Source organism: Mauremys reevesii, linkage group 8 (genome assembly GCF_016161935.1).
Source record: "Mauremys reevesii isolate NIE-2019 linkage group 8, ASM1616193v1, whole genome shotgun sequence".
Classification (NCBI taxonomy): Eukaryota; Metazoa; Chordata; order Testudines; family Geoemydidae; genus Mauremys; species Mauremys reevesii.
This window is the reverse complement of record NC_052630.1, coordinates 17,293,249-17,552,560: the sequence shown is the minus strand read 5'-3', so window position 1 is coordinate 17,552,560 and position 259,312 is coordinate 17,293,249. Positions and strand designations below refer to the sequence as shown.

Genomic DNA, 259,312 nt, shown 5'->3' with positions numbered 1-259,312 from the left:
TTAGAGGCAGGTCGCCTGATCTGCAGAGACAATGTTTGTTCATATTTTAAAATCAAAGTACAATTAAGTTCTACGGAATAATGCAAAATCCCAGTGCAAGCTCTTACCCCCTTTCTCAGTTTCCCTGGACGTACTCTCTGGGATTCGGGGTCCCAGGCAGGGCGGTAGCAGAGTGGTCAGTACACTTAACCACAGGATGAAACACGTTTGTCATACACAGAGCGCCGCTTTGCCATCTACGGTTCTGCTGCGGAAGCCCACGATATAGAAGTGAGCTCAATCGACCTGTTGGAGGATTATCACTGCTTCAGCCAGGTGCCAGCCGATCGGTTTATATAGGAACCCTGCAAAAATGCACAATCCCCCGGTTCGATCTGTTCAAGTCTATGTGCAAACAGAGCAGAAAAGCCTCAATACATGGGGGGGGGGGGAGGGAGGAAGAGGTGCTGATCCTATTGAAATCAATAACAAACCGCTCATTGACTTCAACCAGAAGGAGCAGGCCCTTGCAGATGGGATAGTGAACTTTCCCTGGACTCGCTCTGTCTGGGAAGTCTGGTCGGTTAGTCTGGGATTGTGTCCTAGGTTCTATCCCACCCAGTTTTTATTCTGAGAAGAGAAAAACTCATACCTCTTCCAGCACATTCACTGGGCTAAGGGTTCTGTTAAATGGAACGGGCAGAAGCGTCCTGCAAAGTCAAGTCAGCGGTTTCCAAACTTACTTGCAGCACAAAAGACGAATAAATAATGCATGTGAAATCCAGGTATAGCAGCGGGCTAAAAGCTAAGGCCAGGGACAGCGTGTGTATAACAATCCAGCCAACCAAACCAACCAGAATTGGGGAGAGAGGACTCTCTCATTTGGGATTGCAGTTATCCAGTTTGCTGTAAACGATCGCACTGTGTGTACACACGCAATAGGCTTAAGCAGAGACGGAGTTATGAAGCCAGTAGCAGACGATGAATGAAATATCACCGACTCTAGCATTAGGTTTCTGTGTAATGCACTTTAGTGTGATCAGCTATATTTCATAAAAGTGCGCGGGCCTGTGAGCTGTATGTAACCATGTAGATGGAGGAACAAGTTCCTTCAACCCCTGTGGATGATTTGTGGTGTCAAAGGTTTCAGGGATTTCTGAGAATCCAGAGGAAAAGGACTGGGGGGGGGGGGGAGGGAGAGAGAGAGACTCTCTCATTTAAAGACCTGTTTAAGCGATATATTTTCCCTAGCCTGGAGCGATTGTTCCTCTTGCTAAGCCTTGCCTTGAAATTTACTCAAATCCCTATGGGAAATTTTAAGCGTTCTTTAAACTTTCTGATGACGTATGGGGCCCGATCCTACTCCCATTGATTTCAGCGAGAGCAGAATCGGACCCGATATCGATAAAACGGACCAACGGAATGGAATAAAGTTGGCTTTGCGTATACCCCTGGGCACAGCAGAAGTATAGAGACATTTCCCCTTTGTAATTCTGATCTTCATGTGCCCAGCTTGGGGAAAACGGAGCTGTCTGACCGATTCCTTACAGCCTGCACTCTACAGCTAAACAATCAGAATAAAACATTTGCAGAATATATTTCAAGCCAGGTGCTCAGAGACAACATATTCCAACTCCAGTGTTCCAGAATACTGCCGACTGCCCTGTATCTAATTAAGGGTCTCGCCTGTGCCTCCCCTACCCAGAGAAGGCAGTGTAAGCATTATTATAATTCCCCTCCCTTGGAATCCAGACACAGCGGAAAAACTCACCGCACAGGACTTTTAATGCCAAATGTTATTTGTATGCCGTGCTCCTTCCTTTAACGAGATGTCACTGATGCGGCAGGGAGAACAGCGTTGTATGGCATGAAACACAGCTTTGCTATTTATAATATTTTGATCACGCCAAATCTTTCTTCCATTTCCAGTGCCTTAGGGAGAGGGGGACGGGACGAGGTGAACAACCTCAACGTCAACTGTAATAGATTTGTCTACAGGGCAATTCAGCACCAACAGGGCAAGTAGAAGATTTCACGGTAAACTGTTGCTCACCTCATCCAAAAAGTTAATGATGAGCAGCTTGCCAGCAGCGTGACAAGATGGGGTTTCTTTACAAATTTAGGACCGACTCCTTCTCCAGTGGCAGAACTCCAACTGACTTCAGGGGCGCAAGATTAGGTCCCTTAATTTGGACCGGTCTGAGCATTTGTATATTATATTGACCAGGACAGGGGCCTTCCTTAAAGATCCACTTCAAGTTTGCCTTGGTCCAGTGCAATGGTGACTATTCTTAAAAAATGTAAATGGTTAATAGATACTTGCTAACTTTGTAACATATCTTCCTCAAGGCCCCTTTTGTACATTCATCCAGACAAGAGAAACCAGAATTTTAAGTCTTAATTTAAACTTTGGAGGGTGGTTGTGTTCAGTTTAACATTGGTTAGCTAATTGGGGAACCCTTAGACTGAGAATATATTATTGCCCTTATATAAATCCATGGTATGCCCACATCTTGAATACTGTGTACAGATGTGGTCTCCTCACCTCAAAAAAGATATTCTAGCACTAGAAAAGGTTCAGAAAAGGGCAACTAAAATGATTAGGGGTTTAGAGAGGGTCCCATACGAGGAAAGATTAAAGAGGCTAGGACTCTTCAGCTTGGAAAAGAGAAGACTAAGGGGGGCTATGATAGAGGTATATAAAATCATGAGTGATGTTGAGAAAGTGGATAAGGAAAAGTTATTTACTTATTCCCATAATACAAGAACTAGGGGTCACCAAATTAAATTAATAGGCAGCAGGTTTAAAACAAATAAAAGGAAGTTCTTCTTCATGCAGCGCACAGTCAACTTGTGGAACTCCTTACCTGAGGAGGTTGTGAAGGCTAGGACTATAACAATGTTTAAAAGGGGACTGGATAAATTCATGGTGGCTAAGTCCATAAATGGCTATTAGCTACAATGGGTAAGAATGGTGTCCCTAGCCTCTGTTCGTCAGAGGATGGAGATGGATGGCAGGAGAGAGATCACTTGATCATTGCCTGTTAGGTTCACTCCCTCTAGGGCACCTGGCATTGGCCACTGTCAGTAGACAGATACTGGGCTAGATGGACCTTTGGTCTGACCCCGTACGGCCGTTCTTATGTTCTTAACCCACCCTACAGTTCTTACTCTGGCAAAACTACCAATAAAACCAGAGCTGGGGGTTAGGCCCCTGGCTTGGTAATTCCAACCACACAGCTCAATATTACACAAAGAGGAAGCGAGTGACAGTTCAGGTGCACTCTGCATTTATCAGCACCATGGTAGCTAAGGGTGATCCCTAAAACAAGAAATTGTTTCCACTGAGGAGCTGATTTTAACAGGGAATAAGAACCCCCCCCCACGGGAAATTGTAAAATATAGAACAACTTCTTCAATGTCTTACAGGTAGTGGCTCCCTGCAACCCCAATTTCTTAGTTCCACAGGAACTTAGATTCAGCACCAGGCCTGAACTAAGTTTATTAGAATAATACTTCTTCCTGAGTAGCTGGAAGTACTTTGCAAACATGTATTCACAAAGCTTCACCATACCACTGTAACATAGCTATTAAAAATTGCACAATATATTGTACAGTACAGTAGGGTGAATTGAAGCACAGAGACATTAAATTACTTCCCTGCTGATTTAAGCTCCTATAAGCTTAGACACTGAATAATAATTATGACAGGGCCATATATATTTCATAGGCTGGAAGTAACTTTTCCTTGAATCTTTTTTTAAAGAGCAGAAAAAAGGAGATTACTGAAAGAAACATACTTTTACTATTTACTAGTTATAATTTAGGATCCTCAAAATCTTCACACTTCTTCAAATGTTTCTTGACTTTGGCCAAGTTTTACTTTTTGATGGTCTGGAGATTTAAATATAAATATACTGACAGTTGTGAAATCTCTGGTTCCTCAGAAGAATGAAACCTAGTCAAAGTTTAAAAACGTTTGACGATTCCGAGGCCCTCAAGTCATAACAGGGACTTGGTGTAACACATATCGAAAAGGAACACCCTCCTAACCAGAAGCATTAAGCCTAATGTGTTGTTCACAGAAAGCTGGAGGCCCAGCTTTGTCCTCAGGATTCCCTCTTTCCCCTCTGTAACCAGAAGCTAATGTGCCAGAGGTACCATGATTCTGACTGTCGAAGTGTGTGAATCCAGTCAAACTAATAACTAGCAATATATGTTGCATCCCCCTCCAAAAAAAAAAGCAAAGACTCGAAGCACACAATCCAGCTTTATACATGTCCAGCTGCTAGAGGCACCAACAAGGAGCCCAATGAAGTCTCAAGAAGCTAAAATGAGACACACAGAAAAACTACTGCAAACTCTGCATGTTATGGGATGTGTGTCTTTGGCATACATGAAATACTTACAACTGTTGTTTCCAAGTCTGCTGTCAGTAATAAGAGGATGAGGGAGATGTTTGGGTCTAAACTTAACTAACCTAATACATTATATAGGGCTTTTCACCCGTAGATCTCAAAGCACTTTAAAAGGGGAAAAGGAAACCCCTTTTCTCTCTGTACTTTGAATCAGGGCCACAAGAAAGGACAAATGAGAGATGTGAGTCCCCTGCAAAACCCAGGAGAGACTAAGCAACCCCAGGCCTGTGTGGGAAGTGGGGGAGAGATGGGATAAAGCTAGGGGGTAGCTCACCACAGACCTAACCCATGAAGAGCATTAAACAGGTGAGAATGTTACGGCATGGAACAGGAGAATTTCAGACCCGGGAAGAGCATGCAGGGGTGTAATGAGGAAGGCCAAAACACAACTGGAGTTGTTACCCTTCACATCCTTTGCTAGCTGCAAGTAGGGTTTCTACATGTATGTTAGCAACAAGAAGGTGGTCAGGGAAAGTGTGGGACCATTAATGAATGGTGGAGACAACCTAGTGACAGATGATGTGGAAAAAGCTGAAGCACTCAATGCTTTCTTTGCCTCCCTCTTCACAGACAAGGTCAGCTCCCACACTGCTGTCCTGGGCAACACAGTATGGGGAGGAGGTGAGCAGCCCTCAGTGGTGAAAGAACAGGTTAAGGACTATTTAGAAAAGCTGGATGTGCACAAGTCCAGGGCAGTCCCTACCGATATGCAAAGTACGCAGCTGCGTAGGGCACCAGGAAATTTGGGGCAACAAATTCCCTGGTGCCCTGCACAGCTGTGTGCTGCTACAGCCCCATCCCTGCCTATGCCCACCCCTGCTCCACCTCAGCCCCGTCTCCACTCCCCTGAGGACTGCAGCAGGGCCAGACCCGCACTCACCAGCGGCGGGAAGTACAGCGACCCGGCCCCAGCCACGCCACCAGTGAGTGCTGGGGGGTGGTTCCCCCTTACCCTCAGGGGGGCTGCATAGGGCCCTAGAATAGCTAGGGACGGCCCAGCACAAGTACAGGGGTCCAGATCTAATGCATCCAAGGGCACTGAGGGAATTGGCTGATGTGATTGCAGAGCCATTGGCCATTATCTTTGAAAACTCGTGGCGACTGAGGGAGGTCCCGGACAATTGGAAAAAGGCAAAGATAGTGCCCATCTTTAAAAAAGGGAAGAAGGAGAACCGGGGAACTACAAACCGGTCAGCCTCACCTCAGTCCCTGGAAAAATCATGGAGCAGGTCCTCCAGGAAACCATTTTGAATCACTTAGAGTGAAGGAAGGTGATCAGGAACAGTCAACATGGATTCACCAAGGGCAAGTCGTGCCTGACCAACCTGATTGCCTTTTATGATGAGATAACTGTCTCTGTGGATATGGGGATAGCAGTGAAGGTGATATAGCTTGACTTTAGAAAAACTTTTGATACGGTCTTCCACAGTATTCTTGCCAGCAAGTTAAAAAAGTATGGATTGGATGAATGGACTATAAAGGTGGATAGAAAGCTGGGTAGATTATTGGGCTCAACGGGTAGTGATCAACAGCTCGATGTCTAGTTGCAGCTGGTATCAAGTGGAGTGCCCCATGGGTCCTGGGGCTGGTTTTGTTCAACATCTTTATAAATGATCTGGATGATGGGATGGATTGCACAAGTTTGCAGATCACACTATGCTGGGGGGAGAGGTAGATCTGCTGGAGGGTAGGGGTAGGGATAGGGTCCAGAGTGACCTAGACAAATTGGAGGATTGGGCCAAAAGAAATCTGAGGAGATTCAACCAGGACAAGTGCAAAGTCCTGCACTTAGGATGGAAGAATCCCATGCACTGCTAAAGTCTGGGGACTGACTGGCTAAGCAGCAGTTCTGCAGAAAAGGACCTGGGGATTACAGTGGATGAGAAGCTGTATATGAGTCAGCAGTGTGCCCTAGTTGCCAAGAAGGCTAACAGCATATTGGGCTGCATTGCCAGCAGATCGAGGGAAGTGATTATTCCTCTCTATTCAGCACTAGTGAGGCCATATCTGTAGTATTGCGTCCAGTTTTTGGGCCCCCATTACAGAAAGGATATGCACAAATTGGAGAGAGTCCAACGGAGGGCAACGAAAATGATTGGGGGCTGGGGCACATGACTTATGAGGAGAGGCTGAGAGAACTGGGATTGTTTAGTCTGCAGAAGAGAAGAATGAGGCGGGATTTGATAGCTGCTTTCAACTACCTGAAAGGGGGTTCCAAAGAGGATGAAGTTCGGCTGTTCTTAGTGGTGGCAGATGACAGAACAAGGAGCAATGGTCTTAAGTTGCAGTGGGGGAAGTTTAGGTTGGATATTAGGAAACACTATTTCACTAGGAGGGTGGTGAAGCACTGGGATGGGTTACCTAGGGAGCTGGTGGAATCTCCATTCTTAGAGGTTTTTAAGGCCAGGCTTGACAAAGCCCTGGCTGGGATGATTTAGTTGGGGATGGGAGCTTTGAGCAGGGGGTTGGACTAGATACCTCCCGAGGTCCCTTCCAACCCTTGAGATTCTATGATTCTAAGAGCAGGCGGGTGTGGCCAAGAACAGGTTTTGACTTGGCCCCTTTGATCTTGATGCACTGAAACGCTCCCCTCCCCTCCAATCCAGAGAGCTGGTGGCAAAAAACCAAGGCAGCGAAGAAAGCTCCGGACAGATGCACAGAGTGCGGCGTGCCATCACTTCCCATCAAGCCCAAGCGCTGCACAAATGGAAGTGGAACATTAACCAGGCTTTGAAAGGCAAAGAGAGCGAGCAGCTTCCTCCCATCAGGGGGGAAAGCGGCGCGTTGTCGCATAGCTCCATGCCCTGATTTATGATAAAAAATTTAAAGGAAATCATTTATATTTCAAAGGGCCTAAAGAGCGGCATGAAAGTTTTATCTAAAGTGGCGCTGTCTTTAGAGGCAGCCCCGCTATGCTGGAGGTAATTAATAGAGGGATAAATTTCACGCCTTTGGTTTTTTTCCCACCCTTCCTTTCTTTGGCACGGTCTAGCTGAAGTAAATAAATAACGGGGGGAAATGCAGAAGTGTGCGCTGAGCTCTTGGCAATGCTTTCTGTGCAGGCACATCCCCCCCGTGCTAAATGCTCGTGGACTGAGCGGATGCTTCGTTTCCAGAGCTTTGCTGCTTCCCTTTCACTCCAGAAGGCCGGGGGAGAGCCAGGCGGGTCCCCCTTCCCAGCGCACGCTGCTCACACGGTGTGAACATGAAAAGCGCTGGCTAGAGAACACACTCCGGCTAAACGGTGCAAGCTCAGCGGCAGGATTCAGGGCACAGCTCGAACCAATCCTCTCCTCTCGCCGATCGCCAGACAGTCGCCATCCTACCCCAACCCCGAATGTTTTGAAAGAAACCCGACTGGTTCGTCTAGCCGCTCAGCGGGCTTTAATTCAAGCTGTAAAATATTGATGGTTTTGGCCCTGTCTGTTGCTGTTACACCTTACAAATAGAGGAGAGGAGTCCAACGGCTAAACAAGAACAAGCTAAAAGAGTCCAGATGGTTTGCCATCAGAAAGTAACTGCAGCCGAAAAGGTGTCACTTCAATAGATTTGAGAGATCATTCACCTCCTGCTAAATAATTAATAGTTTTTCTGGAAAGAAAGAAAAAAACCCGATGAAACATCACTAGTGCCTCATTCAAAATCTGAAGGTAAAAGTCGGATTTCAAGTGTGCTTTTTACCCACTCGCCTGTTTTATTCTCTGACCACAGGTCAGAGATTGGGGGGAAATGATGGAGGATTACATTCCCCCTTAGGGTCCGAGCCAAAGCCTCATGGAGTCAATGGGCTCTGACACCAGCCTTGAGTTTGACCATGATATCAATTTCGAACAAACTCCCATGAACTTTAGAGAGACAACCCAGCCCCCAGCATGGTACAAGCTGTACGCAAGATACCAGCGGCAGCTTTCCAGTGTAAAACCCGAACATTTACCAAAATAAAACATCCTGGAGTATTTTGTTAAGTGTTAATTGCATCAAATTCTAGCGCCTAATGACTTGCAGGTCTAGTCGTTCTGGGAAGGGGAGATGATGCTTTACATTTCAATATGTGTGTGTAAATTGAACCATATGTAAGTTAAGCCAAAGATCTTCTATTCCTTTTCTTTTCCTAAGTGGGGTCTACCCACAATAGCATGTGTTTGCTTCCGACTCCAGAGAACTTGATCAGACAGAGTAATCGTTCCATAGCCTGCAAGGGGAGGTGGGTTGGTTCTTGATTTAGTGTCTTGCACTGTTCTCTGTTGTCGATCTGACAAACTTCTCAGCGTTTTCAGGCCCAGGTTAAGAACTAGAGCTGAAGTTAGTTTTATCTTACTGCTGGCATTGTCAGGTCCCAATGATTTACTGTAAGACACATACCTCGTCTTGAAGGAAGGATGAAAGGGGATCTTGACTTTTGAAGATACCCCTAGACGTGGGGCTTAGAAAGCAGCTTTCTGACATCATACAAGAACAAGAAACTCTGCCCATGGTATGACATAGCTGTTCTGCTGAACAATCTGATCGAGGAAATATCTAAGGTTACCCAGACAGTCAATTATTCATCAGCTAAACGGCAAAGCATCAATTACCTGGCTTGATTCTCTCATTCATTAAGGAGATTGAACAGCCCAATTTAACAAAGCCAAAGGAAAGTTGCTAAGTTACAGCAGCAGCAGTGAATTGCCTGCACATTAGCAGACTCTCAGGCAAACAGGTGCCTCAGACAGGAAGTTTGTGGAATAGAGAAACACCCAGGATTCAATTATATATCAGTCACTGTCTCTGCAAGGTTGAAGGTAACAAAATATAATGGGTTTACAGAGATATAAGGGTTTGGCTGACTTTTAACTCAATCTTTATGTGAACTTAGGGTGACCAGATGTCCTGATTTTATAGGGACAGCCCCAATTTTTGGGGCTTTGTCTTACTTTGTCTTATATAGGCGCCTATTACCCCCCATCCCGATTTTTCACACTTGCTATCTGGACGCCCTATATGAACTTAATGAGAGTTTAGCTAAGGAAGTAACCCTTAATAGAAGTCTTTGGTAGAAGGCATTGGAAAATGCAAGGTGTTAATATAAGGCACATGAAATTAATGTTTAGAGTAAGAAACAGAAACAGTAAGGGAGGAAGATCTCCATTACAGGAAGTTATAATAAATACAGGGGTGGGATGGAAACCTCTTGTGTGATAGTGCATTAATGCAGCAGAGCCAGCCTTATGAGTAGGTTGCACAGATGACCTCTTGGGGCTCCTGACACTGACTTAGCAAATCCCAAGCCAATGGGACCCAGGGAGAGGATTCTCACCACTTAACCCTGACCTCCCCCTCATCCTCTTGCAGTGGGACTGGAGGTAAATCCAGCCCAGATCAACACTCCCCAGCAACTTTGGAGTTCTGGCTTCGAGATTGTAAGAGGAAAGGTTTATTAAGCAGGCTTTTGGGTGCTTTCTATCCCAGGAAACATGGTTTGGAAAAGGGGAATCCGATCTCCTGGTAGAGGAACTTCAGCATGTGTTGATAGCAATGGAGATGGTAGGAGGAAAAGCACAGCACTAAAGTGCAGTTGTACTCTGAAAAGAGGCTTTGGTACTCACGTTGCTGGTGAGAAAGGAGGCAGAACAGAACACACTGTGTCTTGGTCCTTTGTTGGCTCCATAGGGCTAGGAGTAAAAGCTTGGCTGTGTGAGTGAAACAAGCAGCTTTAATTAACATGTTGCATTTAAAGGACCTTGCAAACAGTAATTTATACTCTCGACTGCTGCTGTGAAGTGGGTATTGCCCCCATTTTACAGCTGGGGAATCCCAGGCACAGAAAGAGCATAGCTCTGATTTTCACAGGTATTGGGCATCCACCGCCCCCATTGACTACAGCAGGTAGTGTAGGAGTTAAGTCCTTTTTCAAAGTCGGGCTCTAAGTAACTTGCCCATTGTCACATGGAAAGTCTATATCCTAGGTCTCCCAGTCTTGTGCCTTAAACCCTAAATTAATCCTTACTCCCCTTCCATTATAAATTGAATAGACCAGGATGAAAAATCTTGTTCCACTATAATCAATTGGAATTTTGCTATTAACTTCAGTGGGGCCAGGGTTTCACTCAAAGGAGACATTTCTAGACAACAAGGTACTTTAAACTACCTTAAAGTACAAGAGCAATCTAATACATTCCCAAAATGGTGAAAGACTATGAAAATAGGTTTGTTCAAAAGATTTTTACATGAAAGATCAGGTCCCTGAAAACTAGAAAATTACAAGATTAACAGCATTAAACAGAAAAGGTGCAAGAAATAACTGATTACAAACTGGGATAACTTGATCAAAGTTAGAAGATGAATATTTAATTTTTGGGGGGGATTTAAGGTATATGCCTTAAAAGTCAAATTTTCATTCATACTCCAATCGTGTACCAAAAACGTTGCAATAATTCTTCTGTTTGAAAGTGTAAAAAGCACTGATTACACATCTCTCTGGTTAGCAAACCCAGAAACCTGCTTGCATATGCAGCCATAGGCTTAATACCTGTAACCTGGCATAGGTGCAATTTTATGAACATAAATGAGTGCACACAGTTTTGTAAGCATAATATTTGGGGTACTATGAAAATTTTGCTTCAACTTGAGTAGAGATGATGAATGTGGATTTGTGAGGAGGAGGAGGCCTGGTTGAGTTAATTTGCTGTTTGTGGGGATCTTTAAGTTAATTACTACTAAGATGCTGTAGGCACGGGGAATGAAGTGAATGTCACTAGATTACAAAACTAAATTAATATTCAACAATAAGAATTATTGTGTAGTGTGTAAGTTGTGATATAAAATACATTGAAGACATACAATAATTAAAATTAAATAAAACACTTGTGCAATGCCACAAAGTATTGACTGTAAACAGTAAATCCAACATCTGTAAAATAAATTGCCAGTGAAATATCTTAGGTCTTGTTCATAGCGTTAAGACTGTCAAGTGGAAGATTGTTTTCTGATGGCATCAACACTGGAGAATAAAACAAACAATAAGCAACAATTAAAGAGGTCCAGAGATAGTGGACTCAGATTCTGAGTGAAAAGATACATTTGAGATAAAAAAGGTAGAGTAAAAGGACCAAAATTCAGAGGACTTATTCCATGCAGAAGTACCTCAAACAGCTTTTTAAAAAAAGGCGTCTACAATAGTGTACATTTCCTCTTTCCTGAGCGCCTCAAAAGCACTTTACAAACATTAGTTAGACCTCAAACCACTTGTGATGAAGGTAACCCCACTTTCCAAATGGGTAAAATAGGTGTTGAGAGGTTAAGTGACTTGCCAAAGGTCACACAGCTAGACAATGGCAGAGGCAGAGAGAACCCAGGAGTCCAAAACAGTTTCCTAATTACAGATTACTACAGGAAAGTCCTTGAAGCCATTACTATCACAGTGGATATTTCATTAAATAATGTTAAAGGCTACAAAATTTAGAAACTGAATTGATACTGCAAAAATATCCTTCCTTATCTAGCCCATCAGCATGGTATAATCTCAAGTGACCTGCTCTGCCTAAGGGGCCTTCAAACAGAAAATAGATGTTTGCAACACTTAGTCAACATCTAGGCCTCCATGGGTCTCTTTTCCCCTTGATGAGCGCCTCTCACTGAAGCTAATACCTGTTACCTTGTGGTTCTTGTGTTCTCGTCGTGTGTGTGTGTGTGTGTGTGTGTGTGTGTGTGTGTGTGTGTGTGTGTGTGTGTGTGTGTGTGTGTGTGTGTGTGTGTGTGTGTGTGTGTGTGTGTGTGTGTGTGTGTGTGTGTGTAAAAGTGTATAACACCAAGGCATATGTTTCAGCCTGAACTTTGATTGTCCCTCATCTGCTTTTGTCAGTTTCAGGCCAGCCTCTCTCATCCCTTTGATGCAGATGTAAGTGTGAATTTTGAAAAAAAGTTAAATGAAGGCCCTGAGTCCTGCTGAGCTGTGATTGACAATTGACATGAGACATGAAGAGGTGAGGGGCAAAGCTGGCAGCACACTACCTCTGTGCTCTCTGACTCCTGCTAGGGGGCTGGGGCTACTCCAACTTGTACCAACGCTAACACCCATCTCAATGTCATTATACTGGCTAAGAATTGCCGGAGCATAGCAACTTGCATCCAACATTTTACATGGGAAAGGGGTAACAGAGCCAGTTATGCCAGTGTTACAGCACTTGGGGACCCCCAGCTTCCCAACTAGGGTGATTCTGTGCCAACAGAGCAATTCGAAGAGACCTTATCAGGGCCCACATGTTCTACTTGCAGTACAATTAATCTGCTAATTTATCATCTGGGACAGCAGAATTAAAATAAATTAGTAAATTAGAAAATGGCACAGCTGAACATATCTTCTCCAAACTATTCTGGGGAAGTAGGGGACTGCTAGATAATTCTGTTCAATGAGATTTGAGGGGAGGGGGGGAGCCAGAGCATGTAATTGAGATAAAATAGTAAGACTCTTAAGCAGAAGTTTCCAGTAAGTACCCATCTTGTCAGCATTATTGATCTGTTCTGGCAACATATATTCATGTGCCATATAATTCAGCAGTCATTGTCGAAATGGATCGTGTGAGCAATAACAGGCTACTCTATCCTCTGACACACACTGATGCAGTCTGGCCATAATTTACTTCCCTCTTGTGAATGGCAAATTGCCTTTCCGGTTTCGGTGATGTCTATCTGAAATCCTTGCAGGTTCCTGCGGCTGATTGGCTAAGAACTGTGCACACAATTAGTCTGTTTGTTACTGTTCCAAAACCCATATTTTTGTCTCACGCAGCTGGTATGTCTCGTCTTTTAGACTGTAAACTCTTTGGGGAAGGATTTGTCCTTTACTCCATGTACAGTGCCATGCACTAGCAAAATACAAATGTTAAATAGGCCAAGAAACAGGGGAATCCGTGTGAGAACTCTGTGGTGGTAGGAGATGGATTGACAGCTCTGAAGTCCTGTTTCTTCATAGCATAGGTAGGGCACTGGTAACAGCGTGCAAGCTGTCCCACACCTCCAAGACAGATTCCCTTTGCAGGTAAGAGAGAGGTTCAATCTGCACATCCCTTTAGTCCTTGGGCTCTCTGTTGAAACTGCCAACAAAATGTCCAACTATGGTGGTATCAGGGAAAGGTGAAATGAGAAACACTTGGTCCACTAGAATTGGGGCTGAGAGCACCAGTATGCTTTATCCTATGATGCTGCTGGTTAGAAGTAACTTTGTCCCTAACAGGCTGGGCCGGATTCAAACTGGTGGTCAATTGGTGAAAGGATCCAGAGTCCATTTTAATCCACCGAGCCAACTAGTCCCCCAAATCAGGGAAAGCCAGAAATATTTTGTTTTATGTGAATGACTGTTCTTAATCTTTTCATAATACATCAGCACTCCTGGGAATTGCAAGGAACAGAAAAAGCCACTAATGAGATATGAGATACATATTTTTATGCCACCTTGCAGAGAGATTGAAAAGAATGATGCTTGTAACTTATGCAGCTCAACCTATCTGAAATGAGTACTCATTGTAAGCCACTTACTGAATGGTGGTAGCCTGTTAATGATAACAGAAGAGACTTGTACGGTATGTGTTTGAGAGATAACTTTGGAGTTATTTCACAGCAGAAATCTATCTAATAAGGGTGGGTCACTTGGACAGATTGCTCCACACAAAGAGGAATGTTTAAGTGAAGCGCTCTATCAGTGCAAAGCAAAATTAAAATTTGATGAGCAATTAGATATTAATTGGTGCTCAGTTATTATTTCACTCTGATGTCCAGCATAAACAGAGTACTGCTAATAATAAACACACACATCAATACAAGTTTATGGCCATTGATAAAGAAGTTTGGAGCACCGAGTTGAGAATTTTTCAGATGCAGGCAGGCAGTGGAGATTGTCAAAGGCACAAATGGGAGCTAGGGACCCAACTCCCACTGAGTGTCACTGGAAATTGGATGCCTAAACACCCTTTGTGTCTGAAAATTTCCCCCACAGCTCATGTATAAAACATGCCATTGAAACATGTCTTGTGGGGAGACTTTAACAATTTGACTTTTATCCAGAAAAAAAGAGAACAGACTCAGCTTTGCTATTTACAGGACACATTTCTCTAGTAAAATAGGAGCTGTTGCTGGAAGTACCATGGAGACAAGGATCTAGATGAAGCTGAAGCAGAACAGGAAGGCAGATATGCACCTTTGCATGTCAATGCCCAGACTATTTCAATTCTTATAGCAACGTTAGCGTCTGAGCTCTAGGAACAAGCCAAAATTTTAGGTAGGTTTGTGGATACAGTGAATGTATTGCAAAAGTCTACATGTAAGAATTATGGAAAGTTTCTCCCTTTACTCTTAGTTCTTACCAGTTTTGGAATTTGGAAAAATAGAAGAAAAAAAACAACACAATGTACACTACTTTATGGAGATGGTGGGAACTATTTACAGTAGCAGGGTGGTGAATGAATTAATTAGTAGCGAGACTGAACTCGCATTGCTTCATATTAATCCTAAATTAAAAATGCCAAATTAAAATATTTTGCATTAGCAAACATTCCGGCTAAACCAGAAAGTACAAAATGCCAGACTACACTAATGTTAAAACACTTGGTTAATGAAAAGTAACCAAAACAAACATTGTTTTCTAAGAGGAGCTTTTGAATGACTGATGCAGTCTCATTTTTTGAATTTTGCAGTAAACAAGATTTTGATTTAAAGTAGCAGGAATGCAAGATACCAGACAGTTCATTCTAACTGGGAGGTCTTCCTTGTACACATTTGTAATGTGCATGAATAATGGAACTTGTTTCTTGTATCTTTCCCTGAAATTAAAATTGTAACAAACCACACACTGGTGTTTGTTAAGAATAAAAACTATTTCTGACATTTAAGATACAAGATGACAATGTTTTCCAGGAATAAAAAAGGCAGCATTCTTAAGAATAGTCAGACAGATCTTTCTTGTTATATTTGCTCTGAATTCTAGAAATACATCTAAATGTAGTCTAACAAGACTGTTTCACAAGAAATTAATGAGGAACAAACATTAATTATTCATGTCCTGAAACCGTAGGTCTGCTAATGTTTCTGCTAATCACCAAAGCCAGACAGATGTATCTCACTATAAAGGCAATCTTGGTGAAGAGGTGAAAGAACAACTTTGAAAAGTCTACTTCATTACAATTAGGTGAAATGCATCAGTGCCCCAAAAGTCCTCTGTTTACCTGCAATTACAGTTTTCAAATGCTGCAATACAAAAGGTAAGATCCCAGTCTGTTTCCAACCATGTTCTATTTGAAAAAGTTTAATCTATGTATTGTACTGAAACACTATAAAGCAGTAACATACCATACATTCATAAATTATAATGCCAGAAGGGATCACTGATCATCTAGTCTGATCTCCTATATGACATAGGCCATAAGACTTCCGTGAATTCATCCTTGTTTCAACTAAAGCATATCTTTTAGAAAAAGATCCACTCTTGATTTTAAAGTTTCCAGTGATGGAGAATTTACCATAATCCTTGGTTAGTTGGTCCAATCGTTCATTACCCTTGTTGTTACTGATTTATCTAGCTTCAACTTCCAGCCATTGATCTTGTTATACTTGCATCTGCTAGATTGAAGAGCACTATTATCAAATTTCTGTTCCTCAGATAGATGCTTATAAACTGACCAAATCAACCTTAACCTTCTCTTTGTTAAACTAAGCAGATCATTAAAAGGCATGTTTTCCAGTCCTTTGATCATTCACATGGCTCTTCTCTGAATGCTTTCCAATTTTTTGACATCTTTTTTGACTTGTAGACACAATATTCTAGTACCAGTGTCAAATACAGAGGTAATATGATCTCCCCTCTACTCAAATTTCCATTTATGCATCTAAGGATCACATTAGTCCTTTTGGCCACAACATTTCACTGGGAGCTCATGTTCAGCTGATGATGCTGGTGGATAATCTTTTTCAGAGTCATTGCTTCCCAGGATAGAGTCCCTTATCCTGTAAGCATGGCCTAGGTTCTCTGCTATAAGCTACATTAACTTTGTACTTGACTGTGTTAAACCACATTATTTGCTTGTGCCCAGTTTACCAAACAATCCAGATCACTATCAGTGACCCATCCTCTTCATTAATTTACTGACTTCCCCAATCTGTGTGTCATCTGCAAACTATCAGTAATGATTGTATGTTCATCATTCTAATTTCATAGTCAATATGTTGGTACCAACTCAAATACCTTATGGATATCTATACATATTATATCAACACTATTACCTTATCAACCAAACTTGTACTCTCATCAAACAAATAGCTTAAGTGTGACAAGGTCTATTTTCCATAAACCTATGTTGATTGTCATTAGTCCAGTATCAGCCATTCCATTATTTCAGGCCGACAGTCCTATAACTACCCAAGATATCCCATTTACCCTTTTAAAATATTTACACATTAGCTTTCTCCATCCTCTGGAACAGACAATGTTCTAAAAACTTAAAAAAAAAACACCCCAAAACCCCCAAACAAACAAAAAAACCCAAACGCAACATTGACACTCAAGAGAGTTCCTCAGCCAGCTCTTTTAAAGCTCTTGGATGCAAGTTATCCAGACCTGATGATTTTAAAATGTCTGACTTTAGTAGATGCTGTTTAATATCCTCCTGAGTTACTGCTGACATGAAAAGCATTTCATCATTAGATATGACTACATGATCCAACTTTTTCCCAAATTCAAAACAAAAATATTTACTGAACTCTTCTGCCTTTTCTGAAGAATTATTGACAATTCTACCATTGCCATCTAGTAATGGACCAATACCATTGTCAGGATTCTTTTTGTTCCTAATATTCTTAAACTCCTCTTTATTGTTCTCAACTCTGCTGGCCATAAATTCATTCATGTCTCCTTTTGCTTTCCTTATTTTTATTTTATGATACCTAGCTTTTGATTTATATTTACCATCAACTTCTCCTTTCTTCCATTTGTAATATATGTGGGGGTTTTATACCTGCTTTCACTTTCCCACTAAGCTAGGTTGGTTTTTTAGCCAGTGTAGCCTTCTTGGCATTTAGTAATATGTTCTAGAACAATTCCTAAACATTCATATTTTTCTGTTTTAGTTCTTTCTCCCAACTAATTTGAACATTGTGAAATTGGCCCTTTTAAAGCACCAAATATATATGTCACTGATCTGGACTATATTCTATTTGCACTTAACAAATGTGATCAAGTCGTGGTCATTTGTACCTAAGTTATTACTAATTTTTAGTTTGTGATAAATTTCTCTTTATCTGCCAAGATGAGGTTTAATGCAGAATTCTCCTGCGCTGGATGCAACATGTATTGAGCTAGGAAATCATCCACAATATTTAGAAATTCCAAGGATGTTTTAGTACTGGCAGGCTGGGACCTCTAGTACATATTAGATTGTAGTCTCCCATGATCACAAAGGTATTTTCCTACACATTATAGGTAAGTGCTTAAGTAGCCAATAAGCCTATTTGCTAATGTGATTTGGTGGTGTGTAGTGGACACCAGCTAATGCCCCCATCTTGTGCTTTACCTGTTAGGACACTGGTCCATGAGCATTCAAGATCATTTTCTTAAAAAGATTTCAGTGACTCAAAGAGCCAATGTCATTTTTGACAGAGTGCTACTCCCCCTCCCCTTTTCTCCACTCAGTTTTTCCCTGACAAGTTATGATCACTGTTTGTAACATTCCAATCATGCAAATAATCCCACCAGGTGTCAGTTATACCATTTATGTCAAATATGTGCTCAGAAATCCATTTTTTCTTGTTTATTACCCAGGCTCTGAGCATTGCTGCATCAGCAATTAAACAACATCCTATGGTGCCTTGATTAATTTTGTTCTTCACATTTTTGTGCTAAGTACTTATTTGTTCATGCTTTTCATCCTCTCCTTTTGTTATTGGTCAAATGCCCTCCTGACTTGTCTAGCCCAGTGGGTTTCAATCTGTGGTCCACGGACCCTTGGGGGTCTGCAGACTATGTGTAAGATTTCCAAAAGGGTCTGCACCTCCATTCAAAATTTTTTAGAGGTCCGCAAATGAAAAAAAGGTTGACAAAAAAGGTTGGGGACCACTGGCCTAGACCAGTGGTTTTCAACCTTTTTTGTCAGGTGGGCACTAGACAATGAGCCACCGAGGACCATGGCCGGTGGACAAGCATCCGCCGAAATGCCGCTGAGAAGCGGCAATGTCAAGAGGTGTTGCCGCTGAAAATCAGCGGCATTTTGGTGGCGACGCCTCTTGATGACACTGCTTTTTGGCAGCGACGCCTCTCGACGTTGCCGCTTTTCGGCGGCATTTCGGCGGATGCTTGTCCGCCAGCCAGTACGCGGGCGCAGATAGATGTCAAGGCTAAAGTTTGGAGCACTACAAAAAAAAAATTAAATACTCGTGATCTTGTCTTTTACTTCAAAAGGCTGAAATATTGCCAGACTTCAGAGCTGGGCAATTTATCCAGACGTTCTGCAATCATTTATTTTATGAAAAAAGAGTCAATCATAATGAAGACTGCATCATGAGTGAAGATTTTCCCTTGAGTGCGCATACGCACACTGCCTCTTCAAAACCCTCTCTCTAGCTCCTTGTGGAGCTAGACAATACTGTTCCAGCTATTAGCCAAAGGGGGTCACTACAAAGTATGTAATAGGAGAACATGCTTCCATTCACACCCTCCAGGGATTAAATGCTTTTCCAGGCTGGGAGTGAAATTCATTCTAACAATATTGCAGAAAGCAAGTCCAGATTGTCACATATTTATGCCAAAGTGTTGCATTCACATATTTATTTCATAATTCTCACAATCAGTAGACCAGCAAGAGGAGATGTTTTTTCACTTCATTAAAATGCTATCCTTGGTGATTTAAGTAGAGATTTCAAACCTTCCTCACCAAGGAGGTGATAGCTTGGCGCTCTGGGCTTCTATATTCAGACAGATTAAAAGAACTTTACAAACATTTATTCAATCCTGGTGCACTAGAATTCCACCTGTGCTGCAGGGTTAATTCCACCAAGTTCCTGCAGAACAGGAGGAATTTTAGAGTTTGTCTATACTGGGAAATTTTTCTAACTAGTCTGTCTGTCTAACCTGATTTTAAACCTGGTTAGAGTCATAATGGTCTCAAAACTAGTTAATTAAGACTAGGTCAGGCTGCCTAAAACCAGACCTATATTATAGCTGCATCTGCAAAACACCGAGAGACCTGCTCAAGGTCCCAAACTAGGTCTCCTATGCTCCAACTACCAGACCATGCTCCCGCCTATGTACCCTGTAGATCCCTTTGAACTAGTTCCCATGGCAGTGCATATGAGGTGCTCTGGAAGTTGGCATAAAGGTTAATAGCTTGCTTCTAGAAAGTAAGATTTGTAACATCTGCTCCCAGCTTCCACCCAAAAGTTAGCGATGCCCCTCTGGCTGAGAGCCGCTGGGGACAAGGATGTTTTAAAGCTGTTGGGTGCATGCCTGCCCTGTAGCTCTATAAAATTATTCATCTTTGCTATTTCTTCACATCCCTTTTACATTAATGCTCACTGAAATCTTCATTAAAATTTGAAATTAAAATGTAACAATCAAAGAAGGAAGGAGAGAAATCCTGTCACCCGACATTAAACTCACCACTTCCACATTTACATTCAGAGGGTTTTTAGTTACCCCAAAATAAATGAATAAATAAATCACACCGGCTGCTGTGTCAGAGTTCCGGGAACATAAGTAGTCACTGGCCAAAGCGTGTGTATTGTTAGTTGCATTGCCACAGCAAATCCCATGTATGATATCAGTGCTGACAAGCCAAAGCTTCCTGCACCACTCGCTATGTTTTATTAAGGAACAGAATCTGCTGGGCCGTGTAGCTGGCAGTGGCTGCTGAACACACACCAGCTGAATTCCCTTTGCCGCTACAGACACTCCCAAGTCACAGGCATCACAGTATTTTTAGAAGCTCCATGTATCTTCTTCTGTTAAACATCCCTGATTCTTACCGCTGTTTTTCACCCATCAAACACACCTATCCTTTCCTTTCCTGAGCACAACAATCCTCCTGAAAGCCTAAAGGTCTTAAACGACCTTATATTGGTTACAGAGCTGCATTAATGCAATGGAACCTTTCCACACTAGCTAAATGTTTATAGCTCATGAATAGCAGATAGGTGCTTTGGAAAAACTCCTAAGGGATTTAGGAGCATAGGTCCAATTGACATTCACATCCAATGATTTTAATGGGTCATATGCTCCTAAATCCCTTATGCCCTTTAGAAAAATCCCACCTCACACCCTTCAATTATTTGGTCTCTCCCCCCTTGTTCCTTCTAACAGTTTGCCCAGTCAGGGTCAGGCAACAGGGCTTCCGGCACTTCCCCATGAGATTATTTTAGCCAGACATCACTGTCATCCACTCTTTCCATCCCCGTTATTTTCCTTTGATTATTTTCACCTCATTAGTTTACCTGCTCTTCCCACCCCCACCTCCTACCACACCTATTCTTTCCCCACCTTGGTCAAGCCAGAAACTCAAATTTTGGCTTTAGGTTCACAAATGAGTTTCAAGCCGGCCTTGTCAATACACCCGTATACTTACATACAGCCTTTTAGTGCTGGCTTTCCTGGTCATCGTTTAGCCCAGCTGCCCTTCAATACAAGTCTGCCCTCACAGACCAGTCCTTCCAGAACCTTCCACATGGTTGTTGCAATCCTTCCAGTTGTCAACCTGTGTTGGGGAGGTGCCCACGATTAGCCCAGAGTGGTTGTACCAGTGCTGTATACAGGGAGACGAGCACTTCTTCGATCTATGTGCTGTCATTTGTGCAGCCCAGAGAGTAAGTGCATGGCTTCCCCGCCACTCCCATTTCGGCCTTCCAAGCTTCTCCCTCCTGTTGAATGCTGTACCAGGATGACAGTACTTCTCCCCTCGCCCCCACCTTCACACTCACTTTCACTTGCATTCCTCTAGCATGACACTTTTGCTGCCAATATATATTGCCGCTTTTTGTCCCTTGGCATTATTCCCCTGCCCTAAGTAGTGATGTTGCATGGGGAAGAGGTCTGTTCAGATGTGCAAGGTGAAAAAATGATGTTCACGGTAGGGAAGCACAGAGGACGTTAATCCTGCATTGCTTTATGTCTGGCTTACTGCTGCCTAGTAGCAGAGCAAGGCCTAAGGCAGCAACGCATGGGTAAGTCCATCAACAACTTGATGAACATGGGGTATAAGTGTTTGTTTTAGATCAGGGTTAGGCAACCTTTCAAAAGTGCTGTGCTGAGTCTTCATTTATTCACTCTGATTTAAGGTTTCGCATGCCGGTGATACATTTTAACGTTTTTAGAAGGTCTCTTTCTATAAGTCTATAATATGTAATTAAACTATTGTATGTAAAGTAAATAAGGTTTATAAAATGTTTAAGATGCTTCATTCAAAATTAAATTAAATTAAAATGCAGAGCCCCCTGGACCAGTGGCCAGGACCTGGGCAGTGTGAGTGCCACTGAAAATCAGCTTGCGTGCCACCTTCGGCACCCGTGCCGTAGGTTGCCTACCCCTGTTTTAGATGCAGCCATTTTTCTGTAAGGGAAGAGGAATTCAGACTCTGCACCATTCAGTGCAGAGAGCTTCTGCTTACCTTCAAATGTATTTACCTGCAGCCCCTGTTCACACTTGCTTCCCTCTTGTTCTGTTTTACGTCTTAAAGGTAGCAGTCACCCAAGTAAAACAATTCTCTGGCTTGCTGGAGACCAGGCGTGGGAGTGAATAGGCCAGTGAGCACGTCTTTAGAAAGAGCTCTTGAGGTGTGTGTCAAAATGTCACACCCTCAAGGCAGGATGAGAAGAGAGGCTGCCCTCCAGTGGCTTCTCTTAGAGATGCTAGCATATTTACCTTGTTCTACAGGTGGTCACAAGTGAACCTGTCTTGCCAACCTTCCTCACTCCCTACATAAAACAGAACTCTAACCTTAAACATTAAAAATGCAGAAACCTCAAGCTGTGTAAACTAAAGCAGTGATATGATCTTATTACTATGGTCTGTGTCCCATTTTCCCCACCTTGCTGCTATCACTGGAGTTCTAGCTAAAGCCAGAGGTCCTGATTTTGACCACATTACTCATATTGAGTAGTACTTTATTCAGAGTAGTCATGGTGAAATCAAATTGCAGAGTGAAAGCAATAGTCAATCTGTGATACTGTAAGCTGCAAGGAATTTTGTCTACAAGGAGTCATGCATACTTATGGCAGTTTAACATTATATTTTAATGTAATTATTTATAAAAGAATATTACTGTTGCGAAAGTGTAAAAAATAAGTTATCATAACTGATCATCATAATGCATGGCAAATTACAGTTGCACAAGTAGAATTAATTTTGACACTTCCTAATTTTCGCTGGAATTTGCAACCATAATATTAACTTTTTTTTTTAAAGCAAACAAAACAAATTCTATTAAGGGAAACCATACTGACCCCCTCCCCAACATGGATCATCACCAGGACTGAAACCTCTAGATCCATAGCACAGAATTCTACCATTTGAGCTGATAAGAGTAACTGGCAGCAGTAGTAGGCAATTATCCTCTGTTTCGTCCCCCTCTAAGGAGCTAGTCCAAGCACTTTGCCAGTGGACTTCCATCCTTTGCTGAAAACACAGAAATGCTGAGACTTGAGTGTCCTGGGTTCAATTTCGAGTTCTAGAGGGGAATGCTCTCTAGTGGTACTAAACACTTCTCTTCCTGTCCCTCTCAGTTCCCAATGCAGTTAGTATGTTTGGGGATGGGGAGCATTCCCAGTTATTCAATCTCTTGGGAGCATTTAGTTGCCAGCTTCTAACCAACTTGAGCATGTAGGAATTGCAACTTTCAGAGGCTTATAAATTGGCCAACCTTGGATGGATTTTTACATGAATGGCAGAGAGCACATCCCCAACATGGGGTTGACCTCCCTGCCAAATTTCAAGTCCCTGCTCCAAAGCATGGAGGTGCTAGAGCTTTTCAATGAAACTGTGCTAAGGATTTCTCATGTGCAAAACAATATTTTTCCTTTAGCTTTTCCCAGAACAGGAGACATCTACCATGGACAATTTCTGCCTGAATAACTTACGTTTGGCAAAGTTGTAAGCAACTGAAACCAGGGACTTACAATGGAAAGTGTGTGTTAACTACATATAGCACAACCTGCTCAGCCTAAAGTGTCCCATTAGGTTTCATTTACACTTTTTCCAGCGGGGAGATACAAATACTGCCTAGGTAGGAGGGCTCACTTCCATTCAATTCTTACTTCATACATGTCCAGCTGGAAAGGGAATCTTTATGAGAACTGAACTAGCAATCACATTGCCCCGGGTAAAGATCAGAGCAGATGCTGTTCTGATTTTGTACTGAGCATCATAAGCAGGTAGAGCTTGAAAGTTAGTTACCTTTCAATCCCAATCCCAATGTGAAAAGTTGACTGGATCTACTGGCAAGCCATTTTCTTTCTATCCAAGTAAGAATAGTTCCGTCCATTAATTGAACTAGAATGTGTGGACAAGGGAATGTGCTAAAGCCAGGATCAGCAAGTACAAGCCAGAGACAAAAAACAAAAACAACAAAAATCCCCAAATCCAAAAACCTAAAGAGAGACACAGGACAAAATCATACTCCATTTCTACCCTATAAAACCCCAGTGAAGTTAGAGCAGAATTTAGCCAGGTATATTTATAGCTACTAACCTTGACTCCATGGATTATCCTTTTGTCTGAAAGTAGTGTACTCTGAATCCAGGGATCAAAGATTTGGGAGTAAAGTCACATTTCTGATATATCATGCAACAGGCTGACAGTGTCCCTTTAACAATATTTAAATAAGATTCCTGCTGTGAAGATAGACACGATTAAAAACAGCAGAGGTTTTCATGTTTATCAAGTCAATGGCTTTCAGACAGAATATCCTGCTTACAAGAAGATTGCATTTGCAGACCTGACAGTAAAAACAATCTGGAATCTAGAACTGGCTGGAACATTTTTGACCAAATGTCTTTTTGATGGACTGTGGTCTTGTGGAGACATATCCACCTCAATGGAGTTTTCGTCCAGGGGAGAATAAAAAAACCTGACCATTTTGATAATTCAGTTTTTGCAAAAACATTTGAAAGATTCTGGTTTTGTTCCAATGAGGAATGAAAAACATCAAAGCTTCGACAGTTGTTGAGAGATGGAATTGCCATCCTCCGATCAGCTCTCCTGGACTCTAAATAAAAGCTGTCTGTGATGACGTCTGAACCACCATGAAGTATTAGTTTTTGAAGCGGCAGCATGCTAATAATTTGTTTGGGGATGCACAAGTTAGAATAGACTCCTGTTTGCTCATGTAGTTATTTGGGCTCAGTGGGCATAGTGGTAATAAAACACAGGACCTGAACACATGCAAGGAGCCGGCCTCCTGAACTAAGTGGCGCAATTTTTGCAATGTCACTTTAAAAAATATACAACCCCCCCTAAAAAAAATAAAATACCCCAGTGTGCAGTGCTATCATACTACCAGTTCCCACAGGCAATCAGGCTATACCCAGAAGTATAAAGGACTGCTTTTTATACTTTGAAACAGACAGACTACTGGTTGACTGGAGCTACCATGTCATCAGATAGGAAAATTGTTAAGCTTCATGCACTCGTTTTAGGTTCTTTGTATTTGGGTCCTGGCAGATGCACGCTAGTTACGGAACTCTCAGAAAATATCAGCCCTTCTCCAACCTACTACACACTCAGGCAACTAAGTGAACCATTAACAGCATGTCAGCTCACTGAACCATAGCAGAGTAAGAGCAAGCCTGGGGCAGTGTGCAGCATTTTATTGTAAAACAATATTATTTGTAAAACACTGGGGGAGAGGGGCAGAGGACCCCTATTTGAATGCAGATTAAATACAAGCAATTAAGTAGCAGCACTGACATTTGTCTTCCACAAGCAGCACTATCCCTACTCGTGCAATTTACCCCTCTTCTGCTCAAAGGGGGACTAAAAGAAACTGAGGTGAGGGGCTCTTTTCCCTGGCTAGCTATGAGTTGAATACATGTAGGAGAGTGTCCTAGTAGCCATACAGCACATATCACTGAAACTGGACTTCCTTAAGAAGCCTGTTTAACTTAAATGCTGCTCCGTGGGACACATACATCTCCAGCGACACATGGCGTCCATTGATACCACTGAATAGTGACGTGTTTAGATGATTTAGTAAGGTTAGAGGGTGCCACTTTTGCTGGAACTGGGCAGGAAGCAGCAACAGTTCTTTATTCAGGGAAAAGAAAGTTCCACCCCAATTCTGTGGCCACTATTGAAAGGATTAGGTCTTCTGCTTGCAGGAAAAGAGCATTGCTATTGAAACTATCTTCCATTTACCAGGAATTTCTCTTGATGGAGAAGAATGGTAGGATCCTAATTATCTGCTATCACCTTTTGCTCTTTTAGTGTCACAAAGAAGGAATTCTGTACTAAGCACTGGTGACTACAACACAAATTGAAGAACTGAAGCTTGTTATTGCAGCAAGTCAGTTTGGACTTAAGTTATACACTATCCGAGATGCATAAAGCTTTGTGTCAGTAAGAGTGAAATCAGCACAGTTGCGCCTGGGGTAAAGCAATCTGTACTCATCAGTCTGGGAGAGAGAGGGTAGAATCTAGAATTCACTGCATCACTGCATTCACTGCCACTGATTAGTGCTTGTCTGTCTGTGACTTGCAGCAATGAAATGAACCATCAGTTCCAAATTAGTGTTGCATGCCTTTTCATACTTAACGGAACACCATTATTCACCAAAATTGCATTAAGATTTGGTAAGGAGAAGTTTCTCTCCGTTAGGTCAATCCTCCTGCACTCCTGTTAAAACTTCCATTATACAATACACAAATAAAGTCAAAAAAGCCTTCAAGATGTATAATATTAAGCTTAGTATAGAAATACGATCTATGTAATAATATGAAAACAAGTTCTATCCCCCCTTTAATAAAATGGATTTTTGAGACATTCAGTTAAAAAGTGTTCCTCAATTTTTTCTGACCCACAGATAACCCAGTCACTTTAAAATGTGAAACTGAAGAGTGGATGAAATTGTTGTTTGACATATTTTTGGCCACAAGAGACCACACAGAAGTACATTATATTGAGCTGACTCCAAATAATTTTCACATGAATTACTAAAGTGCCAGAAATGTATAATTTATTAACATTTAAATAAATCACATGGAGTAGAAGCGCTTTAAGGTTATCAGTGTGAGATGCACAGATTATAATTACCAAAAAAGGTTATCAAGTACAATAGACCCAATTGTGTCATAATTTTACATGAACAAGACAAACATTGAAAAGAAAAAAGAGGGGATCTGTCTTTTAAACACACTGAATGATCATAAATACAGTACCCGATTTAAAAAAAAATGCACTAGTTAGAAAACTAATGCCAGAACTGGTCCAGTTCCTGTGGCTCCATTGCTCTTCCTGACACTTTGATTGGCAGTAATTCTCCCTAGGGTCTACAACACATTATTTTTCCTCTCATGCATGTACATATGTGCAGCTTCCAGAGCATGTTTTCTATCAATTAGTAACCCAACCAGTTTACAGTGCACAACTAAAATAACCTACTTGGGGGAAATTCTAACAGATCATGAGTATTCAATGTACTGCTTCATCTATGGCATTTCAATCTTGCATACAATAAACAAACCTTGCAATGAATGGGGCCACCACAAATTGTGTTAGGGTCATTCCATTTTGACAGTGTTCCTATTACTCATTTTCAATACAGCCAGATACTTAGAATGAAGACATATCTGCAATTATTTCCATCAACTACTGGTTAGGCATATGTACAATGTAAATAAAGTGTGTAACTTTTTTTTTTAAAAATAAAGTTCAAAATCTAAAAGCTACCTTAAAAAAAAACAACTCACACATACCTTTCTCCAGAAGCCACAAAAACTGAGAAATGGTAAAGAAAAGGGGTACCTGGAAGGCAGGAGTATAGGATGAAGGATAGTGTTGAGAAAACTTAAAGGACTTTAGATAAATCTTGATGGAATGTTTGACTCCATGGTGGTAAAACAGGCCTAAGAAAATAATGTCAATCATGAAAGTCCAGTTTTCAAATGGTCTTTGACATTTAAAAAAGTTTTAGCTATGTAAAGTTGTTACAGAGGAAACATTAACAATCTCCTCCTGGAAGACCATGTCCCAAAAGCAAGTAGGACTTAATTCAAATATCTAATAAAAATCAAATGTTTTCATTTTACCTCTTTAAAAATGTAACGATTTCATCCCTTTATGGTAACAGGATTTGTGCTATATGAACTCTATTACAGATTATCTGAAGACAATGTTCTGAAAAAGACATTCCCCCATGTATAATATGTTTTCCATGTATTTTGCACACATACACCCTAGATGTGGTCACGACCACCATGGAATAAGCAACGTTCATTTTTTGCCATTTACCACCTTCTCACCTGCTGTATGCCCTATGAATCTAACTTCAATAGAATGGTTTAAAACAAACACTCTAATCCTGTCACTTCTTTCTCCAATCATCTCTTAAAACAAAATCACATAACTGCATGTTTTTCCCTCATAGCTACTTAACTGACACATTTAATACAGGCAACTCCATGGTTTTAATCACCAGACACACAATTTAAATAATCTGAAAAGATTCTACTCCCATTCCACCACTGATTTAACTGCTTCTGCAGGGTTGCTACCCAGTGGGAAGAGTTCATTTGGTTGTGGTTGGGGGAATATCTGTGAAAACACCAGTCATGCAAGTCTGGCTCATCCTGAAGTCCTGCGGAAGAAAGCTCAATGGATATGGCCTTTGGCAATAGAGGTGTGCCCCCAAAGTTGCACTGCCGGCTGTTAGCTTGAGCATTGCTACTGACTGAAGCTGTTGAGGCAAGTCTCTGGAAGAGAGGCAGACCAACAGTGACGCCTGCAGTCCAAGGTCTAGATGAAATGTCATAAGGTTGAAGTGGATCCAGTATGACCGGTAAATAGTGTAGAATAGGAAGAATTAGTCTGATGTGCTCATCTGTATTGCTTTAGACTACAGGCTGCCACGACACCGAAGCGAAGCTTCCGTGAACCTCACCTCTCTTTCTAGAAAGTGTGTATGCCCAGCCTGAAGTTGACTGAAGAAAGCATAGATCATCCTGGTGGGATCCACATCTAGCAAAGGGTGCTGCCTCGCAACCTGGATCAGATAAGAGCAGGGATTGAAAGTTACAATGAGACTGGTCTGTTACAGTCAGTCCTAAACAGATGCTGGAAAAAAAAACAAAAAAACCCAAAAAAACTCCCCAACCACTGATACTTTTCAATAGCACTGCAAGCTTTACACAGTTCAGTATCTCTAAGGTGTCAGTGCTAAACACAAAAGTTTCACATTACAGGTGTTCTAGGAATCCTGGCTGTTCAAAACCATAAGAGAAAATCCTGTTTCGCCTTGAACTAATCGGTTTGTTTCAATTCTAGACTTTATAGGAACTAATTAGTACTAATTGTTGCTATCCTGTAGTGAGTGTAACACTTTAGTTACTGTATTATACAGAAGAGAACCACCACAGTTTACAGGGGAGCAATAGAACAACAACAACAAAAATAATTAAAACAGCTACTCCATAATGTCTATATCACACCATATTTTTATGAATTGCATTTTTATTGGCATTTTGAGATGATCTGCAGAACATACAAATGGCAAAGCCATGAGTAATTGTTATCTCAAACTCTTTCCAGTTAGCTGCATATCACACATCCATCCATCCATCTGGTATGTAATGCCAAAGCCTTTTATGGTCATGACATTACTGAATTAAAGTGAAAAATCCAAAAGTTTAACATAGGATCGAAAGTATAATAAAAATGAATGTACCATTGTTGGAAGAATGAGGGTCATAATTTCTTGTACATTGACAAGATGATCCTACTTTATGCATGCAATCGCAAACTAAAAATACTACATCAGCTCTTTCTATCAATACAATTTTACAAGACATATGAAAACTGCAAGAACACAGCTAAATAAGTTTATAAACTTTCATTTTAGGCTAAGGTTAAAAGAAAAGGCATCAAACTCACAAAAATATTGAAAAAACATACTGAGGCACCATATAAAAACTGAAAGATCATCATAATCCTGTTTGCTATTGTGAAGGCACATTTAAGATTAAATTGAAAATAAAATAAGCAGCCAAATTACTACAAAGTGCTTTATATTTCCTGGATGAACATTGCTAGGGTCACAGAAGATATTGCTTTAAAATATGTTTATCTACAGATTAGCATAATTCTGTTCTATATGGTTTCCAATAAACTTTTCTGTGCTGCTCCTCCCAAGGGATACAATACTCAAATACAATCTGCGGATGGGGACAGATGAAGCTAGGACACTGACACTTGACAGACACAAATAAAATGGCCTGCTGACAGTGTTACTATACTTACCTCTACATAAGCCCGCAATAAGCCAAATGGAGGGAAAAGTCAAATGCAGCTACGCTCATTTTCTAAGACATGCTCATGCAGTGCTGTGTGATGGGTCAATACATTAATCTAACACAGGGGTTCCCAAACTTGGTTCACGGCTTGTTCAGGGTAAGCCTCTGGCAGGCCGCAAAATGCTGTGTTTACCTGAGCGTCCGCTGGTACGGCCACTTGTAGCTCCCAGTGGCCGCGGTTCGCATTTTACATGGTCTGACTTAATACCATTATGACCCTGTCAGACAAGTTGCAAGCTCATGCCAAGGCCCCCTGGCCTCAACAGGACACTGACCAATACATAGCTGGAAACCAGTGTGGCCTACCAGGATGTTAGTACTGTTAAAATAGATGTTAAGTTATACAAATGTGTTTAGTGTTAAGGTTTTATGAAATGCTTATAGGATGCTGCATGTAGTAATCTCACTTACAACTCAGTACCCTATGTCATAAGGTAACACTGAGTGTTTGCATTGCCTGGTCCATGCTGCAAAGTTAGGTCAATGTAAGGCAGCTTATGTTGACCTAAGAATGTCTGTCTACATTACAACCTTGCTCCTGTTGATGTAAGGGCCCTACTACACAGACATAACTGCACCTCTATGAGTGGTATAGCACGTATATCGGTGTAATTAGGGTGACGCAGTGTCCATGTAGACACTGCATTACTTACATCGGCTGTTGGCTGAAATTCTTACCAATTTTATAGCTCCCCTCTCTGGCAGGGGGCTCACAGCTGGAGCCATGAAATTGACAAGGCTGGTAGGCTCCCTACTATGAAATTGAGCCAGGCACCAAGCTGACAGCTCCCCCCTCTCCCTGCAGCTATCAGCCAGGTGCTAGGCTCATAGCTGGAGCCCTCATCCTCCACCCCGGGGGTGACAGCTCCAGCTGTGAGCCTCCTGCGGGGCTCAATTTCACAGCAGTCTACCAGCCTTTCTTGTCAATTTCACAGCTTCAGTTGTGAGACCCTGGCTCTAAGACTGGCAGCAGCCCTGAAACTGACAAGAAAGGCTGGCTGGCTCTATGCTGTGAACCCCCTGTGGGGCTCAAGCTCATAGGTCTTCCAAGGGGTACATCAACTCATCTAGATACTTGCCTAGTTTTGAAACAGGCTACATAAATAGCACTAGCGAAGTCTGTCTGTATGAAATGTTAGTTTGTACAATGACTTGTTTATATTGCTCTATATACTATAATCAGCAGCTCTCAAACTTGGGTTGTGACCACAAAGTGGGTTGTGAGTTTATTTTAATGGGGGTGCCAGGGCCAGTGTTAGACTCGCTGAGGCCCAAGGCAGAAAGCCAAACGCTGAGCGCCACCCCCTGGGGCTGAAGTTGAAGCCAAAGTCTGAGCCCCGCTGGATGGAGCTGGAGCCTAAGCCTGAGTAGTGTAGCTTTGCGGAGCCTAGGGCAATTGCGCTGCTTGCAAACCCGTAGAACTGTCCCTGAGTACAGAGAGAATACACTGACTTTAGGAACTATGTTTTGGCTTTCGGGTCAACATATCTTTGTGAAGTCTCATTTTCTAACTAAGACTGCCATCAAGACAAAGAGTAGGAATAGACTCAATGTGGAGAAAAATTTAACTGCTGCTGTTGCTTCACTGCTTCCCAGAATGACAAGACTCACAAGTGAAAACAGGCTCAAGTGTCACACTGAAATTTAAGTACAATATTTACATTCCAATTGATTTATTTGTATGGTAAAAAATGAGAAAGTAAATAATTTTTCAGTAATAGTGTGCTGTGACACTTGTATTTTTATGTTTGATTGGGTAAGCAAGTAGTTTTTAAGGGGTGTGTGTGAGAAACTTGGGGAATGCTAGGCAAATCAGACTCCTGAAAGGGGTATAGCTGTCTGGAGAGGTTGAGAATCACTGCCCTAACTCACCTAACAAGAAAGAAGCATTAACTCACATAAAATGCTGGCTTCCTACAGAAGGTGTTACCTCCTGCCAACAAGAACACCCATTGAAACCAAATGAGCCATTGTGAAACAGCAAAGAACAAAGACTGTTAATTGTTCTTCCCCACCCAAGATGAGTAGATGCTTTAACTCTGGAGGAAGGGAATAAAAATCCCTGACAAGAAGAAACTACCTTTCTAAGCACAAGCAAAGGATCCCCAGCTGCTTAGCCTGGATTTACCCTAAAGCTTGCATATTAAAGTAGCTTCTATCATCTTTTGAAACGGAAGACTAACTCATTTGTATGTTTATCTGCTTTAACCTTGTAAATAACTCGTTTCCTTTTCTTAGTTAATACCTCTTTAGTTAAATTATAGGATTGGTACAAGCATTGTCTATGGTGAAAAACCTGGGGTAAGTGATTGGTCCTTTGAGATTGGAAATTACATCAAAAATTACAATAATATTCAGGTTAAGGGCCATCAACCACAAAGGCAAGCTTGCCTCAGTGGCAAGATAGACCGGAGCACCCAAGGAGACTGTCCGTGACTCCATGGTTATGCTGTTCTAATGCCTGAGGAATTAACACTTGATATTTGGTTGGTGAAATCTAAGTATAGATTTTGAGTCGCTCCAGACAACTTGGTGACCATAGCTGATAAACAGTTCAATTCCTGAAGAGGCCTCCCAGATAATCCATAGTACCTTATTTTAAATAAGGTAACACAAAACTAATATCACTCAGCTTTTCCAGTCACTTGGCTTTTTCAGTCTGGGTGTTGCGAACAGGTGTTAAGGAATTATGACCACACCGTCCTTCCTATATATTGCTAAAGGGGAGAAGGGGCTCCAGCTAGTTCCTGGTAAGAATCAAGCACCCCTGTTCCTTTCCTAACCTGTACACATGGTCAACTCTGATGGGCATTTTGAGAGCCACAATCCAAACAGCCATTTCAGACTAGAGAGATGAACTCCTCTGCACAATGAGAACAGTGCTTGCCTCCCTTATTACAAGGATTTGCTACAGTGTGTAAAATGCTTTGGAGATGTCGAGTTCTATATAAATGTAAAGTGCTACTAATAAATGCAAAAGTTAATTGCAGGTTAGAAGTTTAAACAAAAGTCAGGAAATGAAAATATGATTAATTCACTCACATTGAAGACCTCACTTTTCATTGCCTCATCTGTATGCTTAAATTCATATTGGCACATTAAATATTTTTACATTTAATTTCCTTTCAGAAAAAAGGACCTGCCTTTGCTTAATAACGTTAGCATTCAAACAGAAGGTCACACCTCCTTGATATGAAGAAGGATGGAGAGGAAATGTCCCTATTACTGTTGTTTGTGTTCAGGTTTAGGTGCTATTAATCGCCTTTTGCTAGAGACAGGTTTTCTGCTATTCAAACTTGCCTTTTCCCTTACAAAAACCAAGTTTTGTATTTGAACAAGATTTTGATGAATTGATTTGTGGTTGCCATCATGTCAGCTAATGTGATTCTTCACAGTGGTGTTCAAACACTGCAATGTTGACAAGCCCCAAAACTGATTTGGCATACTGGGCTCTGACACATTGGTTTACTTTTGCAAAAGGAAGTGTGATTAAAAAAATTAGAATTTTAACAATGCAGCAAAAATTGCTGAGAAACTTTTAAAGTCACAAGATGCACAATTTTCACATTATCTCTGAAAAGGTTTTTTCCAAAAAAGTTTGTGTTGGTTATGTCAACAAAACATTTCATGCCAGATTTTTAAAAGTGCTTAATGTTGGCCTATCACTGCTTCAGCTGAAGTAAATGGGAGTTTTACCACTGATTTTCATGGAAGTAAAATTAGGATAATGCTAAGTGCTTTTGAAAATTCACACTCTTAGCATTTCTTTTGTTCAAACTGTCCAAGAACGCAGCTTGAGTACAGAAGCCTCTATGTCTGTCAGGTCAGACAGGGAACTGAGCTTTATTATGCTTTGCTAAAAACTCACGTCTATTGAAACTGTTCAAAAAAGTTTGTTTTTTTTTAAATGGGGATTCATACCCCTTCCTCTGAAGCATGTAGTACTAGCCACTGTTGAAGACAGGATACTGACTAGATGAACTACAGGCCTGACCTAGTATGGCAAATATTTTGTATTTATGTTCATTTCTCATCTATTTTACCCCCAAATAAACATCATTAAAAGGACTAGCCACACATCAAGTATGGTGGGGTGTTACCAGAAACATTTTCTAGGTGCAGAGATAGGCGACTCCAGTAGCTTTTTATGGTAAATATTCACTATCATTTACTCTCCACCATCCCTTCCACCAGTATTTCACCGTATATTATTGTGTCCTATTAAAAACTTCTGAAAAAGCCTGGAAGCACCTTATCTGTTGGGCCCTGATGGCTGTTTTCTTGGACTCTTAATAGTTAGGGTGACCATACACCCCGTTTTGGTGAGGACAGTCACCTTTTTAAGCCGTCCCTGCTGTCCTGCCCTTTTTGGCAAAAGTGGGCATTTGCCAGTTCTGTGGGCGGGGAGCAGGCAGGGCTTGAGCCAACAGCAAGGCCACCACAGCCTCATAAAGGAAGTAGTGAGGGCTCCGGACCCAGCTCTGCACGGGGAGGTGGCTCAGGCGAGCGGCTCGGGCTAGCCCCATGATGGGGGAGCAAGGGAGAGGGCCTGGGCTAGCCCCACGCCGTGTCCCATTTTCCCTTTGGGAAATATGGTCCCCCTAAATACCTGGAGTTAGAAATCTCTCCCTTGGAAATCAAAGCTATTCAGACTTGCCTTTTCCCTTACAAAAAGGGTTAGAGGTACTGCAGTGCGAATGTTTAGACTGGTATCCAGCTTAAAATGGCAAGTTATTTCTTAAAAACAAACCGGCATGGTTAAAGGTCAGTTCAAACCCATGGAGCAGGAATTTCTTTAGTGAGGCTATATCTACACGATGGACCTTACGGCAGCTATGACGCTGTAAGGTCTCCCATGTAGGGGGAGGGATAGCTCAGTGGTTTGAGCATTGGCCTGCTAAACCCAGGGTTGAGAGTTCAATCCTTGAGGGGGCCACCTAGGGAACTGGGGCAAAATCAGTACTTGGTCCTGCTAGTGAAGGCAGGGGGCTGGACTCCATGACCTTTCAAGGTCCCTTCCAGTTCTAGGAGATAGGTAATAATTGGAGATACCAATTTATTATTACCACTGTATGGTGGTGGGAGAGAGCTCTCCTGCATAATTAAGCCACCCCTAATGAGCGACGGTAGCTATGTCAGCAGGAGAGCATCTCCCACTGACATAGCGCTGTCCACACTGACGCTTTGTCGGTCGGGGGTGTGTTTTTTCCACACCCCTGAGTGACAGAAGTTTTACCAACAAAAGTGCTCATGTAGACAAAGCCTTAGTTACAACAAATAGTGGAGATGTTGGCTGCTACAGAGAGGCAATTTGTTTAACGCTGGCTCTGGAAATGACAGGCTTTAGGTGTAGAGTGCTTTATTCTGAATGACAAACTTATCACACTAACTCAAAAATCTGGTTCTTAGTGCCTAGCTGAGGGCTTTAGTCTTACAGTGTTAAGTCCCACAACATCTATTATGTGATTTTCAAAAGCACCTACATGTCTAACTCTCCACCTAGCTACATCTTTAGGCACCTAAACACCTTTAAAATTCTGGTAGCAAATACAAAAGTACTCTTCTGACAAGCTTAAGCAACTTGTGATGCCACAGATGTACAAAAGTGGGTTTAAGAGCAGACAATCAGTCAGAGTTTGCGGTGTAAGTGTAAGATCTCTGTATTCTTGTGCCCTCTACAGGATAAACGTCCTAAAGCCTCAATTTCTCACCAATTCTTATTTCAACCCACAAGGTTTTTAGTGTACAAAACTGAATTGAGAAATAAAGCATTACTACAAGTTACAGATGCCAATATAACTAACCAAAAAATGCATCAAAACCCAACAAGTTTCAGAATATCAGGTATAACCACACACTTGTCAGGATGTTTGAGCACTTTGCCTTAAGCCTTAGAGCATCTAGTAGAGTTATGAATTTAAGCTCCCAGACTCATCTTTTGAAAGTGTTGTGCAGGTTTCTGTTGAGGTCTTCATAAAGACACTGCATTTATGGCTTATTACTCCAATCTTTAACCCACTAACCCTCCTTTTTTGTCCTATGACTGCAGAGGTGTTAACAGGCCACTTCACCGGTCTCTTAAGCAGTCATGTAGACAAGCCCCAAGTCGATGCAACTTATGTTGCTCAAGAGTGTGAAAAAGCCAACCCGAGCGACTTAAGTTACATCAACTTCAAGCAATGTCTACACTGTGCTACGTTGGTGGGAGACGCTCTTCCATCAGCATAGCTTCTGCCTCTCATTGAGCTGGAATGATTATGCTGACAGGAAAGCACTCTCCATAGGCATCAGTTCATCTGTGCTGATGTTGCCTAGTAGCATAGACTAACCCTTAGAATGGGTGTTAACTACCTAAGCTAAACAAACTGTTCCACCTTGTATTTAGCTGTGATACTCTACCTTTCCCAGATCTGTATAGCTCAAAAACTTGTCTCTCTCAACAACAGAAGTTGGTCCAGTAAAATATATTGCCTCACCCACCTTAAACTTTATAGTTTAATAGTAACTATTTAAATTGTGGTAGCACCTAAAACTCGCTAAACCCTTTCCAAATAAGCATACTACTATTATTTTAATAGTTAGCACAATTCATTTTCTATAGATATTCTCTTTAAATACAGATATTTAAAGCTGTGAATGGGCAAAAAAGGTGATGTAGGAGAAGACAGACAAGAGAACCAAGATGTATTGTGAGAAAGCACTGACCTAGCAATCAGACGACCCAGGCCTGCTGATAGTGGGGGAGGAGGGGCAGAGTGAGGGCAGTTGGCTTCAGCAGTGTAGACAAGCAGCAAATTTGGGGGGGGGGTGTGACCCTGCACGTGCCCCTCCCCGATGCATCGCCTCTGCTAGCAACACTTCTACAAAAGGCTCCTTCAGTAGATGGCTCCTCCCTTATTCGATATACCAGGATGTGTTTGTAATTACAAAGGAATTGTCATACCAGATCAGACCCATTATGCATTAAGTGTAACATCGTGGTTCAGACAGGGGCCAATGCTAGATGCTTCAGAGGAAGATGCAAAAAGCCCCGCCTAGTAGTTCAAGATTGGTTCAAATTCTGAAGCATGAAGGCTAACATCTCTTACAAAATTTGATAGCGTTATCCATTAAAACTTGGGATATTCTTGTCCATTAATATCTGATCCCTTTTCGAATCTTACTACTTTTTTTGGTCAATGGCATCCTGTGGCAATGAGTTCCACAGTCGAATTATACATTGTGTGAAGAGTATTTTCTTTTATAGCTTTTGAATTTACCACATTTTAATTTCACTGAAAGTCTTTTTTTCTATGAGATAAAGCAGAAGCTCCTGATCTACTGTCTAATACCATTCTTTTTATATACTTCTCTCATGCCTCCTTTTATCTAGTCTTTCCCAAGGTAAATCCCATCCTTTCAATCTCTTCATACAAGAGTTTTTTGAAGCAGCTAATCCTTTTCATCTCCTTTCTCTGACCACCCCCTAATTCTGAAATAGCCTTTTTGAGATTGATTCCAAGACCAGAAGGGACCACTGTCATCACGTAGGCTGACCTCTTATATAATACAGGCCACAGAATTTCCACAAAACAATTCCTAGAGCAGATCTTTTAGAAAAGCATTCAATCATGATTAAAAATGGTCAGCGATGGACAATCCACCATGACACTTGGTAAATTGTTCCAATGGTTAATTGCTCTGACCGTTAATATACATCTTATTTCAAGTCTGAATTTGTCTATCTTAAACTTCCAGCCATTTGATTGTGTTGTACCTTTCTCTGCTAGATTGAAGAGCCCACTATCAAATGTTACCCATGTAGATACTTACAGACTGCAATTAAATCACCCCTTATCCTTCTCTTTGTTAAGCAAAACAGATTGACCTCCTTGAGTCTATCACTATAAGCATGTTTTTAATCCTCTAATTATTGTTGTGGCTCTTCTCTGAACCCTCTCCAATTTTTCCCACATCCTTTTTGAATTGTGGACACCAGAACTGGACAGTATTCCAGCAGTGGTCACGCCAGTGCCAAATACAGGACGTAAAATAACCTCCCTACTCCTATTTGAGATTCCCAATTATGCATCAAGGTCAGATTTGGCTCTTTTAGCCACAGCTTTGCACTGGGAGCTCACGTTCTACTGGATCATCTCAGATGACCCCTCAAATCTTCTTCAGAGTCACTTCTTCCAAGGATAGAGTCCCCCATCCTATAAATATGGCCTACATTCTTTGTTCCTAGATGAATGACCTTACCTTTGGCTATGTTAAAAATGTGTATTGCATGCTTGCACACAGATACCCAAGTCAGCCAGATTACTCTGCATCAATGCCCTGTCCACTTCATTATTTGCCACTCCTCAATATTGTGAACTTCAGTGATGATTTTACGTTTTCTTCCAAGTCACTGATAATGTTAAACATGGGGCCAAGAACAAATCCCTGTGAGGCGTGACATGAAACACACCTGCTTTATGATGATTCTTCATTTACAATTATATTTTGAGATCTAGCAGTTAGCCTGCTGTTACTCCATTGTGTGCGCGCGCACGCATGCACATACATACCCCCCCCCCCCAATCTCATATAACGGGAAGGGGCCTTGAAAGGTCATTGAATCCAGTCCCCTGCCTTCACTAGCAGGACCAAGTACTGTCTGTGACAGTTTCCCCCCCCACAGGTCCCTAAATGGCCCCCTCAAGGATTGACCTTATAACCCTGGGTTTAGCAAGCCAATGCACAAACCACGGAGCTATCCCTCCCCTTATGTTAATTTTATATCCTTCTAGTTTTTTTAATCAAAACATCATGCAGTACCAAATCAAATGCCTTAAAGAAGTTGTAATACATTACATCACCCATTACCGTTAGCAACCAAACTTGTCATAAAAAGAAAAAGGGGGCGACCAGTCCTACACATGCTCTAAACAAGGTCACACCACTGAGTTATATGATGGCATAATATTCTCCCTGTTCTCCACATCATTCTTTATCTATCCTAACATCTTGTTGGCTAGACAAATACAAGCGTACCCAACTGGGTGAATCAACAAATTTCTAAAAACTTTTTTTAAAAGGGTGAAGAATAAGACTTTTAAGAACATAAGTTTAGTTTAGGGAACTTCACATTATCACATCACCTGCTTGGGTCAACAATGTTTACATGGGTAACAGTTATCAAGAATCTGACAAGTATTTCCTAGTACACATTTTATTTCATTAATTACACAAGCTACAATCTGATCTTGTATATTTCAAAACTAAAAAAAACCAAACAAATCAGTTATTAGCAAGTTCTAGTCCCACCTCTGAGGAAATTCTATGCATAGAAATGCCAATCAACTCCACAGGAGTCCTGCATATAGGACAGGCAGGTTGGTCTTCTAATTAGCAATGGTTGACGTATAATGTAAAAATCTTTGAGTTAAATGCATTTACCTTCAATTTGTTCTGTTAATAGATTCCTTAATAAGTCTTGTTTTTACCAGAAATGGTTTTAAAGAATACTTTCCTCTCCACCATAACTGTAACTGCCACATACAGGCGAGTCTCATCTTACGCGCATTTAACATGCATGAATTCAGCTTTGTGCAGTTGGCAAAAAAAAAAAAAAGAGAAAAACAATAATTTCAATACTGTACCTGTAGTGCGGGTGATTCCGCCTGCCATTACACTTGATGTAATTTTGACTATACGTGATTTTTGCTTTAGGCGCTGACAGCGGAACGTAACCCCAGCATAAGATGAGACACACCTGTACCAGTAAAAGGGCATTTCTAAAATTCAGGTGCAAGACAGCTATATTCCCATACAAAAGATCTGCAAAAACATGAAAGAAAAAAATTAAGAGTCCTGAAATACACACAGGATGATTTCTATTACCTTTTCTTGCTTAGAAAACATGTTCAATTAGTGGTGTTGTGAGCAAGTATTTATTCTCTATTCCAAATCTCATCCCCTAAGCATCCCCATTTCAAAGCCTCCTTCCTTCAAAAGCCCTTATCTCGTAAGGCAGATATTGCTCCAAGGCTTTATATTTTAGGCAAAGGAAACAAGCTTCAAAAAAAGAACTTTTTTTATTTCCATTATGGTACTGCATAAGGCCCCAACTGGGGTTGGGACCCATTGTGGAGAACACTGTAAAAATACAGAAAAAAGCCAATTCCTGCCTTGAAGTACTTACAATCTAATGACAGACAGATGAAGGGTAGGGTAATAGGGATACAACACACCAGTGAATGAGCATGGGGAAGAAATGACACTACTGTTACATGTAGCATAGCCTTTTTTTAAAAAATTGAGACTAGAAGTGAAAAAGGGGAAGAGAAAAAAAAAGTCACAGCTTGTCACCTGCCTGGCCATGATCGGTAAGCAAAGTTTTGTAGGCATCGTGACAGAGTAAATTCTAAGGAGTAATTTGAAGGAGGATAAGGATGAGATTGGATGATTCCCGCCCCCCCGCATAAGGAACAACACGGAAGAAAATGCAGAAGCATTTAAGGAAGCTGATTGGTGGGCATTAAAGGCTAGCAACAGTGGCGGAGGTAGAAGTTCTGATTAATAGATTGGATTGGGAGTTGTGGGGGGCTATGTTGTGACAAACTTTTGTTTTATTAATACCATATTTGTACTCTGATACCATCCCACCTTAGAGATCATCAGGTGATATGCATTTGCTTTAAGGGGCTGTAGGGTGTGTAACTCACTCCTAGTCTAAAATAATTCTCCACTCATTCCTACTTTTAAATTGAACTTTAGAAAGGAAAGAGAAGCTCTAAAGATTCATTATAAATATGGGACCAACACTGGTTCTCACTTTGCATTAGATCACTCTTAACTTGGTTTTACAATTGGCACATTGCAGTTTTATCTGCCTGTTGTATTTTCAATTGTTTCAAAACGTCGATGGTCTGGAATTCATTTTGTTCAGTGCACTGGCAAAGGTGCATTAAAATAATTAGTTTACCCTTTAAATAAAAGATACGAAATGCTTTGCCATTTTCTGCAAAACACAAATATACTCACAGTTTGCTGACCACATTACTTCATATTGGCTCTTACAGAACTGTAATGCTCTCCACAGAGAAACTATCTTCTCTCCAGCTGCTTCAGCAATATTCGTTAACTATAAGGCAAGCAAAAGCCTGCACATACAGGGACACGCACACACACACACACATTTTTCAGAAGAAAAGTGATAAAGCTCTTTTTGTGATGGTTGTAATTTTTTGGAATGGTTCTTCAGTTTTCCAATTTTTTAAAGTTAGTTATTTGTAGCTTTTTCTTTTTTCCTTTTTTTAAATCTTGAACCATTCCATATTATATCTTTATTGCAAAAAGTCAACATGCATCTTAGAAATTCAGATTGTAATCAATAAAACAAACATTACATATATGAATTTAAATGTATAAACAGTTAGAAATTCAACAATATCTCCTATTATACTATTACACAAGTTCACAATTTTGTAAAAACTATAGTACAAGTTTACTATACATCAAGAGGAACTTATATTCCTTTTCACATGATTTTGTTAAAAAACTGCTGAAACATCTTCATCATAAATGGGCAAGTGTTTTCAAATGAATCTTTTCAGCTCATGGGCTTTGTTATGCTTAAGAACTTAATCTGATGATAAAGAAATGAAGAATAATTCTTCATACCAAGGTTTAATGTTTAGCATATACAGTTGTATTGTCTGTAAACTAGGCTTTAGTTTGGTAACATTTTATTTTAAATTTCCTATACATAAGTTGCTTGGTATTCATATATAGATATAGTACTGATTATGAATTAAGTCAACTGTACTTTCTGAAGGTGTACATTATAATTTCATAATAAAAATAAAATGTTACCATAAAAAAATAAAATGGGCATTCTCAGTTGCCTACTTAAAAATAAACAATTTAGTATTTCCTACTAAGCCCTAAAATACAACACAGGGAGATCCTCTAGCTTTGGCAAAATGAAGGTCACTTTCAAACAGCTTTCCCACTCCTTAAATACCAGAATTAAGTCAGTTACTATTATGCTGCCTATCACTTATATTCCCAATAATATAATAGCATGTTTTAAATACACAAGCCAAGTTCGGAGGCACAATGCATTTTTGTGCTTCAATGCTTAGAAATCATGTTTGGGATGTCACTTGAGGATTTATGTAAGGCTACCAATGTGTATACCAAAAGGAAATGTTATATAAATTTCTCCAAAGCCCATTAAAGAAATCTTCCACCCTTATCTCTCGCCTAGCTCAAACTAAAAAAGCCAATACATATGAGCAAGGGCAAAAGCGTCTCTCAACAAAGTGTGTCCTTTTAGCGCTAAAACCATATGAAAAGGAAACCCCATTCTGTTTAACTGTGTCAAAGGCTACTGAAATTTCTCTTATGGCAGTGTTTCTCAAACTGAGGTCACCGCTTGTGTAGCAAAAGCCCCTGGCGGGCTGGGCCGGTTTGTTTACCTGCCCTGTCCACAGGTCTGGCGGATCGCAGCTCCCACTGGCCCCGGTTCACCGCTGCAGGCCAATGGGGGCCGCTGGAAGCAGCGGTCAGTAAGTCCCTTGTCCCTCACCACTTCCAGCAGCTCCCATTAGCCTCGAGCAGCAAGCCGTGGCCAGTGGGAGCCACGATCGGCCGGACCTGCAGACGGGGCAGGTAAACAAACCGGCCCAGCCCGCCAGGGGCTTTCGCTACACAAGCGGTGACCCCAGTTTGAGAAAAAACACTGCCTTACAGCTTCATTCATTCACTGTAATCTTTAGTTTCCAAATACAAAAATACAACAATTCTTATTGAAATCTATACGCTGGTAGTTTTAGTACACAAAAAGCAAAATATTTACAAAATTATACAGTTTAAGAAAAAACTCTGTACAAAAAAAATATATAAATCCTTTGTTCCCTCTATCATTTTTTAAACTGCCAGGACTCAAAACATTTGCTGTAATGGATCTTTCAAAATATACACTGAGCCACAGACATTAAGAAAATATTAGAGATGGTGGGAGAAGAGCAAGGATTATTCTTCTAGGTTCAAAGTATTAATGTTTTTTCATCATTCCTTCATAAATTTAATTTAAACTCAGCAGTAGTAGGAATGCAGTATTTAATTAGAAAATGGAAGTCTTAATATGAAGGGGGGGGGGAATATTGAAGGACATATTCCCTCCAAATGACACCGAAACTTAAAGCGATAAAGTTTTGGCTTCTTTTACATATTACCACAGCAAAAAGATACTCAAATGGAGAGGAAGAGTACAAGGGGCAACCTGAAAGAACATGACTTCAAGTAACTTGCTATGCTCAGCCTAAATTAAAATTTCTGGTACATGTATTTATTTTGAATCAGGAACCAGTTGCCAAATCTTCTGGTGTGTTAAATATCTGAAAGCAATATATGATTTCTAAAGCCAAGAATGTATGCATTTGGTACATGTATATAATAAGCTGTTTAGAATCCCAGCAGTTGGTAAGAGAGTGTTTGCTCTGCTCCCTCAAACTGACATTCAGAACGCAAAGACACTATTTTACATGGCTACTTACATACCAGATAACTCCAACTGTACAAAGCGTACAGTACAGATGCCTACAGAGTGAAGGAAAAAGCCTACTGGATAATGTATTTATGCTCATGAACAGCAAGACCCACATAACAGAGTTATGAAGATCTACGGCTCTTGAGGGTCTAAACTTCTGAGCCCCATTTCTACCAAAATCACCACCATTTCTTTTTTGGTGCTTTTTTGTTTTAAAGTGGCATAAAGACAAAGGCAATTGAAAATTTCATAGGTGTCTGTTTTACCTGCTTTTAAACTAAACTGCACTTTAAGATATAAATACAAATAGTTTTCCTAAAGTGAGTTTTAAACACTAGTCTTAAGAATCATATCACTTAAAGTGCTGGTTTAGTATAATAGGATATTGACCTTCCCTGGGCCAAAAAACAATAAAACTTGCTCTGAACACTGTATGGGTTTGGCCCGAATATTAATAAAAGTGACAGACCTGGTCACATTGCGGGCGGAGGTGAGAGAAGAGGGGTCTCATGGTTGTTTGTTTTAGAACTCTATACAGTTTAACAGGATTGACATTTACCAATACTGACAATGCAATAAATCAACAGCCTGGATTAAGCTTGAATCTTGTATCCAAACTGTAAGAAGGAATTGACACTGACAGTGAAAGAATGGAAACAATATGCTAATGACACAGGTATCAGTGTCACTGCTAATGTTTCACAGTGAAACAGGATTTAAAGCAATTTACAGTGAACTAGTATCAGGCAGTATCATACTAATTCCCTGTTAAAGTATGCAAGAGGAAACAGAAGACAAAACACTAGAAGGCAGAAAAGTTGGGGTCTTCTACACTAAAGTTGTGTGTGGCTCTCAAGACAGGTCATGAAGCAAAAAAATGAATTCAGACAAATATTTCCTACAATAGCTGACTTCACATGTAATAAAATGCTACCCTTTTTGAGTTAGCAAACATGAAGCAATTGACATTTAATGAAAATGTGTCTGCAGCTCTCTCCTGCAACCCTATAATATTACTAAATAAAACCTGTAACATTTTTTCATTTATATCTAATAAATCAAAGCATTAAAAAACAAGATAATACAGGTGGCATGAAAAAAGGGCTTGACAATATTGATAAGTTTCTTCTTTATAGGAGGACTACCATCACTGATGATCTTTATAACTCTGTAAAAAGTCATTGGGCCTTTGGCTGACCTAGTATCACAGCTAAGTATCTGTCATGTTCATATCACAAACTTGTTCTCACTTGAAATCTACTGTGTGTTTTGAAAAGTAAAATAAAATAATTTTTTTTGGCTCATCAACTTTCTTAAATAATTTTTTAAAAGTTGTAGTTCAAACTATATTCCTAAAACTATACAATTCCAAATCAAGTTTCATCTTCTCCAAGAACGGGATTCATCTTCATCTTCATCATCATCGTCATCATCTTCGTGCAAAAATAAATCTGAGGTTTCAGTCTCCTGGATGAAGACAAAATTGTAGTCTGGTTTTAGAGATGACACGCCAATGCACTTCTATATGCAAGAGGCAACATACTACACACCACTACCCTGATATAACATGAATTTGGATATAACACGGTAAAGCAGCGCTCCGGGGGGGGAGGGGCTGCGCACTCCGGCAGATCAAAGCAAGTTCAATATAACTCTGTTTCATCTATAATGCGGTAAGATTTTTTTGGCTCCCGAGGACAGCGTTATATTGGGGTAGAGGTGTATATAAAGCAGCAGCATCTTGATATTATTTTAGGGTTGGGTTTACTCAATGGCTTCTAGATACTATTTGAAAGGATTCCCCATACAATGTGCACACACAATGCGCTGGCTCTAAAAGAAGGAGCTGTGTCCCCTCCTCAGTGGCACCAGTATGTTGCAAAAATAGTAGGATCTTTTTCATTTAAGTGAAATAAAATTCTTTACTAAGGGGAGAATAATTTGCAACATTCCTATTAAGTTCTGGTTAATAATATATCCATATCCCTCCATGTCAAGGGACAGAAACAATTATCCAACTTAAACATTGCTTGGTTCAGGATGGCATGTGGTCTGAGAAAGCAATACATAGTTTAAACTTAAAGATTATGTACTTTGCACATTTTTTGCAGCTCTGAAGGTGTTTTGCACCATCTGTCCAGGATTAATACAAAATGTATCATCTAGTACCAATAATTAAGACTAGTAATTTCACCTTCTTACTACATTGATTCTAGTAAATATGGGATTGTTAATTTGAATTAGAGTCTCTTGCAAATATCTAGTAGTTTACAAGTCAAAGGGATAATTTTGAGATGTGAATAATTATTTCTGCCAAAATATATAAATACTATCTTGCCCCCATCATAAAGAAGGAAAAAGGGTCAGAAGGAAACAGCCACAAGTCCACAAATCAAATACTACGGTGCTTCTGAGCAGTCTTTATTAACTGTTGTTGGTTCTCAGAAATGAGTACTTTCCTTTGCAGACCAGGCCAAGGCAAGTTTGTTTATCCACCAATCATTTATAAGTGCCCAAATCAGGGGGAAAAAATAAAAATCAGGTACTGGAAATGAAGGAATCTACCCCATATCAGAACTGCCGATGTGTACCTTTAACAATCAGCACACACAGAACTCAAATGTTTGGCCCTGATAGTTTATACAGGTACGCATATTTTACTCAAAAATACATATTGCTCTCTTAAGGATGCATGTGCAGGTACAATATCCAAGTAAGGTTTCAACATTTCTATCTTGTAAGAATTACTGTGAACTTTGACACAATATCTTCAGACAACTTCCACAACAAATAGAGAGAAAACATTCTACATAAGCAAAAATCCCTACACTATTAGGAATCCTGTGAAACTGGATAAGCCACTATTCCAATGAACTACAGTACCTCTTCCTTGGACTCCTCTTCCTCAATTTCTGTGGACACAGACGGTACCTTAGGTTTGTGCCATGATATCTGTAGTCTTCGGTCTTTGAATCTTAATCCTTGGTTAGCAGCCTGGGTTTTATTTTAGATGTGTTTTTAAAGGGAATTAAAAACATATGGTTCATAAGAGTAAAGAAACAAGGTAACCAATAGTGAGCTAGATTAGATACTTTAATCAGAAGAGGTTATCCCCATAAGGAGTGTCAGTGTACACCTCCCAAATCTATGCTACACAACAACCACCTCCCACTCCCATAAGGATATTTCTGAGCAGCAACTTCAACACAGCTCCTAATTGGCGGTGTCACTGTATGCACATTGGCATTCTGAGAACAGCAATAGGGCTCAAAGATTGCTTGGTTGGAAGACTCCAGCGTTGAAGCTCTGTCAATACTGAGTTCCCCAACCATTTAACTAATGGCAACAAATATCCACGCTGTCCATTCCAGACTGGTATGGAACAAAGCACCCTGAAGAAAGTTCAACTAGTACATTGTACCAAAGAGTAGGATTCTTACCCTCAAACCACAGGAAGAGTTCCTTTACTGAACTTACATTTTCAGCTTCTGAGCGGGACTTAAAAGTCAGAATGACACTTAAAGGAGAATCCTCTTCTTGGAGGTCTTCAATATCTCCAAATTTCTGTGAAACAGATGTACAATAAGCATCATTAAACAGGTGTGCTAGTCGGACAAACCATGTTGTATCACGGGCCTATTCAAAGCTGAAATTTAAATATGGCTTTTTTAGTGGAAGGAAGAGATAGCCTGAGGCTAGAAAGGTGTCACAGCTTGTACCATCCCGCAGCGCTGTATAGCCTCGAGCCTGTCTCTCAAGAAACACATTTAAATTACTTGCAATTAAAATTCACTGCTCAACTAGGAACATACATCTGCCCCCTACAAAAAGGGGCCTCCACTTACCATTGTTAAGAATTCTCCTTTTCCCCCCTTAACCTCCTCCTCCACACACATACGCACCCCTCCCCCATGACATAACTTCTCTAGTCCCATGAAGTAGTTCCTTTTGGAGCTCATTAATTTGCAAAAGGGAAACTGTTCAGCAAGAGAACCATAGCACTCTGCCAGAAAACAAAAGCTTGATCAATCCACTATCACTAGATCAATCAGATGTTTGCATTTTACAACTAACTCCCTTTAATCTGAGTATTAGAGTGGCAGTAACACTGGATCACAATACTAGAGAACTAGATTGTACACTAAAGCCAATCTAGTTGAAATGAGAGCAACTTACAAACTTTCATACTGTATTCGTCTTCAATGCAAAAAAAGGATTTGTTGTCAGTGAAAGCATTTCTTGAATCGTAGTCTGTTTTTATGTAAAAAACTACTAAGCTTCTTGGAAATACTTTATTAATTTAGATAACTGAAATAATGGTATGCCAAATCTCTTACTGCAGGTCTAACATCTGATGCTGCTGAACTAGCAGAGAACTTTTGCATAAGAATATGACTCTCAAAACTGGGAAAATTCCCAGAGGATGGGCACTATAGAGCAGTACTTCACGCTCAGCTAAAAAAATACTAGAGCTGGTTGAAAAAAATTCCAGCAAAACATTTTTCATCAGAATTGACCAGTCCATTGAAATCTAAAGTGTTCTGCAGATATAGTTCTATTTCAATAAAGTGCCTTCAAAAACCCTTATTTCAAGAGTCCAAGAGAACCCACCCTGGTTACATGGCAGGCAAGCAAGTTGGCAGGATGACTGCCTCAGAGACCTGAACCTTAGGTCTACCAGGGTTTGCAGCTCTGGGTTAACCCACCATATGGGGCACAGCCAGGATTTCATTCCCTTCTACAGAGAACTTTGAAATTTTTGGGTTTTTTTAGTTCCAATTTGGAATGAAAATAAATTTCTGAAATGAAAATTCTCTGTGAAATGAACTACCTTTCTCTACCCAACTCTAAGGGTAGGTCTATACTTACCCGCCGGGTCGACGCGTAGAGTTCGACTTCTCGGAGTTCGAACTATCGCGTCTAATCTAGACGCGATAGTTCGAACTCCAAACGCGCTCCCGTCGACTCCGGAACTCCACCACCGCGAACAGCGGTGGCGAAGTCGACGGGGGAGCCGCGGACTTCGATCCCGCGGCATCTGGACAGGTAGGCAGTTCGAACTAAAGTAGTTCGACTTCAGCTACGCGAATACGTACCTTAGTTCGACCCCCCCCCCCCCCAGTGTAGACCAGGCCTAATAAATGGTTCTGAATATTGCCCAGTTTTGCCATATCACTGCTTCCTTTTTGCAAAAGTTTAGGTATTCTTTGCATTAACTTGGTCAAGGTTCAATGTATGTGTTTCAATTGCTCTGATTATATTTTATGAATTACCTAAAGAATTAACAGGCTTCTCAATTAAGAAGTGCCAGGATGCAGAAGACGTTTAGGAAAATTTATCATAAACTTGATTTTAATTTAGTTGTGTCCCATACTGACACTGAATGCAACAGTTCCAGAGCTGCCTCCAGGCACCAGCTCAGGGCGACCAAAGGAAAGGGGCGGCACGTCGGGCTCTTCGGCGGCAAGTCCCTCGGTCCCTCTCGGAGGGAAGGACCTGCCGCCGAAGAAGAAAGTGGCGTGGTGGAGCTGGCGCTGATCACGATCATGGCTCCAAACAGGCCCGCTCCTCCGGGTTCAGCCATGCAGCATCCACGCCGAGAGGTGGAGGGTCATAAGGTTTGGGTGTAAGAGCCAACCGTGGTCCTGTGACAGCAGGTCCGGTTGCCTGGGCAGGAGCCAGGGAGAGGCTGCTATCAGGTTCATGAGCGTGTCGAACCAGTGCTGGCAAGGTCAGGCTGGGCCGATCATGATAACCTGCGCCTTGTCTCTCTTGATCTTTGCCAGGACTCTGCTGATGAGAGGAATTGGCGGGAACGCACACATCAGACTCCCTGATCAAGACAGGAGTAAGACATTGGAGATGGAGTCTTTGCCCAGACCTTGCCAAGAACAAAACTGACAACATTTTCTATTTTGCCTGGCAGTGAACAGGTCCACTTGAGGAGTTCCCCACCTCTGGGGGACGATGTAGGCTACCTCCAGGTGGAGTGACCACTAGTGGTGAGAGGAGAAGGCCCTGCCTAGCATGTTCTTAATGCCAGGGAGGTGACAAGCCTCCAGGTGGATCTCGTGATTGAATCAGAAGTTCCAGAGACAGAGTGCCTCTTAGTAGAGAGTCAACAAACGTGCTCCCCCTTGCCTGTTGATGTAGAACACTGAAGTTGTGTTGTCAGTCAGAACTCTAACCACCTTGCCAGACAGGTGAGGCAGGAAGACTCTGCATGCCAAGCAGACCACTCTGAGTTCTTCAACGTTCATGTGTAGTGTCCTCTCCTCCGGGGACCACATACCCTAGGTCTGGAGATCTCCTAGGTGCGTACCCCAGCCGACGTCCGAGGCATCCGAAACTAACTTGACGGAGTGAGGGGGGTTGTCGAATGGAACTCCCTCTAGGACCTTCTCGCGATCGGTCCACCATCCCAGCGAGGTGAGTATTGCCAGGGGGAGGGTAACCATCTTTTCCAGGTGATCTTTGCACTGGGAATAGACCATCGCCAGCCATTGCTGCAGGGGCCGCATCCGGAGCCTGGCATAGCGGATAACATACGTGCTGCTATGTGACCCAGCAGACACGGGCTGTAGTTAGGGGGAACACAGACACCTCCGCGATAAGGTTTGTCAACGTCCGAAACCTTTCTAGAGGCAGGAATGCCCTCGCACAGGTTGAGTTGAGCCCCACTCCAATGAATTCTATCCTTTGCACTGGAACTAACGTAGACTTTGTCATTCACCAGTAGGCCCAGGGAGCGGCATGTGGCTTGCAGCACCACGACATCCTTTTGGACAGGAGACCTAGAGCTGCCTTTGACCATCCAATTGTCAAGGTATGGGTATATCTGGATATCCTGGCGTCTGAGGTAAGCCGCCACCACCAACATGCACTTGGTAACCACCATCAGTGCTGTTGCCAGGCCAAACGCGAGAACCGTAAATTGGTGAATCGGAGAAAACGTCTGTGTCCTTGGAAGATCACTATGTGGAAGTATGCGTCCTTTAGGTTGAGGGCAGCATACCAGTCTCTCGGATCCAGGGAGGGGATGATAGAGACCAGGGAGACCATGTGGAACCGCAGCTTAGGTACTTGTTGAAGTCTTGCAGGTCCAGAATGGGACATAGACCACTCTTGGCCTTTGGGATTAAAAAGTATCAGGAATAAAACCCCTTGTTCCTTGAGAGGAACCTCCTCAACCACACCCAGCTGCAGTAACCCTTGAACCTCCTGCACGAGGAGATTCTCGTGAGAAGGGTCCCTGAAGAGGGATGGGGAAGGTGGGGGGGGGGGGGTAAGAAAGAAACTGAAGGGTATAGCTCTGCACTGAACCACTGGGTCCTGAACACAAGGTTATAGTGGTCCACAGGGAGGAAAAAGTAAAGGCAGTTGGAAAAAAAACGGAGAAGATGGATCCGGGGAATAGTCTGGTAGGTCACATCCTCAAAACGATCACTTGGCCTTCCTGCTTGTTTTGGGTGGAGCCTGGCTGAGCAGAGGGTGGAGGAGGGTGGCTCGGGTGGTGTTTGTAGCCCCTGGCCTTCTTGTGAGGCAGGTCCTGCCGAGCCTGGCTCCCTTGTCCCTGAGGCTGTTGTGGTTTGAACTGCCTACGTGCCGGGCCTGGGATGTAAAGCCTCAGAGTTTTCAGGGTGGTATGGGAGTCCTTTAAACCGTGCAGATTGCTGTTTGCCTGCTCTGCAAATAGGGCCTGGCCATCAAAGGGAAGGTCCTGCATCAACTGCTGAGCCTCAGTGGACAAGCCTGAGAGGAGCAGCCAGGAAGCTCACTGCATGGAGATGGCAGAGACCATGGTGTGGGTGGCAGAGTGTGCCACACATGAAGCTGCCTGGAGGGCTGCTCTGGCCACAGCCATGCCCTCCTTGAGGATCGCCCAGAATTCCTTCCCAGACCCTTCAGGACGCAAAGCCTCAAACTTGGCCATGGCCTGCCACATGTTGTAATCATAGTGGAAGGCTTGGTGACTGGCCACTCTCAACTGCAGTTTAGAAGACTAAAACTTTGCATCCAAAGAGATCCAGCCTCCTTGAGTCTTTGTTTTTGGGGGTAGCCCCAGGTTGAGCTTGCCTCTCCCTGTGGTTAACTGCCTCAACCACTAGGGAATTGGGGGCTGGGTGGGAATATAAGTACTCATGCCCCTTAGTTGGCACTAAGTACTTGCACTTGGCCCTTTTGGAGATGGGGGGCAAGGAGGAGGGAGTCTGCCACAGGGCATTAGCAATCTTACAAACCCCTTCATGAAGGGGTAAAGACACCCTGGCAGGGACCGAGGACATCACACAGGGAGTCTGAAGGCTCCTCCAATTCCTTGGCCTGAAGCCCCAGGTTAGATGTGACCCTCTTCAATAGGTCCTGGTGAGCCTTGGCGTAATCCTGAGGAACTGGGTGAGGAGGCTCTGGGATAGCCTCGTCTGGCAACGATGAGGACGATGCTGGTACTGCGGGATCCTCGACATCCAATGGTGGTCCAGCAGGCTGCTCCCCTGGGTCCTCCTAGACCTGTGGGGTCCTTCCCCCAAAGTCTCGAGCACTGGAGGGGGTCAGGATGTCAAGGCTGCTGGCCTGTCTGAGGCTCCCGACACCGAACTGGCAGCCTGGGAAGGTTGGGAGGACCCTCAAGGGTTCCATGGCGCTGGCCACTGTGCTTGGGGCCATGGGACAGGTATCAGTGCTGATGTAGGCAGCACCGCAGACATTGGAGGCCGCCCAGCAGTTCGGGAAGCCTGCTCTGTGCCAAAGCTATAGCCAGAGTGGTCGCCATCTGGCGACCAGGATCGGGCGGAGCGGTGGCTCTTATCTGACCGGTGCCGGTCGCTGTGCCTGGAGGTAGACCTGTCCGAGCGAGACGAATGTCTTGGTCGGGGATCGATGGTATTCGACGGATTGGCAATCTACACCTTACACTACCTGACTGGTACCGGGACCGGAAGCTATCACGGGCCGGTTGCTGAGAGGATCTTCCCAAATACGGTGATCCCCATCTCGGAGATCAATGACAGGAGGCTGGTGACCAGCAGCTTCGGTCCCCCAACTGGTCCCAGGATTTGTACTGAGCTCTTGGCGAAGTTAGGGTTTGGTCTCAGTGCTCCTGCCAGGGGGTGCATGCCTCAGTGAGTCTGCACCAGGCTACTGGTGAAATATGCCTCGAATCTCGCTGTCGGTGCTCAAGGCCTGGGGACCAAAGAGGGCTCCACTGAGCGTGCCTATTTAGCTCTGAGGCGTGATGGCTCTGGGTGGGCGAGTGGTGGCGGGATGTCCCATGTGATGGGGAACGATGCCACTGAGGTCCCAAGGTGTCTTTACCCCGAGACTGGGATAACACCGGAACCGGTATGGGCAGCACCAGAAGCATCAGGATCTCCTGAGCTGCCTATAGGGCTTTGGGCATAGATGGCACCTGAAGCTGAGAGAGGCCTGTACCGCTATCCAGAATCACAGGCCAGATATGGGATGGGCTGCACCCCTCGACTTGAACTGGGGCCTGACTTCCCAAAGGGGGTGTTGAGCTACCCGGCGCGGGTCTTGGCTGGCCCCAAGCCCTTTCCTTTCCCTTGAGGGAAGCAGATCTTCCCCTCACTGTATTCTTCAGCTTCTTGGCTGGAGCTGTGGAGGGGGATCAGTGCTGGCTCAGTGGATGGTGCTGGCAGAGCACTGCGCACTGACGCCACAGTACTTGGTGCTGAGTCGAACCATTATTCTGGTACTGGAGTGAGTGCTGACTCCATCAGGAGTGCTTGCAGGCAGTTTTCCCGCTCCTTTTTCAACCTGGGTTTGAAGGACTTACGAAGATGACACTTGTCGCTTATGTGCCCTTCGGCCAAGTACCTTAGGCAGCCACCATGTGGATTGCTGATGGGCAAAGGCCATTTACAACGATCGCAGAGCTTAAAGCCTGGGGACGGGGCAAACCCTGTCCTGAGTCCTGTTCGGGATTTATGAAAACGTTAAGAACTACTACTAAGGGTAACTAATTCAACTACTAACTATATATAACTATATTACAGGTTTTATAAAGTTCGCAAGAACAGAGAAAAAAAAAACAATGCTAGCCGAAGCAGATGTTCCAGCACCATCCCTGGTGGCAAGAAGAAACTGGGGGGGTGAGGGGGGAACCAGTGGCGCCCCTTATACCGTGCCATATGGGCGCCACTCCGGAGGGTGCCAGAGCCAGACCAGGTGCCAGAACCGGACCCCTATGCATACTGCTGAGGGAAAAACTTCCAGCACTGGTGCATATGGCGAGAATACCCACCTAATATGGAACGGACATGAGCTAACACTTGAAGCAGCAGCGTGCTTTACTTTTTAAGTTACATGGAGACAATGGGTTGGCTAGGAAATGTTTTTGGTGGGTGGATAAATACACATACATGTCTCCCACAGACTGTAAAAGGCTGTTAAGTATTTTTCATACTTCTAAAGTCCACATTTCAAAAGACTTTAAAGCAAGGTAGACAACATATATAAGATAACAGAACAAGGGAAAAAAGATTCATTTTACCTCCTGGTTTTGTTCTGTTTTTAGTCTACATACACATTTATGTTCCTGCAACATTGAAAGCAATACCCATGGTAATACACTATTTGAAGTAATGTGTGTGCTTTCATACCTTCAGCACACACGTGTCAGGTGTAATATGCATTTATTTTAATGCATGCATTTCACTATACCAAAGAAGTTAACTTAATTGTCTTAACTGTCAAAATGTACTGACTGCTACATTCACATTGCACAATGGGCAGATATGGGAGCAGGCCACTGCTCACCTGCGTACAAACCCACACTCCACAGATGAGCTAGCTAGCTTGGGATCTACTCACCACAAGACGTGCATTTCAGGTGTTTGAGTACGCACTCAAATCTATGCACCTGGACATCCATAGAGACTGCAGTGCAGGATATACCAGATATGGCAAGTATTATATTCGGGGTTGCAATGATTACATTTTTGATCAGTAAAATGTCAACTTCACGATACACACACACAAACAGATGAAAAAGATGTTCCTTGATAATTTTTTTTTTTTTTACAGACAAGTAATTAAGAAAAATGCTGCTGGAGAACTTTTTAGAGTAACAATCTAGTGATGTATACTTCTGAATTAGGCTTGTTCCAAATCGACTAGCAAATGAACAAAAGTAGGTATGATGTTGATTTAAAGACATTCACTTTGTATATTTTGACATGTGACGTTGACAATTTCTGTTTTAATAGTTTATAAAGATTTAAATTTTTGAATGTCAACATCTAGTGTCATTAACCCCCTGCCCCTCCATAATTTCCTGCAACTGTGAAAATTTAAAATTGATAAAAAGCAAAAACCACCCCCAACTCCTCCCTCCTCAACTTCAATGTCTATATCCACTGAAATTATAAAAAATAAAAATTGAATTTTGCCAAGCCTCGTTACATTTAATAATCCAAATCCCAATTTTGGAAACATAATTTAAGAACATAAGAACGGCCGTACTGGGTCAGACCAAATGTCCATCTAGCCCAGTATCTGTCTACCGACAGTGGCCAATGCCAGGTGACCCAGAGGGTGTGAACCTAACAGGCAATGATCAAGTGATCTCTCTCCTGCCACCCATCTCCATCCTCTGACAAACAGAGGCTAGGGACACCATTCTTACCCATCCTGGCTAATAGCCATTTATGGACTTAGCCACCATGAATTTATCCAGTTCCCTTTTAAACACTGTTATAGTCCTAGCCTTCACAACCTCCTCAGGTAAGGAGTTCCACAAGTTGACCGTGTGCTGCGTGAAGAACTTCCTTTTATTTGTTTTAAACCTGCTGGCCATTAATTTCATTTGGTGACCCCTAATTATAAAAGCAAAATTATATACTTAACTTGTTCTATGACTTTGGGATAGTGATATGACTTATCTGTATTATGGAAATATGAATAAAGATTCTCACATCTTCAAGATGGGGCGGGGGGAAGGCTTGCACATGAAGTTGCTTTGAGTGCCTCCATTGGAAGATGCTAAAGAAACACCAAGTCTTGTATCTGCAGTATGGAATCATGACTACTTTTTTTTCAGTTTAAGTTAATTATCCAGAGCTGACTTACAGAGAAATGTTGTAATAATTCATCTTTCTCCTCTTCTATGAAGCCACCGACAGTTAGAGCTTTGGGGCGGTGATCCACCACCATATGATTCAATGTGCCCCGTCCTCTCCCACCACGACCTCGTCCTCTTCCTCTGCCCTGAGCAGATACCGCTTTCCCTCGACCTACAGGCAAGATACCTAAACGGGCAGCCTGTTAAAGAAAGGCACACAGTGGGCAAAGCTATTTTCAGCTTTCGGGGGAGTTGAAAGCTTCACGTAACAGACATGAAACACGGGAGCAGCACTCCTTACAAACTCACCTCAACCTGTAGTTGACTGAGCTTTTTCCGCAACTCTGTTGTATCTTCTCCAGAAGACAATCTTTTATGAAAGTCCAGTTCTGCATCTAAAAGCTCCTTTTGTGCCTTAAAAAAAACGGGGTTATTAGTACTTATCCTCTAAATACCTTATTCCATTTTCTTTAGCCACAAACTTTAGAAAAATCCCTCAGTATCCATATTCCTCCCTAAGCCCAATGGTTCATGCCCAGTAGAAGAAAATGAGTAAAGGGGTGGGGAGAAGAGGCAGGTTAAGGGTGGAAGCTTAGGAGAAGGGCTGGCATGGGCGGGCCGAGGGTTGAGCCCCCACTGCCCCTGGTGCTTGCAGAGTAGGGGAAGCTGCAGCTGCTGCTGCACAACATGCTTCTCCTAGCGTACAGCACCTTCAGCCTCCTTGCCTGCCTCATTGTCTCCAGTGCCAGTGGGCTGTGCCTATGTGGGGTACGGCGCGGGCACCTCCCAACTATAGTACTGTACTGTACGGCAAAAAAAATTTCCCTGGAACCTAACCCCCTCTCCCATTTACATTCATTCTTATGGGGAAACTGGATTCACTTAACATTGTTTCACTTAGAGTCGCATTTTTCAGGAACATAACTACAACGTTAAGTGAGGAGTTACTGTACTGGGTAACATGACATAGTTCACATTCAGGATCCAACGAACAAGGTTGGCAAGAACAACTAATTATTAAATTATTACTCAGCTTGATTTCTTCTCAGAAATCGTGTGATACATTTTACTTCAGAAAGTTGACATTCAAGCAATGTCTGTAATCAACTTAAGGTTTGAGATATGCTCAGATTACTGTAACAACTAGGTATACCAGTTCCCTATCTACCAGTGTCCTAACGCATATTAGCTTTCCACTTTGTTCTATCCCCGAGCTTCATTGTCCACTCTAAAAGATGAGGTGAGAAAGTAAACCTGAAGACTGCTATTGTCTGCTTGCTAAAAATCCTAGTAATGATTTATTTCAGAAGATTGTATGTATGTATACATACAGGTAGGACAATGCACACACCTCTGTCTTGGACTTCAGTTTTGATGGCGTGGAGGCTACAGAAGAAGTTTTCAATTCATCCTTTAATTGAGAGATTTTTCCTGTTAGTTCTTTCAAGGTCTTCATTATTTCTGCCCTCTCCTCTGGTTTCGTGGCCTTATTTTTTTCCAGCTTAGATATCAACATCTATGTATGTAAAAAAAAACAGAGTAAGAAGATACAATTTAGACAAGTAACCACATTCAATAATTTTGGTGCCCACTGGAATCCAAATGCAACAGCTGGAATACATTCCAGACTTACCTTTTGGCATTCTATTTGTTTTTCTAACATCTCCTGCTTCTTTTTTCTCATATCTTGTTGTAGCTTCATTGCCTCCTAAGTGAGAAGGACATACTTTCAGTCAGTTATTGGGCATATGCAAGTTACTATGATTAGAAAGAACTAGATTAAATCACACTACTTTTTCATGGCTGAGATCTAGAGTAACAGCCATTCAGTATTAGATTTGTCCTGCAGTGACACACAATGCTACACTGGGCGGGGGATGGATTCAATAAGTCTTTTATCTATAAGTTTCTGATTATCCCATATATAGTCAAGAAATATCAATAACTTTTTTAACACTCCTCCTGCCAACTGCTCAGGTGTTATACTTTTTCTTTTAAAAATAAAAATGAAAGCTCTAATGAAGATTAAAGGTGTGTGCGCTGCACAAATGTAAAGAGGCTCTGATCCTGATTCACTGTATCACAGTAACACCTAAATGCCCCAAGCTAATGCTGCAACATGCACACAAAACAAGGGACAGCACAGACCACTTAAATGAAAACATTTGTCTCTCACAATTCCTCTTCATCTTTTTACAAACAAACACTTTCTCGGTCAAGTAGAATAATTTAAGTGCCTGAGAACATCCTCGGATACAGAACACATCAGCCACACAATAAGAGCATTTCCAGTAAAGACAAAAACATATAATACACTTAACCCCATACACTCCCTTTACTGCAAGAGGGAACAACTATTGAAAGCCACTGGGCCCACCTGGAAGAGGAAAGTGGCGAAAAGGGCTGCTCCTGCCCCTGCTTAGCCACACTGCCTCTCTGCAAGATATCCAGACAGCCCACACGCTGTACTTGGGGCGGAGGATCACTGTAAGGGCACGTCTACACTACGGGACTATTCCGAATTTGCATAAACCGGTTTTGTAAAACAGATTTTATAAAATCGAGTGTGCGTGGCCACACTAAACACATTAAATCGGTGGTGTGCATCCACGGTCCGAGGCTAGCGTCGATTTCTGGAGCATTGCACTGTGGGTAGCTACTCCGTAGCTATCCCATAGTTCCCGCAGCCTCCCCCGCCTCCCCTCCCCCGCCCCTTTGAATTTCCGGGTTGAGAAATTCATTGTCGCGGGTGGTTCTGGGTAAATGTCGTCAGTCACTCCTTCCGCTGGGAAAGCAACGGCAGACAAGCATTTCATGCCTTTTTTCCCTGGATTGCCCTGGCAGATGCCATAGCATGGCAATCATGGAGCCTGTGTAGCCTTTTGTGACTGTCACCGTATGTGGACTAGATGCCGCTCACAGAGGCGATTCAGCAGCGCTACACAGCAGCATGCTTTTGCTTTTGCATGATAGCAGGGATGGTTATCAGCCATATTGCACCATCTACCATACCATAAATTGGTAATAAGATGATTGTGGCTACCAGTCCTTTTGCACTGTTCCATTTGCTGCTGTCATAAGTGCCCCTGGCTGCTCTTAGCCAGGGGCGGAAAAGCCAGAATTGGGAATGACTCCCTGAGTCAATCCCTCCTTTTTGGTATCTAAAAATAGAATCAGTCCTGCCTAGAATATGGGCAAGTCCCCTAGAATATGGGCAAGTCCCCTAGTCCTGCCTAGAATATGGGCAAGTGTACTAGAGAACCACTGTATCAGAGAACCAGAGAGCACAGCTGCTCTGTGTCAGATCCTGCAGAAATTATGAGCTGTATTCTATTCACAGGGGGTGCTCCTGCAACAACCCCACCTGTTGATTCCGTTCTTCCCTCAGCCTTCCTGGGCTACCATAGCATTGTCCCCCCACTTGTGTGATGAAGTAATAAAGAATGCAGGAATAAGACACAGTGATTTGTTAGTGAGATATGAGTGGAAGGCAGCCTCCAACTGCTATGATAGTCCAGACAGGACAGTAAGGAGTATGTAGGAGAGGAGCCCAGCATCCCTCTGCTAGTTCAGGGGCACTTGAATCTTTTCTTTACACATGAAGGGTGGGGGCTGATGGAGCTCAGCCCCCTGTTTCTATGATGATGATGGTTATCAGCCATACTGCACCATCTACCATGAAAAATTAGGACCAGGCACCCTTGATCGACCTAACAGATGCTGGTCATCATGGTTACCAGTCCTTTTGCACTGCCCTTTGCCAATAGGCTGATGATGAGGACGGGTACCAGTCTTATTGCACCATCAGCCACCCATGGCGGGCGAAGCAAGGATGTTGGTGTTGAGTGCTGCAGCATCGGGTCTATCTGCAGCATTCAGTAAAGATAGGGTGACATGTTAGAGTCAAGAGAGGATTGTTTTCCTTTCACTTCTGGGGTGGGTAGGGGGGTGTGTAAATTGCTGAGCTATGCCCTGACCCACCGCGGACACTGTGTTTGACCCTAGAAGCATTTGGAGCTCAGCCAAGAATGCAAATACTTTTCGGAGACTGCAGGAACTGTGGGATAGCTTGAGTCCTCCAGTCCATGAGCGTCCATTTGATTCTTGGGCTTTCCGTTTTGTCACGCAGCAGTGCGCTGAGCCCCTGCTATGGCGTCTGTCTGGAGATTTTTTAAAAATGATTTTGAATTTCGTCTTCTGTAACGGAGCGCTGATAGAACAGATTTGCCTGCCCTTACAGCGATCACATCCGCATGGTCCATGCGGGAGCTCTTTCTTTATTTTGATTTTTAACTGCATCGCCACCCGTGCTGATCGGAGCTCCACGCTGGGCAAACAGGAAATATTCAAAAGTTCGCGGGGCTTTTCCTGTCTACCTGGCCACTGCATCCGAGCTCAGATTGCTGTCCAGAGCGGTCAGTGGTGCACTGTGGGATAGCTCCCGGAGGCCAATACCGTCGATCAGCGTCCACACTAACCATAATCCGATATGTTAATACCGATGCTAGCGTTACTCCTCTCGTTAATGAGGAGTACAGAAACCGGTTTAAAGAGCCATTAAAATCGATATATGGTGCCTCCTAGTGTGGACGGTTGTGGCGTTAAATCGGTTTTACGCTCGTAAAACCGATTTAAACGCCTAGTGTAGACCAGGCCTAAGACGCTCACTGCTCTACAGGGAAAGTTGGAGTTAAAGCTATGTGACCAGGTCCAGAGGCCCCCTGCTGGAGGCCTCACAGTCCTACCACAACCTATCCAAAAAAAAGAGTAGTAGAGGACTGTCCTCCAAGCTACCTAGAGAGGCTTAAAGAATCAGCCAACCAAGGCCCAGAAGACTCATATAAAAGGAGCTACAGAGCCAGAGTGAGTTCAGTCTGCTGGCAGGGTCTGGGGGGAACAAGGAATGTGCTCCTGGCTATTTGCAGGAGGCGCAAGAGCCAAAGTGAGCAGTTACTGGCAGGGACTGGGGGAGCAGGGAAAGTGCTCCTGGCTGGCTGCTGGGACGTGAGTAAGACAAGGGCCACAGGGAAGTGGCCCAGAGAAACACAGTAAGTTAAAGAAATGCAGCACGCGGCTGCTACTTAGAGTGTCCATGGGTTGGGACCTGCAGTAGTGGGCGAGCCTGGATTTCCCCCCCCCCCCCCCCCAACAGCCACTGGGGAAGTGGCTACGCCCTGAGCAAGAGAGTTTAAACAAGCCCAGTGAAGGGCTGCATTTGGAATGGTGTTACCATGACCAGAAGGGACCAAACTGAGACTGACACTCCTGGAAAGCTGGGGTCAGTGAACTGTGTTCAAGAAAAGTGGCTGAGTTGGAGAGCTGGAGTCACTGAGGACTCAAGAGAAGGCAAAAGTCACCAGGGAGGAATCCCTGGGGGCACTGCTCCACTCCAGAGCAGGAATCTTTGCAAGGTAGTCTGACCCCAACTGAGGGTACCATGATCAGCCCTCTTGGATGGACTGACTTTGAGATAAAACTGTACATCCCAAAAGGGGTGTGTGTTTTCGCACATGGGACTGTGTGAGACTTGGCCAGAGAGCTGAGTCACCGGACACCTGCCTGACGAGCACAGTGGCTGACAGCGGGCACTGTAAGTGGAGAACTTGAGAAAAAACTGCAGGCGCGCACACACACACACTCACACTCAACCAGGGGGCACACTGACGTAAGAGGTCATTTCTTTACAAGGATCTTGACTTCTAGAATATCCAAACAACGTATATACAATTACCTGTTTCTTTTTAAGGGCCTCTTGAACATCATGGGATTTAGATCCTGTGCCAGATTTCACAGATGTCTTTAAGTTTGGAGAATTGTACACCATTTTTGTATGGCTTGCAGAAGTAGGAAATGTCTGAAATAATAGAACACTAAAATGAATTAGGTTAAAGATGTCTTATAAAAAAAAGGAAGCTATTTGGTATTTAGGTGACACATGACAACTTAATATAGAGACACAACATGGGTGAAGTAATATCTTTTATTGGACAAGCTCAAAAACCTTGTCTCTTACTAACAGAAGTTGGTCCAATAAAAGATGCTACCTCGCCCACCTTGACTCTTTAATATCCTGTGAGCACCACACTACAACTACACTGCAAACTTAATATATACGCATGCTTACGGGAATCAACAACAGCATAATTCTGCCCAGAAGAGTAAAGCCTGAAAGCTTGTCAAATGCCTTTGACAAAAGAAAACCTCTCCCTTACTAAAGTTCTTATTTGGAGAATAATACAGGGAAAGATAAGAGCAGTGCAACTCAATCTGCATTACTCTGAACTGCATGAAGATTTATATGGTTCTATAGAAAAGTATCTATCCATGCAGATCAGTGCACATGAAGAATAAGTTTACAGGAATAAGAAGTGAAATCTTGTCACTAGAGATCTGACTGACTATACTGAGGGATGAGATTTGTTAGCTAAGCAATACCTTTTGAATATTTACTTTTCTAATCATATCTATTATTTTAAACCAAGATCCAACAATTATTTCCCACAGACATTACTCCAATTTTGCAGATAGAAAATTGGAGCTACAGAGATTAAATGACTTGCTGGAGGTCACACAGAACGTTAACCACAAACAGAACCCTCAAGTCCTATTTCGGCATCCTCTGATCTAACCAATAGTGAAAATATTAAATTTTAAGATTCACAGGCACTAATCCAGGGGTCGGCAACCTTTCAGAAGTGGTGTGCCGAGTCTTCATTTATTCACTCTGATTTATGGTTTCGGGTGCCGGTAATACATTTTAATGTTTTTTAGAAGGTCTCTTTCTGTAAGTCTATACATTATATAACTAAACTATTGTTGTATTGTAAAACAAACAAGGTTTTCAAAATGTTTCAGAAGCTTCATTTAAAATGAAATTAAAATGTTGGTCTTACGCCGCCGGCCCGCTCAGCCCACTGCTGGTCTGGGGTTCTGTTCACCTAGGCCGGCAGCGGGCTGAGCGAGGCCTGTGGCCAGGACCCCGGCTGGCAAGGGTCTATCAGCCAGAACCCAAGACCAGCAGCAGGCTGTGCGAGGCCGAGACCCAGAGGGCTGGGGGCAGAGGGCTGGAGGCTGGGTATGTGGGGGAATGTAGGTGTCAGGACAGAGGGAGGCCTGGGTATGGGTGGGGGTGCCGGTGTCAAGGCTAGGGTTGGGGGGGGGGGGAAATGAAGGAGTCAAGCAGAGGGCTGGGTGTGTATGAGGGGTGTGCAGGGCTCAGGGCAGGGGCCTGAGGGGTGTGCAGGGCTCAGGGCATGGTGTATGTGTGGGGGTCAGGGCTCAGGGGAGAGGGCTGGGTGACTGTCCCCCTAAGAACTCCCAACCCCGTTGTCCCCTGACTACCCCGTCCTGGGACCCCTGCCCCCCAACTACCCCCCAGGACCCGACCCCTATCTAAGCCTCACTGTTCCTTGTCCTCAGACTGGACCCTATCCCCTACCTGTCCCCTGACTGCCCCGACCCTTATCCACACCCCACTCCCTGCCCGACGGGACCCCCGGGACTCCCATGCCTATCCAACCACTCCCCGCCCCTGACAGGACCCCCAGAACTCCCGACCCATCCAACCCCCCGCCCCGACTCCCTGCCTGCGCCAACCCCTCTCCACACTCCTGCCTCCTGACAGGACCCCCAGAACTCCCAACTCATACAACTCCCACAGCTCCTTGTCCCCTGACCACCCCCTCCAGAGACCCCCACCCTAACTGCCCCCCCAGGAACCTCCTTGCTCCTGGTCCCCTGTCTGCCCTGACCCCTATCCACCCCCTGCCCCCTCACAAACCCCAGGACTCCCATGCCCCATCCAACCTCCCCTGCTCCCTGACTGCCCTCCAGAGACCCCACCCCTAACCCCGGGACCCCACCTCCTCATACAACCCATCCTGCTCCCTGTCCCTTGAGTGCCGCCACCCCTTATCCAACCCCCCCCAGCCCTGGGCCCTTTACCTTGAGGCTCCACGCAGAACCAGACACGCTGCCCCGCCGGAGAGCACAGCCCTGGCCCTCAGAGTGCTGCGCGCAGCGGCGGCAGAGCTCCAGTTGAGCAGAGAGCGTGTCTGCCTCCCCGCGGAGCCAAACACTGCCCTGCGGGAGTGCACAGCCCCGACCCCCCAGAGCCCTGCATGCAGCAGCAGGGCTCCAGGGGAGGGGCCGGCAGCTTGCTGCGCTCGGCCGGCGCACCGGCCCTGGACCCCGTGGCTTGCCGTGCCAGGAGAGTGGGGCCATTTGCCCACCCTGTGTGCTTGGCTATGCTTCTGCTCCCTGCTCCCGCGGGGAGAGCAGGGGGCCGAGGAGAGTGGGCGAGGCTGGGCAGGATTTTTAATGGCATGCTGGAGTCCGGACAGGCTCCAGCGTGCTATTAAAAATTGGCTCGCGTGCCGTCTTTGGCACGTGTGCCATAGGTTGCCGACCCCTGCACTAAAATCTTTGTCAAACATACCTGAGAATCCTCTGCAGTAGCACTGGACTGGTTTAACAAATGTGCTCCATCTGTCTGGTTTCCACCTGCTGCTCCAAGGCGATGTTTAACCGAAACCTTATTAAGGACATAGGCACCCGATGCCAGTGGTTTAGTTATCACCTGCATATGAGTATATATAAAAAGGAAAGATTATATAGTTGCATCTTTAAAGCGCTATCCACTTTGAAGCATCACTAATCTTCAATGCTCTGAGCAGTTTGACAAAGCAGCCTCATTTTGCATGAGGGCAGTATACCTTTGACACATTGCTGTGTACCGTTGCAGCTGGAGGTTGGGCAGTCAGCGTTTGTTGTTGAAGATGAAGCTGGTGATGCACAGATTGTGGCGGTGGCTGCTGGTGATGGTGCAGGTGTTGCTGCAGCAGTGGTGCCTGCTGCTCGTTTTCCCTATGCCACAGCACCCTTATAAATCGATTGTTTAAAACTGCCTCTGTGCTAGAAATGGCCTTTCTGGCCTCTTCGTTAGTTAAATATTGAATTAGAGCAGCTTCAGGATCATTCTTGAAAGCAACCTAAAACAGAAGTTCAGCATATATGAACAATTGCCACTGATCCATATTTCACAGGAAACAAAGCATCTGAAATGTCAAGTAAAACTGTATTTGACAAATGTTTGCCAGAAAGGAGAGAGTTGTATTTTTCAAGTGTCGATTACACAAAGATGACACACTGATGAAGTCAAAGCCAATGTCTCCTGACATATTTTACACAGCACAGACAATAGGTTTTACGTATGTAGTAAAATACACTACCATTGTGTTATCTACTATCATCACTATTAAATATTCACTCTGAAGTGAGACAGAAACAACCATTGCTGCTCCTATCACGGCTGTGCTCTGCATCCCCAGTTCTTCCTTTTAAAGCTCCTGTGGATGGGCAGGGTTTGAATCCATACAAGACTAAATATCCACTGTATTAGGCATTTGGGTTACAGAAGCAAGGGGAATTCCGCCCAAAGGCCCAACAAAGTCACTACAATGCAAGCCCCAAAGTTTGCTCCATTTTTAGGAGAAAAGCCTCCTAATTCCATGCGATACATTTGAGGGGAAAAAATGTTTTATTCAATGTCAGTATCAAAGAAAAAATTATTTTCCAGTATGAAAAAGGTAATTAAATTTTTTTAAATACACTATTTTGGAGGAAGGTAGACTACCACCAATAGAACAAGTTATTCTTAATAGAGAAAACTAGATATTTTTGGACTAAAAATGTCTTTACTCATATAAAATTCAAAACATAAGTAGATTTTCATAGGCCCCCACTTTTTATTCAGTTTTCTTATCAAAGACCTAAAGGAAGCCAAGCTATTTTCCCAACCAAACAGTGGGAAACAGTTGAATAAGATTTTAGCCATAGAACTAGAAATATTTTATTTATATAATGTTCTTCACTCAAGATAATCCCAAGCATCATCACCTGAATTGCAGTCACCTCTGTGGTGGAAAATGGCAGTAAATTGCTACTCAGACTTTTGGTGAAAGATGCTTGGATAAAGCCCTGACCTTATGAAGTCAATTTAAACATACAAAAACAGGAAGGATTTTTGTTTACCAGGTCTCTTCCAAAAAATCAAGTGTAGGGTACTCAGTGAATGTTGGGGTTTCAGACTCGATGCTTAACCCCCTTGCTTCACCCCCAGCTTTGAGAGTTTAAAATGCACTTGTGCAGCTAGAAGCTACTGTAATATTTTTAACAGAATGGAGACAGTAATGCAGAGTGAACCAGGCACAAGAGGCTTCTGATTCAGTCCTTTGCCCTCCCCACTACCTATCCTGATTTCCCAAATGATACAGTATGTTTTTTTGACAAAGTTATTGAAGACAGACATCAGAAAAAAATAATCTTGATTTTACCTGAATGTTAACAATAGTTCCAAATTTGCTGAAATGTTCATTGAGTCGTGTAATATTATTCAACTCAGGTGGGATTTTTCGAACTTCCAGCTTGGTGTTAGTGTACTGATTCTTTTTCAGAAATCCTGGTTTATTCTGGTTATTGGCTTGCCTAGAAAAAGCAAGAGTGAGATAACATTTATGGGAAATGTTTTGCATACTAACTACTTAGTAGCCTACTGTTCATTACTTAGGTTTATCCTTCTATAATAAGGGTAGATGACAAACTCAAGATTTAATGAGACTGTAGTATATGTAGCATTTAACATCTGTATTCTCAAATGGCAGGAGCCTGTTCACTAAGCCCCAGAGTCTTTTGAGAGCCCTCTGTCTCAGACAATTACATTCAGAACACTGAAAGAAATCCATTGTACATTACTGATTAGCCAGCTACATTTAGATAATCTCATCATCCCTTGTGGCCTTATACTCCGACTTCTTAGTTCTTACTTTCCCATCCAGGGTTTCTTTACAGAGGGCCCTTCCATGCTACTTGGAGGTCTTTTCCTGTTGTCTGGCTCAAGCACCACTCTGGTTACATTGCTGCTGTTATTTGCAATGGAAATGGGAGTTTCAGTCTGGATGATAATGTTGGCCGCTGGAGGAAAAAGAAGCATATTATTTAAAGGGTTCTAACCGAGACATCCCCAAAATTAGTATTTAAAGTTTAAACAGCAGGCTTTTGTATAAAGAAAGGCAAAAGTATACATACTGCAGATGGGTATGTTCAGCTGTTAATACTAAAAATCAAAGGTTTTGACAAGCTGTTCAATCTCGTTTATGGAATTACTTCAGTGAATGGAAGTAAGTAACTTAACCATAAGCCGAGTAGTGGAGGCTAAGAATCTCTCTTAAAAATGACTTTGGACAAGCACCATATTAAAATTAGAGAAAAACCCCTCAAATTAAACTTCACACTTTAATTTCCAAAGTAATTCCATCCTATTTAACTCATTTAAGAAAGTATGAAAGCCTTAAGAAAGGCTTCAGCCTATATTTATAGATATCTGTTCAGACCACAATTAACATTTTTTAGCATGACTTTCTTTTTTGGGCTGAAGATCAAGACTGAGGTGAGAGGCTGCAGAAGTGCTGGGAAGCTGCAGTTCAGAACTGGATGCAGTTAAGAGAACTAGGGAGGTTAGGAATATTTGCCTAGTACTTGCTTGCATCCTGCTTAGATGCTGCTATTACCATTAGTCTTTCACTTCCCACATGCCAAATACTCATTCCGATAAAAAGAAGCTTGCTTAACTGTACGTCATTTCATACGGTTTGTATAAGTACCAGAGACTTCAGTAACACCTAGTTACACTGGTGAGAATGAAGGGTACAGGTTGCACAGATTTTTTCATTTTAAATATATAAAAATAGCTTCCAAAGTAAATGCACCTCTCTTAGCCTTGGAAAACTTGAATAGAAGGGATTGAAACAAATTTGCCTATAGTGTTCTGGATTTTCCCCAGTACTGAAATGCATTCTCAGAGAGCAGTCTCTTAGCGCTTGCAGTGAAGTAAATCTTGTGTTTATAGCATCACAATCCTATGCTATGGAAACGGCACATCAGACTCCACAATAATACTTCACAACTAGATCCTCTGCCCCACCCTCCTCCACCTCCGGGAGGTTCTTTAATACTGTTCTGGGCTGCAACAATTTTTTATTTTATTTTTTTAAAAACCTTACAGGTGTTATGTACAAGGTTACACCAGCTCAACTGAATAAATAGTCCCACATGCAAAAAGATGTAAGATTTCATGTGTGATAATCTGTTTAAATTAAGATACCTTGCTTAAAATAAGCCAGATCCTCATGTTTTATTACTTAAAACTGATTTGCTACTGTGCAGACTAGTGATTTGTATTTTGCACTAGTCTGCGCAGTAGCAAATCAGTTTTAAGTTTTTTGTTTTGTTTTTTAAATTTTTAGATGATCAAGTTAACATTCAAAATTATCTTCTACTTTAATAAGAACTTTAAATGTCAAAGTATGTGAAAGTTATGCCCGAACATTAGTTCAAAGACTCTATTGGTTTTTCTTTGTTCCAGGCTGAAACTAAGAAAAACCAAGCGATGACAGACTCAACTCTGTTCATAAGAACAGTTACAGCAGTGTCAAGATACCTTTCTTACCTCTTGGATTTGTATCCATCTCCCCGGATGTTAGGCCAATCAGATTTGGACGCTGTGTCTGTGTTCTAGTAAAGAACTGTCGGTATTGAGATCTACCAGCACTGGTAATACTAGGTGCTTCAGGGTTATAACCATCTGGCTCATACGTATCTATCAAGAGACAGAAAAAGAAATAGGAGGGATTTTTAAACAATTCCAAAATTCCAGGTTAGCTGCCTTGAGGAAGATGATTTGAATGCAACACATCTGATGTACTACACTGAGCACATAGCCCTTGTTTCAAGGAAAAGAGACTGCAAAATAGCATTCAGCTATATCATCCTGAAGGTCATCTCCCTACCCACCATGACCTGCAAAACTATCCTGAGGTCCAAGAATTAGAGCCTGGTTTGGGTCGGGAGAAGCGATGGGAGTAAAATAGGGCATAGAAATACACATAGCCTGCAATCTAAAAAACATTTGAGTAATATTACTGAACTCTACAGTAAACCCATGTTCTACTTAGCTTGTCACTGTTGCTAGTTTGAGGTGTGTTAATACTTCAACCTTTTTCATGCTGGTCCTCAATTCAGAAATGAAGGAAGATTTAAGCCATGTAGGTTACTTTTAATAAATATGCCAGGCAGTAGGGTTTCCTTATGGCACTCTTCACTAAATCTAATTATATTCCAGTGCCTGAGGGGAAGCAAAGGAGATACCCATATATTTTGCAGGGCAGGGTGGGTAGGGAGACAGACCTTCAGGATGATATAGCTGAACTCTGTTGTGCAATCTCTTTTCCTTGAGAAATGGGCTATGTGCTCAGTGTAGTGCATAAGACATGTTCTACATTCAAATAATTCTAAGACAGCTGAAATATTGGGCAATAATTTGATCAAAAATATTTACCCACTAAATGAGCCAATAAACAGAATTTAGCTATCTGACTCCAAGACCGGAAAGAAGAGCTCTGTGTAAGTTGAAAGCTTGTCTCTCTCACAAACAGAAGTTGGTCCAATACAAGATATTACCTCACCCACCTTGTCTCTCCAATTAGACATTATCCCTTTTGATTACTGTGATCCTTAAAGTAGGGCTGTTGATTAATTGCAATTAACTCAAAAAATTAATCACAATTAATCACAGTTTGAATCGCACTGTTAAACAATAGAATACCAAGTGAAATTTACTAAATGTTGGATATTTTTCTACATTTTCTTATATATTGTATTCTGTTTTGTAATTGAAATCAAAGTGTATATTTTTATTACAAATATTTGCACTGTAAAAATGATAAATAAAAAATAGTATTTTTCAACTCATCTCATACAAGTACTGTAGTGCCATCTCTTTGTCATGAAAGTGCAACTTACAAATGTAGATTTTTTTTGTTACATAACTGCACTCAAAAATAAAACGATGTAAAACTTCAGAGCCTGCAAGTCCACTCAGTCCTACTTCTTGTTCAACCAATCCCTAAGACAAACAAATTTGTTGATATTTACAGGAGATAATGCTGCCCTCTTCTTATTTACAATGTCACCAGAAAATGAGAACAGGTATTTGCATGGCACTTTTGTAGCCGGCACTGCAAGGTATTTACATGCCAGATACGCTAAACATTCGTATGCCCCTTCATGCTTCAGCCACCATTCCAGAGGACATGCTTCCATGCTGATGACATTTAACAAAAAAAAAAAAAGTGTTAATTAAATTTGTGATTAAACTCCTTGGGGGAGAACTGTATGTCCCCTGCTCTGTTTTACCCGCCTTCTACCATACATTTAATGTTATAGAAGTCTCGGATGATGACCAAGCACATGTTTATTTTAAGAACACTTTCACTGCAGATCTGACAAAACGCAAAGAAGGTACTTATGTGAGATTTCTAAAGATAGCTACCGTACTTGACCCAAGGTTTAAGAATCTGAAGTGCCTTCCTAAATCTGAGAGGGATGAGGTGTCTTAAAAGAGCAACACTCTTTAACGGGGCAATTTATCCTAGGGCTGATCGCGATTAAGATCCAAGAACACAAGAGAAGATAGGTTGGAGAAACAGAGCAAGTGTGGGTCCTTTCTAAATGATACATCAAGGATGTTTCATTCTGTCAAACGTGTAAGGGAAAAAACCCACACAAAACCTGGAGGAGTTAAAATTTGTGGAAAGCCTCCAAGTAAATACTGCATGGACTGGAAAGTGAATGACTGAATAGAGAGATTCATCTGACACCAAGTATCAAAAATCCACCAAACCAGCCTTTCACATTGCCAAGGGGCCATTGAAGTTTCCCCAATACATACTGTAAGTTTTAAAATGTATTCTTTCAGAAAAAGCAAGAGTGACATATGCTTGATCTTGGATATTTTTTAAAAGCAGTTTAGCTCTGGATTCTGCTGAGGACTTCTGTTAAGCATATGTAAATTGTCCTCTAGTTGCTCCTTTGTTGTATCCCATCTCATTTCAAGGGCATAGTCACTGTGTTCCAATGGCAACAGTGAGAATTTAAGAGAATTTATGTAGTGTCAAAGCATCACTAACATCCTAAGAATTAAGACAGATCAATCAATCATGAAGAAAAACCCTGCAACTGAAGGACAATCGCGTGGGGACAACATGAACTGGAAATATTTGGAGATAAATGAACAAAGATTTCAGCAAGATAACAGTGAGCTAAAGCAACACTGCCCTTCAGAACAAGGAAAACAGAAATGCCAATCGACTCTTCTTTACAGGTAACAGTAGTGTAGCACTGAAGATATTGTTGGATTTAAGTTAACCATTTAAGGTTATCCAGTGACCAGACAGAGATATTCAGTTACTGCTTTCAATTATGTTTTATATAAAACTCTTCATTTTCCATAGCAAAGAGGGACACATTCATCTTATGGATAATTACAATGAAGTCGCAACATAAACGAAGTCTTATCTTTCTAGCTTGCTTTTCTCCAATACACTTGGAGGTGCAGTCTATTTTGGTAGCTGTGTATATATATTTTTTTTTAAATAGAAAATTAAAAGATGTTACCGTAATCAAGAATAGAAGACTTAAAACTGGCCAAAATAAAAATAAGGCTGAGAGAATGATGGGGAAAGCTATTTAGAGGTTTAAGTTTCACACAAGGTTACAAGTTTAAGTGTAAATACCGAGGTTTAAACTGATAGTTTTAGACCAGACTAACAAATCTAGTTCGCCCCAGGATCCTCCACATTCCCTGAGGATGCAGAGATCCTATGCCACAGTCAGACTGCTTTAAGGAGATGATGCCTGGATGAAATTCCATTTAAATGATGTTCCCTCAGCTATAAACTGGACACTAGGAAGTTTAGACTTGAAATTAGATGAAGGTTTCTAACCATTAGAGGAGTGAAGTTCTGGAACAGCCTTCCAAGGGGAGTAGTGGGGGCAAAAGACATACCTGGCTTTAAGACTAAGCTTGATAAGTTTATGGAGGGGATGGTATGATGGGATAGCCTAATTTTGGCAATTAATTTGGCAATTGATCTTTGATCATCAGCAGGTAAGTATGCCCAGTGGTCTGTGATGGGATGTTAGATGGGATGGGATCTGAGTTACTACAGAGAATTCTTTCCTGGGTGCTGGCTGGTGAGTCTTGCCCACATGCTCAGGGTTTAACTGATCGCCATATTTGGGGTCGGGAAGGAATTTTCCTCCAGGGCAGATTGGCAGAGGCCCTGGAGGTTTTTCACCTTCCTCTGCAGCATGGGGCATGGGTCACTTGCTGGAGGATTCTCTGCAGCTTGAGGTCTTCAAACCACAATTTGAGGACTTCAATAACTCAGACATAGGTTAGGGGTTTGTTATAGAAGTGGATGGGTGAGATTCTGTGGCCTGCATTGTGCAGGAGGTCAGACTAGATGATCATAATGGTCCCTTCTGACCTTAAAGTCTATGAGTTAGTAATGTGAAACTATCTTCTCCTCCCCTCCTGCTCCCCTCCCTCCCCCAACACATGGAGGGGAAAGCCACCAGACTGAATGTTTCTGGATTTGTATGCACTGCAAGAAAGTAAAAGTAATCACCATTTATATTATACAACATTAACAGAAATAGTTTTAACTATTTTATCCCAGGCAGATTAAAAAGAGACATTTGCTTACGTTCTGATACTGTATACAGTAGGTTCTGGGGTAAAGGAGGAGGTAGTCTTGCTCCCACTGGTGCAAGATTGGGCACTGCACTTGTCCGAGGCTGGTCACGGTTATTCATCAAACTTGACTGTGTTAAAGGTGGTCCTATAATGACGACAACATTAAATAGATCACTGACTTCATAGCCCTACAGATACTGAACAACTTTGGACTGAACTGTTTGTACATTTATACTCAACCTTTACTATAACCAAGTTTCTTGAGATTGCAAGACACCTCTACCCTGATATAATGCTGTCCTCGGGAGCCAAAAAAAATCTTACCGCGTTATAGGTGAAACCGTGTTATATCAAACTTGCTTTGATCCGCCAGAGTGCACCCCCCACCCCCAGCACTGCTTTACCGCGTTATATCCAAATTCGTGTTATATTGGATCGCATTATATTGGGGTAGAGGTATATTTTCTATTCTGTATACGAAACGTGATTTGGGTCATTTACTCAATGATATTTTATCAGAAAGAATAAAGGTTTAAACTAAAAGGCACTCTCTCTTCCCCTGGAGACAACTGTTATTGTTAGGGCTTACATTTGCTAGAAAAGATCCTCCCTCACTTCCACCAGGGGAATAAAATCTCACTGAGAGGAAGAGATCACAATAGCGCTGTTTAGCCAGTGGCTTTTCTTGTGGCCACAGCCTTCTAGGTTGTGATTTGGGGGAAGGGGGGGAGTGAACCTCCCCTGGAGCCACAAACGCCAAAAGGAGCAGACAGCTGGTGAGAGTTCCCCATCTTCTCCATGGCGGTGGGGTGGCGGGTGGCAGGTTCCAGCCATGTGGCAGTGGGCTCTGGCCTTGGGCTCTGTTCCCCAGCCCCTCGTGCACCACCCCCAGTCCTTGCTGAATCCTCCAGCCACTACATCATCCCCAGCCCCCACTGCCTCCTTACCTACCTCCCCTGAGTAAGACTGTTGTGAAAAGTGATATTTGTATGTTTGTTAATACCACTTTTCACAGCCTCCCAGCTAGCTTAACACAAAACAAAAGAAAGATAAGAACATGCAAAGCACCTTAATTGTGTTTCTATTCTGTTTAGGTCCAGTAAATGATAGAGACAACTGTATGCTATTTTTATTATTGAGCTTGCAAAAAAACCTTGCATAAATAAATTACTATGATTTGGACATGTACATGTGCGTATATATTATGGTAATTTTTCCTAAAGTTAATTAAGTATTTTAGGAAAAATTATCATAGTGGCCACCAACACCACCCTGAGGCCACCAAAAATTTTGTTGCGAGAACCCCAGGTTTAGACTACAGGTCTAAAAGAAGAACTGCAAGGACAAGAATTAATCCTTTTGTGGACAGAAGCATTTTTGTGTTCAAGCTGAGAGTTATTTTACTATTTTCTTTAACACTTAAGTCCAGTACAAAACTGAGAACAGCTTTGATTTTTTTATTCATATTTTAAGGGACCACAGAACAGTGGCTTAATCATATGTACCCAATTAATAAGGTTTCAACCATGATCAGACAGCACTATAGTCTGTTTTCTATTGAGAAAAAAAAATGGTGGTTAAGCAGCTCCAAGTAGTTTTTCTGCTGATCAGATGTACTCATTTTAGGAGGAGGGAGGGAGCAGTATGTTTTTCCATATCCAGATTTTTTAAATTTAATTTCCTTGTATTTTTAGTACAAACATAAAAGTTAAACTTATCACCACACAGTTCTTGAATCCTGAAGCCATTTCAGAAGTCTTCATAAGTTTTGCACACAAGTTGGTCAATAGCACTATTTTTGGGGGGGAAAGGCTAGCAAACTCAATCCTGAGAAAAAGATTGTGTGAATTATTAAACCTCACATTCACACAATTTGCTGAATATCACTTATCTGAAAAATTTACAGGAGGCCCAAATGCTGAATGCTTGGAGAGTTCTGATGGAGTATGACTATTCATATTCCCACAACAGCTGGCTGACTAGTCCACAGAATGCCACATGTATTGTGTTGATGTAATGAATAAAACAGTGCTGGAACACAGTGTCCATGCTTCCAGTATTGTGCAAAATTCTTCTCACAGGCACAATCTATGCCCCAACATTTCCCAGAACCAGCAAAATACATTGGGACTTAGTGGAGAAGTGGCTAGGGAAACTGAGCCACCACTGACAAGCCAAAAAACCCTAATCAACCAGAAATATTAGATGTGCTAGAATGCATCCTCTTTATTTTGGACATTCTACAGCTAAGAGGGGAAATCATATTTTTCAAAGTTAAGTATGATATGCTTTATTACCAAGTCTAGTAGGACAACTACAGAACTTGAAACCTCTGCCTGTAAGCTAGTTCAGTTTTGATGACAGCACACATTTTCCTTAAAATAGTTATTTGAGTATTATACGATTGGTAAAGAGTTTCAAACTAATGTGAGAATATTTTGACTAGACTAACCTAAAAAAGTAATCTAAACTAATTGTCAGCAATAATCAGCCCCATGTATATGAATAGCTGCATCTATTCCTTTGTGTTTAACATACGTTGAGTCCTGAGTATCTACTAATCAAAGGAATATATTATACTGAGTCTATAGTGTGACTTATTGGAGACTGAAGTGCTAAGTACATGAATCTAAATGCTCAATCCTACAATGATGGATGGGGGATGGTTAGATTCCCCACCGCATCTCTAGTTTCTATATTAGTCATTTATAGTGCTGTGAACACTATATTTTTAAAACTGCCTTCCAAGTTTCATTTAGTAAATGTTTTGTACAGCACACAAATAGCTAAGAAGCTAGAACAATCTGTTACTTTGGGTAAATAAAAGTATTTCTTTTAACAGGAGCCAAGTAATTCATATTAGGACTACAAAAAACCTACTGCAATACTTTAACTTACTTGATACAGGAAGCACGACAGGAGGTGGTGGCCGAGGATGTAGCTGTGGGCCTGGCATTCTCATATTGTGAGCTGGGCCTGGCATTGGAGGCATTAGCATACCAGGAGGAGGAGGAGGGGGGAGCCCTGGGGGTGGTGGTGGAAAAGGAATCATGCTTGGCAATGAAACTTCATCTACTACTAAAGGGTCATTTCCATGATCAAACTGGCAAAGGTCGCCAAGTACACAAAATCCTCGCTCTGCAAAGACAGACAGACAATTTCATTTCCATCTGTAAAGAACTTCAAAAGTGATGACTATAAGATTTAATCAAGTATCATTATTTCCATGATTTCTCACTAAAGAACAAAGAGATGCATTTAAGAAGTCCAGCATATTCTGATCCAACATTTCACACCATTAAATAAAACTTCAAACCAGAATTCAAGTTGGAATATTAGTTTAGCGTCAAAGAATCTGAACTGTTTCCACAACAGTGTGCAAACTTCAACAGCGACATGGGGGGATGGGTAGGTAGGGGAGACAGAATCACCACCTGTTTTATGTCAAACCCTATAATCTTACTGAGGACTGTTGCTGGGTGAAGTATTTGCAAAGGCACGCCCGTAGAATTATGAACTTAATACATTCTTGCCAGTGCCAAGAATTGTCAGATTTCAAGTAAACCACTTGCAGCAAGATTAAGTCTTATCCAAGCAAACTGCAGGCTCATATGCATCCTTACATTAAAAATAATCTAGCTACCACTTAATCTTCATTTGCTGCTTGCATTTAGTGAAGAATTTAGTAGATATATTAAAAAATAAAATAATATATGAGAGGTAAGAAATAAGAGGCACTAGGGAAGAAGTTGGAGAGAAACCGATAGCTTCCTTACCATCATAATCTCGACATCGTCTTTTAGGCGGAGGATTTCTGCCAAATGAATTGGGAACACTATGATTGTTATAATAATTTGACCAGCTCTCTGTTGTGTTCTCAGGATGGTGAGCAGGTGCAATCACAGTAACAGCACTGGGAATAGACTGCGCAGAGGAATACTGTTCAGTAGAATTACTGGATGACAAAGACACTGGGTTATATGAGCTCTCCATGTCATTCCTTTCACTCTTGAATTTTGCTCTCTCCTTGTGTTCCGCTTTAAAAAAAAATTAGCAAAATAAACCAGGTAAGTTTTCATGCTTTTGTTAGGTATATCAAAGTCCCGGAGAAACGGAATGCATAGATAGTTAGTGGACATTACACAGTAATACAAACTCACTTATTCACCATGCAGAACATAGAATGTTTATACTGTTTGTGTAAAATTACTTTTCTTAAAATGCTAGAACTGTAGACCCAAGGCATCAAAGAAGTTTCCACATCAGAAACTGCTCATTGCTCTCACAAAGCTCGCATTCATCCAACTATTTTCCTTCCTTGAAAATGAAAGCAACTTTTCCCTCTAATGTTGAATGAATGACAAACACTACTTAACATACTCTGAAATCCACAACACTTTATGCTGCCAATCGCTTCAGTTCCTGGATTCCCTATACAAGGCCAATAGAACACAATGCCATCATTCCATTTAAGTATTAAAAAAACCCACCTCCTAAAACTGAAACAATTTTATAGGAATAAATCAACTTCTGCATAAAAAGATACCAGCATTTTGGAACAATAGTATGTTTTATCAACAGACAGCACAATACCAGAAGCATACATCCAATGGAATACACTTATGAATAAATTAAAATGGAGTTTAAAAAAACCTAATTCCCCTGACTATACTACACTACAGAATAGCACCTTAATTGGTTTAATTATGTCAGCAGCATGTACTTCTCCAAGCCAGTTCCATAGCTAGTGTTCTTATACAACTCACAGGCATCCAACTTCTGTTTGTTTATACATTTTGCATTAATCACTACAATGAGTCAGATGTTCTTCCAGTGCAACATTTTGGCTACTCACCAATATTTCTGTTCAGATCCCGGTCTTTGCTTCTACCCCCGCTGCGGCTACGACTTCGGCTTAATCCTCTGCTTTTACTACGACTTTTACTCCTGCCTCTTCGCCAGTCGTATTTGTCTCTATATAAATCATTCCGATCATAGTATCTGTCATAGTCTCTCCATTTGCCATCATCTCTCTTTTTCTCTCTGGTTCTGCAAGTCATGTATGTATAAGCCATATATATTGAGAGAGAAAAAGCCACAGAACAAGTTTGGAGTCACAAATGGTTAATGTTCTTCCCTCCTCACTCTACTCAGACAGTGGCACCCAAATGTGCCTCTATTGCCATGCTGTCTCACAAGAAAGAATAGGTTCCTGGAACGGCCAACATCATCAGCTGCTGTTAATATTGTGCATAAAAAAAACCCCAATGTTCTTCTACTCTCTCTCCTTTCTGAAATACGGGTGAATAGATGGAACTCTTAAATATCCCTAAGCAGCAGCCCGTGGGACATCTTGCTGTGTTCTCAGAGGAGACTGTGTTCTATCAAAGAGCTACTGGAGGTTGATGGCAGAAGGGGAGGGAGGACCGAGTAGGCATTCTGGTAAAATTACTGCCTCAAGAGGTGAAAATCCACAGTTAGAGAGTCTGGCCAGCAAGGAAAGGAAAAGAGATGAACATCTTGTGATTAAATGGCAATACTAACCTTTGTTCATTAGAATCTAAACGGTTTCTCTGTGGGCTAGGATACTTCTTTTTCCTGCCATCTCGTTCTTCCTCAAACGACTCTTGAAATATCTATTTAACAAACACATCAAACAAAGAAATAAACCTAGATTTAGTTCAAACCACAGCTAGCAGCTGTTTAAGACAACAGGACACCTATGCTAAATGTTGTATGTAACAAAGCAGCAGAGTTGTAAAAGTTCATGTCCTTTTAAAAAGCTTTTAGTTTCCCTTTGTCAGTAAAGCTTTCCAAAATTAGAAGACTATTTTTGGGTTAAACTTACATTATACAGGAGGTGTTGAAGTTAAAGAAAAACACTGTGTCATCCTCTAATTGGTTGCAGAGTTCCTTACTGTAAGCAAATAGGATCTTCTGCATACGATTTCCCAGACAACAGGAACTTAAAACTATGCAGCTTTGCAAGCCTTCTTTCATATGTAATTGCATCACTAATATGAATTCTGGATGTGGTAAATTATTCATATATTTGGATAGTACTGTACAGGTCATACCTCTTATAAAAATTAACAAAAGCCAAAAACAATTTCCCTGGTGCTTTTACTCAGTTCCACCATAACTTGGTCTGTTAGAAACAGTACAGGGGATCTTTTTCAAACTTTATTTGTAGCCATTTTGCCCCAAACAGTGCATCACATAAAAAATATGAATAATTTTGAAGGCATCAGCGGCAATAGCAATTTTCTTTTATAAAAGCTTCAAGATAACTATAATTTAGTTTAAGATTCTTCCTTTGTCTGCATTATTTTAGCCTGTGTCATTCCATTTACAGGAATCCCAAATCTCTAAATGTACAGCTAATGACATTTCACAATGAATTTAAAAGACATTCTGGTCTAGGACTGGCTATATTATGACCTGATCCCATGCAACCCCACATAAGAAACCCAAATACCCAATTCTAGACCAAGAGAACAATGGCAGTTTTAAGATCTGTTCTAACATGAACTACCATAGCTAAATACAAGTGTTATGGCATCAAACGAAGTGACAGACTTATAAGGATGCAGTATGATAAACTTTCACTCAAGATCAAATGGTATTTCCGAATTAGAATTTTGGTATGAAGAGATGGTCCTTAGATACAATGAAGGGCACCTAGAAATAGTGTAGATTTACATCTACACTGTTCAATCTAGCTAAGTTACACTTTTAGCAGAGAAATGTCTCCCTTTCCAAAACCCAACATTATATTCTTGACTATTCTTTGGAGGTCTGACTGACAGTTCACAATGTGTGATCATTTACTGCCTTCATGACCTTTGGCTGATTGCTCACATTGCAGACGGGACCACAAAAGCATAGTAAGATATTTCCAATATCTATATGTAGACTCTCAGACAACAGTGGATATATGAAAAATCCACTTAGAGGCACTTGTCTTAAGCCTTGCTTCCCAACTTTCACTTATCAAGTAGAGATTTTAGAAGGGAAACTTCGAGTAGTTCGAAGAGTACATTATATACATGGTGGCAATTTTGCAACAGAAAAGCTTCAAAAAACAGACTCTAACAAGAAGCTGCTGAACTTGAATTAAAATGCAAACTAGATACCATTAACTTAGGTTTGAACAGAGACTGGGAATGGCTCGGATATTACACTAATTGAATCTATTTCCCCATGTTAAAGTATCCTCACACCTTCGTGTCAACTGTCCAAAATGGGCCATCTTGATTATCACTTCAAAAGTTTTTCTCCCCTGCTGATAATAGCTTCTCTTAATTCATTAGCCTCTTACAGTTGGTATGGGTACTTTCACCTTTTCATGTTCTCTGTATGTATAAATATCTTCTTACTGTATGTTCCATTCTGCACACCTGATGAAGTGGGCTGCAGCCCACAAAAGCTTATATTCAAATAAATGTGTCAGTCTCTACGGTGCTCCTGTTCTTTTTGCTGATACAGACTAACACGGCTGCTACTCTGAAACCTGTCATCATATACATGCACATGAAGCAGGAGAAGGGGGTCAGAATATCATATATCCCATTTGACCTTATCTAAATATAGCCAGCTCTTTTCTGTAACAACTACATCACTTAAATCAGCTTGTGAATCTCTCTGAACCATGACGACAATACATCCAGAGAACAGAGAATTATTTCTATTGCATTCTCCACCGAACACTCCAATCAGGATCAGGGGACCACTATGGTAGGTGTTTTACAAACTTATAGGAAGAGATTCCCTGTCCTGGGGAAATACACAATCTAAAAACACAACTATAATTAAAAAAGGTAGTGGAAAGGAGTACAATATATAAATAAAGTGAGCAAGGCTGATGATGGGTACACACCTTGGCGCCTCCATTTTTAAACATTTCTATTATTGTGAGCAACAATGAATAGGAGCATAAAAAGCAGCTGCTGTGGAAGGAAAGCTGTATTATATCCATGATAATTCCTTAAAAAAAGCTTGCTAATATGTTTAATTGGTAACAACTTTTCTAAAAAAACAAACAAACCCCATTTGTTATGCATTTAATACTGCATACACAATAGCTACACCTAGAGTAGTGGTCTTTTGGAAATCTACATGAATCTTTTGAGGTAGCTATCAAGGTCCTTACATCATTCCCCATTTCTTAAATCTGTCCATTGTAGAGTCACTCCTCACTGCCAAGGAGGCTGAATGAGAGTTCGGAATGCTACTCCCACATTGATCAAAGGGTGTCTGCAAAAGGACACAAAATGCTCCCTTACCCAATGGACAGAGCACACCACCTTTACAGCATTCCTGCAAGCTCAGAGATGGTAGCACAGACCATTAGCCACAAGAGAGCCTGTTCAGAGCATATTTTGTTTTTATAACAACTTCCTACAAAAGCGGATGGTGGAGGGACTGGTTTGAGATACTCACAGCAGCAGGTGGATGGGAAGTTAATATTATCTCTTCTTTAATTTCTTCTTTTTCCTGACCTGCGGGCTTCGGTTCTAGTTTTGCTGGTTCAAGGGAAGGAAGGTAGTTCTTTGTGTACAGACTTTCAAATAGTTTATCTACAAAACCAGAAGTTTCTGAGGAGAAAGATACACACAAAACTTGATTATACATCTTGACTTAAGTCTATGGTCAGGAAGGACTATGTTGATAAGACAATTCCCCAAAATCCAACCGCAAAATATTATTACTTTAAAAAAAAAATCCTTAGCTTAAATTTGTGTGAATTTTAGTGGTGTTAGGTACTAGAATGAGAGCCATAAAAAATGATGTTCTCTATACAACTATAGACATAGGTACACAATAGGAAGCAGCATGGACAATGTCTGCTAATACATCTCAATTTGTGGTGAAGGGACCACTTTTAGGACTGAATACCCCACTATCTCAATTGCTCATTCAATTTTTGTCTCTGTAATAAGATTGCCGACGGCAACAATTTTTGTGACAGACACTCATCCACAGGAAACAAGACAAAATTTCACAGTGGATCCCAAAAGGCCATTGAGAAGTTACAGTCTCTATTAAATTGGTCTGCACTTGAACCAGTGGCCTAGAAATGAGAAGCTCCATATCTCCATTTCCACTCCCTGGACAATGGATTCAATATAGGCTTAAAAAAATATGCAAAAATACAACCCACCAATCTACATTTATTAGCAAGTGAAAATTTAATATTTCAAAATCCCTAAAGTTTTAATTCCATCAACTTAACTGTAACAATTGAGTCCTGACTGCTTGTTATTTTATTATATATTTATTCCTCTTACCAGTGCTTCTATACTGTAACTACTGCACTCATGCAGGCTGTGTGTGATACATTAACTTTTCACATTCTGTGCACAAGTGACAATGGGATCATTCAACTTCAACCACTGAATTGTTTTTGAGATATCTAGCAGGCCTAGTCAGTTTTCTTTAACCTAGTTAATTAAAACACTTATAGTAAACAGAGTTCATGCCTACATGGTCTAGATACAGTACAGCTTTCAGGGTGGAAGCAATAGTGTAGACACACTGACATTTTTATCATCACATCATTGAAAGATGCTCAAAGCAAGTCTAGATGATGACAAAAATAATGGCGTGCTGTCTACACTGCAGCTTTTACCATTGTTAACACAGGAGGAGCTGTGCTTGTGCTCAACTTGCCATTAAAACCCTTATCTCTTGTCTATGCTTTAAATTTTAAGCATTTCAATTCTGGCTGCATGAATAGGAAGGGCTCCTCAGAAAAATCAGAAATGGAGGAGGGAGATCCAACAGCTCTTCAGTTTTCAATAAAAAGAGGGTTCTTACAAAATGACTTTTCTATAAGAAGAGACACTTTTTAGTCAAAATTCAAAAGGCACAGGAGTGAAGTGGCACCTTTGAGTCCTGAAGTTTCCATCTATTATAATAAAATGGTTCCATCCTGTTGAGGAGATGGTGAGAAACGGGCACCCGGGAAATACCTCAGATCCTCAGTGTGAACGTTCGTCATCTTCATTACTCATGTTTAAAAGCAATCCCATCCCACCATACCCACTAATTTGGCCACTAAGGGTCAGATTTCCAAGTTCTCAGCACCCATATTTGGGGCCAGATTTTCAATTGGAACTGAGCTTCCATTTGGCACTTAAATAAGGACCAGATTTTCAGAAGTACTCTCCACCTGATAGCTCCCGTAGTGAAATTTATGGCCCAATTTTGTTTTGCAAACCTGGCCACTAGTGTTTAAGGAAATTAAGTGTTAATTTTTGCTTAACAGGCTTTAACTCAATTGAAATTGTTTAAAAATCAGATTTTGGAACCTTTGATCCTTTATTTCCCAGCAAAAAAATGCTAAATCTCATTATGAATGCAATATACTTGTTGGGGCCTACTCTTTTTCTTCCCATATACATGACAAAAACTTTATACAATCCTTTCTAAATTTTAACTATAATGTTGTAGAACAACAATCTTCCAACTGTATACCACTCAACACAATTTAATATTCAACATAATTTATAAAATTTAAATGCAATTATTAAAATACGTAGTTACAAAGAAAGCAGAAAAAGTACCTTTCTGCAGAAAGACGTCTAGCTGATCAGCACAGAAAGCCTTCAGCTCTTTCTCTGGTTTGTCTTTCTTGACTAATGCCACAACATAGTTAGCTAAGGCTGAAGGGTCTGCATCACATCTGACGAAGAGAGGAAAAAAGTTATTCTTAGCAACGTACAAATTGATTTTGTTAAACAATGTTGAAAATCACTAGAAATTACATTCTGGACAATCACAGTAGTTTTAGAGGCATCATCAAAACATTCTTCTGGCAATGTGTTGTTGGACCTTTAGGATAATATCATGCAATCCAGTAACATCACAGCTGCACCTGGCTCCAGTGCCACAGCGCAGTTTCTGCCATTGTTGCACACCAGTGAGCTGTTTTGATTTTATTTAGTGCTCCACTAACAATGTCAGAAAAAGTTTCCATGCCTAGTGCTTATTCTTTGGCTTTGCTTGTGAAAAAACACCATAATACAATTCTTAGGTCAATCAAGCAGATGCTATCCTTTCTGGCCAACTCCCCCTTATGAAAGCACACCCAAAACAACTGTGCCCCACCATTAATGAGCAAAACTTACAGAAAAATGACCTGGAAGATTGTTCCACAGTGGAAATGTTGTATGATGTCTTAACAACCAGAATAGACTAACCAAACATTTCACCAGGAAGAGACCTGAAAAATGTGTTTTACGTACACTGTTTCTTCACACAGGAGCACAAGTGAAAAGAATGAAGCCAACATGCAAACATTCTTTCTTTTCTTCCACAGTACTCTCAAGGTACAGATTTCACTATCTAAAAGTGCCTTTATTATCACAAACTAATTATATTACACTCACAGCCCAACAGCCCTTGTTTGGCTATGTGAAGATCACTAAAACACATCCTCCTTTTGTACTACAATGCTCTGGTACCACTGGTTAAACTGAAGGTTGCTTTATATGTTACACTGTTCAGCAATCAGAAAACGTTCAAAAATGAGAACCTACTTGCCAATAGTGAAGCATCATACAACGCAACAAATGTAGCAGCTAGGTGAATAGATGCAGAGGACCCCAAAATGCCAGGGGTATGTATTTGTATATATTCTAAGTTCATTATTTAAAAAAAAAATTCTAAATGACCTTTGACTGTCAACATTTGCTTGCTTTTGGAATTGTCAATATAAAGCACACTAGAAATAGCAAACAGTTTAGAAGCCTCAAAACTTCTTTTGCTTGTAACAAATTATTTGATGAAAAATGCAAAACTTCACAATGAAATATTCAATCACCTCTACACTCTTAATTTGCTCACTTATTTCCAGTGTTTGATGGTTGCAGGAAAAAAACATTTTATGTTTCAAAAGGACGTACAGAAATACAGTAATGAAAAAGGTTAATCCAAAAACAAACAAACAAAAAGTGGAAGGTTTGTAAAACTGTGGTTGATATGTTCCATGCTAGTCCCCATGTACAATTTAATGAAGAGAAAAGGCTTCAGGGGCTGTAAAAAAAAGGGAGAGCTTCCATCCCTTCTAAACATTTTTTTGTTTTAAACTTTATCCCTCCCTCTTTAGCATCCCAATTTCTCTCAGGATGACCCACTGGGATATTCTAGTACTTGCTTATTACATAACAGAAACTTGCATAAAGTGGTTATTATACCCAGAAAGGATCTGTGCTGCACATTCACTCCTCATTGATCTCAAATGCAGAACCACCACCGCAAAGAAATTCTAACACTGTTTCCCAAGAACCCTTGTCTCCAGCCGAAATTCATTCAGAGTATAGCTTGGGTACCAGAAGTCTGAAAGTGCTCAGGTTAGAAGGACGATCAGAATAAATAATGAAGACAGATGATCTAATAGAGATTGTAGACAGTAATATGCTAGATCAGGGTAGGCAATCTATGGCACGCGTGCCAAAAAGGCAGCATGCGAGCTGATTTTCAGTGGCACTCACACTGCCCAGGTCCTGGCCACCAGTCTGGGGAGCTCTGCATTTTAATTTAATTTTAAAATGAAGCTTCTTAAACATTTTAAAAACCTTATTTACTTTACATACAACAATAGTTTAGTTATATATTATAGACTTATAGAAAGAGACCTTCTAAAATATTAAAATGTATTACTTGCATGCAAAACCTTAAATTAGAGTGAATAAATGAAAACGCAGCACACCACTTCTGAAAGGTTGCCAACCTCTGTGCTAGATGAACATCTGGAGGCTATTTTTTTTTAAATGAAGACATAATACTGTAATTCTCAATTTAAGCTTTTTTATCAAAATGAATGCAAGTGAAAAGTGAAAGTATTCAGAGGAAAAGAACCACATTGTAAATACAAACATAATATTTTAAATTTTCAAACATCCATTGGTAATAGGAAATGGGGAAAAGTTTCAGACAGTCTCTATTTCTTTGCTGTTATAGGTTTAGGACAGACCCCTAATATCATTATGGCAAAGTGGAGAGTAATATCACTGTTTATTTCTTTACTAACTCACATGTAATTATTAAAAGTCTGTAACAACTCCTCATGTAAATATGTAATGAAACTAGTCTGCAATAACTTTCATAGTGTATCTGTACACAGACAATTATTTTACAAAACTGTGCTATTTAACAGACTGTAGCCAGTCTCATCGTAGGACCTCCCCAAATTTTCAAATGGACAAACAGAGACACAGAATATATTCAGTGATAAAAAGTACATTCCTAATACCTTATAAATTCCACAACTGTGAATTCACATAGGCCTTTATTTTCCTCTGTATAAAAACTAAAAATTCAGATAGTTCCATCCCCCCCAACAACCCCGTCCCACAGCTTTCATTACAGGAAAGCCCTGTTACTGGCAAATATATTATGAAGTGAGTGCATTTATATATATTTTACAAATATTTACCCAGTACATCAGAGACTCTTTTAGAACAACATTTCTTTGTAATTACAGAAAAATGGCACATTATCAAAATCCTTCAGAAGTTTGACTGGGAAGTTTCCTGCAGATCCTCAGGAGTAGATTTTGAGTGTTAACTTTTGCCATCTTTTCAAATGTGACTAAAGATTTATTTTATGAACTATTTTACATTGGGGGAGGGGAATTTTGAATTCATGTTGCACAGTTGGAGATTAAATGCACACTGAAGCCAAAAACTCCCAAACCCTCAAAATATGGTGCAAGTGCCACGTATTCTGTCTGCAAAGCCCTGGGCAAGTGTTAACTAATTAATCCTTCACACTCCTGTGAAGTAGGAAGACAAGTATTATCCCCATTTTACAAGAGGACCAGAGAGATTTAAATAACTTCCCCAAGGCCAGAGAAGGCATCAGTAGCAGAGCTATGATTAGAACACAGAAGGTCCCTGGATCCCAGTCCTGCGCTCAGACCATTTAAAAAGGCCAGTCTCTAGGAGACCCCCTGTGCTTACCGAAAAGGATGAGCCAGCACAGGAGTGTGACAATACAGAAGCTGCCGCATGAACTTGTTAGCTACTAGGCCCTGCCACTAACCCAGTACATGGACATTCACGCCTCTGTCCCCTTGGCCTACCCCCACCCACATACCAGGGGCAGAGCCCAGGGCTCCTTTCGGACAGCGGGCACAAGGACATTGCCTCGCAGAAGCCCGGGGTGCCAGGGAACTCGCTGGCCGAGCCCAGAAGTTTATTATTTGCGAGCCCGACGGGGGGGGGGGGGCAGTGGTGGAGTATCAGTTTGAGAGGCCGCCAAGCCGTTTTCAGCGGGCAGCCCATTTCGCCCCCCGTTTCCCGCCCCCCATGAACACCCTCGCCCCCCACAGCAACCCTCATTGTTGCCGTGCCAGCAACACGGCAGCCCCCCCTCCCACCGCCACACAGGCCCCTCGCACCCTGGGGCCTCCGGCCCCCACACTCCCCCAGCCTACCCAGTGCCCCCGCCAGCGCCCACCCCGCCGCCCTCCCGCGCCGCCGCCCTCCCCTCACTCACATCGGCTCCAGTAACTTGGCCAGCCAGGTCTTGAGGGCGTCCACGTTCTCAATGATCATGGTGCCCCCCGCGGCTCCGCCCGGCGCCTCCACTACACCCCGGACACCATGGCCCCAGGCCCCCAGCGCCGGCTCGGACCCCGCCTCCCCCAGGACAGTTACTCGCCAGCAGCCCCCTCCCCCCCGCCAGGGCCTAGTACAGGAACTAACCACCCGCACACAACGTAACCTGCTGGTTCCCAGAGGGGGCGGGACCCCGCTCACGGCCACCAATCACATGGCCGGGTATGCGCGAAGCTAGCCAATCGTAGCCGCGCGAAGCTGCTCGGCCCGGGGGTCACTAGGCAGGCAGCAGGTTAGGTCGAGCTAGCACGTGAACTCTTGGTGCAACATGGTAGAGAAGGCATTCTTAAAGGGCCAGGCACTTCTATTTTCCACTCACCCCCCCCGTCCCAAATGGGTGAGCAACAGCCGTAGTGCCCTCACCTAGCCCTGCCTCCTAGAGCGAGCCCCCCCTTCCCAGCCGAGCACCCCGGCCCATTGAGGGACGAACCTACCTATTCCTCATCCCCTTGTCTATGGGGTGGGCATCCCACCTTCCAGCCAACCCCGCACTGGGGAGCACCCCATGGGAAAAGCATTCCACATTCCTCCCAGCTTTCCCACCCCACGGAGTGAGAGCTCCCCATCGTCACTGCCAGACCCCTAGGGACTGAGCACCTTACAATGATCTTCACCCTTGCACTGCAATCCTGTGCACACTGTTCTACTGTGAATCCTCTGCACAAAATGGCTTACACGATTTTATTTTTAACAGGCTGCTATTGTCACCAGTCACACATATAGCGTTCAGGGTAGGACCTGCAGGGGGCAGGGGACTGATTCCTCAGCTATTGGCCTATGGGGGGAATTAAACTTATAAACAGCAGGTACACTTGCAGCTAGGTCACAAAGCCACTTATAGTTTAAAATACTTCCAGCTTCACTTGCTTCTGTTTTCTCTGGAAGGAATCCCCACAAGTCCATCCTTTTATGAATGACTGTGTTATCTTCAATTAATTAAGGCATAAAACAAAGACTCATACTCTGATGCTATATTTAAGAGGATTTTGTATGACCTGGCTGATGTTTATGAGTCACATTTGTCTTACCGGATTGCATAGGCCAAATAAATACATTTGTCTTACAAAGAGACTATACGTCGTGCAGCATGCTCCAGCCTTGCTTCTGACATCCCCCTTCACCAGTGCTTGGATCAACACCAGTTTAGAGCCTTTACTCCAGCTGTCCACTGACCAGGAAGGACCTCTTCACAGGCAGTATTATCAGGGAGCTGTTTCACTTTAAAGCCCCCTTCCACTGCCAGAATGGCATTGGGGGTTTTAGTGTAAATAAGGGATTGTCCACACTCAAAATGCTACAACGGCATAGTTGTGCTGCTGTATTGCTTTGGTGTAGACACTGCCTATGCTGACAGGAGGGGTTCTTCTGTTGGCGTAGGTAATCCACCTTCCTGAGAGTCTTACAAGTGTGAATACATACAGACCTCCTCAAATATTTGTGATTATATTGCCCTGTAGTGGGTATCCCAAAAGAGGATTACAAACCATAATAAAATACATATACTGCAGATTTTCTTGCAGCTCTAGTGCTGATCTTCTTTCAGCAGTATTAGATATCTAAGTCTAGACTGGCGATCCAGTTGATTGCTTCAGGTGATGTGGTGTGGACGGAAAAAATATTACTGGGCTATGACTCTTTGGGATATTGATTGATGAGGGGTGTTGTAATCTGAATTGTGTACTATTGTGTCTCAGTCACCGATTACGGTGGAGGTAGGTGAAACTGCCATGTGATTTGCAGATGTGGTTCAGAGTAGACCATATTTTTTATGGGAGTGAAAAGCTACTGAGTTCTTTGGTTGATCCTCGATTAGATGTTTCTTTGGGACATTTGTATCCTTCCACATTGTTTGCCATTGATCTTTGGGGGAGAATCCTGAGTCTTTGACTTGGATTTAAATCCATAATCTGTTTATTATTTAGGTCTTCATGTATTGGAAGATATTTGTTCCCTCGAATACAGTGGAACTCCCATAGGATTCTCATTTTGTGAAGAACTTAAGGTGGATAGATTTGCACCTGTACAGGAAGTCACAATTTTGGAATTGATTTTAATGGTCCCGTAATGATCTGCATGATAGTGTTAAGTTGAGAATTGAAAAGTGATGTTTGGGACTGTTCACCCGTCCAGATGGGTGAACAGTATTATGTGGTAGAGTAGACAAGGGTGTATCAAAAGGTCCACAGTTTTCACATTAGCTCTCCAGGTGATTCCTGCCAGTTTCTGGATGAGATTTAGCCACATCTTTATTTTGCCATGTATATTTTTCAGGGCTGTTGATACATGAGGTTTAGGTCTAATGTCACACTAACATATTTCAGGATGGGATAGTTTCTTATCTGCTGGCCACAAAACTCCATGAGCAGCTTCATCCTACCCTTTTGATTGATTAGATGAAATGTTGGAGCAGGTGATGATCACCTTAGGTAATAAGGTAATAATTGGAGATATACCAGTCTCCTAGAACTGGAAGAGACCTTGAAAGGTCATCGAGTCCAGCCCCCTGCCTTCACTAGCAGGACCAATTTTTGCCCCAGATCCCTAAGTGGCCTCCTCAAGGATTGAACTCACAACCTTGGGTTTAGCAGGCCAATGCGCAAACGGGTTAGAGCACAACCAATGGTACCAAATAGGCATTTGAACATCACTCAGTGAAGTCCTGGAACAAACAGCAATAGAAATAGTTACTTTAGTGGTAATGACCTTGATTGTAGGAAGAAAGGTCCTGAGTTTTAATCCTGGCTGACAGCTATGAAGTCTGCAATACAAATGGTGACTGTGAAATCCAGGGTGGCAATGGAATAGTTACATCTTCCATCATTTTCATTAGTTTACAGCAGGCCTGCACAACATACGGCCCGCTGTGCGGCCTGTGGGGGGATTCTGAATCCCCCCCACACAGCGCTCTGCGGGCAGCCCAGAGCCCTTTGAATGCCAGCCGTGGCAGGGAATCAAAGGGCTCTGCGCTGCCCGCAGCACCGGCGGGCAATCAAAGGGCTCTGGGTTGCCCGCAGCCGCGGGGAGCCCAGAGCCCTTTAAATTCCAACCGTGGCCGGAGCCCAGAGCCCTTTAAATCCCAGCCACAGCGGGGAATCAAAGGGCTCTGCACTGCCCGCAGCAACGGCAGGCAATCAAAGGGCTCTGGGTTGCCCACAGAGGCGGGGAGCCCAGAGCCCTTTAAATCCCAGCCACGGCCGGGAGTCAGAGGGCTCTGGGTTGGCCGCAGCCGCGGGGAGCCCAGAGCCCTTTAAATTTCAGCCGCGGCAGGGAATCAAAGGGCTCTGGGCTGCCCTCAGCGGATATGAATATGCATGTTGCATCTGTGTCAAAAAGATCATTAGGCTTGTTTTCACTGAGTATTCATGCTCAGCAAGATAGAAATATTCTTCAAATGTCTCAGCTAAGCTCTACCAGGTTTTCAGTGTATACTCTTGAAACAGTAGATAAGTGAATATAGAGCGGCTCTTGCCATATTTTTCTATAAATGTACCTTTTAAAATGAACAATCTAATGTCAGGGAAGATTTAAAATTCTCTCTCTGTTTGGTGCAGGAGAGACTAAAATGTCAGTTGTTTGATGCAGCTTCAAAACTATGTTTTAAAAGGTATTAAAACATTTTAAGATGCAACTAAGCTGTTGGAGACATATATCCAGGATGTGATGCATTTCAGTTTATCAAATTATCAATTCTTAATGTCATCCCATGTTCTATTTGTCTTGAGTACTTAAACCCTATAAAATGACATTTAGAGGAAGAAAATATTGGGTCTGTGCTCCCCTCACTTATGATTAATAAAGAAGGTCTGATTGTTCTTTTACATTAGAGATTCAGATCCTCTTTAGTCTGGAAGACTCTGTGATGACTGGACACCTGGTAAAATGATGATTTCACTAGCACTAAACAAGAAAAAGTTGAGGAGTTAGGCAAGGAATTAGTCGGACAAAACACTTTTTCAACTTCAGTGACTATTTAACAGTTTGAATAAAAGAAACATTTGTTAGAGCTGCAACACCCTCATACCATCAAGTAAGACATGAGGAGGTTTCAGTGTACACGCCTTATACCTCCTACTAGTCCTCCAACGAAACCAGGGAAGATTAGATGTTATATTCCTGATATTTCTAAGATTAAAAAAATACCAGCAGGAAAAATGAAAGAGTTTAGGCCTTTATACATCATAAAGAAACATAAAAAGAACAAGTGCAGTTGTTTTAAAGTCCTTTTGAGATCACTTTTAAAATAAGAATAGCAGTTAGAAGAATTGAAAATTGTAAAGCTAATATACTAAAGCTACTGGCACTATAGCTTTAAAAACAGCAAAGTCCAGAGTCTCCTCTGCCTTGCACCTTGTGTATCCCGTTACACCTATGTAAATGGGAGGTAAACTGTTACTAAATCAAAATATCATTTTTGCACAGATTAAAATGTTGACACCGTACCAGACAGTGGAGAATCAGACCCCAACTCTCGTTAATGGATACAAGTAATAACAATTAATAACAATACCAACCCTTTGTTTCCTATCTTTTAACCAGTTAACAATCAATGAGGGGACCTTCCCTCTTATCCCATGACAGCTCACTTTGCTTAAGAGCCTTTGGTGAGGGACCTTGTCAAACGTTTTCTGAAAATCTAAGTACACTATATCCATGGGATCCCCCTTGTCCACATGCTTGTTGACCCCCCTCAAAGAATTCTAGTAGGTTGGTGAGGCGTAATTTCCCTTTACAAAAACCATGTTGACTCTTCCCCAACAAATAATGTTCTTTTCTCAAGACTAAACAGGTCCAGTTTCTTTAACCTTTCCTCATAGGTCAGGTTTGCTAAACCTTTTTATCGTTTTTGTTGCTCTCCTTCTCCTCTGGACTGTCTCCAATTTGTCGACATGTGCTGTCACCTGCCCCAAGAGCAAGAGACCCTTGGTGCAGACACTGACCCCTCTGCTGGGCTGGACACTAAATCCACTAAGCAAGACTCCAGGCTCAGGCAATCACTCAAAATGGCCAAAATAAAAGGCAAGGGGCAACAGTAACCCCAATCCTACCCCTTCTCCCAGCCCCAACCACTAAGGAGGGGAAACTTGATACTCCCCTATATTTGAGGGTTGGTATAGCCCAATGATGAGCATGATGGGACTTGTAGTACCGCTGCGAGGCCTCTGGGAGCTACACGTCGTCCAGCCATGCGCCCGGCGGCGCGGAGATTTCTGGGACCTGTAGTGTTTCAGCCCCTCCTTCAGCATTAGACTGGCAGCGTGGAAAACTACATTTCCCGCGAGGCCTTGCGGTAGCGTTCTGGCCTTGCGCTTGCCGGAGTGTGGCTGGCAGCCGGTACAGCGTGGAGAAGGCTGCGGAGGCCAGCTGGGGAGTCGGGACCCCGGTCGCAAAGAATAGGATGATGGTGAGTATGGGGCTGTGTCCCGGGGGCACCACGGGCAACTGGTAAGAGGGCGAGAGGTTGGGGGTGTGTGCATTGTCCCACGGGGAGAGAGGCTGGGGCTGTGGTGGTGGGGGCTGTGCATTGTCCCATAGGGTGAGGGGCTGGGGTTACGGGGACTGGGGGGCTGTGCATTGTCCCATAGGGCGAGAGGCTGGGGCTGTGGTGGTGGGCGCTGTGCATTGTCCCGTAGGGTGAGGGCCTGGGGTTATGGGGACTGGGGGCTGTGAATTGTCCCACAGGGTGAGAGACTGTGGCCGGTGTGTTGTGTGCCACAGGGCAAGAGGTGTGTGTGGTGGTGGGGGTGTGTGTGTGTGCATTGTCCCACAGGGAGAAGGGTTGGGGCTGTGAACTCCCTATAGCGTAGTGGTTCTCAAACGTTTGTACTGGTGACCCCTTTCACATAGCAAGCCTCTGTGTGCGACCCCCCCCTTTTAAATTAAAAACACTTCTTTACATATTTAACACCATTATAAATGCTGGAGGCAAAGTGGGGTGTGGGATACAGGCTGACAGCTCGTGACCTCCCATGTAATAACCTTGTGACCCCCAGTTTGAGAACCCCTGCCATAGCGGGTAACTATGACAGCAGACTGCACTCTACATGGGGTCCATACAGTCTCTGTATTTATCAGGGGCATGCTCCATTTCCTGTCATGCCTTCCGTCAAAGGATCTCAAAACAATTTTCTACCATGAATTCACTGAACTTCACAATGCCTTGTGAAGCTGCTGTTCTCTCTCTTTTAGAAAAGGGGAAGATGAGGCACTGACAGGTAAAGTGACTAGCCCAAGGTTACAGAGTGGGATAGTAGCAGAGCTTGGGAAAGAACCTATGTTGACGCCCAGTGCTGTGCTTTAACTAGCAAATGGCAAATGGCATGTATGCTGTTGCTTGACTTTGGCCTGTCAATATGGCATGTGTACTTAAGGAGTTCTTCCTTTTTAGGCTGTCCTGCCAGAGGATTTTTGTTTTACAAATTCATAATACAAATACATAATAGTGACAATTATGCCATGGTGTTGAAACAGTACAAAAGGTATCTAGGATTGGTATAGTACTATAGTCAGTGTCTTGTAAAATGCAGGACACCTCCAGTGAAAATTGGCACTTTCCCTTGAAAGAATAGGCAAGATTACTTAAACTTAAATTTTGGCAACTATAAAAATGTTTATAACAAAATTTAAAAATAAGAACTTGGTTCATCTATTCTCATTGTGTAAGGCAGGTGTTCTCAGCCTTTTTGTTTCTGAGGCCTCCCCTAACATGCTGTAAAAACTCCATGGCCCACGTGTGCCACAATAACTGGTTTTCTGTGTATAAAAGCCAACGCTGGCATAAGGGGGTAGCAACCAGGGCAGATTGCCTGGGGCCCCATCCCATGGGGCCCCCGCGAAGCTACATTGCTCGGGCTTCGGCTTCACCCGGAAGGCGGGGATCAGGGCCCTGGGCTTCAGCCCCATGTGGTGGGGCTTCAGCTTTCTGCCCTGGGCCCCAGTGAGTGGCCCTGCTTGGTGGACCCCCTGAAACCAGCTCATGGCCCCGGACCTTTGGTTAAGAACCACTGGCGTAAGGTCCATACACTAATAAGATGTTTGGAATATCACTGTCCATTGCATAGACAGTGGAAAAAATATTGTTAAGAGATGATGAGTATCCATTTTAATCTCAAATATAGGGATAATTCTGTATCGAGCATAGGAGAACAAGAAGATGTCAGTAGATGGGGTAGATTTGAAACATTTAATCAGGTTATGTAATGCCTTTTGTATGGTTTATAGTCATTCCGTGCCTTTCAATGGCACCCTTTTATTTCAGAGGTCCCCAAACTGTGGGGTGCCCCCACTGGGGAGGTGCAGAGGAATGTTCTGGGGCGAGGTGGGGGATGGGTCAGTCCCCATGAGGGCGCAGGGAGGGAGTGCTATCCAGCCCTGTTCCACTCCCGCTCTGCTCCAGCCTCAGCTGTGGCCCCGGCTCTCAGGCCCGCGCCTGGCCCTGCCCCAGCCTCAGCACCTGGCTGTGGCCCCGCCCCCCAGCTTTGGCCCTTGGCCACGGTTCAGGCCCTGGCCCCAGACCTGCCCCCAGCTGCAGCCCCCTTACCCCTGTCTGCATTTCCCTCCCTCCCTCCTGGAAGCCACGGCTGAGCTCCTTGGTGGTGGGGGGGAACGACACTGACAAGGGTAAGAGGGGGCATGACCCTGAAAAGTTTGGGGCCCACTGCTTTATTTAAATCTGTGCTCACAAGTGTATTGGGTAATTTACAGACAAGTAAATGTAGACACAATCCCAACCACAAATTGCTTACCATCAAGTCCCTGTCCTGAAACCAGTTCCCCTTGAATCTTCTTCTTCAATGCTTTGCTAGTCGACCATAGAGATTGTTCGCCATTTGGTCTATTCCTGTGTGGGACCGCAAGCACTTGATGGGCTGAAAGTCCAATGTCAGAAGACACTTGAAGCACCCTTATAATAGGGGGTCTGCCTCTGGGCCGCCTCCACCTCTCGGTGGGTGGAATTTTACTTCAGCTGTTCCCCTTGAATGGTCCCTTAGGATATGTGCTAACTACTTATGCTAAACTATCTGTTCAACCTTGTATTTAACTGTGACACTCTGAGTACCTTTCTCAGACCTGAGGAAGAGCTCTGTGTAGCTTGAAAGCTTGTCTCTCTCACTAACAAAAGTTGAGCTAATAAAAGATGTTACCTCACCCATCTTGTCTCTCTCTATATACATTAAACTTTATGCATGTTAGTAGTCTGACTTAAATAGTCATAATGTTGGACAATACACAATGAGTGCTAGTAACAAACAATGAGTATACAGAATAGAGAGAAGGAATAGCATCATGTGGTTTCTTAAGGTTGCGTAGGTCTTGATGGTTCCAGTAGTTGTGTTTTGTGGGGAAGTATATGTATATGAATACATTTTAAAAATGTATCAATGTTCGTTGCTTATAAACTAATGCAACTTAGTTTATTAAAACCTTTTAGACAAAGATCTTATACTTCATATGCAATAATGCAAGCAGATTCTGCTCTCTTGCACTTGTAGGAAGTATTATTTCCATTTCTTGTATGGGTAAAATTGAAGCACAGTTAAGTCTAGAGATTTGTCCAGCATTACACAGTGAGTTAGTGAGAGAAATTGGAATAGAGAGGCATGACTTGTCATTCCTTGTTCTAACCGCTATCATTACTTGATAACGCAGTAACTGCCCAGGCATAGGCTGCAGCCATGATGTGCTTGTAAGGCTTTCTTGAGGCACATTTGCAAGGCCCTTTGTATGCTACTGATGGCTACATCAAGGCTTCTGTCTTGGAAGAAGAGTATTAATTACTTCCTTTGAGATTTTTGGTCTTATCACATGATTAAATCTTAGGGCTACAGCCATACGTGGGTCAATCACTCATCACAATATCAACGTCCTGAAGCTCATTCAGGCACTATAGTGGCAGGGAACAGAGTGTTCAAGTATTGGCACTCCTTAAGGTAAGGTCAGAGCAATAGTGAGGAGCAGTACACCTCTACCTCGATATAACGCTGTTCTCGGGAGCCAAAAAATCTTACTGCGTTATAGGTGAAACCGTATTATATTGAACTTGCTTTGATCCACCGGAGAGTGCAGCCTTGTCCCCCTGGAGCGCTGTTTTACCAAGTTATATCTGAATTAATGTTATATCGGGCCGCGTTGTATCGGGGTAGAGGTGTAATATTTTAAATTCAATTGAAAAGCAAAGTTAAGTTAGAAGTATGGTGGTACAAGGCTGGTGAGATCAGACAGCAAGGGCTAATGCCTGTCTGTGGTATAAAGTGGAGATCAACTTCAATCAGTTTCGAAAGAATGTTAATGGTTTTGGATTAACTGTTACAATTTATTGTCCAAATGGTCCCTTTGTGCCAGTGCTTTCATGTTTTAGAACTCATGCTGGTGATAACAAAGCATTCAGTATAGCCTCTTGGTACTTTATCACTCCTGCAACAACACTCTCTGCCAAAGGCTATGTACTGAAAGCCTTGCCATCCTTTTAAAACTATGCAAAATAAACCAACCTGTATTTTTATTTTTAAACTTCCTAACTCCTTGGTCTTTGGGGGCACAAATTGAACCAAACCACTTATGGTTTGCTTTGTTTTTTTCCCTAATGTCGGGGGTGGGAACTCTGTAATGCACAAGTCCATGGTAATTTAGTTGTGATGTACAGACAGATCATTTAGCCAATAGGGCTCCAGGACAGGAGGCTTAATTGCAAGTGGCTTCCTAAGACTGACTTGGAGCTAATATGGAGGCAGCATGGTTTAGTTATCTGAGCAAATGGGAGTGCGGTCGGAATTTAGGAGTTCTAACCTAATGCAAGTAGCTCATCCCTATTTGCTATCATGAAAACAGATATAGAAAAGTTAATGGTACTTCATTTAGGTAGCGAGTTTATGAGGATTCATTAATATTTATAATAGTGCTTTGTAAATATGCAACATTATCTGAGTCCTAAACATTTTACAATATTCACTGAATTTTAACCAGGTGACACTAGTTTTAACCTTTTAAAAAAAATCTTAGGAGAATAGGAGACATATTAACTTTTTGATAGATGGCAGAGTGCTCTAGTTTTGTGTACTCCAGAATGATGATTGGAAATCTGAGATGCAGTTCTAATGTCCAATTACAAGATGAATGCAGAACTATTCTGTGGTATGATGAGTGCAGAAATATGGTAAATGGTTGGCCAACTGGCTAGATTTTTTTCTCTTGTGTTGAATAGGAACGGAAAGGGACAGCAAAAGTGGACTTCCTGAAGAAAATTGAAAAAGAAATCCAGCGGAAGTGGGATGATGCACGAGTGTTTGAGGTTAACGCATCTGATATTGGGAGCCGGACAAGGTAACCTCTTTGTGTGGGGAGGGAAAGCTTCGAACCTAAATAGAGTTGGTTGGAATATCTTTGATGGAAATTTTTTTCGGTCGAAAACTTTCCCCCCTCCATTTTCCAACCATTCTGTTTTTACATAATCTGAAATATTTTTCTGTTTCTACATTATGTGGGAATCCCCGTTGCTGACAGTTTGTAAAGCAGTGACACATGTATGTTGGCTAAAATACCAATGAGCTGAAAGAGATTTCTTCCGTTTCCTTTGTAGCAGCAGGTGCTGCTGACATCAGTGAGTGAGGGTGTTTCTGAGATCCCCTCTGTGACCAGATGATTTCCCATACTTTGTGGTCCTGGTAAAGATTTGTTGGTCTTAATATTTCAATATGGGGCGGTCTGCAGTTCCTGCAAAACTGCTCCCTGAATCAGATAATTGGTGACCCGAAAGGGGCAAACAGTCTCTGAATGCTAAGAGAACTAGTGCAGCAAACCACATGTGGTTATTTTCCTTGTTCAGATTTCAGGAGGATACATGGGACAGCTTTTATATGGGGCAGCTGCAATCCCCTATCTTTAATATTCATGATGTTATCCTCCCAAAAGGTCATGGATTTAAATCCAGAACTATTAATGTTTTAAAGTTTCAGACTGCAAAGGAAAGCTACAGATCAGCACTCCATAGACAATTTTACAGTAATAAATCCTTTGATCTGGAATTCCACGGGGCACTATGGTAACATACAATCATTCTATTCGTAAATGGAATGAAAGCGGCTTTGCTAAATTAAGCTGTTTATACTTCTGGTTAGCATGCAGTTCTATTTATTTTGGGGTTTAAGGTCCTATGGCTTTAAACTCTTGGCACTATTTGTAAAAGTTAAAATAGGTGAAACTAGCTAGAACTACCACAAAACAGAGAGTTTCCATGTCATTGGTGCAGCTGGGAAGCCCTCTGCAAACAGCTTGCCCTTGAATAGTCTAATTAGGAGTCAACCAAGTCACCAAATAGGGTATGTCTTACACTGTACTGAGCCTGAGCTCTTCTAGATCAGCAGGGGGAGCAAGTTATGAAAGTGAGGGCCTCCTGCTGAGAGCTCTGCTGCCATTCCTGGATTCGGTCCTAGAAACTGACAGCAGGAACATCCCTATCAGTCTTAAACGCTACAATGAGATATAAGGTTTCATAGATTCACATTAATAGATTGTAAGGCCAGAATGGACCATTGTGATCATACAGTCTGAATTGCTGCATAACACAGGCCATAGGACTTCCCTGAATTAATTCCTGTTTAAAAAATTCAAGTCTTGATTTGAAAATGATTGAAAATAAACATTAACAGTCTAGAGAGCCCATCAGCCAGCCCTCTTAAAACTCGAATGCAAGTTATCCACACATGGTGATTTAAAAATCTCTAACTTTAACAGCTGCTGTTTAACATGCTCCTGAGTTATTGTTGAAATGGAAAGTGATATGGCTACATCATCAGGCTTTTTTCCAAATACAGAACAGAAATATTTATTGAATACTTCTGCTTTTTCTTCTTTATTGTTGACAATTCTGTCATTTCCATATGGAAATAGACCAATACCATTGTTCTTAATATAATTAGAAAAACTCCTTATTGTCCTTAATTCTGCTGACCATACATTTTTCATTGTGCCCTTCTGGCTCCCTTATTAAATTTATACGATGCCTAATTTCTAATCTATCTTAGTTGTTATCAGTGCTCCATTTCTTCCTTTTGTTATATGTTGTATTTTTATTTTTTTTATAGTTGTTTTCATTTCCCCTCTAAGCCAGGTTGTTTTTTTAACCAGGGTAGCCTTATTTCTTGACACTGGCTTCATGGACATTCATTAAAATTTCTTAAACAGCTCCCAATTATCATTTATATATTGTGTTTAAATTCTTTCCCACAGCCAATTTGGCTCATAATTGTTTTCAGCTTTGTGAAACCCAGTGTATAAAATACTAGTTTTGCCTTTTATTCTGTTTACACAGAAAAAATCAAGTCTTGATTGCTTGTACCTACGCAACCACTAATTTTTAGTTCTGTAATCAATTCCTCTTTATCTGCCAAGATGAAGTCTAATTATAGAATTCCCTTGCTGAATGCAATACTTTTTGAGTTAGGTGAGAGACCACCTCCATGTTACCTTAGTCCCAGAATATTCAGAACTCTAAAGACTGTAACTAGGATCCTACCAAATTCATGGTCCATTTTGGTCAATTTCATGGTCATAGGATTTTAAAAATTGTAAATTTCATGATTTCAGCTATTTAAATCTGAAATTTCATGGTGTTGTAAATGTAGGGGGTCCTGAACCAAAAAGGAGTTTTGTGTGTGGGGGTGTGTGTGTGTCACAAGTTTATTGTGGGGGGACGGGTTGGGGTACTGCTACCCTTACTTCTGCACTGCTGCTGGTGGTGGCGCTGCCTTCAGAGCTGGGCAGCTGGAGAGCGGCGACTGCTGGCTGGGAGCTCAACTCTGAAGGCAGAAGCCACCGACAGCAGCACTGTAGAAGTAAAGATGGCATAGTATGGTATTGGCACCCTTGTGAGCTGCTGCCTGCAGAGCTGGGCCCTCAGTCAGCAGCTGCCACTCTCTGGCTGCCCATCTCTGAAGGCAGCATTGCAGAAGTAAGGGTGGCATGGTATGGTATTGCCACCCTTACTTCTGTGCTGCTTCTGGGGGGATGCTGCCTTCAGAGCTGGGTGCCTGGCTAACAGCTGCCGCTCTCTGGCCACCGGTCTCTAAAGGCAGTGCAGAAATAAGGGTGGCAATACTGTGACCCCTTAAAATAACCTTGTGACCCCCACACAACTTTTGGGTCAGGACCCCCAATTTGAGAAACATTGGTCTCCCCCATGAAATCTGTTTAGTATAGGTAGAAGCACACAAAAGACCAGATTTTACAGGGGGGAGACGCCTTTTTCATGACTGTGAATTTGGTAGGGCTCTAACTATAACCAACAATTTGAATTGTCCCTATAAGCACTGGATGCATATCAGCAGAACATGTTTGTGCTTCTGGGAGGAACACCATTCTGTTGGCGAAAACAGGGTGGTCCGGAGACATTGAGTTGTATTTCCAGCTCTGCTTCTGACTCAGGGTAGGATTTTCAAAAGTGCTTAAGTGACTTAGGAGCACAATTCCACTGAAAAGCAGTGGGACTTATGCTCCTAAATTACTTAGGCAGTTGAGTGAAATCCTTACTTTAATCTCTCTGTGTCTGTGTCACCATCTTTAAAAATGGAGATAAATACCCACATCACAGGGCTGCTGAGGCTTCAGTGTCTGAGGTGTTTTAAGATCCTCAGATGAAAAGCACCATAAACATGTAAGGTGTTTTATACAATTTGATAGCTGATTTCAGCTAGGACTCTCTTACTAAGAGTCACCAGTTTTGAAGCTGGGTGGGATGAAAGCAGAATGTGTTTTTGGGGGAGATATGGGGTGCGTCCCTCAGGTCTAGAATCTGCTTCCCTGTCCATTGGTGCAAAAAAGCCTGTTAGACTGAAACATACCTTATCAGTTTATAATAGGCACTGCTACTTTTACCTCTCCTAGTTCTTTAAATTTACTGTGATAATCACGATGGCTCCTATCTGAATTATAGAGAATATTGTGATTGGATTAACATCCTTACTTTTGCTTGAATAAGGCAGCCTGAGTAGGTTGTTTTCTTGTGGTTCTGAGGAGGGAGTCAGTTTTGTTGTCTTCCTGTTACTTGTTTAAATGTTTTCAAGTTATCATACACGTGCCCAGACAATGAGAAGGGTACAAATAAATACACTTTTAAAAACTGATAATATGACTCACAATGTCGGTGGCTGCATTCTGCATGAGCTGAAGCTTCTGGTGCTGGGGGTGCTGCCGCGCTCGCTGGGTTGAAGTGGTTTCCATTATATACAGGGTTTACAGTTTGGTTCACTGGCTCTCAATATCCCCACTATTAAAAATGGTTCCAGCCCCCGTGCTTCTGAGTGATCTTCAAGATTAGCCCTAAGCAATGACAGTTGTGGTAGTAGCTTGTTCTAGATGTATGATAGGAAATAGCTGCTCTTCCAGGGCTTTTAGACTGTCCAACCTTCAGAAAACTGCCTTAATGATGCTTTGTGTATTTACTCATTTAATGCATACAGCCATCAATGTAAGAATAACTACACTGGACAATCTGAGAACAGAAATCCATAGCTAATGAAGTTGAGGGTAAGAATCTAAATAGCATTGTAATCATTACATATTTATAATAATATATATTCATACGCTGGGAGAGTGGAATGATAGGTGGAAGAGGATTGAAAGCAAGGCAGAGAGAGGATGTCGGGAGGTGAGCTTAGAACTTTCTAATGTTCTCAGGGCTTAGACATTATCCTGGTAGCTTTGACATTCCAATCTATAATTGTAGCAGTACATAGCACTTTAATGTTTGCACAGCATTTTGAATATACAAACAACCCAATGCTCCTGTGAAGTAGGTCAGTATTATCTTCATTATGCAGATGGGGAAACTGCCCTACAATGTCTTATGACCAAGTTCTCTGATTCATACAAAATCTTTGGGCTAGCATAAGCTTGAAGAAGACAGTTACCATGCACCAGTTCCAGATATCACCTTAGATGGTATTTGTCTTGATGATGTTAACCAATTTTGCTACCTTGGCTCTACTGTTATCAGCAATGTAGATCTTGATGCTGAGCTCACTAGTAGAATCAGCAAAGCAGCCAGGAACTTTGGTCTTTTGCAAGACAGAGCCTGGAACAAAAATAAATTGTCAACTAAAGTGAAAATCCGTATTTATGAGACATATGTTTTATCCACTCTTCTATATGGCTCAGAAACACGGACGACTTACGCCACACACACCAAAAGACTAAACAGTTTTCGTGTCCGGTGCTTGCATAAAATTTTTCAAATAAGATGGCAAGACAGGGTGACAAATGTGGAAGTGTTAAATTGTGCTGATATGTCATTCCCTGGAATGTTGATTAGTAAGAAAAGACTCAGGTGGCTTGGACATGTCAAGCAAATGCTGGATTACATGAACCTGAAGAGCATGCTGTACTCTGAAGCTCGCAAAGGGTCTGGAAAGCGAGGCAGAGTGCTGCACAGATTTTGGAATGCTTTGGAATTCCTTTGGAATCTCTGTGAATGATTAGGAAAGGAGTGCAGAATGCCACTCTTTGGTGGAGTCAGTTTGTAGATGGAGCGGGGCATTGCGAGATGGACTGGATCAAGCTTTGTGATGACCGGCATCCGAGGAGGAAAGGATCTGCTGCTCTGATTCAGAGCATTGCTAGTGTGTGGGTGTGACAGGACTGTCACTTGCGCGTTGGACTCAGCAGCCATCAAAGAACTCATCGGCTTATACACCATGCTCTGTAAAGAACATTACTGCCATTGTTGCAGGTGGGGAATCTGAGGCATAGATAGGTTAAGTAAATGACATATCCAAGGCTACACATCAAGTCACTGGCAGAACCAGGATTAGAACTCAAGTGTTTCTTGGTTCTTAGTCCACTGGAAAATGTTGCATCTAGTTACCACCTATCTTGTTAGAACAGTATTCAGTTTGTTTATGAAGACATTTTGCTTATAACCAAATAGATGTTGTTACTGGGGACACTTATGTTATCATAGTTGTGGATCTACAGTAGCTAAACCCTTTATTTAAGCCTGTTTGTTTAATAGATTCATTCATTTAGAATAATAGGCGGTGCCAGTCTCTTATTCTGAAATTCACTTTAAAAGCTAGTTATGGTGGCCTTTTTAAACATCTTTTTAATCCTTCCTCAGTAAAGGGAAGTACTTCGTCACCTTTCCATACCCATATATGAATGGTCGCCTTCACCTGGGACACACGTTTTCTTTATCTAAATGTGAGGTAAGAATTTCTCTTTGCTAATAGCTTTTTATTTTAATGCCTCCTCAGAGCAAATGTTGTTGAGCTGCCAGAGTGCCTCACTTATTATTCTCTTGTCTTAGTAATAACAAAGACTTAAGATGCCAAGTTTTCTGTTTTCTCTACATTTTAATGTCTCTGTCCTTACATAAGTAATCCAGTAAGTAAAATGTAAAATGTTTCTAATCCCAGCAGATTGTGAGATGTTGGACCTTAAAGCCAGGTCATTCTGATTATCCCGTCTTGTATTCTTTGTACTCCCATTTCAAATTCGTCATGATTTTAACAGCTGCTTTCTCACACGAGTTAGAAGATTAAGGTCTGAGATTTCCAAAGAAACCTCAACACATCTTTCTTTTGTGCAAGCTCTAACACCCACATCCAAGTGTTTTTAAATCCTAACAGCTGTGCATGCACAAAATCCACCATCTGTGTGCATATGTGTTTGTGCACACACTTGTTTGTATCCAAAAGTAGGCTATTTTCTAAAATTCTACCACTAGAGAGACGGTATAAAGCAATGATTTCTAGTTATACTGGTTTTCATAGTATTGTCTGCTTAAATCATACTGGATTTGAAGCGTGGATGGCATAAGAGAGTCGCCATAATCACAACTGAAATATTTTTTCAAGGTGCAATGTTTGTGACTTGCTGCGCTAGAGAAGAATGATACATAATATGGGAAAGATGAGAATTCCAACTTTTCTAATGGTACACAACATGAATTCTATCCCTGAAGTTCAGAGATATCCCATCTTAACTACCATTTGATCCTTCAGTTGAGCAGTGTCTTTTTGGCACTCATACAGGCTGAACAGACCATGTCATTCATTAATGTATTATTCATTGTTATCTACTTGACACAGTTTTTTCCTCTTTGTTGACCTGTGCCAATTGAACAGGAACATTATAAGATGAACTACTATTCCCTTTCCTTTCTTAATATAAATATTTGTGAAGAAGAGTATGTCTAGATCATTAGAATAATTGTATAGAATTTCACTGCTTATCTAGTGAAAGTACAATGTGTGCTATACTTAAATTCATGCTCACCTTCCTAATGTACCGTGTCTTGGAGTCAACAGTTTATATAAAATTATGATGATACTGCTGTGCACTCTTTTAATCCATGGAAACTCAGTGCTTTACAAACATTAGTCAGTCAAGTCTTGTGGGATCTGTTATATAGATAAATATTGATTTTGCTTTTCAGGTGGGTAACCTGAGATAGAGACTGAATGAATTGCTCAAGGTTTCACAGCAAGTCAATGGCAGAACTGGGAATATAGTCCTGATTTCCATTCCTTCACTCAGATCATTAGACAGTATTCACCGCTTTCTGTATTTTTAGTAATTTTGACTGCAAAATGAATGAGTCAGAGGTTAAGGACTTAGTGTGTCAACTCACCTGCTTTTTGCAGTTATTGCTTCATATTTCTGATGGATGCTTTTTTGTAAACCTTTCTGTAGTTTGCAGTTGGGTATCAAAGGCTAAAAGGAAAGAATTGCCTGTTCCCATTCGGCCTGCATTGTACTGGCATGCCCATTAAGGTAAGACTGCTCTGAGTTAATAAGGGCTCTTCAGCATAGTTCTGTATTTAAGTGAAGTTTTCAATTAGCCCTACACTGCATATTCAAAGTATTGATTGAACTGATTGACGAATGCATAGATGCAGTTTGAACTGAAACCTGTCAATTTTTAGGATTTTTACAGCATGAAAGCATGGCTGAATTTGAATTAAAAAGTATCTCCTGTGGGCACTTCTGGAAATTAACACCTTTGTCTCAAACCAAAGTGTTTAGATCATATTTACATCCTTTCCACACCCACACTGATGTGTGGCATCCCCTGTCATCATAGGTACAGACAGAATCCACAGTACTTGGATTTGGACACTTCCTAGGAAGAAGATGGTATTTTAGATTATAGTGAATAGGATTAGATTCTTGCCATGGTAATTCTAGCTGACATGCATAGGATGGAATTGATTGCTATGTAATTCTCCAGTGTATGCAGCCAGGGAGCTGGTGGGGTACATCTCTGCTCTGATGCCTTATATATTTATTAATTAATAAATATATATTGCAATAGGACCTAAAGGCCACAACCAGGTTTATTATGTACAAACACCTAATGAATGACTTACTACAAAGATCTTACAATCTGAGTCATTTGGGTGTATCCAATGTTATCAGTGCACAAGGGCCTTTTAATAATATATTTTTATGTTCTAAAGTTACTTCATAGCTGCAAAACGTACAAGCAGATTATGTCTTTGTTCCTGCGTAGCCAACATTGCTTATGCACCTAGGACTATGATTAAAAATGAGCAGTGACTAATAATTTTTGTATTGATTAATGGCTAATAAGCTGTCCTGATTATAAATGAGGCTTGATAATTGCTTTCCTATTCCATCATTAATTAAAATATGAAGTGGAGGAGAATTTTTTCAATTCCTAGCCAGTGGTCAAAGATGGACAGGTTAGTAGTGAATTAGGGGGGATTAGTGAACTACAAGCCAGGACACTTGCAACTTATCATGAGTCTCCAGAAGTGGTTTAAATTGCTTTAGTGGAAAGGGAGATGAAAAGCTGAGTCCTGCGATAGAAAATATTATAAATACAGTCTTTCAAGTACATAAATAATTGATATAAAAATCAGTTATTGATAATTGTTCCAGCCTTAGCCACTGAGCAGTTCTGATAGGTTACCAATGACTTTTTATTTAGGCATGTGCAGATAAGCTGAAAAGAGAAATGGAATTATATGGCTGCCCACCTGAGTTCCCTGATGAGGACGAGGAAGAGGAAGAAATGGCTGCTAGAAGAGAGGAGGAAGTGGTCATCAGAGACAAGGCAAAAGGCAAAAAGGTAAAGTTTTGTATCAAACCTTTCTGAAAGTATTTGTATAAATACATATGGGCACATGGCATATATACCTATGCACGTGAAATGTAAATATGCAGATTTTTAATGTACATTTGTTAAAGCTATTTTTTCACTTAAATGTAGTGCTTTTAATGTTTGCTTTGAAGAGATGCTTTAATTACTTGGTCTTCAGAATCTCATGTTAATGCATAAAAGCTTTCTAATGATGAGCTTTCTTAGACTCTTCAATAGTCTGAGGGAAATGGAGTCTGGCCCCTCGCTTAGGATGTTGAAAAGGACACTGGACAAAGCACTTGAAAACATACTGAAGCGGTTCTTATGGGTAGGGCGCCCCGCCCTAGGGTTAGGATTCCTATGGGTAGGGCACTTGGAGCTAGGGTTAGGGTTCCTAAGCGTAGGGCACTTGGAGCTAGGGTTAGGGTTTCTATGGGTAGGGCTTCCCGCCCTAGGGTTAGGGTTCCCAAGGGTAGGGCACTTGGAGCTAGGATTAGGGTTCCTATGGGTAGGGCGCCCCGCCCTAGGGTTAGGGTTCCTAAGGGTAGGGCACTTGGAGCTAGGGTTAGGGCTCCTGTTGTTAGGGCGCCCCGCCCTAGGCTTAGGGTTCCAAAAGGTAGGGCACTTGGAGCTAGGGTCAGGGTTTCTAAGGATAGGGCACTTTGAGCTAGGGTTAGGGTTCTTATGGGTAAGGCACTTGGAGCTAGGGTTAGGATTCCTATGGGTAGGGTACTCTACCCTAGGGTTAGGGTTCCTATGGGTAGGGCACTTGGAGCTAGGGTTCGGGTTCCTATGGGTAGGGCGCCCCGCCCTAGGGTTAGGGTTCCTATAGGTAGGGCACTTGGAGCTTGGGTTAGGCTTCATATGAGTAGGGTGCTCCGCCCTAGGGTTCGGGTTCCTGTGGGTAGGGCACTTGGAGCTAGGGTTAGGTTTCCTATAGGTAGGACACTTGGAGCTAGGGTAGGGTTCCTATGGGTAGGGCACTTGGAGCTTGGGTTAGGCTTCATATGAGTAGGGCGCCCCGCCCTAGGGTTCGGGTTCCTATGGGTAGGGCGCCCCGCCCTAGGGTTCGGGTTCCTATGGGTAGGGCGCCCCGCCCTAGGGTTCGGGTTCCTATGGGTAGGGCGCCCCGCCCTAGGGTTCGGGTTCCTATGGGTAGGGCGCCCCGCCCTAGGGTTCGGGTTCCTATGGGTAGGGCGCCCCGCCCTAGGGTTCGGGTTCCTATGGGTAGGGCGCCCCGCCCTAGGGTTAGGGTTCCTAAGGGTAGGGCGCCCCGCCCTAGGGTTCGGGTTCCTAAGGGTAGGGCGCACCGCCCCAGGGTACGGGTTCCTCTGGGTAGGGCGCCCGCCTAGGGTTCGGGTTCCTATGGGTAGGCGCCCGCCCTAGGGTTAAGCTTCCTAAGCGTAGGGCACTTGGAGCTAGGGTTAGGGTTCCTGTGGGTAGGGCAGTTGGAGCTAGGGTTAGGGTTCCTATGGGTAGGGCGCCCCGCCCTAGGGTTAGGGTTCCTATGGGTAGGGCGCCCCGCCCTAGGGTTAGGGTTCCTAAGGGTAGGACACTTGGAGCTAGGGTTAAGGTTCCTAAGCGTAGGGCACTTGGAGCTAGGGTTAGGGTTCCTGTGGGTAGGGCAGTTGGAGCTAGGGTTAGGGTTCCTATGGGTAGGGCTCCTATGGGTAGGGCTTCCCGCCCTAGGGTTAGGGTTCCCAAGGTTTGGGCACTTGGAGCTAGGATTAGGGTTCCTATGGGTAGGGCAGTTGGAGCTAGGGTTAGGGTTGCTATGGGTAGGGCACTTGGAGCTAAGAAGTAATAATGCTGCTCTGAGTGTGATGGATTAGATGACCTAATTGGTAGTTTCATCTCCCCATTTTTTGATGACTCTCTGGGCTAAATTGAGAATCAAACCCTGACTATATGTATCCCGTACAACCATATTCGTAAGAGTGGCTTATCAAACAAACTATTAAGGATATTTATGAATTTGGGAAGATACAGGAAATATTAGGCCAGGGAAAACTTTAGTTCTGGGGGGTTAAGTCTTGTTCCTTACGGATTAATTTGTGGTTTGTTAGATAATTTGTGAGCAAAGGATTTGGGACGCAGTCTGTTCTCTCCATGCACACGTATGTGTGAAAAACAGATCTTGCATAGGCTTTGTCTACACTGGCAACTGAATGATCCAACTTTTGTTGTTCAGAGGTGTTAAAAAGCCACACCCGTGAAAGACAAAAGTTTTCTTTATGAAAAGTAGTGGTGTGAACAACGCTTTGTCGGCAGGAGCGCTGTCCTGCCAATAAATCTACCACCACTCATTGGGGATGGAAGTGTTTTGTCGTCGGAAGAACCTTCTCCTGCTGACAAACAGCGGCTACACTGCATGCCTTTTAGTGGCACGACTGTAGTGGCACAACCATCTCGCTAAGAGGTGCGTAGTGTAGACAAAGCCTAATTTGGCCTGTGGCAAGTGAATATTTTGTTTTGTTTCTCTACAATCTTCAATCTTAATTTCCAGCTATTTGTCCCTAGCATATGCAAGCAAAATAGGAGCAGAAGAGATTATCAATCAATCAGAAGGATCTAGAGGAGAGCTACTTAACCTTTTCCTGCAAACGTATCTTTATTAGACCAAGACCTCGCCTGTACCAGTCAGTGCTTGCTAACTGCCCCACAGCATGCCCTGATCTCTGAAAGTATTTGGACTGATTTGAACTTCATTCTCTTGGCTGCAGCATGTTAGAGTAGACACATGTGAATGTGAGGCAGACCGTGAGTATATACCAGCACCCATCGCGGTGTATCCTCATTAAATCAGAGAAAGGCAGCCAAAATAGCAGTACTCGTATGCATCTCAGTGATTGGAAAGTGTTATGTTAGGATTGAATGATTCCCTGCAGGAGAAGAAACAGTGAGACGTGCTTGGATGTTCTTTTGCTCATTATACTTGTCTTTTTAGAGTAAAGCTGCAGCCAAGACTGGCTCTTCCAAGTACCAGTGGGGGATCATGAAGTCTTTGGGTCTCTCTGATGAAGAAATAGTGAAGTTTTCAGAGGCTGAGCATTGGCTTGATTACTTCCCACCCCTTGCTCTTCAGGACCTAAAGAGTATGGGGCTGAAGGTACATGTTTAAAATCTAAAATGCTGTTACAAGCATGAATTCTCTTATTGGTTTTATTAAATTAATTTTGAGATCTCTTCTCCCCTTGATGTGTTTGCCTAACATTAGTGGCAGTGCAGTAAGTATTGGAACATCCAAAGTGTTATAAAGCATTAATTAAGCATCACAATATCCTTGTATGATCAGTAAGTATTATCTCAATTTTACAGCTAATGCACAAAGATTACCTGAAACACTGAAGGTCATATAGCAAGACAGGAATAGAACCCATTGTGTATTGCCCCAGAAGATATGTCAAATGCCAAATCATCCCTGCAGTTACTTCCACATCACACAGGAAACGCTCAATGCCAAATTGCTCTCTAGTGATGGAATTCCTTCACGTTTAGGACCCTGGCTTACTAGTGACTTGCTGGTGGTACAAGTAATTGATAGGTTTTGTTCTGCTATCCACGACTTCCCAGTGCATCAGATCCTGCCCTGGTGGTTGATAGCCAAAAGTTGTTGCTGTCTCATGTGTGTGCATTGATTTGTTATTAGTACTAATGTGGCTCCTTTGGGCAGTCTCTGTAGAAAATCCAAGGACAGAATGTCTATTGAAGACAGAGCTGCCTCAACAACCCTCGAGGGAGTCTCTTCCACATCACAGTTGACTCACTGTTTTTCTAACTGGTTGGGAAACTTTCACTTTGTTTCTCATGGCTGCACCTGTTCTGTGGATAGAGAGGATGTCAGATTTTTAGTTCTTTTAATCTGGCCCCTTTCACCATCAAAAAACTTATTTAAATACAGAGAAATAACTGAGGGGAGTCTGTTCATTTATTTATTTTAGGAAATGCCATCTCCCTGAGCTTCAGTGATGGAAGTTTGCTTGTCCATAAAGGGGTGTGTGTGTGTGTGTGTGTGTACGTACATACGTACGTACATGATGCGACTTTTATATAATTATACCTTACTTTTCTTTGAAGATTTTAAGGTGAAAGGTGCTACAGATCATTTATATGTGATGCCATTTACAGGCAGCCCCCTCTAGGGTGTAGCATAGCCTCCAGATAGACAATGTGCATAACACATGCAGAGGAGAAAGGGAATCCATAAAGGCCACCAGAGAAATATGTCCCCACCACCCTGGTCTTACAAAAAGTGGTATGGAGCAAACAAAGGACAGAACCTAGGCTTTTGAACGTCTTTTCTGAAAGACCCACATGAAATCAACTGCATAGAATTTGTATATACATACAAGTGTCAAACAATCAAGGGTGTTTATTTTTTTTATTTTTTTTGTTTCATGGAGCAGGTACCTTGTAGGGTTTGAATAAGCATAGCAAATGAGTGAGATGAAGCAAGTGCTCTGTGTGTGAATGTTCACAGAAATCTTTGGCTGGATTTGCTTACCTGTTACTTGCATATCTTTTCAGGTGGATTGGAGGCGTTCTTTCATTACCACTGATGTTAACCCTTATTACGACTCATTTGTACGGTGGCAATTTTTAACACTGAAGGAAAGAAATAAAATAAAATTTGGGAAACGGTAAATATGCTCTCTTTAATTTACTAAGTCTGTACTATTAAAAACCTAGCAAAAAATGTAAATTTCCCCCCCATGCACTGCTTTTAAAAAGTTGGGTATAATATTATGTGTCTCTGTGACTTAGTTATCATTTTGTAATTTATACAGACTCACCCCAGCAAGCCCTCTGAATGCAGATGTCCCACTGAAGTTAGTGGGTTACTATGCTCAGCCAGTTGTCCATTTGGGTCCTTAGGCTTCAGGGGTGAGGTTTTTAAAAGCTTTCAGTATTTACCTAACTTTGCTTCCATTGATATCAATGGTAGGACTTTCATTGACATTAATGGTAACAGAGTTAAGCAAATTGAGTGCTATTGAAAAATCCCACCCAAAGTTCTTTGTGCCAGGGATCATGTCCTCCTCCTTGTCTGTAGATGGCTATGCATACCCCTAAATAATAATTTACTGTGTTTCCTAGGTATACAATTTATTCTCCAAAAGATGGACAACCTTGCATGGATCATGACAGGCAAACTGGAGAGGTGATGTATTTTATTTGACACAAGTTCTTTGTATGTTGTACGTAACTTTTAAATAACGAAGAAGTATGCTATATGCTGAAAATGATTATTAAATATATCTTTATGTTGACTTATCTGATCTCAAGCTATTAATACATGGGAAGCTTGGATGTCCCTAGAAAAAATAATAATTGTTGTGACACATGCAACAGATAGTGTTAACTGTAGCCAGTTTTCTCAGAGTGATAATCTGGCAGTTGATGTCCTGACTTGCACAAGAGCATGATTCAATGCCCCCTGAAGTCCAATTCATTTACTTTAGTGGTGTAATATAATAGCCTAGATGAGTAAGATGTTTGATCATAGGTATAAATAGGACTCCGAACTGCAGTCTGTATGCTGCTAAGCTCCCATTGACATCATTGGAAGTCTAGTTTATTGACGGACCCCAATATAAGATCCTGAAATAGCATTTGAATTGTGCTACTACAAAATGTAGAATTGATTTTTGGGAAATGGTACTTTTGCTGCATAAGTAGACTTTTATATTGACTACTGGTCTCTGTGTGTGACTCTTAGGGTGTTGGACCTCAAGAATATACGTTAATAAAAATGAAGGTGATAGAGCCTTACCCTGCAAAGCTGAGGTAGGTCTCATAGATTCATGGATTTTCCGGCCAGGAGGAACCATTAGATCATCTAGTGTTACCTCCTGTGTAACATAAACCACAGAATTTCAACCGTTACCTCTGCATTGAGCCTAATACCTTGTATTTGACTAAAACGTATCTTCCTGAAAGGCATCAAGTCTCCTTTATAAATGTATTCAATAGGGATCAAGTCTCCTTAATTTAAAAAAAAAAAGAAGGAAAAAAAAAGGTTGGTCAGGAAAAACCGAGTTTTCTTATTTTAATGTGCCCTATCTTATTTTAGTGGCCTTAAAGGAAAAAATATCTTCTTGGTGGCAGCTACTCTCAGACCAGAGACCATTTTTGGACAGACTAACTGTTGGGTTCGCCCAGATATGAAGTACATTGGCTTTGAGACTGTGAATGGGGATATTTTTATCTGCACCCAAAGAGCTGCCAGGAACATGTCCTACCAGGGCTTTACAAAAGATAACGGAGTGGTACCTGTCGTCAAGGAGCTGATGGGAGAGGTGAGCATCTTGCAGCTTATAGGCCAAGTTATGGACTCCTGCAGGAATTGTGCTTTGCCTGTTTGTGGCATACAAACTTGATGACACTTTAATCTATATTGGTAGCTTTTTGGTGAGTGTTAAGTGACCAAATAAAGAATGGGGAGGAGATTAAATAGCTGCACTAGTCTGGTAATCTATGGACAAATGTGTTAATGTTGCCACAATCTTATTTGAGAACTAATGGCACAAGTAATGTGTGTTGCAGTATGTAAAGCAGTGACTTGTTATTTTTACTACAAAGAATGGAAGGGAAATAATAGTTAGTTAGAATGAGTTAAATGAGTCTAGGATCATTCTCTACTGAAATACCCAGTTCACCCTGGGTGAGAATAGCTACTTCCTTTGACTGCTCCCTGTCTTTAATGCTTGGGCCAGGTGTTCAGCATATGTAGCTTCACGAACGTTGAATAAAAATGCTGACTCAATGGCATTTTGGGGTGTGCCATTCTACATCACTGTCTAACTAGAATGCCACCTGCTAAAACTTGATGCACTGGATTTCCTGACAATGTCCTTTGTGTTACTAAGTCACATGAAGGACAGAAGGTGGAATATTCTATTCCATCTTATTAAAGATAGAATCCATATAAATTGGAGGTGGGGAAGACTGCTAGGACACCTACTCCAACCCTTTGTCAATGCATGAATGGTCCTCACAATACGAGTGCTTTTCCAGTCGTTCATTCAATTTATAGCTAAATTTCTCAATTCCTTCCTCCATTTTCTTTGGGAGTCTGTTTTTCAGTCTAATACTCCTCTGGAAGTTTTTTCTGATATTCAGCCTTTAACTCTCTTTCACCTAAATGTACCACAATAAACCATTCCATTCTCTCCTTGCTGTTTACACTTTTCAGTTATTTGGAGACGGTCTCTCCCCACTCAACCATCCCTTTATCAAAATTCTTCTGTGTCTGGAGAATGGGTATAATCCACTGTACTGTTCTCCAATTCTAATAATTTTTGTTGCTCTTCTCTAAATTCCTTCCAGGATCTGGTACTTCATTTCCTAGTAATGAATAAAACAATCCATTATACTGTCCCAAAGAGTTATATGCATGGTATCTAATTACTTTGCAGAAGAAGGGCTTCTGCAGTTTGAATTGTGTCATGGCCTTTTAATTTATTTATCTATTTACACTATGTGGGGAAGACCAGCTGATGTAAAGGAACATCAGCTCAGTAGGTTCCTTCTGAGCCAGGCCAACACAGTGCTCCTTGTTCTAATATTCCTCTCTTGCACAGGAGATTCTTGGAGCTGCACTCTCTGCCCCTTTAACGTCCTACAAAGTCATCTATGCTCTTCCTATGCTCACAATTAAGGAAGATAAAGGTAAGATAAAAGTAATTTTCTTGCATGAGCCTGTTCATTACATCCCATGTTTCATAGTATATATTAATTGATTTTTGTTACCTGATTGATTTTTTTTTTTGCAAGGCACTGGAGTGGTCACAAGTGTCCCATCTGATGCTCCTGATGACATTGCAGCCCTGAGAGATTTGAAGAAAAAACAGGTCAGCCTGTCATTCAGATCTGTATTGCTCACAGTTCGAGTGTTCTGAGTGACAAAAACAAGTACATTGATAACTAAAATGGGGACCATTTTTTTTAGTTGAGGAAACTTCCGTGAGTGGCCTCTAAACTTATGTGCAAACTAAGTGTACAGTGTTGCAGACTCTAGTTTGGAATCCACTTGTAAATAATATTTTAAAAAAATCTGATCTTCACTATCATTTTCGTGCAGACTTGGGAAATGATTCTGTACCAGAACCTCATCATTTTTATATTATGGGGTTGTCAAGACTATTAAGGTGGAAATTAGTACCAAGTGTGAGAGGGATTTCTCTGGTGTGGTCACTTGGCCATTGGTTACTAGGCTGAGACCACTGTACTCATTTCACATAAGCCAAGTAGCAGCCATTTGATTATATAGTACCAAAAGCATGCTAGGTGTTTCAAAAATAAGTGAGACTGCTCCCTGCCCCGAAGAGCTTAAAGTCTAGACATAAATTTTCTAGGTAGTGTGGTACCTGAGCACCTAACAAATGCTAATGTATTTATTCTCAGAACACCCTGGATGGTACAGAAGTAGCATTTTTCCCCATTTTATAACTGGGAAACTTGAGCCACATAGGGATTAATGAGTTGTCTGAGACCAACTGGAAATCGATGGCCAAATTGGGGGGCTGAACCCAGATTTCTTAATTCCCAAGGAGTGGTGGGCAAATAGGGTTGACAGCATGTCTGAGAGCATGATATATTATTCATTCAGAAGGACATTCTTTTTGTTAAGGAATTACACATAATGAAAAATAAGTTTTTAAAAAAAATCCCTCTGTTTTATGTTTTTGTTTTTGTTTGTTTTTTAACATCTTCTGTAGGCCCTAAGAGGGAAATATGGAATTAAAGATGAAATGGTCCTGCCTTTTGAACCGGTGAGTGCAGCTAAGTGTGTCTCTCAAATATACATGGCTTTTTTAATTTGAATTAGGAGCTTGCATACCTTTCAGAAATTTTGTTTTTAAAATCCTTTATTAGCCAAAAGAGCTTGAAGCATCAGAAGAACTTGCCCTCATAGTTGTGAAACTGCAGTTGTTAGGCTGTGGCCTTGAAGGAGCAAAGCTCTACTACTTTGAATTTTTTTTTTTTTTAACACAAAATCCTATTTTTTGTAGCAAGTGCTACTTTGAGGCTTCAGTTTAGAGTTTGAGTCTCTGTTTGTGGATTAAAACCACCTGTGATAATCTTGATTTAATGGAGAGTATATTATCTGCTCCATGCAAAGTGCTATATCTATGTCACTTCTGTTACTGCTAATGGAGTTTATGGGGATTCAGCCATGTATGTCATTTTGAGAGTATAGATTACAGCCAAATACATCTCAGATTTTCTGCATTGCTCCTGCTCTCCTCTCAGTTAGCTACTCAGTACTCCTTGTCTGTCTCGTGCACAGGGGAAAAAATTGGGTTATTGCTTGCAGATGTGCAGTCAGCAGTCACTCTGGGGAGTGCCAGAAATTCCTGATGAGCCTAGTGGCATTGTGTTGAATTTTTGTAAAATTCCACCAAATTTGATTAACAGTAAATTCTGGAAAGCAGCACACTATGTATAAAACAGCATGAATTCAAAGACTGCTGTAACTTTGACAGCTGCTTTTAATAGGTGTTTTCTCTATAATATCACTTGTTCTGTGCAAATCATCCAAGTATAATCATGAATTTTCACAATTGGTAGATATATGCCTTTCTTCCTCACCTCCAAATCTCTGATTTCAATTGCCATGTTGGTTGTTGGATTGTGAACATGGAAGAAAAATGCACTTGACTCTGCATTTTCTTCGGAGTACAATTTCCACTGAAGGCTGCGAAATTCAAGAGACAAGTCCCTGCAGGACTTGTGTTGCGTTCACACAATTTGAAACAAATCCTGACAATACCATGCTATTCCCAGGTGCCCATCATCGAAATCCCAGGCTACGGCAGCCTTTCTGCTCCATTGGTCTGTGACGAGTTGAAAATCCAGAGCCAGAATGATAAAGAGAAACTTACAGAGGCTAAGGAGAGAGTGTACCTGAAAGGATTTTATGAGGGAGTAAGTAACTAGGCTTCCCTAGGTGTGTTGTGAAAACTTTTTTTTTTATACTGAAGTTGATAAACATTTGAAAGGAGGCAGATTGGGGTGGCCAACGTGTGGTTCCAAAGCCACATGCCGCTCCTTGTATAGGCACTAGCTCCGGGGCTGGAGCTACAGGCGCCAACTTTCCAATGTGCCGGGGGTTGCTCACTGCTCAATCCCTGACTCTGCCACAGGCCCTGCCCCCACTCCACCCCTTCCCGCCCCCTCCCTTGAGCCTGCTGTGCCCTCATTCCTCTCCCTTCCCCTCCAGAGCCTCCTGCATGCCATGAAACAACTGATTGGGAGGTGCAGGGAGGGAGGGGGAGGTGCTGATTGGCAGACCTGCTGGTGGGCGGGAGGTGCTGGGAGTCGGGGGGGTGGGCAAGAGCTGATGGGGGGCTGCTAACATATTACTGTGGCACTTTGGCATCTTACATTGGTAAATTCTGGCTCCTTCTCAGGCTCAGGTTGGCTACCCCTGTAATAGATTAATAAATCGGGAAGACGAAGGTGTATGGATTTTTTTGGGGATGGGTGTCGGGTCCTTTTGGGATTTTTTAATGGCCCACATTCTAAGGAACTTCCCCTTAAGTGAGCCTCTGTATGTGCTATGGGGATAGTGTAGAATCACAATTGGGAGGCTGGAGGTGTGTCTGTCTCAAGATGAGGCCCATGGTATGGCCACTGGATGCACCTTTCTCAGGAAACAGTCAACATCATTCCAAACCTTGACTTGAAGAGACTGGTAGAAAATGACAGAAGGGTGGTTCTTCCCCATTTCAGCTCATTCAGGGGGCTTCTGTCACAGTGCCCTAAGCCTCGGCCCATCTAAACTATTTGGAATTCAAAGACCAATTTCCTGTGTGGCAGGGCTGTGCATGTCCAGCTAGCCCTCCTGGTTTGAATGTGCATAAGTAAAACATATAATGTATAAATATATATGTGGGAGTTCAGGGGGATTTAAAAAAAAAAAAGGCAGATTTTCAGCATCTAATTTTTAAGATGCGTCATAGGTCACAATACCAGTATTTCTTGTAGCTCAAGAGAACTGGTTGTTTTTACATAATACTTGAAACTTAATCCTTTTAAGAAAACCTAACTTCTGCAATGGTCTCTCCCTTACAGATAATGTTGGTGGATGAGTACAAGGGGCAAAAAGTCCAGGATGTCAAGAAGCTTATACAGAAGAAGATGGTGGGCAATGTATGTGGTAGTTTGGATACTGCTTTCCAAGATGATCCTTTGTCTTTCCCATAGCAGGATAGTCACTAAATAAAATATATTGGCTTGTTTCCACAGAAGCGTTGCCTTAGATGTTCTTTGGAAAAAGCAGTAGCAATAGAGTACAAAGTGATGCTAAAACAAAGTATGGTATTCTTAGATAAAGAGAAATGTATTGTACCTGATGGATCAAGTAGAAAGAGACGTCTGGGTTTTTTAGCTTTGTGAGTACTGCCTTATATAGATGCATGTCTTATGGCCTAGTCATAGTCCGTAGAATCATAGTGATTATATGGAAAAGGCTTTGGTTATTTAGTTTGGATCTCTGTCAGTGCAGGATCATTCCCTTCAGTCTGTACTGTGGTGCTCTATCTCATTTCTCTGATACAGAATATAGATGCAGAGTTAAAGCTAATCACTTCCCTCCCATTCCCCATTTTGTCTAGTTCTTGAGGATTTTGTGCTTCATATTTTAAAGCCTTGTTATACACATTTTTACCATCTATACATAGCTTTAAACAGTAAAGACTTTGTGCTTCTGTAGCACCTTTTAACTGAGAATCTACACACACAGTTGGGATTATAATAGGGGGTTTATTATTGGTAAACTCCTTTCATTTAATGCCCTATGTGTTATAACTATAAAGGTATAAATATACCTCTTCCCTTTTATCTCAGGGTGAAGCAATGATTTATATGGAACCTGAGAAACAAGTTATATCGAGGTCCATGGATGAGTGCGTGGTGGCTCTTTGTGACCAGTGGTGAGTGAAGTGAAATCACTTAACCCATCCCTCTGGTGCACCCTTATGTGAACTTCTTTATTCTAATTATTTTCCTTGATCTTAAGGTACCTAGATTATGGCGAAGTAAACTGGAAGAAGCAGGCATCTGACTGCTTGACGGATCTAGAGACGTAAGTTCTGGGAAAGAGATGGATAAAGTGTAGGTTGGGATGTGGCATGTGCTGACAACATAACCCTGAGGGAGACCAAGGATTAATAATAGTCTGTTCCACATAGGTTTTGTGAAGAGACCAGAAGGAATTTTGAAGCTACACTGGGCTGGCTGCAGGAGCATGCCTGCTCAAGAACGTATGGCTTAGGTAGGAAAAACACACAGCTTTTCCTCACTTGCTGCTTGAGGAGAGTAACGCTCACTGTTTCATCCATTCATGCTTTTCCTGGTGAGGGTTGCAGCAGCAGCATGGAGGAAAGGGAGATCTGGTCCTCTCTATTCTCCCTTCCCTCCGCAACAGGTTCCAGCTCCTCCTGGGGGATTCTCCAGTGTTTCCAGGCCAGCTGGGAGATATAATCCCTCCAGCGAGTCCTGGGTTGGCCTAATGGCCTCCTTCCAGAGGGATGTGCCCGGTAAAGTTCCAAAGGGAGCCTCCCAGGGGGCATCCTTATCAGGTGCCCTAACCACCTCAGCTGGCTCCTCTCGATCCAGAGGAGTAGCGGCTCTACTCCGAGGCTCTCCTGAGTAGCCAAGCCCCTCACTCTGTGTTGGAGAGTAAGCCCAGCCACCCTGCGAAGGAACCTCATTTCTGCCGCTTGTACCCACAATCTTGCCCTTTCAGTCGTTACCCAAAGTTCATGACCATAGATGAGGATGGGGGCGTAGATTAATCTGTAGACCGAGAGCTTCATCCAAGAACTCAGCTCCCGCCTCACCACCACGGATCAGTACGGCGCCCACATTGCTGTTGACGCCACACGAATCCGCCGGTCAATCTCATGCTCCTGCTTACCATCACTTGTGAACGACTCCTAGATACTTGAACTCTTCTACTAAAGTCAGCTGCTCCATCCTCACCTGGAGAGGACCTAATTCCTCCCACTAACCTCTCTATTAGATATTGTATTAGATGTAAAATCACTAGACATACTGATCATTTTAAATCTAATACAATATCTAACTGAGAGGTCAATGGGAGGAATTAGGTAGGCAGAACAGAATTACCCCAATTAGAATTTGACCCAGGACATCAAAAAGATGACACCTTCCACATGACCTGAGTTAATCAGGAGCTGTTTTATTTTTTGTATGGAAACACCACCAGCAATAAAGCTCCCCCACCATCACCATGCATGGCCCATTTGTTCAGAGATGACATGGAAGGAACCAGTACCTTTTCCTGCAGTGCCTGGAGGTTTCCCTTGAAGGTCTCTCATCCAGACCCAATCCTTCTTAGTTCACAGAATAGGATCCTGATACAATATCACCTGACTCAGTATGGCAGCAGGCCAGGATAATCTCTTTCTATGAAACATGCAGAGCAAACGATAAGGTGAACAGATGCTTCAGTTTGTTGAATTTAGAAGTGAGCTGACCGTTGCATTAGGAAAGCTAAGGACAGTCCCCTGCAAGGATTCCCTCTGTCTGCCAAGATGTTCAAGATCAAAAAACCAGCTGCAACTGGCCCATTCTCCCGAGTGAGATTTTCAGAAGCACTGAAGTGATTTAAGAGTGCAGGTCCAACTGAAAGTCAGTGGGACTTGTGCTCCTGAGTCACTCAGGAACTTTTGAAAATCCCATCATCTGTTGTGAGTTCTGCAAATGGGAATTCTGTCCTGTGCCTGGTAATGACGATCTTTTTTGGGTCTTTGTTTAGGTACTCGTTTACCTTGGGATGAGCAGTGGCTGATAGAATCTCTCTCCGATTCCACTATCTACATGGCCTTCTACACAGTTGCTCATCTGCTGCAAGGAGATAATCTGTGTGGACAAGGAGATTCTCCACTTGGCATCAGGTAAGGGGTACAGGTTGGTGAGGAATGGTATGTTTCAATGTATTTCCGCTCTGGCTCTTTCCAAAGGCATAACTTGTAGGCTGACTCTTCAGATCTGTGCTTAGAGCATTATATATAAATAGTAGCATAGATAAAGACAGAGCCCCGATTTAGCAAAGCTTTTAGACTGGTAGTATTGGAGGAATTGGGAAGGACAGAAGGGAGTCCCTCCAAGGGCAGCTGAAGGAGATCTGTTTGCAAGTAACCACCTTTGCTCAGCACTTGCTGCCTTCAAATGGAAACTGCATGATATTTTGGTAACTGATTGACTGGTTTCACTGTGGCTCTTGCAAGTACTTCTGTGGCAGCTGCTAAAAATCTGCTTTGTAACTTCTTATAACCTCAGCAAATTGCAGCTGATCCCCTTCTACATGCCTGCTTCTGGGAACAGAGTGGACAAGGATAGGTCTTGCTCTTGATCACAAATGAACCCACACTAGAGACTGGCAGTTTTCTAAGAAACTGGGATTTTTACTATGCTGCAGCCAGTATTTATTTGGAAGGCTTCTAGCTTTTTCTCCTCTCTCGAATCTGAAGGATGTTTGGCATACCAAGGAGAGGTTTCACTTTTGGGGTCTGGCTCATTTGGTAAGTGCCCTGTGAAAAGCAGTTGTGCTCGGATATTTGCCAGGTCTGCTCCATGACCTCTCAGATGGGGTGACTGTGACCTGTGACTGATAGTTTGTGTTTAGTCTTCTCTTCAGGACAAGAACAGCCAAGTGTCCTGCCACTGCCACTCTCCCCTTTTGACGCTGGGGCATTAGTTTAGCGTTCCATGTGTTCAGGAGAGTAGTTCACTTATGCATCTGAGAGAATAGAGGAATGGATGGAAGCTTCCTGCAGATGTTGGACAGAGGGATTGGAGGGGAGTGAGGAGAGGTATTCAGAGGGGGGGAGGGGAGCTGAGCCCGTTCGTGGCTGAAAAGGAGGGTCCTTGGGGTTTCTACCTATTCCTGGGCCTCGCCGTGGCCTTTTTGGGTCCTGCTCCCCAAGCCCGATCCTGGGCCCTGTGGCAGCTGCTTCAGTCCCTCTGGGTCTCATTCTCACATCCGCGTGTGCCCCCGCGCCTCCCACGTGCAAGTTTAACGGGGGGCAGAGCCCTCACAATATTTCCACTGCAGGGGCTCTAGCCTTTCTGGCCGCCCAGTTCTGTCACTCCTGTACACGTCAGCTTTGGAGCCTCGTTTGATGCGTTAGTTAATCTGGAAAGGAATTCCAACATAAGGTACCTGCAACAAAAACTAATCTTAAGGAGCCTGGCAGAAATTTCATCTGACTCAAAGAACACCTCTAATTACATACAGAAGGTATTTTTTGCACTAGGTATGTCTGGAAACAAGGTCTGAAGTGAGCAATCTGAATTGCATTGAATTTTAGATGCACCTGTAAATTGTGTGCTTTGCCTAATATAGAACATCTAAACATCCAAGGTTTGCAAAGCACTTTTTGCAGAGATTAACACTATTGTGTGGTAAATAAGGGATGTTTAGGGATCACTTCACCCTTTGCTATTGTGCAGCGATCTTTGGCATGAAACATAGCTGTTGAGTAACGGCACACATCTCTAACCTGTAGGGTAGGACAATACCTGAAAGCCTTTCAGCAATAATCCACCAGAACTAGACATTTTAAAAACTTTGGGGAAATAAGAGCAGGTAGAGTCTAATAAACTTCAATGAAATCCCCACAAGAAATGGGAGATGAAATCTCCCATACCATAAGTGCCAAGGGATCTTGAATGACTGCAGGTGACCGGAGCCTTGGCTTCGTATGTGATCTCTAAGACCGCACTTCAGGGTAGCACATTTGTTCTAAAACTACCGTCGTCCTGCCGCTCATGTTTTATAGTATATGCCTTTCATCATCAGAAAATGTTAATTGTGTGAGGATTCTGTCTCTTGGCCTGTGTTGGAAGAGTCTGGGAGTGCTTGCTATGGGGACGAAATCCTCTCTCTCTGAAGTGGGAGGTTGCCTTGTGGTGTTGAACAAGTAATTCCCTCCCTCTTCTCTTCCTGTCCTCTCCGTGACAGCTAAGGGGAAGGGCTGACACATGTGAAGGAGATTTAATCTTGTCCTCTGCCAGAAGGATGGTAGTATCTGTGAATGACCCCTGGCATAGAGGCTTGGGGAGGACTTAAATTCTGGTTCTGAGTTTTCAGGATAGTATTTAAGACACAAAGGATGTCCACACAGGAATGGGGAAGAGATATAAAATCAAGTTTCCAGGGCATTAAGGTGTTTGTATCCCCCTCGCTTTTCAGGAGTCAGAGGACACTGTCAAGTAGAGAGGGGTATGGCTGAGACGGGACATCCTGAGTTCTGAGCCTTGCTCTGACATCAACTCAGTCCTCTGTGTCCAAGGGCAAGTCCTCTCTGGGTACATCTGCACTGTAAAAAAAAAAAAAAACTCCCCACAGCAGTGAGTCTCAGAGCCTGAGTCAGATGACCCTCCCCTCATCAGGTGTCAGAGATTAAACTCCAGTCTGAGCAGGAATGTCTATGCTGCTATTTTTAGTCCCATAGTATGAGCCTGAGTCAGCTGACCTGGACTCTGATGCTTGCTGCTCCAGTATTATTATTATTTTTTTTTAAGTGTAGATGTACCCTCTGTGTCTCACTTTCATCACCTGTAAAATAGGAATAAGAGTAACTAGCTCATAGGGTCTGTTGTGAGAATTCATTAGTTATTGTTTGTAGATCACTTTGAATTAGTAAAGTGCTAATTTTTGAATTATGTAGTGATAGGCCTCAGATTCAGGTTTTGTTAAAAACAAACATCCTGATTTTTAAAGAAAAACTAACTCTGTGTGTGTGTGTGTGTGTTCTTTATTAAGACATTAATATTTCTATGCAGGGCGCATCAGATGTCCAAAGAAGTCTGGGATTACATATTCTTCAGGGCTGCTCCATTTCCCAAGACACAGATTCCAAAGCAAAAGTTAGACAAACTCAAGGAGGAGTTTGAATTTTGGTATCCTGTGGATCTAAGAGTCTCTGGCAAGGATCTTGTCCCAAACCATCTATCATATTACCTCTACAACCACGTAGCCATGTGGCCAGATCAAAGGTAAGTTTGGAAGCAATGTCAAGCAAGTGTGGAGATAAAACTACAAACGCTCCAGCCTTGGTATCTCCATCAATGGCTCTTGACAGGATGTTCTGTATTTGGGACTTGGGTGATAGCATGTGTGTTTATTAGTGGGCTGCTTTGCAAGTATGTGTATATACCATCAAGACCACTGGTTTACATATTGTGGTATGTGAGCTTAATGTTCCATCCATTCACTTCTCAACAATTCTTTAAGAAAGTGATATGTGAACCAATAAAGTTGGGAGCTGCTGATCAAGATCATAGCAGGAATGGGGAAAATTTCCTCTCTCAAGCATCCTTAGAGCTCCTAAACTACTGCTATCAGCAAAGGTGTGTGAAACAACTGGCTTTATCCATTGCTATCGGTCCCTAATTTCATTGGCACTAAATTTAAATTAAAAATGTAATTGAAGAGAGGAGAAGGTGGGGGTAAGTGGAGTATAGCTTTCTTTTAAAGCTCTGTAGTGCATGTTTTTTGAATTGTAGCAATAAGGCTTAGCACATGTACTGTAGCTCTGTTGTCTTCAAAGTGACATTAATCCTCAAGATCCCCAGTAGGTGCCTTTTTTGAAGGTTCCACTTAAAAACATGCCCATTCCTAACTGAAATCACTAGACTTTTGTTCTTTATTGAAGAAAAAATGTAATGGCTTTTTAAAATAAAAATACACTCCGTATTTTGTGTCTTCAAATGCAGAGACAAATGGCCTGTAGCTGTGAGAGCAAATGGACATCTCCTCCTGAATTCTGAGAAGGTACAGCAGTTTTTCATCTGTTATACTCTTGTGATGGTCAAGACAACTAGAAACTCCTGGGCCCGCTTCAAAAATACCTTCCAGCAGATCAATCAGGGCAGCATTTAGCATGCTGATTACCTCCTCCCGTTAAATGCCTCAGTTACCCATCATCCAAAGCAGGAGCCTGCCTTTCTTCCATTCCATCTGTCTAGGTTTTCTACAATAGTGTCTGCCCACTTAATGGTTCTGCATAGATCAGGGGTAGGCAACGTGTGGCATGTGTGCTGAAGGCGGCAGGCAACCTGATTTTCAGTGGCACTCATGCTGCCCGGGTCCTGGCCACCGGTCGGGGGGGCTCTGCTTTTTAATTTAATTTTAAATGAAGCGTCTTAAACATTTTAAAAACCTTATTTACTTTACATACAAAAATAGTTTAGTTATATATTATAGACTTATAGAAAGAGACCGTCTAAAAACATTAAAATGTATTACTGGTACATGAAACCTTAAATTAGAGTGAATAAATGAAGACTTGGCACACCACTTCGGAAAGGTTTCTGACTCCTGGTATAGATCATCAGCATACCTGATCCAATAATGCTTTGTAAGTTTTCCTGAGGTATCTGCTTAATTCTCCCAAAGTTTCAGGGTTACCTGCCTTTATGGGAGTGTTTCTTATGTCACAGTCTTAATTACAGTACTTTAAAGGTGCATTTCATTTTGAAGTGAAAGTGGGGGAAGAGAGGAACATTCATACAGACAAAATTTGCTTTACTGAGTATGTTTTGTCAAAGTTAATTAAATGTGCTTTAGCCTCAGGGTATAATTGTCAAAAATGCCTACATGACATAGGGTATGGCTACACTTCTGTCAGAATTGTGACTGCAACACATGTAGAAATACTGGAGCTAACTTGGTTCTAGCAAACTTGAATAACAATAGCAATACAGGCAGTATTAAGGACTGTCCATTTCTACAGGTCCCTAGGTATGTACTCAGGTGGCTAGCCTGTGCTGCTGCCCTGGCTTCACTGCTGCTGTTCGAGCTAGCTAGATTGAAGATAGCTCAGCACGTCTACATGTGCTTCAGGCACATCTCTGTTTGCAGTGTAGACTGAGGCTGTGCCTACACCACAGAGCCTATGCCGGCATAGCCCCCTAGTGTAGATGCAGCATATGCTGTGCAAACAATGGTAGTTATCTTGACAGAAGCCCATTATGGAAAACAGGAGACTGAATCAGGAGCTGAGTTTGGGTGTCTTGCATGATAATGCAGAAAGCTAAGTCCTGAGCAAGCCATGGGAATCTCTCTCATCTATCTTGGTTATTAATGACACACAGCCCTACCCTCTTAGGTGGGGACAGCTTGTTTTATTTGCATCTTTCCTCCTTTGTTTATCAGACTGAGCAGCATGAACATGTCAGAATTTCTCTTGTCTGTCTTCTCTTTCAGATGTCTAAGTCTACGGGCAACTTCCTCACCCTGAGCCAAGCTGTTGACAAGTTTTCTGCAGATGGTAAGTTAACTTGCATTTATTTTAGTGATGCTAAATTTTTGGGTCTGTCTTGCCATCTTCCAAGGAGTAATGGTTTATTTGCAGCTTTGATATTTGAATTGCAAGAAGTACAATGGTTATCGGCTGCTCTTGTCTGTGAATAATCACCGAGCTCTTGTATCTGTAAGAATGCAGAGTACATGTTAATCCTGGCATTAGTTATCAGGGACTCTGGGTCGATAGGAAGGATCTTTTTTTTTCATCAACTGCAAGGTTCTTTGGCACCTCCTTTCGGCATCCTTTCTTGTCGCACGTCCCCTTCTGAGGCCCAGGGCCCAGATAGTGAACAAGAAAAGTGCAGAATTTTGCTGCTGTGCTAGACTCTCATTATTTTGTTCACTCATACCCCTCTCTTTTTGGACATATCCCCACCCAAGATCATTCCTGCCTTTTGGGACACAATGGTTTTTGTCCCTCACGCTCCTGTAACAAGGCGATATGCTGCCCTCCTCACTCCAATCAACCAGATCCCTTTTGAGGCACTGCTTTCACTCACATTGTCCAATGCAACACACGCTTGTCCTTCATAGGCGAGTGTTCTGTCTGCATTTTGCTGGCCCTCTGCGTGAAAGACCAGTTAGGATTCAGGCAGTTGCATTTACTAGTTGGCCAGACATGTTAGTTAATCCTGTCTCTCATTCCTCTAGGCATGCGTCTGGCACTGGCTGATGCTGGCGACACAGTTGAGGATGCCAACTTTGTGGAAGCCATGGCAGATGCTGGTATTCTCCGTCTCTACACCTGGGTGGAGTGGGTGAAGGAAATGATTGCAAATAGGGACAGTTTAAGAAGTGGGCCTCCCAGCACCTTCAATGACAGAGTCTTTGCCAGGTACCTCTCAGAATAAATATCTTTGTAGTTTTTAGTTTCTTATCGTGAGTCTAATTTTCACGTTTCATTATTCTGTAGAAATAGCTTCATAAAATAAACAATGCTTTAAAACAAACAAATGTCAGACTAGTGTGTGTTTCTGCCAGATCAGGGTCATTTATAATGTCTCATTACCATTATCTTTAATTATTATTGACAGTACGTTGGACTGTGTGATGCTAATATTTTCTCTTCTCTTTTTTTCTTCCTAGCGAAATGAATGCAGGCATAACAAAGACAGATCAAAATTATGAGAAGATGATGTTCAAGGAAGCTCTGAAAACTGGCTTCTTTGAATTTCAGGTAGGAGGCCTACTCTTCGGGGGCAGGAAACCAAATACTGACATTTGTTACATCATGTGCCTTTTTCTTTTGATACTGATGTCTCTGATTCCTATTTAATTATACAGTTGAATCAGGGTCCGTATTGTGCTGAGAAACAGGAATAACTAAATTAAGTAAGGATCTGAGGTCGTGGTGGTCTATTTGTGGCATAATACTTATACAGGAAGCAGCTGTGATATTGCAAATAGAGCCCTATGATCTTAGGTGAGCAATATCCAGCAGAAAAGCACAAATGGTTAAAAAGAGTGTTTCCTGGCCTCAGCTTTTTTTAAACAAGAATAATAAACATGAGAAATACAGAAAATACATCAGCAGAACTATTTGGAAATGGAATGTTTTTCAAAATGTTTCATAAGGTGTCAGCATTTCTCTAAAGTGTCTGCAGAACCATCTGATTTCACTTAATAATATCTTGTAGAGACTGCTTTACGTGATTGACTTGTCTTTCAGGAATATGATTAGGCAGGCTGAACAGTGTACAGAATGATAGATCATATTTATTGCCGTTTTTCTTAGTACTTAATGGCATCTTTTATACGGGCCATCCAGAATGATAGCACCTAATATACAATTACAGTTATCTTTGACTTTTATGTCTGTGTCGATAGATGTCTTTTTTTTTTTAAGAGCCATAATAATGTAAAACTACTATGTCCAATTGGCAGAAGTTCGTACTCTTCCATTTCCAGCTGTTTAAGAAAATATAGTCCTTTTAATAATCCATTATCGGATTCTAAGTAGTTTACATTTTAAAGACATATTAAAGCAAAGAAATTGGCTTTTTAAGAAATATTTCTCCATGACAGCTAGAATGTTCAATGGTGGCTGTGCTGGTTGTGTTTCAGGCGGCAAAAGATAAGTACCGAGAACTAGCGATAGAAGGAATGCACAGGGACTTGGTCTTCCAGTTTATTGAAGCTCAGACTCTGCTGCTGGCTCCAGTCTGCCCTCATCTATGCGAACATGTGTGGACACTGTTGGGAAAGGTACTAGTATATAACTCAAGAATGCTTCTTTGAGACTCTGCTTTTGGCTCAGGTTAGTCACAGTAAGCATGCATGCTTAGTCAGCCCAAAGTCTGGGGCAAGAGAAAAATTAATATGCATCATGAATCACTGAACTTTGACTGCGTCATCAATCTATTTGAGTTGAAGGTACTGCCCCAGTTTTGGTTGTTAGTGTTTAAAATTTTAGACCTCTATCAGTATATGATATACATATGAAGTGTATATTTGTGATACTTTTATTATGTGAACTTAATATGTGAGAAATTTGATGCCGGAATGTTCAAGATGTAGCCTGATCTATAGATTATGTATAAGATTTCCCAGTTACCACTTTGAGGGTTGACAGGTTATTGTCCCAAGATCAGGCCCATTATTATTACAATTACTATATAGTTGTGAAGCCCGATGTACACAGTTGCAACTCAGACTATAGGAACTCTTCTATATTTACAAATAGTTTATTAATACATTTAGCACAGTCACAAACACTATAACTCAGTAAGGTAGATAGAGATAATACAAAAAGTACATCTGAACATCCATACTTACACCATTCCTTGCAGAACAACCAGCAATGTTAGCCATTATCTTCTTCATAATCATCACCTTCCTCATCTTCACCAGTGGCCATCATTCTGTCACCTCCCAAGGACTACATCTCTCTCTTTCTTCTCCTGCCCACAACTGGGATGCCACTTCTATAATATAGTACGCTGATGCTACCATATCTAATGCATATTCAGTAGGGGTTTCTCCCCTCTTCCTTATTTGTATTTCCTGCCCTTACTAATGTTGAGGTAGCCTTCTTCTATAGGTTAGTATATTAATGATTTCAACTCATTATCATATATGTCAATTTTGTTGCCATGGTGCTCTTGTAGTTGGATGTTCTTTCCAAAACTTGGTGCTAGCTCACGTTTCTGTGGCTGGCTGATGTCATTATGGACAAAATCCCCCCTTATACTCTACTTCCAGTTCCCCAAAACATTGGGGTTACTGTTGGGCCGTTTATCTATGCCAAAGTTCATGGGCCTTGAGCCTCATGCTAACTGCTGAAGACCATGTCTTACAGAATGCAAGCCTGTAGGTTCCTTGCATTACTACTGAATATAATAAAGGAAAGGCAGTGAATATAGTAAATGCATGCTAGCCCTATGAGCCATAGAGGGTGTGTGTGTAAAATGCTGTATTTGTTATAAAACTAATATTGGTGTGAGAAATGTAATTGTAGTTGATAATCTGTAGATGAAGGCTTTATCCAAAGCCTGTTGAACTCAATAGAAAGACTTGTATTGATTTCAGTGGGTCTTAGATCAGGTTTGTGCTTAATACCTGGATGTCTTCCATATGTAGATAGAGGAATTGTGTGAATGCATGTCATATAGCAAGAGAGTGTGACAATGTGAACCTTGTATATGCGGCTATGTTTGCAAGGATGTTGTGTTAACATACATAATTTCAATGTAGTCATATGCCTCATTGTTACGAGGTGACCTAAAGTTAACCCAAATAACAATGTGGAGTTCATTCACTTAGTCATACAGCCAATATCCACACTTGTGTAGGTAATTTAACAACCACAGAAGTAAATTTCAAGTTTGCAAATGAAAAATTATGTAATGGTATAAACATGAGCATGTGTGTGTGGGCATTAATACACTTTCACCGATGCATGCTAATTAGGAGTATATTTCTGTACTTCACAGCTGAATTGTAGGGTTAGTGAGTTGGTGTACTGCGAAATTTAAACTCTTCACGTATCTCCTGACTGTTCAGTTTCCAATTACAGTACAAGAGATAGAGAAGTCACCAGAATTTCTTGTCCTTTAATCCCAATGCCTGTCATTTTCTTTGTTGACAGCCTGACTCCATTATGAAAGCTTTGTGGCCAGTAGCAGGCCCTGTGGATGAAGTATTGATCCGATCTTCCCAATACCTCATGGAAGCAGCCCATGATCTCCGACTGCGTCTCAAGAACTACATGGCACCCCCGAAAGGAAAGGTGAAATACGCTAAGTCCCTTCTCCAAAAATGTATGCACAAAGTTAGCAGATTCAGGGACTCTTCTGAGATGATGCATATTTTCCCTCTTCTTTCTTTAGAAGGGTAGTAAGGAGCTGCCCCAGAAGCCATCCCATTGCACCATCTACGTGGCAAAGAACTATCCACTTTGGCAATATACCACCCTATCAGTTTTGCGCAAGCACTACCAGGTGATCTTCTTTTGTTGACACTTCATGCAGTTCTCATATGCTCTCTATTTTTCTGTCCATGAAACAAAAGTTAGCTTGGCATTGAGGTATTTGAAAGCAAGGAGAAATAGTTTTAACTTGCTTTATTATGCTCTTGTACTCGACAGGGTATTACAGTGTTCAGTAAAAATGGGTTTTGGCACATGATTGAGTCCACAATATGACCTTTTATTTTTGACATTTTTTAAATAAAGACTGGCCAGCATTGCATTACTTGTAATCTTCTTTTTCACATGCATAGATTATAAAATATTTCTCCCCCCCAATGTTTTTGAGGAAATATTGGCTATTGTCAGACTAATTCTGCCTTATTATGCAAGGAGGTTTAGAAGCATCAGTTCTGGTACTTGGTGGGTATGGTATTCAGCAACTTTGCAGGAAATTTTTTGAAATGCAATCAATTCTTCTCTCTTGTAAGTAATACAGTGTAAGGAAATCTGGCTTAAAAGCAGCAGACCCTGCATTGCTGAGCTGCTGGAACTGATCCTGTAATTGTTATGGTGCATGAACAATTGTTCTACTCAGCCCTGACAAGTCAATATCATAATTGGTAGATTGCAGAGTTGTGTTTTTCCACACCCATCTGTAATACCAGGGTTACATTTCACATATGGTTGGAAATGAACAAATGTTGGTATTCTGAGGGTAAACTAAATTGGAGTGAAGTCTGCATTTTCTTTACATCAGGGTCGAAGTCTGCCATTGGATGCAGAGGTGCAATGGTCACTGCTGCCAGTGAAAGTTGCAGAGCAAATATTGGATTGTGGAATTTGAACCTTAAAAAAATTAATGACCTAAGATACTGCTGCTCCATGTCTGCTTAAAAGAGGGTCTTATTTCACAAGATTAAAACATGTGGCGAAAATCCAGGCATACTTAATGTTATAGGTTTATGCATGTTGCTTTACATAGTGAACAAAGACATTGGGTAAAGTTTTCAAAAGTGCCTAAATCTCATTTTCGAAGTGATTTGACAATGGGACTCAGATTCTGAAGTCACTTAGGTGTTCTGAAAATATCCCTAGTCTCAGTCTCAAATAGCTTAAAATCTATGACTGGGATAGACAGGATGCTTGGAGAAACACTGAGTTGGGAGAGTGAGGGGTATACATCATAAGCAAATTGGTGGCCTGGCTGGCATATGGTCATGTTTTTTTTTCCCAGGCTTTTTTTAGGTTTACTTTTAAAAAGTTATTTAAAGGGACTTGGAAGATCGTTCCCCATGGGATTGTGGGAGCAGGTGGATTTTGAGGTGTGTGCACTGTAGGTGGAGGGAGGACATTACAGGCATACGGGGAGTGTGAAAGAAGGTGCGGAGGAAACTGGTAAATCCTTGTGGAGTGTGTTGATATTTGCTGTGCAGTCTTTAGTGGATTGTTGTTTCATGTTGTAGATCAATGGAGGACAATTGCCAGATAACAAAGTAATCGCTGGTGAATTGAACACCTTGCCGGAGCTGAAGAAATTTATGAAGAGGGTTATGCCTTTTGTTGCCTTGATTAAGGTAGGTGTCAGAGAACGGGACCAAGATAAGGACAAGTTTTCAGTTGGGAATAAGAAAATTATCTGAAATGTAGGCAATGATATCAAATGGTTAGAGCACAGGCCCGGGTGTTGGGACTATCTAGTCTATTCCTGGCTCTGCTTTACTCTGCCATCTTGAGCAGGTCATTTAACCCCTCTCTGTTCAATTTCTTATCTGTAAAACAGATGATATATCTCCAAAAACAAGAAATGGAATGGGGCTTTTTGTGGTTGTGTATAAAGCACTTTGAGACTCTTGGACAAAAGGTGATGTGTAAGTGCCTTCAATATGTATTGGCCTAAGTGAACTATGGGCTAGTTGCCACTCCGTAGCTTGCAACTAATACAAATTTGTATGATTTGTGCCACACTGCTTCAAGTGTATCCCTCCTGCATACATCAAATGCTTCATTTCTTGTTTGTGTTCTCGGAATGAAAACTGGAACAAGGTGGTGCAATGGGGATATTAAAAAAATAAATGGAGATATACCAATCTCCTAGAGCTGGAAGGGACCTTGAAAGGTCATTGAGTCCAGCCCCCTGCCTTCACTAGCAGGACCAAGTACTGATTTTTGCCCCAGATCCCTAAGTGGCCCCCTCAAGGATTGAACTCACAACCCTGGGTTTAGCAGGCCAATGCTCAAACCACTGAGCTATCCCTCTCTCTTAGCAAAATTCTTAATATAGTTTAGAAGTTTGGCACAAATCTAGAGTTAGTTACTGGGCACTCAGTTTTTAAGAGTGCATCAGTGGATCGCTGAGCTGGATTATTAGCAATGGAGTGTTACCAACTCTCACAATTTTATCATGAGTCTCAAGATACTTAGGGATTTTCTTAAAGCCCTTGTCATGTAATGTTCATGACAGTCAGAAAAGCAAGTTTCTACCTCTCCTGGGGTGGCAAAGAAAAGCTCGAACACAAGAAGCTGGAATGCTCAAAAACCAAAAGGTCAATAGAATCCAACATTTATTATTTTTTAAAATCTCATGATTTTTAAGCCAGTCTCCTGATTTTGGGGGCCTGACTCATGATTTTTGAAAGCTTGAATTGGGAATGTTGATGGTGAATAGAAAGGGGTAAGTAATGAGCTTGTGACAATGTTACTTTTTTTTCTAAAATAACTAGAAGATGTTAACTTGTTTTCTTTTTAAAACACATGTAAGCAAAGTTGTTCACTTAGTAGAGCAGCGAGTTTTATTGCACCACACAAGTGCAGGCTCATTCTTTCCCTGTGCATCCAGCACTAACCTAATTACCCCCTTCTGCTGAAGCACACGATATTCAAAGAAATAGAATGGATAAGACCAGCTATAACACTCTCCGCTGACTATTCTCCTGGGTCAGTATCTGCTGCATTAAAACGTGCCAGGGGATATGGCATCCTTTTAAGATTAAACTAGTTTAATTATTTCATCTCATATATAAAACACACCATATGGCTTTTAGGGATTAAGGGTAGAAGATTTTATTAGGGAATGTTCTGCTTTCTTGATGCTGCAGAACTCCATTGATGTAGATGCTGGAGCTGTTGTCTGTCTTGCTTTGGCTCCAAAAAGTCACAAGGTCTGCTGTTTAGTGTTTTAACTGTTCAATGTGTCTCCTATACTGAAACAAACCTATATTTAAAGATCCTATCTGAAGCGAGGAGGCTGGCACTAACTAGATGGCTTGCCTTCATCATGAGCTTTGGTCATGCTTACCACTTTACCTCCCTACGCATAAGGCTTATCAGACAGTCTCAGCATGTATGTTTTGAAGCCACAATAGATAGCAGTTACATAACGAGACCTAGAAACATCCAGCCCAGATTTTTAATTTCCTAGGCCAGTGGTTCTCAACCAGTGGTACACGTACACAGGTGTCTTCCAGGGGGTACATCAACTCATCTAGATATTTGCCTAGTTTTACAACAGGCTACATAAATAGCACTAGTGAAGTCAGTACAAACTAAAATTTCATACTCACAATGACTTGTTTATACTGCTCTATATGCTAACTATACACTGAAATGTAAGTACAATATTTGTATTCCGATTGATTTATTTTATAATTATATGGCAAAAATTAGAAAGTAAGCAATTTTTTCAGTAGTACTGTGGAGTGACACTTTTGTATTTTTATGTTTGATTTTGTAAGCAAATAGTTTTTAAATGAGGTGAAATTTGGGGGTACGCAAGACAAATCAGACTCCTGAATGGGATACAGTAGTCTGGAAAGGTTGAGAGCCACTGGGCCAACATGCTATGCTCAGAAGTAGATTATTCAGCAACTTCAGTGTACAAAACATATTTCTTTGTTCTTTCCATTAAAGAAAGATTTTCAATTTACAAACTGAAGCAAATTACTGATATGTTTTTAAGATTCTTGGATATTAAAAAAAATGTATAAAAACAAATTCTCAGTGAAGCAGAAAGCCACAACCACCTGAAATCTGACCTTGTTAGACGTTCAGGGAACACAGCTTAGTTTGTGAAAGCAAGAGAGGGGCTGGAGTCTTAGCTTTGAAAAGGAAGTTCTGTTTTGTTCTCATTAGAGATTTCATACATAGGAGGTGACATCCTGGCCCCTTTTGAAGTCAATGGAAAAAATCCCATTGATTTCACTGTGGCCCCGATTTCACCCATTGTGGTGTATTAAATTAAATGTTGGAATTTTGCGTAACTGTGCTTTAATATACAAAGTACATTTTTTTTCTATGAAGAACTTAATGTACAATTACTTTGGATGTGTCCAATTTCTGCCTGCCTGTCTCAAACTAGGTCATCAGACTGGACTTCCTGCTGTGAAGCAGCAGAAAAATGGCAGCTTAATAAGAGCGTCCTACAGTTTGCACATTTAAAGAGAGAGTGAAATGTTCACAGCTGTTTCTATATACTTTTCAAATTCTGTGTTTAAAATGCATTCTCGCTTTTAAAAGAACATTCAGCCGTACAAATACTGGAGCTGAGGTTCGCTTCCCCTTCCATCAGTGTCAGTATCTCGCTGTAGAAACAGCCATTTCACTGTCAATTATAACTACTGTACTATAGTGCGTGGTGAAATTGTTGCCAGCAAAGAGCTCTAACAGCGAATATCCTGGTCTGCTCAGGACTGATGCAGCTGGAGTGTGTTGCTTCCCAGTGTCCTCTTCATTTACAACCTGGGAGAGTTTTAATCTAAATTTTCCTTCTTTTGACATGACAGGAAAATCTGGAAAAGACGGGTCCACGTGTTCTTGACCTGGAGCTGGAATTTGATGAACGGGCCGTGCTCATGGAGAATATAGTCTATTTGACAAATTCCCTGGAGGTTCGTGTTCATTTGGCGGCATATTTTATTTGACCTTTATTGGAGTAGCTGGAGGCCCAACACTTGCTGAGATTTTAAGCCTACCTAAATTCATTTCTGATTTGGGATGACCATGAGTGTTTAATGTTTTTATCAACACTGACACGCACGCTAATACAAAAAGCAGAGTTTGCTCTTATTGAGAGAGTCTCTTCGTGTGTACAGTGATGACCCAGCTCTGAAGAGCCAGTTCTCTCTGGAATTGTGTCTGACAGAGAGTCAGTGGGAAAAGGCTCTTCGCCGGTGAACAGTGGAAAACGTCAGAAAATATTCTGGCTTCCTCAAAAATTACAGATAATCGGCCTCTTCAATGGCCAGAGCCATAGAGGGCTGTTCCAAGGAATGCCAGTGAGCATAGTCAGAATTCTTATGCTGTTATAGCTTCTGATCTTGCCAGGGGCGGCTCTAGGCATTTTGCTGCCCCAAGCCGCGGGACCAGCGGACCCTCCACAAGCATGCCGCCGAAGGCAGCCTGCCTGCCGCCCTCGCGGCGACCGGCAGAGCACCCCCAGTGGCTTGCCGCCCCAAGCACGCACTTGGCATGCTGGTGCCTGGAGCTGCCCCTGGATCTTGCCATGGCAACTATATGTCATCTCCTAAAAGGAGATATCTCCATGCCAAGGCATTTAGAGCTAGAATATGGTGCATGCTGCTTTTACTGTGCATGCAGATGCCAGTGTGGGAAATTGAAGGGGAAAGCCTAGGCACAGTTACAGGAAATAACTTATTTCAGGATTTCTGATCCCATGATATTTAGATTTAAAGCAATTGAATACCTCACTTTATATTCTGTAATATATGAAGTCAGTGATCTTAGCTACATTTTGAATTCAGTCCTCTGAGCAAGATCACCAGGCTGGCAGTAGTATTCTGTCCCTGTTGTTCTTTGTTTTGCCTTTTATCAATGGGGATTGCCTTCCTCTGTACCGTAGAAACAATTCTACTTCAGTGGCCTGGTATCTCTCATTAATTCAGAGGGAATGATAGTACTTTTATTTCTTCTTTCCCAATGCACCAAAGCTGGATCATATCGAAGTGAAATTTGCGTCTGAAGCAGACGATAAAATAAAAGAAGATTGCTGTCCTGGAAAACCTTTTTCTGTGTTCAGAATGGAAGTAAGTTCAGAAATCCAGAGGCATTGGAAATACAGGGGACATCATTAACTGATTTAAAAAAATAAAATGACTTTCTATTTGAGGATGTGTTCCCATCAAAAAATATCTGCACTGGAGGGCTAGATGGCTCAGGGCACTTTGTGACAGGACATGCTTGTTCATGTTAAGCTAAAATTGGTAATGACTAAATTGTTATCTTGCTATCCAGGAGCCTGTGATATACGAGTTTGTTCTCAGTCCAGTTCCCAGTGGATATGATTGCACAGCATAAACATCCACCCCCTTGCACCTTGATTGGTGTTTCTGCTGAAAAAAGCCACAGACTGGATGTGTGGAGACTAAACTACCTTTTCATGTCTATAGTGGGCCCTCTGGTTAAGGGCTGAAGCACATTGGCAGGGTAATGATGGGGTTTCAAGTTGTGTGATCAGTATAAAAACTCTCCTGTTGTCAATCCAACATCTTTTACAAGCACTGAAGTGATGCTTGTTTTGTTCTTTAGATGTAGAATTTAACATGACTGTGATTGTGTCTTAAGTTTACTTTCAGTAGAACCTCTCTAATTTACACTAACTGGAAGACTTATCACAGGTGACTGAATTTGGAGGAAACCTCCCCTTCCCTGCCCCCGCCCCCCACTCACACACAAGAGCACAAGAATAATGCTTGCTAGAGAGGGATGGGTAATCTTGTGGCTAAAGCACAGGGCCAAGACTTGGGAGTACAGAGCCGTGGGTTCTATTCCTGGCTCTGTCATGAAAATCCTGTGTGGGTTTGGCAAGTCTCGCTTCACCTCTCTCCCTCCGAAAAATGGAGTTATTACTAACCCTATCTATTTAGGGTATTGCAAAGCTCAGAGTCTAAAAAGGAATTTGAGCTCCCACATGGAAAGTGCTATTTTTGATTTGATGCATCCCAAAATGTGCTGTGATTTTGATTATGATAACTGCAATAATGTACTACTATACTGCATTGCATTTTGTGAAAACAACAAAGGCCTGTAAACTGAGACCTCATTACACCTCTCTGTAGTGAAATCTTTGAGAGGTAGAGTGAGTAATATGGCATGGAGCTCAGTGAAGTTCACCGTAATGCTACCTTGTACCAATCCTTCAGCTAGTTATAATAATTTAATATGGCTATTTGGATATCTTAAAAGCAAGACACTTGAGTGTATTTAAAGAAACAGTAAGCATTGTTATACATATGCTGTAGCTTATTTTTTTAGGTCTGTGATGGTCCTTGCATCCATCCACTGGTATTCAGTATTTCTGAATAAAAGGTGGTGTTGTCCCTCTAGAATGCACTTGGATGCCAGACATTTCTCTTTGTTCCCTTGCTGGTTGCATGCTTCCTATGCGATTCTATCCACAAAAAGCATGATTTTTAAAAAAATTGTTTATTCTTAATTTCTTACAGCCCAGCATATCTCTATTTTTGGTAAACCCCCAACCATCTAATGGCCACTTCTCTACAAAAATCGAGGTCAGACAAGGAGATGGTAGAGATGCAATAATCAGGCGTTTAATGAAAGTGGACAGAGGAATCAAAGGTAAATGTTGGTTTGGAAGTACAGATATCATATTTCAACCAGGCAGTCTCTGAACAATTGTGCAGTTTCTCGAATTCCCAGGAGGCAGCTTGGCAGGTCTTCATTATCAACAGGAATCTCTTTCTGAAATTTTGCCTGTTTTAATAATTGCTTAGTAAGAAGCAAAGAGCTCTGTGCTCAGTGAATGTGAATACAGGATAAAACAGGGTGCACTCTCCTGTTGAGGCGTAAAATTACAGAAGCTGAGGCATTATTGACAAGCAAATGAGTGTGCCTCTGATATGGACCCTTAATAAACACTGTCTTCCCTCCTTGGTTAGTCCTTTATTCTCCACCAAAAGAGCCACTTCCTCTCTATCAGTGATTTGCACAGTGGATGTGTTCTTGTGCCAGGGATTTCCAAGAGGGGGTTTAATGGTCCAATAAGATGCTATATGGCGCTTCTTCCAGGAGGGTGAGGACCTCCTGGGTTAGAGCCCTCTGAAGAGAATTGCTGGATTGCGATTTATCTTCTGTTCAGACATTTAAAATGAATTCATTGTGGAGAAGGTGCCAGATTGACATTTCAAAGCTTTTATTTATCCTGCGAAGCATCTCTACACCCCATCTCCTTACCAATACCCAATCTACAGATATAATCTTTAGGGAGGGAGATCTTTGTCATAGTACATCTCATCCTTAAGCCACTCTGTTAAGACAGTTGACATAAAGGCCAAACAGTGCCAACCACAATAGCATGATTTATAATGTGAACACTTGTCCTCTAAGAACCTAGACAGAAGCAGATAGTTCATTTCAAACAGGGACCACTGAAAAATTGTCCAGTGGTCTATCAGTCGCTATTCACCTCTGCTAAATTGGAACCAGTGACCTAAATGTGAAAGGCTCAATATTCCATTACAAGTCCCCTGAGCCATCCATTCCCTCCCATTTCTTAATACACTAAATGCCTTATTTTAAAGTTTTAAAATTTAGACTCTATAATGGAATAGGGGATAAGTACCAGCAGAATCTTTCTGAAAGCACTTAGAGTTCATTGGCAGTAATGAGTTGCCATGTGAAGGCATTAAGACAAATGTGTTTTGTCACCTAGGAGCCAGAGTCTGCAGGTAAACTGCTATAAATTCTGTTCCACCCCCCATAGAACAGCTTAAGAGGTAGCTGTGTCACATAAACATCAAGAGGTTATATGCAGGTGCTGCAACCTTCTCTAGCAGCTTAGGGTGGTTTTCAACAATGAAAAATTGGGTCATGGTAAAGTTAACATGTGTTAAACAAAACCAAAAAACCCATGGACTCCATGCAAATATGAATGTGCCCATCTCGAATTCCCATTGTGCTGTGCTTGTGTGGTTTCCTATTTAGAGAAATTATCTCCAAAGTAACCTCCACAAACTTTCTCTTGGAGATGTCCAAGGTTGCTGCTGGTATTCATGTAATTCAGTCTCTCTTCTTGCTTCTTTGCTTTCCAGACATATAGCCTTGTGTCCTGTTGTTTGACTCCTGCCTTATGTTGCAATATAGCATCCCCCCATTGTAAGTGCCAGAGGGGCCGCGTGCATAAATGGAATGGAGGAAAGGAAACCCTGTGTTCTCCTGCCGACTCTGCCATTGACTTACTGTATGGCCTTGAGCAAATTCCTTAGCACGTTTGAGGTACAGAGAAGCTAGCTGTACAATGGGGATAATAACGGTTTCCCACTGGTGCTGTAAGGGTTGTTTTAATTAATATTTTTATAGTGCCTTGACAATAGAAAGTGCTTTGTAAGTAGCATAATTTCAGTGGTCATTTGGGCAGCATTTTTTTTTTTTTAGAGGTTACATTTTCCTTTTCCTTTTCAGTTAAAACAAGTATTTTTCTCCAGCTTACATTGATAAATTGATTTGTTTAGCAATTCCTAGTTTCTCCTTACTCACTTGCTACAGAATGCCTTACTGGAGAATACTGTGGCCATCAAACACATTGTTGGAAAAATGTTACATTTCAGGCTAGTATGTTGAAGGGCAACAGTTTTCTTAAAGGGACAGCAGCTTTTCTTTGTCTGGAGACTTTGCTAATTCCAGAGCCAGACAAGAAAACCTCAAGCAGTGCAGACTGGCAACCAGATATGAAGGGAAAACTGGACTTGGTCTACAGGCCTGTAACACCAAGGCTGATTTTTTTTGCATGTGGTTTAACAGCTTGCATTTGTAGTAATGCTTATCTCAAGAACAAAGAGACAATTTTATAGTGATGCACAAGGAAACAGTACTTTAAAAAAATGCTCCAAGGAAGGAGTACATGGTAATGTGCATGGCAAAGGACAAACAGAAAGGAAAATACATTTTGGACTCATACACACCATTAACTAGAGTTCTGCAGACTAGCAGTTTGAAATGAATGAAAACAATCAATGATTCTTCCAGATCTTTGTTGCTTCTAGGGGATATCACTGTTAAGCAAGTACCTGAGGAGTTTCTATCTGATGAAGGCTAGTGGTGAGAGAGAGCTTTATTTGTCAATTAGTTTCTGGGCTCATTAGTAAAGCTCTTGAGATGTGAATTGTTGTTTGTGGTCTGTTATAGCTGCTGAAAAAGCAGCTAGTGTCATTCAGTGCTGAGCTTTAGGAATCGGGACTCCTGGGTTCTGTTCCCAATTCTGCTAGCAACTTGCTTTGTGATCAAGTTGTATAACCTCTGTGCCCATTGGTAAAACGGTCATAATACATATTGCATATGGCTTGAGGCTTAATTGGTGTTTTTAAACTGTTGTGTGTTTCTTTGAAGAAAGGTGCCTTAGAAGTGTCCATTATTAATTAAAGACCTCCATTCTGTGACCTGAGAATTGTTAATTCTTTTGTAGAGCTCTCTAAAGTAAAACTCATGCGATTTGATGATCCTGTGCTGGGCCCCCGTCGTGTTCCTGTGCTTGGAAAAGAAGATGCAGAGAAAACGCCCATTTTAGAGCAAGCTGTCTTCCACCTTGACCTGGCTGAGAAACGGGTTCGCATGACCGAGAACGGGCTGACAGTGGATATCGGCGACACAATTGTCTATCTAATTCATTAATTGGTGGACTATACCAGCTTGAATCCAGGGTTAATATGATATTTTAAAACTCCAGAGTGGCTTTGAAAACATCTGTAATGGACCAAGATAACTGTCATTTCTTAAAAGAAATGTGTTGCACATCCCCAAAATCTTTTAAACATGGGTATAATAAACATTTTCCTCCTTCCCTTTGGCTCTTCTTGAAATAAATAATTTTCCCAAATGCTGAGACAGCAAATTCACCTTTTTCAAGAGCTTCTTAGCTTTTTGGCATTAGACAAAGCTTTACATGGTATTATTCTTGTCAGCTAGGTACTGATTTCTGTACGTAGAAGGTGATCAGATCTCTCATGGATAGATTGATAAAATAATAGAAAGTGGAAAAATTGCATTTACTTACATTGTCTGATGACTCTTTCAAAGATTGTGGTGGGGCTTTAAGCATAATGCAATGGATTTTTATATGGACCTGTAGCTCAGAAGGAATTGCTTAAGATTTGAGATGTACCTCAAGCAAGGTGCTGTTAGTTGAGGCCTTGCACTTTACTCTGTTCTTAAAATTGTTGGTAGAACTGTTCTTAAGTGGAGAGATGAAGTGTCCTTTTCCTAAACAGTTTCAGTTTGAACTTTCCTGGCTTTTGGTATTCCAGGACTACCAAATCGTTTTTTAAAAATGAGCTTTTCTAACATAAGGCACCAACAGTACTATAAAGTATGTTCAGCTCATCTAGAGAGCAGCGTCTATGTTAGACTTGAGGATCAACACAAACTGTGTCAGAAATCTTACACACACACAATTTGCCTGTGCAGATTTATATTTAAATAAGTCACTGGTGGCAGGCGGAACTGGGATAGTTCTGTACAATCAGTCTTTGACTGAGTTTCACAACTTCTGATACTGCACTTGGCTTAGCATGTTACTAAGGGAAGATGAAATTTAGAATGGGGGTGAAAATAAAGGGAATAGTGTATTAGTCTAAGACGACAATCATAATGAGTTAAATATTGCCATGTCGTTTTTTCCTTGTCTCCCGTTTCATTGTCTCAACTTATGATGTGTATTTTTAATGTACATGTGCCGTCTCACCAGGGCAGTGTGCATATACAAATGAAATTAGACATACATTATTTGCCTCTATAGAGAGAACTAACGCTATATACCAATAAACCTCCACCAATATAAACAAACGTTCCTTTGCCACTAATCCTTCCACAGCCCCACCAAGATATGTTTGAGAAATAGGCCTTGTCGTGATCTTCCTAAAGATCCACCCTCGCACCAGTGGGGGAAATAAGTTCCATAGCTGAGGGCCACCCACTGAGCATGGCTGGCCCACAGGGATTGTTAGCTTGAAGTCAGCTACCACTGCAGAATTTGAGAGGCTCTACTTCAGCTACACTAGGCTTAATGGGACAAAGCCTTGAATTGAACCCAGGAGCCAATACTGTTGTTTTAGAACGAGTGCCATATGTTCCCTCCATCTGTCACCAGCTGATATAGCAGCAGGGAGTAACTAATGATCTCAGCTATCATAGATGAACTTGATAGCGCCCCTCTTTACAAGTCAGCAGAGGGGAGTGAGTCCAACGTGTAAGGTCACAGGCCAAGATTCTCTAGAACCTTAGTCAGTGAGATTGGTCAAAGCATGTTTGTCTCCATGTCCCAGTCTCTGTTATCAATCTTATCCTGGAAAATCCCTCATGGTCTGAAGATCAGATGGTTTCCAAGTGGGAGGTAGCCAGGGTCAACTGGTCAATACTAGAGCTGTGCAAATAACTGAGCGTTTTTGGTGGTTCTCTGGCAATTCTGAAAAAAATTAATTTTGGGTTGATCCAAAATGAAAAATTTTCAGTGAATTGAAAAGTTGAAGAAAACCTTTGTTTTGGGTCAAAAGAAATGTTTTGTTTGATCCGCAACAAAATGTTTTATTTCAGCTTCGAGCATTTTTTTACTTTAAAAAACCCCAACCGATTTTAAATTGAAAAATCAAATTGTTTTTGTTTCAAAGAGGTCGAAACAAGATGTTCTGATCTCCCCTCCCCCCAAAATTGTTTAAAGGCTCTTTCAATCAATTTGGTACAATCTACAGGAATTCATGAAAAGTTGACCCACCTTTTTCATTTTTTTTTTTTTGGCAACAGAAAATGGCTGAGAAACTTCACTTGGCTGTACTTGGCACCGTTCTTCTGGACATGATAGAGCATGTGAAGAAATATGGGCTTCACTGCTGCTGTGCCACAGGTCTTCAAGAACTCGCATAGAAAAAAACTGAAGTATTTAAAAATAAATAATAATCCATTTCTATTTCCTGCCCAATATCCTGGGCAGAGTGGCAGCCACCATCTTTTTCAATAACTTATTAACCAGTGTGGAAAAGGGGGTTGAGGGTGAAAGACACTGGTCCTTCTCTCGCCTTTTAGTTTGTGCTCTGATTTTTCTTTTCAGGCAACCAGGCTGCCTCCGAATGCCTCTTTAACTAGGGCTTGTCAGTAAGAAAATGAGCTATTTTAACTGTGCAATTACAGTGCCTGCTGAATGCTTGTCATCACAGCGGTAGGAACCTGCTCTGAAGTGTATATCTGCTGGAGAGGGAATTACAGCAACCAGGGCAGAAGTTATAAATATGCAGTGAGACTCGCATACCAAACCCCATCTGTTTGTGTAAGTATACAAAACACTGACAATAAGACTTGGATTTTTTGGCCAGCCGAGGAAATAAATGCTCATAAGACTCCATGCTTCTGATGGAGTTATACTCAGGAGAAATAAATAGCTGTGTTCTTAAAAGTGGGTAGGATCAAAGAAGTAATAAGTATGTACTGTATAGTGTAGGCAGAGGTATGTAAATACATATGTATACTGTCTGAATAAGGTCTCCAGTGACCTCTTCATGAGCAAATCTGAGGTCGTCTAAACCATCCCCATCCTCCTCAATCTCCTCCTCTTGACATTGTGACCTCACTGAGTTTGAGATCCTCTCCTCTCTACCTGTTTTTTCAACATGTTTGGTGACTTAGGGCAGTATCTATAGCAGTGTGTGGTGGTAGAGAGAGTAGTACAAATCAGAGAGTGAGGGAAACGAGATAGGAGCCTAAAAAGGTTGGGAATAACAAATGGTGAGGAAGCCAGGGAAAATGAAAACAGATCTAGATGGTAAGTGAGATTATGTTGGGCCTTATGAGGCTGAGACATGAAACCCACTTCTGGCACCCTCAATAGCTCAGGCTATCACTTCTGCTTTTCTTCTGCCTGCCTTCTCAGTTGCCTTCTCTCAGAAGTGTCTCGCTGTGCTAATCTCCAACATCACCTATAACCTATAGTTAGACAAACAATTCAGTAAACTTAACTAACTAGGTCTGGCTATTTAGTTACAATCGAGCAGGAAAAACTTTCATGCCCTCGACTCAGACTGACAGTTTATGATTTCATCCTCTTTTTTTTGTCATGCCCGAGCATCATGTCAGTCCCTCTGTGAGCTTCACTTAATTGCCCCTATCTCCATGTGTTAGCAATGATCATTTTTGCCCCTCGCCCCTATTTATAATCTCTTGGTCAGCTCAAGGTATTAAGTCTTGATTAGCATTGTGCACTTTGCTGCTTCTGTTAGCTCAAGACTCAGCACCTTGCATTGTCAAGTTACAGTCTGTGCTTTACATTCATTATCCTCATTAAATGAAATATTTAATTCATGGCCTCCTAATTTCACACAGGTGTATATTGAACTGTGCAATGGGCTTTTTATACACTTCAAAGAATTCTTCTGAGTCTATGTAAAGGGCTCTTGAATAAACAGACCTTGCACATCACAACCAATTCGGTGTTTTGTAGGAGTTACCTCTGACACTCAGAGCCGGCTCCAGGCACCAGTGAAGGAAGCAGGTTCCTGGGGCTGCCAATAGAAAAAAGCAGCACTCTGTCCATTATTGGGGCAGCACGTCCGGGTCTTCGGTGGCAACTCGGCGGCGGGTCCTTCACTCCGTCTCTGCCTCTTCGGCAGCAGCACAATCAGGTTTTTCTTTTTTCCTTTTTTTTTTTTCTTTGCCGCGTGGGGTGCCAAAAAAGCTGGAGCCAGCCCTGCTGACACTGGATCTTTTCAAAGGATCTCCTATACACCCGTTCTCCTCTCCAGTGTCTCTGGGTAAACATCCCGCTTTAGGAGAATCTTTGTAGGATGTTAATGGCTCCTCCTACTCCTCAGGTTTTTCAGGCTCAATTGTCAGATAAAGTATCAGAGGGCTAGCCGTGTTAGTCTGGATCTGTAAAAAGCGACAGAGTCCTGCAGCACCTTATAGACTAACAGAAGTATTGGAGCATAAGCTTTCGTCAGATAAAATCACTTCTTTAGACTCAGTATTATTTTTTTCTTACCTATTTATAGCAAATAGTTTATAGCAGTTTGTCAGGGCTCTGAATGTCACAACTTGTTTGACTTTCCTTAAGCAACCCTCACTAACTTTGGGTCTGATACTGAAAATTGAGATTTTAACGAACAGAGAAGGAGTGCAGGACGGGTAAGTATTTCCAGATGTACTGCCGTGGTCCCAGTTCATAACACTGACACCAGCTTCAAGCCGGAATGCTAAAGGTTTAGATGCTACCCCAGGAATGGGACAATATACTAAAGCTGACCCTTCTATGCTGTTCCAGTAGGTTGTTGTTACATTACAAGTCTCCTCTTTTGGAATAAGGCTTAAAACCTTTCCACCAGCTTTGGTGGATATCCAAGTGGAAGTAACGAATAGGTGCTGCTGCAAATAAGTACAGAAGTTATTGGCAACAACCCCCCAAAAGCCCAGCTGAGTTTCAGGCCAGAGTGTAGAATGGAGATGATCAAAAAAAAATTCTTAAACAGCTGCTTTCCTTGTCTCGAATCACCTTGGCTGGCTCTGGAAATTGGAAACCGAGCAAGCAAATAAATTAATCCTGAAGTAGTGTGGACTGACAACCAGATAAGCAGGGCAGACTGGACTTGATCCAAAAGCTTCTAACAGCAAAGGTTGCTTCTTGACCCTCCTCATTTAACAGATTGTGTTGAAGCGTATTTCAAGAACAAAGAAGATTTTAGACTAATGTTGCACAGTGAAATAATGTTGTGGCATCTAGGAGGAAAATCTTGTACTTTTCATTGTGAAGCAAAAACCGAAGACCAATATGCTTCACGTTTGCTCAAGGTTCCTGCAGTCCAGACAAGCTAGTTGTTTTAAATGCATGAGAAGCAATTGATAAACTAAACTGATTATTCTTCCTAGTCTTGTTTTGTTTATTTGTTTCCAGAAGATGTCACTGTTATGCAGCTACACATGCACTTTCTGTCTGTTAAAAGCTAATGACGATATAAAGAGATTTATTAGTGTTAGATTCTCCATATTAGTAGCAAGACTCTGGCCCTTCTTCACAGCCTTACTGGAAGAAGTTTGGTGAGGTAAGCTTTAACAGGGAATTGCTTTTAAAAAACATTGATGAGCAATTTTTTGCTCATGCTAAAGTATAGTGTTGTCCAGTGGTATGAAGCAGAATGACTATCAAGGCTCTTTTACTAACCTTTTATGTGGCCTTGGGCAAATTCTGTTAATTCCTCTGTGCCTCAGTTTCCCTATCTTTAGCAGTAGTATTAATATACCTTCCTTTCTTTCAGGCTTCATTAGTGTTTCTAAAACTTTGAGATCCCCTGAAAAGTGCTATAAACATGCAAATTATTATGGCTGCATTACCTAAAGCCATCACAGATTGGATGAAATCCCAAATTGTGCATAGATTTCAGCAATCTAAAAATAAGCTCAACACTGAAAATAGATTTCCTCTTTCTCTGTAGTCCTCTCCAAAGTGACACAAATGTGACTTGATTTCCCCTCACCAGGTGCCCATCTTAGAAGATTCAAGGAAAACTCCAAAAGCAACAATCTTTTACATGGGTCCTGCCAAAAACTAAATTAACATCACCGGGGGCAGCGTGGGAGGCCTGCTCTAATGGAGGCAAGAAACTAACCCCTCCTATGTGAACTGTGGGTCTGTAATGTGGGTACTTGACCAATTTATGTCTGATAAAAGTTAGTGACAAGATAAAGGGATTTGTTAATGTGTTAGATTCCCCGTATTATCAGCAAAACTTTGGGATGACTTTGCCTTACTGGGAGAATGGGGGTTAGGCAAGCTTTAACAGGGAATAGCATAAACCAAATCATGAGCACCACCTTCTTGCTGCCTTACAACGGCATTAAATGTTTGCACTTAATTCCTCCTGTGCCTGGTTTATCTCTGTCCTTCAAACTTGATTTGGTAGGATGCTCTGTTTTCAGAGTTGTTAGCCAGCATTAAACCGTAGCTTTTTCTTTGCCCTCTTCCCGCCCCCCCCTTTTCCTTCCGCCTCCAGCCTTAGGCCTGGTCTACACTTTGAAATTAGGGCTGTATAACTATATTGCTTAGGGGTGTGAAAAATCCACACCCCTGACACGCAGTTAAACCAACCTAACCCCTGGTGTAGACAGCGCTAGGCCTGTGGGAAAATTCTCCCATTGGCCTAGCTGCCACCTCTTGGGGAAACCCTCCTGTCGGCATAGGTAGCGTCTTTACTGAAGCGCTACAGCGTTTTAAGTGTAGACATGTCCTTAGCAACTGTCTTCTCACATTGCTTTTGGTAAATTGTTGAAAGATTTCTTCAAACACTGTGAAATAATATATCATTAGTGGTATACTATAACTGTTAGTAGTTCTAGTTTGAGAGGCTATGGGAAAGATGGTAGTACTACTGGATCTGATATTTATACCATTATACACTTCTTAGCTGGAGCAATAGGCCCACTCGCCATTGAATCAAGTCTGTGGCAAAAAAATACATGGGCACTGATTAGCAGTTCTTAATCAAGGGGGACTGGATTATCTTCTGTCACTTTAAACTTCAGGCCTGTAACTCCAGTCATTCATCATTTTAAAGGACTCTCCCATCCACAACAGACATGCTTTAGAGGCAGAAGGTCTATCTTCAGATTCCATGTAAAGATTGTGTGTGTGTGTGTGTGTGTGTGTGTGTGTAATTTCTGGGGAGGAGGGGGTTTCACTTTCTAATCTGGAGGTTGTTTCAGCTGTTGGGACCCCATTGTGACATCAGGCCTAAGCATGCAATGATATCATCAGCATTCAGCTGTGAGCAATCTTGAGGCACTTCTGAATCCAACAGAGAAGGAGAATTTTTCTCTCTCATTCCCCCTCAACACCAAATGAACCAGTTGGGAAGTCGCTGCTTCAGTGTGACTGAGGAGGCCCCATTGCCTGAGATCCAAGCGCCGCTTATCCTTTCCCTGATAACGCCTGAAGATGGGACCTTTTTTCTTTCTGCTCTACGGTAAGAAATAAAATGAGGTGCTTGCCTTTCACTTCATAGTTGGCATTACAAATAAATGGTGTGTAAATATATATATATTACAGATGATGAGAAATGTATGCTTGCTGCAGTATGGTGCTGTGTACAGGATTCAGTCTGGCACAAGTCTTAGAGATGATTCCCTGTTGTTCAGTCCTGTGTGGATTTCAGCTGAGAAGCTGATTGTTCCTTTTAAGGCCTTCATGGCCAATGAAAAGAGAACCAGTGACTGCATGGGGCACCAACAAAGCTGAGAAGCTGATTGTTCCTTTTAAGGCCTTCATGGCCAATGAAAAGAGAACCAGTGACTGCATGGGGCACCAACAAAGCACCCAGAATCCAAATTTTGTTTAAACCACACCTGGATATATTTCAGTAGTGTCTTACTGGGCTAGCAAGATCGTTTGACCTTTGCTGGATTTATTCTCCACTGAGATTAGGAACAACATGAAATCATCAACTAAATGTTAATGAGACACACACAGCCGCTGCTGAGTAGGAAAGGAATCCCCTTTAGGAAACAGCCATGAGTGAGCACATTTGCAAATACTCAATTTTTATGTAGTGCTGTGCACTTACATGTGGCTGTATGTTAATACTGACCAACTCTCAAATTTCCTGTGTGGGATAGATAAGCATTATCCCCATTTTACAGCAGAGGAAATGATGGCATGATACGCTGCGGTTGAGTCTTGCCTGAGAAGCATCTGTGCAAAACCGGGATTACAGCTCCAGGCATGGATTGGTCCTCCTTGATCCACATGGAGAGGAACTTCCCCCTTGTATGCATGTGTGGTAATTGCTTCCACAGCACCTTCCTTGTGCTTCCATGGGGCTGGGAATGAGACTGAGAGTGGGCTTCCCTCTCGCAACCCCCAGGCCTCCCTCTCGCAACTCTGCAGAGAATTCACTACTCAAGCACTGATATAGCCAACATCTATATTACTTCATGAACCAGAGCTGCTCTGTACTGACGGAAGGTACAAGAGTTTTTAGCAACATGGAAGGAGTGGATCCCAAATCCAGTGTGGAGGCACAGGGCCTCCATGCAGATAAATCTCATTCTCCAGCAGATCCCTGATTTCTACAGAGTTTGGCTTGCCACAGGACACTTTCCTGTGGGACTTTCTATGGAAGAGGGTGGCTGGGCCCCAGGAGTTCTTGGCTCTTAGGTCCATGTCAACTAGATCTTGCTGCCATTTCTAATTTAAGTGCGTGTTGTCCCATATGGTCAAAATATTGACCAAATCATCATCGGATTGTGTGTTCTCAAAGAATAACATTAAGAAATGCTGAGGATTGATACAGGCTCCCTCATGAGTTATAAAGTTTAATAGCAGAATCTATTGATATTGGCATGAAGGACAGCTTCCCTGATTTAGCAGCAGCGAGACTGCTGTGTTCTTCCACTACAGGAGAAACGGGGTGGAAAAAATAGTTCCCATAGGATACTATAGTGGAAATTTAACTGTTGTGATTTACTGAGGTTTGCAGTTTCAGTTTCAAAGCAAGTGGAACGACGTTATTGAATGTAGGGAAAATTAATTACTGGGTGGAGCATTTTAATAAAGAATTTTAAAAAATCCATGCGGGTCTGTTGCTGCCAACTCTTGGTTTTTAAATGGGGATTGAACCACTCTGGTTTGATTCTCCATTTGTATGAAATAAACCTGAGACCTGGAAGCCAGATTCTGGTCCCCACTCTGGCCTCTGTTTGTGCTGCTACCATGCCATGTAGGCTGGGGCTGTAAAGGTGCCACCTAAGCCCTACAACGATTTCCCCCAATGCTGGAGCTGCTTAATGCCAGTTTACGTGGTCCTATTTTCATTGAGTTCATAGAGTTTAAGTCCAAAAAGGACCATTATAGATCATCTAGTCTGACCTCCTGGTTAACACAGTCCATGAATTTTCACCCAGATACCCTTATATAAAGGCTAATATTTTGCGGCGTATTAACGGGGAGTGTTTTATGGAAGACATGGGAGGTAATTGTCCCGCTCCACTGGGCACTGGTGAGGCCAGACACATTAGGAAAGAGGCAAAACAAAAATGATAAAAGGTTTAGAAAATCCTACCTATGAGGAAAGGTTAAAAAACCTGGGCCTGTTTAGTCTTGAGAAATGACGATTGAGGCGAGACCTGCTAACAGTCTTCAAATACGTCAATGGCTGTTATAAGGAGGATAGTGGTCAGTTCTCCAGGTCCACTGAAAATTAGATAAGAAAATATGCATAATCTTTAGCAAGGGAGATTTAGGGTAGATATTAGAAAAAACATTCCAACTATAAGGGTAGGTAAGCTCTGGACTAGGTTTCCAAGGGAGGCTGTGGAATCCCTGTCATTGGAGGTTTTTAAGAACAGGTTGGATAAACACCTATCAGGGATGGTCTAGGTTTACTTGGCCCTGCCTCAGCGCTGGAGCTGGGCTTTGATGACCTCTCCGGGTCCATGCTATCCCTACATTTCTATGATCTGATGCATTGAGATTGAGCCTAATGATTTTAGTTAGACAAAAGCATTTCAGTCCTCAGGAAACAAAACCATTGAGTGCCATAGGCAGAGAACAGGAGAGACCGAGGTACCACTGCCCGAGGCCCCTGCAATGGCAGGAAATAAAATAGGTAAGACATGCCCAGATGATCTATGAGCCTTGCTGAAGAGAGAGGCAAAACTTCCCTAAAGTCCCAGCCAGTCTGACATGGGGGAAAACTCTTTCCTGATTCTAAATCTGAGGATCTGTACGACTCTGAGCATGTCAGCAAGAAACATGAGCCAGACATCTAAAAAAGGATTCTCCATGCCACCTGAGAGCACTGCTCCTTCCCATTTGTCATCGTCACTCCAGCTGTGGCCAGTCTCTGGTGCTTCAGAAGAAAGCAAAAAATAAATAAAATTTCAACAACCCTAGAATACATCTGGCCAATTGTGTATCAGAGAAAAAATTCCTTCCTGACCCTGCAGGCAATTGAATGAATCTCTGACTCATGAGATCTGATTTGTTGCTCCTCTCCCTGTATTTCAGTCTCCCTGCTGTAAGAAACAGGGCCGGGAACATGGCAAGGGTGTTGGCAAAAGGAAGGGGAGTGGCTATAGCATTGAGCACTTCTACCATTCTAGGCTGCAAAGATCCCTGCAGATAACTGTGAAAATGCTGCCATAATTTGGGGTTTGCATCATTGGCTGCAGACACAGCCTGGGTGGTACAAAAGGGGATTAAAGGTACTTTGGCACGTCCTACACCCCTTGGGGGCATCTTCTGGGCTGCACCTCTTGGAAGATGCAGCACTGAATTCAGCCTTAGATATTCCACCAGAAGAATTGCTCACAATGCTACTTTAGAAAGAGGCTGGGTCTGGCTCAGAAACCAAGTTTCTTCTTCGAGTGCTTGCTCATATCGATTCCAATTAGGTGTGCGCGCGCCGCATGCACGCTTGTCGGAAGATTTTTACCCTAGCAACACTCGGCGGGTCGACTGGGTCGCCCCCTGGAGTGGCGCCGTTACGGCGCCGAATATATACCCCTGCCGACCCAACGGCCCCTCAGTTCCTTCTTACTGCCCGTGACGGTCGTTGGAACTGTGGAGCGTGGCTTTGCTGATCTCCACTTCCCTAGCTTACTTGTTGGTTCTTTACTGTTAATTGTGTTTATAGTTTGAGTTTTACAGTTGTAGTTAGTGTTAGTTGTGTATATATATATAGTTAGTGTATATAGTTGAAGAGGGGATCGGGGATTAGCCCCTTTCCTCCACTCCGGTGCCGGGCTCATGCCCAGGTCACCAGGATTCAAACTGTGCTCGGCGTGCCAAAAGCCAATGCCAATAGGGGATCCCCACGACACATGCCTCAAGTGCCTAGGGGAATCCCACCTTCCTGAAAAGTGCTGCATCTGTAAGTCATTTAAACCGAGGACGAAGAAAGAGCGGGACTTTTGACTGAAACAGCTCCTCATGGAGGCGGCACTTAGTCCTACAACATTGGTACCGAGTGCTCAACAGCCTGCATCTGTGAGGAGCGCTCCTTCGGCTCCGGACCGCTCCGGTACCGCGAAGGGGCCACGGCACTGACCCTCACCAGCACCGACATCTGCTCGGCAGTGCTCCCTGTCCCCGCGGCCCAGGAAGCAACAAAGCGCTCCGGCGGCTTCGGCACCACCCGCACCACAGAAGGAGCGACCGTTGACAACGGATCGCCCGGCACCATCATCTGCTGTGGCACCGCCGAGTGTGGCACCATCGATTCCGGTCCCGCAAAGGCCGTTGAGTCCATGCCTGAAAGCTCCCCGGCTCACGCCGTGGTCGAGCTCGCTCTCCCATCAACTCTGGAGACCTTCTCCACAGCACAGGAGTTGATCGCGATGACGGAGACCGCGCTGCCTCAACCCCCAGCACCGCCAGTGCGGATTATTCAATCTATTGGCAAGCCTGCCTTGCTGAGGCCGCCCTCCGTGGGAGCCGCCGAGAGGCGTCGTTCAAGATCTCGCTCCCGCCGACGATCTCGGTCATGCCGCTGATCCCGGTCCCGGCACTGCTCTCCATCGCGGTACTGGTCGCACTCGCGGCACCGCTCGGCCTCCCGTTTGCCTACCAGATACGGTACCGATCCGACTCCCGGCACTGCGCATCTCGCAGCCATTCCAGGAGAAGGGACTCGAGATCCCGGTCGACCTCCCGGCACCGCTACGGTCGCAGGTCCCGGTCTTGCTCGCGGTACCATTATAGCCCCCGGTACCACTCGCCTTGGGAAAGAACAACCAGAACCGGGGCTCCCTCTCAGGGTCTGTCAGCACCGCTGTGGCTGTCGAGACACACATCGGTGTCATCACAGGCTGGTAGCGCTTCCTATCCACAGGAGCGCGACTCGGATGTCTCCAGCCATATATTTCCAGAAAACCAGAGCCACGAGCAAGGACCCCATCATTGGTCCTTCTGGACACTGTGGGCATACCACCAAGCACAAGGTGCTCCTTCAGTGGTTCCACGATCAGCCCCGTCAGAACACTGGGTGCCAGAGGCGACAGTAAGCCGCCCCCCGCCCCGTGGGCATGGATGAGGCTCCGATACCACCTGCAGATGCCCAGGTCCCACCTGACGCAAATTATGCTCCTCCAGAACAGGAGCCCCCACAGGACCCTCTGGTCCCTGGCCTCTCCTCTTCCTCCTCGCCAGACGAGGCGGTGGCGGGAACATCCTCCTCAGGCCCTCTGCCAATTGATCTAAGGGCCCATCAGGACCTCTTGAGATGAGTGGCTCAAAATATGAACTTACAGGTGGAGGAGGTCCCTGAGATAGAGGACCCTGTAGTGGACATCCTTTCGGCCGACGCACCTACTAGAGTGGCTTTCCCGTTTATCCGCACCATACAAGCAAATGGGGACACCATTTGGCAATCCTCAGTCTCGATTTCCCCCACAGCCAGGGAAGTAGAGAGAAAATACATGGTCCTCTCAAAGGGGTATGAATATCTCTACACTCACCCACCTCCTTGCTCTCTAGTAGTGCAGTCGGTGAATGAAAGGGAGTGCCATGGCCAGCAAGCCCCTGCTCCTAAGTCGAAGGAGGCTAGGCACATGGACCTCCTAGGCCGTAAAATATACTCGGCCGGGGGCCTTCAACTTAAGGTGGCAAACTAACAAGTCCTCCTAAGCAGGTATAACTTTAACACGTGGACGTCCTTGGGAAAGTTTACAGAGCTTCTCCCCCAGGAGTCCCATCAAGAATTTACGGCCCTACTTGAGGAGAGTAAAAAGGTGGCAAGAACCTCCCTCTAAGCCTCTCTGGATGCAGCGGACTCTGCAGCCAGAACTCTGGTGTCAGGAGTGACGATGAGGCGTATCTCCTGGCTCCAGGTCTCAGACCTTCCTCCTGAATTACAACAAACTATTCAGGACTTGCCCTTCAAAGGCCAGGGCCTTTTCTCAGACAAGACTGACCCTAGATTGCAAAGTCTGAAGGACAATCCCGTCATAATGCGCTCACTGGGAATGCACATGCCAGTGACCCAACGCAGGACATTCCGGCCCCAGACACACCGCCCTTACGCCCCGCCTAGGCCGCATCAGGACTTTAGCAGAAGGCGTGGTAGAGGGAATCGTCGGAGGCAGTCTGGCCCCCAAGGGGATCAAAATCAGCCCCCCCCCCAAACCACCAGCGGGGCCCAAGCAGAACTTTTGATGGGACGCCCGAGGATGGCCCATCAGTTACTTTCCCTTTTCCTCCATTTGTCAACCGCCTCTCCCATTTCCTCCCTGCCTGGTCCCAGCTAACTTCCGATCGCTGGGTCCTGCGCACGGTGGAATTGGGATACCACCTCCAGTTTATTTCAACCCCACCTTCCCACCCTCCCTCCTCATCCCTCTTCAGGGACCCCTCTCACGAGCAATTCCTCTTACAAGAGGTCCAGTCGCTCCTAGCCATGGGAGCCATAGAGGAGGTGCCAAAAGACATGAGGGGCCAGGGGTTTTATTCCCGCTACTTCCTAATCCCCAAGGCAAAGGGAGGTCTACGACCGATCCTAGACCTGCGAGAACTCAACAAATTCATGATAAAGTTGAAGTTCCGCATGGTAACCCTGGGGACTATTATCCCGTCCCTGGATCCGGGAGACTGGTATGCCGCCCTCGATATGAAGGACGCATATTTCCACATTGCAATTTACCCACCACACAGATGGTACCTCCATTTTGTGGTTAACCATCAACACTTTCAGTTCACCGTACTTCCGTTTGGCCTTTCTATGGCCCCACGAGTGTTCATGAAATGCATGGCCGTAGTCGCCGCCTCCCTCCGGTGTCGTCGGGTACACGTCTACCCGTATCTCAACGATTGGCTCATTCAAGGGACCACCCAGTTACAAGTGTCATGTCACCTGTGCATCGTTCAAGACCTCTTCAGGAGCCTAGGCCTGCTGATCAACACAGAGAAGTCTACTCTGATACCCTCGCAGAGAATAGACTTCATCGGAGTGGTTCTGGACTCCAATCTGGCCAGAGCCTGCCTCCCACAGTCGCATTTTCAAGCAATGGCTACAATTATTCGAGGTCTTCAAACCTTCCCCACAACGTCGGTGTGCAACTGCGTCAGTCTAGTAGGTCACATGGCCTCCTGCACCTTCGTGACCAAACACGCCAGGCTACGTCTCAGTCCCTTTCAAACTTGGCTTGCATCAGTATACCGGCCACGCAGGGACAGCCTGGACTCGGTGCTCACTATTCCGCAGAAGGTTCTGGGCTCCTTAACCCGGTGGCTAGACCCCGCTCTAGTCTGTGCAGGGATGCCATTCCACCCGCCTCAACCCTCGATGGCCCTAACCACGGACGCATCATCTCTGGGTTGGGGTGCTCACCTCGAAGGCCTACGCACTCAAGGCCTCTGGTCAACTCAAGAGTTAGCCTTACACATCAATGTGCGGGAACTGAGGGCGGTGCATCTAGCATGCCAGGTGTTTCGAGAACATCTTCAAGGCCGTTGTGCATCAGTATTCACGGACAACACAACGGTCATGTTTTACATAAACAAGCAGGGAGGAGCACTCTCATCCCTCCTTTGTCAAGAAGCCTTCCACCTCTGGGACTTTTGCATAGCCCACTCGATCGATTTGGTAGCATCCTTTCTCCCAGGAGTCCAGAACACTCTGGCAGATCACCTCAGCAGATCCTTCCTGTCTCACGAGTGGTCGATTCATCCGGATGTCATCCATTCTGTTTTCCGGAAGTGGGGGTTTCCCCACATAGACCTCTTTGCCTCCCGAGAGAACAAGAAATGCCAGGTGTTCTGCTCCTTCCAGGGATGCTCTCTGGGCTCCCTATCAGACGCTTTCCTCATCCCGTGGAAGAAGCACCTACTCTATGCCTTTCCACCGTTCCCGCTGGTCCACAGAGTCCTACTCAACTTCGCAGGGACAGCACCCACCGGATCCTGATTGCTCCAGCATGGCCGAGGCAGCACTGGTACACCATGTTGTTCGACCTCTCAGTGGCAGACCCGATCCCCCTGCTGCTCTGGCAGGATTCATAACACAGGACTTTGGCAGACTTCACCATCCGGACTTGCAGTCTCTTCACCTCACAGCATGGTTGCTGCGTGGTTGAGCCAGTCTGAGTTGCGTTGCTCTGCCTCGGTCCAACAAGTGCTCTTGGGCAGTAGGAAGCTTTCCACTATGATGACATATCTGGCCAAGTGGAAGCTTTTCTCCTACTGGTGTGCTCAACGTAACTCAGTCCCCACGCAAGTGTCAGTTCCTACTGTCCTGGACTACCTCTGGTCCCTAAAAAGAACAAGGCCTAGCGGTCTCTTCCATAAAGGTGCATCTGGCAGCCATCTCCGCCTTCCACCCAGGGGAAAATGGCCAATCAGTCTTTTCTCACCCCATAGTTTCAAGGTTCCTCAAGGGATTGGAACGTTTGTACCCACAAGTTAGACGCCCGACCCCTACCTGGGACCTCAACCTGGTGCTAGCCAAGCTTACGGGTGCTCCTTTCGAACCACTAGCCACCTGCTCACTGCTGTACCTTTCCTGGAAGACAGCCTTCCTCGTCGCTATTACTTCGGCAAGACGAGTATCTGAGCTTCGGGCCCTGACAGCGGAGCCCCGTATACGGTATTCCATAAGGACAAGGTACAGCTGCAACCACACCCCTCCTTCCTCCCTAAGGTGGTGTCCTCCTTTCATGTCAATCAAGACATCTTCCTTCCAGTCTTTTTCCCGAAGCCGCACTTATCGCGTCTGGAACAACAGCTGCAGACGCTAGACGTTTGCAGGGCTCTCGCCTTTTATATTGAGAGAACAAAACCCTTCCAAAGGTCGCCTCAGCTCTTTGTAGCTGTGGCAGACTGGATGAAAGGCCCTACCAGTCTCATCCCAACGAATTTCATCTTGGGTAACGTCCTGCATCCGTACATGCTATGATTTGGCTCACGTTCCGGCTAGTCACCTCACCGCCCATTCTACTCGGGCTCAAGCTTCATCTGCCGCCTTCCTGGCCCATGTTCCCATCCAGGAAATATGTCGGGCAGCTATCTGGTCATCGATTCACACCTTTGCCTCACATTACGCATTGGTTCAACAGTCCAGAGATGATGCAGCCTTTGGCTCAGCAGTTCTGCATTCTGCAACATCTCACTCCAACCCCACCGCCTAGGTAAGGCTTGGGAATCACCTAATTGGAATTGATATGAGCAAGCACTCGAAGAAGAAAAGACGGTTACTCACCTTTGTAACTGTTGTTCTTCGAGATGTGTTGCTCATATCCATTCCAAGCCCGCCCTCCTTCCCCTCTGTCGGAGTAGCCGGCAAGAAGGAACTGAGGGGCCCTTGGGTCGGCAGGGGTATATATCCGGCGCCATAACGGCATCACTCCAGGGGGCGACCCAGCCGACCCGCCGAGTGTTGCTAGGGTAAAAATCTTCCGACGAGCATGTATGCGGCGCGCGCACACCTAATTGGAATGGCTATGAGCAACACATCTCGAAGAACAACAGTTACAAAGGTGAGTAACCGTCTTTTCATGCTATATCCAAAAAGGAAAGAATGCAATTTCAGCATGCAAATGAAATCATTCCACTCAGAAAAAAATCACTATCAGTAGCTCAGCCCTTGAAAACCCCCTCTGGTGAAATGATTAATGATTTGATACATTCATCATAAGGATGAAAGGTCTATGCTAGGAACAGATTTCTAGCGTTAACATTCAAGAGGTAAATTGCAGTGATTTGGCTGGTGGATGCTGAAACTTGTATGGATATTGTATATTTGCACTTGAAGTACTTGGTTTCTGATAATTTCTTTGTTTGCTAGAGACTGAAGGGCACTGGTGATCAGCTATGTTTTCTGCTGCACTCTGAGAGGATAGAGAGCAGCAGCAACAGAAGCAGAGAGAAACGAAACTGCAAAAGAGGCTAGCCATAAAGCAAATTGGTAGCACTAAAATAACGAATTCCACTTTTTTTTTTCTGTCAAACTCAGGATTGCTTCGTTTATGAGCAACCTTGGTGGTAAAAGCCCAGCCTCCCTTTTTTATTTTATTGCTTTTTTTCAATCAGGAACAAAAAGCCAACAGAGCCTGTGACAACTCAGCCGACTCGTGGGGTTGGCCTGTCCACTGTCGCAACAGTCATACAGACCGGAGGAGATTGGACCACTGGCCTCTTTGGTATCTGCAGTGACAAGAGTGTTTGTAAGAGTTTGCAGTGTTTTATCATTGCTTTAATTCCTCCTTTGGGGATGAATCCAAGTAATACGGGGAGGAAAACAAAATGAGACTTTTATAGACCAGTTACCAGACACTGGAGCTTGAAGATCAGACCATCCATCATGGCTGGTTTAGGGGTAATGAAATTAATATAACCGAGACTCCCAATAAATCAATAGTAAAATCATAAAAACAGATAACACTTGTGGAAGCCTCTTTCACGGATTCTAAAGGTTGGGTGTATTTTATTGTCCCATTTTGTCAGTGGGGAAACTGAGGCATCGGACGATTAAGTGTCTTACTGAGGCTAACACAGTGAATCAGTGGTAAAGTCAGGAATAGACCAATTCTTCTGACTCCAATTCAGGCGCTGAAAGCTGCAGAATGTCTGTCACAGGGGCTTAGTTGTTCCATGTTTTTGTTTCTTTCTGGTGCTCCATGTAAATTGGGGGGCTAACAGAACAAAGTATTAGCCTGCATAATGCAGGAACTCATTAAGGATTTTACAAATAGTTACAAAGAATCTTTCACACACGCTTTCCCCTTTGGTTTATCTGGTGTGTCCTGCAAGCTTCCTCTACACAGCCCTGCTAATGAACTTCATTGCTGACTTACGTATTGTTTGTTGAAGTAGTTTGTAGTTTCTGGTGCCAACTCACTCAGTACCAAAGGACCCCCGAACCAAGACCCCCCCCCCATCTACTTTTCTTCCATAGTTGCAAAATAGCTTTAAATATTGGATCAGTTCTTGAAGATAGTTTCTGGAATATTGAGAACAATCCTTGTCAAAAGAGAATTGATTCTGAAAGTTATCACTTTAAGAGGAGTTACTCTCACCAATAGGAAGGCATGATATTCCATCAGATGACTAGAATGCCCCATTTTGTAAGATAGGGTATGTACCATGAGAGATGCATGTTACTGGATTACCTGTGTGTTAAACACATTTTAAACAGACGTTCAGAGAGGAAGGATGGTCTAGTGGTTAAGGCACTAGCCAGAGACTTGAGTTCAAGTCCCAGCTTCTCTTCCCCCCCTCCCCCCCCGCTGCATTCCTGTGTGATCTTGCACTAGTCAGTGTATGTCTGTGCTGCAAAAAGAACAACCACCCAAGGCACTGAATTCTGGCGCCTTGGGTCAGTAGGCCCTGGCTCAGGTTGTGGGGCTAAAAATAAAAGTGTAGATGTTTGAGCTGGAGCCAGGGCACTGAGACCTTCCTCCCGCACCAGGCTCCAGCCTGAGCCCGAACATCTACACCGCTATTTTGAGCACCTTAACTTGAGTCTTGCAAGCCTAAGTCAATTGGCCTGGGCGCCAAGACTTCGTGCTGTGGGTCGCAGTGTAGACGTGTCCTTAGTCTCCCTGGGTATGTCTGCATTGCAGTTGAGAGCAGGTCTCCCAACCAGGTAGACAGTTGAGCTAGTGCGCTGAAAATAGGAGAGTGGCTGTTGCACCATGGGGAGTAGTTTGGGCCAACTGCCAGAGTCCAAGCTCACCCGAATCCCTGGGTCCAAGCTTGGGTGTCTAGCCTGAGCTGCTGCCTGTGCCACAATGTCCACACTGCTCTTTTTAGCACACTAACTTGAGTGGAGCTTGTCTGTCTACCTGGCTGGGGTACATGCTCCCAGTTGCTGTGTAGAGGTATCTTTTGTGCCTCAGTTCCCCATCTGTAAAATGGGGATAATAGCACTGCCATTCTTTGGGAGGGTAAATACGTTACAAACTGTGAGGTGCCCAGATACTCCGGTGATCGGGGCCAGACAAGTACTTTTAATTAGATAGAACTTGATTTAAAAAACCCGATGAATTGGAAAAGGTCCGTTCTCCTGAAAAGCTAGTTTAATTGTGTGATTTTTCCCTGAAGGAAGGAGGCAGGGACTGTTGAGTGGTTCAGGTGCAGCACTCGTGGATCATGAGTTCTCCTGGCTCTTCTAAAGACATGCGGTAGCATGATCCTAAGCTCGGGCAAGTCGCTTACCTTCTCTGTCCCTCAGGTTCCCCATTTGCAAAGTGGGGATGATATCTTTGCCTCATGTTAGACTAAATTCCTGTATGTCTATCAAGGGCTTTGGGGGCCTCATTTAGGAGGAGTGGAAAGTATTCATTTCTATTTGACAACCGATCCTTGAACTGGCCCAATATTAAATTAGCTTAATGCTGCCATTCTTTTCAATGAGTGAGAATAAATTTACGTACATGGCGGTGCATCCACATATAGCGCTTGGAGTACCTGGTGCTACCGAGGGGTTGAAATGATAGGCGCTAAAGCCAGAAATACAGCCCCTTTCCTCCTCCTCCCTTATTTCAGTTTAATTAAATAACAGAAAAGTAAAAACTCATTATTTTCAACTTTCCATTTTCTTTAGACTTGAGTCCCCCTTCCAACCAACCGGATAATGGTAGGATAACCCAGAGCTGTAATTTGTGTGTGCCTATGGGCTTGCACGTGGTGGGCGGAAGACATATACTCTCTTTACTCCCTTATTTAATTTGGTCATAAATTATGTTAAGCGCGCAGTAGAGTAGATAAGCCCCTCTCTACTGCAGTTGTGTTAAATCTTGGCTGCCCAATGAACTCCTTTTGCTACAGTCGCTCATAATGTCACAGTTATTAGCCGGCATGCGGGAACATTTAAATCTAGTTGGGCTAGATCCCTGTACAGCGTTCAGCATTGACGTCATCCATGGAAGTCAGCTGGAGTCAGGGATGTCAGCATCAAAAAGGATTTGGCCAGCTAGTAGTTCTCCTGTCATCCTCATCTCCTGTGTTACAGTGAGAGTTTGCATTATCCCCACGGCTTATAGCACTAACTAGGTGCCATTAATCAATGGCTTCCTGGCATCCCTGACTAAGAGAGAGACGGTTTGTTCGTAAACACAGATTTTTAAAAAAAAAACCAAACTCTTTTGTATATAAGCAGTTGCTAAAAATTAAAAAAGGCAATGAACCTGCCTTCTGTATCTTAGTCTGACACACCATGGAATCCTAAACATGCATTATTTTCCCTCTGATCTTTAAAAAGAAATTGTTTCTTTGCTTTAACTAAAAAAAAAAAAAAGAAGAAGAAAAGAAAAGAAATTGTTGTGGACATTTCTAATCCTTTAAACAGAAGGTAAACAACTAATAGCAATGTTTTTTCTTTGTTTCTTTTGATGTTTTGTTTCCTTGATAGCACTTCAGGTTTTCTTGTCTTTATTTTCTCTCGCTTATTATTTTCTTCTGGTTTCTTTTGTCTTTTTATCTCTTTCATAATATGTCAACAGTAGCAAATCATCACTCTTAATTTGCAGTAAGAATACAATCTGGAGCAAAGCCAGATTCAAAGGCACAAGGTGCTTCATATTGCTGTTGTGAACTAGTTCTCTGAATTTTTTTCTGAACACAACTCTAAAGGCCAGGGCTGCTTATTTTATGGAAAAAGTTTTTATAACGCCAGTTGGAGGAATAAACTGGCATATGTATGTGTTTGCAATTGTTCAATAGATCAATGAACTTAAATTCACAGTGGAGCAGCTGAAACAATTCAGCTCATATGCATGTTCTCAGAAAACTGCTACTGCTTTGACTTATTTGTCTGAAGGTAGCTCAGCTGAGCTTTGGATGCAGGTATGAGGTCAAACTGTGCCCTCGTTTACACCTGTCAACTCTACTAAAATCAGTGGAGTTCTACGCTGAGGGGGCAGAGCTTTTTAATTCCAATTTCTGGCTGGGTTGATTGGGCCATAAAAATGGGTTGCAAGATCTGGTTGGCATCACTACTCAGCTGAAGATAGAACTGGGGATTCAGTTTTGGCTTTCAAGCTTTGCTCTCAGCCACATGGAGAAAATACTGGAGAAAATATCCTTCTGGATGAAGAACTCTGTATAGTTTCTCCTGCTGTGTCACCTGGGATCATTTGCATTGACTTTGTTGTCTTAGCCAGTACCCTGCTCCCAGATTAGGTGAGTTAAGGGCTGTGGCTATACTATTTCTTTCAGCTTTTGTCATCTTCAGAACATAATATTTAAAGTAATTACAGATTTAGGCTTCCACTGAGATTAATGTGACGATTTCCCGAAAAGGGGACTATGGACCACTATTAACAGAACAGGAACTAATATATTTTATTGAAAAATACTGTATCTACTGTCACTAGGGTGACCAGACAGCAAATGTGAAAAATCGAGATGGGGGTGGGGGTAATAGGAGCCTATATAAGAAAAGACCCCAAAATCAGGACTGTCCCTGTAAAATCAGGACATCTGGTCACCCTAATTGTCACCAAAGAAATTAAATGAAAGATTCCCTGCAATAGGCACTTGTGCTATAATTCTGCTGTAGACAAATGCTATCCTAGGTGCTTTTACTCCTGATTTGAGAACAAAAGACATTTAAATGAATTGCATGAAACTGATGATAATGCTGTTGAATTTACCTTTTTCAAGAATTTTAAAAAGAAAAACAAATGAAGCCAAATGGGATTCAGTGCTGTCTGGAAAGATATTTTGAACACAATGCATTTTAAGCGTTGCTGTCAGTTCATCCCCCTTGTTGTTCATAGAGTGACAATTCTGGAGAGTTAGGGCCCATTTGCACTACAGGGGAGCTGTATCTTCTGACTTGGTTGGAACAGTAGTATAAAAAAGGCCGTTAGTGTTAGAAAAGTGTTATATAGACTACTTTTGTGAGGGTGGGTGATCCATTGTATACCTGTATTGGTTATTTTAGCTCAAAGATTAAAATCCCTATCCATGCTGATCAGCAAAACCATAGCAGCATCCTGCTAGCAATAGTTGGTTGAAGATAGCATAGTTCATAGATCCATAGACATTAGAACCAAAAATGAGCTGTTGGGCCAAGTAGAGTAGTGGTTATCAAACTGTGACTTATGAAACCCTACCCGGTGTTCTGCAGAAAGCTACATGTTGAGAACTAAGCACTAGGGGATTGGGAAGAGGAGACAGGATGCATTGGAAAGCCGCCACCTCCCTGCTAGTGTAGGGTTTGCTAGAATTCTGTGAAGTCCAGGTTAAAACGTTCTTATCCCTGAGGGGGACAAGGTTATTAGAATAAAATGAATGTTCCAGGTTATTTTCGAAGTGCCGTTTGCCTCTTGTTAAGTGTGAACCTACAGCACTCCTGTGGTTATGGTTACTGGCAGGTGTCTGTGGGGCCTTGTGTAGTTCGTGTCTAGAATGCAGCCTTGCAAGGCACTATGGGGAGTGCCTCTGTTTCCCACTGCTGCCAGGTTCCACCTTAGCGATGAGAGTCGGCGCCAGAGAGAAATACAAGATACGAGTAAGTCTTTTTGTGTGTGTGTGTGTGTGTGTGTGTGTGTGTGTGTGTGTGTTTGGGAGGGTGGAGGTAGGAGACTGTTTTGTGCAGCTTACGTAATGTTAAGAGGCATGTTCCTCCTGTTCCCAAAAGAGAGACTGCAGAACAAGCTTAATATCTGTAGACGTGGTCAAATGGGATTAGTGTGCTAGAGTGTGCTACTGAATATTGATGATGTAGAAATTATGCAAATGTAAAAAGTTCATTTGGGGCCTGATCCTGAGAACAGGGAGCTCAGCACCTCACTGGCTTTCCTCCTCCCTTATTTTCAGCTAAGGTTTGAACAGGGTCCTCTAGCCAAACTCCTTTGTGATCTGCGAATCTGTTGTTCAGATGCCTTAATGCATTTTTAAAGCAGAAATAATGCATTAAACCTCAAGAATGCCCTTTGTCTTTGCACGGAGGCAAAGGCAGCATTTGATTTATAATAGAATGCCAACTCCAAGCAACTACTCGTGCTTTTTAAAGTACTTTGGAAGAACAGAACTGTGGGGCTAGGTGAGTGGGGATTGTTGTTTTTGTTGCTGTATATTTACATAGCCCAGAGCTGATGCTGTAAAATATTCATTGCTATGTAATCAGGATGGCAGGGAACAAAGAACATTGTTCAAACCATGTGTAGAGACACTTTAAAGGCTTATGAGGTACTGAGTATCCTCAAATCTCATTGGCTTTAATGGGAGTCATGGGCACCTTGCAAGATCAGAGCCTAAGGTTATGTCCGCACTGCCATGCGGGGGTGTAACTGCCGCTCGTGTCGACATACCCAAGTTAGCTTCAGTCTAGTTAGCTCGGGTACTGACAGCAGCTTGGGCTTCAATATGGTCTGTACAAGCTTGCCCAGGACCCTCAGCAATTACCTGGGCAGCTAGCCTGTGCTGAAGTCTATGCTGCTGTGGCTTCACTGCTATCCAGTACCTGAGCTAGCTGGAGTAATGGTACGCTGCTTGCAGTGTAGACAGATCCTAAATCTTCTGTAGGCCAGTAGATTAGAAAAGATCCTGTTAGACACTGGGCCCAAATCAGAGCTCATTTATCCCAATGTAAATCCAAGGTAACTTGTTGATTTAGGTCCGAATCAGGCCCAACAACTTCTTCTTACTGTAGGGTGATTAGAATAGGAAACACATAGCGAGGCGGAAAAGCTGCTTCGTGATCATTCCATTTGCATGAAATGATTTTCCTGCTTTCCCCAGGGAACCCTGTGTGAAGACTGGATGGCAGTTCATTGTTGCTGGCCTTTTGCTGTTTGCCAAGTGGCCCGAGAGCTGAAGAGGAGGGCTACGACCCAGATCTATGAAATAAACACTGCTCCTACAGCTAAAGATACCCGAGTTTAAAAATTCCCAGCCAGAAAGCTTGACTCATGATACTTCCCCTCCTGCCACTGTAAAATACCTTATTTTTAGAAATAAAATGCATTTGTGTCTTACAGCAAAGGCTTTCTAATACTCCTGCAAGGCTGTATATGTTAAACTGTGATATAACACCTAATCGCCTCAGCTGCAAATTTCCACAGTGCAACCATATTATGTGGTTCAACGATCTCTAGGGCCTGCTCTGAAGTATGGCACTGTTGACCCTCTCTCTCTCTCTCTCTCTGGGTACAGGGATCTGGAATCTTGATGCAAAGTATTTTGCATGCAATTCCTTAGCAAACAGGGGCGGCTCTAGGTATTTTGCCGCCCCAAGCACGGCAGGCCGGCTGCCTTTGGCGGCTTGCCTGCGGGAGGTCCCCGGTCCCGCCGATTCAGCGGCACACCTGCGGGAGGTCCGCCGAAGCCGCAGGACCAGCGCACCCTCCGCAGGCATGCCGCCGAAGGCAGCCTGCCTGCTGCCCTCGCGGCGACTGGCAGAGCGCCCCCCGTGGCTTGCCGCTCCAGGTACGCGCTTGGCGTGCTGGTGCCTGGCGCCACCCCTGTTAGCAAAGCAGCAGTGGCAAAATAACTGCAACTGAAAAGGCTATAGGGAAATAGGAGCACATTTAAGGGAGGAAGCACAGTGCCATGAATCGCGCATGAATCTGGAAGTGGAAGGAAATGGATTCTTTCTCCAGCAACTCACAATGTGACCTAAGCAGCTCACTTAGTCTCTCTGATTCCATTTCCTAAACATGAGACTAATGATACTCAGCCTCCGTTGAAAAGCACTTTGAGATCCTTGGAGGAAAACTCTCTTAGTACTAAGTATTATTAATACAGTCCTTGGTAGATTACTGCAGTTTTGCTGGAGGCAAAGACTGGAGATAGATCTCCCTTTAATCGGGTGTCAAAATGGTGGTGGGTAGAGGGGGACAGCCATGGTAGTCCTAGCCAGAGTTCCAAACTCAAACCACAGTCCCAGAGTAGCTGGGAAAGGAATGGCTGAATTCGGAGTAGATCTGCTAAGTCCCCTGAAACCAGCACTAAAATAATTCTCCTGTACAAAGTAATTCCTTTCATGCAGGCAACTGGAAAGACTAGAAGTAGAATTCAGTTCAAATAAATGAAAATAAACATTGTTTTATTGTTTCATGCAAAAACAAATTTCATGGCAACACAATCTTTTACAGAATGGAATCATATACATATTTGGCATTGAAAACTTGACCAACATCTGTACTTTCCATCTGCTGACCTCCACCATCTAATGAGCTAATTTTTGCAGTGCACTCATTCTGAAACCCAGTCTGTCAATTACATTTCCAGTGTATAAGGTGCAGTAGTCCACTCAAGTCAAGGTAACCTTTTTTTTTTTTATTGGTCTATAGACAACAAACCTAAACATTAGAGATATAAACTTAAACAAGTACCTTTGTAGTAACGTAGAGCATTCTAAAACCAGAGCCTTTCAACTGATGAAATACAAAATAAATACCTCAGTGGTTAATACAAAACAGAAGATGAAGATACATTTTGTTCATCTACTTTTCACTTCCTCCGCTGGAGGAAAGTGAGTTAAATCGAAAAACCTTTTAAAAATGAACTTCACATAACTGAATTTATATAACAGTTATTTTTAAACAATAGACGAAAATTATATGTTCTGTCCACCTCCCCAAAGCTCTCCCCCCATCACAAAATTAGGGAAGAAAATATATTCTACTATCTCTATTAAAAAAAACAAACAAAAAATGTTTCCATTCTATTCATTTATAACACAATGCAATGTTATGCCATATTAACGGCTATTGGGTTCAATACAGGAACAACTGGATGAAATTCTCTGGCCTCTGCTATGCAGGAGGTCAGACTAGATTATCTAATGGTTCCTTTTGACCTTAAAATATATGAATTTTGGGCTGAAACTTGGCCTAGATATACTATTTTTCCCATGTTTATATTTTTACCAAGTTTGATCATTTTTATGGTTATTAGGAGCCACTCCAAATAGTGGTTTCTGCCATCAGTAAAATTTAAAAACCAACCAAGCAAAAAACCAGTCTCATTTACAAAGTGGAATTCAGAGTAAATGACTTGTGTATGGTCTCACTGAAGTTTCTGGCTAAACTCTCATTGGCTTTAGCTGGGCAGGGTCAAGCCCTGAACATGCACTACTTTGGGTGTTCTAAACTGTTACTTTTTAAACAGCTGAGATATTGATAGAAAACAAACATTTTAAAAAGCCACTGTGCATGAAGGAAAAATCACTTTCTATGGATTTTATTACATTTAAATATTTATTTACACAATAAACTGTAATGAGACTATTTAATAAATGATTCATATTATGAAATCACTTGTGTGTATAATCTGTGGGCCAAGCCCTGCATTACTGCTTTTCTGTACTAGGCATGGAATAGGGGGAGAGAGAGAAGGGGGAGCATAAAACCCACCATCATGCTCCCAAAATTCTGGGCCCTGTTGGGCCTTGAGCAATTTAGAGCAGCCCAATGGCTTCTGTAATTTACAATTGCTTTCCATGTGGTAACTCCTGTGGGTGGTTTCATCACGGAGAAGAGCTGGAGGGTACCATGCTGTGGACACATCCCCTGCACCTCCACAGTGGGAGCTGTGAGGAGAGGTAGTGTGTCCTGTGCTACCAGAAAATCCTCCTTATAGTGGGGGTATTTCCAGGGCAGGAGCGGTTGTCTCAGTAGTTTGCAGTCCCTTTGTGCCACCCTAGAAGACTAAAGGGGCCACAGAGGATTCAGGAAGCTGGTCCGGTATCTATAACACTACAGTGACACATTTACCTATAGCAACATCAAGAGATTTTATACAATTGGCATGTGGTGTTGATTTGGCCTCACTCCTCATACTCACTCCTATTTCTTCTTACTCTTCAACTATATATTTGATGCCTCTGATGAGTTTTCATTTAAAAAAAATACTTGCTATAAAGCTAACAAACAAAAAAGAGCTACAGAGCCCCAGGTTGAAGTAACCCCTCAAAGCAATGACAGGTCAGAGGCCAGAATGAAAAACATAGGCTGACACCAGTCTTATTTTGCAGTATGCCTCTTTCTATTTGCCACATAGTAAATAACTGCTATGTAAGGTAAGGGCTGTCTATCCTCCCAGATTTTTAGCCTTTGACCTGGATTTTGTGGATTTAGGTCAGACCCGTTAGTGTTTCAGCTTCTTTTTTGTAGTTTATGAAAAATTAACAGGATCAGGGCAGAACATGAAACACTGGGAAACAAGTGACCTATTTAAAATATCTCATGACTAAAACTACAGAATGGATTTGATGTCTAAATGCGCTAAAGCTAATTGCTCTTCCTAATGCTAGTTTTAGAAAATGACCTTGCCTATTCAGGGCAAAAGATTTGGAGCAGGAGAAGAAGGGTGCATTGCTTGTCATTTGATCATGACATGTAAATAGACTGTATGCACATGTTAGATAAGATCACTGCTGTGGATATATCATGCTAAGTGATGAGGGATGATTGTAAACTTTGTTGCTTGTTCTGATGCAAACAGAAAATTCTTCCCGGTTTTTCTCTGAGCACTCTTGAGATGGATCCAACAAACGTTTCCTGACGTCATCCTATATTTACAACACTGCTCTACCTACCATGGAAATTGGTCACTGGTCACAACCTAATTCTCCTTAGCATCTGACGCTATTTCTTCTGTATGCTGTTTTCCTGGATGCTAGCCTGTCTTTCCAGTATCAAGACACCTGGATTGTGTCTGAAAGGAGGAACCAAGCATGAGAGGGAAAGAAACCAGGGTTTGGTATTGTACACCTTATTCTCAACTTTGACTAGTTTATCACAAGATTTATGATATCTGGTGTCTTTTCACAAAGCCCCAGCTTCTGGAGTCAAGTGATTAAGTGACACTAAGCTTTCATTTACAGAGCATTTCCAGTGCTACTGGTTGTGGAGCAAATGTGAACACTGAAGGCTCAAAAAGAAGAAGGCAAATAAAAGGAATCCCAACTTATGTAGCCCGTGATCTGCATATATACCTCATTTGCATGTCTCAGCTCTTCTCAGCTCCCAGTAAGCCTATAATTCTGAATCTACTTTCCATGTGATTGGCCATCCTCCTTGAGTGTAACCCATTTATAATCCCAGCCCATCCATCTCATCGAGTGATAAAACTCTCTATTAGGCACCCCATTCATGGGGCAGATGCTGTCCCTTTGCAACTTCTCTCCCTTGTCCCAACTTCAGTTGAGAACCTCATACTAGAGGGGACCGTGACAGCAACAGAGTAAAGGTGGGGTTGCCTCTAAAGTAGCCTTGCAAAATGTGGCAGATAATGTTTTGATCAGGAGATTTTAATTTCACTGCTTTTGAAGGGGCACGTTTTGTACCTCTGCCACAACCCCGGGGCTGGAGGAGCTGTCAGCTCCCACTGCAGCCCCTGGGCTGGAGGAGTTCTGGGCCTCCACTGATTAGCAGGGGGCGCCTTTGTCCCTGCCTGTCCTCCTTTGTGCCTGCCTTTGGTTTTGATGGGTCAGACTCTCCTTTTTTTCATTATTCTCCTCCTTGTGGTAACAGGTGGAAGAGCAGATTTTGGGCCTGGACTGGTAAATTCTCCCATCAGTATTACAAGGCTGTTTGGTTGCCTCTCTGCAGTCACTTCTAGCTAGGGCCATAGTTGTATTCTGCAAGAGAAACTGGTGGAAACAATTGGTTAAAATGTTCTGGTTCTCGCCTTTGCTCTCTCTTCTCTTTTCTTTTCTCATCAGGAAACATGACTGCAGTTCAAACTCAAGGGGTTAGGTTACTTATTGAAGGACTTCCAGGTCCTTGAGCAGCTAGGCAGGCAATTAAAACAGGGCTGATGAATGATCTGATCCGAACTCCAATTCATTAACTAATCATACAAAATGAGCTGATACTGTGAGCTGAGGAGAAGCCCTGTTCACAAACTTGAGAGAGGTTCATTAATGGTCCCTTTGTCCCCAATGTACTACTTTATTCACTATCCCAGGGCTCCTTTCTATGCACTTCAGACAATCAAGGCACTCTATTGATGGGGGAGGCTCTGTGCGACCAGCCTGCTCTTTTACATTCAGCTTGTTAGATAAAGAGCAATATATTTTCATTATCCAAACCCATTATGCTGCACTGCATTGGGAATGATATTCTGACGTTGCTAACTTTTTTTCTTTGTACTTTTTACATTGTCTGATAATCTGTGACCAAAATGAAAGGCAACGGAGTTATCAATACAGCAAGTTTTGGTCTTGCTATTTCAATTTGCAAGACCTGAGTGCTACAGAGACATCATGAGGGACTGCCAGCTGGGATCTGTTGTGGTGCACCTACATCCAGTATACTGCCTATGACCGCACCAGATGCTTCAGAAAATGGAGCAAGAAACTCCACGGTGAGATAATCTGCCTCTCCTACCCCACCCTCAGAAGCTCTCATCCTAAACCCTATTAGTTGAGATGAGGCTAAGGACTGAAACGTAAGAGTTTCTCTTTTCCTATGCTCTTAAGCACTAATTATCATGTCTCTATCATTGTATATAGCAGGGCTACATGGGAATGTTGTGTATCTGTTTGAACAAGTCAGGTTTAGTCATAGGTGCTGGAACGAGGGGTGCTGGGGGTGCTGCCACACCCGCTGGCTTGAAGTGATTTCTATTATTTACAGGGTTTATGGTTTGGTTCAATGGTTCTCAGCACCACCACTATACAAATTGTTCCAGCTCCCTTGGGTTTAGTAGCTCATCATCACATTGCACAAGTGCTAGCAGCTGGTATCTGCTTTCACAAATTAAAAAAACCGCATTCAGTGGCCAGAGGCCACCAATGGCATAGACAAAAGGCCTGATCTCCACTGCCTTGTACTGTGTGCTGTCATTTAGGGTATGTCTACTCTTGGAGCTGGGGGCACGAGTCTCAGCTCGTGGAGACATACATGCTCTCTCTCTGATCAAGCTACCACACAAACAATAGAGTCTAGCCACATTGGCGACCCGGGCTAGCCACCTGAAGTATGTACCTGTCTGAGACAATAGGCACGTACATGGGGGCGAGTAGCCCCTCTTGCCACCCACGCTGTTGTGGCTATGCTCTGTTTTTAACATGCTAGCTGCATCAGAGCTAGCGTGGGAGGGTTCCTTGAGCTGGGAATTGCACTCCCCGTAAAAAGTGGAGACATTGCCTAAGACTTGTGCAAAGGGGATGTACAATGCTACCAAATGGGAAGTAGCAATGTACCCTCAATTTGCACAGACAAAAATGACAACACAAGGTGCAAACGAGTGGAAAAATCAAGTTTTTGGTTTTGCTAAAAAATGTCACTCCAATGACTAATGAACATTTTAGAGACAATATACCTTAGCTAAAGATTCATAACCCCTTTAAAAAAAAACGGCACCAAAAAGCACTAGGTTTCCCCAAATGCACTCAAGGAGACAGAAGAGCCTAACAGACATGGCCTGGATCAGATCTTTTAATAGTTTATACCTACAGCTGGGCAGGTTTGCCTGCTTATGCCCTACCTCCGAATGATGATTTACAGCATACTGATGAAAGGCTAGGTGGCTTTCTATGACCCAGTCTGAAATCTGCTGATATAGTAACCAACAGCTGGCTCATCTAAAGCAGCTATGTCAGAGCACCGGGGGAGGGTGGGGGGAAGCCACCCAGGAGAATTAATTATACAGATAGCATCACTGGCAAATGCTGCAGGTGTGGAAAACAGTAGAAAGTGGAACCTTGGGTTCAAAATAGAGAGGCTATGGGGGAAAAAGCCATTTTACCCATTCATATGAGCACACTAGAACCAAGCCTAGTGTGACTGTCTTGATTAGGCCATTTGTAGAGCCAGAGGTGTAGTTGCTCTGAACTGTATGTGACCCATGGGCCTGACGTCCGTGATGAAGTGGGTTTTAGCCCACGAAAGCTTATGCCCAAATACATTTGTTAGTCTCTAAGGTGACACAAGTACTTCTGTTCTTTGCTGATACATACTAACACAACTACCACTCTGAAACGATATACAATGGCAGCTATTCTTTGTAAGGTGGGGAGTTAAACTTCCGCTTCCTTGCCAGTACGGCAGGACTTGGAGCAGGCATTTCAGTTCTCTTCCAATGCACGCATTTGACTCAACGCTTCCTCAAGTCCATAGGAGGAAGTTAAAGAGAGAGAGAGAGCGCTATGTCCACTGAAGATAGAGAGATTAGGTTCCTAAGGTGCTGAATGCAAGTGCTGGAACAAAATGGAATATTGTAAAGGAGACGCTCTATTTAGACTTAAAAGCTTGTTGCATCATGAACTAGTGGGATCAAGGTGTTTTGTTCATGCACACACATTATGTCTCTGCACTAGATGGACAGAATGATTCTATATAGGATGTTACTGATGGCTGATGCCTTTCCCAGCATTTCAGCTAAAAAACCCCAGTCAGGTTTGAGGCTGTCAATTCCAATTTTGCCTGGAGCGTGATTCATGACACCCCACGTTTATCAACAGCCAAGCCTGATGTGATAGACTGGGAAGCCTCAGGCAGCTCCAATAAAGATCCTCTCGGATTACTGGCAATTAACCCCTGGCTTAGAAGGCTATGGTACTGTAATGCAAAAGAGCAGGGTGAAAGAGCAAAGGAGAGCCCAGCAGTAGTTATGTAAACTCAACAGGTACTTTAGAACTGTCTGCGTGCAAAGAGAGATTTAAAGAAGGAGAACAAAAAGGAAGCAACACACTAATTCACCAGTGTCTTCAGACCGAAACATATGTTGAGGTAAAGTCACCTTGTAAGGTTAATCTGTAGCTGGGGCAGATTTTCCCACAAGAGACTCCATTCAGGCAGAAAGAGGTTATGGGAATGATTAATTATTAATAACAGAACGCTGTTCATTCTGGGGATACAACGTTAGGTACCCAGCTAGAAATCTGTGCAATTGTGATGAAGCTATATTCTCTTCTTCCTTTCCTGAGACCTGCCATCCATGCAAAGGCATGAACGTTGGTAACATGAATTTTTTTGTGGCCTGATTTTTCAGATATGTGGAGCATCTGCAGTGCCCATGGATATATCAGTGAGAGCTGCAGGTGCTCGGCAGCGCTTCTGAAAATCAGACCATTACAATTGAATAAACCACTAAAGTCCTTCCTCAAAACCATACCTACACTAGCCAGATCCAGCTTGTATTAGCATACTGCTAATCAGCTTCCCTTTCATGAAGAAACCACCTCTCTCCATGTGGATGATAAGATACAGTGAGATGAGTGAGGTTTCATATCACCTGTGGAAAACATGAGTTTGCAAAGCCACACAACTATCCATTATATGATACTGAATATGGAATGATGCATACACCCAAACAAGTGCCACATATTCAACGTGATCGAAACACTTGTGAACTTGGACCTTGTTCCCATTGCATCGTGACAGCGCTAGCAGAATCAGGCTGATCGAAAAGGAGGGGGCTTTTTGCTTACACACACACACATGCTTTGAGTCCTGAGCAGTGACAGGGAAAGGAAATACTGACAGTGAAATTGGCACTTTGGTAAAATAGCATGTAGTTATTTTGGGCCAGGAGATATCTCAATCAGAGTTTTTGCGCACAGTGTTTCAGTGCTTTGATGCCATGGTGATAGGTATCCTAAATATACCCAAGATATATAGAGAGATACTGATGTGAGGAGATCAAAGTGGGGGTGGATGTACTTTAAAGTGACAGCTCTAAAGACTGGTTCTGTTGTCTTTGTCCAACCCCTTCCAGCTACAAAATACACCCACCTTCCTGTTTAATACCAAACCCTGTTATGGTGAAAGGGTTGCAATATATATTATATGTATCCTTAGTCACCTAGCCCTTCACATTTGGGTCTTTGCTGCATACCTAGACATCACGAACCTCAACATGGACCCAGATTTAAAAAAAAATCCATTTAGGATTTAAATAGGGGGAAATAGCATTGCAGCTGAATCACAGGCATCTAGTAGGTGCTGCCTATACTGTCCAAAAATCAGAAAAAAAACCAACCAATCAGCAGAAGCAAGATCCAAATCACATGACTGCAAGGACTCAATGACTGTCGTAAACAGCCGCAGCTTAGTGCTGATTGCAGGGCAGGGTTATCTCCCCAGAAAATTACCTCTACTCTCAGGCTCAAAAACTGAAGCAAAAACCCATCAAAGGGGAACTTGAAAATTCATCCAGGAACTGCCTGAATTTGATTTATAGTTTCTTTATCCTGTAGAGCTGAGAAAGGTAATGAACCAGAGTTTTGATCTCTATGGGCTTTCATAGCAGAGAGGAGGCCAAAAAGGTTTAACTATTTCTGATATATTCACACTTCTTCCCTCTTCCACTTTTCTGTAAGGCTGGCTGCAAGCTATCGGAGGATACCAGAGAACACTGGTTTTGCGGGGACCACAGACCCATTCCATGTTGATCTGTGGTGCTTGCATCTACTCACTGGGGCAGTGTGGGCTGATGACATTGGATGCATTGCCATGACATACAGATGGATGTGGGTCATATGCATTTAAAATGAGACTCTACCATAAGATTATAGAGAGTTGCTGACCCCATCCCAGTTCCATAGAGACCCCCCCACAAGTTACTGGCTGGCCACCTGCAGCTACAGATATCGTGAGTGCCTGAAGGAGGCCTTGCTCCCCATGGAACTGGGGTCTGGTAAGTTCCTGACTGGATCTGTAGCTCCTGTAAAGAGAACCGGGAGTGGTGGCAGGTTGGTGTGAGGTCTGTGGGGGGCTTGTTTTATCACAGAGGGGAAAACCCCATTTGAAAAGGAAAGCAATTAAATGGCAAAAACCTGTCAGTTCTCAGAAATGCTGCTGTAGTTCTTTTTGGTAGGGAAGGTCAGTTGCCCCGCCTGGGCAGAAAGATCCAGCGATGATGTCTTTGGGTGCAGCGTCCTCCTCGGATGCACTGGGCTGGAGCTGACTCGGTGTGAATAGAGAGCTGTCATGTCAGGGCCCAGGGTGTTTGCTTCTGGCTGGGCTGCCTCTGTGGCTGCGCCCTGCTCAGTTTTGCCACCTGGATGGTTTGGTGATGGCTGTGAGCTGTGTCGCTTGGACGGAGGCGGGCTGTAGTTCTGAAATCTCACTGTTTTCACTTGCTGAAATGTGAACAGAACCAAGAGTTACTACTGCAGAAACACGAGTCTCTGCCTTTGCTTTGATCTGCTGTGGCATTGTGCTGCTAGGATGGAGCACAGATACTTTCCCTGCAGGGAACTAGGTACACAACAGAGGGTGTGTTAGGGTGCCCCACGCCTGGGATGGTGTGCAGCAATGGAGTGGTTAGAGGCTTTACGATGTGTACTGTACCAGGCGGGAAACATCAGAAGAGCATAGAGGGTACCAGAATAACTGGATACCACACAATGGGGGAGATATGAGAACAGGATTGGATACAGTATGAGTTAAAATGGAGGAGAACATAGGCTATGGAATGGTGGGGAGACCTCTGAGAGAGGCTGACCTCTATCCCGCTGTGCCATTCACCCAGAATACATGGGTGTGTTCAGAACCTGATTTCCATCCTCTGGCTCTCTTTTACCTGGGACTCTGGAAAGATGAATCTCTAGCTAATATGCTACCCAGAAACCTCTGGGCTGGCCTCATTTTGTGGGACTTGGGTGGCTTTTACAAAGTTATTCTGCAGGTGCCACCTCTGGGGAAAGTTGTCACCAGGGTAGTTTCACTCCTTGAATGGAACCATTTGAGGTTTTTTTACTACAGATGTCAACCAGAAAACACCCAACCTATTCCGCAGAGAAGCAATTAACACGCAAGCAAAGGAAGCCAGCCAGGAGTCTCAGAAGCCCTGGCAGGACAAGCCTGAGTTCTAATACCCAGATTCGGAGGTTCTTACTCATTTCTCACTCAAACCCTCATGGACTCTTGCCTGGATTAAGGTCTGGGTAAATATGTGAGGATTTGGCCATAAGTGAGCAGGGGCTTTTGCAGACAGAAGAGTCCACAATATCTGTGCCCTGTGAATGGTTTCATTCCAACAACAATAAACTTGGGGTGGGGTTGGGTGTAGGAGGGGGGCAAAATCCTGAGAACTTGGGCACAAATCTCAATGAATCACATTAGGAGTCTTGCCTGAGTATGGACTCACTGAAGTAAGAACCTCCTGGGATCTGAACCATGGTGAATAGTCAGCTGAAACCTAAGGTCGGTCCCAGCAGGATTTTCTGGACTTTCCAGAGGTGGAGGGTCAGTGTACCGCTCCTTGCAATGACTCAGCCTTACTCTACCTTTTCGTTGCTGTTCCGGGAGGTATCTGGTTTCACCAGGATGGAGGGCGGAGCTGATGGAGGTGGCTTTGGAGCTGGTTCGCTTTTTGCTGGGGATTCTTTGGCATCCAGGATCACTGAGCTACATACAGAAGGAGATCTGCTTTCACCCGCTCTGGGCACAAGCAGCAATGAAGCATCGTGGGAGGCACTTGGCCTGGCTCCTGGGTCCACCATGCCAGGGGTGCCATGGGGCTGAGAGGAGACATGCTGGTAAAGCTGAAGTTGCTGGGGCCGCACCGTGGTAGCTGGAGCGCGACTGAGGGAACCGACAGCCTGAGTGAGAGCTCCGGGCTGCACAGGTCTCTGCAATGATCCATCTGTGGAGAAAGATCGTTTTGAAGTCAATAGGTGACGAAGGTTAAAATAAACAGGTGCCAATGGGCAAATATGAAAATTTAAAAAGAATCAGAAAAGAGAAAAACTCGCATGTTTCATCCCCTTCCACCAGCTCTTGTTGGTTGCTGAGACTGTCTGCTGTCTGAGGCAGGCTCGGACTGAATTCCTACAGGTCTGCAGGGGCCTTTGCAAGGTTGGGGGCCCAATATAAATGACAGGTGAGCAAAAATGACTTCTTCCACTCCCCGCAATTCCACAGGGGTTCCCTAAGCAGGCTTTGCAGGTAACGGATCGTGCCTTTTATCTGAGAATTTCAAAGCTTAATGAATTCATTTTCCCAGCACTTCTTTGTATTTGTACAGCACCTAGCACAATGGGGCCTCAGTCTGATTGAGGCCTCAGCATGCTGGGGCAATACAAACAATAATGTGTGGTATTAGATAAGTACTGTTGTCATCATTTTCCAAATGTAAGGAAATGAGGCACAGAGACAATGTGATTTGCACTAGTCAGTGCAATGAGTCTGTGATGGAGTCAGGAATAGAACTGAGGAGCCTGAGTCTGGAGTCCCCTGCTCTAACCACTGGACTTTACTCCCCTCCTCTTTGTCAGTTAATGTAGGCTGAACTCAATCCATGGACTTTAAAAATAAAAAAGTTCTTAATTCTTCTGCCTTCTATATGGCAATGGGCAGGACAGGCTTGACGTTCTTCAATCCGCCTGTATGCTGCAGGACCATTAAGGTGACCAGATAGCAAATGTGAAAAATTGGGATGGGGATGGGGGGTAATAGGAGCCTATATAAGAAAAAGACCCCAAAATCGGGACTGTCCTTATAAAATCAGGACATCTGGTCACCCTAAAGACTACAACTATCTCAGGCTTTGAGCCATGTTAACAGCATAAAAATACTGAATTTCCATGTTGACTCTTGCATCAACAGGCGAGGCAATGACACGTCGCACACTGATTCGCCACAAAATTCTTCTATTCTCCCCATCCCCCCACCCCGGACAAATTGAAGTAGGTGGGTAGAACCCCAACCTAGAAGGATCTGATCCTGCCAGGTGCTAAGGTCCTTGGGCGAGGACCTTGCTTGCTGTGTGCCCTCAACTACCACTGACTTCACAGAGGTGGGTCGGTTTTTGCCAGTCAGCTACTAATCCCAAGCATGAGCCTTATACTTAGGGTGACCAGATGTCCCGATTTTATAGGGACAGTCCTGATTTTTGGGTCTTTTTCTCACACAGGCACCTATTACCCCCACCTCCTGTCCCGATTTTTTTGACACTTGCTATCTAGTCAGCCTACCTATACTGAGCCCTCACTAGCAGGTCTCTCAGCTGTGTGACATTTGTTGTTTGCACATCACAGCCTATTCCATTTGAATATTTACTTTACAGGTGATGCATGCTTTATTCCTTTTGCAATTTCCCACTGCTTGAAAGATTGATTTTAAACAGAACCACAGTGGGGGAACGAGTTCTTTAAGGTAAAACAACTTTTAAGATAAATCCAATTTTGAGCCTAAAAACATTGCCCATGTTCTTTGCAAATGAACCTCACCCCCTGCCAGTGACTCTGCATAGCTCAAGTAGCAGTTCAGGCTGAAACAACTGAAAAATGCATTGCTTAGTTGCTTAAATATAGCTGGAGATTTATTCCATGACAGTCTGTGCTGTCTGAAATAAACCTTGCCAACCTCATGGAAAGAATGCAGCACGCTGAGCTCTGCATAAGCCCCTGGAAAGGATCCTTTTGTGCGTCAAGTCAGGAATTTGGAATAGCAGGAGAAGGGAGAAAGGATGGTCTTGTGGTTAAGGCAGGACTAAGAACAGGAGCTTTGGGTTTGATTGCCAGCTCTGCTATAGACTTCCACTATGACCTTATTCATTCTGTGCTTGTTTCCCCATCTTTAAAATGGGTGCAATAATACTTTCTTATCTCCTGCAGGCTTCTCTGAGGCCTGATTTGGTGATATTTGAGGCGCTCAGCTATTACAGTTATGCCAATAAATAGATCATACACTTCATTCTGATGAAGTGTGAGTATGCCCTCTGGACTGAAATGCAGCCACTTCTGGAGTAGAAGGCAGCAATCAACCAACATATAGAGCAGTAAGGGAAGATTAGGGTCAAGGACATGGGTCAAACACCTACTCGGACTCAGAAAGTGACATCTAAGCCCTTGTTTGCACCCAAAAATCCAGTAGTGAGATGTCTAAGTGCTGTCAAATGCACCCACAATTATGTCTGTTCACAAAATTTCACCTGCAGTTCTTTGCAGGTACAAAATCAGAGGCCGAGTTGAAGTTCTTTGAAAGGTCAAAGCTTTACATTCTGGAAGAGCCAAATTGATCCCTCTGTAACTCCCAGGACTCCAGCCTTAGGGTCTCAGTATTTAAGGACTCCTGCAAACCCCACCTTCTCTTACTTTAAGCAGCCTGGAGATCAGTTAATTTAACAAGGAGGAACAAGGAGTAGGAAATCACAGTGCAGATCTAGTCAGTCTATATGTTTTAATCAGGACATATTTGACCATCAAACCATCTCTCCTGACAGACCCCCCCAGTTCATCCATCTGCAGGTTTTACACAAGACTAAGGCCTGGCCTACACGTAAAGGTTAAGCTGACAGAGCTATGGCGTTCAGGCATGTGAAATATCCATCCACCAGACCATCGGGGGAGGTGCAGCTGGTCACCAGACGAATGCTTCTGTTGACTTAGCTACTGTCACTCGGGGAGGTGGAGTTCCTACAGCAATGGGAAAAACTCCTTCCATAGCTGTAGGTTGTGTCTATGCTACGGGGTTACAGCAGTATAGCTCTAGCACCATGGCTATGCCACTGTAGTGCCAATCATGTAGACATTGCCCCCGTAGGCTTCCATCCCAGCTGGATGCATTCTGTAAACTCGTCGCACACTCTAGGAACTGTAGCATGTTATTTATCACCTCATTCCTGAGTGTGTGTGTTAATTAAAGGCTCCCAGTACCACTTGCCTAGCTGGGAACACACACACAAGCCTGTCTTCACCCTCCCACCAGAACTTACTCTTCCTAGTACTGCCACGTCCTCGCCTCAGTGACGTTTGTCCTGAGGTGGCCGGCACAGCTACGTTTCTCTGTGGCGAGTTCAGCACAGTGGGCGTGAAGGCCGATTTCAAAGGCCTGCTTTGCCTTGGGCCATTCTCTGAGATGCTCCCCTGGGAGGAGAGTGAGGCAGTGGATAACGTCCAAGTGGCATACAGGGAAGGCATCCTGGATTCAGAGAAATTGGGTGACTTCCTGCTTGTATACATTGGAAAAAAGGTGGGGGGAAGGAGGAGAAAGAGAGAGAGAGAGTTAATTAAATATAGCTACGGAGAGGCACACCTCAAATCCAAATCTTCAGTTCCACACACACGGTGTCTTTTTGTTTTGGTTCAGCCCATTATAAAGAAAAGGACTGTTTGCAAAACTGTGGAGCCAGAGCGGAATTTTTAACAGCCCACCCCTCCCTAGAGTTCATCAGTTTTTTAATAAAACCCTTCTGGAATCCCTGCAGGGTTCCATTAGAACAAGCGTTCTCAGCCCTATTGCTCCCACCACTCACACATGCCCACTTTGTACCTGGGCCTTCTCAGACACGACCTAGACTCCTTTGCAACCGTTCCCATGGGGTGCCAAAAGGAAGGGGGGCTTTTAGGTGCCAGTGTTCTACCATAATGCCAGCAGGGGACATGCCAGGTAATTGCTGTGTGGAGCTGCAGCATTTGTCCTACTTATTAATGTGTTAGGCAGCACAGAAGCCATCAAAATCTTGCAGACGCTGTTAGGAGTCACATGTAAATAAATACTCCTCATTAGGTTTGCACTCCGCCCATGGAGTTAGGGAAGGAAAGCTATTGTGCTGTAGTTAGCTTAACATGCTCTGAAGCGAGCTTGGTGAATTAACCTCACTCGGTGTTCTGGTCTGATCTGTGCCTCTCCAAAGGCACATTTTTCATTTCAGTGTTACTGTAAAAATTCCATGCCGCTAAAAGATGCTGGTTTTGTTCATTCGGCCTGTGTCCGATCCCTTGTCCTGCACTGAATGAGCTGGGCAAGAGAGCCCGTTGGCTCGCTGACATCCCACCTTGGCTCTCGGTATAGCTCTCACCAGAAAGCACGAAGGGAGCGCAATGATCCTTAAGGAAAAGGCTGTGGCAGCTTTCGCACTCCTGGCCCTTCTGACTCCAGTTGCCTAGCTGCTGTTCGGGCCCCATTGTGAGCAGCCGTCACTTCCCATTATTCCTCTCCTCATCTGTTTTCCTTGGAGAGGGCATGTTGGCCTTTTCACCTAAATCCGTTAAATTGCCATAAAGGCCTTCGATCTCCCACATCAGCCTGATGCTTAAATAACCCTCTCAAATGCTCCTAATTCAATGGAAAAGTCAGCCAGGGTAAAGGCTGTCTGCTAACTCCTCTGAAAGGGGGAAGACGGTTCCTTCTACTTTTCTCTTTCCCTTCCCGTGGCTTTCTCAGACAGTAGAAGAATGATTTATGGTTTAATAACAGGTGATTCATCAAAATAACTGGCGCGTCAATTTAGTATGATGAACTGTCCAAAGGAGGATACAGAAGAGCAGCTCCAAAATTGGTGCTTCTGGCTGAGGCAACTTTAGGGTAGCTGGGGTTTGTGTTGGACTGTTTGTTTGCTCTGTTTAGCGGGAAGGTGGGACCATGGTATTATCAGAGGCTGTATCGCAGAGAAATGAGCCAGAGAGACAAAGAATAATCACTGGCTCCCTTTAAATCAGGGAGGATGTTTGGAGGGCTAATGCTGGGATCAAAGCGGCAGCATCGCCTTCAGTCTGAAGTGAGAATTTAACACAGTGAAATATAAGCAGGAAAAGAAAAAGGAGCTAAAGTCTATCTGTCAATGTCAGAGATAATGTGGCGGGAGTTAGGCCACCATTAGGCTATTTCAGTGGGTCAAAGCCTGAGTTTCTTGATAAGTTTTCACATAGTCCAAACTCAGGCACACTTCCATAGCTGAGCGGCTGCTCGCTCCTTCATCAAAAAGGCATCACTCCTTTGCACCATCCTGGGGCACTGGCTCAGCAGTGACTCGCTGGGTAGGGAGCCACTTGCAAATCCCAGTACCTGCTTCTGACACCACCCTGGAGTTTGTAATGTGTCTGTGGCTTTCCAGGACTTTGCAGTCTCTAGGGCATGCTAGCTGCACAGGACTTCATGGCCATAGATTAGCATAGAACTAAGCTTCTGCTGTTGTTAAAGCACAGGCATCTTGGGCAGGAGCCGGAGGAGAAGCTCACGTTATCAGTGTATCAGAATTCTGGCTTGTCTCTGCTCTGCCACTAGAGGGCAACACACATCTTGAGCTGGTCTGACCTTCCCTCAGTGGTGAGGTACTCCGTTCCTGGCAAGGTTTCTGAGGTAGGGCATGCTATCTTTTTGGAACTGGGAAGTCCCGGGCAGTTGGGTGGGTGGCTCTAGCTAGGATTAAGTCCCCAAACCTCATTTTCCCTGTCATGTGTGCAGAGTTTTTGAACTAGGCATGAAGGATTTAAGCAGTTGGGAAGCAGATCCAGATAGGGCTTGGGAACCTTCCAGGCCTGGCTGCTGCATCTCAAAAGTGGGTGCAACAGTGAGGGAAAGTCTAGAGGACAGAGGGTCATTCCCCATTGCTCTGCACCACATAGGACAGTTTACACCAGTGTGAAATGCTCCTAGATCAGGATGGGAGTGTTTTACTTCACTTTGCAGTTTGTAAGGGACTGTGCACAGTGCAGGGCAATGGAGAATCAGGCCTTATCTTACGCTGCTCATGCTCCAGAAAGGATGAGCTTTCTCGTTGGACCCATTTATACAAAATCAAGATGGAGAGAACATTTGTTTGGGGAGCTACTCCTAGTGCTGGTGTGGGGCACCCCGTCCTGTGACAGTCTCCTTTCTAAGTGCCGACCAACCTCATCTTGAGGTGCTATCTATTGATATCTATAAATCAGTCAATCGGATGTGTATGGCACCTATCACCGTAGTACCAAGCACCTTGCAATCTTTCATGTATTTATCCTCACAACACTTCCCTGGAGTAGGGAAGCAGTATTTACCTGCGTTTTTATGGCTGCAGGTACATGCTACAGTGCTTTCTCCAGTCCAGTTTTGAGTAACCAAAGGGTGGCACTATTCCCTTTAGCAGACTCCCTCCCTAGCAATCCCTCCCATCTCTGACACTCAAGCTTCATTTTCACATGCATTACTTCATCTCCCTGTTCCTTGAATCAGCCCAAACAATTCCGCTCCCACCTTGGCATTCACTCCCTTGAGTGACAGGCTGTTGCATCTGCAGAAAGGGCTATGCTGCTTTGATGTGATCACATTTGAAAGGAAAGTGGGTAGGTTTGGAAATTATCCCCACAAGTCCTTTGCTGTTCATCTCTGCATATCGCTCTCCCACTTTTCTCTGATGTCCACCCCTGCCTTGCTTGTACGAGAGAAAAGAAGCTGTAGCAATCCACAATGAATTTTTCAGCAGTGGAATCTCTGCTTTAAAAAAAAAAAAAGCCTCGATGTTCCTAAAAGATGTTGCCTAGGTACTGACTTGTCCCTGTTCAGGGAGCAAGCTATCGATTTGTGGAAACAATTTAATCATCTTTCTACTTTGTCCCTTTTGATTGTCTACTTATCCTGAAGCACCTCAGAGGGGACTAAGTGTGCATCCATGCTGCCTCCCCCAGATTGTAACCTTCCAATTACTACTTTACAGGGTTGCTAGTGCACATTTATATAGCTAGGTCAACACCTTCCAACGTTTGGCGAAAACAGCTGCTCTGAAGACAGTGCTTTGATTCCAGTAGGGATTCTTTACTGAGGCCACTGGGCACGGAGAGACCCTCTGGTTCCTGATGGCTTTTTAGCTCCCAAAATAACTAAGCATGTTGCCTCATGTTACTAAACAGGGTTTCCTTAAATCTTGGAGTAGACTAAGCAATATTGAAAAGGGCTTCTGACTGCGTTACACTGTTGAAATTTCAGATTCAAAAGAGATGAATGAAGGATGTCGCCATACTGCTCATCTGTCCATCTTATCTGGACCATACGGCAATTCCTACAAGAACACTGATCCATCCAATTGGGTATCTTACAGCTGGTGGTGGCCAGTGCCTGATCTTCAGAGGGAGGTGAAAGCACATATAGTGCATATGGCCAATGGCATAGTGTGAAATGAGATCCGGTTATTCTGGAGGGGTGGCAGCAGGACAGCATTCCATATACCCATGGTGTTGACAGCCATGATCAATATTCTAGGAAATTTCACTGCCCTGGAGCCAGGCAGTGGGCTTCTTGCATTATATCCCCCCATGATGAGCAGATATCAGATTACCCGCTCACCACTCCCTCTACAAATAAGTTATTTCACATAAGGAAATCAGACCTGAAAAGGGGGACGACATAGTTACTGGGGAAGATCCCAACTCTTCCAGTGACCAACGACATCCCCCTGAGCCAGCCTTCATGGTACTTCCCGAAAACACGAACACCTTCTCCCTTCTGCAAATCCAGCTCCTCCGGTCCATGAGCAGAGTAGGAGTGTAGAGCGACGCACCTGGTGATACACAGGAAATTAGAGAAGTGCAGACATGCACTATGGAAAAGTAGCCTCCCCTGCGTGCTGTAAGGATAGGAGATGACACAACAATCCTGTTTCTAATCTTTCTGGGAGCTGATGCTGTTGGTTCTATGTGAGCAGAGCCTATTGCCTGAAGCATCTTCAGATGGCACTTACATCATATATCTGGGTGCTGTCATGAATGTGGAAAGGCTTTGTAGGAAGGAAACGGCTTACATCTTAAGGCCAGGGGGGATATGAATAAAAGAGAAGCTGCCAGGAATGAAGAATTAAGCAGTCTTTGTCAACTTTTTTTGACCTAGTACTGTCAGTCTCAGCCAAAGGGGCCCAGCAAGTATTGGGGGGGGAGGGAGGAAGGGAGGGGGCTGTTTTTGTTCTCAAACCATGAATACTCCACTGAAATACCCGATTAGAGACTGAATTATGCCTCTTCCAAAGCAGAGCAGCACTAGAGCGCAGGTGAGGTGCACCACCCAAAAGACTGTGTCAAGGAGGCATTATATCTTTGAAAGGCACAATGGGATCAATATGTGGTCAATAGCAGGACTTGCTAACCTGGGTCATCCTGCCAGCATCTGTTGGCTATAATCTCACCCAGACACATCCAAAGGGACTGTGAGCTCCATAGAAAGCATTAGCCAGATACGCCCCCTTCTACTTTGCTTTCCCCAGCATGTACTGCCACGTTATGGCTGTCTCCTGTACAAGTGTTTGGGGGCTCCCTGCACCCTGTCTCTCCTGCTTAGCAAACCTGGGCAGAGAGCTGTGTTTAAAAAACAAAACAAAACAAAAAAACCCCACTGATTCCAATTGTGTAATGAGATTGCTTGTTCTCAGCAGGGGGGCCTCGTGAGACAGAATGGCAAAAAAAAAAAAAGGAAGACAAAACATCAAAAAATCTCATTCACCCTGTTTTTCAATTATACCACTTTCCCAGGGCCCTGTGGCTTTTTTTTTTAAAGAACTTTTATTTGTCTCAAGGGAGACACATTTTATCTAATTGCATTGTTTTTTTTCCTCCAGGTGGGATGTCTGTTCTCAAATATTAATCTGAGTAGCAGATGCTACAGCAACGATCATCCCCTCAAAACCAAATGTTATTAAAAAAAAAGGAGACTGTCAAGGACTTTTTGCTAGTTCTTAAAAGCGATTGTTCTCTCTCTGTTGGTCATAACAACTATTTGGAAGTTTGAAATTGAAATGTCTTTCCTTAAAGAGGATTTTTCCTTCTATTATTTGTGCAGACCTGCTCTCACTCCCCAGTGGTTTATTTTTTTTTAATTGAAGTACCACTCTTAGGCGGTAGCTTGCACTCATGCTAGTTTGTTCCTGTAGGTTCTGAGCAATGAACTGAGCAAATTAGGGACCCAATCCTACTAACACTTCAGTATGGCCCTAGTTCTGCAAATTCTTCCACATGTGCTTAACTGCAACCCCTTGTATACTCCCATTTCAGGTCATTAGGATTACTCATGGATCTAAAGTAAGCCATGTGTATAAATCTTTGAAGGATCAGGGCCTGTGTATGTAAGTTTATGCGTGAGAATAACTCAAGTTATACACCTTACTAATATGTATTTATCTTTGCAGGATCAGGATCTAGATTTTCATTGCAGAAGTGCTCATGAGAAGTAGACTGCATTCATGCTGGTTTGTTCTTGTAGGGTTGCTTATCATGAGAGCTAGGCTGCTGATTCTTGTCCAGGAGACAGACAAAACACTGCAATATATTTATTTGCAAATTTTAACTCTACATGTATTTTTGTCTGAATGATTTGTTTTAAAAATCAATTAACTTTTAAATAATTTCTTCAGTCAAATAATTAGTTAAATTTAAAGCGCATTTCAATTCACTTAAATAATTTGGTTTGAAAATGTAGAAACACATGAGTAATTCAATGGGCATTGGAAAGAGATAAACAATCAGAAAGGTATTAAAAACCACAGTGTTAGGATTGTAGTAACTGAAATATGATGATCATACTAATTTAATTTGAGCCAGAGCACTCAGAATCTATGAAAAGCCCTTGTGTGCTGCCAATATTCTATCTATGTTTTCTACTGCTCTATGTCCTTTCACTTCCCTCAGAGTCAGACTGTGAGTTCAAGAATTTTACTAGGGCTCTGGTGGCTAGAATGCACAAGAAAGAACTATGAGTCCAAAGAATTGCAGCTTCTAATCGGGTTTTTGCTCCTCATCGGTATGTGACTTCAGGAAAACACTTTAGTGTCCATTCTGCCTTGGCTGGGTAACCCCCAGAAGCCCCAATGAAAATGAGACGCCATATATCAAGATGGGATTTCACGAGTCAAGCTCCCTGCCACCCTCTGAAACAAAAGCAACAAAGTTTCAATACTCCTACGTACATGTTAGCTGATATGTGTTGCTGAAGATGGGGAAGGGTGACGATGGCAGTTGAGTGCCCCAGGGATCCTGGTGCAGTATAATAAGAAGCGCTGACCTACAATGAAAAATGGAAACAAAGTAAGTAGAATGAAATGACCTTGAGTTTAAGCTCCTTCAGCCATCAGAACCCCTCTGTGAAGAGTGTGAAATGACCCCACAATCATTTGCCACCAAAACAAGGAAACATGCCATGTTCCACAGAAGTGTTCTGTTGCTTTATTACCCCGATGGCCTTGAATATCACAGAACGGTTTGTGTAGGGGCGGGGACAGACTGAATTCCAGCCCAGTTCAGTAGTGATTGCTGTCATCTTTTCAGTGGACTGTTGTCTCAATTCATTTCCCAGTGGACAGGTTATCTACATTCCAAACCTCTTGTCTACACCACAGTAGATGCCCATTGGCAACCTTGCTGCCAGTCACAGAAGAGATGTCCAGAGGCTGCATGGGTCATGGAAACTTAAGCTACTACGCATTCATCTCTCAAGGTGGCCTCTCTACATCAACGCTGATGCACCTAGGTGGATCAGTGAGGAGGAAGCTTGCACTGTCACTGCTCAGGCTGTACCATTCTGTGAGTAAAGAGTGGTGTCTAATTTCGAGGGTTGTCAGCCCGGCACCTTTCACTAACGCCTATTGGACTTGCATTCACACATAGGGCTTGATTTTTCCCCTGACTTACACTGGTTTTACAGCTGTGTTACTCCACTGACTTCAGGGGAGCTCTTCCTCATTTAAACTGGTCTAAGTAAGAAGATAATGAGCCCCACACATTTTAAAATGAGGCATAGTAGGGTTTTGCCTAGTTTCGGAATTCAATACATCATCATTTTTTATTTAGTTCTCCGGCTTATGCTACCCTTAGTGCTACTGCTGCATGGCACAGAAAAATGGCCAGGTAGATACTTTCCCATTGCTGGCAAGGTGCCAAGCTACAGGTTTATTAGGAGGGCTAATCTTGTGTTTGTGGAGATTTTCAGCACACTGATTAAACAGGATAAACATCATCTAACTGCCATGACTTTCAAATGTTATGTCTGAGCCTCAAATCCCCTAAATCTGTAATCACGGCTGATCGTATAAATATGAAATCCGCTTGAGGGCAGTGGAGTTCATTCCTCTTTTTGGTTTTTTTCCCCCTCTTTCCTTTTGGATTAGTCCTACAACAGGGTGAGTCCTCGATTCATTTGTTGGGACTGATATGTACTCCAGGCATGAAACCTAGAAGGGAAGAGGAGCTGGCAGGGGTTGACAAAATGTTATTTATAATCATACGTGTGATAACCAGGGGGAAGAATGTCACCTCAGTCAGGTGAGTGGGACTGTATAATTATAATTTCATTTACTAAACTCCAACCAAGTATTTGGCTCTGTATGATACACAAATAAGACAGTCCTCGTGTCAGGGAGCTTGCAGCAATAACAGTATTTATTATTATTATCTGGTATTTATAGGGTGCATATCATCCTAAGAGCTCAAAAAGCATTTCATGAATATACAAAGCTCCACTGACATGCAGCCACTTCTGGGGTGGCAGGTGATAACTATGTGGCACACAGCAAGCTGCAGAATAGTTTGGGAAGTGGGGTCTTTCAGAGGTCATAATTCCACAAATGATGTGACTTTTGTTGAGGGAACACCTCCTTTCTGCCACGTTCCCAATGTACCAGTCATCCTAACACCCAGTTTGCACTTTCCTCATGTGATTCTCATGTTGAGGCGAGGGCCCTGAATCTGTGACTGTTGTCAAAGCAGTTGTTGGTGGTCCCTGCCAGAGCTGCTGTTGAGGCAAAAGTTCCTGCCTAGAGATTTCCAAATGCTGCTGCTGCTTTCACCACTGATGTCGGGCTGCCTGTTTCATCTCCCATAAGACTAGCATTCCTGGAGGCTGTGCTGCCAGCGTGACTGCTAGGAGATGGGCCGCTATTCACAGTGTAAGTGAAAAGAAAGTCCAGGAGAAGGGAAAGAAGAAACCTTTATGAATCCCAACTTTCACCAGTTATCTATCAATCATACTGATCTAGCCCCATTACCATAGGATGTGAGTGCCTCTCAATCTTTAATGTATTTATCCTTACAACTTCCTGGTGATATTAGGGCTATGCTGTTATCCTTTCCTGGGGAATTGAAGCCCAGAGAAACTAACAGTACCTTTGCACTGCAGTCAGAGGTGTGATTGCAGTATGTATAGACATAACGAAGCTAGCTTTAATTTAACTAGCTCATACAGCAATAGCAGTAAAGCCATAGCAGCACAGGCTAGCTGTCTGAGTACATACCCAGGTGGGCTTGTATAGCCCAGGCTGCTGCCTCTTCACTGCTATTGGTACCTGACCTAGCTACATTAAAATTAGCACAGGTATGTCTACAGGGGCTGCAATTACATCCCCAATTACAGGGCTGACATACCCTTTAGTGACTTGTCTGTGGACATTCAGGAAGCTTTTATCAATAAATATCACTGTCTCTTCCCTGAAATGCCCCTTGAAGAAAAAAGTCATGGGTTAAAGGGATACAAGCCTGTTAGCCAGAAAGATTATCTTATAAAGTAACATGATCTGTTTTCCTCTTTTCTCAGCTTCTCTGATTCGCCTCTTTGGTGAGTAGAGCTGCATCTTTCTTAGCATCAGTCCTGAATAGTGTTAGGCTCACTCCTAATATTTACGGCATTGAAAAGTATCTTTGGTTCTTCCCTGTTTCCATGCCCCTATCCTGCCAACGTGAGAAACCCCGAGATTGTCATATACTAAGGAGTGCAGTGGGATTCACCAGCGCAGTAGAGGTTAGGTCCTTAAACTATCACAGTATTTAGCAGCCCACATTTTCTCTTGGTGTGAAGCATTTTGTATTCGATATGAGTTAAGGCAGGCATATTCCCACACATCCATTATCTGTAATTCTTGAACTTCCCACCCTCACGCCACCGCCACACAGCAGCTACAGAAATGACACATTCTTCCCAGCCACGAATCCCTCAATATCCTGCCCTTAAAGATGATTCAGTAAAAACAGATTTCAGAGGGGTAGCCGTGTTAGTCTGTATCAGCAAAAAGAATGAGGAGTACTTGTGGCATCTATGCCCAAATAAATTTGTTAGTCTCTAAGGTGTCACAAGTACTCCTGTTCTTTTTAGTAAAAACAGAGTAATCTTGTCGTGTCATCTGTTGCATGGGAGGGATTTGGATGATGTAGAAAGAGAGGCAGATATTGGCTCCTCTTGAGAAGAATGTCAAGATTTATTGACTGAAGAGTTAATCTAGAGCCGAATTTGCTCAAGGGACAATACATTTTGCTGGTCCTCAAATGTTTTGTTCCAGATGTTCTGAATATTTTCACCAGAGAGCTCTGAAAATCTCTCCTATTATGGTCATGAATTTCTTAAAGTGTAAACGTTTCTGTTTTTTTTCTTTGAGGTGACTTGCTAAGAGAGGATGAAATTACAGGGCCAGGGCAAAACCCCAACCCTACTGTTGGCTTCTAATAAGCCAGTCTAGAGCAATGTCAGGTGTCAGCCTGCAGCATATCCAGCCTCCTGGCAACCCAAAGGAGCACTGCTGACCCTGATGGAAGCTGTCTGATAGACTGGGCTACCTGATTGGCTGCCGACTCCTGCAACCTGATATTTAAACTCTGCGGTGGCAGCAGCAGTCCATGCTCCGTGTCCTCTTCGGATTCCCTTAGTTTGACCCTTTGACCTTCACACCTGCTTGTTACATTTTTGGTTGTCCTCCATAATTATCCGAGTTCCTGGACATTGTGGATCCTCCCCTAGGCTAGGGGAAGGTCCTTTAGCAATGGGCAGTTTCTGAAACCCAATAGGAGCAGCAGCAGTCCAGTGGTTTCTCAACACATTCCTAGCCAGCAGCTGCACTTGGTCCACTGCCTCTAGGCTTGCTCCTGCTTCTGCTCCAGCCTGTGCCTGCTCCAGCCCACAGCAACTTCCTGACTTCTGATACCCAGCCAAGACCCTCAGCTCCATTTTCTGACTGCGACTCTGGTTAACCCTTTGGCTTAGGCTTTAGTCTCTGACTCCCAGCTATGACCCTTGGCTTCACCCCTGGATCTGCCACATCTGGCTTCAGCAATAAATGGCAGACTGGACTCTTGCTTCAACTGCTAGGCCAGATCGCCTATGACTTGGTTGCTGACAGTCTGAGAAGCTCAAAAGATTGAACAAGGGTGGGTAAGTGGCTGGACTTCCCTTCAGATGGATTCTGAAGAGGCAACTATGCTCCTGCCGAACATTGTGGGAATCTTGCAGACCCTACAGGCCCAGGTTATGGCCTTGCAGCCCTATGGGCTCAAGCCATCCTGGCAGTAGCTGCCATCCTGGCTTCTAGGGAGTCAGAGATTCCAACCCTGGATAAGTTTGCTGGGTACCATAACAAGTTCTGTGGAATGCTGGCTCCTGTTCATGCTTTGGGCTCAGTTGTTCTCCACTGACCAGACCTAATTCCACCTGTGCAGCCACCCGACATAGAACGCGCTATGCAAACTATGGCTCATTTAAGATCCTGGAACAAATTAACCCTATAGCATTTAGGCTCCAGTTGCCGGAATCCTTGAAAGTACACCCAGTTTTCCATGTGTCCTTTTTGAAACCTTATGCAGAAAATCCCTTTCCTGCCTGTTTCATCTCCCATAAGACTAGCATTCCTGGAGGCTGTGCTGCCAGCGTGACTGCTAGGAGATGGGCCGCTATTCACAGTGTAAGTGAAAAGAAAGTCCAGGAGACGGGAAAGAAGAAACCTTTATAAATCCCAACTTTCACCAGTTATCTATGGAGGGCTATGGGCCAGAAGGGGAGTCATAGGAGCTGTAGGAAAAAGTCCATGCTCCAGAACTCATATGTGCCTTCCATCAGAAATACCCCCTGAAACCAGGTCCTGTGGTCCTTAGGAGACACCCTTGAAGTGGGGGAGGGTATTGTCAGGGGCCAGCCTGCAGCAGAGCTAGTCTCCTGGGAACCCAGTGAGCACAGCTGGTCCTGACAGAAACTGTCTGACTGCACCACCTGATTTGCTGCAGACACCTGTAGCGTGATACTAAGCCTTGCTAGCAGCAGTCCAGTGGCTGCTCAATGCTTTCCTAGCCTGCAGCTATACTCAGTTCTGCCCCTGCTTCCACTGGTTCTAGTCCTGCTCCAGCTCCTTCCTGACCTCTGACACCCGCCTCAGACCCTTGGCTCTGCCTTCTGACTGCGATTCCAGCTAACCCTGCAGCTAAGACTTTGGTTTCTGACTCCTGGCTATGACCCTTGGTTTTGTTAATGGAGCTACTCCATCTAGATTCAGCTCTAACTGGTAGGCTAGACTCTTGCTCCAACCATTAGATAAGACCACCCATGACTTGATAGCTGGCAAGTAAGATATTTGCGTATGTTGGAGGACCTTAATAGTTCTCATTGCTCTAAGCCACAGCTAGTCAAGATGCGATCTGACTAATAGTAAGCTCAACCTCAGAACTGTTCACCTTTGAGTTAGTAATAAAAACTTACTGATTCACCATCTGGCTATTTTTCAGCATCCATAAGCCAAACTTTCTTGTATGTAGCAATTTTTATTTCCTTCTTACCTATTTGCATATCTCCACCTTTTCCAAGTACTGTATGCATTTTGTATTTAATTTTTAGCTCTGCCTCACTTAAATGGTACCGGTGTGAACCAAACTTCCTTTCTCACATAGGGGTAAGAGGCAAACACTTACCTGTGTGAGGGAAGGCTTTTGGGGAAAATTCCATTCTCTGTTATACCCCATTGGCTTAAGAAATGCCGGTACACTCTGGCGTTGCCTGCCTGTAGTTGAGAGCAACATTTTGCCTGCTGTTTGTAACAACCTGGGGCTTAAACATATTAACCCTTTATGAGCCCTGTGCTTAAGAGGAGGAAACAGGAAATGGTGTTGAAATAGTGGAATCTGGAGAAAGCAGGTTATTACTGCCCTGTTCACCTTCAAACTTGGGGTCCGCTTGAACCCCAAGGTGTTTCGACCTGGTTACCTTGTGCTTGCATGGGCTGCAGGAGTATGCTAGCATGTTATTGGCAGGTAACTCATATATCCAGCTGTTTGTTAGTGTGCCTATGTTGGGATATCCTCCACGGGCTTTGTCACATGCTGCTTGATAAACAGGTCTGAGGAGACAAAACTTTAGAACGGAGCTGATTAATTCTAATTTGGGAAGGGATAAGCTGTGGAGGGGGTCATCAACCCAAGAAGCTATGTCACTATTTTTTCTTATCAGTGTTTGTCTCAGAGCCAGTGCAGTCCGCTAAACCAGCCTGTACTTTATTACCTACAAGCAGATAACTGATGTCACTTGGTTGCCTTCAGAGAAAAATTTTCACTGAGCAACACAGCTGTTTTATCTGGACTAGTGAAGGGGGATGGGAGCAGTCAGGGTAGGGTCTCTCTCAAATATACTTCTTATAGGAAGTGAAATAAGGAAGATGGGTTGTACAGATCTCTCAAGGATACTTCCACTATTGCCCATAACAAATACCTAAAGGACGCTGTGATTATTCAGCTAATTAACTGCAGACATTTCTTTCGTAAGTTTATGCTTAGGCAAATAGGATCGGCTCTACGAATCAAATAAAACCTACACCTACAAACTCAAGCCTGTTGCACCTGTATACTGAAGGATAGGGTGGGGACTCAGGGTACAGCTAATGCGATCAGAGACTTTTACCTCTAGGTAGTTTGATGTCAGTTAAGGTTGATAGTGATTTAAAGGGCCATCTAATAGCTGTTTGATTAAATGAGTTGGTGGTGTTAGTCCATCCCTTAGCGGAATTGACATCAGAGCTGGCACTAGAGCTGGTTGGGAATTTTCTTTTCCCCCCTGAGGAAATTTGTGACTTTTTGGCAAAAAATAAAAAACCAAAATAATTCAATTTAAATGTTGCCGCAATGTCTCATGGGAATTTGTAGTTCAGGTGCCTCATGCTCCCATTCTCTCGAGTGGACTCTTTTGCCAAACAGCATCACTCACCATACACCATAGTCTCCTTTCTTGGTGAGGGGAGCTGATGGATCATGGGAGTCCCTGGCTACGGTGCATCATGGGAGATGTAGTGTGGCTATGGAGCCCAGCCCACAGGGGAGAGTGGAGACATAAGGCAACCAAACTACAACTCTCATCAGTGGCATGTCTTAATTGAAATATTTTGTTTTCTTTGCACAAATGGAAAACTGTAGATTTTGGGGCATTTGATTGTTTTGATGAAAAAAATTGAAATTTTCCTCAGAAAGCAGCCACTTTTTGTGAAACATTCTCTTTAGTTGAAAATCCAATTTTTGGGGAGGAGAAAAACTGTTTCAGCAGAATTTTTTTGACCGGCTGCAGTTGCTAGGCTTGTTTGCAGCTTCAGCAGAGAGACAAAGGATTAAATGAGACAAGGAGAATGAAATCTCTCTCCTTCAAAGGTGGTCCCTTTGCACCTCTCTAACACCTTGCTTTAGAGGCTCTCCAAGTGCTTTATAGACACAATGAGATTAATGAAGTCTCACATCACCCCGAGAGGCAGGGGGATTTTGTTATCTCTCTTGTACAGATGAGGAGGCTGAGGTCCATTGCATAGAGTGGTGGGGGAGAAGCTAGCATTACTCCACCTAGCGTTGTACCTGCTCTATGCATTGGGGGGCTGCAGTCTTCTGGGCTCTCAATCCACTCACTGTCTTTCACAGGGACAAAAATTCACTTCAGAAAGAATAACAAACAGGTTGTGCTGTTGAGCCCTGGTGCGTGAAGGTCTCATTTATTTAAGACATTCATCTGTGCATCTTGGGATTCTTATAAGGTGGCGCTCAGGCAGTTTTTTGTGATCCAGTCCTTGTTTGTAACAGCAGTACAGCAGCAAACCAAAGGCTTTTGTAAAGGTGATTTCATGTCCTTTTCCACTTTCCTAATTTCTACTTATGAAGTTCAAGTTTGTTTTTCCTCTTGCCCTCTATATTTGCAACACAGCATGCCTCAGAGAAGGAGCTCTTGTACTCAAGCTGACATAGAGCAGGCAGCGTATTGGCACTTCTTCAAAGTCAGGACACAAGTAGTTGAGGGAGGTGATAGGCAACCTTCATTAAAGAGTTTTAATTATAGCCTCCTTTTGCAGCTTTATAACTTGATCATAAACATTTGCTCTGGGATGAAACTAATACAAGAATCAGTTCATCCACTACTAAAACGCAGCCACTTGCAAGCTGAAATACAGAAGCCGTATTGCACCATTCACTTGGCATAGCTTTTCTCAGGAGGGGGAGTGAAGAATAGCTTCTGCAATTCTGCTAACATGGGGAAGTTTAGGTCAGCAGAAAGCATTTAAGCTGGAATTTGCCAGGACTCATCCTCCTACTCTGGAGAAAAGGGCCACAGGATCTTTAATGATGAAAATGGTCAGAGCTTTAATTTCCTATCCCATCTTAAAACTAACAATTCCAGTAGTAGTGCTCCTCCCCCCCGCACTTAGTACCATGCCCGGGGCATTTGTTGACTTAAAAGAAAACACTGCTTATTGAGTTACCAACTCCAATCCCTGTAACATATTAGCCCTGATTTTCAGTTCCTCTGTTCTGAGCTTTGAGCATGAGTGGGGGTGGGGGGGAGGTGGGAAGGAAACAGCTAGCTTTAAGGTTTGGACATTTGTTTTAGTTCCACACTGGAATGAAAGGAAAATTGTGTCAAAACATCCATTTTTGGACTGAAAAGGTTAGGTTTTTGATCTCTTTCTCGCTCTCTCAAGTCCACCCCGGACCTGAGAAACTGTCCCATAGAAACCTCTATCTAAATAAAATATAGTTTCACAAAGTATTTCAGTTTTGACAAAACGGCATCTTTTGATTAAACAAAAAGTGTAATAAAGTTTCCAACCAGCTGTTGGTCGAGAGCAACCTCAGGGCTGTTCTAAGCGTTTGTGCTCTGCTACCCATGGATCCCCCCTGTGCACCCTCGGAAACAGGGAATAACTGTGTCCTCTGCTGGCCCTTGGCCCACCCTCTCTCTTCAACTCCTGCCATCTATCTGCAATATGCTGTGTACACTGGGTGCTGATGTAAAGCCCTTATACCAGCCCCACATTGGCCCAGGAAGCCGCCTTAGCAAGGGGATACTTGCAGGGGGCCATTTCTGCCAATTTACAGTGTAAAGTGGCCTTAGTGTAACTGAAACCCAAGTCTTACACGTTTTGTATAACGTCTGATATAAAATGCGATGCTGGCCATCACGTTTCTTGAGCACCTCCGCTTTCATTGACCCACTTGACTAGTGGTGAAGAGTAGCAGTGGCTTCTAACTAAGTGCTCCCTGACCTTGCTACCTCCCAACTTGCCAGAATGGGCTTGGTTTGGATCTGGAAATGAGTGTAGTAGTTTAACAAGAGATCCCTGTAGCTTCTTTTACCTTCTTGTGGATTTGGAGGGGAAGGACTGAGATCAGTGACTGAACAATGGCTTTTTTTCCAGTTTGGGCGATTTCACAACATGCAGTGCTGCTCACTCCATGCCCGGGCAAAGTGGGCCAGAGTCTTTTAGAACTGGCTCTGGCTCCTAGAGGGTGAGTGGCTTGGCAAGAGTAAAAGGAAGGGAGAGCATTGCAGTGTGCCAGCAATTATGGGCAATGGGAGGAGAGCTGATAAGAGAAGTCTCTCCCAGTTCATTTCCTTTTATGGACTGAAATGAGTGTGACATGATCCTCCACAGTAAAGGTGGAGTAAGGTAGAGCAGATTTTGGGAGACACTAGAGATATCCAGTGGGGATTTTCTAACATGAGTTATTTTGCTGGTATGTGCTGCGTTGTGCCACCCTTTCCACCCCCACCAGACCCCGCCTCTGCTTTAAAGATGCACATATTTACTTAACAGTGGTTGGGATTAGGGATTGATCCTCTTCCCACACTTCCAGCATCATCAGCTCCCTTGGAGGCACTGAGGCCATAATGGAGACAGACTGGATGCTAGAGGGTTTCCCTCTCATGCCTTTATTTTGGACTGGAGTTCTCTTTCACCTCCATAATCCATCTGTTTATCAAGATGGGGAGGGAAGAGGTGTCGTTTCATGGATGAGATTGCTGACAGCTTCCTTCAGGACAATACTGAAGTTCTAACTGGCCTGTGAGGAGGCACTAGCAATAAATCTAGTGGCCTTTTGACTGAGGCCAAATGTAGCATCATGACAGTTGGCCAAAAAAAAAAAAGGGGGAGGGGGGAATCCCCAAATTTGATGGGGAAAAAAGGAGACAAATGTTTTGTGACGTTTTTCATGAACAATTTTCCTATTTTAGGACCAGTTCAAAGTATAATCTTAACAGTTATTTTAGGAGATGGTGTCCTTGAGGGAGAAAAAAGACATAACAGGGTTTTGTTTTTTCAGTTTCTAATAACTGATTCTTTTTTTCACCTCTACTTTGCCCCACTCCACAATTGCTACAGAGATTGAGACCTTTCCCTCTGTGATCCCAATTTCTGCTAACCCCAACGCCTGTGAGCCTGCCCACAATCTAGTCTTTTTGTTTGAGTCTCACAAACCCACTACTTGGACTCCTGCCTGAGACAGTGTATTGCCTCAAAGGCCAAAATTCACCAGAGATCATACTCAGGACAATTTATTCCAGCCGAGGATTAAGCAGCTGCCCAGACAGAGAAGAACTGTGAGCAACAGGGCTTAGGGATGCTGAGTGGGGAGTTTCTTTCATTGAAGGGAGAGAAGCTTCCTGTTTTGAGGTGTGGTGCCCCATGGCACTGAGTGCTCCCGATCTCTTTGTATTTCAAATGGACGCCTCAGATACCTGAGCGTGGACTTTCCCTCGCTCCCAGCAAGGGAGTATGTCTGTCATGATTCATATCTCCCATGCAGGCGACTCCGCCTATTTGCCAGTGTGCCTGGCGATCCTAATGCTTTCACTCATTGTCTTCCATTCTGTGATGAATTTTTGCTCCATGTAAATAAACCCATCCTTCCTCCCTTATAGCAGAAAAGCATGTTTCCTGCACTCATCTTAGGACAGCTAGAAACTTCCACTAGGGGATGAAAGAGGGAGAGGTGAATATTATTCCATCTTCTATCCCTTCTCCATCTAGTTTATCTGCTACATGTGCAGTCAGTTCCCCATTTAGGAGCTACAGCTTCCATCCAGGCTCTAACTCATGAGCTCATGTTAGCCTATTTGTGCACTATACTCCAGGCAGACCTCACCGTCTGTTAAAGCCTTTCCTGCCAGAAAGCCAGACAACAAACTGACCTTAATGGCAGAACTCTGGAAAATCCCTCTGAGAGCCTTCACTGTTTGCAATAGGAGGTCAAGTGACTCTTTCACAGCACATCTAGCCCCATCTATGGCTCAGCGTAATTGGGTGCAGAGACTTGGCAGCTGATGGAAGTGTACAGAGATTTATACGCAGGAAGCACATGGCTGTTTCAAGATGACACTTGAGATTCCTAGGCCAAACTGAGAGGTAAGGAGAGCTAAGCTGTGTAATTTACACCTTTTTCTGGCCTCCTTATGTTCATAAATTACACTAACTTACTGTACAGTATACAGAGCTGATCAAATAATCTGATAGCTGAAAAATCTGTAAACAAAAAAACATGTATTTTGACCCAAATCTGATTTTTTTTCATTTTTTTTTCTCACCAAAATGAAAAACTGAAAACATGATGTTTGGAGGACCAGCATTTGGGTAGAAGGAAATGACATTTTGAAATGAAACAGTGTTTCTAAACGAAATGTTGACACGGTTGGTTTAGAAAATGTCAAAATGAACCATTTTGACTTTTTTGAAATGGCTTTCCTCATATTTTATTCAGCCACAATGATTCGCCGAATTTGAACAGATTTGTGAATGGTTTCAGTCACCCCCAAACTGCATTTTGGGGCAAATTTACTATTTGCCCCCAAAATTTCATGTATCTGTAACATTGGCCTCCTTGAGGCACTTGGCAATTAGCGATGTGTAACTTGGTCTCCCTTACAGTCAGTGATCCCAGTCCAGAGGTGATGAGAAAGGAAGTATAATTTGCAAGCTTGGTGGGGGGAGGGGTGCTGTAGAGAGGTGTAGGTTTGGTCAGCTTAAAGTCACCTTTGACTTTGGATCTTAGACTGAAAGAAAGCTTGTTATAACACCTCCCCACCCACCACACGCTGATTGGATTTCTAAAGCACCTTTCTTCTAAAGGACCTCAAAGTGCCTTACAAATCTGAACCAACCCTCACAGCACCCATGCAAGCCAAGGTGACATTATTATCCTCATTTTACAGGTGAGGAAAGCCAGGCACCTGGCAGGGTGTGGTGTGGGAGAAGCTCTGTTGGACCTGCTCTGTGCATTTGAGAAGCCTTTCACTTGGGCCAGCATGGGGAAAAAATTCACATCAATCAGCAATATTGTAATAAAAGAAAATTGGTGCTGCTTCCTCATCTACTTCCTGGTGATAGTGGGAAATGTTGATCATTGTGAGGCTGTCTCAGCTCCATTGGACCTAACCCAACACACTTCTAACAAAACTGAGTCATGGTTTTAAAAAAAAATATCAGAGTATTTTTCACACATGCTGCATACAATAATTACATGGTTCCCCTAATATTTTCTCATCTATTTTATATAGTATATACAATAAGACCATGGCCCCAACAATCCTTTTGTTCCAAACAAAGCAAAAGGTTATACTATATCTTCACTGCAAAACTAGGTTTATTTTTTTTCCCAGTGAAATAGCTGTCTCAAGTTACCTATCTTGATGTAAAAACAGACCTATTTTTGCATTGGAGACAAAGCTTCAGTTTAGATTTGCATAAAAGAAAGAGTAGGTGAAAGGGAAAACTAACCTGATTGCAAAGAAACATTCTGAAGCTGCAAATGAAAGTCTTGACAGTAGATCCCAGGCTTGCAGTCAAGCAGAACAAGCCAATGTAACCCTCCAGTTTCCTGCAGGCAACCATCCAAGGCAGAGGTATCACCAGTCTCTAAGAATGGATTGGGGAAACTGACAGACTCCCTACTGAGTTAGGAAAGCAAATAAAACCCACACCTAAGCCCAGGAATGCTTCAAGCCCAGGAATGCTTCAAGGAATGCACCTCCTTAATGCTTCCATTTCAGAGAGTGATCCAAGCTTCCCTAAAGTTTTAGGGGAGGAAGGGGATTCTGAACAAGAGATTGGGCCCATCTCTAGTGAATACATTTCAGGACTTAGCACCTCCACTGTCACCTGTCAGTTACAGCATAAAGATGGATCTGAACAGCCTCAAATTTGTGCAAAGTTTTGCATCCAGTCTCAGATTTTGACTTTGGTGTTGGGGCCTATTTTGCATCATGTCTCGGCATGTGGAAATTTCAGTTGGTTCTAATTGGCCAAGCAGGCAATAGAACAAAGCAAAGTCTCCTGGGCCACTAGGGCCTGGGGCTGCTAATAGAGAACAGGTGAAGGATTCTAAAGAAATCTACTGGAATTTCCAGTAGGGTACAACAGAGGAGCATTACAAGGAGGTAGGACCTGTTTTAATTTAGTTGGACTTACCCTTAGGGGAAGTACCTAGGCTCCTTGCACTGCTGGAGCCCAGCACTTATCTTAGCTCCAGTGTTGCTGTATAGTGTGTGTGCATTTGCTTGAGGTACTCATGGTTTTATTTCACAGCAACATGCACAGAGATGACATTGCAACATACAAACTATTGTTGGTATTTTTTTGTTTTAATACTGTTAGAATGCAGCAAATTATACTTAAAGTGGATCACACAGTTGGGTAAAATGCCAGATCTAATTGTAGTAAACCTGTGCCTCTTGTTACAGAGGCAGGTGGTCATCATCGTACTTGTCACTCCAAAGTGGCAGCCAAGACATAATTATGTCACTTATCTCAAATAGTGCCCTGGGAATACACGGTATTGAGAGGGACCATTGTATTAGGCAGTGTTCAAGTGCTTGCCTACACTCTCCACATTCACATTTGGGGTTGTTGCTTAGATTTCACTTGGTAATATTGTCACCAGTCTTTGCTACCCCAGCTCGAGTTTGATTCAGAGTACCTAATATTTTCTTTTGAGGCCACTGCCTAGCAGAAGTTGTTCTATAGGAATCGGTTGTCCAGGATCACTGGCATTTCTAGCCATTTGGTTACTCTGTAGCCTTCCATAGTGATATTTTTGGGGTAAGGGATTTTCAGAGGCAAAGCTCCTTCTGGACTTCAGCCTCTTGGTTCAATGTTGAATACTTACTGAGTCAGGTGAAGTATAGAGGAAAGTTTAAAGTACCATTCTGCTCTGAATAGTGATGACATAAACCCTGGCTCCTTCTAAATCAACCAGTCTGCTCCCTCTGTGTATTCAGAGCATTATCTGCTGACCTTAGTGATACAACTATGCTTTTACGCTTCTTAGGCCTGCAGGCCCAACACACCCAAGAGGGACTGAACTGTGGGTTCGGTTTCTTTTGGTGCATCATCAACAGAATGGCTTATTGAGTCCCAGTCAATTCCACCTCTGCAAACCTATTGCAGGCCACAGAGCTACATAAATTAATTGGTTTGCAGAACTTTTATTACCGATGATGATGTGCAAGAAGGAAAGAACCTTGCATGACTCTCAGATCCCAGGTTGAGTTTGCAGAAGAACTCCCCACCCCCCTATGCCTTTACTTGCAAACAGAGCACGTTTGATCTGGAGTAATTAAATCTGAACACAGAACACCCTCTCTCCACCACGCAATGCCGTTTGTATACAGACAATTGTTAGGATACAATCACACTTTAGGGAATGCACTGATGACCAGATTTTCAAAAGTTCTCAGCACCTAAGTCAAGGCCAGATTTTCAAAAGAGTTTACCCAACATGATGACCTAGCATCAAATTTTATCTACAACTTTGGCTCTTATCATTCATGACCTTGGCACAAAAAGTGGGAATATGCTAATAAAATTTGCAGATGACACAAAGTTGGGAGGTATTGCCAATATGGAGGACTGGACTATCATACAAGAAGATCTGGAGGACCTTGAAAACAGGAGTAATAGAAATGGGATGAAATTTAATAGTGCACAGTGCAAGGTCATGCACTTTGGGACTAACAAATATCCAAAACCCAGTTGTTATCTCAAACTGAGATGAGTCAGAACCAGAAGTGAAAGTAAGTTTCACTGAAGCATCTGTTGCTGCTCACTTTGCATTGTCACTTTGAAGTGTGGTTTCTAATATTGCTAACAATAACGCAGGGGACATGGGGAGCCAACAATATTTGGGACTAACAACAAGCAAAGCTGGGAACATATATCAGTTGGAAACAGCAGAGGAGAAGAAAGACCTGGGTGTATTGGTGGATCACGGGCTGACTATGAGCCGTCAATGTGATGCAGCAGTGAAAAAAGCTAATGGAATCCTAGGTTGCATTAGACAAGTTATTTCCAGTAGAGATAGGGAGGTGTTATTGCCATTATACAAGACACTGGTGAGACTTCATCTGGAATACTGTGTGCAGTTCTGGTCTCCTGTGTTTTAAGAAAGATGAATTCAAACTGGAACAGGTGCAAAGAAGGATGATCAGAGGAATAGAGAACCTACCTTATGAGAGGAGACTTAAGGAGCTTGGCTTGTTTAGCCTAACCAAATGAAGACTGAGGGGAGATATGATTGATCTCTATAAATACATCAGAGAGATAAATACCAGGGAGGGAGAGGGAAGTTTGGATCTGTACCCACGCTCAGATCTGAACTTTGCACCTCAGGATTGTTCTAATTAGCAAATATCACAGCCCCAAACCCAGACAGAAGATAAAGAAACAAAAAAAACCATAACCTCTCTCTCAACGTCCCCTCTCCAAAACAAACACCAGTCAAGCAAACCAACCAGCCATGGCTGGCTTAGAAAAAAAAGCCAATTGAGAGCCATTAAAAGGCAACAAGGTAACATACTTGCTCTATGGCTTATGCTGTTGACAGCAGTTCCCAAGAGACCTTTTTCAGTGAAATGACATTGGGTTCATAAGCCATGATACAATTTCAGTTGAATTATGATCCCACTGTAGAGCTTTACTTTCACTCACAGTGAAACAGGATCTAGCCTCCAACGCGCTGTGCAACGGATTGCTGAGTACAAAATACCTGCTGGGTTTTCTTGCATAGCCGCTGCACTACCAAGAACTCGCTTATTGCTTATAAAACCTTTGGAACTACCTTCAGTGTGAAAAGTGCCAAATAAATCTTAACAACCCCTTTTCTTTTCAGATGATTAGTAAACAAGCAGGGTGGAGACCTCTGCTCAGAGAATGGGAATCTTGGGACCTTTTGCTTCCCTGAAAAGGAGAGATCTTATTTTGAAACGTCTATTTTAATAACACTGTTACACCATTACAGTCCCAAATTCAGTCTGTCTTGGGACAATCCTGGGGTAAGGTTTGTAAGGAGGCAAGGACTCTTAGGCTGCCATGAGAATTTACTGCCATGGTAAATTCCTCTTTTGGAAGTAAAGGGATGCAGGCAGCAGAGTGACGTAGCGGAAGGGCAAAGACCAGGGCTCCTTTCCAAAGGAGAAAGGGTTCTGGTCTAGATTATTGGATTTCTTTGCTAGCTGGCTTCATAACAGTCATGGAATGTAGGAGTGTGAGGTACGTGTGTGGGGGGGGGGGGAGGGGAAAGCAGGTGGCATCCAGGGTCGCCCAGAGGATTCAGGAGGCCTGGGGTCTTCGGTGGTGAGGGGCCCCCGCCGCTGAATTGCCACCGAAGACCCGGCACTTTGGCGGCGGCGGGTCCCTGGGTGGAAAGACCCCCCCCGCCACCAAATTGCCGCTGAAGATCCACCCCGGGACCAGCCGCCGAAGTGCCGGAAGGACCCCCCGCCGCGGGTCTTCGGGGCACTTCGGCTGTGAGTCCCGAAGCGGAAGGACCCCCCGCCACCGAATTGCCTACAACGACCCGGAGCAGAAGAAACTCCAGGGGCCCGGGCCCCACGAGAGTTTTCCGGGGCCCCTGGAGCGAGTGAAGGAAAACTCCAGGGGCCTGGGTCAAATTGCCCCTCTTGCCCCCGCCTCTGGACGGCCCTGGTGGCATCATGTGTAATCAAGAGTCAACCCAAGCCTTACTAAGTTATGTTTAGGTTGATAGGCTAAGATAATCTTTCAGAGGGCATCATGTTTATTGCTAGCAAAGTCTGAGTTCATTACTCTAGTACCACCTCTCTTAACTTCCTGGAAGGTGCTTTTTACTATATCATTAGAGCAGGTTAACCTGTGGCCTGACCCCCTGCCTACTGAAGTCAGTGCCCTCAATGATGACAGGTTTCCTTTTTAGCTGGTAAGTTACAGCATTTCTTGCTTTCTCCAGCTTATATACTGAAAGAGGGTATCTTAGGGCTTCTCTACACAGCAAGTCAGTGTGTGGCAAGCCAGGGTGTGAATCTACAAGGCACACTAGCCTGTGGTGCACTAACTGGCTATCTAGACACTGCTACTGCACATAAAAGTTCCACTGTGCGTTTTAATGTGCTCCTGTTTCAAACTCCTGATTCAAACAGGAGTATAGCAAAGGGGAGTTCGTCAAAGCACACTACAGAACCTTTAGTGTGCAGTTGCAGTGTCCTCATGGTGAGTTAGTGAGTGTGCTGTAGAGTCACACCCTGGTTTGCTGTGCACTAACATACCAGGCAGACAAGCCCTTAGACTGCATATTTAAGTAGGGTATTTATAAAAACAAACAACCTCCACACCCCCATTGATTTGGAAAACCATATTTTTCTTAGTTAAATTCACCTGCACGCTCAACTGGGTATAGTTTTCCTAAATCAGAGCCAATCCTCTCAGGTGTTGAGCACCCTCAGCTTCCATTGATTACAGTGGGAGATGAGTTGCTTCATTTCCATGGTGGGTAAAGAGATACCCTCTATGCAGATTGTGGATTTTTATGGCTGAAAATTGCTACATGAGGTCATTTTCACAGTCTGTGACTTCCATAGTGGAAGAAGCCATTACAACTTCTGCAATCTACCAGATAAAATTGATCTGGTAACTTTTCAAGGCAGGCAGGCATGCTGCAACACCTATCTTTCCTTGTCAGCATTTCGGGGTTGAGTCAGTAGGGGGAGGGCAGGGTGTTGTAACATGACTGAGTAGAGTGTCTTTTAGTTTTTGTGGACAAGTCTCGTAAGTGGAGAATTTGCCTTTAGGAGAAGCTATTGCGTTAAAATATTGTATTGCACATTTTAGAGTATGTGTACACAGGGACAAGATATCTGTGGCCTGGGTCAGCTGACTTGGGCTTGTGGGGCTCGGGCTGCAGGGCTAAAAATCATTGTGTAGGTGTTCTCAGGCTCGGGCTGGAACCTGAGCTCTGGGACTCTCCCCCGTCACAGGGTCTCAAAGCTTGGGCTGCAGCCTGCGTGTCTACATAGCGCTTTTTCAGCTCCGGAGCCTGAGCCTTATGACCTTGAGTCAGCTGACCCAGGCCAGCCATGAGTTTTTTATCCCTGTGTAGACATAACCCTGGATGCCAGGAGTTTCCTAGAACTCTGGAAAGATGACAGAGATATTTAAATAAATAAATACATTAAAAAAACCCCAAGGTTTTTAACATACATTTGACATTCAAGCAAAGAGACAAGAGAGAAGCCCGTTAAAACATCTGCCATCTAAAGGATCCCTAAGGAACTGCAGCTTTTTCATTAACCTAGCAGGACTTTAAGCTCCTCATTAAACATGATAACTTGAGATCTGACTTTGCAGGTCCTTCCTCACAGGGGCTAACCTCACACTGAAGCCATGAGGGGAGAAATCCTGGCCTCATTGAAGTCAATGGCAAAACTTCCAATGACGTCAATGGAGCCAGAATATCACCCTGGGAGTTCAGGCAGCACAGGGAGTGCAGAAAACAGGCTCTTAAATGGGTCATCAGCAACACTTATGCAAACATGTACCAATATTTACAACCTGAGGCTGTGTGGGTGGTTAGTAACATCAGTGAGGTGGCACCTCTGAACTTGGCCCATCAGTGTTTTTAATTTTACCTTCTATTTTGTTGATACTGTTTGTTTCTGTCTGTTTGGACTATACCTTCACATAAAGCAAACCCATAGTTTTGTGTGTGTGTGTGTGTGTGCGCACGCCCCCACATGCATGTTTATGTGGTACACATTTCTCTGGAAATAAACTGAGGCTGAGTGAATTGCCCAAGGAATGCACATTCCATGTCAGACTTTCCAAACTGGAAAGTCTTTTATTTTTTTAAGAAAACCCTCTTTCTTCTCAGTCTCCGCCTCTGCAGTTTACCAAAACAATGTAGTCATTCTGATAATTTAATCTCCCCTTTTATGAGTCACATTGGCATGTGTGACTCAAGAGCTTTCCATTTCCAAAGGAGGGAAGAAGTCCCTGACTTCATGGATGACATATTGTCTTGTAGGCGTCTCTAGCACTGGTATTCCATCTCCCCTCCCTCCCGTTTTTTTAATATGCAATCCTTAAAGGGAGTCTTTTACCTTTATCATCTTCCTGTAGTATTTACAGAAAGCTGCACTAAGCTGTGGAAAAGAGTTTAAACCATTGTAGATATAAAAATGTTTAAAAGCCTCGAAGAGCTGTTTAATTCTAATGTGAGTTTTGGCTTTTCAAGTTGCTATCTTCATACTGAAAAATGTTTCCACCTAGAATTTACTTTTCAGCCTATTGTTTGCAGAGCAAACAATGTGTGTGCTCAACAATCAGCAACATGAATGGTTTTCATTTACCTGGACAGGGGTGCCATATGGGAATTCTACTTTCTCACTGCTCTGGGTTGCCACAGTCGGATTACTGGAGCTGATGAGCACTGGTGAGCTGATTTCCAGTGTCTGCCGCTCTGTGGGTGAGTGGACCATCCTGTTGAGTGAATTCAAGGCGCTCGTGATAGAGAATGGTCTCAGGCTCTTCCTCCTAGATTCTGACACCTTGCGGAAGGTTGGTGACTCTGTGCCTTTCGCTCTGGGAGAGGCTGTCCTTAAGGGTGATGAATATTTAAACGGGGAGGATCGATGGCTTTTCTTTGTCTGTAGGAGTTGTCTTGCAGTCATGTTTGGCTGGGACAGAAAGAAGAGAAGTTTTATGGCACCATCTCAGAAGCTAAGCTTTGCATAGACCCCAAACCCAGTGAGCATAGACCCACATTTTATACCTCATCCTAACAAGGAGCATAGCCGAGTTTGGGCTTCAGATGACATTATGGTTTATCTTTGCAATTGAGTGGCTCAGCTTTGTTATATTTTCAGTGACAAATCCCAGAGGAATAATTACTAACACAAAGCTGACCACCAAATTAAAATGGGTCGGAAGAAGTCTGTCACCAAGACACCATCTGATTAAGCTTGGACGTCTGGTTCTCTCTCTCCAGTTGGAGTCTCACGGAAAAGTCTGGCTTCCTTTCCTGTCAAAACTTGAGACTCACGGAGCTGAATAAGAATGCATCTCAGCTGGTTTCTTCCACTCAGCTCCGGTGCACAGTATGATAAATTGAACGCCAAATTACAATGGACTAATGGGCACATCTTCCTTAATTGCTTTGTGTTGGCAAGATTGGGTGCATTTCACAGCAGGGGGTCAAGTCTCTCCAGCTGATATGAAGGCCTTCATACGGAGAAGTCCTCACTGAAGTTAGCTTTATGAGCTGTGTTGTCTCCATTCAATTAGATCAGTTTAGACCAGTGGTTCCCAAACTTGTTCCGCCACTTATGCAGGGAAAGCCCCTGGCAGGCCAGGACGGGTTGTTTACCTGCTGCGTCCGCAGGTTTGGCCAATCGTGGCTCCCAGTGGCCGCTGTTCGCTGCTCCAGGCCAATGGGAGCTGCTAGAAGTGGCGGCCAGTATGTCCCTTGGCCCATGCCACTTCCAGCAGCTCCCATTGGTCTGGAGCAGTGAACTGCGGCCACTGGGAGCCACGATTGGCCAAACCTGCGGACGCAGCAGGTAAACAACCCGGCCTGGCCTGCCAGGGGCTTTCCCCGCACAAGCAGCGGAACAAGTTTGGGAACCCCTGGTTTAGACCAAAACATTCACAGCTTGATCCTGCTCCCATTGAAAGAAGTGGGATTTTTACCACTGATTTTGAGGGGAGCAGAGTCAGACCCTGGGTTTGCCTAGAGATTAAGGGCATATCTACATGTACAGTGCTGCAGCGGCGCCGCTGCACTGGTGAAGACGCTCCATGCCGATGGGAGAGAGCTCTCTCGTTGGCATAATAAAATCACCTCCGTGAACAACAGAAGCTATGTCATCAGGAGAAGCTCTCCCACCGACATAGCCCTGTCCACACCGGCACTTATATCGGTGTAACTTATGTCACTCAGGGGGTGGTTTATTCACACCCCTGAGCAATGTAAGTTCTGCCACCATAAACTAGTGTAGAAATAGCCTGTTTTTCAACAGGGTTTCTTAGAAACTGCTGATTAGCTCAATATTAATAGCAAAGGGCATGTGGTGGCAATGTTTCTTACCACAATGGCTGCCAAAGAAATTAATCATGATTTACTGCTGACATTAAAGAATTGCAAAACTTTGAGATTCTCGCCCACTCATTTGAAGCAGTATGCCTAATGCCTAGGATGAAAAATAATCAATCTAGCATGGAACAGGTAATTGCCCCTACAGTATCATCATTTAAGAGCATAGGTTGTTTTTATATTCCCTCCTCCTCAATCCCAAAGACGCGTTCTTAAAACAAGGTTTAAAACAGGTACTGTGTGTGTGCTACACATATATTAGACTCCTCTCCAAGTACTTACAGAAATAAGTGTGATGTATAATATTGTAATTTCTGTAAGTAATTAGAGATGAGTCTAAAACCTAAACCATTTATCTGAATTCCCCTAACACTAGGTGTTTGGTTAAAGTGGAACACAGATCTGATCATTGTCTGTAAAGCCAAAGCCAAAAGAAGTCCGGTATCTCCCAAACTAGCCCCAGGTTTGCCCTTCCCATAATTAATTTATTCCAGCTAATGCCAGATTAAGTAAGTAATTACCCGAGTCAAAATTATTTCATGAAATGAAGAGACATTTTACAAAAATCTATTAGAACTTCAAGTAATATTTTTACTAGTGTCTGTCTATAAAGTAATTGTGGAATAAGTAACAAATGTTTTCTGTTATTAATTTAATAATATCTCCATTTGTGTCTATTTTGATTTGTTTGTGTGCCATTTACAGTTTATAGCCCAAGCTAAGCTTAGGGAGATCATTAATGACCAACTCAGTATTAAACAAAAAATGTTGTGGCTGGGGAAAGACTAGATGGCCAAGCAGATTGATAATGCAATAAATCTCTCTAAGTCTCTGCTTCGAATTTGGGGCAGGTTGGTAGTGACATAAGGCTGTTACTATCTGATAGATGTTTTGTGCTTTATGGAAAATCAGTTGGTTGATCTTATTACAGTTCCTAATGGAACTGTATTAATAGAGCTGATCAAAAAAGGCAAGTCTAGTTTGTCAAAAAATTCGCAAGGAATGAAAATTTTCCACGACATTTTTTGGATTTATTTTTTTGCCAAATATATGTTTGAAATAAAATTTAGAAAAACATTTGAAAAAAGTCATTTTGATGGGGAAAAACATCCCTATTTCATTTCCCCCCACTGGAAATGATGAGTAGGGGGGCAGTGAATGTGAAAGAAAATGTTGTTCCTCCCCCCAATAAACAACACAAAACAAAATGGAACTTGGATGAATAATTTTGAGAATTTTCACTTTTTAAAAATTTTTTGATCAAAAATGATTTTTTTTCCATGAAAGTGTTCAGTTTGGTTGAAAGGGTCCCCCCCCCATTAAAACAGAATTTCAGTGTACATTTTGCAACTGTTTCTAATTATTAACATCACAAAACCCATCATGGCACCCTCACCCTTATTCATAGTGTCAGCAAAATGCCCAGGACTGAATAGGCCATGAAGACTGAATTACCCCTTCATTGGTAGTTTTGGTCCCTCCAGTTAGGAGGTGAGATACATTGACAGGGCAATGTTTGAGAGTATCTCCTTAGCTTCCAGCTACCATTCTTCACTTAAATGAGATGTAACAGAAACTAGAGAATACCCTCCAGGATCATGGACCACATGGGGAGCATCATTCAGTATGGTGGGAGTGAATACGGTCGACTGCTTACTGTGGTAATGGATTGAATAAGTGTTTTTGAATGTGCTTCACTTACCTCCACAAACAAGATGGGGAAGATCCCTATTTTATCACCTAACTTGCCCTCTGCCCAGTTCTCATCAACTCGGCTAATCACTGTGATGATATCACCCTGAAATACAGAAGTATATTGTTACCAATCTTCCTGTCTGGGATAGGCAGATAGTAGGTGTAAAGATGGGTTTGACCCGTAATTGCTGCAAAGCAAAATCATTAAGCAGCCTCAGAGGTATGTCCACTGTAGAGAACACAGGTCTTCAGCAAAGCTCTTTGGCACATGCTTAGCCTTAAGTACATGTTTAAGTCCATCTCTATTCAGCTCTATGCTTAGCATGCAGTTAACTTAACTTTAAATGCTTTGCTAAGTCAGGGCCATGAAACAAAAAATAATGGAAAATGCATGAAAAGCAAGTGAGCTTATGGCTTTTTAAAAGACTTCCTTCATGTGGAAATTCTTCTTTAATTACTACGCATGAATAAAATAAGGAAAATGGCATTCAGATATGTACCAAATATAAACCATTATAAGTTTCCAAGCAACTGGCACTGTACTGCCAAGAAACTCATATAAACCAATATTTCAAGAGTTGAAATACCCTAATATTATTGGACCTGCAGTACTTCAATTACTCTGGAGCAAAACTCGTTTTGTATCGACTGGTGGCTAAAAATCCTTTGGAAAGATCCATTTTCTGTGCAACCCAGCAGAAATGAAATGTTACTCATTTTTAATATATTTGTATTTGATCTTTTAAAAATACCTGCAGGAAGAAAAAGTCCAAAAATGCATGGGACCAAATTCACGTTTTTCTTTCCTTTGAATGAATTTGAAGTTTTAGAGTAAAATTTGATTGATTCTCAAATTCCAATTGAGAGCAGAATGGTCTTGGCCTAATTCCCCTCTGGCCTGCATCACTTGCATCTATGCAAAGTGGGTAGATGAGGATTCCATTAAAGTTTGGTAGAACTTTGCTTTCCTTTTGCGCAGGTGTAAATGACTCCACAAGATGAAGGAGAGGGGATAATCAGGCCCCCTTTCCTGGTGTTTCTTTTAATAATATTCCATTGCACTTTGATAGCACTTGTCATTTGGACTGTGACTTAAATCACTGCATGAACATCCAGGGCCAGATTGTGATTCACTCTGCATGGGTGCACAGAACTTCTCCTTTCTTGCATCACCCATAAGGGTGCTTGTTACAACTGCAGTGCCTGGGTTCTGCTGACTACTAGCACCCACTGGGGTGCAAATAACCTCAAAAGGGGAATAGAGCAGCAGAGAGGAGGGTATGCAGGGTATGCTGAACTTTGAATCCTCCTGCTGCGGTTGGGTGCACAGAGGGAGCTTCATAGACCTCGTGCAGCCTGATGGGTGATATTAAAGGGAATCACTGCAGCAGCTGGTACCCTTCTTTGAGAACATACAGTGTGAGCTGTGTGACTAACATTGCAAGGGACGGGGATGTGAGTGAGTGTGTTGTCCCCTCCTTGAAGAAGCATCTGCCTGTTTTATATGTACGGTAATGCTCCGTGTGCTAACTGAGCTGTAGGCGTGGAAATGGAGTGCTGTCTCCAAAAGCAAATAAATAGAATGAGTAAGCAGTGAAACAAAGACAAATAAAGCAAAAAAGAAAACAAAACCAGACGGCATGAAAGAGAGGAAAGCATCTGCAGTTAAAAAATATTGTTGGCTCCCCATGTCCCTGTGTTATTGTTAGCAATATTAGAAACCACACTTTAAAGTGACAATGCAAAGTGAGCAGCAGCAGATGCTTCAGTGAAACTTACTTTCTCTTCTGGTTCCACCTCATCCCAGTTTGAGATAAGAGCTGGTTTTTGGATATTTGAACTTTCTTTCCCCCAGCCTTCCCCTCACCCAGCCCTACCCATCAAGCCTCTTAACTTTGTCCCTGAGCCACTCTAGAGAACTGCTTGTTTTTGTCACTGATTAGCAACAGCACTGGGGGCTGAGTTGCCAAGTGAAAGGAAAAACAGGTGACTTTTCTATTAGGACATCACAGCCTGTAGGCGTTGGTTTCTTAGCTAGATTCAATATGCTTCACCTAATTTTGACATACTAGGAAGTGTTGACATTGCTGTGAAGCACAGTTACCTTGAAAAATATCTCCTTTAAAAAGAATAAATGCAAGTCCTGTAATGTCAGTAGAATACCGTGACAGATGGCAAATGTCTGTAGAACCATGCAGGTGTTGCTTCACTAATGTATATTCCTAAAGGAATGGTTGAATATGTTGATGGTGCATAGATGACCTCTGGCCCCTGACTATTAAGTCATTCTCCTTTTATTATATAACTAAGCATCTTTCAAGGCAAACCCTCCCATAATTTAGGGAATAATGCAGCTAATCAGTTATTAGCTAATTGACTAAAGGAGCATTGTTGGGTAGTTAAAGCAAAGGACTGAACATCAGGCTTCTGGGTTCTGTTTCCACCTCTGTCAAATTTCCATTCATTTTCTAAATATCAGTGTGTGTCCTTGGGGAAGTCACTTAGGTGGGACTTTCAACCATTGACTTCAATGCTTGGTTAGAGTTGGGTTAACACTGAGGACTTCTGAAAACCCCACCCTCAACCTGTCCATCTTGGTTTATCTATGTGTAAAATGGGGATGATACTTACCCCGATGAGGTGCTGGGAAGTGTAATTCTTGTTTGTATAGAGCTTTGAGATCTTTAGATGAAAGGTGCTATAGACCTGCAAGGTTCTATGGTGCTGACAACAGGACCCAGGGTTGAGAAACTACCCAGCTGTTAAAATACCTGCCCCTGACTTGCGGAAAGGCAACCTTACCTTATGAAATGTCAGGCAGTCCTTATTCTCATTTTTATCTCTCTCTCTCAGATCAAAGTTGTAAAGTGCTCTGCACAAGGGTGGTGGCAGTGGAAGTTGTTTGATAACCTGCACTGAGCTGGTTGGGAAAACGCCACTGACCCCATTGATCTCTCCCAGGTACCATTTTTCATCCAGCTGTTGGTGCAATATGATGATGTCCCCTTTATTGAACCTCAGTTCACCAGGGTTTTGTCCTCTGTAGCTGTACAGGGCTCTGGCCCGGGGAACCTGCAGGATAAGAAACGAACATTAGCTTTTACTCATGACCTGCTGATACAAAGTTCTGGGCTAAGCTAACATGACTTCTCACATTTGCATCCTTAATTGATGTCATTTTCTAGTGAAGACAAGCCCCAAAGGAGAACTCCTGACTGACACCAGTGCAGCTAACACATCAGGTTCAATATTTAGGAATTTGATGACATGAGCAATTGCTTTCTTTGTACTGTCCTCCTTGTGGGGCTTAATTGTCTCCCGTGAGTTTGTGATCCTCTCACAATGTTTTCATATTAATAAACCCACATCATTTGGCTTTTTATTAGCTAGATTTTTATTCAGTATCCTATGCGCTATGATTTAACTGTTGGCTTTAGATTATATTTTACCTGCTCAGCATTTCAGGAGGGGGCACTTTATTAATAATAATTATTAATATTATTATTGTTTCTTAACTGTTCAATCTGGGTAGGAGGGAGAAATATACTGAAATCAGAAGAGATGAGGGAACCTTCCTGCATTGTTCCCTACAACAGTCTCCTAAGTAAAACTAGAGTTCACTTAATATATCCACTTTACTGACCTGAATCATATTTTATCCACTCCAAAAATCCAATTTAATACACAGTGCAATGGATTGTTTGGATGGTTGAATCAAACCCAGAGCCATCCCTGGCCTCGCTGCCCTGAGCCTGGGAGCTACAGTTTGAAAGCAACCTTGCAGATTTTTTCCTGGAAGAAGACGAGTACAGATAAGCCAAAGGCTGCTTCTTGCTATGCAGCAGTTCCAGGTGTGCAGCGCTTGGTGTGACAAGCACAGGGAACAAGCATCTGCATCAGCTCAGAAAATGAGGTTGGGGGGCTTGTGTTCCAGGCTGGTGGAAACACTTTGGGTGAGCAGCTTTATTAGATAGTGTACTGTCCTACTACACGCCACATAACACAGGGGGACTTTGGGTTTCACTTATATTTACTATAATTTGTACCGTATGCTTCTGGTTGAAGTGCAAAACGAACTAAAAAATTGGAAGTGCAGTAAGGGTTAAGGCTTGTAATCTACCCACAAAGTAACCCTGTGTGAGGGCCAGCTGACTTAAGTACTGTATAGGCTCTCTGCATAAGGGTGAATTTCATTCCAGGTGCCTGAGTGTTGTAAAAAGCTGTATTACGTACAGTAAAGAGCACTGCCAATAGACCTCTGCAATCTCTAAGCACAGAGGGAAGAGTGACATTAGAAGCAGCTGCCTTATTGAATGTCCTTGTTTTGGCTTGCTAAACATTATTTATTTAATAATGCTATTTTAATACAACGTCTTGGTGCTATTTCATACAGCAGTTGCCATGCTGTATCAGACTAATAGTCGGTCTAGTCTTGTGTCCAATTTGCAATGGTGGCTGAAACCAAATGCTTTAGAGGTACGTGAAAAAACCCTTATGGTGCACAATTTTGCAATAGCATGCCTGTGGGAGAGGTTTCTTTCTAACCTGAGCCAGTTAGTTGTTGGTTTTATGCTGTGAAGAAGGAGGGTGGATATAGCTGATAAAGTGTATCCTAGCTAGTGTAACTGCAGATGTTATTCTTCTTATGCTTATAAATTATTAATCCTTTCAGGAATCATACAGTATTGTTTGGCTCAATAATATCTTGCAGCAGTGGGTTCCACAGGCTATGCATCTTATAAAATAGGTTTCCTTTAATACATTTTCATTTGCAACTGTGCAGTTCCTAGTGGAATATGCTCAAGTACCTTCACTGCAATTGTTATGCCTCTTGAAATAACGGCAGCTCCATTCTCTGTGGAAGTATATAGATCACTCACTCTGAACTTGAGAGAGAGTTCTAGGGGTATCCTGATTTCCCCCAATGCAAAGATTGAAAAAGTACACCTCTACCCCGATATAATGCAGCCCGATATAACATGAGTTCGGTTATAATGCGGTAAAGCAGTACCCGGGGCGGGGCAGGGCTGCGCACTCTGGCAGATCAAAGCAAGTTTGATATAATGCGGTTTCACCTATAACACGGTAAGATTTTTTGACACCCGAGGACAGCGTTATATTGGGGTAGAGGTGTATAAGTAAAAAATATCCCACAGATCCCTTGTGGGTTATAGATACAACATACCACGGTGGCCCAGAGTGCTGAAGCTAAGGTCTAAAGACCAGGAAAAAAAAATTAGAGATGAGATTTTTTGAAGTTTTTCATGGGGGCCGGGGAGAGGGACTCTCAGAATAGCCAATAGCCCAATAGTTAGGGCGTTCACCTGGGATAGGTGAGAGCCTGGTTCAAGTCCCTTCTCTGCCTGGTTCAGCAGAGGGATTGGAACTTCAGTGTCCCACATTTCAGAAGAGTGCCCTGGCTGTTGGCTGTTCTGAGGTGGGTCTCTCTTCTGTTAGATCTGTTCCACTTTGTATAAATAGTTAAATAGTCACTGGGCCAGAGAGAGAAAGAGACTATAGCCTAGTGTTTTGGGCCCTCCCTTGGGATGGGGGAGATGCAGGGACTGGAAAAGAGATTTCCCCCCTCCCACTTGCAAAGGACCCTATTCTATCATCCATTCCACAGTCATTCACGCTGAAAGAAAGCTAAACTGTTTAGTGTCTGATCAGTTAGGAACGTTAGAACATTGGATCAGATTAGTCATCCACGGAGTTTGGTATCCTGTCTCCATTAGCGGTCAGTACCAAGGTACTTCAGAAGAAGGTGCAAAGAACACCACCAGCCCCCAGGGGAAGTTCAACCCTGGGCTACATATTACAAAGGCTGGGTTGTTTCCTGACAAGCAGATGTGCCAGTATTGGGAAGATCTGTGCAAGAAGGTGTGGCATTACGTCCTATATTCTTCAGGGAGATATGGTTATGATATGATTATGGCATAACTAAGATGTGTTTTATGCAAGATGGGTCATGTGAGATATCGTTGGAAAGATTATGATTTACTGAATATGATTATCCTATTTGTATGCATGTATCATTTTTGTATCTGAAGTTAGGAATATTGACTATACATCTATTACAAATATGTTTGCACCTGGGGAATGCTCACCAGACAGAATGCAATCAATCTGGGAAGTACCATTAGGGAAAACAGTGGGTCTTTGAAGATGCTAATCTCCCATTGGGAAGCATTCCTGAGGACCCTGCAAACAGCCTCTGAGTTATGGCTGCAGGGTCATGTGACCAAGTCACCTGGTACTGGACTTCATGAAAATACAAGTATTTTTCCACTAACCAGGGGTGAGAAACACACTGGGAGACAAAGGATTCCTGCCATATGCAAAAACTATTTAAGGCAGGGGAGTGACATTATCGTGATTCGTTCTTCACTAACTCCCTGCCCAGTAAAGAAGGCTGCTGGAAACACCTGAGAAACAAAGAGACTGAGCTGGGGTGACGAGGGGAAGGGCTGAGCCCAGGCTAGAGCTGTCTGGCTTGTGAAAGGAATATCTGGAGTTTTAAGCTGCAAGCAAGTCTCTGCAATCTACCTAAAACATCATTTAGGGTGAGAATTTGCTACTTGTAACCAATTTCTTTAGTATATTAATCTTAGATTGCGTTTTGTTTAATTTTTGGGGTAACCTGCTTTGATCTGTTTGCGATCCCTTATAATCACTTAATATCTATCCTTTGTAGTTAATAAACTTGTTTTGTTTTGTCTAAAAGCCAGTGTGTGGCATCCATAACTGGGGGGCAGAAAGCTGTTGCATCTCTCTCTCCACATTGAGGGAGGGGGTGAATCTGATGCGTTTACACTGTACAGTTCTCTGTGCAGCGCACAATGGTACAAATTTGGGTCTACCCTTTAGAGTGGGGGGCATGCACTTGAGTACTGGGAAATTCCTTAGCTGAGCCTTCCCATGCAGAGCTGATCTTAGCATCTGTGTGTAAAGCTGCAGCTGGGGTGTGTCCCTACCTGTATGTGTGCTGGTAAAGTACAGTCTGAAGCCTGAGGGGGAGCACTTGGCTGGCTTGCATCAGCAATACAGTGTCAAGGGAGCCCAGGCTAGTCGGTCAGGTGGGCTCAGTGGTACCCCACTTCCAGTGGCACCCTGAAGTAGGGGGGAACCTGTCACAGAAGGATCCACCACTTGGACTCTTCTGCCTCTCCCCTCACAGTGGCTGGGCACAGCTGCCATCCTTACGCTCCCCAGACACAGGAAATGTCATCTTCTAGGGCTTCCATGGGGAGCCTTGAAGTGGGCATGGTGGAGTCATGGGTAAGGTCTGTTCCTCCTCCTCTGTGTTGATAGCAGAACTAAGAGCAAAAGAAAAGTGCATTGCTGTTCCCTCCCCTCAAGGGAGATTGTCACAGGCACCTCCCTCCGCACATGGTCTGGGGTTCCACTGTTCTGTTGAGTCTCCACAACCTCTAATCCCCACGATTACTCAGAGCTGTGCCTGTCAGGCACAATAAAGCCCCAGATGTTCTGTAGTCACCCCCCACATGCTGTAGAACAAACGTTCTGAGGGAGGACCACATTCTGGAATTGCTGTCCCATCGCCTTGGCTCCGGTGTCCAGATCAGAGATACATGAAACTGCTAATGCTAAAGATAGCACCAGCAAATGCCTCTTAATCTCTTTTATCTTGTCTCTGGAACCCTAGATTAACTCTCCCCATTCTTTCGGTTTTGCAACTTAATGTGCAGTTTCTCCCCCTACATAAAGTGTAAAGCAGCTGGCAAATGTGCTTAATTCATTATAGGTGCTTTTTGCAGCATCACCGTGACCTGGTTTATTAAAGTGGCATTCACTACTGTTAAATGTATTGACATGAGCTGTTCAAAAGCGATCTGCTGCCATAGGCTGAGAGGCCAAGGATTGTCTGGTCCAAAGAGACTGAATAATTCATATCACTATCTAGAAGTGGACTAGAAGTGGTGAGGAGCAAGGCATATTAATTGGGCAGTGGGGAGGATTTAAGTGGGGAGCTTCCACTGCTACGGCTCAGGCTGTGCCCATTCTATGGATAAATTGTGGATTTCAGTCCCTAGGGCAGTCAACGGCTGGGTGACAGTGTGTCCTAGTGGCTAGGGTACTGCACCAATGACTCATAAGACGGGTTTAATTCCCGGCTCTGCCACTGGTTTGCTGGGTGACCTTGAGCAAGTCACTTCCCTCCTCATGCCTCAGTTTCCCCATCTGTAAAATGAGCATAATGATCCTGACCTCACTTTGAGATCTATGGATGAAAAGTGCCATGTAAGAGCTAAGTCCTATTATTAAATCAACTTACCTTCATGTGCTTTAAATTAAATCTAAACTGAACTCTGCTAGTATGAATGAAAAAAAATTAAGTCCCTGGTTCCTGCTCCCAGATCCTGTCTTGCTTCTCACATAATAACCAATATGCATTAAATCATCATCATTATCATCTTATTGGAGAGGCAGCACAGGCTAGTGGGCCAAGCACAGGCCTGGAAGTCAGGAATTTTGGAGTCCTAGTACTGGCTGTGCTGGCCTGCAGTGCCTCACTTAACATCTCTGTTGTTTAGTTTCCCCATCTGTAATGTGGGAATCACCACTCGCTGGGTGGTGGTGGTGGGGAGTTAAGGCTGATTACTGCTTGCTGTGGAAAGTGCTTAGTGGTGGTGTTCTCCACTGAAAGTGGCTATCGCCCCCAAATCAGAGCTAAACTGTTATTTTAAACAATGTTTTAATCTTGACAATTGTGTTCCTTTTTAGATTCTGCTGAGCTGCTCCCTCAGTGATTAATGAAATTGCTCTCCCACCATCCTTCACCAGCACAGTCTGTCAAAACTGAAGCTCCGCGCGGCTGTAAAAAACGCTCTCCCTCTCGAGAGCGTAGCTCAACTGCTAATGCTTCCAACAGGCCAGCTTGGTTCTTTCATTTCCAAAAGCTTCCGTGGCGCCAGAGCAAATATTCCGAGCTCACCTCCTATCTTGAGGCCCAAGAGCTCCCGTGGAGGGGAATGGGATCTGTGGTCCTAATTCAGCAAAGTACATAAGCATAGCCTTAAGTCCCATTGATTTCAATGTGACTAAAACTCATGCTGTAGAGCAGTGGTTCCCAAACTTGTTCTGCTGCTTGTGCAGGATAAGCCCCCTGGCAGGCTGGACCAGTTTGTTTACCTGACTTATCTGCAGATTTAGCCGATCGCAGCTCCCAGTGGCCGCAGTTTGCTGCTCCAGGCCAATGGGAGCTGCTGGAAGTGGCGGCCAGTACGTCCCTTGGCCTGCGCCGCTTACAGCAGCTCCCATTGGCCTGGGGCAGCGAACCGCGGCCACTGGGAGCTGCGATCGGCCGAACCTGCGGACGCGGCAGGTAAACAAACCAGCCCGGCCTGCCAGGAGCTTTCCCTGCACAAGTGGTGGAAAAAGTTTGGGAACCACTGCTGTAGAGCTTGGCTGAATCAGGACCAATATGTGAGGAGAATTTGGCCCCTGATATGTGTGATGGTTTGGGGAACCTGTATGAAATTCTGGTTGATTATTAAGTTGTTACTATGAAAACTGCTGTATCATTGAATTCCCCTATGTAAATGTGCTAGTGGGGGGCTGGGTCTCTGGCCCTGCCAGACCAGGGCAATAACTAATTGGCTAATTGGCCTATCAGCACCTCAATAGGCCTTGCCTGGGGAGAACAGAAGAGTTACTGCTTCCTAGGGCAACACAGTTCTCTCAAAATTCCCTCAACAGGGAGAGGAGGAATTGGAGAGGGTGGAAAGGGAAAGACTCAGGGACACACACAGGAAGTTTGAGCTGGAGAGGGGAACGGGACAGACCAATGTCAGAGAAGAAAAGCCAAATACAACCATGCACTGCGACAGAAGGATGGTGGACAGCCCCAAAGGACCCCCGTGCAAAGAATGCTTCAGAGAGGTGAGGAAACTGGGGAAGGGAAGTGTGTATAGCCTTTATTGTTCTTGTAGAGACTTGTGCTATTAAAGAAATAGCAATAACATTGTAGAACCCAGTGGCTGGGTCCCCTCACAGCAGTCTGGTGAGTGGCCAAGAGGAGGGGCCCGACTGGACTTGTGATAGAGGATAACTAGTCTGTGGAGATGGTGTATGTGGAGATGGAAAAGACCTTTTAAGTCAACTTGCTCCTGTCACTGCAGGATTGTTCCCTACTCTTTACATTTGTTAGTACTTTTTCTGGTCTGGTTTTAAATATACCAGGGGTGTTGGGAGGCAGCACTGAGCTAGCTTATAACAGGCAACACACCCACACCCACGTTATTGCAATTTCATGTTTGTTCTTGTTTTTGTCATTCAGACTGAAAGTGTTTTGATTGCTTTTTGTGTGTGGAGAAATACAAGTTTCCACAACCACAAATCTAGCAAAGATATGTCAAAGCTTAGGATTTGGCTAGCAGTTCATATACACAAACCTGTCAGTCCCAGTCAATAGCTTTTAGGAGGAAGGTAAGATACCAGAGGAAAATTAGACTCCAAGTTAATTAGAGCTTGGGGAAGATCAGAAAGTGACCTAGAACTTGGGAAGAGAATGTTCTACAAGAATAGTTATGCAATCATTGCTACTTACTGCAGAGAAGGGAACCAGGAAAAGAAGAAATGCCTGTAATACCATCATAGCTCTTTACACCTTCAAAGTATTTTGAAACATGAAGAAATTAATATTAATGTTTAATGCTAATTAAGTAATTCATGTTGTACTGTAATAGGTGCTAATGGTAAACATGCATGCACCTGGCTTAGTAATACTTGAAGTGCATCTGTGCAAAAGGAAAGGCAATGAAAGAACTCTGTGTGGCCTTAAAGTTCTTTGACAAAGTCCAAACTCTGCAAACTCTGTTTCTTTTCAGTCACTAGAATCTGTTGTTTAATATTAATCTTCTGAGCACAGTCAGTCAGAGTCTCTCTCTCTCTCTCTGAGGAGGTAAGGGCCAAACAATCTTATACCTGCAACTTAAAAAAATGACCCAACAGATACAAGGCTTCATTTGTCAGAGGTGCTGAGTACCCACAGGTGTCACTGGCTTCAGTGGCAGGTGCTGAGCCCCTATAAAATTCTGACATAGTTTTAGAAGGTTCTGGAGGCCTCAGTGCCCTTTACTTTGTGTCTCCCTTTGTCCTCCTGCCCAGGAGCTCTCTATGACTTGGCTAATCCATGTTCAGTTATGCCCTTGCAAACCTAAGAGAGTCCACAAGATTGCATTAAAAACTCATTTTGGCACCATCCAATGCACAATCCAGCCCTGGTTCTGCCTGGAATCCCAGAACCTCATCTGCCTAACCCTGGATCCAATGAAGAACTGAGCAGTAAGTTGCCCTGTTAATCTAAGTTGATCAATGAAAACATGATGTGAAAAGCCTGGCTGCCTTGCAACAGTTTCACTGCATTACAGCAGATGAGCCCAATACAATCACCTGTGGTGCTCAAAATGAGATGGCTGCAGCCACAGGTGTCCCCAGTAATTCTTGCCTTTGCTAGAGCTGGCCTGAAATAGAGAGAAACCAGAAATATCTGTTGATGGGTCCCAGGCACATGCAGCCTTGCCACCATTTTTCACTAGCCGGTCTCAGTAGGAAATGCATGTGGCATCTATTAAAGAGAGCTCAGTGGGGGCCTGGGTCATTAGTGGGGTTTAAACCCCAGGAATTTGATCAAGGCTGCTACCACTTGAGCTAAACCAGTGGTCCCCAAACTGTGGGGCATGCAGGAGGGTGTACAGCGGGGCTGGGGCCAGCCCCCATGAGGGATGTGGGGAGGAAGCACCACCCAGCTCAGCTCCGGCCCCATCTGCAGCTCTAGTCTGTCCCCTGCTCCACCCCCAGCCCAGCTCCAGCCCTGGCCACAGCTCCACTCTGCCCCCTGCTCCACCCCTAGTCCAGCTCTGCCCTCATTCCCTCTCCAGCCCCAGGTTACCTTCACCTCTAGCCCAAACTCTTCTGCTGAGCCAACTGTGCAGTAATGGAGGTGGGGGGCATGGACAGATTCCATTGCTGGTAAGGGAGGGGCACGGCAGGAAAAGTTTGGACACCACTGAGCTAAAGGGATAACTCCATTAGCAGGTAGCAAATGGACCAGGCCTTAGCTGTTCCCAAACTTTGTACCTGCATGACCCCATTTAGGACTTGTTGCTGCCTGTGGTCACAGGAATCAATATGGGCCTACAACGTGATCTTGCGTGTCTGATGCCCTCAAGGTTAGACTGTTGAGCAAAATGGCAACCTCTGTGCAATGTGACTTTGCACGTATGGTGCGTGCAAGGTCACGCCACTGGAGGATGCCATTTTGTAGAGCAGTTCAGACGTGTTCATGACCCGATCTGTTGATGACTGGGGTCACAATCCATAGTCGTGGAATCACTTAGAGAAAGACACGACCCACATTTTCCCCCATGTGTTACACACATGTCCTATGTGCTGGGAACCTCTGGCAGGTATTGTGACTGCCCGAGAAACCATGCCTCCCAATGTACCTGCTTGGCACCCTGCCCCCCACAAAGTAGGCCTTTGTTTAATGGACCTAACTAAGCCTTTAAGTTCATAAGCTCTTAAGAGTTGGGACCTTGTCTTACTGTCCATAGAGCACTTTGCACATCACTGGTGCTGTTGGGAAGAAAATGCTCACAACAAAGCTCTGCAGAATGGTTCTAGAGATAACCAGAGACTTCATGTTGAAATGTCAAGCTCAACCTCTCCAGCCTGGAGTCATTTTTAAAAAGCAAACATGGAAGTGCTGCTGTTAGGTTCTTCACTGAAATGAAGTTTTGTGCACGTGTGGCAATGACACGCAGGGCTTGGTTTCACGTGCATAATTTAAGCATAGTGCTTGCTCTGATTTCGATCTATTTTAAGAACTAAATACACCTAAGCAGGAGGGACATCTGTTAATTGACGATTTAACTTTCAAGGTATATCAAATTGTCCAGAGCCAAAAGTGACTGTCAGTCTCCCTTAGATAATACATGGCTGCAAAGGCCTTGGTAGATGTAGCTCGAAGAACCTAGCAGTTCACTTTAAATTCAAATCTGGACACAACAGATATCTGAAATATCTGAAAGAAACAGAGAGATTTGTTTGTGCAGAGCCCACATGAGGTTGGCTTATTTTATACATGCCTTGGTACTTAACAAAAAGAGTAAATTTTAATCTGATTGCAGAAGTAGTCAGATCAGGCCAGGATGTATCTGCCAATGTAGCTTTAAATGTCAACAGTCTGAAAGAAAGGATCAAAACTGTCATCTAGTTTATTCACTGAGGAATGTCATCAGACTTCTCACTGGCACCTCTGTTTAGTTACCTTCGTAGTGAAGTGTGTATTGATACCAGCCTATTCCCTTCACACTCTGGAAACCAACTCTCTGGGTTGCTGTCAGCAGGTGAAATTTCCACTCTCTTCTGCACAGCATTAGTGGTGCTGTACTAAAGAAAGCTCTAGTAACATTGTATGATTGTGGTCCTCTTAGCAGGGGTTATCACCGTTTTTCTGGCTGAGCCCCCCCCCCCCCAACATGCTATAAAAACACCAGGGTCCAGCAGGGATCAGAGTGGGGGACCCTTGGGCATAAGCATAGTTTTACTTCTATTTTGGGGGGGGGCCACGGGCGGGTGGGACTCATGCCAGCTCTGCATAGCGGGGTCCAGGGAGGGAGCATCACCTCCACCCCCTGACTCACTCAGGAAGCCACCCAACCTGTCTGGGCTGTGGGGGGATGCAACCAAAAATATAACTCAAAGTGGGGACTTGGTTCAAAAAGTTTGAAAACCAGGCAGGGTGCAGGCAGGGGAATAGCTCAGGGTGCAGGCAAAGGGTAGCTAGGGGCTGTGTATGGATGTGGGGGGGCTCCCAGTGCAGCTCCCAGCTTCAGCGGGGATGGGGGGGCATTGAGGCTCCCATCTTCAGCCCCACCGCTGCTCCTGGCTTGGGTGGAGGAGGTTTGCCCGCTTCAGCCCCGAGCTGCTCCCAGCTTTGGGGCTGGGGCTCGGGGCCCTAGGTTTCAGCTGTGGGGCTCCACGCCCCCCCTGAAAGGGCTTGCGGACCCCCAGAGGGCCATAGACCCCCAGTTGAGAACCGCTGCTCTTAGCACCTCATGAACACAAGATGTGGGTCAAACCCATTAACCACTTCTGTTAAATCCAACAAGGCATCTAGAAATACTCAATATAGGGTAACAGGCTGGCAATGTTTGAGTGAGACCCCTGGCTTTGTTAGTAGCTGTTGATCCTGCTAGAAAAGGATTAAGCAGGGTCTGCTGACTTGCTGAGTCAGGCGACTCATCACCCCACCTAGATATGTGGGAGACAAGAGTGACTCTCTTAGTAGAGAAGATGTAGGGAGTGGGTTGAGCAATCTGGAGGGAGGCACTCCGGGAGCAGCTAAACCTGGGGAGGATCTTGATATTACCTCATTCTTATTTTCTTTGTGAACAAATTCAACCCCCAGGAAGTGGAGGAGTTTGGAATTTTCATAGTGTAGGGATTGTGACTGTAGAGTGGATTGGCAATGGCACCTGCTCAGTTAGATATAGAGGCTTTCCAGTGGGGTGTGGGTGTAGCTCTCTACTTGTTTTGCTCACAGTCAGTCTAGTTTCTAAAGTTAATGCATATAAAAACCTGCTGAGGCCTGCCATGTGGGAAAGAACTCTTTGGCTAATCACTACCATGGCTCTTAATCCATCTCCAGGCATCGCCTCCTATACTAGCCACTCCTTTTACTTGTGATCAACATGCCCTCCCTAACCTTGTCAATATCATCACATGGTCTCTCTAAGGCTTTGTCTTTGAGGGGTACAGTAGATCCTGACCGTATACTTCAGTTTCTCAAGAGCTCCCAGTGTAAAAGAATTATGCTGGATTGTCCTCCCTGCATCCCCAGCTTCATTTCCTCAACACCTCTTTGTCCTTCCTCACCCTCATATCCAGGCTCGTGTCAAATCTTGCTGCTTCTTTCTTTGCATTGCCTCTAAAATACAATCACCCCTCTCTGTCCAAATTGTTAAACTTTGGCATGTACATTGATTAGTTCCTTTACCTCTATCTCTATGGCCTTCCCAGTTCCCCAGTCTACTCAAAACATTACAAATGAAATATCGTCTTGTCCTGATGTTCTGACCATATCTCTCCCCATTGAATCCCTTCTCCAGCTTTTTCTCTCTCTTTCCAGATTAAGTTTAAGGTGTTCATTTTCACCTTCTTTTTCAGTGTCTTCAGCTTTGCCTCCACCTACATTGTTGATCTCCTTTCCTTCTACACCCCCTCTCACACTCAACCGCTCCCCTCAGTCTTTAATGTTCCCCTTTTTCTCCTGACACTCAAAATTCAGTGCCTTTCTGCCACACCACGTTTTTCGCTATGGCTGGAACAGATTCCCTCTTAGTGGCCTCCTTTGTTCAAATCCCTCTTTAGACCTCTTCTTTTGCTTATCCTTCCACTAATCTCTTCTCCGGCTCTGTTGCTCCTTAATTGGTGTAGAGAATCTAATTTTGACTGTAAACCTCTTGGGGCAGAGACTTTCTCTCTCATGGTTTTATATAGCTGAGCACACCTATGGCCCTACTGGCCAGATTAAATGCCTATTGATGTTAGTTGCAAAACTCTTATTGACTTCTATGGTAATAATAATTAATGATGCTGCCTACGTGCTTCTTAGTTCAGTATCCACAGTACATTCATCCTGTCTCTCCACAGCTGGATTTTTCACCTATTCATTGGTTTATGGTTAAGAGTACATCCAGAGACTCGCCGGTGAAGTGCATTTGCCTTCCATTCAATGAGATAGTGACGAATATCTGCATTTTACAGGACCCATACTCATCCTAAACATCACGGGAGCAACAGTAGTGGGAAGTAGCTTCCTTCACCTCCATCTGGCCAGGAAATGATGATGATAATAATGACCCCGAGGGCTAACGTGTCGATTTCACAGTGATCAATGGCTGCCACCTCCAGACTTTATAACTCACTGTACATAGGGCTAAATGTGAAGCTGCAATGGAAACTCAAACCCATGCAGAACACAGCAGCTCCTCTCCTTGGCCGGAAAAATCATTGAGAGCATGTACTAGAGTTCTGCATCTGCCACTGGTTCCACTTCAGGGCATAGATCAACACCCTTATGTCAACCTTTAAGGATCTCTGTGAGCTGTGGTATAGCAACATCAGAGACTGCCTGTCCAGTCATGGCCCACAGAGACAGCTCTGTGTCTCTGGGAGAATGCAGCTGATAGTGCTCAGAGTGACTTTATAGAACCAGTGATAAGATGTTCTTTGCTGAGAGTACTGGGACCCTCCCACTTTTGAGGGTCCTAGAGCCCAGGCTCCAGTTTGAGCCCGAATATCTACACTGCAATTAAGCAGCCCTGTGAGCCCAAGCCCCGTGAGGCCAAATCAGCTGGCATGGGCCAGCCATGGGTTTTTTAAATTGTAATGTAGACACCCCCCTCAGCCGTCACTTGGTTTCTGCCTGCTTTTAGGGTTGTATCAGCAGCATCTAAGAATAAACCTGTTTAGCCTGTTTTTAAATGGGTTAAGTATAACTGCAGAAATCAAGTCATTGGTAGCGCAAAGTAATGAAGAACATGCATCTAGAAGTAGCATCCCCTGTGTATCCTAGTGGGTATCTCCAAGTTTCTAGCCAGAGGCCCCGCTCCCTAGTTTGAGGTACTCTGAGAACTGCTGTTAATTTTCACAGAGTATCAGTAGTGGCAGAAAGTTTAACCCAGATAACTTTGGAAGTGGCGATACAGTTGAAAAATTCCCTACATTCAATGTTCCTTTCTGTGTGTCTCTCTCTTATGTATACATACACATACAGACTCTAAGGATGCTGAACTTTGCTATAAAACAGAAACACAGGCTGCAGGAGCACCTTTTATTCTTATGCTGCCTGTACCCTTTAAATTTATCTAGACGTATATCTTTGATTCAAAACTTTAAAATAAATAAAGGACAAAATGTAAACGTGCCATGGAACCTGGGGCCAGATTACATTGTCCTACTTGAATGCTCCCAATCATTACTGGGGGGAGGAGAGAGAGGGTTGTGTGGACGAAGAGGGTAATTAAGTATGACTGTTAAACTCTTTGCTTACATTTTTAGGGCGCCAAGTAGAAATGGATGAATGTCATGTCTTGCAAACCTTGCATGTTCTTTTTGGGGTGTGCAATCATGGTTTGTGTTTGTAAACTCATTTTCCCAAGATTTCAATGTGTGTGTGTGTGTGTGTCTTTCCCAAGTAGTTTCTAAAATTGAATCATACTTTTTTTTAAGCTACAGGGAACCTGTGCTAGACATTGAGGGGAAAATTCCCCTCTCTCCCCTAAAAGAAGCTAGCTAGAGGCTCCCCCTTTCCCAGTCTCTCTGTTTTTCAGTCTGTCATAACATTGCCTTATTCCCACCCCCTTTTTTCTATTTTTGTTTAACATTTTCTCTCTCTAAGCTCCCTTTTTCTGTCTTGCCTATGTGGAATGTGACCCTTACACTGCACTCACGTTTGAGTGGGTATTTTAAAATCACAGTGTTTGAAGGGTAGAAATTATGGCAAATGAGCTTGCCCACCACTTGTAGTGAGCTAGTCCAGTTATATCGGGCTGGTAGGTGTCTTTAATGCAGTCAGTGTCTGGTCTCAATGTAAAGCATTATTTTGAGACTTCAGGAGATGGGGAAGAGAGAATGCAACAGGCCAAAACTAAAGGCTATGAGATTCAAGAGCTCCGTGATTTATCACTACAATAAGCTCTCTGGGCAAGATGCTGCCCTCACTTGTACTGTGTGCAACCTCACTGGCTCCAGGGGAGTTATACAGGGTGTAAGTGACAGCAGAATGTGGCCCTTTGTGCTTTCCGGAATACTGGTGCATTTGAGACGGAAGTGGGAGAAGTAATCTTTTGGGCTGAATTTTGGTTTTTGTTTGTTTGTTTTTTGCATCTGGCTTTAGCGGAGCTGTGGCAGTCATCCCAAACATCTGAATCTCCCACCATACAAAACCGAGAGGCAAATTAATATCTTATTTTATCTATCTAGCTATCTATGTGGAAGCAGTTCAAAGCATCTCCTCATAGCTGGGATAAATGTGCACTATAATTATGTTAAATGAGCTAGTTATAATTTCCCCATTATTGATGCTGGATTATTATAAGATTGCATAACTCATATTATTGGAATTAAAAGAAAGGAGGGAGGAAGGCACATTAAAAATGCCAAGAAATAAAGACAAATAAGGAAGAACAATGAGGCAGATGAAGACCGATTTCTGGATAAACCAAGTCTCAGGCAATTCCGTCGAATGCCATTCATGACAAACAACGTGATCTGACTTGTGGTGTCCTGCCAGCTGGATGAACGGAGCAAACAAACTGGCTGGGATACATCAGGATGAACACGTGGTTGCTTTAGGCATCAGAACAATGCATTTCCACAGAATTTCCCTTTAATCCCATTTCCAAGGGTGCACGTTGCCAATGATTTAGGCGGAACCAAGCTAAGGACCCTAGTGTGGATTTCCCCTCTTTCGCAACAACTGTATTCATGGAAAAGGCAACGGCTATGTAGGTAAACATAAAGAAATGAACAGCACCTTCTCTTTCCAGCTTGTTGTCCTTAATTACTGTACTGCATAGTGTCTGCTTACTGCAGGGCCTCCAACCAGTTGGTGATCTTACATGCTTGGACAGGAGACATTCAAGAATGACACAGAGTGTTGCAAGAAGCAGTGACCTTGTTTAAATAGGTGGCATCCTTCCCTCTGCGTCAATACTGAATCCATCTCACATTGTGGTGTGACGGGTCACTGTGGTCCTGGACTTAATGCCTTTTGGGCTGATATAACTTACATTCTGCTTTCCTGTCTCCTCTGTGGGCCATGCCAGAAAGGGAATAGCCAGAGAGGATTGTGCTTCAGCCAAGTCCCTCCCCCTCCCCCCCCCGGATGCTCCTTCTCTCCCTTAACATGGGATCAGTGTTGGCACAGAACTATGCCACAGAAACCTGCTGTAGGCCAACTGGGGAGACCCTCTGCATGGGAGATATTCCCAGGGGCCTTTGCTGTCCCCTCTGCCAGAGCATCAAAGTGGATGTAATGTTAAAAGGATTTAGTGTGCTAGAGCTTCAGGCCCCATATATGTGTTTGGAGGAGAGCTGGGGCAAAGAGGTCTGTTAGTACCTTCTCTTGGGAAATTTTTTGAAAACACCTCCTATTTGGTGTGTTTTGGCCCATTCAAAGGGAAAAAATGCTGTTCAATAATTATGATCCTCAGAGAATGCCTTTTGGTAGGATCCAGTGTGCAAGTGAACTTAATTGAAGTAGGAAGTTCACTACAATACTCCTTTCAGCTTAGTGGCAGGATGTTAATTAGAGGCCTCTCGGAGTCCCCCTCCAGCACATTACTGCTCCGCTTGCTAGAGCCAGATTCACAGTGCTTAGGATGATTTGGGCAGACTCAAACATGGCTTGGTTCAGGTACATTTGGATTTTCACTCAAGTGACTTTCCCAGCTGCAGTATTGATAATTCTACATGGGAAATGCCTTGGAATCTCTTCTGCCTGCACCTGTCCGCTCAAATACAGAAAACCATCCAAACCACGTAGTCTCCTCCCAGACTGGCATAGTTTCCCTGGGCTAAATAACAGGAGCCTGATTCTGATCTCGGTTTCATGGGTGTAACTTCACTGTCAGGAATGGAGTTAATCCTGAGTCTTGCTGGCACAACGGAGAGCAGATTCAGGCCCGAAGTATCTTTAAAATGCTGGCCTCTGACAGGGGGACTCTCAAGAGCACGTTCGAAACTGTTCTGACCAGTGGGTGTTGCAGTCATTGTCAGCTAGCTAGACACAGAGGACCAGAAATAGAACTGGAACATTGTAAATGAGCTGTGAAAAACAAATCTAGACCCAGATGTGCCACCCAAAAGGTTTGGCAGGACATCGAGAAGCAGAGATGCTGCAGAGAAGAGGCATGACGACTCTTTAGTGAATGGGCCAGAGAGTCAACGTAAATGGCTGCACAGATCCAAGCTGTGCTTGTAGTTCTATTCTGCTTCAAGTACTGGATTATTTGTACAATAGCATGGAGGGGGGAAGGGGGGTTAAAGGCAATGGCACACTGAGGCAGTGGCTGGCCTGTTGGTTGATGTTTATGTACCTCACTACGCTCTGCTCTGGAGCAGTGATTTATTTCTAGGAACAAGGTATTCATCACTAGGAAAAAGAAACCCAAATCTGGAGATCTGCCAAATTGACTTCTTGCCCACTGGAGGCTTTTGATTCAGTTTGTAAATGTCTGTTTAATTCTCTTTGGCGCCATTGCTCCTTGGTCCCATTCTGTGCTGCCCTGACATCAGTTAGAGATGGGCCAAAATCTATAATCCGGATCTGTATTTTGAACACATCAGTGTTCGGAAGTGTTTGGATCCAGAGTTTCTGTTCAGACCCATTCCTAATGGAAGCATGTGAAATTGAAGCCCACTTGTCCCTAACTCCTCCAGACTGGCTCTGTGCCTTGTGCTCCATCAAAAGTCTGAACAAAGTTTAGTCAAGTGTTCAAACCATACTGAGGTTTTTGAAAGAACATCCTCCTCCCACTCCCTGCAAAGCCAGAGGAGTAAAGATTGAGGATCAGTGTCAACATGTGAGAAAGGGGGAGCTGCAACTCTGACGCACCAGTTACTTCTCCTTATCATAAGAGGTGCAAAAGTGACATCTCTGGAGAAAAGAAAGGACTTGTCTTCATTGCCTAAGACAATGGTGCCCAACGTACAACCCACGGGCCATACACGGCCCACTGAAGCATTTCATAAGGCCCACGGCCTGCCAATCGCCTAGAGACACCAGAGGGGTCTTGAACCCTCAACTACTCTTTCAGTGAATAAAACTCCATTTTTAGTTAAACATGTGGGTGAGTTTTTTGCCTGACTTCACCTTTTAATTAAGATTGCTTTGCATGGTTTTGCTCAGTAGTTTTCACCTCCTTGAGGACTGGTCTGAGTGAAGTTTAGTAGTGACCACAGGCCACTGACAGCTGTCAGGTTTTGGGTGGTCTATGTGAAATGAATGGGTTGACCATAATAGATAGGAGGCCCCATCACTAACCCACCACCACAATTTACAATCTTAGGTCAGGTCGATACTCAAAGGTATGTCAACCCAGTTACGTTGCTCATCGGTGTGAAAAATCCACACCCCTGAGTGACATAGTTAAGCTGACCCAACTCCTGGTGTAGACAGCACTAGGTCAACAGAAGAATTCTTCTGCCAAGCTAGCTACCACATCTCAGGGAGGCAGAGTACCTGTGGCAATGGGAGAACCCCTCCTCTTGCTGTGGTAAGTGGCTACACTGAAGCTCTTGCAGCACTGTAGCTTTGCCACTGTGGCACTTTAAGTGTAGACACAGTCTTGGTTTCAATCCTGCCAACCTGTACTCACCTCAGCAGTCCTGAGTCATATGAGTAGGCCTATTGACTGCAAAGGTCTGTTTATCTGAGTTAAAGGTTTTCAGAATTGTTTTGCAGTCTCATTAGAGAGACAAAGGGTGACTCAACACAGTGAGCTATCTACTCATCTCTAGAAGTGGTTTCTGTAGATTATATCTGAGGCACACAATCTGTGCTCATGCTGCACATGTTGTACCCATTTCGGTTGGCTAAACTGTTTCTAGTTTGGTCAATCCATCGTATCTCACCTGCACTAAGTCCCCCTTTAAAACAAAAGAAGTAGCCAGTATAGATATGAATAGGATGATCTGTTGACCTTTTCTCTTATAAATGCATCTCATTTTAGCCATATTCCCTTTCCTTTCAACCTCTGTGACACACAAGCATGAAGACTTCTCAATTCCGAATCATTGTGCATGCTATGCAATAACTTACAAACTCCCATTGTTTGAGACCAGGGAAGCGTATTATGTCTTGCCGGACCTACTTAACTTTTTAACAGATAAGTGAAGCTGTCATTGAAGTTTCAGGACTGCAACTTGGCACGATTATAGGCTTATTACAGATAGCTTGCTGGCTTGGGCTGTGTCTACCCTAGCCTTTGTCTTAAATTCTCCCACTATTGCACTTCTTTGATAGCAAACGTTTACTTACGCCAACTCTACACTCCAGACTTTTGCCAGCATAGTTATGTCGGTCAGGCATGAAGTGTTGTTATCCCTGACTGACATAGGTGTGGTCCCTAGTGTAGAAATAGCTATCCAGGTACCAGCAAAACTTCACTTTTACAGGAATAGCTTGTTCCATTTGTGAAGGGTTGCTTTGCTCTTCTGGAACAAAGTGCAGCTTTGCTGTTTATAGCTGCATCCACACTAGGAACGTTGCTGGTATCAGGATTTCTATTCTCGTAAAGTGCTCCTAGTGTAGACATGGTTTCATACTGCTTCAATCACCTCACTATTGTTATAGATTTTTTGCTGTTCAAGTGGTAGTGCACATCATTTTGTTTCTCTTACATGTAAGAAGTGAAGACATGGCATGGTTTGGAACAGGGGTCGGCAACCTTTCAGAAGCGGTGTGCCGAGTCTTCATTTATTCACTCTAAGGCCACGTCTATACTTACCGTCCGGGTCGACGCGGCGAGTTCGACTTCTCGGAGTTCGAACTAACGCGTCTGCTGATGATCGAATAGTAGGAACCCGAACGCGCGTTGTTTCCGGTACTCCACGCGGCAGGAGGAGAGTTGGAGAGTTGCCGAGAGCCGAGTTCACTTTTCGGCGTCTGGCGTCTTATTGTTATTGATTAGTTTAGAAGTTCAGTTCGTTTCTTCACGCACGTATTTTAATTATTCGAATTAGTTCCTTTAGGTGCTTAGGGGCTGTGTGTAGACCAGGGCTAATTTAAGGTTTCGCGTGCCAGTAATATATTTTAATGTTTTTAGACGGTCTCTTTCTCTAAGTCTATAATATATAACTAAACTATTGTTGTATGTAAAGTAAATAAGGCTTTTAAAATGTTTAAGAGGCTTCATTTAAAATTAAATTAAAATGCAGAGCCCCCTGGACTGGTGGCCAGGACCCGGGCAGTGTGAGTGCCACCAAAAATCAGCTTGCGTGCCACCTTCGGCACACGTGCCATAGGTTGCCTACCCCTGGTTTGGAACGTATATGGTACTTGTACTAGAATTCTGGCAGTGTGCAGACAGACTATTCTGTTATGCAAATGAAAATATCAGATACAAATACACATGTGGAATGAGTGCCAAAACTGGAAGCGTGAGCTCTGAAACAAATACCCAATCGAACAATTCTCCTTTACAATGACTTTGCTGCTGTCAGTCATTATTATGATTTATATTACGGTAGCACCTAGAGGCCTCAACCAAGATCACAGTCTCATTGGCTAGGTGCTGTACAAACACATGGTAGCAGAAAGTTGCTGCCCAGAAGAAATTAGAATCTGAAAAGGCAAGTGAGACAAAGCGGGTAGGGGAAGAAGTGTTGTTATAGATGGGGAACAGACGTTAACTGACTTGCCTAAAGTCACACAGGGAGCCTGTTGCAGATCTGGGAACTGAATCCAGGTCTCTAGCATCCTCGTATAGTGCTAGAACCATATAGAAATAGAAGGCAGGTTTTTATTGCTGTATTGACTTCCATCCTTCTGAGAAGAAAGACAAAGAATAGAAACTCCATTTCAATAACTAACCTAAATCTCCATTGCTACCCCTATTTAATAGTATGTCCCAGAGGGGACAGAATTTCAAAGGCGGGAGAAGTGATTCCTACATCTATAGAGTTTGTACAATCACTTCACAAAGTTTCCAAAGCTCCTTGGATCCAACTCGTTGAAAGGAACCATTTGAAGGTAAGTTCATTACCATTACAATTCTGTTTTTCTTCTTTTTAACAGCATTAACGTCAGCCTTGTCACATAGAACAAAACCATCAAACTTGTCATTTCAATCTCTTCATATAATTATGTTCTGTGAATTCAGACGGTTGGGTAGTTTTTTTGCATTACTTCTCCTCTCAGAAGGAATGCTAGCATCTCCCCAGCAGCCTGTTTTTACACCAGGGAGAATAAAACCATGCCCTGTGAAAGTACTTTCATAGCATTCACCCAATCTGCCTTATTTTCTCCTCATTCATTTTAGACGTTAGGTGAAAGCTGCTTTGTGGCTCAAGTTAATGAATGAGCCATGTTCAGACCTAGTGAGAGCGGATACAACTCATGTGGAAGTTGGTGATGTAGATTTAGCAAAGTATGGAAAACACCGGCCTAATTTACGCATTGGGTGTTAATTGGTCAGAAACCAGGTATAAGGGGGTGTAACAGACCAAAGAAAGATATCAAGAAAAGCAACCAAAAGTAGTATATAAAAGCATGTCATATAAAGTAAAGAGCATGTAAATTATGCTCACTGGGTTAATTTCTACTTTGCAGCAGCTGTGCATCTCTACGTCAGCCAATGGTGCTTCACCAATGTAGATCAGAGCACTTCCCTAATTTGCATTCGATACACAACCACACCCACACTTACATCATTTTGTGAATTTGGTGTATTGTGGCTATTTACTGGGGAGGGGTCGTGACTGAAACAGCGCAGAAAAAAATGATTAAAGATAATACTTTGCCCCTCTTATCACAAAGGCTCTCAAAGCATTTTACACTCCGAAATTACATGACTCACTACTGAAATGCACCCATCCTGCGGGTGGAACACATCAGCTATTTAACAGTGCACAGTAATACCGCACAACAGGTCGGGATGATGACATTACCATATTAAGTATTACTGCATCTGAAATTTTTAGATAGGCAGAATTAATGTCAAAACCAAGTATAATCCAGGGATTATATCGGAATCTGGCTTCATTTGATGGTTACAAATTCTTTTGTGCATACTATGTTATGTAGGTGGTAGGAAAAGGTGAAGCTGGATTAGGGACAGGTCTGAAGAAATCATCCTATCTTCTTTCTTGGGGAGGTGGAGGGAGGAAGTCGGGGGAAGAATTATGCATCATCTTGGTCCTGTAGTTTATGGGAGGCAGAGTATATTTGCTGCTGGTGGTAGCTACGACAGGCATGTGTGAGCTGTAGCCTCTGCATCAAACTTTTTACAGCTGTTCCATTCATGGTTATTGCTATTGGATTTTTTCCCCACCAATGTGTCAGCAATCTGGGACATTGTTTAAATAGTGTGTCATGTTTTTTAAATGGCATCAGAAACAAAATGTGCCAGCCCTCAACATGTTCAATCCTGATACTTTGTACTTTAGAACCACAGTTTAATCCTCACCCAGGATTATTGTCAACAGCAGTGGGAAGTTTGTATTTTGCTTCTGTTCCTCTGATTTAAGAATCTGATTGCTTGTCTCTGTAGCCATCAGTATCCTTAAATTGCTAGAGTAGGGCAAATTGATCATCGAGCCTATCTCCGAGGGAAGGAAAATGTTAGGGGCAGCAGTGTTTAGTAACTGTTTGAGTGGGTGACTGGGCTTTTAGGGGATGGACATTTGATAGTTTGCTTATTGCAGCAGCGATCACTAGAGGTGGTCATATGCTAATGCTCCACTAGCAGGAAAGCTGGTTACCTGTATAATCATAGGAATTACATATGGAAAAGATTTATTGGGTACTCTTGTCCAAGTCTTTGCCCATGGAAGGTATGAAATCCCATGGCATGAGCTACTCAGAACCTCTGCAGAGTAGAAAGTTGGCCAATGTGCAAAACGCCAGAAATTTTGTTCAGAGAGGTCCAGTGGAAAAGGGAATTATCTGAAAGGTCTCTGGTCACCATTGTAAGAATCATTGCACAGGGCCCCAAACTCTCTCTTCATAGGCACTGCAGCATGTGATTTATTTCTGCAAGTTAATTCAGAGAGGAATATTGTTAATGATGGCACATGCTTCTAACCATCAGCTTGGAACTCCAGGAGGGCAGCCATTGTGATGTGAATGACTGGGTCTACCAGACCCAGACCCAACAACAACAAGAAGACCTTGATGCTCATACTCTATATCGGGGTGGTCAATTGATAGACCACGGACCAAATCCAAACCACCAGATGCTTTTGAATAGACCCCAAAATCTTTTTATTTACTTATCGTTGTTGTTGTTTTTTGTATTATTTTCTGTGGAGTCTGGACCTCCCCTATACCTTGACCAAGAAATGTGGACATTGGCAAAAAATAATTGACTATCCCTGCTCTACATGGTCTCTTGGCTGCATGCACTCTTGACCAGGCCCTTAGTAAGTACTGCGACAAGCTGGGTGGGAATTTTCATTACAGAGTAGGTGCCTAGAGACTTTGAATCTAGCGGGGTGGCCTACATAATCCAGATGACATGTTTGTGCCTTATGTGGTACTTGAACAAGGGAAGGAAGATGATACTGCTCATAGACAGGTAAGGCTGCCAAAAAGATGGCAGTATGTGTCTAGGTAACCAATGAATGTAGTAGGTCAAGCAGCGATGGAACCATTTGGAAGAGCACAAAGACATTCCCAACTCTCTTAAAGGAGAAGAGACCATCCCCATCATTCTGGGCCCTAATGATGGTGAGTGTGCAGCCTGACACTGCTGCCAAGATCACTCTCCAAAGTTCTTCTCTTCTCTCACTAGATTATTTATGTGCCAGTCTGATGCTGGGGAAGGATAGTATGTTGCTATCTCATTCCGCTACCTATATATATATGGAAGACTGTATCAACACTACTCAAAGTGCCTGCTAAGGGAGCATCTTTTGGTGTGAATGCCTCATAAATAATAACTACAAAACAAAAGCCAACAATTAACTGCAAATGCTATAGTTTTCTTAGTGAGGAGGAGAACTGAAGGAGACCAAGAGAAGAGTTTAAAACTGAAGCAATGAATCAGTGTTCTTCCTGTCAAGAACTAGCCTCAGACTGCTCGGGTCATCTTTTAGAATAACCCCAGACTAAAAGCAAAACTAACCCATGAATCTGCCTTTTCTTTCCCCTTTCCTCTAGCAATGAAAATTACAAAATCAATCCATTTGACTTGAACTCTGTGATCACAATCCTAACCAACCACCAGTGTGGAATATTTGATAGGAGAATAAAAGAATCTAAGATTTTTCCCCATCCAAGCCTCCAACTGCAGTATTTAATAGATTAACATAACACACTGCCGAAAACCTGGGTTAGTCTATTCCTGACTTATTGCCTTGGTAACAAATTTAAACACTTTTTTTGGTGTTTTGCTATTCAGGACCTAATTTTGTAAAACCAGGGAAACCAACTTCTGAGATTTAGGACAGGTCATTTTGCTATTTGTCAGTGCATGGCACTACCCTAATCCAACCTCTTTCCTTTCTTATACCTGATTAATTTATTGCAAACCCGTGCACGCTATGTGTCACTCTCTCCACGCATGCCCAAGTCAGAACTCCACTTATGCTGCGGGATGGGAAACAGCTGAGAGCTTGCGTGGAACATAAATTGGCTCATGTATAGTCATTTTTGTTCCCCTACCAATTGCTTGAACGAGCATGTAGGGTGGCCTGTAATGGATCAGGGATAAATATCTTTGCAGTCTTTCCAAGTTACTGATAGTTACCAGCACAGCTGGATTAGATATTTCTAACCAGGTAAGCGATTAGTAGAGTCATAGATTTAAAAAAAAAAGTCATTCAGTCTGACCTTCTGTATAACACAGGCCAGATAATTTCATTCAGTTCCCCCACACTGAGCCCGTTAATCCTTACTCACATTTTTAGGTGAATTTGTGCGCTTCATCTGTTCTCCTGCTCCAAGATTAAATTTGCCTCTCAAGTTCTTACATGAATGGCCTTTTTAGTGCGTTCCTAATGCTGCACAATTCAGAGCTAAAATCCTCTCCACTGAGGGTGTTTTTAGCTATGGTTTTGGTTTGTTCTCCCCTCTAATAAAAATGATGGAAAGTTTTGATGTCCCCTTGTAGACACTGGTAACTATATTTTTCATAGGCTAGCAGGAGACATAGCAGGCCTCTTGAAAGCCTGCTGTGTCTCTAGGGCTAGCCTCTTTTACTGTTCATATTGTCAGGCTCTCTGCATTTCAGCGAATTGCTTTCTAATGCCAATAGGCAGCAATTACCACACTAAGACCATCTGAGGGAGGGTCGGGCAGGGGTGGCTCCAGGCATGAGCACGCCAAGTGCGTGCTTGGGGCGGCAAGCCACTGGGGGCGCTCTGCCGGTCGCCGCGAGGGCGGCAGGCAGGCTGCCTTCGGTGGCTTGCCTGCGGAGGGTCCGCTGGTGCTTCGGCGGACCTCCCACAGGCATGCCTGCGGAGGGTCCACTGGTCCTGCGGATTCGGAGGCCTGTGGAAGGTCCGCCGAAGCCGCGGGACCAGTGGACCCTCCGCAGGCAAGCCGCCGAAGGCAGCCTGCCTGCCGTGCTTGGGGCGGCAAAATCCCTAGAGCCGCCCCTGGGGTGGGGGCAAACAATGTTGTGATGCGCAGAGGGTGCACAGTGCAAAGTGCATTATTTGTTCTGGCACTAGGGAAATCATTAGTTAAGTCACATGTAGGATACCAGTGGTGCCAATTCAGATTTTTTTTTTTTTGGTGGGGGCGGGTAAATTCTCCACCTCCTGTAGGGACCGCAGCTCTCCCTCTGTAGGGGAACCTCCTGTCTCTTACCCACATTGTGCATAAGCCAGTGCTACCAGGGGTCACGTTCTTAATGGACTCTTCTGTGCTCTGCCATTCAGGATCAGATCCCATGGGAGAGGTGGCAACACCACTCAATGAAATTTGGCCCTGCTGCCCCTCCATCCAGATCAAATGTCAGTGGTGCTGAAATCCACACTGCTCTAGTAGCAGCTGTGCTAATTTGGTACAGGACCACTGCTTAAAGGTGTCAGGCCATGCCCCACCCCTCTGCTCAGCAGCCTCTGGAACTCTGAAGAAGTGCAAAAGCCTTGTGGGGGAGTAGGGTGACCAGACAGCAAGTGTGACAAATCGGGACAGGGGGTGGGGGTGGGGGGTAATAGGCGCCTATAGAAGAAAAAGCCACAAATATCAGGCCTGTCCCTATAAAATTGGGACATCTGGTCACCCTATGAGGGGGGAACGTTGGCTCCCTGGCCCTCCTAACTGATGACACCGTAGGATACCCTGTGCTGTTCTGGTCACCATAAGCCAAATCCTGACTTGGGGCATAGGTTGCACCCTTTTCCAGCAGCATAGCCCAGCCCCAGGAATGGAAGGAGAACTGACTTCATCTCTAGCTGGTGGACAATGGGACAGGGTATGGCAGCCAGCGTGGCATGAACAGGTTCCCCAAGTGAGCAGCACATATACCACTGCCTGCAGTAGCTGCTAGCCATGGAGAAAATGGTCCTTCATTTAAAAGCAGCGTGTGCCTCACCCTGAGTCAGTGTGCATTGATAGGAAAGTTCTTGTTCCTAATGCATGCTCAGCATCTATCCACTCCTTTCCCCTCCAAGCACAACCTGACTCTAATCAGTAAGGACAGGATTTTGCCTCGTATTGTTAGGTCATTCCTGAGACTGGAAAGGTGCAGAATGCAGGGGGAGGAAAGTTAAGTAGTGCAATGGGTCAATAACTTGTTTCCTGCTGCACTTGTCTCCTCTTTCTGGAATCCTGGGTGCCAATGCAAAGAATGTTGGACATATAGTTTTAAAAGAGCTGGCAAAGTAAATCCTGTCTGTCAATTCAAAAAGGAGGTGGAGATGATTTCAGAAGAGAAGAGAATAGCAAGGCATAGTCACTATATATAGGACTCAGTGTGAAGGTGGCGACGTTGGAGTATATTGTATTTTTATCTCAATAGAGGAGGTATCTGTCTATCTCCCATAAAAAGCTCTGTGTGTGTGTGTGTGTGTGTGTGTGTGCGCTCCTGTTCATGCACTGAGACAAGAACATAGGCTTTAGGCGGACTGGTATCTATTCAAGTGACACCATCGTAGGACCTAATCACATCAGCCACGCCATCAGGGGTCGTTCACCTGCACATCTACCAACGTGATATATGCCATCGTGTGCCAGCAGTGCCTCTCTGGCATGTACCTTGGCCAAACTGGACAGACTCTACACAAAAGAATAAATGGACACAAATCTGACATCAGGAATCATAATGTTAAAAAACCAGTGGGAGAACACTTCAATTTCTCTAACCACTCAGTGACAGACTTGAAGGTGGCAATTTTACAACAAAAAAACCTCAAAAACAGACTCCAAAGAGAGACTGTTGAACTTGAATTAATATGCAAATTAGATAGAATTAACTTAGGCTTGAACAGAGACTGGGAATGGTTGGGCCATTACACTAATTGAATCTATTTCCCCATGTTAAATATCCTCACACCTTCTGTGGGTCATCTCGGTTATCACTTCAAAAGTTTTTTTTTTCTTCTCCTGCTGATGATAGCTCATCTCAATTGATTGGTTTCTTACAGTTGGTATGGCTATTTCCACCTTTTCATGTTCTTGCTGCATGTTCCAGTCTATGTAGCCGATGAAGTGAGCTATAGCCCACGAAAGCTTATTCTAAAATAAATTTGTTAGCCTCTAATGTGCCACAAGTACTCCTGTTCTTTTTGCAGATACAGACTAACATGGCTGCTATTCTGAAACCTAGTATTTTCTGTGTTTCTAAGGGCAGACTTTCATATTCTCTGGATATTTTTGCCTGGCTCTGGCTTTTTTTCCCCGTATTTTCCTTGCACTATAATATTCATCACCCAAATAGCAGTTTAGTGGCATGATTCATGAACAGGATATCTGTGTCTGGGGTATAGTTTGGCCCTGCTACACTTTGGAGGACTACGGAAGCTTCATGCATAGTGCTCCACGCAGAAACTTTTCACGCTTCTCACAGCTGTCAAAAATGTATTTTATTTAGTGTGTATCCACGCTGTAGCTTTTCCCCTGAGCTGTAAAGTATGCCCTCACCTAGAAAGTAACCATATATTGCACATGGAGAGGATGGCTTTTAACAGTCTAAAGTATCCAGGTTAAATTATTTACACTCCCTTGCATTCAGTTCCCAGCAAATCCTTTAGTCCTCTGTTAGATTGAGTTCCATGCAGTTTATTGTGTGGGGATCTTTCAGATAACACTTTTAAAAGCAAAAGTCTTATGCCTTCTGCATAGGCATTAAAGATCTCATGGCACTCTTTGTAACAGTTGAGGTTTGCCCTGGTTTCCTTTGCAAAAATTCCTCCTGCTCCTGGCTCTTGAGCAGTAGGCTCTGCACTATTAAGTTGCCTGTATCCTCCACTTCAGAAGTGGCTCCATTTCTGTGGTGTTTGTATAATGATTCACATATGTATTATATATATATATATATTGTGGCAAAGTCCCGTCTCAGTCTCCCCAGCCTCTGCTGTTTTTAGCTCTGGTGAGACTGGCTAGGTGTCAGTCCCCTTAGGGGACAGGGGAAGTCTCTCCTGTCCTTCTCTCCAGTCTAAATTTAATTATTTTTTTTTTGTCTGTCTTGTAGTCCTGCCTGCCTGCCGGAAGGCTTGGCTGCTGGCTTGCCTGGCTGGCTCCTCCTCCTCTCTCTCTCTCTCCTCTCCTCTCTCCTCCTCCAGGGGGTAAAAAAAAGGTCTCAGGCAGCTCAGCAGCTCCAGCCAGCTGATCCTAATTACCTCAGGTCCTCAGCTGCTTTCTAATTTGCCTCTTTCTAACCCCTTTCTCTCTGAAGCTTGCTCTGCTGAACCTGTAGTTTGAGTTGTTGGAGGAGGAGGGCCTTAACCCTCTCTGGGACTCTCTCTCCCCCCTCTCTGTGTCTGTCTTGTGTTGTTTTATAGTTATATATAAATAAATACACACAACATACTACATTGTATTCACATGTGCAGAGCATGGATAAAAATGATTTAGGTACCACCAGGTAAAAAATATGTAGAGATGCGCTGGAACAATAAAATACCATTTCCCTTTGTAGGAGTTTGGCTCTGGCTGTAAAATTCTTGGCTACGGTCTGTCTCTAGATAACAATATTTCAGGAGCTCTGCTGAGGCTCGTATGCACTTTGCGCTTGGAATGGTTTGAATTCTTTGCTTGCTCTGTGGTGATGGGATTTGTTTTAGTTTTTTGGCTCCATGGATGCTCCTCCTGAGCTCAAGAGGCAGAAGAGCAACAGCTTGCTGAGTATGAGTGGCAACAAGAGGCTTCTTTGCCAGGAGTTGAGAATCCCGGCAACTGGTTGTGTTGTGCCCAGCTCTAAGCTCTTTCCATCTGTCTCAGCGCCATAGTGTTAAAGGGGGTGTGTTTGTAGGATGGCTTCCTAAGTGGAAGAAAAATGTGTTCCATATTCTGCCTTTCATGACACATCTCAGATGCAGTGAGGCATGGAACAGAGTAGATTATTTTATTAGCCTTATAAGAGGAAGTAGCTTGAGGCTGATGCACAGCTTCCCATGGCTGGGGAGGGAGATGACTTCCATTGAGCATCACTGACCTTCACTACTACAGTCATGCATGGACACTGCATCCATGCACACACAAGCAAGTGACTGATGTTAGCCTTGTAATGAACTATTGTAGCTGTCCCCACTAAAATCCTCACAAAAATGAGATGCTAATCTCACTGAGCTATCTCAGGGCCTGATCCAAAGCTCATTCATTCCAATGGGAGACTTTCCATTGACTTCAGTGGGCTCTGGATCATGCCCCAAATGAGCAACATTTTAAAATAAAAATGTTCTCCACTCTCCCTCAAGAGCTACCTTCTCAGGAATTCTAACGGTACCTACTGAATGTGCCCCAAAGATGTCTGGCTCACCCCCCGACCTCCACTGTAAAAACAACGCTGAGGTGAATTCCTCTAATTTCACCATGTGCAAAACTGTTCTCACAGATCCAGCCCATAAGTGGGTTGCTTGCTGAGATCTGGAAGACAGTTGTTTATTATACTGCAGGAATGTGTCGAGTCTGCCTGGTGCTGATGAAGGAAAGGATTAAATATGATTGGGGAGGTGTTGGGAAGGATATGGAATGACAGAAGAGGTATATAGGCAGGTGGTTTCTCTCCTTGTGTATATGTGGCAGGGGCAGGAGAGAGGAGGGGCGGGGAAGGTTAAAGTGATGATAAAGATTCTTTAGGAGTTCTTAAAAAAAAAAAAAAAATCTTGGAGAACGGCCAGGGCAGCCTCACGTGTTACTCTGCATCAGATGGGAAATTTCAGTGGTGAGAAGGTATTTGGTGAGTTTTCTCCTAGGAATTACTCTTTATCACCGGCTCTAATGGCTTGTTTTTCAGAAATCTTAACCTGAGAAGAGTCACCAATTTGAATCATTGTTACAGTTCATCTGAATGCAAACAGTGAGCTAGAAATCAATAGGCTTCAAGAGATTTCTCCGCATCTTCCCAGAGGTTTTCACTACTCATCGTTAAACTTTTTTTTTTTTTTTTTTTTTTTTTGTAATCAAGTCATTTCAAGAACATTATGAAAGCCACTGGAGAGGGTCAGGAGAGAGGTAAATCATCTCAGAAGTTCACACTTGTTCTTCTACAGCTATGAGATCTAAAAATACCCAAGAGACCAGGCAGCTGTCTTTCAAAATTCCTTCATCCTAGCTATATAATAATAATGCTAGCCACATCTAAGGCTTGATCCAAAGCCCATGGAATGACTCCCCGTGACTTCAGTGGGCATTGGAAAAGGCTCCTTCAGCACCTTCTAGCCCAAGGTCTAAAAGTCCTTTATAAACATCAAATAATTTTAGCTTCACAATGTACAGGACCTCTGAGCTAGGTAAGGATCACCATTCTACAGCTGGGAGAACAGAAATGACCTCCCGATTGCTACTCCTGTACTGTGACCAGAAGACTATCCTTCCTCCTAATCTGCTTAACCAGAAAACCATTTCCCTCTATATAGCTATGTTCACAACATGGGCAAGATCCACATACATTTTTATGGAGGCCTCAGATTACTGTGATTTATCTTGGTGTTTAGAGGACATAAAATCAAACACTCCCATGATGGAGACAAAGATCAGCCATCATTTCTTAGTCTTGAATTTTTATACTATAAGCACACCTGAGGTTTATTGTTACTGTTTTAGAGTTAACAGCTTCTTGTCACTAAGGGCTGGTTCAATTAGGGGTGTGTGTGTGTGTGTGTGTGTGTGTGTGTGTGAATGACCCGGTACAGCAGCTAAGGAAATATCAGTGCTGTATATATACTGAGCTACCAAAACATGTTGCATTCTGCAGCACGTTACTGCTGAGGATCTCAAAGTGCTTTATAATATGAATAAATTAAGCTTTACAGCACTCTTGTATAATATGTTGTTCTACCCTTTTCCCAGATGGGTAGACTAAGGCATGGAGAAGTTAAGTGACTTCCTCAGTCTTACTCAGTGAGGCAGTGCCAGAGCAACATACAGAACATCACAGTCCTGTTGTCTAGGACTCTTCCCTAGCCAGCAGGAAAATAGTCTTACCAGCTATTCTGATTCCCAAGGATAATTTCATTTTAACTGTTTTGGCAGCAGCAAATAGCTGAATGACACCACTGCACAATATCAGTAACAAGTTTTTACTTGTCCTGAGAGCTAAGTAAAATCTAAAGCATACAGAGAAAAAAAGAGTAAGATGATCATAAAAAGGAATTAAGCTTTTGAATGGAGGCTGGATTACACAAGGGTTCTGAACAGGATAAATTATGAAACTTTTCACCGCAAGGTGCAAATTCAGCCCATAGTGATAGTGGCTGAAAACGACTGCTATTTGATAAGTGACTAGTAGCCTCTCTGAAATAAATCAGTGATTAATTCCAGCTCCTAGTGGGGAGCTATTTTACATTGGAAAACCCATCATTGGCCATGCCACTGATTGTCATTCTCATTGGTAGCTTTTATACAGCAGCCAAGGGTTACATGGTGATGGAGGCTGAATGCCCGGGCGGTGTTCTCTGGGGTGAGGAACACAGATTTGGGTATTGTCAAAGGAAGTTTGCACGTACATTATCTAATGTATTTGTTCCATGGCTAGAGAACTTCAGTCCCTAGGACTAACTAACTCTTCACTTGCCCTACGTTCACTCATACAATAATGTAAAGAATGAAATGATAAAGTAAATAGCAGGAGATTGATGTCTTATGGTATTGTGCCTTCCACTCAACAAATCACACTATGAATATTGCAGTTTAGGCCATTTGGGCTGTGATTAGTCTACGATGGTTGGGACTGGGTTTGAGTTGCAGCCAGAATTTGCCTGATCTGGGTTAAATATATTTTGTGGCAAAACTGGTATGTGTGCAAGAGAACTAGGTGATTGATTTCCTCCATGCTGACTGGCTCTGGTTTCTTATCTGGCCAGTGACCTAACGGAATGAAAATGAAAGACGACTACTGGCAGCGATAAGGCCAGTGTGCTTGCTTAATAACCCCATTGGGATTACAATAATAGCCACAGATAGGCTACCAAGTCTGCTAATGCTCTCCAGTGGGATTTGCAGCTTATAAAATGTCTTTTTTTTTTTGCAACGAATCTGGTGTTTGAGCAGCCCTCACCTTTCACTTTTTACTGTCACAAGGAGATTGCAAGTGACCAAACAATGGATGATATTTGATGAATGTAACAATATAATAATGGAGGCCAGTCTTCTAATTTCCCTCCTCTGTATGTGTGTATGTATGTATTTATTTATTTACGTATTTATCATATGAATTTAGGGCTGATGAAAGGTTGTGGATTGACAGCCTTGGAACCACTAGCCCTTCATTTACTACAGACCAGGTCAAGAACACACAGCGGTAATGCACACTTACCCATACTAATAAATAAATAAATACTGTCCCTGTGATGTATGTCAACCCTGACCTTAAAGAAACAGACTGCTATAACTGAGGGAAATTCAGACTCTTGGTTAAGGCTGTAACGGGATGCCACTAATGTCACTGTGCCACATTAGTCCATTGGAAATTGGAATGAAGATACACCCAACAGCTCACACACCCCCAACAGCTGCAAGGGAGTAGGGATTCTGGATCACTACTACCAAACTGTGCTGGATTTGAACCATTGACTGATAACAGCCATCCATTCCCCTGAGCAGCACAGGTCTTTGGTGGCCACATCAGAAGGAGGTCTAGTGCATAAACTTCTCGGACAATGTCACATTTTCTCACACTAAGGGAAAAATCTGAGATTCATTCTCTAAAGATCATTTTTTAAAGTGCCACACATGCAAGATGAGTTTCTAACTCAACAGAAATTGTGAGATTCATCTACCAAATTGTACTTATATAGGGTACAGTATAACAAACTATACCCGGTTCTAAATGTATACAGAAATATGCTTGAACATAAATATTACATAAACACTATGCACATGCAAGTGTGTGTTTCTTCACTGTATATACATTTGTAAATTCATGTCTGACAATCATTCTACCCTGTGCCTTTACAACCTTTTGTTCTTGAGTATTATGAAAAGGATTTAGATGAGCATTATATGAAGAGTGCTTAAGAATCCAAGCGATGACAAATTAGGGACAGGAATCCAGTGCAGGTAAAATAAAATCTAATGTCAACCTGTACACCAAATTCAGACAGAAACAAACCTATTCAAAGGATCAAATAACATGAGTTGAATATATAAGAAAAAACTGCTCTTATGGGATGTGGCAAAAGCCACTTGGGACTTCTAAAATTAGACTGGTAAAATCACTGAAGGGGGGGGGAAAAAGACCAGCCTCAGTCAATGGATAAAATGAAAAGACTTCAATCTCTAACTTCCATGATTCTGCATTTCCCGGGTTAATCTCGGACGGGAGATATATGTACCAAAATATCATCTGCAAGTCAGAGCACACACTATTTCTGGCCCAACTGAAACTAGCAAGCACCAGAAAACTATGATGATTTTTTTCTTGAAAATTTTGCAACCTGATTTTCAGAAAGACAAGTTATTTTTTGATAAGCTTGAGATTTGACGTTGTTACTGCAGAGATCAACTCAAAATAGCCAAATATCACAGGGAGACAGCAGGCAGATTTGTAATCAAGTGACTTAATCTCTCCTATTTTTAAGTATTTCTGCAGTGTTACTAACATGAAGGTTTTCATAGTTCTTGACACATAATGATGCAACTTTTTCTGCCTATGAAGATATTAAGAAACATGGACTCTCCTTACCCCTTCCATCTGGATCCTGGGATTTGGTGCCAGCCTGTACTGATTAAGTTGTAAACCTCTTGGATCTCCCCTGTCTCTCCTGATTGAGGCAGGAGAGGTCAGGACCCGAGATCTTTGGACTGAGCCAAACCTCATAACATTTTGTCCATATCTGACACCGTCCAGTAAGCGAATTAGAAGCAAGTTGGATGGTAACTCTTCAATACTGCAGAAGACTAGAGTTCTGCACTCCGGGCACCTCAGCTCATTTTGGGATTTCAGTATCCCCTGTAGACAAGGCTTGCAGAAGGTATGCTGGCATGGTAGCACTTTGGCCGTGACATCTAGCTTTTCAAAGCACACAGGACATTCCAACAGGTCAAGTAAAGCGAAATCGTCCATCTTTAGTGAAGAACTCCAGTCTCATGTGAGGCCAGGAAAGTCCACATGATACATTCACCAGAGCATTGGGTAGCAGATGCTTCAGTACCTTCAAAAACGACACTGAAATCCTGAACTCAGAAAACCATCCTGCATGAAGGAAAAGAGAGGAGGAGGGGGGAAAAAAAGAACCGAACTTGACTGCTACAGTATGAAACCTATCCCACCTACATTGCAAAGCAATGCCTCACGAGCCAATTTGCAAATGTATACTTTGCTCTCACATCCAAGTTTGAAGTGAGTCATTTGTGATTCAGTACTAGTGAGAAGAATTGTATTCAAGCTCAAGTCTGCTGCAGGAGAGACCAAGCTTCTGTTCATCAGGGTAGATAAATAACTGTAGCTCAGATTGAGGCAACCATACTAATTCATGCCTGTGACCCAAAGCAGGGCAACTCAATCAAGACAGGAACATTCCTTCTCACAGGTACTGTAGGAAAACTTTGTTGTAATGCTTTGCAGCCTATTCTAATGTTAATTATGAATAATATAACAATACCTCAACCAGATCAGGAGTGGAGACCCTCTGGTAAATATCCCATAGAGTTGAGAGTAAATATGTTCAATCTTAACACAGCAGTTTAGTTACACACAATCCCACACACCCCCACACTGTTTCATTTTTAACATCTTTCCTAATTAGCTTTCTTTCTACTAGTTTTGGCAGCAATTCTATATAAAAAAAAGTCACCCAAATACAAACATAATTCTTGTACCTTGAGGAGAGACTTTAGTTAAGGAGTTTAGTATTACTTTAGTTAAGGAGCTCTGCAATTTCATCCTCACCTAGACTGGTTGCTTCGGTTATCCAAAACAGCCTGAGAAGTCGTCATTCCCTCCCACAATGTAAAGTCACTGAACCGGTTTAGCTCCTTTTACAATTGTATGTTGGTTTACACGGAGATATGGATACATTTTGGATTCAAGTTATGGCTTGTGAAAACAAGTACAGTTCTGTAACACACAGTAGGTAGGTGTGTGTGTGTGTGTGTGTGTGTAAAAAAAACAAAACAAAACAAAAACAAAACAAAAAAACCTAATAAGATCCCATTTACCAGGAATCATTTCCCCTCCGATGCTGAAACAAATATTGCTAACCCTGAAACCTCCTCTCTGAAAATCCAGTGTGGTACCCGTGCCACGTTAAATACAAAGATTTTGTAGGCTACTTTTCCTAGTAATCCTGATCAATCTATACTGGAATATTTCCCCATGGATAAGGAACATTATAAACAGCATAACTTCATTTGTTAAGCTTGTGTTTGAAGATGTCTGCCCCAAAAGGAAACTAGAGCAGGTTGCTAATTCTTGAAGTACCACTAACCTTGTGTTTTGTCCCCCTTCTAAGGCAAAATCAGCTCTGCACAGCTCAAGAGATAAGCGTACTCTCTCTCTCCGCAAATTGCAACCCTGTTGAAAACTTTAACATAACTATGTACGTTACTCACTGACAGATCAACTTACGTGTCCAGCCCTGTTAACTCTCTCACTGCCTGACTGCTACTCATAAACAAGTTTCAGAAATAAATTCCTGTACCATGGTTCTGGTTAGGAGCCAGATCCTGATTTGATGTTCTGATCTCAGTGGAGTTTATTCTGGACTTGCACTGCATAAATGAAATCAGATTTTGGATCTTCCTCTTGTCTATGCAACTGTGCTTGTTTCTGGGAAAAGGCAGGAACCACTTTTAAAGCCTCAGAGGGGTAGCTGTGTTAGTCTGGATTTGTAAAAAGCAACGAAGAGTCCTGTGGCACCTTATAGACTAACGGATGTATCGGTTGCATCCGACGAAGTGGATATTCACCCACAAAAGCTTATGCTCCAATACGTCTGTTAGTCTATAAGGTGCCACAGTACTCTTCGTTGCTTTTTAAAGCCTCCTTGCTAAACTCTTTAATCAAAATGAAGCAAAGAACATTTTTTATATGTGGAGATATACCTATCTCCTAGAACTAGAAGGGACCCTGAAAGGTCATTGAGTCCACCCCCATGCCTTCACTAGCAGGACCAAGTACTGATTTTGACCCAGATCCCTAAGTGGCCCCCTCAAGGATTAAATCTCAACCCTGGGTTTAGCAGACCAATGCTCAAACCACTGAGCTAGCCCTCCCCCCCCGCAATGGATGCAGTCTCAGAAATAGGCAGCAGTCAAACTTAGCATTGAGAGTTTAGATTTGCCATATTGGAAAAGACCAATGATCCATAGACTAACACCCTGTTTCTAGCACAGGTTATGGAGGCAGCAGACCCTCCAATGGCACCTCTTTGTTATATTTTATCAGAAGTGGGAATCCACTTTCTGATCTGCTCTGGTGATCAGCTTTGTCTTCAAGCATGGGCACTGTGATATCTTATCACTTACATACAGGGGGCTAAAGTCACAGAGGAAATTAGACTCCTAAGTCCAACATTTAGGTGCCACTGGCATTTACAAAACCCCTGCTCAGCTGCCGCCTAACCCAGTAGGCACCTAAAAACCTACTTGGCACCTAAATTTTCAGGCTAAAAGTTCCCTAGATGCCTATGTTTCTGCCTCTGGGCATTTGCACTGATGCCTCACTCTAGCCACAAAGATGTCTAAGCCCCGGAGTGATTCACAAAGCAGGGGAAGATAGGAAGGGCATCTGTGGGGCTTGATTCTGCATGCATGCTCAGAGGCTACCTACCAGATTGCATGCCATTCAAAATCCCTTTGGAAGAGGAGGTGGCGGTGGTGCCCACCATCTGACTTTTAGCCCAGTGGTTAGGACATTCACTTAGGATGTGGGAGAACCATGTTCAAAACCTTTCTCCCCTTCAAGCAGAGGGGAGAAAGCACCTAACTCCCTGAGAGGAGCAGGGCTTAGGATATATCTCTCACCACAGCATCTCCCATTGGCTAGCTTAGGCAGCTCTTAACTCACTATGCTGGCTTTTGTGAATCCCATTGTTAGGCACCTCTCTCTCCCCATTCATTGTACAGGGAGCCTAGTGCCTGCTCCAGGCTCTGTGAATCCCAGTGATTTTCTAAGCATCTAAAAGGTAGGTGGCGTGATGCTCTGGTTTGCAATGCCGAAGTCCCTTTGTAACTCTGCCACAGTCAGTGTAACCGCAGGTGGTCGTCTCGTTCAGATCAATTCTTTTAAGGAAACTTGGTAAGCTATTTACCTCCATCCTATCATAAGTCAGTGAGTTCCACAAATGATATATTGCTTTAAAAAAAAAAAGCTTATTTATACCATTCTAAATATTTAAAATTCATGGAGTAAGAGAAAAAGGTAACATTGTGACATGTTTATTTCAAAGGGAATAAAGCATTAAGGATACAGTTTCCACATCTTTAAGGTATTATAGGATAGTTTAAAAACAAAACAAGACATGGATCTATGAACATACTGGTAACACTTTTTAAGGTTCCCAAATGCATATTTAATTTAGATTGGGTATTACAGTTATGGTATGTTAAACACTAATCAATTATTAAAATAAGTTTTGAGAATTTATCACAGTGTGGTAGATATTACATTTTATATGACTAAGTTATTTAGTTCAATAGATACATTTTACGCTTCAATTAGTGCTAATTTATTGCAAAATAATGGGCCATATCCTGTTGATGTGAAAATCCTATTGTAGTCACCAGGAATCAAAAAAATCATTATTAGGGTATGTTTTAGTCACATCCGATTGAATCTAGGTTTCGTAACTAACTTTGCACGTATTCTCATTTGGAGGGATATATGACTCACTCAAATTTACCTGAGCTGTCTTACATTATCCTTATTTGTATTATCGTAGTCCCAACTGAGATTGGACTAGGAAGATTGGACAGAATGAAGAATCAAGCCCAGAGAATTTTGGAACTGGGGTAGCAAGCTCTGTGCTGGGTATCTCCACCAGGACCGGCTCCAGGCACCAGCAAACCAGCCTGTGCTCGGGGCGGAGCAATTCCAGGCGTGGCATTCTGGGAGGTGGGGTTTTTTTGTTTTTTTTTGCTTCGGGTTTTTTTTTTTTTTTTTTTTTTTTTTTGCTTGGGGCAGCAAAAAACCTAGAGCTGGCCCTGATCTCTGCAAGTGGGTTGGATGGGAATGAGTCTTTGCTTTACCCTCATCCTAGACTGTATAGTGAGGAGTTTTGGAATATACAACATCCCAAATATACTGCTGTGTTCCTTGAGCTGCATGAAATGTTCTTCAACTGACTGTATTGCACAATCTAGCACCTGGTTAAAGAATTCAACTTTGAATTGTTGTTTGGGGTCTTTCATGGGATTATCCCATGCCTCGTAATCAAAATGTCTTCTTCTTCGGTGACTCTTGTTTCTTGAATGGGTGGGAAAATAGCTTCAGTGTGAGGTTCCTCTGTCAACTTCTGTGCACTCTTCATAATGTTTTGAAATCCCTTATCTGACCAGAAAGCAAAGTCATACCTACAGTCTTTCTCCAGTTGTTCCATTGCTCCAGATATATCAAGGTCAACACCTTGGAGTCTCTTGCTTAGAACATTTATTTCAAACGGTATGTCATGCCACAACACTAAGCCACACAGAAATTTGAAGTTATGTATGTTTCTGGTGATTCCTTTTCCCTCTGCCACTGTTCTCCCACGAACAGTTCCTGTCATAGCATTATCCTCCATAATGGCAACTATGGCATCATCTGACTTCCCAATTTGGTGTTCGATAGGCTTTATCACCTCCACTTGAGTTTCCCATCATGTGGCACTCAGTGGTTTCAGTGTCAGAGAGGATGTTCCCAGATGTTGCTTCAAAATTTGCCATTGATGAGTCGATGCAGAGAAAAATACATAGATGCTTTGAATTACATTAAAAAATTCAGCAGTCTCAATAGAAGCTGATGCTGCATCACTGACCACCAAGTTCAATGAATGAGAACTGCATGGGACAAAAAAAGCTCGAGGGTTTAACTCTTGGATCCGTGTCTGCACTCCTCTGTTCTTTCTTCTCAAGTTGGCACCATTATCATAGCCCTGACCTCTTATGTCAGCTATCACAATTCCCGTATCTTCCAGCTTTTTAAGAAGCACATTTGTCATACCAGCTCCTGTAGTATCATCAATGTCAATACATTCTAGAAAATGTTCTGACAGTCACCATTACAGGACATAGTCACTAGGTTCTGTTGTTACAAAATGCACCATTAAAGTCATTTGTTCCATATGGCTGATGTCAGGTGTGCAGTCCAGAATAAGAGTAATATCTTGCTGACTTCAGATCTGCCATAATCTTCTGTTTGACTTCTGTTGCCAGTAACTGTATGATCTCATTTTGAATTGTTTTTCCAAGGTAGTGGTATGTGTACATTTTTGGGTGGTGACTCTTCTTAGATGCTCTTGGAGTACTGCATCAAACTCAGCTATCAGCTCCACAATTTTAAGGAAGTTTCTATTGTTTGGCACATACAGGTGATCTGAAGTGCCACACAATGCTAGGTTTTGGGTAGCAAGCATTCTCACAATGGCAATGAGCCTTTCAGAACATTTTGCCAGTAAAAAGACCCTGATGCAATCTTCTCTTGATGCTAATCATCTATGGTGGCCTTTAACCTTAATCTCATCTCAAGCTCTTTCCACCTATGGAATGCTCTCTGGTGATTTGCTGCCTTCTCATGGCATGCCACATTTCTAGCCAGATTTTTCCAGTCCTTTGTTCCTGTAGAACCCAGTGTGGCTGGAACATTAGACTGGAAGAGTTTGCAACAAAACCAGTGTGCAGCATTCTGAATTTGAGGACATAAACCATGGCCTCTCCACTTTGTCATCACTGGGGATTTCATGCCAGTAATGTGTTGGATGGAAACTTCTATTTTCATTGTCTTTGAGGAACATGAAATTTTTCACTTGCTGTGGCCCATGCAGTACAAGGAAGTCCCCCAGGCTACTGCTCAAGTGGATCCACAGTCCTGGATCATCTAGACTTAAGGAACTAAACTCAGCAGCAGCTGTTTCTTGTACCTCCACCACACTCTCTTCTCTGATCTACACTTTTCTTCAGGAATGTGCATGGTTACATCCATTTGAGATGGAGATATGGATGCTGCAGTAGCTGTCATGTCACCTGCACTCTGACTTACTGGAAGATCCGGCATCTCCTCACCACTCACATCCTCACTGGGGACGGAAGGCTCACCGTGAACATTTGTGTCTGTGTATCTCAGGAGAGTGCCTTCCTGCTTAGCTAGAAAAACTTCCTTTTCTTTCTTTCTTTTTCTGAATGCTGCCCCAGAGGGGTGTTCTCTTCTTTCACTCATGACTGCTGTTCTGTGCCAGCTGTAGTGGCTCTCAACACTCAGTTGAAGGGGACAAATAAGCAGGCTGGTAGCAGGGCCTGAGTGAGGGAAGATATCAGCGTTTTAAGGCCTAACTGGCTCCTACTACTTCAGTTGACTGCCTGTTCTCCTCAAGTGGGTTCAGGGAAGCAGGAGGAAACAGGAAGCTCCCTGAGAAGCTGGTGTTAATCAGTCCAGGCTCCTGGGAGTGCTAGAGAGGTACATAAGAGGCTCCTCCTCCTCTCTCTCCCTGCAGCTCCGGCTGCTTTCTGTTATTCCCTCTCACCTTTTCTCCTGCCTGCATGCTATGTCTCTTGTGCCCTCCTTCCTCCAGCACAGTACTCCACCATATGTGTGCATCTAGAGCAGAGAGAATACATATACACCAGCAGCAGACCATTTTCTACACTCTGGGTTCTAATGGCATCCCCCCCTGCCCAGTTTGGCACCTGAGGTGGCCACCTCAGTTTGCCTCATGGTAAGGCCTGGAACTACTTCAGCCCACACTTCCTTTTTCTAGCAATACTTGGGTTCAGAATTGTTAGTGGTCTTCTCCCATGAGCCAATGGGCCTGCTCCTACTCCCGCTGAAATCAATGGGCATATTACCATTAACTCTAGTAAGAGCAGGAATGGGTCCAATATGCCTAGGGATCATTTCGCAGATTTGCTGTTCTGCAAGGTTCTATCCTGCAAGGTGCTGATCGTTCCTGTGGAGGTGAGCACTCTTGTCTTCCCTTTACATCAATGGGATTTGTGGGGGCTCAGTACATGGGAAGACAGCCCTACAATAATAGCATATAACATTTAAGTAAACACTTCCTCATTTTTCAGTTCAATAAGGCATCATATAATCATGAGTGCTCCCCTAATTATCTGCTAGTTCTAAGTCATAACAAAATGTCCTATCTGGAAGTGGAACAGGAAGGCAAGGGAAGGAAGCTAATGGTACCTTTTAATTTGTGCTGTTGGCATCAGTGTCCCTTGTTTTATCAGCTGACCTTCTCTTTAGATGCCTGCTTTTGATCTAACATCCTGATGTGCCACCTTTGTCTGTTAGTCTATAAGGTGCCACAGGATTCTTTGCTGCTTTGTAGCAAGGGGAATAATGGCCTGCCCTGTATAGAAGAAACCAGATACAAGGAAAAGCAAAATAGATTCTCCCCCCACCACCCCAATTCCTGCCATACCTCAGTTGCATGTTTCTAAGGGAACACTAGAGATTTCTTTTCACTCCAGTTCTATCCAGTGCTTCTGGTGAGTCTTTATGCCCATAATACTCCCTCCCTCACCCCGGAGGAGGGAGGTCACTGAAGGGCTGGCGGTAGCCCACCGCCAAGCTTATCACAGCTTAACAAGGGCCGCTGGCGAACAACAGTCTCAAGGGGCTGGCTATAGCCTGGGCGGGGCTCAGGCAACCAGAAAACACTACAGTCTCCTGGTAGGCTGGGGCCTGGACTTGCAGGGCTCAGGCAGCCAGCAAACAACAGTCTTAAGGGGCTGGGGCCACTCATCTTCAGAGCGAGAGCCCCTTGCAGAGGCACGAGGGTCACCCGGGGGGGGGCAGGGGGACATGGGCCCTCCCTACTCCACCATGTCCCAGCCCAGGGCCCTGGCAGAGGTGGAATCAGATGCCTCAGGATCAGCAGGGATCCAACTGCAACACGCCGACACGGGGGCTGCTCCTGGGCCACTTCCTGCCTCCCCTGGGGTGGGTACCTCTGACGTCCAGTCGTTGTCTGGTTCCTCCGGGTAAGCGGTGGCGGGCACTCCGGGCCAGTTGTTGTTCATGTCAGGGCCTTGGGCCGAACCAGGCGGGGGATCCGCTCCATGCTGCTCCGGAACCGACAGCACATCCTTCCCCTCTACAAGCTTGCCCCCGAATGGACTGCGGGTCTGGTCTTTTATACTGCTAGCCACGCCCCTGTCCTTCTGGCAAGGGGGGCGGGGCGGCCTAGGCTCCGCCCTCCAAGGAGCATGTAATACTCCCTCACTCACCCCGGAGGAGGGAGGTCTGTCCACCTCACTACAGCCCCAGTCATATATCTCCCTCCTCCCCCCTCAATTTAAACAGGTATATAATATGGGTTTGACTTTCAGTAGTGTTGAGGACCCACATGTCCAGCAGGGGCGGCTCCAGGCCCCAGCACGCCAAGTGCGTGCTTGGGGCGGCATGCCGCGGGGGGCACTCTGCAGGTTGCCGGGAGGGCGGCAGGCGGCTCCGGTGGACCAGCGGAACGCGGGACCAGCAGACCCTCCACAGCCACGCCTGCGGGAGGTCCACCGGAGCCGCCTGCCGCCCTCCCGGCGACCGGCAGAGCACCCCCAGCGGCATGCTGCCCTGCTTGGGGCAGCGAAATGTCTAGAGCTGCCCCTGATGTCCAGTATGGTTAATGAGAGCTTCAGGTGTTCAGCATCTCTGAAAACAAGGGTGTGTGTGTGTATGTGGGGGGGAGCGCATGCATGCACATACGCTAGATAGTGCTAATTTCCCCCCCCCCATAGATTTTGATTTTGTTAATAAATCCATTTTAATTGTTCTTAAGCCACATGTAACCTCTCATCTGCTTTGGCTATACTGGTAAAATTGCACTGAGGACTGAACATAAAAGCACCTGAAATAAGGATCTAGATTGTAAAGACTCTATCCCTCCAACCCAACCCACTTACTACTTTTCCTCTTTGCAAATCTTTCTAATTTGGTTCAAACAATTGGAATGACGGTTTCTGAAGTTTTAAAAGCTAACCTGAAAGTGGGGTCTGATCCTGTAAGGTGCTGAATACCCACAATTCCCACTGCTTTATGCAGGAAGCAAAGTAGCACAACAGCTCGCAGGATTGGACCCTTTAATATGGCAAGTGTTCTTTGTGGTTCTGTGGCAATATGCAGACTACTCAACCATCTCCTCTTTTAAACTTTCTGCTGTTGGAAGCACCTGTAAAGATTGCAGTCACATGGGAATGACAGTATATACTTAGGCTTTAGGCATGTCGCATAATATCCCTGTTCCCCACCTATAAAATCATTTTTTCCCACCCTTTGTCCGTTCTGAGAATTTACAGTCTAAATACGCAAAAGCAGGGACTTTCTCTTACCAAGAGTTTGTCAATTGCCTAATGGGACCCTGATCTCAACTGGAGTCTCTAGGTGCTACCATAATAATAATAATACTTTGCATTTTATATAATGCTTTTAATCTTTAAAGCTCTTTCCCAACAGTATTTAATGCTGGTAGCATTCCTGTGAGGTAAGTAAGTATTATCCCCATTTTATATCTGGGGAAACTAGGAAGATGTGGATACACTTGCATGAGGTCACACAGCAAATCAGTGTCAATCTGGGATTAGAACACAAGATTTGACTAGCTCCCAGCAGTGCACCATGCTCAGCCTACTAGCCTAGACCATCTTGCCTGCCCATTGGTTTAGCAATGTTCCTCTTATAATTATGTGTCTGGAGCTATAAATCTGTCAGGCCTTCCCTTTCATTTTAAATCTTCCATTTGATACTTATAATTAACAATGGTCCTGGTCCTGCAACATGCTTAGTGCTTGTGAGGTGCTGCATGCCTGCAGCTCCCATTGAAGTTAACAGGAGCTGAAGGCATGGCAGCATCCTGGCAAGAAGCTGGGAGAAATTACCTGTAGTTATCACAAAGTCTGGTTTTGTTTCACCCAGTACCCACCTGTTCTGTCTATTTTTCAATTCCTGTGTTACAAAGGGTGCCTTCCACTGAATGACAATATATATTCCTAAAGTCAAAGCAAACTTTTTTCTTCTTTAAATTGAACTTTCTCTGTTGTAAAACTTTCATTTTGGGAAACCACAGTTAGGGCAGGAATCGCCATTCTGCTTCAATATACCTAGAGCTCAAGCAGGTGGTTGTCACAATTTACTGTAGCCACAAGTCTTTGCACACAAACTTGTCTGCCAGAAAGCCATAAACTTTTGGCCTTTCCCCTCTGTCTCTAGTGCACTCAGCTGGCTTTTTCAGAAATTAGATAAAATAAGTCCCAACATATACATGTTTTGTCCCTTCTGTGTCTCCAGATGCATCATCGCTAGTGAAAGTTTCTGCCCTCCCAGAGAGGAGAGTTAAAAGTCAATTACTGAGGACAGAATGAACATGCCCAGCTTCATAGGAATTTGTCTTCCCACTCCCACAAGGAGAAAGGATTGTTGTTGTTAGGAAGCAGGACAATGCCCTGCTGACTGTCAAGGCTTAATGAGCTCAGTTGTTGCAGCAGGCGTCACCTTTGTTTTCTGTAGGCTGTCAATGCCATTGCGGTGTTGTAAAGATAAACTACAACAGCCCAAAATGTCCTTAACCAGCCCTATGTGAAGTCTTTCCTTGAAGAACTTTGCAAGATTTCTGCACATCCTTGTATGTTCCATAACATAGGAACAGGTACACTGATTCAGAGTCGAGGTCCGTCTTTCCAGTATCCCATTGCAAACATTGGCCAGCACCAGATGCATCACAGAAAGGTGCAAAAAACCCATCTTGCACTAAATCAGTGTGGGATAATCTGCCATCTGGTTAAGGATTAGGATGAGACTAAGCATTGGAGTTTGTGTTTAAACCCTGAAGCATGAGGTTTAATATCTCTCTTCCAAAATTAATCAGCATTAATTATTGTAACTCTGGATATTCTTGTTATCCATATAAATATCCAGTCCTTTTTTGCACCTTGCTGAGTTTTAGGCTTCAATGACATCTTGTGGCAGTGAGTTCCACAGTTTATTCACATGTTGTGTGAAAAATACCTATCCTTCTATGGATTTTGAATTTGCCACCTTTTCATTGACCATCCCCATGTTCTGATGTTATGAGACAATGTCTTACATAATAATACTTGTGTGAAGTGCTGTTGTAGCCAGATTGGTGGGTGAAGTAATAGCTTTAATTGGACCAACTTGTCTCTCTCACCAACAGAAGTTGGTCCAATAAAAGATCATGTTACTTGGCACTTCAAATATATTGATGGATGATATCATCCCATTCTACAGAATGTGAAAACAGACTGTGTGCCTTTTCAAAGTCATACAGACAATCAGAAGCAGAGTCAGGAATAGAACCTAGATCAATTGACCTCCCTTTTGTGTTCAGCCTTGCCTCACTAGCAGCTTCACATATCATAATGTATATTCATTCCTATATATTAAAAACAAAAATTCCACTTAACTTTCAGATGCTTGTGTAAGCAGAGTTAAAAGACTATGGAGAGATCATATAAAATGTGAAATTCCATTCAGTGTATATACACCTGCATGCTCAGTGTCAATGGAACACTGGGAGATGATTAGTGTAAATCCTGCTATTGTAAAACAACAATCAATGCACATGGGCAAAGCAGTCTTTTTTTAAAAGCCCTTCTACATTGCCAAATCAGAATAGATTTTCTCAGGACCACATCCCACTGAGTTCTACAGATACAGAGACTATGTCCCTGTGTCTACAGATAGGTATTTCAAACCGATTTGACCTCATATTTCAACGTTCTACTGAAACAGAGACACTAGAATTTCATCTTTTCTTTTTTTATTTTTAAGTTGCAAACATTTAAAAATAAAACCAAACTGTACTGCCATTCCTTCCCTGCCCACTCGTTATCCTCAATAATGCCTGTGCCATTTTTTACTCAAACTTGCCCCAAAAAATTCGCTCTCCAGCTGAGCATAAATGTGGATGATTTCAGCCCCAAATGGAAATGTCTGAGAAAGATATGGAAAGGAAATGCTTGAGCATTAACTTAGAGGAGTCTCTCTGCACTCTGCCTGTAATGACAACAATGCTTGCCAAGTGATTTGAATAAGTAAAGTGAGCCTCCACCAATGCTACCCTGTCCCTCTTGTGCAGTGACTGGCCACAGTAACAATCCCCAGACCCTCCCGAGCACAGGGATTACTTCTTTGCTTGTGCCCGCTGGGCTGTCGCCAACCCAAAGAGCTGGCGATACAGAGCTTGCTCCCTAATTAGGGGAACATAGGTTGCACTCCCTGCATAAACATGAGCTCCAGAATACCTCTGCATAGCCTTCAACACAGGGCTGTAACCAAGGGAGCTATGTATGGGTGGTGTCACATACTAAAAGTGTGTGTGTCAGAAAGAGGTGGGTGGTGGTGGGGGAGAGAGCTGGCAGAGGGCATGTGCATGACAGCGTTTCACTTGGGAATATAGAAAAAAGCCTGCTGTTATGTTGTGTATTGTAAATGGATGTCACACTCCTCCTCCTCTGGGGAAAGCATAGAACTCTGACTCTTTTTTTAGCTTGTGGACGGCAGGGAGTGGGGGTGCCACTTCCAAGCTGCTACAAATTATAGATCTAACAACTTGTCCTCCTACCCACTC

At 43.2% G+C, this 259,312-nt stretch overlaps 4 protein-coding genes across 6 annotated transcripts; 2 read left to right on the top strand and 2 right to left on the bottom strand.

Annotated features, from left to right (window-relative positions):
• Positions 1–42,561: 42,561 nt before the first annotated feature.
• Positions 42,562–86,759, bottom strand: RBM27 (RNA binding motif protein 27). Its single transcript, XM_039484458.1, has 21 exons — positions 86,605–86,759; positions 82,668–82,786; positions 80,542–80,696; positions 77,644–77,735; positions 76,955–77,148; positions 75,876–76,136; positions 74,998–75,237; positions 72,110–72,244; positions 68,011–68,160; positions 66,329–66,476; positions 65,840–65,990; positions 64,220–64,495; positions 63,943–64,083; positions 61,237–61,359; positions 57,139–57,213; positions 56,857–57,021; positions 55,815–55,919; positions 55,514–55,705; positions 46,904–46,990; positions 46,310–46,420; positions 42,562–44,893 (listed from the first exon to the last, which is right to left on the bottom strand). Exons 1-21 carry the CDS (start codon positions 86,661–86,663, stop codon positions 44,807–44,809), a joined length of 3,066 nt encoding a protein of 1,021 aa, XP_039340392.1. The 5' UTR covers positions 86,664–86,759; the 3' UTR covers positions 42,562–44,806.
• A 5,211-nt stretch (positions 86,760–91,970) lies between these two features.
• On the top strand, positions 91,971–140,420 carry LARS1 (leucyl-tRNA synthetase 1). The gene is made up of 32 exons (XM_039485835.1): positions 91,971–92,127; positions 96,925–97,043; positions 102,832–102,919; positions 104,409–104,489; positions 105,670–105,810; positions 108,770–108,931; positions 110,350–110,462; positions 110,920–110,983; positions 111,542–111,609; positions 111,896–112,121; positions 113,406–113,493; positions 113,599–113,675; positions 114,543–114,596; positions 115,612–115,752; positions 116,902–116,979; positions 117,676–117,761; positions 117,848–117,913; positions 118,020–118,102; positions 119,612–119,750; positions 122,644–122,856; positions 123,577–123,634; positions 125,069–125,132; positions 125,819–126,002; positions 126,254–126,344; positions 127,232–127,372; positions 129,255–129,395; positions 129,496–129,606; positions 131,039–131,149; positions 134,354–134,458; positions 135,518–135,613; positions 137,033–137,165; positions 140,008–140,420. The coding sequence occupies exons 1-32, from the start codon at positions 92,122–92,124 to the stop codon at positions 140,211–140,213; spliced, it is 3,534 nt and encodes a 1,177-aa protein (XP_039341769.1). The 5' UTR covers positions 91,971–92,121; the 3' UTR covers positions 140,214–140,420.
• A 6,898-nt stretch (positions 140,421–147,318) lies between these two features.
• On the top strand, positions 147,319–164,488 carry PLAC8L1 (PLAC8 like 1). Of its 3 annotated transcripts, XR_005583783.1 has the most exons (6): positions 147,319–147,535; positions 157,591–157,724; positions 160,106–160,138; positions 162,882–163,018; positions 163,327–163,552; positions 164,251–164,387. XR_005583783.1 is itself a non-coding variant. In XM_039485382.1 (5 exons), the coding sequence occupies exons 1-5, from the start codon at positions 147,411–147,413 to the stop codon at positions 164,392–164,394; spliced, it is 573 nt and encodes a 190-aa protein (XP_039341316.1). In that variant the 5' UTR covers positions 147,319–147,410; the 3' UTR covers positions 164,395–164,488. The 3 variants fall into 3 exon arrangements, 2 of the variants coding, with proteins under 2 accessions (XP_039341316.1, XP_039341317.1); XM_039485382.1 differs by lacking the exon at positions 163,327–163,552 and having other exon boundaries at positions 164,251–164,488; XM_039485383.1 differs by lacking the exons at positions 160,106–160,138; positions 163,327–163,552 and having other exon boundaries at positions 147,320–147,535; positions 164,251–164,488.
• A 9,756-nt stretch (positions 164,489–174,244) lies between these two features.
• On the bottom strand, positions 174,245–254,811 carry SH3RF2 (SH3 domain containing ring finger 2). Its single transcript, XM_039485380.1, has 10 exons — positions 254,679–254,811; positions 246,274–246,783; positions 212,027–212,296; positions 209,232–209,327; positions 205,788–206,114; positions 186,058–186,152; positions 183,496–183,666; positions 179,128–179,360; positions 175,697–176,055; positions 174,245–174,547 (listed from the first exon to the last, which is right to left on the bottom strand). The coding sequence occupies exons 2-10, from the start codon at positions 246,652–246,654 to the stop codon at positions 174,245–174,247; spliced, it is 2,235 nt and encodes a 744-aa protein (XP_039341314.1). The 5' UTR covers positions 246,655–246,783; positions 254,679–254,811.
• Positions 254,812–259,312: the final 4,501 nt, after the last annotated feature.

Excerpts from the sequence above, each read along its gene's own strand:
- SH3RF2 (XM_039485380.1), bottom strand. The coding sequence starts at position 246,654 with ATGGACGATTTCGCTTTACTTGACCTGTTGGAATGTCCTGTGTGCTTT. Across the intron at positions 176,056-179,127 it reads ACGTGGCAGTACTAGGAAGA|ATGGATCATTGCAGAGACCT; the intron begins GTAAGTTCTGGT and ends CTTTCTCCACAG. Across the intron at positions 174,548-175,696 it reads CCCGGAACAGCAACGAAAAG|CAAGTGAAAACAGTGAGATT; the intron begins GTAGAGTAAGGC and ends TTCACATTTCAG.
- RBM27 (XM_039484458.1), bottom strand. The coding sequence starts at position 86,663 with ATGATCATTGAGAACGTGGACGCCCTCAAGACCTGGCTGGCCAAGTTA. Across the intron at positions 65,991-66,328 it reads AAGAAACCCTGGATGGGAAA|GCAAGCCAATAACCAGAATA; the intron begins GTAAGAACTAAG and ends TGCTTTTTCTAG. Across the intron at positions 61,360-63,942 it reads CTACTGCAGAGGATTCTCAG|ACATTTCCTACTTCTGCAAG; the intron begins GTATGTTTGACA and ends CTATTATTTCAG.
- PLAC8L1 (XM_039485382.1), top strand. The coding sequence starts at position 147,411 with ATGAACCAGTTGGGAAGTCGCTGCTTCAGTGTGACTGAGGAGGCCCCA. Across the intron at positions 147,536-157,590 it reads TTTTTTCTTTCTGCTCTACG|GAACAAAAAGCCAACAGAGC; the intron begins GTAAGAAATAAA and ends TTTTTCAATCAG. Across the intron at positions 157,725-160,105 it reads CTGCAGTGACAAGAGTGTTT|ACTTGAGTCCCCCTTCCAAC; the intron begins GTAAGAGTTTGC and ends CATTTTCTTTAG.
- LARS1 (XM_039485835.1), top strand. Across the intron at positions 108,932-110,349 it reads TAAAGAGTATGGGGCTGAAG|GTGGATTGGAGGCGTTCTTT; the intron begins GTACATGTTTAA and ends ATATCTTTTCAG. Across the intron at positions 134,459-135,517 it reads ATTTGACAAATTCCCTGGAG|CTGGATCATATCGAAGTGAA; the intron begins GTTCGTGTTCAT and ends AATGCACCAAAG.